Here is a 278,086-nt window from a genome sequence, read left to right as displayed (position 1 = left end):
GATGTTTCTCCAAAATGGAGAATTGGGAAGGAAGTCTCTACCTTGCTCTGTGATCCAGTGTGACTTAATGCCCTGTGGGTATCCCACTTAAAATCATCTCTCTGGAACTTGCCTGGTGGTCCAGTGGCTAAGACTCCATGCTTCGAATGCAGGGGGCCCAGGTTCAATCCCTGGTCAGGGAACTAGACCCCACATGTTACAACTAAGAGATCACATGCTGCAATGAAAATCAAAGATCCTGTGTGTCACAACTAAGACCTGGTACAGCCAAATAAATAAATATTAAAAACATTGTTGGTAAAAATAAATCAATGCAATAAGTCATCTCTCTCCCCAAAAGTTTGTTGTACTCGCCTCAGTTGAGGTTGACCAGCCATCCCCCAAATGCAGTCACATCTTTGCTCACATGGTTTCTTCCCCTGGAATCCCTTATCTTCCCCTTTCTGCTGTTACAATTCTACACTTCTTCCACAGTGGCCACCTGCAGAAAGCTTCCATCAACCGAGCTGTAATGAATCTCTTTCCTTAGTCTTCTTATGGCATTTAAAAAAGCTCTTAAAACATCTATTTTTGGCTGCGCTGGGTCTTTGTTACTTTCTCTAGTTGCGGCAAGCAGGGGCAGCAGTGGGCAGGCTTCTCACTGTGGAGGCTTCTCTTGTTGCAGAGCGCAGGCTCTACGGGCACAGGCTTTAGTAATAGTGGGTCATGGGCTCAGGAGTTGCGGCTCAGGAGTTGAGGCACGCAGGCCCCGTTGCTCTGCGCCACGTGGAATCCTCCCGGGTCAGGGACTGAACCTGCGTCACTGACTGGCAGGTGGATTCTTTACCACTGAGCCACCAGGGAAGCCCCTGTTACAGCCTTTTATCTGTAATGCTACCGTTCACTTCAGTTCAGCTCAGTCGCTCAGTCGTGTCTGACTCTTTGCGACCCCATGGACTGCAGCACGCCAGGCCTCCCTGTCCATCACCAACCCCTGGAGTTTACCCAAACTCATGTCCATTGAGTCGGTGATGCCATCCAACCTTCTCATCCTCTGTCATCCCCTTCTCCTCCTGCCCTCAATCCTCCCAGCATCGGTGTCTTTTCAAATGAGTCAGCTCTTCGCATCAGGTGGCCAAAGTATTGGAGTTTCAGCTTCAACATCAGTCCTTCCAATGAACACCCAGGACTGATCTCCTTTAGGGTGGACTGGTTGGATCTCCTTGCAGTCAGTCCAAGGGACTCTCAAAAGTCTTCTCCAACACCACAGTTCAAAAGCATCAATTCTTCAGCACTCAGCTTTCTTTATAGTCCAACTCTCACATCTATACATGACTACTGGAGAAACCATATCCTTGACTAGATGGACCTTTGTTGGCAAAGTAATGTCCCTACTTTTTAATAGGGTCATAGGTTGGTCATAACTGTTCTTCCAAGGAGCAAGTATCTTTAAATTTCATGGCTGCAGTCACCATCTGCAGTGATTTTGGAGCCCCCAAAAATAAAGTCTGCCACTGTTTCTCCAACTATTTGCCATGAAGTGATGGGACCAGATGCCATGATCTTAGTTTTCTGAATGTTGAGTTTTAAGCCAACTTTTTAACTCTCCTCTTTCACTTTTATCAAGAGGCTCTTTAGTTCTTCTTCATTTTCTGTCATAAGGGTGGTGTCATCTGCATATCTGAGGTTATTGATATTTCTCCCAGCAATCTTGATTGCAGCTTGTGCTTCTTCCAGCCCAGCGTTTCTCATGATGTACTCTGCATGTAAGTTAAATAAGCAGGGTGACAATATACAGCCTTGACATACTCCTTTTCCTATTTGGAACCAGTCTGTTGTTCTATGTCCAGTTGTAACTGTTGCTTCCTGACCTGCATACAGATTTCTCAAGAGGCGGGTCGGGTGGTCTGGTATTCCCACCTCTTTCAGAATTTTCCACAGTTTATTGTGATCCACACAGTCAAAGGCTTTGGCATAGTCAATAAAACAGAAATAAAAGTTTTCCTGGAACTCTCTTGCTTTTTCAATGATCCAACGGATGTTGGCAATTTGATCTCTGGTTCCTCTGCCTTTTCTAAAACCGGCTTGAACATCTGTAACTTCCCAGTTCATGTACTGCTAAAACCTGGTTTGGAGAATTTAAGCATTACTTTACTAGTGTGTGAGATGAGTACAATTGTGCGGTAGTTTGAGCATTCTTTGGCATTGCCTTTCTTTGGGATTGTAATGAAAACTGACCTTTTCCAGTCCTGTGCCCACTGCTGAGTTTTCCAGATTTGCTGACATATTGAGTGCAGCACTTTCACAGCACCATCATTTAGGATTTGAAACAGCTCAACTGGAATTCCATCAGCTCCACTAGCTTTGTTCATAGTGATGCTTCCTAAGGCCCACTTGACTTCACATTCCAGGATGTCTGGCTCTAGGTGAGTGATCACAGCATCGTGGTTATCTGGGTCATGAAGATCTTTTTTGTCCAGTTCTTCTGTGTATTCTTGCCACCTCTTCTTAATAGCTTCTGCTTCTGTTAGGTCCATACCATTTCTGTCCTTTATTGAGCCCATCTTTGCATGAAATGTTCCCTTGGTATCTCTAATTTTCCTGAAGAGATCTCTACCATAGAATGTATCACAACCTGCTCATACAGATGGCCATACTCCCCCACCACTCTTCAACTAGATTATGGACTCTTTGGAGGCAAGCACAGCATCTTGTACATCTTGTATACCTACCCATAGCACCTAACACTGTGGCTAGCATACAGTCAGTGCTCAATGCACTGAAGGAGGAAACAGACAGAGCTAGACTCCATCTCAGGCCAGGCTGCGAACATTAGGCTACACGCATGGTCACCCTCCCAGTGGACTCTGAACTTTGTGCCAGGTGTCTATAGAAATGGCATACCAACGGAAAACCAGACCCCCCCGGATAAAAAAGCCTCAGGACTTGTACTTGGACTCTCCATTGCTTAAAAGAATATGCTAATTATCTCTGTAACAGAACAAAGTGGTAGATTCCATTAATATTTATTGGGATATGACCACAGGCCTATTGATAAATATCCACTGTTTATCTAGTCTTGTGACACATGAATCATGGGTTAACTTTGATCGAATCTCTCTTTTACCTTGTCCAGACCAGTTTCAAGGAATTTGGGGAGATGGGTTTGAGCAAGTACATTTAGGGTATATAAGGTTTTCACAAAAACTGGTTGGGGTCCTTGGCTAAGAGGAGACTCTGCCTCAGGCCCACCGGTGTAATAAACTGCACTCCACTCTCTGCATTGTCCTTCTGAGTGAGTTTGTTTCCCGGAAAGTGTGGCTACAACAACATAACACGTATGACTGTTGATCACAGTCGTGCATGTCCTGACATTTTCTTTGCCCTTTCATTTTATGATGACTTCCCTAAATCCCATTTTGTTTAAGAGCAGGATCCCTGGAGCTAAACTCCCCGGTGTCAGATTCCAACTCAGGCAACTCTTCGCTGTGTGATTCTGGACAACGAGTAAGTTAAGTGCCGTACGTCAGTTTCCTCAGCTCTAAGACGGCCTCATCAATTGTCGTGAGGATTAGATACATTATCACAGGTCTTTGCTCAAATGATCCCTTCCTAGTGAGGACTAGGCCACCCTATCTAAAATCGCACCCTCCCCTGTGTGTCGGCATCTTCCACTTGCCCCTCCAGGCCCACTCTCCGTCCTTCTGCCTTTTCTGCCAGGGAGCCAACCTGCATCATCAGGTTCCTTTGCTCCTGGTCTTCCAGTTGAGTTTGGCTGAGAGGGAAGGCTGGCAGAGGATGCGAGGGCAGGAGGGGGTTGGGGTATTTATTGCCTCGTGTGGGGTTGCCTGGGGCTGGTTTAGGGTTGGCTGGGTAATCACAGAGGAGGCTCTCTCTACAAGACCTTCTTCCCATTCCCTTCTGGTCCAAGGGCAGTAGTGTTCCCCTAGTTACCAGCCCAGGGGTACTGCACGGCCTTGTAGCTTCTCTATAGCCTGTTCACATCTTTGTAAATAGTCCATTTTACATAGCTTCAGGAGCCATTGCTAATGGTCTTGCTGCAGGGCCAAGTCTTTGAACCACCCAGAACCGGACCATTAGGAGAATGTCCATATGGTAACCCTTGTTGTGGAGATTGATTCAACAATGCGACAACAAACTCAATCTAATGTTACCATAGGAATGAACCTGCAGTAAGGCCCTGCATCTTAAAGAGAGCATCTGGAATGAAAAAGCTAATTAAAAGACTATGTGGTGATGGGGACGTCCCTGGTGGTTCAGTGATTAAGAATCCACTTTTTGTCCAGGGGACGCAGGTTCTATCCCCGGTCTGGGAATGAAGATCTCACGTGAAACGGAGCAACACCCGATGGTCCTTGCCTCTCCCACCATGTCACCTGCCTGCCTTTTGTCTGTGGAAAACTTTAGTCAAAGAATATGTTTAATCGGAAAAGTGAGAAATGTGGAAAGAAAGAAAAACAGTCAAAGGAGACTAAATAATAATAATAATAACAGTGTAGTCATTAAGTATAGTCAAGAACCTTTAGTTCTTTCTCAAAGGCTGTAGATAATGTTCTGAGCCATATCCTGCGAGCTGTCTTATCGATACTAAAACACCAGGTGAAGAAGTTAACTCCATGATGACTAGACTGTACTCAGGACAGAAGCTGCCATAATTCTGAGAACTGACCTCAAAGAAATGGGAACAAATGGACCCTGGAACCGAAGATTAACTGTACTTAAAGCAACCAAGGTGAGGCTGGTCAGACCAGTGGTGACCAATTTGAAGGTGACGGTCAGCTGGCTGTGCTGCTTCTGCACGTGGCCCCTCCCCCTCACTCTGTCTGTGAAAGCCCTCACTCCCTGCTTGTTGGAGCAGTTGGGGGTGGTGGGGGGTGGCGGAGGCCTTGGGACAGATATGCGCCCCCCTCCCCCCTCAGTTGCTGGCATCTGAACTAAAGCAAGCTTTCCTTTCCACCAGCCTGGCCTATTTATTGGCTTTTGAGCAGCCGGACTCACACACTTCTTTCGGTAGCACATGTAGGGTCCATGTGCCACCGCAAAAGATCCTGAATGAAGAAACAAAAATTCCATGTGCTGAAACTAAGATAAATTTAAAAAGAGAGAGAGAGAGAGAGAGATTTTGTGGCTATCACATTCACTTTGGTGCACTAGATCCACACTTGGACCTACCATAACAGCGAAACCACTATCGTAGGTCTGGGAGGGCCCATTGAGGACCTGTTTGACTTATGAAGTTACTCGTGCTCAGGGAATATGCATTACTTGCCAGGAACGTTGACCTGTGGCTCCAGGTGGCACAATGGCCTCCGGATCTGACCAACCGGCAAAGCGATTGTCATGGATTCTGACCGCTGTGAACGAGGGCTAGGTGTACGGAGTGGCTGCTCTCGTCCACCATGCCGGGAGCACCGAGACTCTCAGGACTCTGATGAGTACCTGTGTCGGGTGCAGGGCTTCCCTGCTAGGATACAGTCTGCTGATGAAATGGTCTCTATGGCGCCCCTTCCAGCTGTCAACATGGAATTCGCTTGCTCTTCCACACATGCCACCTGCAGGTGGGGGGTACAATGAGGCTTGGCGTGGCTGGTTCGGGGAGCAATGACATGAGCCATCCCCTCAAGATCCTCCCTGGGCACCGAGGAGGTGGACAAGCCCCCCGGTGGGTCAGGCAAGTGTGGCGATTCCTGGGTGCTTACGGAGGTAAACGTTCTGGGAAAGGGCAGATCCACTACCCCATCCCAGGCACACGACAGACTCCACAAATCTAGGAAGAACGTACACAAGCGAGCTCAGGAAACAGACCGGAGTGGAGGGTAAATAACCTCTCTCCTCTTCTTCCAGACCTGAACAAGCAATGCTAAACAGCCTCAATCAGCTGCCCATGCCAGAGCCAGGGCATGAATCTGTCACAGTAATAGACCATTCCTACCTGCTCACACCGTGCTCAATTATGGGAAACCTTATCGGTGTCTCGCTCTCTGACAGTGGCAGGGAGCTTGCCCCCAGCAGGCCACAGCCACTACCTGCTGTGCCTGCATCCGTTACAACCATGTGCTCATCCTTTTCATGGATGATTTTCATAAAATTATTTACTTGGCTGCACCAGATCTTATTTGCAGCATGCGAGATCTTAGATCAGGGACCTAGTTTCCTGACCAGGGATCAAACCCAGACCCCATGCATTGGGAGCTCGGAGACTTAGCCACTGGGCCACCAGGGAAGTCCTCCAGGGATGATGCTGAGGCCTGCTGGAAGAATATTGAGCCGTGGCACCCTTTGTAACCCCCAAACTGCCTTGCATTCTGGATATCAGTCCTTCCTTGCTTTCTCCTTGGACATAATGGCACCTGCACACAACCCTTCATGATCACACAAGACTGGTGGGCAAGGCGACATTTTTCATTCCCGGGTACTAAGTATATGGCTTTCACCATTTTATGCAGGTTTCCTTCCCATAGACAGGCAGAATCATGATCCATGACCACTCTGGAAGGAAATCACCCTGGGGACAGCCAGGGCTGTCAAGGTTATCACGACTCCATAACTCAGGATCTAACCACACAGCTTTGGACGATTTGCTGGCCAGCTAGGGGAGTAACCACACTGGCCAACATCTCCTGCTGCTTCTGGGTTAACACTTTGAGCCAAGTCAAGAAGCCCATGCAGCGACTGTAGCAGCAAGCCCAATGCCCCCAGGCTACTCCTCCATCTGAACCTGGGGCTATCTCTCTAGACTTGGCATGGTCTCCATGGCCAGATGGCTAAGGCCTCCATGATGGGCTTTGTACGATGACTACTCCAGGCCTCCCTCCAGCATTCATCCATCATTGCCTGTCTGGAAGTGACTTATCAGCTCAGTTGAATCTACTCTTATTATTATTTTTTTTTGGTAATATTTATTTACGTATTTGGCCGCACTGGGTCCCAGTTACGGCAACCAGAATCTTCAGTTTCAGCTTAAATTGCAGCATGCACGCTCTCATTTATGGCATGTGGGGTCTAGTTCCCTGACCGGGGATTGAGCCTGGGCCCCCTGCACTGGGAGAGCAGACACTTAGCCACTGGTCCATCAGTGAAGTCCCTATACTTATTGATTTCTACTCCCATTTGGCAAGCTTATGTTTCATGAGCCCCTAGGCCAGAGGATGGGCCTTGGAAAAACAGTTTGGACTGTGCTGGAAGACCCCAGCGCACACTCCAGGTTTCTAGCATCACCTGGGCTCCAGAGGGGCATCCCTTCCCAAAGCAGAAATGATTCCACATAGTCTCTACTTCCGATGGGCAGCTCCTGCCCTCAGCACTGCAAACAATTCCCCTGGGGTCTGAGCTCAGATCAGGTTTTCTTTACTTGCAAGGCTAATCTTACACTTGCCAAAAAAATGCAGAGTAGGGGATGGGGGCGAGGGGTCCATCTCCTGCAGCACAATCTAGGAGGTTTGCAGCTACACCCGGACCCCCATGTCTCTCTGCACATGAAGACGAGAGGTTGGACCAATGACCCAATGCCTCCAAGTTTCCCCAGTAAAGCCGGATTTGCATCTGTGCTGTGTGACTTTGTGAATTCACCTTCACCTTCACTACTCACATCTCCTGGACCTTGGGGTTCAGTACTCAGAGCCTTTACTCCTTCTCACTCTCTTGGTGATGGTTTTAAATACCATTCTACTGGGACTTCCCTGTGGGTCTAGTGGCTAAGACTCCACACCCCCAATGCAGGGAGCCTGGGTTTAATCCCTGGTCAGGGAACTAGATCTCGCATACTGCAACTAAGACTTGTTGCAGCCAAATAAATAAATATCATCTACTGGTACACGTCAGTGATTTTCTAAACTGTATCTTTAATACAGACCTCTATGTTCCAGACTCTGTTGAACTGCCTGCTTCCACACCTTCACTCGGACATCTCAAAATCCACAGAGTCCATCCTGAACTCTCTGCCTCCTCTCAAATGCCATCCCACATGCGGGCTTCCCCATCTCATAGTAAAAGTCAACCCTCCGCTTCCAGTTGCTCAGGCTGAAAAGTTTGGAGCTGGTTCCGACTCCTCTCTCCTTCTCTCACATTCATCAGTGAGTGCTATTGGCTCTACCTTCCAAGCAGTTCAATTCCTGGGTTAGGAAGATCTGCTGGAGAGGGGATAGGCTACCCATTCCAGTATTCTTGGGCTTGGTGGATCAGCTGGTAAAGAATCTGCCTGCAATGCGAGAGACCTGGGTTTGATCCCTGGGTTGAGAAGGTCCGCTGAAGAAGCGAAAGGCTACCCACTCCAGTATTCTGGCCTAGAGAATTCCATGGACTATATAGTCCATGGGGTCGCAAAGAGTCAGACACGACTGAGTGACTTTCACTTTCACTTTCCAAGCATATCCAGAGTATTCTCACCACCTCCCCTGCAGCTCCATGCCATCACCATCTCTCACCTGAATGAGACCCAGGTCTTCCTGCCCCTGCCCTTGCCCTCTAGTCCTATCTCAACATGGAAGCTGGAGTGCTTGCTTCCTTAAAATTGTGTCAGGCTGGAATTCCCTGATGGCACAGTGGATAAGAATCCACCTGCCAATGCAGGGGACACGGGCACAAACCCTGGTCCAGGAAGATCCCAGATGCTGTGGCAACTAAGCTCGTGTGCCACAATTACTGAGCCCACGCTCTAAAGCCTCTAAGCTGCAACTTCCGAGCCTGTGCCCCACAGCAAAGAGAAGTGTCTGATCGATGCAACTACACAACAAAGACCCAGAGCAGCCAAAAATAAATACTTTTGAAAAAAGTGGCAGTTCATGCCCTTCTGCTCCAAACTCTGCAATGACTCCCATCTCACTCTGAGTGAGAATCACGGTCCCTTCTGTGGCCTGTGAGGTTCTCTATAACCTCGCCCTCCACTATCTTTCTGACCTCGCCTCTACTGTCCCTCACCTAACCTGCTCAGCTACTGGCCTCTTTGCTGCTCTGCACACTCTTACTAAGGCTCTGCCATGGCCTCTCTTTCTCTGTTGTCCACACACCTAACTCCCTCACTCTCCTTCAGTGACTTGCCAAATGTTTCTTCCTCAAGGAGGCCATCCTGACTGCCCAGTTTAAAACTATAATCCACCCTCTTTTACTAGGTTCTACTTACATTTTCATAGCATGCATCACTTAAAAATTTATTTATTTATTTATTTGTCTGCACTGGCTCTTAGTTGCAGCGTGTGGGGTCTAGTTCCCTGACCAGGGATTGAGCCTAGGCCCCCTCCCCTGCACTGCGAGTGTGGAGTCTGAGCCACTGGACCACTGGAGAAGTCCTACGTGTATCACTTTCTAATATGCTATTGAACATGCTGCCCCTATTAGAATAAGAGGAAAGAGTAAGAACAGAAAAAATGTGGGGAGAAGCAGAGATGGAGAAAAGGAGAGAGGAAGAGACCCTAGGGACCGTGAGGGGAGCCCTCCTGTCTGATGGTAGCAAGTGGTTATCGTTTTCCGAGCACTTACCACGTGCGGCACAGAACCACGTGCTCTACATGTCTTACATAATCCTCACCTGGACCACGAAGGACTAGGTTCTATTCCATTACCCTGTTTTACAGATCTGCACACTGAGATCCAAGAATAGCCAAGAAATCTGACCAAGGTGACATAAATGATAAGCGGTGGAGCTGGGATCTGAGCCCCCAGCAGTCTAATGCAAGGGTCCACTGGGCAGGCTTCTAGACGGCAGGTTGAGAATTTTTATTTTTCCAGAGAGCAGTGGGCAGCCATGAAAAGTTATTTAAGCAAAGGACTAATATGATCTCTCATCTATAAAGAGGATGAATGCACCGGGTTATTGTGGAGATTATCTTGGTTCATGGGTGGAAAGCCCTTGGACAAATGCCTAGAGAGAGATGCAGGGCACGCTGGAAGAGTTTACAGGTGGTCATCTGCTGCCACCATGTGGTCATTTTGCTGTATGACATGATATGGATTCTGCTGCTAAGTCACTTCAGTCGTGTCCAACTCTGTGCGACCCCACAGACGGCAGCCCATCAGGCTCCCCTGTCCCTGGGATTCTCCAGGCAAGAACACTGGAGTGGGTTGTCATTTCCTTCTCCAATGTGTGAAAGTGAAAAGTGAAAGTGAAGTCGCTCAGTCGTATCTGACTTTTAGCGACCCCATGGACCGCAGCCTACTCCATCCGTGGAGTAGGCTCCTCCATCCATGGGATTTTCCAGGCAAGAGTACTGGATTCTGGTCTGACTAAATTTGGTAGAGGTGGCATGGTCTGGGTGGAGAAACTGCTTTAAGGCTGGAGCAAAGGGCAAAGGAACAGAACTCTGGAGAAATCTGTATGCAGGTCAGGAAGCAACAGTTAAAACTGGACATAGAACAACAGACTGGTTCCACATAGGAAAAGGAGTATGTCAAGGCTGTATATTGTCACCTTGCTTATTTAACTTATATGCAGAGTACATCATGAGAAACGCTGGACTGGATGAAGCATAAGCTGGAATCAAGATTGCTAGAAGAAATACCAATAACCTTAGATATGCAGATGACACCACCCTCATGGTAGAAAGTGAAGAACCAAAGAGCCTCTTGATGAAAGTGAAAGAGGAGAGTGAAAAAGTTGGCTTAAAGCTCGACATTCAGAAAACAAAGGTCATGGCATTCTGTCCCATCACTTCATGGCAAATAGATGGAGAAACAGTGGAAACAGTGGCTGACTTTATTTTTTGGGGCTCCAAGATCACTGCAGATGGTGACTATGGTGGTGAAATATAAAGACGCTTGCTCCTTGGAAGAAAAGTTATGACCAACCTAAACAGCATATTAAAAGCAGAGACGTTACTTTGTCAGCAAAGATCCGTCTAGTCAAGGCAAGGCTATGGTTTTTCCAGTAGTCATGTATGGATGTGAGAGCTGGACTATAAAGAAAGCTGAGTGCCAAAAAATTGATGTTTTTGAACTGTGGTGTTGGAGAAGACTCCTGAGAGTCCCTTGGACTGCAAGGAGATCCAGTCAGTCCATCCTAAAGGAGATCAGTCCTGAATATTCATTGGAAGGACTGATGCTGAAGCTGAAACTCCAATACTTCGGCCACCTCATGCGAAGAACTGAGTCATTGGAAAAGACCCTGATGCTGGGAAAGATTGAAGGGTTGGAGGAGAAGGGGACAACAGATGATGAGATGGTTGGACGGCATCACCGACTCAATGGGCATGAGTTTTGAGTTAATTCCGGGAGTTGGTGATGGACAGGGAGGCCTGGCGTGCTGCAGTCTGTGGGGTCGCAAAGAGTTGGAGACGACCGAAAGACTGAACTGAACTGAAAGGGCAAGGGAAGAGCTTCCAAAGAGGAGCTGGTGTCCTGGGGGTGAGGGTCTTTATCAGCAGAAATGCAGAACTCTGGAGTGGATTAAAGTGAATTGAAGTGAAAGTCACTCAGGCGTGTATGACTCTTTGCAACCCCATGGACTATACAGTCCGTGGAATTCTCCAGGCCAGAATACTGGAGTGAGTAGCCTTTCCCTTCTCCAGGGGATCTTCCCAACCCAGGGATCAAACCCAGGTTTCCCGCATTGCAGGTGGGTTCTTTACCAGCTGAGCCACAAGAGAAGCCTAAGAATACCGGATTAACTGAGTTAGATATTGAGCCCTGATTTGCCAGCGCAAACCAGAATGAGAAGTGATCCTTACCCTGCGCGTGTGCTAAGTTACTTCAGTCATGTCCGACTCTGTGAGACCCTCTGGCCTGTAGCCCCCCAGGTACCTTTGTTCATGGGATTTTCCAGGCAAGACTACTGGGTTGCCATGACCTCCTGTAGGGGATCTTCCCAACCCTGGGATCGAACACCACATCTCTTACATCTCCTGCATCGGGAAGTGGGCTCTTTTACCACTAAGGCCACCTGTGAAGCCCAGATCCTTACCCTAAAAAACCTCATAGTCTGATGGGGAGATAGCATGGGAAATGCATTAATGTCTGGGAAACAGCGAAGACTCCTGGGTTTGAATCCCAGTCCTGCCACTTCCTGCAGACTTCACTTCTCAGAACTTTGTTTTCCTCACTGGGGAATAAAACCTGCCTCGTGGGATTGCTATGAAGACCACGGATGTAACACAGAAAACATTAAACACCTCAGAGCCTCAGTAGAGATGAAGAAAGCAGCCAGGTCCAAGGGGAGAGAAGTCCTGGGTCCCAGGTCCCAGAACTTGTCCCTAAGTTCTCTATGTGACCTTAGCAAGTCAGCTCCCTGCTCATCGTCTATTTCACCAGCCAAACAATGTGGGGCTCAGACAAGATTACTCAGATCTCTTCTCACTCTAATTTATCAAGCCCTTTTTCTGGGTCAGTCCAGATTTTTGGTCTCCCAAGAGGAAGATCCAGAAGGCTTGCCTCTACCCATTCACATACTTGATCTTGAGCATCGGCCAAACAGAATAATTCAAGCCCTGTCCAGTTGTGGAGTAACTGGGAGGCAATTACGACGTTCTAATGAGATAGTGATATGGAAGCTCGTGAAGTCCATGAACTGCAGAGGAACCTTGCTCCTCAAAGTGTGGTCCACAGACCAGCAGCAATGTCATCTGGGAGTTTGTTAGAGATGGAGAGCCTCAGGTCCCATCCTCACCCACCGAGTCAGCACCTGCAGTTTAACTTGATTCCCAGGCTGTTCCTACCTGCCTTTGGAACGAATTGGAGACCAAGTGCTCTGGGGCAATGGTTTTCAACCTTGACCACACCGCAGAATCAATGAGGATTTTTCAAAAACTGTGATGCCTGGGCTGTATCCCTGGGGACTTATGGGGGTTGTGCCCCAGACCCTGGTGGTTTTTATAAGCTCTCCAAGTAATTCCAATGTGCAGCCATATCTAGTGCCAAGAAGGCAAACACATTCTCTCTTTTGTGCCAACTAAAATCAACGGGTAGTGACTTTCTGGAATATTCACTGGGGAAGATCTGTGTCTGCCACAGGGGCTGAGTAGGAAGTGTGGCATAAAAGGCAAGTTATAGAAAGAAAGTCACTTTGACAGAACCCTTCCTAGGGGCCGGGTCCTGGGCTACCTGTTTGCATACACATATTGCAGTTTAATCCTCACAATAACATAGACATCGTCCCCATTTTATAGATGGAAAAACAAAGAGGACCCCAAGGTGAAGGAAAGTTACACTGCTCAAAATAACCTGGAGTTAAAACTCCCTTCTGGGTCCTCCCCACCATTCTATGCAAAGCAAAGAAAAAAATGGGCATGAAGGTTGATTACGCCCAGCTCCCAGCTGGTCCAGCCTCTAGCCGATCTCCAGAATTTCTCGCCCCAGCCCTTTAAGAGATAAGAGAGCCCTTTAAGAGAAAACGAACAGCTGTGGAGAAGAACAGGCCCCCTGAAGACAGTCGCTTTCCACACCCATGCCTATATGTGCTTACTCTTTTCTTGGGGTAGTGCAGCAAGCAGCTCCCTACTCTGACTGCTGTCCCTTCTCGCCGCATTAAAGGTGAACTGTTCCTATAAAGTGCCGGTCTCGTTCTTTTTCTGAACCTCGCCTTCTCTGACTTCCTTACCCTACACAAGGTAGTTACACAACTGGGATTTGAAGGGAGTTATGTGAATATGTATGGGTTTCCCAGGTGACTCAGCGGTAAAGAATCCGCCTGCCAATGCAGGAGATGAGATTCGACCCCTGGGTTGAGAATATCCCCTAGAGAAGGAAATGACAACCCACTCCAGTATTCTTACCTGGAAAATCCCATGGACAGAGGAGCCTGGTCCATGGGGTGGCCAAGAGTCAGACACGACTGAGCACGCGAGGCTGATCCTAGTGGTCTTCAAACTGTGTTCCTTGGAGTCCAGGGTTCCTCAGAGGCCGCAGGAGGAGCTGGTGTGGGTGATGGCAGTTCTGGGGGGGCCCCAGAGTCGAGTCGAGGCTGTTTCCTGGCAGTTCCCATTGCCTTTCCTCCCCACGCGGGGCTGGGCAGACATGCCTCTTGGAGAGAGCATTCCTGGGTCAAGGGCCCAGAGCGTTTCGGGTCACGAGGTGCCACGCAGTCTCCCTGACAGATGTGCCCCCCTCCCCGTTGCTCGGGGACCCAAGAAACTAATCCCCCTGGTGTATGGAGGATTAGGGCTGGGAAATCGGAGCCACATCTGGCAGCCTCTGGGGAGCCGGCGGGGAGCTTGTGCAGCGCCACCTTCGTACCCGGGAACACGGGGGCTCCGGGAGGCACTGCCCCGTCCTCCTGAGCCTACCAGGAGAGGGTGAGTCGGGGGCAAGCCCCCAGGGCTCTGACAAGGCTTATTTCTGAGGCTTGAAGTGGGAGGAGGAGCTGGAGGTAGAGACAGTGGCTGGGAGAGTGACCGACTGTGCTGGTTCCCCCTGGACGGAAGGGGTTTGGGGTTTTTGTGCTGAAATCAGGACAGATGGGGCAGACCTGGGCAGCCAGGGTTTTTTCCTGAGTTTGTTTGTTGTTGAGCCTTTGAGACAAGCTTCATGAATTGGGGACACGGTCCTTACCTTAGAAAACCTCATGGTGCTGGTTGGGGGTGTGGAGACAACATGGGAGATGTATTCATGTCTGGGAACTGCGAGGGCTGGTCTTCGTCTTCCCGCCTCGTCTTCTGGCGTTTCTCCAGCTCCTTCTTCTCTTTTCCAGGCTCCAGGAACTCTCTTCTCTCCACTGACTCAACTTCCCCACTCACAGGGTCTCCTGGACTATAGATCTGACTCCTCAAGAGCTGGAATCTTGCACGCCATGGAGAGAATGAAGACCCAGGTGAGGCATAGCCCCACAAAGTCTTGCTTCAGATATTGACCTAAATCATAAATCACCCCCACATCACCTTCCTTGTCATCACTCACATCTCTAGAGTTTGCACTGCAGGCTGGGAACCATTCCAGGTGTTTTCTGGGTATTATAAGATTCTCAAAACAAACCGGAAATGGATCCTCCTCTTTTTCCTGTCTCAGGGGGCCTGCCTGGAGTGCCCCCAACTCAGTCCCAATCACCTTTTCAATGAAACTTTCCTCCAGCTCCCATCCTGAGGCTGAGATCAGCAGCATCTCAGAACCCCAGAGCCCCATGACAAGATCTGTTTACATCTCTTGCCCAGAGGAATTACTATAACAACGTCAGCTTCCAGTTCATGAGTAGCTAGTTTTGAGGGGCTTTGCCTGCATTTTCTCAGTTCAGTTCAGTTCAGTCGCTCAGTTGTGTCCAACTCTTTGTGACCCCATGGACTGCAGCACAGCAGGCCTCCCTGTCCTTCACAGTCTCCCGGAGCTTGCTCAAACTCATGTCCATTGAGTTGGTGATGCCATCCAACCATCTCATCCTCTATCGTCCCCTTCTCCTCCTGCCTTCAATCTTTCCCAGCATCAGGGTCTTTTCCAACAAGTCAGCTCTTCTCATCAGGTGGCCAAAGTATTGGAGTTTCAGCTTCAGCATCAGTCCTTCCAATGAATATTCAGGACTGATTTCCTTTAGGATGGACTGGTTGGATCTCCTTGCAGTCCAAGGGACTCTCAAGAGTCTTCTCCAGCACCACAGTTGAAAAGCATCAATCTTTGGAGCTCAGCTTTCTTTATGGTCCAACTCTCACATCCATACATGACTACTGGAAAAGCCAGTAGTTTTCTCGTTTACTCTCCCCTAAAGTCTACGAGGTGTAGGAATGATGGCCGTGCCCATTGTGCAGACAGGGAAACTGAGACTCACAGAGGGGAAATCATTTGTCCACAGCTTGTCCACAGCTAATAAGCGCAGAGCCAGAATCAAGTGCCAGGCCCCAGAGCCCTTGTGCCTGACCTCCAACCACCCTGCTGGCTCCATGAGGGACAGATGTGAGCCGAAAGGAGTAGGGCTGTGCCCTGGACACAGCCAGCCCCTGGGGGTTGTATTCCGAATGAATGGCTGAGTAAGGTCTGTCCCAGAGTAGCCAGTGAGGAAAAGAGAGCTGAGGGTCTCTGGGCTGCAGACCATCTGGAGAAGGAGCTGAGTAAACTGTGTTATGGCTGGGATTTGAGAGAGTTTGGCTCTGCGTCCCTACTCCGCGAGCATCTTCCAGCTGGGAAGGGAGAGGGGAGAGATGCCCTGTGGCCATTTCACGTCACAATGGGAGCAGCCGGGGAGCACCTTTAGACACTAGACATGGACCCCACCTTTGGGTTTACTAGAATAAATCCTGAGACTGGAGAGACATGAGATGAGGCTGGGCTCCAGAGGAGGGCTGCAAATCAGGCATGCAGAGAACCCAGTCACAAGTTGGGGTCGGGTGGTACAGAGATGGGGCTAGAAGCCCACCTCCATCACCTACCGCCCATGACCTCTGCAAGTCATCGCAAGTCTGTGTATTTCTTTACCTCCAAAAGAGACCTGTACCCCATTAGCAATCATTCTCCTGTACCTGCAGCCACCGGCAACCACCATCTACTTTCTGTCTGTATGGATCTGCACATTTGATATTAAGGGAATTATATGAGGACATTTAATATAAAGGGACATTTATACTGAAGGGAATTATATATGACTTTTTGTGGCTGTGGGTTTATAGTGTTTTCAAGGTGTGTTGATGTTGTAGTACCTCATTCCTTCTTGTGGCTGAATAATATTACATTAGATACCCCTAACTTTATGTATTCGTCATTGGATAGACCTTTGGGTTGTTCCCATTTTTTGGCTACTATGAGTAGTGTTGCTATGGATATTCAAGTACACATTTTTCAGTGGACATGTGTGATCTCATTCATCAAGGGCAGCAGAAACAGCCCAGTGGTTAAGGATGCCAGACTCTGGAGCCACCTGTATAGGCTCAGGGTCCAGCTCTGCCACATGATACTGTGTGGTTTGGGGTAAAGGGCTCAGCAACCCTGACACTCAGCTTCCTCACTTGTAAACTATAGGTAGCAGTAATAATACCATCTCATGGGCTATTATGGGAATTAAATAATTTTAAGCTTCCCTGGTGGATCAGTTGGTAAAGAATCCACCTGCCAATTCAGGGGACATGAGTTCGGTTCCTGGGTCGGGAAGATCCCCTGGAGAAGGAAATAGCAGCCCACTCTGGTATTCTTGCCTGGGAAATCCCATAGACAGAAGAAGCCTGGCAGGCTACAGTCCATGGGGTTGCAAAAGAGTCTGAGCAATTAAACAAGACGACTGAGCAACTAGACAACAATACAACAGCAACATAAAGTAGTTACAATAATGCCCCACACATAGCAGGTTCTTTCTATGTCTACTGTCTCAAAACAACTTGGCAAGGTTACTACCTTTCCTATCTTACAGATGAAGAAACTGGGAGTGGCCCAGGATTTTCTGGGTCTTAGGGTGATGTATCCTGGATTTGAACATGGGCTTTGCTTTGTAAGGGTGTCATCTGTGATTAAACATTCTAGAGGCCCGACTTTGAGACCCAGCTCTCCAGCAGCTGGCCGTTCGTCACTCTTAGAGGAGTTGTGCTATGCTTACCCACTCACTGAGCAAATCCTCACCAGGCCCCTAGAACAGGTTAGCCACCGAGGTCAGCAGGGAACTCAGCCGGGAGACTGTGCAGAATTGGGCCGGCCAGGATGGCTAGGCATTAGACATCAGCAGGTCAGCTCCCTGAGGACAGGAATTCTGACACTGGTTCACTGCTTAGTCCCCAGGGCCTGAAACAATTGTTGTTTAGTTGCTAAGTTGTGTCCGACTCTATGCAACCCTATAGATTGTAGCCTACCAGGCTCCTCTGTCCACGGGATTTCCCAGGCAAGAATACTGGAGTGGACTGCCATTTTTTTCTCCAGGGGATCTTCCTGACCCAGGAATCAAACTCACGTCTCCTGCATTGGCAAGCAAATTCTTTACCACTGAGTCACCTTGGTAGCCCCCAGGCCAGCTCCCTGCAGACAGGAATCCTGCCACTGGCTCACTGCTGAGCCCCGGGGGCCTGGAACAGTGTCTGACACCTAATAGGTGCCAGGAGAGGGTTGTTAAAAGCATGAATAAATGAAACAGAGCAGGCTAGCCCTCAGTCCTGGGACAAGAGGTCTGAATCTTGAGTTCCTTCCCAGTTCTCTCGTTCTGCAGGCCCCCTAGGAGGGACAGAGGAGGGTTAGGGGAGACCAGGGAAGAGTCCTTTCACAACACAGTTTAGGTTACAGCAGCAATGAAGATAGTTCAAAAGAGACATAAAGCAGGACCTCCCTGATGGTCCAGTGGTGAAGAATCCGCCTGCCAGTGCAGGGGACACAGGTTCGATCCCTGGTCCTGGAAGATTCCACATACCTGGGAGCAACTAAGCCCGTATCACAGCTATTGAACTTGCACTCTAGAGCCCGCAAGTTGCAACAAGAGAAGCTCACATACCGTAACTACAGAAAGCCCGCATGCAGCAATGAAGACCCTGTGCAGTCAAAAAAAAAAAAAAAAAAAGAGACAGAGAGAGACATAAGATGCATTAAGACATAAAGGTGGAGAGTCGGGCCAATTGGATTTGAACCCCAGCTTTGCTACCACCTTGCTCTGCAACCTTGAGCAAGTTGCTTCACTGCTCTGAGCCCCATTTAATCACGTCTAAAATGAAAGTTCTCAAACCCACTTCATGAGCAGATAGTGAAATGTGGTAAAATAACACTTGTTTAGGTGAACAGCACAGGCCAGGCATAAAGCTGACACTTAACACATGATGTTTATCATTTTTTAGACGAGTCCTTTCCTTCCTGTAACTGCAGTTTGCCCACCTGGAATTAAGAAGTTTCAACAAATGCTTGTGAAGGCTCGTCAAGAACTTTGGTTGAGTAGCTCTGCATCTAGCCATGTGACTTTGGGCAAGTCACTTAACTTCTCTGAGCCTTATCTGTGACATCAGGGCACTAACGCACCTACCTCAACTGGGCACCTGATTCGCCTCTTAAAAGGCTTAGCACAGTGTCTGCAACACTAACTGGAAATGTTTCCAGGAGACTAAGTTGGCCTCGAGGGAACACGTAGCTTTTCCTGGGGGCCAGGTCACCGCACACACTGTCTCTTTAGATTCCTTCCCACCTCCCCACCAGGCCTTCCTCACCCTCTGTGTGACTTCAGGCCTTGGTCTCATTTTATAATCCCTGTTTCCTGCCCGTGCCCACCTTCCAAGCCACACTTCCTCAGCACCCACATCTGTCTGAGGGAAAAGGCCCCTGTTTCTCTGAGCCTCACCCTTCCTTGAGCTTTGCAGGCAGGTCCCTTTTCACTGCAACATTTTTGAAAATATTTATATTTATTTATTTGGCTGCACTGGGTCTTAGTTGCAGTACACAGGTTCTTTTCAGGTTCTTTCAGTTGCAGCATGTGGGATTTAGTTCCCCACCTAGGGATCAAACTCAATTGCACCAATAAACGTAGAACAACTGCTCTCCTAGAGAGAGAACTGGATTTGCACCGCAGTGGAGGCTTATGCCAAGTGCCCTTGGAGGGACCTGGGGGAGGAGAGTTGGGGAAGGCTTCATGGAGGAGGTGATATTTCAGGTGGTCTTAGATATCTCGCTAAATACACAGGAGAGAGAGGGCACGCCCAGCAGAGGAAACAGGCTAGGCAGAGGCACAGAGGTCTACGGGGCAGAGCTGTCGAAGGGGCCTTACTGGGGAGGTGCTTGGTTTTACACGTGCGAAACTCACCCCAAGCTGTGGGCTCCCCTGGTGTCTGGGTGAACCTAAGGCATAGGACTCATTTGAAAAGACCCTGATGCTGGGAAAGATTGAGGGCAGGAGGAGAAGCGGATGACAGAGGATGAGATGGTTGGATGGCATCACCAACTCAGTGGACATGAGTTTGGGTAGACTCTGGGAGTTGGTGATGGACAGGGAGGCCTGGCGTGCTGCGGTTCATGCGGTCGCAAAGAGTCAGACATGACTGAGCGGCTGAACTGAACTGAACTGAACTGAAGGCATAGGAACGGCCAGGCCCGGGGGGGTCCCTCTCTCCTCCCCAGTGCTGACCCCGTGTGGGCCTGCCTTGCCCTTCCCCTTCCAGGCTGGCCGGCAGCTCAGTCTGCTGAAAGTGAAGAAGAAGTGGCTCTTACCAGCTTCCTGCAGCTTTTTCTTCGTGCTCTCTGTGCTCATGACCGGCTGCTTCCTGTGGCAGTATTACCTCCCCAAGCTGAAGACTGGTGAGTGCCGGAGCCTCCTTGAGTCGTTCCCCGTCCCCAATGGTCCCCATGGGCTTTGAGTCACCACTCCTGACCTGAGGGAGGACCACAGATTCAGACTCAGGAGCTCTGACCTCCATGCAGACTCGAGCTCTCATGAACTGTGCATCTTTGGACCTCCTTCTGTGCCTCGATGCCCTTCTGTATAACCTGAGGATCCTAACGCCCCTGGGGTTTTCTTAAGCCACTGACTCTGGGGCGGGGGGTAAAACTCAGGGTCCTCCCCCCCTCAAAGTGCAGTGTTTCTCTTGCTCTGCCTTCAGCCCTCAGGGTGAAATCTCCAGTACAAATTTTGTACTTAATTTGTCACAAATGGGAAACAGTTTATGGAAACATCCTGGGTCCATTGACTACAGTGATCTGCGTCCTGTCCTTATTCTCCAGGCTAGAGGCATTCCTCCAGCTTCAGCTAAGACCCTGGGAGGAACATGTGCCAGTGTACATGGACAGCAGCTGCCATTTCTTGACCTCTGCATCCTGGGCTGGTTAAGGCTCAGCAAATGAACCTCTAGGGCAGGTAACATCCTGGCCCTCTGTTGCTATAGCAACCCCTGGGCCCATTGGCCCGCTGGGATCCCGGATGGTCCAGGGTCCCAGGTCTCTGCTGCAGTTGGGGAGAATGTCTCTCTCCGTTCCTCTGAGTCATCCTGTGTTACAAATGCCTGGGCTCCCAGAATCCTGCAGATTTTTTCAGAAATGCCTCCTTTTATTTTCTTGCCAGCTTCTTCCTCTCCCAGCCTACCCTTTCTTTCTAGGGTAAATTCCTTTATCAAGGGTTTCTTAGTCCCTCTAGCGAACAGTCCCCAAGAGGGTAGGTTGGCCTGTTCTCCAGGGCCTTGCTTCTCAAACTATCAAACTACCAATCTGTGGCAGACCAGCCTTACGAAATAAATTAAAAAATGAATTATATTAGGGAAATAAATGAAAAAGAAAGACTACAAAATAGAAGCCCAGGTTTTCAGTAATTAGATTCAACATTCACAAGATTACTCTGAGAAACTGCTATAAAAGTTTCTAAATGTTCTCTCTCCAATTTTGTACTTAATTTGTCACAAATGGGAAACAGTTTATGGAACCATCCTGGGTCCATTGACTACAGTGATCTGCATCCTCATCCTCACATAGGCATCACCTGAGAGGTTGTTATTAATAACAATGAGGATGAAGTCGTTGAGAGATCTTCTGTAGGGTTTGTGATTTTCCTGCTTGGAACCATATCATCTGATGCTGGGTAACAAACCATCTAAACTTACTGGCTTCAAACAGAGTGATTTATCATTTCTCATGATTCTATGCACTGGCTGGCAGTTCTCCTGCTGGTCTAAGCTGGGTTCTCCAATGCAAGCAAGTTCAGTGGACCTCTCCCCCGTGTGGATTTTCCCTCTCAAGGTCGCTATCCCAGGCTTGTCCACGAGAGGGAAGTGTTCCAAAACAGCAAAGGCGGATTAAGGTCTAGCTTTGGGAGGTGCACAATCAATTCAACCTCATTCTTTCCGCCAAAACAAGTCACACAGCTCTTCTGATTCAGGAGGTGGGAGGGTCTCAAGAGCGTGTAGCCACTGTGAACCTCAGGGAGCCTTCTCCCAGTTCTGAGTGGTCTTAGGAGGCAGTGGAAAGTTTATTTACTTAAGTGAGCTTTTTTTTTTTTTTTAAAGCATCTCACCAGACACAAGACCTGCTGGCACATTAAAAAAATAATAATTTTTATTGTTTTTTGGCTGCATTACACAATATGCAGAGTCTTCGTTCCCCAACCAGGGCTTGAACCTGCACCTCCTGCAATGGAAGTGCAGTCTTAACCACTGGACCACCAGGGACGTCCCTGGAAGGTTTAGGAAAAGGTGGTCCTGGGGGGTTCTCACACTCTTAGCACCCCACACCATCCTTAAAGGATGTGGGGAGGTCCGGGGGCCGTAGAGATGGTCTCAAGCCTGAGTCCTGTCCTGCCAAGTTCCATACCTTCCCTCTGAGGTTGCAAGGAAGCATACACCAGGATAAAAGCAGGATGGGACTCAAACTTGGATGCCTAGACGCACTGCACTGGGGATGGAATGAGTCCTTCCTGGTGGTTTAAGCCTGAAGCCTCAGCCCTGAGTCTACTTCTCCATCCAGATATATAATCAGAGCTGGAGAAAGGGGGACAGATAGAGATGTTGCTGTGGCTGCCCCTCGGAGCTGGAACCTAAGTCTGCTGACTATACAGAGGGAGGAGGCTGGTCATATGAGATAGAAGGGCTGCCAATGGGCCCTTGTGGCCTGACTGGTCTCTCGAAGGCCAAGCCGCAGGTGGTGAGTTTGGGACTGAGCTGTTTCCTCCCAGGCAGGCTCTGCCTTTTGATCTTGAATGCCCAGGGCTGGTATCTTGTGGTCAGGGGGTGCCAGGTGGAAGGCTGGCCCTAGGGCATGAGCCTGGTACTTGCTGCCACCTTCCCATCTCCTCTACAATGACCCCTAGACTCCTATCCTGATCTCTGTCCTTCACTCATTTTGTGATGTTCCCTCCAGGTTCCTTGGGACCAGAGGTGACCTCTGCCCCCGTGAGGATGTGTCCCCAGCACCCTGAGCCTGTGCCCCTGGCCCATCCCCTCCCTGTGTTGAAGGAGGCCCTGGAAAAGGTCAGTGATGACCCAGGAGAGAACTGACTCTGTGCACTAGGCCAGGCTGAGGAAGGGGAGGGCACGCCCTCTGCACTGATAGTGGCATTCATTCATTCAACGTATAATTCTTGAGCACTTGCTCTGTCCTACACACCAGCGATATGGCAGAAAGAAGACCCTGTTCCGCTCTGAAGGAGCTACTAGTCTGGAATGAAGAGAACAGTTAACATAATAAGTATTTATCACAAGGGCAAGAGTGAGGACAGGGAAAGTTTAGGGGTCATGGGACTTGGAGTCATGGAAGGCTTCTGGAGGAAGTGGTGTCTAAACTGAGAGCTGAGCAGGTAGGAGATACCCAGAGGTTATGTGTGCTTATGGTAAGGGAGCTTGGGGGTGTGAAGGGTGTGCTCCAGATAGAGGGAACAGCATGTGCAAAGGCCCAGAGGCAGCAGAGTCAGTAGGAGACACATGTAGAAAATTATGAGGAAATTCAGCCTAGTGGGGGCCATAACTGGAGGTGGAGAAAGATGATGTGGGGAGGATCACAGAGCTATTGTAATATGATTAAAGACACTCCATGAAATTAAAAGATGCTTGCTCCTTGGAAAAAAAACTATGACAAACCTAGACAGTGTATTAAAAAGCAGAGACGTCACTTTGCCAACAAACATTCACCTAGTCAAAGCTATGGCCTTTCCAGTAGTCATGTATAGATGTGAGAGTTGGACCATAAAGAAGGCTGAGCGCCGAAGAACTGATGCTTTCTAATTGTGGGGCTGGAGAAGACTCTTGAGAGTCCCTTGGACTGCAAGGAGATCAAACCAGTCAGCCCTAAAGGAAATCAATCTTGAATTCTCATTGGAAGGACTGATGTTGAAGCTGAAGCTACAATATTTTGGCCACCTGATGCGAAGAGCTGACTCACTGGAAAAGACCTTGATGCTGGGAAAGATGGAAGGCAAAAGGAGAAGGGGGTGGCAGAGGATGAGATAGATAGCATCACCGACTCAACAGACACGAATTTGGGCAAACTCTGGGAGATAGTGAAGGACAGGGGAGCCTGGTGTGCCGCAGTCCACGGGGTCGTAAAGAGTTGGACACAACCGCGCAACTGAACAAGGACAAGAACAACCTCACATTACACTTACCATCGCAGGATGGCCTGACACTAGAGGGCGCTGTCAGTCAGGTCCAGTCTGTGCCACTGAGACCCCTGTCACTTGGGTCACACACCTTCAGTCAGTTCAGTCGCTCAGTTGTGTCCCACTCTTTGTGACCCCACGGACTGCAGCACACAAGGCCTCCCTGTCCATCACCAACTCCCAGAGATTACTCAAACTCATGTTCATTGAGTCAGTGATGCCATCCAACCATCTCATCCTCTGTCGTCCCCTTCTCCTCCCACCTTCAATCTTTCCCAGCATCAGGGTCTTTTCCAGTGACTCAGCTCTTTCTATCAGGTGGCCAAAGTATTGGAGCCTCAGCTTCAGCATCAGTCCTTCTGATGAATATTCAGGACTGATTTCTTTTACGATTGACTGACTTGATCTCACCTTCAGAAACATAAAGATCAGAAAGTGGAATCTAGAAAAATGATACAGATGAACTTATCTGCAAAGCAGAAACAGAGACACAGACGTAGAGTACAAACCAAACGTATGGAAACCAAGGAGGATAAAGGGGATGGGATGAACGGGGAGACTGGCGTTGGCATATATATACACTGCTGCTGCGTCACGTCAGTCGTGTCCCACTCTGTGCGACCCCATAGATGGCAGCCCACCAGGCTCCCATCCCTGGGATTCTCCAGGCAAGAACACTGGAGTGGGCTGCCATTTCCTTCTCCAATGCATGAAAGTGAAAAGTGAAAGTGAAGTCGCTCAGTTGTGTCGTCTCTGTGACCGCATGGACTGCAGCCTACCAGACACCTCTGTCCATGGGATTTTCCAGGCAAGAGTACTGGAGTGGGGTGCCATTGCCTTCTCCATATATACGCGGCTGCTGCTGCTAAGTTACTTCAGTCATGTCTGACTCTGTGCGACCCCATAGACGGCAACACACCAGGCTCCCCGATCCCTGGGATTCTCCAGGCAAGAACACTGGAGTGGGTTGCCATTGCCTTCTCCATATATATGCTACTATGTATAAAATAGATAACTAGTGAAACCCTCTGTATAGCACAGGGAACTCTACCCAGTGCTCTGCGGTGACCTAAATGGAAAGGAAATGCAAAAAAGGGGATGTATGTATACGTATGGCTGAGTCACTTTGCTGTACTGCAGAAATTAACCCAATGTTGTAAAGCACCTATACCCTAATAAAAATTTTTTTAAAATGTGTGTATGTGCAGCAGCCTGGGGGTGGCAGCGGTGGGGAAGGGTTTGAAATTCAGTCTGTGGGACAGATGAGGGAAAGGAGGGTGATGTGTTCACGTAACAGCAGGCATGGGCCAGTGCAGAGAGACACAGTCCCTGCCTGCAAATACACAAGAAGCTTTTGTGAGGGAGACAGAGCAGAAGTACTGCCTCCCAGGGGTGATACTAATTAAAAAAAATACATCAACAATAATAACTGTAGCTGCCTTCTCGTGAGAACCTGGTGTATGCCTTGCAGTGTGCTAACTTCCCTTTATGTTATCACCTTGTGAAACCCTAGCTAAAGAGGAGGAAACTGCGGCAAAGTTAGCACAGGTGGGCTTCCCTGGTGGTCCAGTGGTTGAGAATACGCCTGCCAGTGCAGGAGACACGGTCCGGGAAGATCCCACAGGCCAGGCAGCAACAGAGCCCATGAGCCTAGAGCCCATCCTCCTCAACAAGAGAGGCCGCCACAGTGAGAAGCCAGAGCCCCGCAACTGGAGAGGAGCCTTTGCTCGCTGCAACGAGAGAAAGCCCTCCCGGCCACAGAGACCCAGCGCAGCCAAAAATACACAAATTAGAGGAAAAGTTAGTACAGGGGTGGAAACTACAGGTAGACTGAACTCAGTTCAGAGAATGTCAAATCTCTTGGCCAGGAGATGCTGGAATGAGCATTGGGTTCCAATCCCGATTTCCCCCAGTCATGAGCCACTGGGGCAAGTGGCTTCATATCTTAGATGTTCTCACCTGTAAAACTGAGGGGGGGAAATCAGCACAGACTTATTATGAGGATTAAGCAAGACAAGGTATGAACATCATTTTGTATTGTGTCTGGCACATTCTAAATGTCCAATAAGTGTTAGCAGTTAATCATCATTAAACTTCATCACCGAAAATAAAGAAGTATTAATATTTCCAACAAATGTTCAAAGACAGCATTAGGGGCCTCTACAAATACTGAATTCTCCAATGCTAGGGGTCAGACGAGGCTTAGCAGTTGCTAAATTGTGTCTGACTCCTGGTGACTCCATGGACTGCTCTGTCCATGAGATTTCCCAAGAATACTGGAGTGGGTTGCCATTTTCTTCTTCAGGGGACCTTCCCGACCCAGGGCTCGAACCCACATCTGCACTGCAGGCAGATTCTTTACCACTGAGCCACCAGGGAAAGCCCTAGATGAGGCCTGCTGAAGGTTTTCTAGGGCATCAGACAAGGGTTTGATTAGGTCAGTGGTCTTAACCCCTCCTTCCTCTTATATATTTCCAAGGCAATGTTTCTTTGAACGAAAGTCTTACAAGGAAACCTTATATACAAAACAGATTCCAGGGGATCTGCTTTGATTGCAGCCGGGTGGTGGCTGACCCCAGGGGACATAGTTTGACAGTCCAAGGTCTGGAGGCTCACTGGGGCTCCCTTCCAGCCGCTGGCAGGGAGATCAGAGGAGAGCTAGACAGTGGGTGCTGTGTGCAGGGGGTGGCGGTGGAAGGGTCTGGTGGGGAGAAGGACATGTGTGCTCTAAGCCACCCGCTCGTCTCTTCCCAGGTGGACAGGATCCTCCGCCAGGCCCTGTCTGCCCCGGGCCTGGCTGCCATGTCTGCAGTTGTCATCCACAATGACACGGTGCTCTGGACTGGGAACTTCGGGAAGAAGAACGGTTCAGACCCGGCTTCTGGGCCCCCCAATGAGTACACCATGTACCGGTCAGCTGGGGGTCCTGTGGCGGGGGCGAGGGATGGGAGGACCAGGCGGACTTGGGAGGCAGGAGGACTCATGAGAATTATGACTGGGTTGGGGGGGGCCGGATCTGAGCTACCAGGGCCCTTTCTTAAGTCTTGGTAATTTCATAGGCGAGGAGACTGAGGTCCAGAGTGGCCCAGTGAGGGCCTAACATCACACCACAGGCTAACAGGTCAGGAAGGAATCCCTTTGGGAGAGTCCTTAGCCTCAAAACTCCCAAACTGGAAAAGACCCCTGTGTATTCCACCCTACCCCCCTTCCAAGTGACACAAAGGAGCTGTAACCAGTTCCTGGGTCCCCCAGCCAGGTTTCTGACAGTCAGCAGCAGTGGCCCGGATGGAAGCAACTTGGGACACACCCAGAGTCTCCCCTCCTGGGTGCTGCCTGTATGATCCTCGGCCCTCACAGTGCTAAGTGAATACATTTGTGCCCAGGGATAACTGTGAGGATTACAGGAGTTTCAGTCACGCTGCACCTGCCATGTGCCAGCCAGGGGGCAAAATTATATTTGCTATCACCTATTGAGGGCTTCTCTGATAGCTTAGGGATAAAGAATCTGCTTGCCAAGCAGAAGACACGGGTTTGATCCCTGGGTCAGGAAGATCCCACTGAGAAGGAAATGGCAATCCACTCCAGTATTCTTGTCTGGGAAATCCCACGGACACAGGAGCCTGGTGAGCTACAGTCCATGGGGTCGCAAGTCGGACACGACTGAGTGACTAAACAATAACAAATCACCTACTGAGCACTTACTACTTGCCAGGGATGTTGCTAAGCACCTTGCACGCATAATCTTGCTCAATCCTTTCTAAAATCCATGAGACAAGACAATGAAATTAAATCTCAGAAAAGTCTAGTATTTTTTCCAAGGCAACCCAGCTGGTGAGAGGCAGAGGTATGATCCCAACTCGGGTCTGTCTCAGAGTGGGGAGTTCCTAGTGAGGGCCTGGAGAAGGGGAGGTGCTCATGGGTGTCCCTCTGGCCCAGCCTCATTGCCTCTGCTATGTTCTCAAGCATCTCAATGGCAATCCACAGAGGCTTGTGGATTTCCACCTGATACGGTGAATAAGGGTGGACTCAGTGCTTTCCTGGGCTTCTCAGGTGGCTCAGTGGGTAAAGAATCTGGCTGCAATGCAGGAGATGCAGAAGGCACAAGTTTGATCCCTAGGTCAGGAAGATCCCCTGGTGGAGGGCATGGCAACCCACTCCAGTATTCTTGCCTGGAGAATCCCATGGACAGAGGAGCCTGGTGGGCTACAGTCCATGGCGTTGCAAAGAGTCAGACGTGACTGAAGCGGCTGAGCTCACATACACATAGCGCTTTCCTGATGACACCAGAAAGTTGGAGGCTGGCGGTGCAGGGTGGAGGTGGGCTATGGAGCCAACAATGCCCGCTGCACCCTTGTGCCTCTCATTGCCCAGGATCTCCAGCGTCTCCAAGATCTTTCCTGTCCTGATGCTGTACCGCCTGTGGGAAGAGGGCACCGTGGCCTCTCTGGATGACCCTCTGGAGCGGTACGCCAGCGCCTTCACCATTAACAACCCACTGGGTATGACATCAGCCCCCCAACAAAAGAGTCTGGTGGATGGGCTGGAGGAGGTGGGCCCAGCCCCAAGGCCTTCACCCGTCACCCTCCGAAGGATGGCCAGCCAGCTGTCAGGTGAGTGGCTCTGAACTTGACCTAGCTTAGCCCAAACCATTTCAGGTGGGGGCGCCGAAAAGCATGTTCTCACCCAGCCAGGCTGGGCCCACCCTCCACTCTGTTTCCATGTATAATGTACATATCACATGACATGTATACATATACACATACATTATGTGTGTGTGTCTATGTATATGTATGAACGTGCATCACACATCTTTGGAAGGAGAATAGAAATTACACCATTGGGTTGCCTCCAAGGAGAGGAACTTGGTGGCTGGGGAGAAGAGGGGGAGGAACACTTTTCATTGTATACCCTTTGGGGTCTTGGGATTTTGAATCATGTAAATGAAATATTTATTAAAAACTACATAAAAAGAATAATGACAAAAGATGTGCTAACAAGCCAAGATGAAGTCTCCACGGTGGAAGGGCAAGGGCAGGCTGGGATGCTGGAAGACAAAAGCAGTGGACAGGAATTGGGCAGGAATGGGTGGGAGGGGGTCTGTTGTCTGTGGTGACTGCCCCAGGCACCACGTGCACCACCCCGAAATGCCTTCTATTGTTCAAATTTTCAGTCATCAACCCATCTGATGGTAGGAATTCATCACAAGTGCCTACTATTTCAGGATTTGACAAACTGTGTTCAGGTCTGAGGTCTCAATCTATGGACATGGCTGGTTTTCGCTCCCATTAGTGTATGGTGAACCTGAGGCTCAGCCAGAGAATGCAACCTCCTGAAATTGCCTAGGGAGAAAACGATCAGGGGAGGGTGGCCCAGTGGCTAAGGGCACAAGCACTGAAATTCTAACTCTGCCTCCTACTTGTGTGATTTTGGGCAAGTCACATAACCTCTCTGAGCCTTGTTTTTCTCCTCTGTAAAATGACTGGTTCATGCTATTTTGAGGAATTAAGTGTGCTAATGAATGTCAAGCACTCAGCTGACCGCAGGTACTTGCCAATGTAGCTCTGGTTATTACAGTCAGGAGTAGACCTAGGTTTATTGGGGCCTGATACCATTTTGGGGTCCTCTTTAAAAATATTCCCTGATAGCTCAGGACTTCCCTGATAGCTCAGTTGGTAAAGAATCCTCCCGCAATGCAGAAGACTCCGGTTCGACTCCTGGGTCGAGAAGATCCGCTGGAGAAGGGATAGGCTACCCACTCCAGTATCCTTGGGCTTCCCCTGTGGCTCAGTCAGTAAAGGATCTGCCTGCAATGTGGGAGACCTGGGTTTGATCCCTGGGTTAGGAAGATCCCCTGGAGAAGGACAAGGCTACTCACTCCAATATTCTGGCCTGGAGAATTCCATGGACTGTATAGTCCATGGGGTCACAAAGAGTGGGACATGACTGAGTGACTTTCACTTTCACTTTAAAAATACTATAAATTCAAACTTATCTACAGGCCTTGGAAGGCGTCAGGCTTTTGCTCCGTGAACCTCCTATTAAATCCACTCCTGGTTATAACCTGACCCTAGGGCTCCCTCTAGGGGTACATTGTGGACTCTTCTTCACCTATAGCCAAGGAACCCAGCACAGGAACACATGTAAATTCATGGCTGATTCATGTCAATGTATGGCAAAAAACCACTACAATATTGTAAAGTAATTAGCCTCCAACTAATAAAAATAAATGAAAAAAAAAAACTCCCTACATGTCCTCTCAGTCCCAAAGGGACCAGCTGACCACAGGGCTGCCTGGATAATTTATAGGCTCCCAGGGTCTTTTATGATTGACCTTCACCCTAATCTGGAGCTTTCTCCCCTTCTGAGCTTCTCATGCATTCTCAGTCAGGCCCTGCAACAGCTCCCAGGGAGATCAGTGCAGGTGCTTCAGCCCACTTTACAGTGAGCAGATAGAGGCTCAGAGAGGTAAAGCACACGGTTTGTGGTCACACAGCAAGAAGTGCTAGAGTTAGAACTTAAACCCAGGACTTGGGACTTCAGCCCCCAGTTGTTCAGGCCAAGAGCCTTAGTTATCTCTGGAACCTCTCACTCACTCCCATACCCTCCATATCCCCTCCAGTAGCAAATTCTGTTGGCTCCACTATCAAAATGTTTTCAGAACCCAACCCCTACTCACTTGCCCAATCCACCATCATTTAAACATGGACTTCTGAAAGTCTCCTTACAGGATCCCTGTGTCTGCCATTGCCTGCCCCCTACCCCCCAAGTCTGCTTTCACATAGCAGTCAAAGCTACCCTGATATATGTCAGATTATATCTTTTCTCTGCTCAAACCAATTAGCCCCATCCCAATTAGAGAAGAGACCACGTCCTTCTAGTATCCTATAGCACCCTACAGGTCGGGTGCCTGCACCCCCGATCTCTCTCATCTCCAAAGCCTTCCCTTTTCTCACCCCTCTCCAGCCACACTGGCTGTTTCCTGAGGATCCTCAAACATTCCTGCCTCAGGGCCTTTGCATCTGCTGTTCCCTCTGCCTGAGATATTCTTTCCTCACGGAAGTGTGTGGCTCATTCCCTCACCTCTTCCAGGTCTCACCTGCTCAAGGGTTGCTTTCCCTGTGACGCCTTCCTCTGACCACTTTGTATAAAATAACAACCCCTCCTTTCACACATGTAATTATTTCCCTCCACTGCATGAATATTTATTTGCTTCTTGTCTGTCTCCTCTGCTAGAATACAGACTCCACGTGGGCAGGGACTTGGTGTGGCTCACCCCTGAGTCCCAGCACCCAGAACAGCCTTTGGCACAGAACAAATGCTTGAACACTATTGTTGAGTGAATGGATGGGAAGGATCCTAATCCTGCGAGCCTTCCCATACTGTCACATCCAAAATCAGAAAACCTCAAGCAGTCAGAGGAGTCAGTTCCACAAGACATACTTGGGCAGCAACCTCAAACATTTTATGGAATCAAAGGTCTATGGTTGATGATAATCATGCTCAGCATTTTATTTCACTGAATCCTCATACCAGCCCCATGGTGGGAATTATTTCCATCCTGTTACAGATAAGGGACTCTGGCTCAGAGAGGTTAACTGGCTTGCCCAACAAAACACTGGCAGGGGACTTCCCTGGTGGTCCAGTGGTTAAGACTCCATACTTCCATTTCAGGGACATGGGTTGGATCCCTGGTTGGGGAACTAAGGATCCCACATGCTGCATAGTGCAGGAAAAAACAAAACAAAACAAAACCAACAATCCAAAGGACACAAAACACAGGCAGGACTAGAGTCCATGCTAGAGGATTTTTTTTTTTTTAAAGCTGATTTTATCTTTCAACCCATGGAAGGTGGGGGAGGGGTGCACCCAGGGGCTCCCCACCCCACCCTCCGCTGACCCAGCAAATCTGACCACGGCTCCTCCCTAGGGCTGCCCCGAAGGCTCCGCTCCACTTCGCTGTTGTGGAGGGGCAGCACCCAGGAGGCCCTGAGCCTGCTCAAAGATGACGTGTTGGTGGCGGATCCAGGAACGAGGTGAGGGGTGAGCGCCGATGCCAGGAACCTCACAAAGGCACACACCTGTCCTGGGAGACAGCCCGTGTAACCATATCCTAGGTGGTCAGAGCCAGGAAAGACCTCAGGGATGACTGATAACCCTGTTCCACATCTGGGGAGACTGAGGCCCACGGATGGATGTCAGAGCAAGGCAGTGGGGGAGCCGGGCCCAGATCCAGTTCTGTTTGAATCTCAAGTTCTTTTGATGAATCAACTCAACATTTATTGGGCAGCTACTCTGTGCTTGGAATGTGCAAACCTGAGAAACAGCAGCAAACGAGTCCACTCGGTGCCTTCTCATGGAGTTTGCATTCTTGCCAGTCAACAGTGAACATTCTTATTGCTAAACAAATAAACAAGATAAATACAGCTTTTTCCAAGTGCTAGAAAATAAACGGGATGCTGATGAGATAGGGAGTAGAAAGCTGGGATAGCCACTGAACAGAGAAGCTGGGCTCCTGGAGCAGTGGGGCTGTGAGCTGGACAGAGGACAGCGGGCACTCTCCCGCCTCAGATGCCCCCTTCTAGGCCCTGGGCAAGTGCCCTTTTTCCAAATTTGTCCCTCTGTTTCTCCAAATGCTGAACCTCTGGGCCCACTTCTCTTAAGAAAGAAAGGATCTAAGACTTAGCCATCTGTAGGCTAGAGTCCGCCTTCCAGCTCTGACACTAACTTCCTGAGCAACCTTGGAGGAAGCATCTGCTTCTGTGAACTTCACTTTTCTTATCTGAAAAAAAAAAAAAAAAAGAGGCTGGGCTCCTTCAAGAATGTCTAATAGGATTTGTGCATTTTCACCCATTCCCGTGCCTTCCTGAGGCACTATTTTAGAGATTCTGAAACAGCGTCTGCTCTGGGAAAGAAAAGCAACTCCCTATTGATTACTGGTGTCTGCCATGGCTGGGAAGAAGGGGGTGAGATCTTGCCCCCTAGTTGCTATCCTTGAGCTATGTGATCACTATCATTACTTGCGCCACCCAATCCCAGCAGTCTGAGGCTCGTTTTCCTGATAAAGTAAATTATACTGATGTGTAAAGTAGAATCGTTTTAGCACGTTCCCAGGTGCACTGCTAAGACTAGGTCTTTGCCAATCTGCCGTGTGACCCTGAGCAATTCTCTGCCTCTCTCTGGGCCATTCTCTTTCCAGAGGTAGAATAAATACTGAGTTGTATCCAATGATCTCTGAAGTCTCTGCTAGGTCTGACCATCTCCAATGCCGTAAAGCAGGTTCCTTTCCCGTCTACCCGGTAAAATGAAACTGGGAAGGCTTTTCAGACAATCCGAGCAAGTGGGAAGGGGTTATTTGGGGCCTGGCGATGCCCATCCTAGGCTGCAGGCCAGCTTCCACCCTTCCTCTTGCAGGTGTCATTACAGCACGCTGGCTTTCTCGCTTCTGGCCCACGTCCTGGCAGCTCACACCGTCCAGGGTGACTACCAGCGCTGGATCTTGGAGAAGGTGCTGGAGCCGCTGGGGATGGCAGACACGGGCTTTGATCTGACGCCTTCTGTGCGCGCCCGGTTGGCAGTGGGCTTTTATGGCAGCGGGCGGCCGGCACCTCTGTATGATCTGGGCTGGTACCGGCCGTCGGGCCAGATGTACTCCACTGCCGCTGACCTGGCCAAGCTGGCCATGGTGCTCCTGGGCGGCGGGCCCCAGCGGCTCCTGGGGCCGGATGCGTCCAAGACGCTGCTGGCGCCGCTGCTGGCCTGCTCAGGCGCCTACTTCGCCAACGAGACGGGCACGCCGTGGGAGTTCCACGCGCAGCGGGGCTACCGCGTGGTGCGCAAGGACGGCGAGCTGGACGGCTACGCGGCCACCTTCTCCCTGGTGCCGCCGCTGCGCCTGGGTCTCACGCTGCTTCTGGCCGGGCCGCGGCCGCCCGGGCCCGACCTCGTGGCGCAGGCCTACGACGTGCTCCTGCCGGCCATGGAGAGGGCCCTGCGGGGTGCCGAGCTCAGCCCGGCGCCGCCGCCCAGCGCGCGCCCCTTCACCGGCTACTTCACCTTCTCCAACTTGACCTTCTACGACGTGCGCCCCGGGCCGGCGGGCGAGCTGCGCCTGCGCCAGTTCGGGCCCCGCGTGGAGGCGCTGGTGCCCGCCGCCTTTCGCACGCTCACGCTGCGCCACGTGCGCGGCCGCGTCTTCCAGCTGCACGTGGCCCGCGAGTTCCCGTGCGCCCTGCCGCTCGGCGACTCCTGGCTGTCCCTGGAGGCCCAGCACGGGCAGCTGGTCAACTTCTACCCCTTGGACCGCCACGGGCTGTCCCCGGGCTTCGATGTGCCGGGCCTCAACACGTACCGGGTGTTGCGGCTGTCGCACAAGCCGGTGTTCAAGACCCAGTGACCCTGGACTCCGTTTTCCCCTGTTGTTGCCTCCCAGCTGTCCAACCTAGTTTTGCAAAGTAAGGCTGCATGAAGGTTTATTGGAGAACCCAAGGAGGGGTAGGGAAGTGCCCCTCAGCGTTGTGGTTCGTGGACCACCGCCGGTTGCCAGCTGTCAAGTTATCTGTGGGAGAGGAAGAGTTAGGTAAGCATTTAGAAACTGTAATAGCGAGTTGACAGAGTACTTTTGTGTGTGTGTGTTGAATCTGAGACAGAATAGCATTGTATCTTTTAAAAATCAACCTTATAGAGTTATAATTTTATGTAAAAGGAAATGAACACATTATCAGGGTACAGTTTGATTTCGACAGATAGGTACACCTATGCCCACAATCAAGAGAATAGAAAAATTTCATCACTCGCCCAAACATCCGTCCTACTGCTTTGCAGTCAGCTTCCTTCCCTGCTCCCAGCCCTGGGCAACCACCGGTCTTCTCTGTCACTTTACATTAGTTTTAGCCTGGAATTTTGTATAAATGGAATCATAGAGTGTAATCTTTTGTGTCTGCCTGCTTTTGCTTAGCAGGATGTTTTTGAGGTTCATTTGTGTCTTTGTGTATATCAATATTTTGTTTCTTTTTGTTGCTGAATAGTATTGGGTTGTACAGATATGCCACAATTGGTTTATCCTTCACCTTTGATGGGTATTTGGGTTGTTTCTAGATTGGGGCTTTATGAAACAGCATTCCTGTATAAGTCTGTTTTTGTGAATACATGCTTTCATATCTTGGGTAAGTATCTAGGTGTGACTGCCATGCAGTTTTGTAAAGCACTGGTACCATTTTATGTTCCCACCAGCCATATACAATGTCTCCACATCTCTGCTACCACTTAGTGTTGTCAGCCTTTTCAGTTTTAGTCATGCTAGTGGTAGTAGTTGTGAAGTCTTCTCTCACTGTAGTTTTAATTGCATTGTATTTATCATATTGTAAAACTTCTTTAAATGTTGTGGGTAGAAGTCCTTTGTCGGATACAAACATTGCAAAGATTTCCCCCCAGTCTTTGGCTTGCATTTTCCTTTTCTTGATGTCTTTTGAAGAGCAGAAGTTATAAAATTTTAATGAATTTTATGCCTGATGAATCTGAATGAATTTGGAGTGTGGGCTTGCCTTTCCTTTTAACAATTAAGCATTTAATTTTGAGAAAATTGTAGATTCATGTGCAGTTGTAAGAAATAATCAGTATACACTTCACCCAGTTTTCTCCCATGGAAACATCTGGCACGACTAGGGTTCAGTATCATAGGCAAGTTATTGACATTGATGTCATCAAGATACAGAACCTTTCTATCAGCTCAGGAATCCCTCCTGTTGCTGTTTTCTGCTCACACCTGCTTGTTTACCAGTCCATCCTGTCCTTTTATCGCCCGGCGACCGACCCTGGCAACATTTCTGTAATTTTGTCACCTCAAGAATATTATATAACAGAAAATAGAGATGCAGATGTGGAGAATGGAATTGTGGACCCAGCAGGGGAAGCAGAGAGTGGGACCTATTGAGAGAGGGGCAGTGACAGAGATACACAACCATGTATGAAATAGCTGGTGGGAAGCTGCTGCTTATAGCCCAGGGCGCTCTGCTCGGTGCTCTGTGATGACCTGGAAGGGTGGGATGGTGGGGGGTGGAAGGGAGGCTCAAGAGAGAGGGGATGTATGTATACTCACATCCGATTCACACTGTTGTACAGAAGAAACTTAACTTGGTAAAGCAACTATCTTCCAATGAAAAGGTTAAATTTTAACAAGGAGTATTCTATAAATGGAGTGGTGGAAGAAATTTTCACATACTGAGGTATGGGAAAGTCATTCTACTTACAGTACATGGTTTAGCTTGAACTTTGTGCTAACTAGAGCAGATTGCCTTGTGGCCTGTCAAACATACACTGTTGCTTTTCTCTAACCATTAAAGAAATGCGTGCATTGTCCAGACCTTAAGAATGTCTGTTTGGGGACTTCCCGGGTGGTCCAGTGGTTAAGAATCTGCCTTCCAATGCAAGAGATGCGGGTTTGGTCCCTGGTCGAGGAGCTAAGATGTCACATGTTGTGGGGCAACTGAAGGTTGAATGATGGCTTTTTTTTTTTTTTAAAAGAAACTGCCAAACTGTTCTCCAGAGTGGTTGTACCATTTTATATTCTGGCCAGCACTGTGAGTGATCTGATCTCTGCACATTTTGGCTTGCATTTGGTATTGTCTCTCTTTTAACTTTTATTAAAAAAAAAATATTTATTTATTTTTGGCCATACTGGATCTTCTTTGCTGCGTGTGCGTTTTCTCTAGCTGCGGCGAGTGGGGGCTAACTCTCTAGTTGTGCTGCACGGGGCTTCTCATTGCCATGACTTCTCTTGCTTGTTGCTGAGCACCGGCCCCAGGGCGCCTGGGCTTCAGTAGTTGTGACGCACGGGCTGAGTTCCTCCACGGCATGTGGGATCTTCCCAGACCAGACCAGGGATTGAACCTGTGTCCCCTGCATTGAAACTGCTCCAGAGAAGCATGGTTTTCAGCACAACTTTGAACAAAGAACATCAAGCATGACAGGAGTACCTTCCTTCAAAGTATCCCAAAAAAATACAGATTTGCACACAAACAGCAAGTTAGTGTGGCCTTGGCACCTACGGAGGGAGACTTGAAGTACTAGTGACATTGACGTCCCAGGAAGGGAGGCAAATATCTGTCTTCAAAACAGACATTGTTTTAAACTTTCATTTATTTATTTATTATTTTGGCTTTGCTTGCGTGTTTTTGCGTGGACATGTCTTTAAGTCGTTTGGGTAAACACCAAAGAGCGCAGTTGCTGGGTTGTATGTTAGGAGTATGTTTAGTTTTGTAAGAAACTGCCCAGCTGTCTTCCAGGGTGGGTGTGCCACTCTGCTTTCTCACCAGCAGTGAGTGAGAGTTCCTGTGGCTCCCCGTCCTTGTCAGCATCTGATGATGTTAGTGTTCTAGATTCTGGCCTTTCTAACAGATATCAATATATGATGCTGTCACATTGTCATTTTAATTTGCATTTCCCTGATGACGTGTCTGTTAAAGTCTTTGGCCCATTTTTAAAATTGGGTTGTTTTGAGTTTTGAGAGTGTTTGTGTACTTTAAGTAGCAGTCCTTTATCAGATGTGTCTTTTGCAAATCTTTCCCCCAGTCTGTGGCTTGCATTCTCATTTTCTTGACGTTGTGTTTTGCAGAGCAGTTTTAAATTTTCATTAAGTCTAGCTTATTGGTGTTCCTTTCGTGGATTGTGCCATTGGTATTGTATCAAGAAAGTCATCACCGTACCCGAGGTCATTTAGGTTTTCTCCTGTATCATCTTCTAGGAGTTTTCTAGTCTTGCATTTTGCATTTAAGGTTGTGATCCATTTTGAGTTATTTTTTTTGTGAAAATATGTAAGGTCTGTGTCTAGATTCTTTTTTCTTTTTTGGATGTGGATATCCAGTTGTTCCAGCTTCATTTGTTGAAAAGACTGTCTTTTCTTCATTGCATTTCCTTTGCTTCTTTGTCAAAGATCCACTGACTGTATTTATGTGGGTTTGCTTCTGGGCTCTTTATTCTATTCCACTAACCTGTCTGTCTGTCCCTTTGCCAGTACCACACTGTGTCTTGATTACTGTAGCTTTGCATTAAGTCTGGAAGCTGGGTAGTGTCAGTTCTCCCATGTTGTTCCTCTCCTTCAATATTGAGTTGGCTGTTGAGGATTTTTTGCCTCTCCATATAAACTTTAGAATCGGTTTGTTGATAGCCACGAAATAATGTACCAGGATTTTGATTAGATTGTGTTGAATCTGTAGACTAAGTTGGAATCCTGTTATTTATGTGTTTATTGGCCACACTGGGTCTTCACTGTGGCATGTGGGCTCTCTAGTTGCAGTTTGAGGCTGAGTTACTCCGAGGCTTGTGGGACCTCAGTTCTTTGACCAGGGACTGAACCTGTGTCTCCTCCATTGGAAGGCATATTCTTCACCACTGGACCACTAGAGAAGTCCTAAATCCTGTCACTTTTAATTGTTATATTAATGAAAAACATCAGTGTGGCAAATAAAAGATGAGCACAAATTGCTTGCTGTTCTTTTTATTGGAAGCTGAGATCTGTCCCTGCTTCTTGTATCCAGGTGGGCCCTGGGACTGCTTAACCCAGAGGAATGTAAGAGAGGTGATGAGATTCCAGTTTCTGGACCAAGGCTTGAGACACCAGCAGCTTTCTCTTCCTCTCTTGGACACTCTCTCTTGGGGCCTTGAGCTTTTAAAGTCTAATTACTCTGAGACCTGTTGTACTGGGACTACCTATAGACACATAGAGTTTAGAGTCGCAGAGGGGCTCAGACTTCTAGGCAAGCCCAGGCTCCCAGCCATCCCTGCCAGGACTCCAGAAAAGCTGTGAGTGAATCTGTTTTAGATTTCCAGACTGGCAGATTTCCACCTGTTGAATACCCCTGCTTGAGTTCCTTTAATGCTGTGTGACACCAGAAAAGCCCTTACTGAATTCCTGACTCACAAAATGAGTAACTGACTAAATCAATAATACTACAATAAAATAATATTCACCAGTGAATTGTTAATTAAAAATAAAATAATTGTTTTAAGTGACTAAGTTTTGGAGTCCTCTGTTGCACAGCAAGAGGTACCTGGAACAGTGAGTCATGAGGCACCCAAGGGAAACTGAGTCACGGCCATGGTTTCAAAACACGCTGATATAAATGCACCGAACCTTTGCATGCCTGTCTGTTTCTGTGGGCATGAGTGGGGGGCTGGATAATATATTAAAAATTAACTTATGTTTGTGCTCATCATGTTTTTCTCTCCAGTTTTCAAAAGGAATCCAGAGATTTAGTATTTTTCTTCTCTGTCTGGGACTTTTGCTAGGTGAAAGCCAGATGATGCTTAAAGGTGGGGGGCACACACCTGGCACGCAGACTGTGCCAGGTGGGGTTGGGGGGGCTGAGCATCTATGGGAGGAGAGATGCAAGACATCCTAAGGCTGGAGAGGATTCCTCAGCCATCATCTCATTGTGAGTGAGATGAGTTTCTAGTAGTTTCTGAACATCTTTCAGCTGTCATTCTTGTTTCTAAAACATCCAATTCCAATCTTTTTTTTAAAGATTTATTTGTTGATTGGCCGTGATGGGTCTTGGTTGCTGCATGCAGGCTCTCTCCAGTTGCAGCAAGCAGGTGCTAATCTTTGCTGTGCGCTGGCTTCTCACGGTGGTGGCTTTTCTTGTGGAGCACAGGCTCTTGAGCACTCGCTCAGTAGTTGCGGCACATGGGCTTAGTTGCTGTGGAATCTTCTGGAACCAGCGATAGTACCCTGTGTTCCCTCCGTTGCAAGGCAGACACTTAACCACTGGACCACCAGGGAAGCCCCAAATCCAGTCTTTAAAACAGAAGCAGAATTATTCTGGAGGAGGTGGAGCTGGGAGGCGAAGCTCAGTCCCCGAGGTCCTTGCTTTTTTCCTGTCCGTGGTCCACTGGGCACCTCCTTGGAACCCAGGATTGTAAGGCACAGTGTTTTAGGCCTCTTCCCTGGTGAGGAATCAGGGGGCCTGTGCATTTCTGTTTCCTCCGGTTTTCACATGACTGCCCCTTCTCATTCCTTAGCTCTCTACTCAGATTCTCCCCTTTCCCTGCCGCTCTGTCTAACATCTGCCACCTTCTCGGGCTGGTGTCCCGGAGATCTTCTGGTTTCCTTCCCAGGACTTGTGACAGTTTGCCTCTATTCCATTGATTTGCTTCAGTGAGGGCCGCAGAGTTCACGAAGGCAGGGGCCTTGTCTCTCCTGCTTCTGGGTACAACCCGGGGCCCAGCATAGTGCCTGGTGTGAGAACACACTCGAAAATGTCTGCTGATGGAAGAAGGAGGCTCAGAGAGGGTCAGCAACTTGCCGAGGTCACTCGGGGATGAAGGTCAAGTCATCCGACATCATCCATCATCAGTCTCTGGCCATGGTGACCTCTGTGGGCAGCTGAGGGGGGATCAGGACTGGTCAGACACATGAAGGGCTGGTTGCAGAGAACCATGAACCTCTCAGAATAACCCAGAGGGACTGCAGGTAATATGGTGGGGTTTCCCTTCCAGCAAGATCAAGACTCATGAAGGAAAGACCTAAGCCAGGGCCTCTGGTTGTAGGCCTCAGGCCAGGGCGGCTAGGCCACAGCTTTCCTGCCTACAGGAGAGGGAAGAGTGAAGAGGGGAAGAGCCCAGGGTCTCAGGGAAGAAGCCTGAACAAACTCCTTCTTGAAGATTGGATTGATCAGCTGTTCCTGCAAGCCTAATGGAATTAAAAAGAACAGTTGGAAGAAGGCAGTGCTGGAAACCCAAGGGAAGACCCTTCAGGATGGAATCCCAGGCTCAGGGTTGAGCAGGGGGCTCCCTGGCATCCACCTAATCACACCATTTAAGGAAACTGGGAGAGAAGGCAGGCAGCAGTTAGATAATAGTCCTGGCAACCCTTAGGGCAGGGATCGGACAGCCCATGTCCTCCAGGAAGTGAAGTGACTTGCCCAAGGTCAGAGGTTAGCAGTGGGGCTCTGCCACCTCTCTGCAGGGCCCCACAGCTCTTCCTGCCACTTAGAGAGGTATGAACCAAGGGGGAGCTTTAGGGGGGCAGGTCACTCGAGTACTTGCTAGCTGGGCTGAGTATCCCTCACCCTTCCCTGGATCCGAGGGCTCCTTTGGCATTAGAGGCTCCAGGGTTTAGTGTTCCTGGAATGGGAGGAAGGGTCCAGCCTCAGGATTGGTTTTGAAGAGAGGGGAGGAGGAAGAAGAAATTCAGTAAATTGTGCTGAAGTGCCGGAGGGATGCAGAAAAGAGGTGGACAGAGAAGATGCCAAGTCTTCTCAAGCAGGGAGTTTGAAAGTCAGTTTTAGTGTAAAATATACCTGAGTGCTACCCCACCAAGCTGCATTCATCTTGACCTTGAGCAGTTAAGACACCCCTGTCTCTGTGAGCCTCAATTTCCACTGTTGTAAAACAGGAAGAAGGCCCAGGGTAGTAGTACTGGGGCCAGTTCCCACCGGCTGGCAAGAGCCAGCTGTTACATTTTCAGGAATTTTGTGAAGCTGTTGATAGATGCCATCATTAAAAAGTGAAATTCTATAAATTTACATTAGTATAAAATATATTCAATACAAAGAAAACACAAATCACTTTTCTAGCTCTTTTATTGTGTGCTACTGTTATCTGTGTTCTTGAGGTTGTTGATATCTATCGTATCTGAATTTTGGGAACATTTTATAACCATGTGTTGCCGAGCTCTGTTCTCTGCCAGGGCAATCTGCAGCCCAGAAGAGGGCCCTCCCCAGAACCAGGGTGATGCAGGCACACTTGTCTTGGACCAGCAGCCTCCACAACTGTGAAAAACACATTTCTGTTGTTTATAAGCCAAAAAAAAAAAAAAAAAAAAAAAAAATGCTACCCAGCATCTCTTCCAAAGTCTGTTGTCTAGTGACTCACACTGGTAGTTTGAAATAGACCTTGTTGGCCTTTTATGCCATGGAAAATGGCCATTGCTACATGTCAGGGCTTGATTTATTTATCATTTGTTGATTGTCTAGGCCTAAGAAAGTAATGGATAACATGTTAATGCAGATTAAATAGAAAAATGTGACATGGTGAATAATAACACAAAAAAACTGAAGAAATATTCTTGCAGTATTTGAAAACTATTACCTGATTCAGCAAAGAAGTCACCCATGTCGTTGTGGAGCAAGTGAAGTCCTAACATAAGCCTTTGTTGTTTCACTTAAGAACAGGAAATGTTGTTGATTTTCAATGTTATATGCGCTTCAGGTGTGGAAGGTAGTGATTTTGTGTTTTTATAGGTTATGCTCCATTTAATATTGTTATATAATATTGGTTATACTCTCTGTGCTGTATATTATATCCTTGTATCTTACTTATTTTATAAGGTCTGTATAGTCAAAGCTATGGTTTTTCCAGTAGTCATGTATGGATGTGAGAGTTGGATCATAAAGAAGGCAGAGCGCTGAATAATTGATGCTTTTGAGTTGTGGTGTTGGAGAAGATTCTTATGGCCTTTCCTTGTGCATGGATGGTAAAGAATTCAGCTGCTATGCAGGAGACCTGGGTTCGATTCCGAGGTTGGGAAGATCCCCTGGAGAAGAAAATTGCTCCCACTCCAGTATTCTTGCCTGGAGAATTCTATGGACAGAGGAGCCTGGTGGGCTACAGTCCATGGGGTCACAAAGAGCCTGACACGACTGAGCAACTGACACTTTCACTTCACTTTCAGTTTCAGAAGACTCTTGAGAGCCTCTTGGACTACAGGGAGATCAAACCAGTTAGTTCTAAAGGAAATCAACCCTAAATATTCATTAGAAGGACTGATGCTGAAGCTGAAACTTTATGCTTTGGCCACCTAATGCGAAGAGCCGACTCATTGGAAAAGACCCTGATGCTGGGAAAGATGGAAGGCAAAAGGAGAAGGGAGTGGCAGAGAATGAGATGGTCAGACAGCATCACCAACTCAACGGATTTGAATTTGAGCAAACTCTGGGAGACAGTGGGGGACAGAGGAGCCTAGTGGGCTATACTCTATGCGGTCGCAAAGAGTCAGACAGGATTTGGTGACCACCATCACCAACAGTCTTATTTATTTTATACCTGGTAGTTTGTACCTCGTCATCTCCTTCTGCTGTCTTGTCCCTCCCCCCACCCCCCACCCCACTCCTCTGTCCTGTTGTTTCACTCTTGTCTTACCTGTTGACTCAAATGGAAGTGTCAGTCAGCATTTGTGAAGTATGTTTGGCAAGTTGGTTGGTATACGCTAAATAGCACACCCCTGGTAATAAGCATCTCTGATGGTTGTGGGCATTTGGGGATAAAATGTGGGTGGTGGTGCCAAGGGGTAGCAGTCTCCATCAGCTGCCTCCTCCTTGAGCCCTTCCCAGTAAACTTGAAAGCTACAGATAAACAGCATGGTTGGGTAATTACAACCTCCAGAAAAACTTCCTAGTTCCTCATCTCAGCCAGATTGACTGCTCCTGGGTCCTTATTGTAGAGACATTCTCAGGCCGGCAGCCTGGACCTGAGGCACAGTATTATCATTAAGTCAGGAGTAGGGAGTTGGGAACTCAATATTCAGAAAACTAAGATCATGGCATCTGGTCCCATCACTTTATGGCAAATAGATGGGGAAACAATGGAAACAGTGATGGACTGTATTTTGGAGTTTTCCGAAATCACTGCAGATGGTGACTGTAGCCATGAAATTAAAAGATGCTTGCTCCTTGGAAGAATAGTTATGACCAACCTAGACAGCATATTAAAAAGCAGAGACATTACTTTGCCAACAAAGGTCTGGCTAGTCAAAGCTATGGTTTTTCCAGTGGTCATGTATGGATGTGAGAGTTGGACTATAAACAAAGCTGATCACTGAAGAATTGATGCTTTTGAACTGTGGTGTTGGGGAAGACTCTTAAGAGTCCCTTGGACAGCAACCAGTCTATCCTAAAGGAAATCAATCCTGAATATCCATTGGAAGGACTGATCCTGAAGCTAAAACTCCAATACTTTGGCCACCTGATGCAAAGAACCGACTCATTGAAAAAGACCCTGATGCTGGGAAAGATTGAGGGCGGAAGGAGAAGGGGACGGCAGAGGATGAGATGGTTGGATGGCATCACTGACTCGATGGATATGAGTTTGAGTAAGTTCTGGGAATTGGTCATGGACAGGGAAGCCTGGCATGCTGCAGTCCATGGGGTCGCAGAGAGTCAGACACGACTGAGTGACTGAACTGAACTGAGGGGGTTGGGAAGGGGCACCTAGGTAAGGCAGCCAGTAAGGGGGTAACCTTTGGTTCAGCTTCTCTGCCTCCTGCCCTGTCGCTGTGCTTCTGGGTCTGCACCTATTGGCCCAGACCTTTGCCAGGGTGGGGAGCAGAGGGCTCATCTCCGCGCCCCCCCGCCGGCCCCGCACCGCGCCCCCCACCCCCAGCCCAGCCCAGCCCAGCCCAGGATGCCAAACTTGCTCTGGGGCTCAGTCTGACCTGTTACCAACCTCAGCCCCCAGGGGGCAGCGTGGCTCCATGGAGGGAAGGCCTGGCTGCCTCTTCAGTTCCTCCTCCTGCCTTCATCCCACCAGGCCTGGCAGGGCTGCTCCCCGGGGGCAGTAAGGGAGGAACTGCTTACTGAGCCCCTGCTGTGTGCCAGGCTCTCTGCCTGGGCACTCTGGTGCCTGTTAACTATTTAACCCTCATAAAGGTCTTGCAAGGTGGAGTCTGTTAGACTCTCCCTGCCTGAATGTCATGCCATCAAGCAGACCTCCCCTCCCCGCCCACAACCCTCTGATTTCTGCCCCCTTCATGTTTATGAGCCCCGTTTCAGCCTCAGCCCCGTGCTCCCACTAAGCACCAGGGTGTTACCCAGATGCCGGTGAACTTCTCCAGGTGTGATCCCGGGGACGCTGGTCCCACGAGATGCTCCTGGCGTGGTGGGAAACCCTGAAGATGATAACAGCTTCTTAGAGGTTTGCCCCTGGGTCGGGAAGATCCCCTGGAGAAGGAAACAGCAACCCACTCCAGTATTCTTGCCTGGAGAATTCCATGGTCCGGGGAGCCTGGTGGGCTGCGGTCCGTGGGATTGCAAAGAGTCAGATGCACGACTGAGCACACAGCACTCACATTGTGCTTTTGGCACATTTAAAGCTCTACAATATCCCAAAGTAAAGAGATCTGATCCACCTGCCCAGACCCAGAATTTGCCTAGTGTATTTGACCATGGAGCCCCCCCCAAATACCCGGTTTTGAATCTGACAAACATTCATCCAGAGCCTCCTGTGGGTCAGGCTTTGTCCTGGTTGCGGAGGACACAGCTCCGTGTGTGGCAGCGGCGGGCCCCGCTTCCTCCCGGCGGAAGGCTGAGAGCTAACAGTTGTGATGCTGAGTGCTTGACAGGCTTCATTTCATCCTCATGTCTACTCCAGGAGATCGGTCTTACTGTCCCATCTTAAAAGACATGAAAGTGAGGCTCCAAGCAATGATGTGTCCTCTCCAAGGATGTATAGTTGACAAATGGCCGAGTTGGGACTTGAATCTTTAGGACCCCTCAAAGCAGAGCTCAAACTCTTAAACATGAATGAGTGTTCTTAGAACACTTGGGAATTACTGCTCGAGTTCAACATCCAGGCCAAATCCCCACCCCAGCCTCAACCCAGTCCCAGCCCCAACCCTGACTCCATCCTTAGCCTTGGAAAACTCCTAGTCACGCTTCAGAACCCTGCTGAAGACCTCCCAGGGCCTCCTCTTTGTTCCCTGGGGAACACTGGGGGAAAGTACACTGCAAGTCCAAGTGGTAATTTTTGCAATTCACATTTATTTTGGGAAAAAAAAAGAGGATCTGCTAAAAATACTCCTACAAAGGCATTGGGGAAACAGGGTCAGGGTTGCTCACAGACGCAGCTGGTGAGATTTCTTCGGTCATGACGGGGGGTTCGGGGAGCCAGGTCCGACCCACAACCATCAGAACCCCAGCTGCGTCCCTCCCTGACTCCCCAGCATTGTTGGGGAAGCCCATGTTCTTGACCAGAACAAACAGATTGTGTGAGACCACAGCACACCCCAGGGGCCGCTGCCGAGAGCTCTGGCCTTTGTGGCCGAAGGTAAGAGTGAAACTCCAGGAGGGCGGTCCAAGGGCCCGTCCCCACCGCCTGTGGCTCAGACAGCAGTTCCAGGAGGTCAGGGTCGGAGGGGGCGTCCAAGTGCCCACAAACAGGGTGCCCCTCAGGGGCCTGGATTTGATTGGCACAGGTTCTGACAGTGGAGCAGGCTGAGTGGGGACCAGAGGTAGCAGCTTAGCATGGTGACTGCGCGGGCAGGCACTGGGGCAGAGACCGCCGGCAGACCTGGGAAGGCCTCCACGCACGTCTCTTGAGTTCCCCGGTCTGTGGAGGAATGGGCCCCGTCTCACAGAGCTGTGGGAGAATTAAGCAAGACGCTGGGTATAAAAAGTGAAGTGCGGCACCCGGCACGTTGTTGGCACTCAAGAAATAGCAGCGATGATGAGTGTTGCGGGCTGGGCATGGCCAACCAGGAGTCACTCTTTTCTGGGCTCGAAAGAGGCTGGCTGTGAGTGAACGTCCCTGCCCATGCTTCTCCGGGCCAGCCTCGGGGGCTCAGCTTCGTGCCCCCTGCCCGCCCGACTCCCTGTCCACGGAGGGGAAAGCAGCCAGACCGATAACCGAGCTCTGAGCAACCCAGAGACACCTCTTCCAGCTGGTCTCCCGGATTCCATAGGCTCAGCGGTCTCAACTGGGACGTGAGGGGGCCGGGGCTGCGTGGCCATGGAAATTGCATCCTGAGTGTCGGAGGGAACTCCCCTGACTCCGGGCTTTGCAGCAGGACCCGCCCCTCTGGTGCCCGGGGTTAAGACTCGGGCTCTGAACAGGGAGGCAGAGACCTTGGGGAGGGTCCCTCAGTGCATCCCTGGCCAGCAGCTTCCTCTCTCAGGGGCCGGCGAGTCCCAGAGGAGTCCCTCCCTGAACAGAGCCCCTGGGGCCCCTGCCAGCCTCCTGACCTGGGCTCTCCAGGCCCCCAGCCCCTGGGCCATGTGGCCCACGCGGGGCTTTGCTGCAGCCTGGGGAAGTCAGCCCCCTAGCTGCCAGGAGGGCCGGGGGTGGGCAATCCTACCCCTCTACCAGGGAGAGAAACCCAGCATCCCGCTCAGAATGACTCAAGCTCGAAGGATGGCGCTCGTGCTCGTCTTTGTTTTGGGCTGTCTCCCTCCCCATCTCTGTCTGTCTGTCTCTCTTTGTGCTTTCACTGCCGGGACCCTCGGGTAGGGAGCAGGGATGGACAGTGGGACTTGAAGTCGCATGGTGGTGGAATCTTAAAAAACACGGAATCCTTCTGTTGGAATCTTAGAATTTTGAGGTTCTGCAACCTAGAATCTTGGCATCTTTTGCCCAGGAAACGTTAGCATTTTGAACTCTTGCAGGGTCAGCAGGGCCCCCAGAGTGTATGTGGTCCTGGCTCCGACCTCCTGCCTCCCCTCTGTCTCATTCCCTTCCTCCAGCCGGGGCCGTTAGACCAGGAGCAGAGACAAGGACCTTCACTCCCTCGTCTTCCTCTAGGGAAAGCCCTAGTCTGGGGAGCAAGGGCTGGTGGAGGGGAGTTATAGGAAGCCCCAGGTCCAGCTGGAAGCCCCACCCTGCCTGCGCCTGGCCCACCTGGCCAGGTGTTGAGTGACCAGGCCTGGATCATAGCCTCCAGGTCTGCGCGGTCTGCATGGGGTGGCCCTGGGTGGGCTCTTGGGCCCCTCTGAAGTATTAAGTTCTGCTGCTTCTTTGCTATATCAGCTTTCCTGAAGCAGCCTTCATGCTGTGAAGCTAAACTCAGACAGACTCTGGGCCTGGGGTGTTGGGGGGGGGTAGTTTGGGGGGTGCGATCTTTCTAATTTTCCTGAAAGCTTAGCTCAGAATACATTCCTGAGGGCCAGCCCTGCCCCCACCTCAGGGGTCCTAATCCCTGTCTGAGTTTGGGCATCTTATCTGCCGATGTCCTGCTTTTTTCCTAATCCCTGTCTACGCCAGACCCTCTCTCTGTAGACACCAGGGCGCAGTTCACCGTGGGGGAAGTGAAGAGAGGGTTTCCGTGTCTGGAGCAGTCTCCCGGAGGAGCTTGTTAAAAACAGGAGGCTCCTGAGCCCAGCCTTGGCTCTTGTGATTTAGGAGGTCAGGGTGGAGCAGGCAGACAGCCTGCCTGGCTGGACTCCTCTGGGAATCTATCTCTGAGACTCTGGTTCCTCCCTTGTTGCGTGGTGGGTGTGACACCCTTAGGGTCCCACGCACGGGCCTGGCCCAGGGTGAGCATTCAGCAATCAGTCGCTGTGGTGTCAGCCTCCTGAGCCTGGCCTCCGATGGGCTGTCCCCTGAGCCCTCCGGTGTCAGAACAAAGGCCAAGTCATTTCTTTTGGTTTCCCTAAAGGGGGTGCGGCCAGCTTCGAGGGCACAGTTGGTACTGTTTTATGGCAGGAGCCATTTCATGGGACACGGGGTCAAGGCGGGCGGGTGGAGGGCGCGTGGGTGGCGTGGCTCTCCTAACCCGCCCCTGGGTTCCCCAGCATAACACACTATTGATAGGGGCAGGACCCCCACCCCCTCCCAACAGTGTGGGTCATCTCTACAGGGCTGGGGTGAGGGGGGCGGGGTGCAGAGATGGGCTTCCTGAGCAGTTTGCATGCCACTTACCCAGCCCCCAACCCTGTCCACTTCCATCACTCCGCTCCACCCGCCCTGGGGGAATGCCCACCCACCTGCCCGCCTTCCAGAGCCCTTACCACCTCCAGCATACTCGGCTCTGGCCGTGAGTGGCGGCTCTCTCAGTGGCTGGCTTGGAGGTGGTGTGGGCCTCTCAGCTGGATGCAGCCGAATTAAGAATCAGGTAGCGCAGAATCCAACCCTGCTGTCCCAAGCAGCTGGAATGACTCTTTGGATTTTCTGCATCACTGAACGAGGACGGACGGGAAAGGAACCAGTGGGGCCTGGATTCTCTGGGAATAAATGAGGGCTTCTCCGGGGAGGGGGGGAGCTCTTGCCCCCCAGGGGGTGCTGGAGGGGGAGCTGTGAAGCATCCTGCTCCCACCTGATGGCTGAACCGACTCCTCCTTCTAGAACCTGATGCTGGCGCGGCCACTCTTCTGCTCAAGAACCTGCTGTGGCTGGGCTGTCCCTCCTGTCCAAGCGGCCTCAACCTTCCCTAAACCAGCCCCCCACCTTCCAGCACTGCTCTGGCCCATCCAGACACGACGCCTCACTTTTAACCATATTGGCCTGTGCATCTTTGGGTACACTGCGCCTCCCACTTGGAGTGACCTTTCTCCGAACCTCTGGTACTGTCAAGACAGCCTCCTCCACGAAGCCCTCCCTGACCACTGCAGCCCCTTTGACCTTCCCCTTCTCTTAGCAACCAGCGTTCAGACTGCCAGGTGCTTCATACTGTCTTAACTGAGCGTGGTGGGGTGGGTATTGGAAGCAGGTAGACCCAGCCTGCTCTGCCCCTTCCTGAGCAAGTTGTTTCCTCCCTCTGAGCCCGTTCTCCCCCAGTCCATCCTCATTTATGGAAGGAAATAGCCCCTCCTCACAGGACTGGGGTGCGTAAAGTGTTTTGCACCCTTGGCACACCCAATCCAGGCCTCTTGTTTTAGACGAGAGCCTGAGGCTCAGGAGGGGAGCTGGCTTGCCCAGATCCGTGTCTTAATGACAGAGTCAGAGCAGCCACTCAGGCGGCAGCGTGCATCTTCGCCAGCATCATGCCTCATCCTGACCTTTGAATGCATGTGCATTATTTCCTCTGACACGTCTTCCAGCCTTTGGTACCACTGGCGACTTCAGGGGTGCAGGGGGGAGCCAGGAGCGGCTGAAGGCCCGGCACCGGGGTGGGCAGTGGTCTGGGGGGTGAGGATTCTGGAGTTGAGCTGTCAAACTAGTGACTGCACACAAGAGGGTCAAAGAGGGCTCCCTGAGAGGGACCGGCCAGAAAGGATGGGGAAATTCACACGGATGCCGTCTGGGCAGGAGGCACCACTGGCTGGAGTAAACAGCCCCTGCCCCAAGTCCCTAAGTGTCTCCCCGGGTGCCACCCCAGCCCCTCCTCTGGGGCCTTTCGGTCGAGCCCTGAGGCCATCATCTCTTCTGATCGGTCTGCCCACATCTTAAACCAGTTTATCGATATTTGGAATATCATCCCCCAGGAGGAGACCTGCTGATCATCAACAGTAACCCATCTGGGGGTGGGGGGCTTGCAGGGCAGTTAGGAGTGGGGGTGATATCATGGCTGCTCTATTACCCTGCTTGGCCCTGTGCAGATCTGCTGGTCACACCCTCTCACGGCAGCTGGTCCCCATTTCCACGGTGCCCCGGCCCCTGTTTACAAGGCAGCTTTCTTTCCTCAAGTACCAACTGCATGCAGGGCAGCCGGAAACGCCTCTCCCACTGCTGGGCAGGTGGGGGCTGGCACTTGGGAGGCTGAGCCAGGCAAGGATTAGTAACCAGGCAGCGGGTGGCTCCGGGCTGTGTGTCTGGGTGAGTAGGCAGCGTCGGGGAAGGCGCTTGGCAGCGTGGCCCACCCTCCCCACTGAGAAGCAAGCTAGAGGTGGTGGGCAAGCTGCCCCAGCCATGGGGAGACCTAAGCATCTGGCTGCACCCGGGACGGTCACGGTGGCGTCCGTCTGCTACCCTGAAGTGGGGACAGAGGGTCTGGGTAGCACCCTTGCTCTAGAGAGGCAGGCACATGGACCCGAGGAGTCGGGCCCTGAAGGGTGGATGGGCGGATGAGCTGGCTAGCAGACACCAGCCTAGCGGCTTAGGACAGGAAGCCATCTGACAGGAAGCAGTGAGTGCCAGCCCCCTGCGGGGCCCCCAGCAGCGGGGCTGGGGGTGGGTGGGGGGGCGGGCTGGGAAGACGGGGTGTTAATCTAAAGAGCATCAGGGCAGCTCCCTCCAGAAGGTGACCTTGTGTGCTGGGACAGCTGCCACCCGTGCTGGGCATCTTTGGGGCACAGAGGGCAGCTGGCTGGGCCAAGGCTGGCCGGTTCATGGGAAGCCAGCCAAGGCCTTCCCTGTGGCTCACTCTGCTGCTCCCCCTGGGGGTCCGTGCTCCCCTCTAAATCCCTTCCTTCCCCTTGCGTCTTGGGCTCTGAGAACAGGTGAGTGACAGACGACAGGCCGGTCCGTGTGGGATGTTTGCTCAACCCGAGGGGCCTTTGGTTGACCACCTGCGGCCTGAGTCTTTCTCAACTGGTCAGTCTCCTAGACAAAGGCAATGGTCCTGAGATGGCGGCAGCGACCCTGGCTCTCCCCTCCCCAGCCACCTCCTCACACAATCAGAAAGAATTCTGATTGTGAGTAGGAGCCCGTCTGCTCAGAGGCTGTCAGAGTCGACCAGCATAAGATGATAATAGCCGTGGCTTTGACGAGGGGTCCACAGGTCCTTCAGGACCCTCACACTCTCTCATCACAGCTCACTCAATTCCCCGGGCCCCCTTCATCTGGCCCAGATATGCTAAGGGCATAGCGGTCAAACTCCCTGCTCCTGAGGTATCCTGCAGTGGCTCGCCCTGATTCACAGGACAGCAGGCTCCCAAGTTCTGAGCCGCTTCCAACCCTACTTTCATTGCCTGTGCTTTTGACAAGCCAGAACCAGAGAAGGTCACCTGGATCACTGGTGTCCTCCAGGCATCTTCTCAGCCCCAGGACTTCTTGAACCCAGAGGAAGGAACGGTCCCTTAGAAGAGCATCATGGGTCACTTGACGTGTCCCAAGGGTGCCAGGATCTCTTGTTGCTTACAGAGAACAGGGGTCATTTTCTAACTAAAGCCTTTATTTCCATTCAATCCACTAACCGATTGTTCCGCTCAGGTACCTGCATTTGCCCACAGCAGAGAGTCTGGCCAGACCCCTTGACGGATGGGTTTTCTCCTGGCCAAGGCCTTCAGGCCTGGGCAAGGGTCCAGTGGAAGGTAGGGGATGGGGAGAGAATCACGGGCTGTCCCGCCAGGGGAGGAGAGGAGCCCGGCAGCGCATGGTCTGCGGGTGATGCGCTTGAGGGCTGGGGTATCACAGTGAACGATCCGGGTCCTAGTCTCTGGTGCAGCCCGATTGAGGCTTTCCAGAGACAAAGTGGAGGCCATCTGGCCATCTGAGGGCACTCGGGAACCTCGGAAGGGCCAATTTACCTTCAAAGTACCAGACAGACGGGGCCAGAAGGAGCGCCGAGATGCGGGCAGACACTTCTGACCCCGTGGCCGTCTCTCCCTTCTCAACCTCTTGCTCTCAGAGACAGTCCTGGGGTGGGATTGGTCCTCCACCTTGGCCCCCTACCCTCCGCCCAAACCTCAGTCTCTGAACGGCCCAGATGGCCCCGAGGCAGTTGGCTTTGGTGAGGCCTGGCAGCACGTGGGAAACTCTCTGTGGGGCGGGGGAGGGGAGAAGGATGTCAATGAAAACCATATAAAAAATCCAGAAATGTGCATATAAAATCTCGCCCTTGGTGTATTGCCTAAGTCAGTAAGCAGAAAGCACCTTCTTCCTGGAGAAGGATCAAGTCCTCAAAAGGTAGGAAATGTCAAAGTGTCACTTCATTGTCATTAAAAAAAAAAACAAACAAAAAAAACAACCAACAAGTCCCACCCTCCCCACCCACCCAAACCAAATCCACCCCTAACCAAAAATACCCCCGAGTCCGCGAATTGCTGTAAACAAACCCAGATGCAGAAGCAGTCCTTGGTGGCAGTCGCAGCTAGTCCTCCAGATGGGGGCTGGTGGGAGTGGGTGCCCCGCCGGGCCGGGCCGAGGAGCCGCGCCCGTGACCTGGGCGTGGAGCTTCAGGTCGAGGTGGTGGCGGGTGTCGCGCCCAGCCTCAGGAAGGCTGACCTTTCAGGTGTCCCCATGTTCTCCCTGACCCAGGGGAACAGAAGTCCCTTGCAGCCCCGGGAGCTGACAGGAGAAACAAATCTCTTTCATTGGAGTGTCTAAAATATTCTCCAAAGACATAAAAATTCTTCTGATCGCCCGGTGGCAGTGCGATTGGGTTTTCCCAGGCTTGTTCCAGGGGTGGCTGCCTGTCCGCCTGTCCGTCCGCTTGGCACGTGGCTGTTGAGCGAGACCTGGATGAGCAGCCCCGGGCACAGGAGAGAAGGGCGGCCCCTGCCTCTCCCTTTCACATTTGTTTTCCTGAACGCGTTTCTTGGCTCCTGCCAGGTCACCTTCCCAGAGGGAGCTGGAGAGAAACTGCTTTTGATCTCCAATGGGACAAACTGCATGAATCTCCCAAGCCCTTTTTTTTTCTTTTTCCTCCAAGAACGATGATCACTTTCCTTATGAGAATCCTCTTTAAAAAATATTCCTCGGTATTTCCCGCCCCCTCCCAGGATCTATTTTCTTTTGTCCCCATTCCCTTTTTTCCATCATCTGAGTTGCACGTATTCTTGGTGATGTCTCCTGGCTGGAGCACTGCTTGGTTCTTCCTGTTGCCGGTGGCCTCCTGGCAGGTGGCTGCTGACCCTGCGGTGGACCGAGGACCGGGGGCCGGCTGGGGGGCGCGGAGGGGGCGGGGCCTGGAGGAAGCGGTGAGCCGAGGCAGGTGAATGTCAAACCTCCACCGACTGGATCTGGTTCATCTGTGCCCGCATCACCTGGATGCTGTTGAGGATTTTTTTCTGGTGACCAGCCAGGGTGACCCCAACCCGGAGAATGTCCCTTTGGGAAGAGAAGCACACGTGGACACGTGAGAGTGGGGGGACCCCATCCAGGTAGAACCACCTGGGCTATTCCAGGGGTTTCCCACTGGAGAGGGGAAGGGGGAGGGGAGCTGGAGTGAGTGAATGTTAAGATGGGGGGAGCAGGGGATTGGGAGTGAGGGCACCTAGGTGCACATGTCTCCTTTGCTGCAGGAGGGCAGAAGGGACCCTGCATGACCCTGCAATAACTAAGTATCCATTTGTTCACTTTTTATCTCTGTTGATCTTCCTACCACATATCCCAGTTCATAGAAGAGAAAACAGGCTAAAGGGAGTCCTGTGGTTTGTTCAAGGTCACTCAGATGGTCAATACTGAAATCAGATTGATTATATTCTTTGCAGCCAAAGATAGAGAAACTCTATACAGTCAGCAAAAACAAGACCAGGAGATGACTGTGGCTCAGATCATGAATTCTTATTGCCACAGGCTTAAACTGAAGAAAGTAGGAAAAACCACTAGACCATTCGGGTATGACCTAAATCAAATCCCTTGTGATTATAGAGTGGAAGTGACAAAATAGATTCAAGGGATTAGATCTGATAGACAGAGTGCCTGAAGAACTTTGGATGGAGGTTCGTGACATTGTACAGGAGGCAGTGATCAAGACCAGCCCCAAGAAAAAGAAATGTAAAAAGACAAAATGGTTGTGTGAGAAGGCCGTACAAACAGCTATGAAAAGAAGAGAGGCGAAAGGCAAAGGAGAAAAGGAAAGATATTTGAATGCAGAGTTCCAAAGAATAGCAAGGAGAGATAGAAAAGCCTTCCTCAGTGATCAATGCAAAGAAATGGAGGAAAATAATAGAATGGGAAAGACTAGATATCTCTTCAAGAAAATTAGAGATACCAAGGGAAATTTTCATGCAAAGATGGGCACAATAAAGGACAGAAATGGTATGGACCTAACAGAAGCAGAAGATATTAAGAAGAGGGGGCAAGAATACACAGAAGAACCGTACAAAAAAGATCTTCATGGCCCAGACAATCACGATGGTGTGATCAGTCACCTGGAGCCAGACATCCTGGAATGTGAAGTTAGGTGGGCCTTAGGAAGCATTACTATGAACAAAGCTAGTGGAGGTGATGGAATTCCAGTTGAGCTATTTCAAATCCTGAATGATGATGCTGTGAAAGTGATGCACTCAATATGCCAGCAAATTTGGAAAACTCAGCAGTGGCCACAGGACTGGAAAAGGTCAGTTTTCATTCCAATCCCAAAGAAAGTCAATTCCAAAGAATGCTCAAACTACCACACAATTGTACTCATCTCACACACTAGCAAAGTACTGCTCAAAATTCTCCAAGCCAGGCTTCAGCAATATGTGAACTGTGAACTTCCAGATGTTCAAGCTGGTTTTAGAAAAGGCAGAGGAACCAGAGATCAAATTGCCAACATCTGCTCGATCATTGAAAAAGCAAGAGAGTTCCAGAAAAACATCTATTTCTGCTTTATTGACTATGCCAAAGCCTTTGACTGTGTGGATCACAATAAACTGTGGAAAATTCTGAAAGAGGTGGGAATACCAGACCACCTGACCCACCTCTTGAGAAACCTATATGCAGGTCAAGAAGCAACAGTTAGAACTGGACATGGACCAACAGACTGGTTCCAAATAGGAAAAGGAGTATGTCAAGGCTGTATATTGTCACCCTGCTTATTTAGCTTATATGCAGAGTACATCATGAGAAATGCTGGACTGGATGAAGCATAAGCTGGAATCAAGACTGCTGGGAGAAATACCAATAACCTCAGATATGCAGTTGACACCACCCTTATGGCAGAAAGCGAAGAACTAAATAGCCTCTTGATGAAAGTGAAAGAGGAGAGTGAAAAAGTTGGCTTAAAGCTCAACATTCAGAAAACTAAGATCATGGCATCTGGTCCCATCACTTCATGGCAAATAGATGGGGAAACAATGGAAACAGTGACAGACTATTTTTTTGGGCTCCAAAATCACTGCAGATGGTGACTGCAGCCATAAAATTAAAAGACGCTCCTTGGAAGAAAAGTTATGACCAACCTAGACAGCTTATTATAAAGCAGGCACATTACTTTGCCAACAAAGGTCTGTCTAGTCAAAGCTATGGTTTTTCCAGTAGTCATGTATGGATGTGAGAGCTGGGCTATAAAGAAAGCTGAGCGCCGAAGAACTGATGCTTTTGAATTGTGGTGTTGGAGAAGACTTTTTTTTTGGAGAAGACTTTTGAGAGTCCCTTGGACTGCAAGGAGATCCAACCAGTCCATCCTAAAGGAAATCAGTCCTGAATATTCATTGGAAGGACTGATGCTGAAGCTGAAACTCCCAATACTTTGGCCACCTGATGCAAAGAACAGACTCATTGGAAAAGACCCTGATACCAGGAAGGATTGGAGGTGGGAGGAGAAGGGGACAACAGAGGATGAGAAGGTTGAATGGCATCACTGACTCAATGGACATGAGTTTGAGTAAACTCCAGGAGATGGTGATGAACAGGGAGGCCTGGTGTGCTGCAGTTTGTGGGTTTGCCAAGAGTTGGACACGACTGAGTGGCTGAACTGAACTGAAAAGCCAATGGGTGGCAGGAGACCTGGGTGTTGATAGGAATGTGATTTCTGCATTGGCCATCTTGCCATCGTTGGTCCCCCATATCCCTGCTGAGACACTGTCTATTCCTCACTCTCCAGAGCCCCCCTGCTTGGCGGGATGGGTGGGGAGGGGGGCTCACAGCAGTGGGTAGATGTGGCTGGGCACTTACTCCATCATCATCTGCGACACGACGTCGAAGGAGGTGAAGCCGGCGTTGGCGAAGCTCTCCTTGTACTGCCCCATCTTGATGGCCTCCAGCCACTCGTCCACCGTGTTAAAGCTGGTGTAGTCGGGGATCGTGCGGTCCAGCAACGGCAGGTTGATTCTAGGGGGTGGGGTGGACGACAGGTATGGTCAGCGCACGTGCTGACCTAGGGGTGAGGGTGAGCATGGGCGTGAGCACAGGTGCAGGCTGCGTGTGCATCCATGTGTGAGAACACAGTGTGTATGCATGTGACCACTTCTGTGGGGGAGCAGGCGTGAACCCACATAAATGTGCACACGGGTATGCGTGAGTAGGTGAGAGTGAGTATGTGTACAGGCTCAAAGCGGGGGCTGTCTGGACAGTCTAGGGAAGCCTCTTGGGGTCTGCTGAGAGGCTGGACTCCAGCGGCGAGGCGGGGACATGTCTCCATGCTGCTGCTTTGGGGGAGGGGGTTTCAGCTGGACTAACGGTGCTGATTTAATCTATCTATCTATCATTATTTCTGCCTGGTCTTAGTTGTGGCATGCCAACTCTTAGTTGTGGCAGGTGGGATCTAGTTCCCCGACCAGAGATCAAACCCAGACCTTCTGCATTTGGGAGTGCAGAGTCGTAGCCACTGGACCACCAGGGAAGTCCCATCACTGTGCTGGTTGCCTGTCATTTCCTCTCCCAGTGCCCCTCTCTGTCCTGCCCTACCCTGGCTATGCTACAGGAAGCCGATCTTGTGGACCGCATCGCCAAAGTCCAGACACAGCTGCTGGGGCTGGTGGGAGTGATTTCCGTGCAGGCGAGGTATGAAGAGACCATCATGAGGCTAAAAGCTCAGAGTGATTTTTATCCAGAGAATCAGGAGTGGCTGAGGCAGGGTTGTGGTGAGGAGGGATGGGCCGTGGCAAACACGGACATCTCCTGGCAGGTGAAGGGCTCGGGCCCAGAGAGTCTCTGGACACAGCCCGCCCAGGACCCTGAGGACATCTAGCCAGACACCCCTCAGACACCCCGTGTGGTCAAGGGTCCTGAAGAGTAAGGATGTGCAGGGCTGGGACCGGCCTGTGGAAGCTGCCCAGGGAGAGCCAGGGTGCCCTGGGGCCACTGGGCTAAAGGAAGCACCCGGATCCTTGAAGCTAACGCCGGTGCACCCGAGCGAGTCTCTGCCATGAGAATGGCAACCCCAGTGTGGGGGCATGCGTACCTGTGTTTTCTGTGGTATGTGAGTACTTCTGAACGTGCGTGCTCAGGTACCTATGGTTGTGTGTACGCCTGAGAGCTTGGGAATGAGTGAATCTATGTGTGTGAGACTGTGAGCATAAGCATGAGCGTTTGTGCCCAAATGTGCATTCATGTATGTGTGTGGGACTGTGTGTGTGTGAGCATGGCTGTGTTGAGGAGGATGCAAATGCAAGTTAGAGCGTCCAGGTTTAAGTGTGAGGTAGGAAACTGAGTGAGGAATAAATCTATTCACCAAGATTCTGAGAACTGGGACTTCCCTGGTGATCCAGTGGCTAGGACTCCGAGCTCCCAAATGCAGGGGGGCCCCGGGTTCCATCCCTGGTGAGGGAACTAGATCCCCCACATGCCACAATTAAAGATCCTACAAGCCACAATCAAGACCCAGCACAGCCAAATAAATATTTTACAAAAAGATATCGATGATTTCTTTTAAAACGTGCCCTCTCTGACCACGTTTTAAAAGATGCTTTCTCTACCACCCATCTTGGCTTCCTTCTCCTTCTCAAGATAGCCTGTGCTCTGTACTCTGCACTGCAAGGCAGGCAGCCTCCCCAAAAAACCCTAGCACTGTCCTTCCCCATCCCAATTCAGATATCCCAGGAGGGGGCGGGGCCAGGCAGCGCTGGGGAAAGGGGTGGGGCGGGGGGAGTACCCAGAAGAGAGCGGCGCCATGGCTTTGAGGCTGTTGGGGTTGCGGATCATCTTGTCCAGCGTGTTGACGATCTGGCCGAACTTGGGCCGGTGATTGCGGTCCTTCTGCCAGCAGTCCAGCATGAGCTGGTGCAGCGCGCTCGGGCAGTCCATGGGCGGTGGCAGCCGGTAGTCCTGCTCTATGGCGTTGATTACCTGGGGAGGGGCAGGGAGGGGTTGTGGGGGTGAGGTAAGAGCATCTGTTCTCTGGTCTTGCCCCCAGTGCCTTGCAGGACAGGCTTATTTGGTTGCCATAGCAACCATCTCCACTTCCTGGAGGCAGCCCCAGTATGTGCCTCTCCTGGGTTCCCACCATCTCTGACCTCAGTCTGGCCTGGAAGCTGGGCGTCTGGCTCCCCTTCCACTCAGCACCCAAGATACCCTCTGTCTCAGGGTCCACCAGGGCCACCCTCCTGTGAGCAACCCCCCTATGGCTGCTCTGTTAGGGGAAAGGAGCCCAAACACCTTTCCAAGATGTCCTGCCCGCAGGGCCAAATTTGTCTTCCCCAGCTTGACTGTGGGTGTCTTCCCTGCTCAAGTATTCATTCCCTGTTCTGCATTGTTGAAAATCAGAATTCCTAGAGGGGGACTTTCAAATACCCCAGTACTGAACCTCAGCAACCTATCTGATCAAATTTCCACTGCTCCCCAACATGACTCCTCATCATCCCACTTCTGGGCCTTGGCACAGGGTGTTCATTCCACTTGGAGTCCTCACCTCTTCAAGTCTCACTACTGTTTGAGTCTCAGCTGCCGGTGTAGACCTCCTGGCTAACCATGCCCACGTTCCCTTTCCTGAGCACCTGCGGGGTTTGACGCCTGCCTTCTTCACTTCACCACCTGACCATACCTAGCACCTGATAACTCCATCTGGTTCCCTGAATGACTGTCTTGTCCCTCATATGGGTGGTGAACCCCTGAGGGGTAGACATGGTCACTTAGGTTGGCCACAGCTGGCTGCATCCTGAAGATTTGCTTATTTGTGGATGGGTGGGCCTTTTCTGGGCTTCCCTGGTGGCGCTAGTGGTAATGAACCTGCCTGCCAATGCAGGAAACATAAGAGATGCGGGTTTGATCCTTGGCTCGGGAAGATCCCCTGGAGAAGAGAATGGCAACCCCTCTCCAGTATTCTGGCCTGGAGAATCCCACAGACAGAGGAGCTGGCTGGCTACAGTCCACAGGTTGCAAAGACCTGGACATGAATGAAGCAACTTAGCATGCATGCACGGGCCTTTCCTACTCCTGATGCCCCTGGAGACTCCAGGGTCCTGTGCAGATGTTTGAATCAACCAACTCTGTGCTGGGAGCTGCCCAGACCCAGGATCTCAGAGACCTTGCTCCTACCCACTGAAAGTCGATCAAAAACCCAGGAGTTCTGGGTCTTCCCCTCCCGCGCGGGCTGGTCAGAGAGGCTGCGCCCACCTCCTTGCAGACTTACGTCTTGGTTGGTCATGTCCCAGTAGGGCCGTTCCCCGTAGGACATCACCTCCCACATGACGATGCCGTAGCTCCAGACGTCACTGGCCGAGGTGAACTTCCGGTACTGGATGGCCTCTGGGGCCGTCCAGCGGATGGGGATCTTCCCACCCTGGGGAGCAGAACGGGGAGCGTCAATGGGTGGGAGGCTGAGCCGAATGGCCTCTGCTGGTGAAGCTCCCTAGCCTCCGCCCCGTGCTGCACAATCACGAAGTGCCTTATTACTTCCCTAGACTCGCCCTGCTGCACTGGACCTGCGGGCACGTGCCTGTGACCTTCTCTCTGCATGAAGCGCCTTTTCCCACCCTGTCATCTGGTAACCTCCTCCTCATCTTTCAAGTCCCTCTGCACGGCTTTCCCTAAGTCCACAAAGGGTGGTGCATGCTCTTACTCCCATGACTGAGGTCATCAGGAGGCACGTCTCCTGGAGAGTGGTACTCATCCCATTTGCCTGCTTGCCTTCCTCCACTCCCCTGGTGGCTCAGATGGTAAAGAATCCGCCTGCAATGCTGGAGACCTGGGTTTGATTCCTGGGTCAGGAAGGTTCCCCTGAAGAAGGGGATGGCAACCCACTCCAGTATTCTTGCCTGGAGAACCCCACTGGTGGGCTACAGTCCATGGGGTGGCAAAGAAGCAGACACGACTGAGCGACTAACACTTTCATTTCACTTTTTCACTGCTTCCACTTGAACTACCTCTGAGATCTTCGAAGGCAAGTACTGTCTTATTCCTTTCTGTTTAAAACTCTTCAACAGGGCCTTCCTTGGTGGTCCAGTGGTTAAGAATTCGTCTTTCCAATGCAGGGGACATGGGTTTGATCTCTGGCTGGGGAACTAGGATCCCACATGCCATGGGGCAACTAGGCCCGTCCGCGGCAACTACTGAGCCCATGCTCTGGAGCTGCAACTAGAGAAGCCGTAATTGCATGCCTCAATGAAGACCCAGCCAAAAAACAAAACCACCACCCCCCACCCCGCCCCGCCTTCCTGCAACCCTTCAACAACCCTAACAGCTTTCAGGAGAGAGTCCTGAGCTTGGGCAGTCAAGGGTCTCCGAGATGTGGCCCTGCCTACCTCTCCAGCATGGTCGCCCACCACTTTCCCCGACAGCCTGTGTGCCCGTCACACCTGCCCATGAGAATACAGCATCTGACAAACTTTTATTGGCACTTGGCTTTCAGCTCAGCTATCATTCCCTCTTAGCAAGCCTTCCTCTGCCTCCCAAGCCTGGTGTCTGACTCCTCGCCCCATCGCTCGGTGGTGCTCTGTACATCTGTGCCCACCAGCCTGTGAGCTCCAAGAGGGCAGAAAATGGGGTTTACGTCTCTACCTCTCCGGGGCTCAGAACAACGCTTGGCATGAGCAAGTGTCGGTGAGAACGTGTTGTAGGGGGAGACAGGTGTCCGCCCTCTTTCCCGGCCCCGCGGCTCCACTGTCCCCTGCCTCTATCTTACCAGGGCACTGGTGTACGTGGGGTCTGAGGTATCGTCCTCCAGAAAGCGTGAGAGCCCGAAGTCAGACACCTTGCAGACCAGGTTGCTGTTGACGAGGATGTTGCGGGCGGCCAGGTCACGGTGGACGTAGTTCATGTCGGCCAGGTACTTCATGCCGGCCGCGATGCCCCGCAGCATGCCCACCAGCTGGATGACTGTGAACTGCCCATCATTTTGCTTTGGGAGAAGTGGAGGAAACACAGAGTGAATGGAAGCGTGTGCGTCAGATCTCTGGAGCATTCTCACAGTGGGACACCAGCCCGGGACCAGTCGCCCTGGCCTGGGCTCCCTGTGGAAAGGACTCAGATGCTCAGGGGCCTTAGAGAGGCCCAGGGGAGGCTGGTTTCAGCGTGTTGGAGAGAATATGGACTCCGGGGCTGGTTGGGTTCTGGCTTTTCCCCTTGCTGGCTGTGCAACTTTGGACATGTGACTTAACCTCTCAGAGTCTTGAAAGTCAAAGTCGCTCAGTCGTGTCCGACTCTTCGCAACCCCATGGACTATACAGTCCATGGAATTCTCCAGGCCAGAATACCAGGCCTTTCCCTTCTCCGGGGCTCTTTCCAACCCACTGATCGAACCCAGGTCTCCTGCATTGCAGGCAGATTCTTTACCAGCTGAGCTACCTGGGAAGCCTCTGTTTCCTCAACTGTGTGTTAAATGGGAATAAGTAGTGCCCACCTTCTAGGGCACTCAGTGTTCAACAAGAAGGCGCATGGAAGGCTCCTGGCACATACGAGGTGCTTAGTAAATGTTTGTTAAATAGCAAGTAGTTCAATGGCATACTTCTTTAAAAAAATTTTTTTTTATTGCGGTATAACTGATTTACAATGTTGTATTAGTTCTAGGTGTACACCAAAGTGATACATACGCCCACTCTTTTTTTAGATTCTTTCCCCATACAGGTCATTACAAAGTACTGAGCAGAATTCCCTGTGCTATACAGTCGGTCCTCATTAGTTATACGTGTGTGTGTATATGTGTGTGTGTGTGTATATATATATATATATATATATATATATATATATATATGTTGTTGTTCAGTTGCTAAGTCCTGTCTGACTCTTTCTGATCCCATGGACTGCAGCATGCCAGGCCTCCCTGTCCCTCACTGTCTTCCAGAGTTTACCCAAGTTCATGTATATTGAGTCGGTGATGCCATCTAACAATCTCATCCTCTGGTGCCCTCTTCTCCTTTTGCCTTCAATCTTTCCCAGCATCTGACTCACTGGAGAAGACCCTGGTGCTGGAGAAGATTCTGTTTATAGTAGTATGTATGTGTCACTTCCCATCTTCCAGTTTCCCCTCCCCTTCCGATGGCTCCTAGTCAGCGCTCTTTGTCTAGCTGGTTGACTGTGACCTCTCGGGGGGCCTAGAAACTTTCTTCTGTTGCCTTGTGCTCCAAACTCTCTCCCTGTACAGCTTTGGGGAAATCCAAACCTGGTGAAAACTCTGGACTAAGGGTCAGGAGACCTGGTTCCAGTCCTGGCTCTCATCTCGAGCCTCTGGGTAACCTTGGGCACACTCTACTTCTCTTAGAGCCTCAGTTTTTCTCTTGGGCTTAAAGAGAAGGCTGGCTAAGTGCTTGGAGGGAACAGATTTCAGGTTGTATGCCAACTCTGATCAACTGGCTGTGGTTTCCCCGATAAAGAAGGATTCTGAGGTTGCATCTGGGTTTAGGGGGAGAGAGTCTGGGATTTATTAGCAATGCCTGTCGTGGGCTCAATCCCTCTATCCCTGGGTCAGGAAGGTTCCCTGGAGGAGGGCATGGCAACCCACTCCAGTATTCTTGCCTGGAGAATCCCATGGGCAGAGGAGCCTGGACAGCCACAGTCCATAGGGTCACAAAGAGTCAGACACAACAGAAGTGACTTGGCACGCACGCATGCTGTGGGTAAAGGAATAGAAAGCGGCAGCCAGCAAGCCATTCTTGACCATGATCCTTCCAAGACCTTTCAGGCTCTGACAACATAAAGCTATGTTTATTCACCGCCCCTCTTCCTGCCCCACCGCTCTTGGCTTTCCCTACCCGGAGGAAGGAGTCCAGGGAGCCGTTTTCCATGAACTCAGTGATGATCATCACAGGTGTGCTCTTGGTGACCACGCCCTCCAGGTGGATGACATTGGGATGGTCGAACTGGCCCATGATGGAGGCCTCGCTCAGAAAGTCCCGTCGCTGCTTCTCGGTATAGCCCGACTTAAGGGTCTTGATGGCCACAAAGATCTCTCTCTTGCCCGGCAGCTTCAGGTGGCCGCTGCATACCTCACCAAACTCCCCTGGGACAGACGCACCGAAAAAGGCAGGATGTCACTCAGCAGGTGGAAGCGCCCTCCCTCTTCCCTGTCACCTCTGTCCCTGGGGGCTGTAGGAGCTTTTTCCTCCTCCATGGTCAGTTAATCCTAGCAGACACAGAATCCCTTTAGAGAATGCAAGGGCCCCAAAGAGTCTCAGCCACCTTCAGGAGGAAGAGTAAACCCTTTGTGGCCAACCTGTGGTGTTTGGCTGGGCGAGGGGTGAGGATGTAGGGGGACCTGGGGAGATGGAGGGACCTGGGATGAATGGCAGGAAGGACAAAGCATAAGACAGAGTCCAGAGTACCAGGTCCCAGAGCTAGCTCAGTTTCTGATGTGATGTGCAAGCTCCTTCCCTGGGCCTGTTTCCTCATGTGATGATGAGGTAGTTTTACTGGACATCTTTGGGAGCCCGTGCACCTTGCCTATTCTGAGTCTTCAGGCCTTGGAGGGTCCTCTGAGGCATCCTACCCTCCACCCCAGGAGTACACACTGGGGTGTTCCCCCCACCCATGGCTGAGGCCATGGTACTTGGGAGGGTACCAGTCACCTACCTGCTCCGATCACCTGCTCAATTTTGACACAGGAGATGTCAATTTCCTTGGCAAACTCCCGCACTGCCTCATTGGGGTCTTCGTAGGTGAAGGGGTCGATGTAGATCTTCATGCCTGGGGTCACTGGGAGAGAAGGTCAGGCTCAGTCACATGCACAGACTCAAGAGGTGGACAGATGGAAAAGTGTGAACCAGTCCCTCTGGGGAGGGAAGGACTCACCCACAGGGCCCCAGTAAGAGCTGGGCAACCCCCTGCATTGTCACTTGACCTCTCTGGGTCTCAGTGAGCAGCTGGGTACTGAGCTAAGTAGAAGGGTGAGGGGAACAGAAAGGTCAGCAGGGATAGCAAATAGGCTCTCATTTTTGTTCCAACTGTAATTGATTAATAAGGGCTTCCTCCAGCAGCTAAAAGACTGTGGGGATTGATTAACAATGTCTGTTCGAGCGTGGGCATGAAAGGATAGATAGGCTTGTCACTCTTGTGATAGAGAATCATGGGGTGCAAAGTAAAAGAAGAAGAAGACAAGAAAGGAGCAGAGGGAATTGGAACAAAAATACAGAAAGAGCAGGCAACAGACCATGTTCTTGGTCTTTTGCTAAGGAGAGTTCCCTGCTTTTCAAGGCCTAATTCAAGCCTTCTCTCTGCTCAGGAGACTTTTTGGCACTGCTTGAGGCAGTGCCTCATCCCAGGCACTGGAGGGGCTGCCTCACAAGCATCTGAGTACCCACAGCTCCTAGGCCCACTTCCTGGGTCCCTCTGCTAGCCAAGTCTCAAACTTTTCTGGATCTCATATTCCTTGGTGATCAGCAGGAGGCTGGACATGGGGCCTATGAATTTAATTCCTGATCTGATATGGATTTTTATTTTTGATGCAGAAAGGAAGATGGTAACTTGGATACTAAAGACCCAATTCTGACCTCAGCAGTGAGTCAGCAATGTGCTTTGAAGGAAGGGAAAGACGATCCCTCGTTCCTCCTCCCAAAGGACTGGTCTTCCACTTCCCAGACCATCTGGCTCTCACCCAGCCGGGGCCTTCCTCTGGGTCCCCAGCTCCCTGCCCGCATTCTCCCCCTGCTCCAGGAGCTGTGACTTTGGGGGCAGCAGCTCTAGGAATTGGGTGCTGGAGTCCCTGGACCGTAGCAAGGCTTGGCAGGTTGGTGAGTGGGGCCACAACCCTGCTCAGCTGCGTGACCTTGGACTTGTTAGCTGACCACTCTCAGCCTCTAGTTCAGACATTCCAGTCGTCTAAGAGCTGGAACCTTTAACACAGGGGTTGGCAAAATGGCCCACTGCCCCGTTTTGTAATAAAGTGTCATAAATAAAGTTTTATTGGAACACAGCCACACACATTCCTTTGTCTGTGACTGCTTTCACGCTCCAGTGGCTGAGTTGATCAGTTACAACAGAGACCATAAGGCCTGCAAAGCCTAAAATATTTACTGTCTGACCCTTTACAGAAAAGCTTGCCAACCACTGCTCTAACATATTAGTTTTATTTTGTATTATTTATGTGGGTGTCTGCCTAGCCCTTTAGGTCAGGGTTTTCTTAATTTGGGTCTGTGAACCACTTGGCAGCCCCAGGATGGGTTGAGGGGGGCTGCTGAAATGGAATACATTATTATTGTCTTTTTGGATTAGAAAAATAATTTATGCTCTTTATAGTTTAGAATTATATAAATAAATATTGTTGAAAATAAATGTTCTCCAAAAATCTATCTCTGAATATAGAACATTTTTTTCTGGATTTCCCTTATAATTTTATACACATACATATGTATATTTGTGTTTCTCGGGGCATAGGATCCAAAACTTTTAGCAAACTTAGAGGAGCCTCTGACCTCAGAAGAGGTTAAGAACCACTGTCTTGCAACTTTCCTAGGGGTCCAGTGGTTAAGAATCTGCCTTCCAACGCAGTGGACTTGGGTTCGATCCCTGATTAGGGAACTCAGATCCCACATACCGTGGGGTAACTAAGCCCGTGTGCTGCAACTACTGAGCCCATGAGCCACAACGAAGACCCAGCACAACCTAAATAAATAAAAATAAAACCATAGTAATTAAGTGAGATTATTTAAAAAACCCACCATCGTGGGGGCCGGGGAAGGGGGGGATGGGTACACATTTTTTTCCCATCCCTCCCTGGTGCACTGCATAATGAACGCTCTGCACCCAGTTGAAACTCCATGTGTGTAGATTGACAGAATCTAGACGATAGGGACAGAAGAATAACAATACCAGTTTCCACTTTCTGAGCCCTTTGTCTCTGCCCAACACTGTGCCCGGCTCTTTATATGTATAATGTCATCTCCTCCACCCAACAAATCCTAGAGGTTGTTGTTTAGTTGCTCAGTCCTGTCCGACTTTGCGACCCCATGGACTGCAGCACGTCAGGCTTCCCTGTCCTTCACCATCTCCCTGAGTTTGCTCAAACTCGTGTCTATTGAATGGGTGATGCCATCTTGTCCTCTGTCGCCCCCTTCTCCTCCTGCCCTCAATCTTTCCCAGCATCAGGGTCTGGGTCTTGGCAATTCGCATCAGGTGACCAAAGTATTGGAGCTTCAGCTACAGCATCAGTCTTTCCATTGAATATTCAGGACTGATTTCCTTTAGGATTGACTGGTTTGACCTCCTTGCAGTCCAAGGGACTCTCAAGAGTCTTCTCCAATACCAGAATTTGAAAGGATCAATTCTTCTGTGCTCAGCCTTCTTTATGGTCCAACTCTCACATCAATAATAATAGTCATTTACAATAGTTTGTAAATGACTATTGGAAAAACCATAGCTTTGACCAGATGGACCTTTGCTGGCAAAGTGATGTCTCTGCTTTTTAATATGCTGTCTAGGTTTGTCATAGATTTTCTTCCAAAGAGCAAGGATCTTTTAATTTTGTGGCTGAAGTCACCATCTGCAGTGATTCTGGAGCCCAAGATAATAAAATCAGTGATTCCACTTTTCCCCCCATCTATTTGCCATGAAGCGATGGGACTGGATGCCATGATCTTAGTTTTTTGAATGAGATCATTATTCTCATTTCACATGAGAGAAAACTTTAGCTCAGAGAAGCTAAGTAATTTGTCCAAGGCCACACAGCTGGCAAATGGCATAGCCAGCATTTGAACCCAGGCCTGTCAGAATTGAGCTGAGGGCCACTGCTCTGAATCACCATGCTACTGCTTTCTGAAGGAAACCCACCCAGATCTGGCCCATGCTTCCTTCTCCTGGGTTCATCTGTGATTCCTCCTTCTCCAAGTCAGCCCTCCCCAGAGCCGGGGCATCAGGCCCCTCAGAGATGCTCTCTTTTTTGCCCAGACTCAGTGTCTGGGCTGCGGCTCTTGGTGACTGACTTTTCGCTTCCCTGCCAACGGAACTGGGGAAGGTCTTCCTGCTGGGCCAGCTGGGGAGGGAGGACAGGAATGGGTCAGTTCAGGGAGCTAAGGACAAGCATGACGGGAGCTCAAAGCCTGCTTGGATGCCACCAACCAATCAGATGCTGTCCCCAAGCCTTGGACAGGAGTGCTAGTCAGGAAGGCTCCATCACTTCCAGCAGGGGTCCCCAACCCCCCGGGCCATGTGGACTGGTACCCATCAGGAACCAGGTCACACAGTAGGAGGTGAGTGGCAAGCAAGTGAGCAAAGCTTCATCTGTATCTATAGCTGCTCTCTATCACTCTCCCCAGAGCAGGGAGGAGAAGGGGATGACAGAGGATGAGGTGGTTGGATGGCATCACCAACTCAATGGACATGAGTTTGAGTAAGCTCTGGGAGTTGGTGATGAACAAGGAGGCCTGGCGTGCTGCAGTCCATGGGACTGCAAAGAGTCAGACACGACTGAGTGACTGAACTGAACTGATCACTCTCCCATCACCCCCAAGCGGGACTGTCTAGTTACAGGAAAACAAGCTCAGGGCTCCCACTCATTCTGAATTATGGTGAATTGTAGAATTATTTCATTACATATCACAATGTAATAATAACAGGGGGCTTCCCTGGTGACTCAGACGGTCAAGAATCTGCCTGCAATTCAGGAGACCTGAGTTTGATCCCTGGGTTAGGAAGATCCCTTGAAGGAGGGCATGGCAACCCACTCCCATATTCTTGCCTAGAGAATTCCATGGACAGGGTTGCAAAGAGTTGGACATGACCGAGTGATTAACACACACTAATAATCACAATAGAAATAAAAATCATAATAGAAATCACAATAAGTGTGATGCACTTGAATCATCCCTGCACCCCTGCCACTGGTCTGTGGAAAAATTCTCTTCCACGAAACTGTCGCTGGGGACCTCTGGCTGAAAGGAGGTCCTTAAAGGCGTGTGCCTTCATCTGGCCTTCCAGTGCTCCGTAATGGCCTCCACTGACAGCTCCCTGCTACCCCACTTGCCAGCACAAGAAGTCACCCAGAGGTCCCGGACACGCCTCACAGTTCCTGGCCGCTCTGCTTCTGTTCCTGTGGTTCCCTCTACCTGGAGCACCCTTTTCTTCCTTTGTGTCCAGGTCGAATGCCACCTCCTCTGTGCAGTCTGCCTGGATCCCTCCAGAGGGGACCAAGGCCTTCTCAGGCTAGCACTGCCCTGTCCCCACACCCACTCCCACAGATGTCTGTATGACTTTTCTACCTCGTACCAGGGCTCCCGGATTTGCAGGCCCACAGTCTCCCACCACCCCTTTCTGGAACACTCTCCTGCTTGTGAGGGCTTGCTTTAGCCCCTCTCCCCCAGGGGCACAGAGGCCGTGTCTGTCTTGTTCTTGCTAAATCTCAGGGTCTGGCACACAGACAGTGCTCAATAAATGCTCACTCGGAGAATACTAGCCTTACTCACTGACATGCCCTTGTTTTCTCTCTCCACCTGTTTGGGGTCACGAATACCTTCGGGAATTTTATGAAAGCTATGAATTCTGCTTCCTGACCAAGAATTCATACGTGCGTGCATGTGCCCACGGTCAGCGTATTATTTTGGAATGCTCACAGGCCCTGGAAGCTCTAGGAGTTATGAACTCTTAAGTTATGAGCCCTTGCTCTAAAATGTTTTCTCTAGAGTATATTTGAGGGTGGTATACAGTAGGTACTTAATAAATACGTTTTGACTACATGGCTCTGAGTGTTGCCGTTCCTGCTTCAGTGAGCCTCTGGTTTCACCTCACCATTGATAACATGATTGGCTCACAGTTTAGCATGGTTTCACCACGTACCAGACCCTGTTCTAGGCACTTAATAGGTATTGACCCAATTAATCTTCCCTGACAATCTTTCTGGGTAAATACCACTATTAGACTGAACCCACATGGATGAGATGGTTGGATGGCATCACCGACACAATGGACATGAGTTTGAGTAGACTCCAGCAGTTGCTGATGGACAGGGAAGCCTGGCGTGCTGCAGTCCATGGGGTCACAAAGAGTCAGACATGACTGAGCGACTGGAGACTGAACTGACTGACTGAGACTGAGCCCTGTGAAATCATCAATATTTGACTCCTCCTGATCTATAAAAATGGCCATTTCATTTGGTCCAACCTAACAGTCCCCCCCATTTTTTGATGAAGAAACTGGTATAAGAAAGGCTAAGTGGGGCTTCCCTGGTGGTCCAGTGGTTAAGAATCTGCCTGACAATGCAAGGGACACAGGTTCGATTCCTGGTCCACGAAGTCCCACCTGCTGTGCAGCAACTAAGCCCGTGCTCTGCAACTACAGGGCTTGTGCTCTGAGGCAAGAGAAGTCACTGCAATGAGAAGCCTGGGTGCCGTAATGAAGAGTAGCCCCCACTCGCCAAAACTAGAGAAAGCCTGTGCACAGAAATGAAGACCCAGTGCAGCCATAAATGAAGGAATGAATGAAAGAATAAGGCGAAATAACTTGCCCAAGGGGACATGGACATAGCTAGTTAGTGGCAGAAGTGTTGTTTGAATCCAAGTTGTCTGCCTTGAACGTCTACACTTAACAACTGCCAAGCTACCAGTTTATTCTGGGTGCTTCCCCACCTGTGTCTTGGGATAGAACGTGAGCTCCTTGTGGCCAGAGCTTTGCACAAGGCCTGGCTCCCAGGAGGGACATTTTCTGAACTGAAGTTGGATGAGAACTTTGGCAGGCCAAGAGTCTTCAGAAAATATTGGGCTACTGTATGGATGATTTATGACTGTCAGGGTCACCAACAGGGTCATGTGCCATCCTGAACCCAGGTGGGAAATTCAAGATGAGGGAAGGAGGAACCAGGCATCCAGAGACCTGGATTTGAATTCTGGATCTGCCAGCAATAATGGTCACAAATAAGTTGCTTTATGAGTTTGAATTCAGGATCAACCACTGTATTCATCTGGCTGTGTGCCCTTGGGCAAGTTACTTCACCTCTCCCTATCTCACTTTTTTCATCTGCAAAATGGAGGTAATAAACAAATCCCCTATCTCGTAAGGGGGTTGCAGAGATTAAATGAGAATCTTTTGAAAAGGTTTTGTTCAGTATTTGGCAACCAGAAAGCACTGAATAATTATTAATTGTTATCACGAAGAGTTGGCTATTACTAAATATTACTATTGTAAAGCACTTTAACATCCATTAACTCATTTAACCCTCATAAGTCTGCGAAAGGAGCCTTATTCCTGCTACTTCCCCTGTAAGGATGCCAGGGCTCAGAGTGGTTCTTCCTGAGCTTCCGATGACTTCTCCAAGGTCACCGAGCTGGCCAGTAGCAAAGTAGGGTTGAGAAACCTGGTGTGTTCCTCTGGCTCCACATCCGGGCACTTTAGACGTCAGCATTCGTTCAGCATTTGCTGGACAATGGAAAACACGAGCCCGTGAGGGTGACCTTGGGTCAGTCACACACATACCCAGGCCTCAGCTTCCTCCTCTGTCCCAGCCACACAGGATTACTGGTGGATATGTGATCACGGGGCTGGCAGTGTTTTGAGAAAAAAACAAAACAACAAAATCCTGCTCAGATGCAGGGAGTAGGAGCATGAGCTTGATAATGTGTTGATTTATGAGCAACCTGTTCTATTCTGGAGTCTATTTTTAAAATAAATCCCCGCTGCCACCTGTTCCCTTGTTACTGACTTGCTGCTCTAAGTAGTGATGCTCCTGAATGGCTCCAGGTGATGGAGGGCGTAAGCCTGTCTTACTCAGAGCGTGGCCAAGATTGTGTTTGTACACCAGTGTTTGCCCTGCACAACTGTGGGAACTCTCTGTGCCCTGGTTTCCTCATATTCAAAGTGGGAAATTATCAGGATTAAATGAGGAAATACACGTTGAGCATTGAAGTAGCTCTTGGCCCATAGAACACAATATGTTTAGCTATATCTACCATCATGATTTCATTACTTGGGGGGACAGAATGGGGCGATGGAATTTATGAGTTTTATTTTTAACATACAGGTGGATTTTTATTTCTATGTAGTTAAATTTGTCTACTTTTGTCTTATGATCCTCTCATTGCTTTTGTGCTTAGAAAGTGCTTTTCCCTCCACGTATCAATTAAATAGTTACCTAAATTGTCTTCTGGAAATTTTAGTGGTTTAATTATTTTTACACTGATGTCTAAAAATGATTTTTAAGCTCAAGAACTTTTACTTCAAATTAAGTCTTCCCCAGAGGGGCCTCCCAGGCGGCTCAGTGGTAAAGAATCTGCCTACCAGTGCAGGAGACGTAAGAGACACAGGTTTGATCCCCGGGTTGGGAAGATCCCCTAGAGCAGGAAATGGCTACCCATGCCAATATTCTTGCCTGGAAAATTCCATGGACAGAGGAGCCTGGTGGGCTACAGTGCATGGGGATGCAAAGAGTTGGACACGACTGAGCAAGTGTGCATGCGCCTGCACACACACACACGCACACACACTCTCACAGAGGCTTAATATCAAGAACACCTTGACTCCGCTCTTTATCGTATACCCCGTATCTAGTGCTGCAGCGAATCCACTGGCTCTACTTTCAAAGTGTGTCTGAAATCACCCCTTCCCCCTCTTCCCCCGCTGCCACCCTGGTCCAGCACCATCCCATCTTCCCTGGATTATCCCAACAGCCACCTCCCAGCCCCTGCTCCGTCCCCGCCGGGCACCGACCAGTCCATGTTCCACAGGGCAGCCAGAGAAAACCGTACGTGTGAAAACCGTAACTCCGAGCATGCCTGTCTTTTGCTTAGACCCTTCCAGAGGCTTCTCATTTCACTCAGAATAAAAACCAAGGCCTGGACTTCCCTGGTGGTCCAGTGGTTAAGACTCCACCTACCATTGCAGGGGACACGAGTTCGATCCCTGGTCCGGGAAGATTCCACATGCCACAGGGCAACTCAGCTTGTGTGCCACGACTGAGCCCAAGAGCCCATGCTCCGCAACAAGAGAAGTCACTGCAAGGAGAAGCCCACGCACGGCAACTAGAGAGTAGTCTCCACTTGCCACAGCTAGAAAAAGCCCGCAAAGCAGCAAGAAGACCCGATGCAGCCCAAACAAACAAAAACCCTGCAAGGCCCTACACTGGTTGACAAGAATCTGCATGTCGTGGCCACTCACACGTCCCGCTCCTGACCCCTCACTCTGTTCCAGCCACACTGGCCTCCTGCCTGTTCCTGAACCTGCCAGGCATGTTCTAGCCTCAGGGTCTTTGCACAGGCTGGTCCCTCTGTCTGAGATGCTCTTCCCTCAGGTTCTACACATCTCAATCCCCCAGCTCCTCTGCACCTTAGTTCAAAGGAAGCCTCTTAGTGAGGCCAACCCCTTCTACCCTGTTTAAAAACATAGCTCTGGGACTTCCCTGGTAGACCAGTGGTCAAGAATCCGCCTGCCATTGCAGGGGACACAGGTTCGATCCCTAGCCCAGGAAGATTCCACATGCCCCGGGGCAAGTAAGCCCATGTGCCACAACTGCTGAGCCCACGTGCTGCAACTCCTGAAGCCCTTGAGACCTAGAGCCCACACACCATAGCTGGGGAGTCGCCCCTCTCTTGGCAGCTAGAGAAAACCCTGTGCGCGGCAACAAAGACCCAGCGCGGTGTTCCCAAACTAACATTAAAAACACTGCTCTAACCCCTGCTTGGAGAATTCTGAGCATTACTTTGCTGGGGTGTGGGATGAGTACAATTGTGCAGTAGTTTGAACATTCTTTGGTATTGCAAAATGAAGAAGTGAAGAAGAATTAAAGAGGCTCTTGATGAAAGGGAAAGAGGAAAGAGAAAAAGTTGGCTTAAAATTCAACATTCAGAAAACAAAGATCATGGCATCTGGTCCCATCCCTTCATGGCAAATAGATAGGGAAAAAATGGAAACAGTGAGAGACTACTTTTTTGGGCTCCAAAATCACTGCAGATGGTGACTGTAGCCATGAAATTAAAAGACGCTTGCTCCTTGGAAGAAAAGCTATGACCAACCTAGACAGCATATTAAAAAGCAGAGACATTACCTTGCCAACAAAGGTCCATCTAGTCAAGGCTATGGTTTTTCCAGTAGTCATGTATGGATGTGAGAGTTGGACTATAAAGAAAGCTGATCACTGAAGAATTGATGCTTTTGAACTGCAGTGTTGGAGAAGACTCTTGAGAATCACTTGGACTTCAAGGAGATCAAACCAGTCAATCTTAAAAGAAATCAGTCTTGAATATTCATTGGAAGGACTGATGCTGAAGCTGAAGCTCCAATACTTTGGTCACCTGATGTGAAGAACTGACTCATTGGAAAAGACTCTGATGCTGGGAAAGGTTGAAGGCAGGAGGAGAAGGGGACGACAGGATGAGATGGTTGAATGGCATCACCGACTCAATGGACATGAGTTTGAGCAAGCTCTGAGAGTTGGAGATGGACAGGGAAGCCTTGCGTGCTGCAGTCCATGGGGTCGCAAAGAGTCGGACACGACTGAGTGACTGAACTGAAACTGAACCCCTGAAGCTCTGAATCACCCTTTCCTACCTTGCTTTTTCCCACAGCACTTTCATTTTCAGATATACCATACACTTTGCTCATTTATTCCATGTATCTTTAAAAAATTTCCTAGGATTTTTTATATTCTTTTAAAAAATTGTGGTAAAATATGCATAATATAAACTGCACAATTTTAACCATTTCAAAACCTGCAGTTCAGTAGTATTAAGTACAGTCATACTGATGTACAACCAATCTCCAGAATTCTTTTAATGTTGCAGAAAATGTAAACCCTATTTTTTAAAGTTTATCAATATTTTGCATTTATTTAAAAAATACCTGTCACTTATTTTTTTGAAGTATAGTTGATTTACCGTGTTGGGCCAATCTCTGCTATACGGCAAAGTGACCCAGTTTTACACATATATACATTCTTTTTTCGTATTCTTTTCCACTACGGTGTATCACAGGATATTGAGTATAGTTCCCTGACCGATCCATGGGGACCTTGTTGTTTATCCACTCTAAATGCAACCGTTTTACTGTCCCTCCCACGAGAATATACGTTCCACCAGGGCAGGGATATGGGGTTTGCTTACTTGCGCGTCCCCAGCACCCGGAGCAGAGCCTGACGTACGTAACGGGCCACAAAAAATACGTGACAACTGAAGGGATGCGCGGATGACCCCCTCACTGGGGACCATCTGAGAAGCCCTGGGGTACCCCACTGAGGACAGCTTGAGAGCCTACAGGGGACCCACTTGGAATTCCCGTTTGCCGAGTGAGCCAAAGTGAGGACCCCCATCTCCCCTCCCCCAAACAGATGGTTGGTTCTGCCAAGGTCAGACGGAGAGGAATCTATACTCTGTTCTTCTCTCTGCTTGGCGCCCCCGGGGGGAGACATCTGCTCTGGGTGTGTCTGGCACGTGTGCCCCCAGCCCTGGCTGAAGGTGGCATGGGACAGTGAATTAAACGGGGGCACCGTGCGGGGGTGGGGGACGGGGTGGAGAACGGGCAGCCAAGGAGTCACGGGGCGGCACAAGAATGGGCCTCCCGGCTCCCTTCTCTCCCCTCCGTGGTCAGAGCCTGGGGTCCTCATCGTCTCACTCCGATCATGTATTGCGTTGGCCCAAAATTTCATTTTCTATAGCATTTATGAAAAAACCTGAACAAACACTTTGGCATACCCGATACTTATTCTGCCAATCTGTTCAGTGTGCTGGGCAGCCAGCTAACACCAGGGAGGCGGTGGTGACTGTCAAGGCACGATTTCAGGTCCCCAGGTGCCCCCGCTATGATGGTGGAGGGACAGGGAGACGACCACCATCATGCAGCCAGGTAGGGGGCGCTGTGCACCCAGGGTAGAGGGGGGATCAAGGAAAGCTTCTCAGAGGGGCTTGTACATGATGAAGCCTGAGAGCGAGCTAGCCAGGGCAAGAGAGGGGAGAGTGCGCCAGGCCAAAGGAACAGCATGTCCACGTTCAGGGAACAGCTCAACATTCAGTCTGACGGCAGCAAGGGAGGAGGCAGACAGAGAAAGGAGGCTGGAGAGGTTGCTGGGGAGCTGACAAGGGAGGGATCCCAGGGTGCCAGCCCCTCCGGGGTATACGTACTGTGGCCGCTGGTGTAGTGTTGCAGCTTATCTGTGTACTCCGAGTCAGCACGTTCAAACCCCCGTCTTCTGGAACAAGAGCAAAGGGCTGGAGCCACCTGAAGGTGCCCGGGGAGATGGGAGCCACAGCAGGTGATAGGGAGAGGGTGGGCAGGCCCTGGAAACCATCTCCTTGCCAGAGGACTCCCTGCCAGCTCCTTGCCTAGCAGCCTCACCCTCCGTGGTTCCCCCTGCCCTGAGCCCTTCCCACTTCTCCAGCTTCAAGTCTAGGCTCACTGTTTGCCCTGTCTCCTCTCCAGCCAAGACCCTTTCAAAGAGCAGAGGCATCTCTGGCGGTGGCCCCTGGTCCCAGAAACCCAGAGACTTCTGTCCATCTGACCTTAAGACCTAGTCTGTTCTAAAGCGGGAAGCTCTTGGGACTTCCCTGGTGGTCCAGTGGTCAGAACTCTGCCCTTCCACCTGCAGGGGGCACAGGTTCGATCCCTGGTTGGGGATATAAGATCCTGCAGGCCGTGCAGTGTGGCCAAAAATAAATAAAGTAGAAAGCTCTAAGGAAGAAGGGACAGTCTTTGCATTAAGTCCAGCAGAAGTCCAGGAACCAGCCCCACTCCTTGCCTTTGCACCTGCTGTGCCTGTCACTTGGATGCCCTTTTTCCCACCTCGTCCTGTCTATGTCCCCTCTCTTTCCAGCCACCTCAGCCAGCTGAGCTCCTCAGCCTGCTTCTGGCCCTGTTCACGAAGGGGCTTTTGCTAGAGCAGAAAGTGGGGCGATCTGTACCCTCCCCCCAGTCCCCTGGCTTCCTGCATCGTGCAGTCTTTCCCGCCCACTGTTCTGAGCTGTCTCTTTGCACTGAAGTATCAGCGTCTCGGTGAGCCACCTCTGTGGAGCACGGACTTGTCCAGGGCAATACCTGACCAAAGGGATGGGCTGCCAACTGTGGCCGTTTAGGCGGTGGGAGGCCACTTGGGGGTCTCTGGGCCTCCCCGAGCTCCTCCTGGCCCCTATGGTCACAGACCCTGTTCAGGGATGGCAGAATGGATGGACAGCCCTCTTGGAACCCAGGCCTGGCCCAGGCAGGGGGACACCACCCACCTGTTACACACAATGGCGATGACAACCACGGCGATGAGGAAGACCAGGCCGGCCGCCGAGGAGCCAATGATGAGTGGCAGCTTCTCCTGGATGCTGGTCTGGTACTCGGCTGGAGAGGAAGCACAGTGCACTGGTCTCAGCCTGGCTGAGGGGTCATAACCCCCTGCATCCCCACTGCCCCGGGTCTCCTGGGAGCCCTAGACTCTCTGCCACTCTGGACGAGCATCGGGTGGGGAACTGGCTGTTACTCCCTCACAGGTAACCTTGGACAAATCCATGAGCTGCTCTGACACTCAACTTCTCATCCATAAAATGGGCATAATAATGCCTACATCTCAATGTAGATATGCAAATCAACAATAATAATAGGCTGATACATATACAGAGGCAGGGCAAAACACAGACTCTCAAGCCAAACTCCTTGGGTTTCACTCCCAATGGTGCCATTTACTATCTGTGTGATCTCTGCTAAAGGGACTTATCTCTGTGGCTCAGTTTCCTCATCTATAAAGTAGTCAAAGCTATGGTTTTTCCAGAAGTCATGTATGGATGTGAGAGTTGGACTATAAAGAAAGCTGAGTGCCGAAGAATTGATGCTTTTGAATTGTGGTGTTGGAGAAGACTCTTAAGAATCCTTTGGACTACAAGGAGATCCAACCAGTCCATCCTAAATGAAATTAGTCCTGAATAATCATTGGAGGGACTGATGCTGAAACTCCAATTCTTTGGCCACCTGATATGAAGAACCGACTCATTGGAAAAGACCCTGATGCTGCTTGAAGGCGGGAGGAGAAGGGGACCACAGAGGATGAGATGGTTGGATGGCATCACCAACTCAACGGACATAAATTTGAGTAAGCTCTGGGAGTTGGTGATGGACAGGGAAGCCTGGCGTGCTGCAGTCCATGGGGTCGCAGAGAGTCGGACACAACTGAGCTACTGAACTGATACTGACTGAAAGTGGGGAGGATAATAGCTCCAATCATAGGATTTTTGTGTAAAACACTTAGAGTGGGACTTCCCTGGTGGTCCAGTGGTAAAGAATGTGCCTGCCAGTGCAGGGGACATGGGTTTGATCCCTGATGTGGGAAGACCCCACATGCCACGGGGCAGCTAAGCCTGTGCACCACAACTCCTGAGCCTGCAGACTCTAGAGATCGTGCTCCGCAACTGGAGAAGCCACTGCAGTGAGAAGCCCGCACACAGCAATAAAGAGTAGCCACCAGCTCACTGCAACTAGAGAAATGCCGACTGCACCAACAAAGACCCAGCCCAAAATAAATAAATACATTAAAAAAAAAAAAGAATAAAAAGCCCACTTGGAGTAATATGTAGAACATAGTAAGTACTCAGTAAATATTAACTATTATTGTTTTTAAGTGTTTCAAGAGGCTACCATGGGTAGGTATGTACCTTGTGTGATTCTCAGAACAGTTCTATGATGTACTACCTGTAATTATCCCATTTATCAGATTAGAAAACTAAGGCTTAGGAAAACCGTGACTTGCCTAAGTTTACACAGTTAAACAGTGGCCAGTGCCAACATTTGAACCCAGGTCTGTTTAACCCAAGGCCATGGGCTTAAGCGAGATAATGTGTAAAATCACTCAGCATTGGCCCCGGTTCTTGGAAACCCCTCAGTGCAATCTCAATGGCATTAAGATCTTCATTATTTAATGTTTTATTTTTACTACTTCTCATTGCCTCCAGGCCCAGGCAGGAGCTTGTTGAAGTCAGGGACTAGGTCATTTCTGGGTCCTTATCACAAGACATATGTGTTGAATTAATAAAGATCTTGGGACAGTCCCCCAGTCCCCAGGTCAGTGACCCTCAACCAACATACAAGAGGAACTAGAGAGGTGGAAAACCCTGGCCATGAGGAAGGGGGATTTACAGAGGAGCCGAGTACTAGAAACGGTGGTGGAGCTATAGGGGAGGATTTTTGTGATAAGACAAGAATTCAGGGGTCCAGGGGCCCCCTGAAATGTTTAACTCGGCAAAGGCTGAGGCCTCTGTCCAGTGGTTGAAGCAGATGCTAAGAAGGGATGCTGCAGTCTGGTCATAAATATTCTGCTCTGGAGTTTGGTTGGTTGGGGAAAAGGCCCCCAGACTCACAGCAATGAAAATTATGACCTTAACTCTATTTGGTGAGCACTAACCATGTGAGACCGAATGCCAATCCTATGCTAGGGCCTGTACATTTACCCTCTTCCTGACACTAGTTTCATGATGATGATGATAATGAGTTAGCTGTTATCATCCCCATTTATAAATGGGAAAATTGAGGCTCAGAGAGGCAAGATGAGTTACTCAGGACCACACAGCTAGAGCTGAATCAGCACTGTAATTTCCATCTGTCAGGCATTAGAGCCTGTATTCTTTAACTATGCGGCTTCTCAACGATTACTGGAGCAGGAAGGGTGCTTAGAGACCAGGTGGTCCCAGACTCAGACACACAAAGCACATGGGCTGCAACTTCAGGGGAGACATTACTAATCCATCCCAGCACTTCTCCCTGTTGAGTTCCGATGTCACTTCAGAATTCTTCTCAATCCGACTGCATGTCATTGGAGTGATGTATGGCTAAGATACGTTTGCTCTCTCAGATGGAATATAACACTTTGATTTTTATAGATGAGAGGAAACTGGACCAGGGAATGGAAGTGGCTTGCTCAGAGTAGCTTTGCAGGTTGGGGCTGGGCTCCCAAGGATCCTGGGAAAGGACATGATGGTAACAGAGGAGTCCATATCCTGTCTGGGCCACAGAAACAATGGCTGCAAATGTGGCTGGGCAGTTTGCACAGTGCACGGAGGTTCTCACCCAGGATGGAGGGAGAATTGACATCTGGAAAGGGGAAGGAGCCTTTTCTAATCTGCACAAAGGCACTCTACAGAAGCGGTGGTCCTTGTTCTGTTTGTAGAGTCAATGCCCTCCTCCTGCGCCCTGGCCCCCGCTTACCTTCGGTCATGGTCTGGAAATACATCTTGCCACTGTAGCGCCCGTAGCCTGCCACAGTGCGTGCCCGCACCTGGAAGACATAGATGGCGCTGGCTTTGAGGCCCTGCACAGTGACCGTGTTGGTGGGGCTCTTTATGGCTGTGGCGTTGTACTCACTCAGCTCCTGCCGAGGAACAGAGAAAACAGTTAGTGAGGCTGTGCCCAGAGTCCACCACCTCCTCCTGCCGCTTGGGGCAGGTCTGGCTACTGGACAAATTCTGGGGTTCCAAATTCTTCACTCCTTCCCTATAACAGGATGACATACCTGCATCTTCGGCATATGATTTGCAACACTTCTCACAAAAGAAGGAAGAATGTATTTCTTTGCCTCACAGATGGTGAGTTTGTTCCTGTGACTTGGTTTGGCTGCTAGAATATGCTAGAGGACGTAATGCAAGTAGGGGTTTTACAGGCACTTGTTGATTTGTCTCGGTCTCCTGGGCTTCTGCCATCTGTCATGGTGAGGCTTAACTTGGGTAACCGCTTGTTCCAGAAGGGGAAACATGTGAAGAGGACCTTGACCTAACTCCTAGGCTGAAACAGCCCCACCTCAGTTGACCCAAAGACAAAAACCTATGAGCAGGAAAAACAGCCACTTCTTGTAAGACACTGGATTGTTGGAACTGTTTGTTCTGCAGCATCATCTCAATAATAGCTGACTAATACACATAGACTGAGTGGCCACTGTGTGCAGACCCTGAAGATGAAGCTGTGAGTTCTTAGAGACAGTGGGGGGAGGGTCCACCTTATTCACTTCTGCATCCCCCTCTTTGCCCCATGCCTCAATGGATTAAGTGGAAGGACCCCCATTCAGCATCAGCATATTTGAGTGAGGCAAGAATTAAGACCCAGAAAGGTGAAATGATGCTCAGGGTCATATATATCCGTTGGTGGCTGCCTTAGGAGTCAAACCAGGTTCCTACATGGAACCACCTCACACATGCATGCCTTTGGATATCCAGGACCTGATGATATTCCCGCCTTTGAAAGATGCAGAATGCCAATTCTGATCTGACCACTGCCCAGGGTGACTTGAGGAGTCTGGGACTAGACAAGGATCCAGCTGGTGCACTGGGAATGGAGAAGTGCTTGAGCTGAGGCAGATGTTTACCAGGCTAGATGGTGCTTGTTCTGGTACCTGTCAGCTACCCAGAAAACCCTCCCCACATGCCCGCTTTGCACTAGACCCTGAGTTGGGCACTAGGGGCCCCCAGTGGGTAAAGCACAAGCCCTGGCCTCCTTGGGGAGGTCAGTTTAGTAAAGCAAATGGTGTGGAGGTCTTAACACTTGGAGGATCATGAACCTCTTTGAGAAACTAATGAAAAGCTATGAACTTTTATGTAGAAAAATGTGCGCCTGAGTGTACAGATTAGTCATGTGTATGTCTGGGTACACAGAGCCCTTAAAAATGTTCACGCAACAAATTCAGTGTGGGCGATGTTATCATAGATAATAATTGTAGCTACTATCCTATTATGTAATTATACAACTACACTGTAATTACAGTGTTCTTACAGTATAGAGGTTAAAACAATGAACTGGAGCCAGACTTTCTGGGTTCAAATCCTGACTCTATGACTTTTGTGATCTTGGGCAAGGTTCTTAACTTCTCTCTGCCTCCTTTACTTCATCTGTATTACGGGGAGGATAATCATAATAGCTACCTCAAAGGATTGTTTAGAGAAAGAAATGAATTGATACGTATGAAAGGCTTACACGGTAGGGTAAGCACAGTGAGACCAAGGGCGTGTGGCCTGGCCTGGGTCGGGGATACCAGATGAAGCCTGGAAAGAGTCTTGATGAGTGGGGGGAACTGAAGTGGAATCTTAATAAATACAAGTCACCCAGGCAAAGAAAGGGGAGGGTGGTCCTGGAAAGGAACAGTAGGTACAAAGGTAAGGAGGTACGAAAGAGCTTGGGATGTGGGAGCAGCAGCAGATAGGAAGTCTCTTTACCCACGCCAGATTGCCTGCCCCCTCCTCCAGGAAGCCCCCTTGATTTCCCAGCCAGATGTGTCTCCCCTCCTCTGAGCCCTGGAGCACTTGCTGTTGGTACCACAGGAGGGGGTTTCGGCCGTGTTCCAGTGCCCTGCGCCCATGCTTATCTCACTCCTGTGACTGTAAGTTCCGGAGGGAAGGGACTGTGTTTTGTTCCCCTGGACCAGGCACAGGGGCCTGCATGCAGAGTCCTTCCCCAATTCTAGACTTTCCATGACTCGGCTTTTGCTGGTCTCTCCTGCCACATCCCCAGGGTCCTCCAGGCTCCAGACATATGTAGCTGCTTCCCCTTTCCCTGCTGGGGTTGCCAGATTTAGAAAAACAGAACAAAACAGAACAGAATGCTCAGCTAAATCTGGATTTCAGCTAAACAATGACTAATGTTTAGTATAAGTATGTCCTGTGAATTCTTTGAGGTATACCAAAACATTAAAAGAAAATTCAAATGTAACCTGGTGTCCTGTATTTTATTTGCCAATCTGACCTTCCTTGGACACCCCAAGCCTTTGCAAGTGCTGTTGTCCACCTGAACTACACTTTCCTCATTTGTCAGGCAGTTCTCTTACTTATCATTCAAGACTCAACACAGTTACTACCTTGGCTGGGGAAAGTGGAAGTGAAAGTCGCTCAGTCGTGTCCGACTTTTTATGACCCCATGGACTGTGTCCACGGAATTCTCCAGGCCAGAATACTGGAATGGGTAGCCTTCCCCTTCTCCAGGGGATCTTCCCCATCCAGGGATTGAACCCAGGTCTCCCGCATCACGGGCAGATTCTTTACCAGCTGAGCCAAAAGGGAAGCCTAAGAATACTGGAGTGGGTAGCCTATCCCTTCTCCAGGGGATCTTTCCGACCCAGGAATTGAACCAGGGTCTCCTGCATTGCAGGTGGATTCTTTACCAACTGAGCTACCTAGGAAACCTGGGAGCCCTCCCCAATGTCCCAGTCAGAGGCTGCAGGTCCATTGTCTCCTCTCCTACCCATCGTTCTGATATAAACGTGTCTTCTCTAAAGTCTGTGGAGTCTCTGGGGCATAGATCTTGTCTGGCTCATCTCTGGGACCCTCAGGCTGGGCACCCAGTATGTGCTCACTAAGTACTGACATAATGAATGAATGAGTATTAAACTGTTGACTATTCACTTGTGGAATCTAGGGAGCAGTACCAGATTTGGCCAGTAGGTGCCGCTGTCCAACATGGGATGGGCTCAGGTTTGAAAAAGGGGCTTGGATTCTGCATACTAGGTGGGTCCCCCACTTAAGAGAGGCTAGAAGTTTTTGATTGTGTGAGGTAGATGGGAGGAAACTGCTAGAGGCAGAGTTGCCTTGGGAAGCTGAGGCACTGCCTGAGTGGATCCCGTCTCTAAAACCAGACACAGAGCTGAGCAGGGGATTGGTATGTGCGTTAGTTGCTCATTCATGTCTGACTCTTTGCAACTCCATGGACTGTAGCCCATCAGGCTCCTCTGTCCGTGGAATTTCCCAGGCAAGAATACTGGAGTGGGTTGCCATGTCCTCCTCCAGAGGATCTTCCCGACCTAGGGATCCATCCCGGGTCTCCTGCATTGCAGACAGATTCTTTACTGTCTGAGCCATGCAGGGGACTGGAAGTCATTTCAGATGCCAGTTCTCCCACTGCTTTGCATTATAGTCTTGGGAAAAACCCTTCACTTCTCTGAGCCCCTGTTTTCTATTCCAGAAAATGGAGCAATAAATGCCAATTTTTCAGGGTTGTTGTGAAGATAAAGTCTGATCAGGCAGTGCTTGGCACACTGGAGATGCTGCCTAGAGCCATCAGTTTTCTTCCCTCTCCCCACTCTCTTTTTTCTCTCTCTTTGAAGTTCCATTATCTGAATAAAGATTAAGCAATGATGGATTATGGGAAGAAATTTAGTATGAAATTCACTAGCACTTCGTTTGAGGCCTTACACAGTGGACCAATGAGGCATGGGTGCATCTATTAAGCCCTCTCAGTCTCAGCGTTCTCATCTCTAAAGTGGAATAACACCACTATATACCATACAGAGTGGCTGTGGAAGTTTAATAGGAAAAAATGGGCAAAGCTTTTAGCATAGCAAGCCTCTGGTCTTCCCGGTAGTCATGTACGGATGCAAGAATTAGATCATAAAGAATGCAGAATGCCGAAGAATTGATGCTTTCGAACTGTGGTGCTGGTGAAGACTCTTGAGAGTCACTTGGACAGAAAGGAGATCAAAACAGTTAATCTTAAAGGAAATCAACCCTGAATACTCATTGGAAGGACTGATGCTGAAGCTGAAGTTCCAATACTTTGCCCACTTGATGCAAAGAACTGACTCATTGGAAAAGACCCTGATTGCTGGGAAAGATTGAGGGCAGGAGGAAAAGAGGGTGACAGAGGATGAGACGGTTGGATGACATCACCGTTTCAGCGGACATGAACTTGGGACAGAGAAGCCTGGCATGCTGTAGTCCACCGGGTCGGAAAGAGTTGGACACATCTTGACCACTGAACAACAACCACTAACACACAAAAAAGAGTAAACGGAGGCTACCGCCATCATGGTTATCATCAACACGTGATAGGATAAGCCTTCACCAATGTTCATTAAATGAATGAATGCATGCAAAAGTGAGTGAATGAACGACAAGCATCTCCATGTCGCTACTGCTACACATACACTCGGCAACAACCTGAATGCAGCCTGGCCTTTCATAGTTCACCCCCTCCTCCCCCGGCCTTTGCTCCCTCTCTCTGGAATATCCTTCCCTTCCACTTCTGCCAAGTGGAAGTTTCTGTTGAATAAACACATAAATTGATGTGGCCTACGCGGGCCCATCCGCCTCACAAATAACTCTTCTTGAGCTCTTGGGGGAGCCGAGGGGAGTGTGAACCTGTGTGCTTTGGGGCGGCTGCCAAAGGAGGCCACCTCCCCTGGGACGCCGGAGCCAATGGGAGCGGCCCGCCCGGGTCTGGCCAACGCCATTCGTCAGCGGCATCCAGAAGCCTTCCTGCGAAGCGGTTGTCAGCTCCGGGCTCCGGGCAGGCTAGGAAATCCCCGTGGAGCTGGGGAAAGGCCAAGCGAGAACCCGCTCCAAAAGCGCCCTCTCTGAAGAAGGCTGGGGGGCGGGGCTCGGTTCGGACTTCCCTACCTGGGAGGATCTGGAGCACTCGTTAAAGAAATCGATGGCAGGCACCAGAAGGACTCTGAAGTGCCGGTGAGAGCCGGCTTACCTAGAAATAAATCTCCCCACCAGCAGCCTGGCCGCGCCTCGCCAAGTGGGGCTGGTTCGGGAAGGCAGAGGTGGTGCGGGGATGTCACAGCCCTACCTGAGGGCGCGGGGCAGAAACCACTCTTGATTCTCCTCCTACCCCTCCTCTGCTGGTGTCTCCTCTGAGACGTTCATGTACAACTTTTTCTTTCTCTCCTTAAACCCGGCCACTCTCCTGGATCCTAACCTCTCACTTCCGTGTCCTCTGCACACTTGTCTGTTCTTGACTACACCTCCCTACCGCTGGCAAAGAACCCTCCTGCCAATGCAGGAGACGCAAGAGACGCAGGTTCAACCCCTGGGTCGGGAAGATCCCCTGGAGGAGGAGATGGCAACCCGCTCCAGGATTCTTGCCTGGAAAATTCCATGGACAGAGGAGCCTGGCAGGCTACAGTCCACGGGGTTGTAAAGGCTCAGACACGACTGAGCAGCTAAGCACACATACCCCTGGCAAGTACCGAACCTATACCTGCAAATCACACAACCTGCATCTGTCCTGAGGAAGAGGCACCACCATCCTCCAGAAGTCATCCTTCACGCTTCCCTGGTCCTCTGAGTTCCAAAATACTGGTTGAATTGGTCAGCTGCCCGCATATCTGCTGCCAGCCCTCCAACTCCACGCCACGCTCATTTCCCACTTGGTATCCCATGAGAGCCCTGTGCTGGGTCTACCTGTGTCCCTGGGACCCCCCTTGCAGTTTATTCTCCATGTGGCAAGTTATAGGAATCTTTAAAGCAATATGAATCAGATCACATCATTCCAAAATCTCCTGATGGCTTCCTATCAGACTCTATCAAATTGAGTCCAGACCCTAAAGGCCTGGAAGACCCACCACAACCCAACCCACCTCCCTCCCCAAGCTCCTCCCCCACTGATCTCTCCCTCATTCCTGTGGCTCTTCCACACTTTTCTTTGTTCACTGAAGGCAGCTAGCACATTCCTGCCCTGGGGCCTTTGCACAGGCTGTTCTTACTGCCCAGAAAAACCCCACCCTCATCACTTGTCTGTCTAGTGAACTCTTAGCATCTTTCAAGGTTCTGCTCAACTGTCACTTAAATGAAGACTTCCTCTCATCCATGCCAGAATTATGGGTATTTCCTTGGTGCCCCCCGAAAACTTTGCTGGCTTTTCTATGGTTTGTATCACATCTTGTCTAATGACTGTGTCCAAACCTGTCTTTTCCCCTGGACTGTGAAGTCTTCCATCTCCAGTCACATCCACAACTCAGTTAGAACTGGACATGGAACAACAGACTGGTTCCAAATAGGAAAAGGAGTACATCAAGGCTGTATATTGTCACCCTGCTTATTTAACTTATATTCAGAGTACATCATGAGAAATGCTGTGCTGGATGAAGCACAAGCTGGAATCAAGGTTGCTGGGAGAAATATCAGTAACCTCAGATATGCAGATGACACCACTGTTATGGCAGAAAGTGAAGAGGAACTAAAAAGCCTCTTGATGAAAGTGAAAGAGGAGAGTGAAAGAGTTGGCTTAAAGCTCAACATTCAGAAAACTAAGATCATGGCATCCGGTCCCATCACTTCATGGCAAATAGATGGGGAAACAGTGGAAACAGGGGCTGACTTTATTTTTTGGGGCTCCAAAATCACTGCAGATGGTGACTGCAGCCATGAAATTAAAAGACGCTTACTCCTTGGAAGGGAAGTTATGACCAACCTAGACAGCATATTAAAAAGCAGAGACATTACTTTGCCAACAAAGGTCCATATAGTCAAGGCTATGGTTTTTCCAGTGGTCATGTATGGATGTGAGAGTTGGACTATAAAGAAAGCTAAGCACCAAGGAATTGATGCTTTTGAACTGTGGTGTTGGAGAAGACTCTTAAGAGTCCCTTGGCCTGCTAGGAGATCCAACCAGTCCATCCTAAAGGAGATCAGTCCTGGGTGTTCATTGGAAGGACTGATGTTGAAGCTGAAACTCCAATACTTTGGCCACCTGATGCGAAAAGCTGACTCATTTGGAAAGACCCTGATGCTGGGAAAGATTGAAGGTGGGAGAAGGGGGCCACAGAAGATGAGATGGTTGGATGGCATCACTGACTCAATGGACATGAGTTTGGGTAAGTCCGCGTGTTGGTAATGGACAGGGAGGCCTGGCGTGCTGCAGTCCATGGGGTCGCAGAGCAGACACAACTGAGTGACTGAACTGAACTGAACTGTGAAGTCTTCAGGTCTCCAGGCAAGCTTGGTTACTCTGCATAACCCCAGCATCCAGCTCAGGGCCCAGTCCAAAGCTGATGACAGCGAATGCTGAGTGAACCGATGTCTATCTCCCCACTGGCAGAGCCCAGCTGCCTCTTTCTGCACCCAGGCCCTGGGAGGAGGGGCTGACAGCTGTACCTCCGGTCTGCCCCGCTCTCATCACTTGTGCCTAGAATTCTCCATCAGAGTCTGGTCCCATCCACCTCTTAACAGTCACCCTAGAACATCTCTGGGAGAAAGCTGGGAGGCAGGAGGGCCAGGTGAAGAGTAAGAGCAGAGCGTCAAATCCTTGCTCTGCCACTTAGCAGCTGGGTGCTCTTGGACACTCACACAACTTCTTGCCTCAGTTTTCCCTCCTGTCTAATGGGATGAATAGCACTGCTGCGAGGAGGAATGGGGTTACCAGAGGTGATACGCTCAGCACATAGTGAGTGCTCAGGAAAGGTGCGCAGGGGATAATTGCGGCAGCTGCAGGGTCTGCTGGTCCTGCACCCCTGGAAGGGGCCTGGGGATGCCTGGGCAGTGGCAGAAAGTAGGGCAGAGCTGCCTCGGGTTCACACCTCCGTCAGCCTCCCCAGCCCCTCCCGTCTCGGTAGGAAATGGGTCGTAGGCAGGACCTGCACTGGGATTTCTCATTTCCGCTCCCATCTTTGGGGACAAACACTTTCAGTTTCATTTAATCATAAAGCTTCTTAATTAGTTTTTTTTTTTTTTTTTAAATTCTGGGCTGCTAAGCTATCCCTTCCAGAGTGGGTGGGAAGGCTGGCTTCTGCAAAGCCAGAGGCTTCTTGGGCCTGACAGCAGTTGGTCCAGCCACCCTGGAAGCTGGGTGCCCAGCTCCCTCAAGCCTCTCCATGGCACAGTGAGGGAGAAGCTGATTGCCTCCCATCATCTGGACTTAGGCCAACCAACAACACCTGGAGTGCCTACTGTGTGCCAGGCGGGGGTCATGGCAGAGACAAGGCAAGGACTCCACCCTCCACCAAGACTGCAGGAAGGAAGGAACTCACTTGCTCATTTGCCCAACATTTATCAAGTGTCTCCTTGGAGGCAGCCCCTGGGCCCTGGGAGAACATGGTGAACAGGACAATTGTGGTCGCTGGCCTCTTGGAATGCACTGCTGCGAGGAGGGGATGAGCAAGGAAACGATCACAAGCCAGCTGGGTGAGGCTGGACAGGTGTTTGCTGAACCTCCGAGACTCACCAGAGTTCAGCTGAGCCAGGAGTTAACGGAGTGGAAGGGCTGCGCGGGGCCTCAGAAGGCGGGACTCCAGCCAGGCTGGCTGGAACTGCCTCCATCTCTCCCTCTCAGTCAGGGAAAGCCTTTCCATTCTTTTCTGTTTTTCAGTGGGCTTACCCTTAACTAATGCACGTCCTATAGTCATTTACACCTTAGTCTGAATGAGGGCTCAGTGACCCCTTTCTCAGGGGCGGTCTCTGTGGCTCCCTGGGACGGCCTCAGGGAGCAGGTGAAAAAGCCATCAGTCAAGAGTTCCCTGGGCCTCTGATGGTCAGCTGCTCTGTCCCCCGCTGTCTCTGTACTGGGCAGCCTGCACATTCAGATGTGCTGAGCTCACCTGGTCTTATGTCATATAGCCCTTGCTCACGAGAGGCATGCAGGTCAGGAAAGGGAGGAAGGGAAAGCATACTCCTCTCTGCTGAGGGCCAGACCATGCTGGGCACCACATCTGCCTTTTCTCCTTCACCTGCACAGCGACCCCCCCACCCCTACCCGAGAAAGGTGGTCTCATTTGTATTTGACACGAGAGGAAACGGAGGCTCAGAGAGAGAAAGATGCCTGCTCAAGGTCACACACAGCTGGTTAGGGATGGAGCTGAGGTTTGAACCTACAGTTTCTCATTCCTTGTCCACAGCTCTTTCTTTGACACCAGTGGCTTCCAACCCTGGGTCCCCGAGGGAGTCATGGGGTCTGATTTAAAAGCTCAAAGAGAGACCCCTGTCCCCAGACAAAGGGCACTCGGGCAAATGCAAACAGGTGTTTTACCTGGAATCAGAGCCACGTGGGTTGGAGGCTCCGTTCTCTCCCCCTGTATGGAAGCTCTCTTGAGCAGTTTCAAATCTCTGCTTCAGAATGGATACACCACTAATTAGAATTTCAGAAATGCGGCTTTTGGGAAAACCAGTTTTCAGAACACCAGGCCCTTCAGGGTCCAGATGAAAGGGGTCTTGGTAGGGAAAAGCCATGACCACTGCATTTTACTGAGATTGTGGCCTGATGCCTAGGACCAGAAAAGCAAGACTCAGAGAAGTCAAGGCACCCGCCTGAGGTCTCACAGCTGGGCAGGAGCAGAGCTGAGGCCAGGGCTCTTTCTGCTTCACTGGCCTGCCTGGTCTGGCCGGATTTGGTAGAAGCCCAGAGACCAGCCTGGGCGGGGGGTGGTCCCTGCGTGAGGTGGGGGGCGGGGTGAGCGCCCAGGAACACAGGTACCTTCTCATAGTACTGCAGCTCATAATCCAGGATGACGCCATTGGGCTGGTCGGGCTGGGACCATGACAGGGTGATGCTGTCCACGGTGCGGCTCACCTGGTGCATGATGGACACGGCCGAAGGAGCTGAAAGAGAGGTCAGAGGTCAGGGGGCGGGGCAGGCACGAGAAGGTGCAGCTTCTGACCCGACCTCAAAGGTGCCCAGACAACAGACAGCTGTGGGACCAGAGACGGGGAGGCATCTGGCCTAAGTCACACAGCCAATCCGCAGGCGATGACAGAGTGAGGGGCCACGGGCGCTGCTCTCCTGGGCCACCTTCAGGTTATGGACGCCGGCCACTCCAGCCACACCCGCAGAAGCTCGGCCACGTCAGGTCAAGACAGAGCCGCTGGGCCCCTTCTCTGATCTGGCCCCGGGGGGGTTGGACCTAATGTCATTCATTCTCTCTCGAAGCTTACGGTCTATGGAGTCCCTAGACATGGTGATAGAGCTCCAGAACAGGGAAGCAGAGAAGGTGGGAGATTCATTCGTTCCTTCAAGAAATTTACATTGAGTGCCTCCTAGGTGGAGGGATATAGCAATGAATAAAACTGACCGCCGAAAATAAACATATAAAAATAACGTCATTCATGTCAATGTATGGCAAAAACCACCACAGTACTGTAAAGTGATTGGCCTTCAATTAAAATAAATAAATTAATTTAAAAAGTAAAAGAAAAAGAAAAATTAAAATCAATCAATCAATCAATTCATAGCTACTCTGGAAAAGTCTGGTGGCTCCTTAAAAAGTTAAACATAGAATTACCCTGTGATCCAGCTATTCCACTCTTAATCACATACCCCAGAGAACTGAAAGCAGCTATTCAAGCAAATATTTGTATATGGATGTTTACAGCGGTACTATTCACAACAGCCAAAAGGTGTGCTGTGCTGAGTCTATCAACAGATGAATGTCTATCAACAGATGAATGAATAAACAAATTGTGGCATTCACATATAACAGAATATTACTTAGGCATAAAAGAGAATGAAGCACTGTCATACGCTATGATGAAGATAAACCTCAAATCTGTGCTAAGTTAAGGGCGGATGCCAACTGTGTGGAATAGATAAGGTGATGGAGACAGTAAGTAGATTGTGGTTGCCAAGGGTTGGGTGAGGGGGCATGGGGAATGCTGGGTTTGGGGTCTTCTTCTGGGGTGATGAACATGTTTTGGCAGTAGGTAGAGGTGGTAAGCGCCCACATGGTGACCGCACTATGACGTCACTGAACCGTGCATGTTAACATGTTAATCGCATGTTATGGGAACTTCACCCATCCCTCCCTGCAGGGCTGCTAGCGCCCTCATGGAGGGGAGTTAGATGAATGAGACAAGAAGTCACAGGAGGTTGTGTTTGGAGCTAGAAGGACCCTTAGAAATAATTTAGTCCTGTTCCCGCATTTTACAGATGTGGAAACTGAGGTCTGGACAGGGTTGTAAGCTGTCCCGGGGTCATGGTGAAGTCAAGCTCGCAGCGCTTTCCTTGATTCCTTCTTTCACAGAGCACCCCCCCCCCCCCTCCAACTCCCGTGCTAGTTGCCTTCTTCTTAAATGGAACGAACCTGCACAAAGCACCTATGTCGTGTTGGCCGTGGCCCCGGACCCTTCAGGCACGTGTGTCCTGAGTTGACTGGTCACAAGGGGGCTGTATTAGCCCCACCAACAGGTTCAGCTCCTAAAGCTCAGAGCCGCACAAGGCTTCCTGAGATCACACAGCCCATCCGGGGGGATGCTGGGGTCTGAACCCAGGTCTGCTGCTCCCAGAGCAGGGTTCATCCAGGAGTTCTGGCCTGGTTCTTCCCTATGGCGTGGCTAGAGCGGGGATCCCCTTTGTCTCTCTGGGCCTGAGGGTTTCATGGTCCCGGGAGGGGCTGAGGACTCACTGAGGTTGGGGGAGCACCTCCTGTAGTCTCTCCTGGTTCCTGGGTGGGTCCACGACAAACGGATGCCCTGTCTCAACCATCTTGGCAATTCTCACAGGAGGCTGAGGCTGACTCTTCTCCTCCCACCCAAATCCTGCTTTGCAGGGGCTCTGGCCACACCGACAGGAGCGTAGGCCAGGGACGGGTAGGGGGTCCTGGAGGATGAGCACTTGAGATGCATCACCTGTTTCCTGCTCTGTCTCCGCCCCTTCGTCCCCCGGGTGGAGGGAGCAGTCTCTTGGTCAGAAGACTCAGGGCCTGCTCTCTGGCCTGCTGCGAACTGACTGCCCTATGAGCTGCAGGCTATTAATATCCCCAGTTTATAGATGGAGAAACTGAGGCTTGGAGCTACTCAGTGATCTGCTCATGGCTCATGCAGCCAGGCAGTGGAGGGCTGACTCTTGAAACTGGTGGCTCAGGCTCTTCACCAGTGCAGCTCTGGTTACCGTGAGATCAGCCTGGTTCCAACCAGGATGGGGCAACCTTGGGCAGGTGGCCCCCCTCTCTGGACCTGGTTCCTCCTCTGCACCGTGGGCACAGCTGGAAGATCCCAGAGAGCTTGCAGCTCAAATGCTCCCTGCCTGTCCTTCCTGGTTGACCCTGGTCCTGGAGTTGCATCAGCCCAGGAGGGGCCAGCGTGGGCCCGAGCAGGTCCAGGCTTCCCTCCAGCACCTCAAGGAACTGCGAAAAATGGGCCCGAGACATCCTAGTAGGGGTGGCATCACCCACAACAAGGACTTGGAGCCTGGACCAGGTGTCCCTGAAGTCCTCCTTTTTTTCTGCACCCGCCCTACCCCCCACCCCCAAGGGAGCTCATCTGTCCCTCAACTCAGTTTCTTGTCCCGCCAGGGGGCAGCAGGCTTCTTGGGAAGATTAGAGACCTGCCTCCTTGCAAGGAGATCCAACCTGTCCATCCTAAAGGAAATCAGTACTGAATATTCATTAGAAGGACTGATGCTGAAGCTGCAACTCCAATACTTTGGCCACCTGATGCGAAGAACTGACTCATTGGAAAAGACGCTGATACTGGGAAAGATTGAAGGCAGGAGGAGAACGGGATGACAGGATGAGATGGTTGGACGGACTCGATGGACATGAGTTTGAGCAAGCTCCGGGAGTTGGTAATGGACAGGGAGGCCTGGCGTGCTGCAGTCCATGGGGTCCCAAAGAGTCAGACACGACTGAGCGACTGAACTGAACTCCCTACAGTTTCCTCCTTAGTCAAACAAGGAGACTCCGTCTTCCTTGTTTCTGCCTCACTAACCACTGTTTATTGAGCACCTGCTAAGCTGGGCACTGTGTTAAGCCTTTGACATTCACGAGCCCATTTAATCCTCACAGCTACCTGTGAAGCAGAGCTCCTTCAGCCCATTTAGCAGATGGGGAAACTGAGAATCACAGTAAAGTGACTTGCCTGAAGCTACATAGACAGTAAGCAGCAGGACAAAGCAACATACACTCATGCTCCATGAAGTCACTTGAAGGGTTTTCAGGGCTGTGTGCATGAGTATAATCATAACAAGGATAAAGCCGCTAACCTAACTCTTTCTGAGTACTTATTCTGTGCCACGCCCTATTCCAGGCACTCAACACCTATTAACACAGGTATAGAGACTTCCCTTGGAGAAGGCAATGGCACCCCACTCCAGTACTCTTGCCTGGAAAATCCCATGGATGGAGCAGCCTGGTAGGCTGTGGTCCATGGGGTCGCTAAGAGTTGGACACAACTGAGTGACTTCACTTTCACTTTTCACTTTCATGCATTGGAGAAAGAAATGGCAACCCACTCCAGTGTTCTTGCCTGGAGAATCCCAGGGACGGGGGAGCCTGGTGGGCTGCCGTCTATGGGGTCGCACAGAGTTGGACACGACTGAAGCGACTTAGCAGCAGCAGCAGCAGAGACTTCCCTGGTGGTCCAGTGGTCAAGACTCCGTGCTCCCAATGTAGGGGGCATGGATTCAATCCCTGGTTGGGGAACTGAGATCCCACATGATAAACAACACCGGCCCCCCCGCCGCCACCAAAGAACCAGACACAAGTGTAACACAGCATTCTCACAATTGCCCTATGAGCTGGGGGCTATTAACATCCCCAGTTTACAGATGGAGAAACTGAGGCTTGGAGCTATTTGGTGACCTGCTCAAGGCTCATGCAGCCAGGCATTGGAGGGCTAGCCCTTGGAACTAGCCCTCAGGCTCTTCAGCAGCACACCTCTGGTTACCGTGAGATCAGCCTGATTCCAAGTAAATGCACACTGGAAATTAACAAGGAAATTGATAGACCCCCCCACCCCTCGCTGAGCTGGGGGTGGGGGGTTGGGCGGTGGTCAGAGCTCTCAGCATCTGGGTTTCCTCATCTGCAAAGTGAGCTTCATGGTTACACGTGTCGGGGGTGTTTTGAGGACGGAGGAGTGAAAACACTTCGGGCTCATAGTGTGGTGTCCGGCACCTGGTCAGCGCCGTGAGTGATTGGGGGTGTGTCCCTGTGCGCTGGCCACAGAGCAGCTGACCTGAGTTTTGTTCGAGCCTCTCAATAACAGTGTGGGGTGAGGGTTAATAGCTGCAATTTGCAGAAGAGGAAACTGAGGCAGGAGACATGGGTTCGATCCCTGGGTTGGGAAGATTCCCTGGAGAAGGAAATGGCAACCCACTCTAGTATTCTTGCCTGGAGAATCCCATGGACAATGGGGGCTACATTGTCCAGGCTCCTGTCCAGGAGGAGCCTGGCCGGCTACAGTCCATGGGGTTGCAGAGTCACACACGACTAAGCGTGCGTGCGCGCGCACACACACACACACACACACACGTGCGCGCGCTCTGAGAGGCATGATGACTTCAAAGTCACAGCTAGTGAGGAGCTGAGCTGTGCCTGGAGACTTGTGCCCAAGACTGCCCTCTCATTTGCCCAGGCCAGAGTCTTCTGGGGCCTGCAGGCTCGGGGAGTCCGGACGCAGTGGGACAAGTAGTTTCGGGACAGGCATAGGGACGGGGCTGCAGAGGCAGGTGGGGGCCAGACCTCCAGACTTAGGCTTTATCCCCGAGGCCCTGGGCAGCCATAGGACGTCTGCAGTAGGGGTGGTAACACACACAAGAAGGAAGGCCCGCAGCTAACACCTGACACTTCCTTGTTCACTCCACGCCAGGCACTTCGGCAAATGCTTTATATCAGTTAAGTCATTTAACATTCACAGCAACCCGATGAGGCTGGTATTATTATTATCCCCATTTCACAGAGGAGGAAGTGGAGGCACTGAGGTATGAGGTAAACTGGCCCAAAGTTACCAAGCCCCGGAGCTGGGATGTGAACCCAGGCCCACGCACATCCATCTCCTGTCCTCTCTGCTGGCTGTGGCAGAGGCAGGCTGACCACGGAGGTCTGGAGGCCAGGGGGTCTCAGCGGGCCTCTAAGGACAGCGTGGCCCACCGCCCACCCGGCCGTCCTGGCTCTGGGCGCTCAGCTGTTGGTGGAGGCAGGTCGCCCACGGTCAGGGGGGTCTGGGTTTGGTGGGCTTAGCTGGTAGGCTTGGGTTACAGGCAGCGAACCCGGGTTCTGATCCCATAAGCCCCGTCACCCTGGGTGTGGCAAGGAGGAGGCATTCGCCGGGAAGACGATCAAGGCGGGCCAGCGAGGGCTGGCCTTTCTCCTGGAATCCGGGGGGATTAACGGCGGAGAAAAGGGAACAGCTGGACGATCTCCCATCCCTCCTGGCTGCCCGCCGCCCACCCTGAGGTGTCAGGTTGCCCTGTGAGTTGCTCTTTAGGGAATTCTGGTATTTTCAATTATCAGCCGGGCGCACCGGCAGGGAGGTGGGGTCAGGGGCGCCCCGTGACCCCTGCAAGAAGATGGAGCCCCAGGGAGCGAGCACAAAAGAGGCTTGCAGGGGTCGAGAGGGGACGGGGGAGGCCGGCCGGGCAGGGCCTTGCTCAGTGGGAGCAGGTGGTCAGGGGCCCCGCTGCCCCCAGCAAGCCCTGGGGGGAAACTTCCAGTCTCTTCCTCAGCTGAAACCTGGAGAAGGAGCCTTTCCTTCTGTGAGCCTCTTTCTCCCCCAGGGCCTGAAGGAGTAGGAGGAGGGGGTTTCTGGGGTCTTCTGGGACTAGGGTCCTTTGACAGGCAGGAAGTCGGGAGGCCTGTGGGTCTGGCTACTGCAAGAGGGTGTGGGTTTGGGTCTCATTCAGCGCTGAGCTCTAAGGAAAGAGACCCCCACTCGGTATTTGCCCTTTCACCAGAAGATTCCATGAGCTTAGAGGGGCGGGGGAAGAGTCGCTGGCACTGGGGGTGTCAGAGACGCCACCCCAAACCCCAGACTCTCAGACCCCACTGCCTCCCTGACATCTTCCTACGTCCTCCGTGGATTCCACCGGGAATAAAACCCACGGGCTCCCACACTGGCTGCCTCTCTGTCCCTGATCACACTGAGGTCATTCTTGACTTGGGGCCTTGGCCTCATGGTGCTTCTGCCCGGAAACCTCCTCCCCCAGCTCTTCCATGACCAGTGCCTCCTCGTCATTCAAGTCGCAGCTAAACCATCACCTTCTGAGAGAGGCCCTTCCTGACCACCAGCCCGGCCGCAGTCACTGACCAGGCCACATGCTCTTTTCTTTATAGCATGAACAGTCTTCTTTGCAGACGGGGGCCTTGTGGCTCTTGTTCAGTCTATCCCTAGTGCCTGGAACAGTATGTAGCCTAGAGCAGGCACTTGGTCGATTCTTGGTGGAGGAAGAAAGGAAGAGGAGAGGAGGAAGGATGGGAGGCTGGCTTTCATTTTTTAGCCCTTTCAGCAGTGGCTGAGTCCACTGACCCTGGGGTTCGTAGCCTCAGGCAACATCCAGGAGAAGGCTATATGGCTTGTGTGATGCATGCATTGCTCAGTTGTGTCCGACTCTTTGAGACCCTATGGACTGGATCCTACCAGGCTCCTCTGTCCTTAGGATTCTCCAGGCAAGAATACTGGAGTGGGTTGCCATGCCCTCCTCCAGGGGATCTTCCCGACCCAGGGATCGAATCTGCATCTCTTACATCTCCTGCATTGGCAGGTGGGTTCTTTACCACTAGCGCCGCACAGGAAACCCTTTTCACATAATAGCTATTGTGTTTTGGAACCAGTAATCTGAGGAACATATTTTGGAGGGGGAAAAAAGTTGGTCCAGGAGATACTATTATTCTTTCCCTTAAACCTGAGAAGAACTCCTGTCTGGGGCGGCAAGGGGCAGTTCACCTGCTCATTCACTCTTCCCTTGACTCACTGCCGATTTAGCTGTATCCACCTGGTGCCACACAACCAGACAGAGTCCATCTTACAGATGAGGAAAGAGAGACTCAGATCAATGTCTCCTGCCCAGGGTGCCTCAGCTCCCAAGCAGTGGGGCTGGGATCAGGACCCAGGTCTGCCTGACTCGAAAACCCACGTTTTTTTTCTCTCCTGGTTGTTTGGCCCTATCCACAAATGTGATTTGAGCAGGCTGAGGTCTGGCTCTGGGCTTCATGTTGTGGAAACATCCAATGGTCCACCCCCTAGTGGGCTGCTCAAGCACCCCTGATCTCATCTGAGGCCACCCAGTGGGAACCGGTCCCACCCCAGCATCTGGACTAGCAAGGGGGGAAGAGCCTGGACCTCGAATCAGGGGACCTAACTCAGCCTTCTGTGGGGACAGTGGCAAGGATGCTGGCAAGGTTAAATGAAGACCTGCATCTAAAGAGTTTAGCACAGGGCTTGGCCCAGAGTAAAGGATTGGGGTACATCAGCCATGTGTCACTGTCTGGGCCACTCAGACTCTCAAACAGCACTGTGAGTAGCTGAGTGCTTAGCAAAGGATCATGAATGGTGGTGGTGATGGTGGAAGAGGGGAGAAGGAGCAATATCCAGGGTTCAGGTCCCATCTCTCTTATGCTCAGGTGACACTATTACTTCAGGCCAGTTACCCCTTTCTCTGAGCCCCGCTATTTCACCTGTAAAATGGGTTGTGGCAGACAGTATCCACTGCCTACCAAATATCCATTCTTCCTTTCTCAAATTAACAGAATCCTGGTTCTTCACTGAGCACATTCTTCCTTAACAAAAGATTACACTTTCTCAAGCTTTTCGGCAGCTAGAAGTGGCCATGTAACAATGTGCTTGCCAATGAATGATAAGCTAAAGTGTGGGACTTCTAGAGAGTCTCTTTAAAATGAAGGAGCCCTACCCTTGTCACTTTTCTTCTTCCATCTTGCTGCCTGGCATATGGATGTGATAGCTGGAGCTCTTGCAGCCATTTTGGGCTATAAGGACAAGAAACTGTGTGCTGAGGAGTCTGAATCTCTAATGATTCCATCCAGTTGCCCTAACTCCTGTTTTCTGACATCCTTTACACATAAGAAAAATAAATCTCCATTTGGTCTAAGTTACTATGTAGACTGGTTGTATTAATTGCCTCTCTATATCTACAACCTTTGTCCTAGAATTTGTGTAATCCCCCTCTGGCTATGGCTTTGGGCTTGGCTGTGTGACTTGCTCTGGCCAGTGGAATTTAAGTAAATATGATATAAGCAGAGGCTTGAAAAAGCCCTCCCATGTACCTGATGGCTGTGAGAACAGACCCAGGCTGACCTGTTGGAGGCTGAGACACATGGAGCAGCCTTGTTGCCCCAGCAGTCCCTGCCAGGGCCATTCTTGACTAGCTCACAGCGCTCCACCCCAAACATGCAATAGAGCCCTGACAAAATCCAAAGAACTGCTGAGCGACCCAGAGTAGCTGAAGCACAAACATACGATTGCTCCCCGCCGAGACCCATCCAGCCAGGAGACTCACAAGCTAGATAAGTGCTTCTTGCTTTTACGGTTGATTGTTAAACAGCCTTACTGTGGCAGCGGCTATCTGTTCTTTTTCTTGCTCTCATAGGCAGCCAAACCAATCTCAGCTGAGAGTCTAGGCAGGCAAGGCCTCCCCCTGCAGAACGCTTGGGAGGATGAAAGAGGTTGATGCGTGCAGAGGGCTCGGCCCGGGGAGGGAAGTGCCCTCTTCCTCTCTCTTCCTTTTCCCAGGCATGGGCCTCGCTGGGGGTTCTCTTGTCCTGTCTCTTTCTGATCCTCTCCACCCCTAGAGAGAGAAGTAGGTGAGCACTTGCTCATGCCAGTTCTGGAGACCAGCCACTCTGTGCCCACTCCACAGGAGGGCGAAAGGATCAGAGGCGAACACGGCTGGTAGAAAGGGCTTCGGAAAGTTGAAAGTTTTTCCGTGAGAAAGCTGCGTGGAGTGACGTTACGGACAGAGGCTGTGACAGCAGGCCAGGGGGTGGGAGACCAGCTCCGCCAAGCACCTGCTGCATGGTCTTGGGCAGGCACTTAGGAAGCTGCCGGGGCCTCAGTTTTCCTCCCTATAAAAGGAGGTGTTTGCACTGGATGGATGCTAATGTGTTTTTTAATTTGACCTCTGTTACCTCCCGGGTGTGATAGGCAGGATCACAGCTCCCGAAGATGTCCACGACCTAATCCCGGAATTGGTGAATCTGTTATCTTACACGGCAAAAGACACTTTGCAGATGTGATTAAGGTTATGGCCCTTGAGATGGGAGATTATCTTGGATCATCCAGGTGGACCCAGTCTAATCACTTGAGTCTTTAAAAGAGGAGGGAATCTTTCCCAGATGAGAGTCAGGCCAGAGAGTGAGAGTATGGGGAAGACTTGACGCCCGGTTGCTGCTTCTGAGATGCGGCGGGGGTGGGGTGGGGTGGGGTCTCTGTAAGGACCAGAGAGAGTCCCCTGGGAGCTAGGGAACCTCCTAGATGACAGTCAGCAAGGAAACGGAGATGTCTCTGCTACAAACACAGGGAGCTGAATTCTGCTAACACCCGAACGAGTGAGGCCACAAGCAAGCAACACAGCCCTGCGAATGCTTGAGTTTAGCCTAGACTTCTGACCCATGGAACTGTAAGACAAAAACAACATCTCTTTCTCCATTGCTAAGTTTGTGGCTTCTTGTTGCAGCAGCAACAGGAACCTAACACACCTTCTGATTTCATTCGAAGCCCAGCTACCATGTACTGTGCCCAGGGCTTCTACCACATTATTACTAACCTGGCAATGATCTTGGAAAGCTGGGATGATGAAAACATGTCCATCTGGAAGGGGAAGACTCTGAGGCTCAAGGAAGTAAGGGTCCCTAGACAGCCTGATCCCATAGCTTGGAAAGGGGCGTGCTACGTGAGGGTGGAGTTTGTCAAGCCCAGCACTGATGCCTCTTTTCCCCCCATGACTCCCTAGGACATGATGATGGGGGAATCTTCCTAACGGGTCATTCAGTATGGGTGGCCCCAAAGGCTGCACTGCCTCAGCCAAGCGGTGGTGTGGCAGGTCCAGGCACACGGCTTGCCCCACCTCTGCAGAAGGTTTGGCTCCAGTTTCAGCACTGAGCCTTGAGTATGCAGTGATGTCATTATTCAGGTTCTGCCAGTGACTTGAAGGTGGGCAAGTCATTTAACTCCTACCTTTCCTTACCTGTAAGATAAAAGAATAACAGGACCTACTGAGGTTGGGGAGATTTATCATCCAGGACTTTGTTATCTGGCAAATAATAAACACTTGCCAAATTGAGCTATTATTATGATTAGAGTGAATATAGGATGATTTGTGTGTGTTTAGATTTCCTGTGTTTTTATTTTTTGGCCATGGGATCTCAATTCCTCAACCAGGGATCGAACCCACGTCTCCTGCATTGAAAGTGTGGCATCCCAACCACTGGGCCACCAGGAAAGTCCCGATCCCTGCTTTTTGAGTACTGACCATTTCAGGCACCCTCTGAGGCACCTTGAGAGCCTGAGCTCACAGCACCCCACAGGAGAGTGTGGTGATACCCAGGAGGAAGATGTGATTGGATGCCGGCTAAGTGACTTGTCTGGGCCTATGTGCCTGTGAGCAGCTAGGCTTGATTCAAAACCAGGTTTGTTTGCCTGATTCCAAAGCCCAGACCCTTCTCTCCACCCCTGGGACCAGACAGAGACGCGGCTCGTCAGGGCTTGCTTGGGGTGAGAGTGAGTCCGCTGCAGCCCTGGAGGGCCACCCAGAGTACTGAGGCAGGCTAGAGGGCCAGCCCCATGTGGCTGAGATGCTGCATGCACCTAGGTCTGTATGGCTGTCTCCGCCCTGTCATCTGGATCTCGGCTCCCGTGCCACCTCCTGAGAGAGGCCCTCCTCCGATTCTCTGATGCCCTCGCCAAGGCTCCCCTTCACTCTCCCCATCTGTCCCCATGTTGTCTTGTATTTTTGTGTTGAGAACCATGGGCTCTGCACAGCCAGACTGAACCCTGCCTCCTCCCCTGTCCCAGCTGAGTTAGCCCAGGCACGCGCCTCAGCCAATGCTGTTTCCTAAACCTTCAAGTGGGGACATGCAGCCAAGCCTGGTCTCCTGCCTCTGGGCACCCCCACTCCCCACCAAGAGGACTTGTGAACACAGGCAGAAAGGCGTTCTGGAATGGCTGAGTGTGGTTCGAAGTTAGCGTGATGGCTTTATGAAGTCAGAAGACAGCTCTGGCCCCCGTGAATGCCAAGGGAGTGCAAGCCAGCCCCAATCACTTGCCCCAAAGAAATACTTTTTCCTTTTAAGGCCATGAGCTAGCTATTTATATATTTAATTTTAGGGTCTGATTAAAACCGAGCACTGAATGCATTTGTCTGGAAATCCAGTCTCCGGCCTTATTTTCCAGCATCATCGGAATTCTCCACGCCTCTCCTCACTCCATGCTTTTCTAGACCCCTTGGCAGCTGCTCACGAAGCACCCACTGTGGTGTGCCCCCATCTAGGCACCAGGAAAACCACAGTGAGGGGAAGGGACCCATAGTGTACTGCCGAGTACTGACGCTGGGGAGACAGACAGGAGCGAAATGATCACAGACACGAGACTAAAACCTCAGCCACAGGAAGCTGAGGGCCGTGGTGCTGGGGGCATGTGACCGAGTCAGGATGGTCAATGAAGATGAGCTAAGGTCAAGAGGAAGGGGGAAAGGTGCAAAGCATCCCAAGCAGTGGGAACAGCATGTGCAAAGGTCCTGTGGCAGAGGAGCTTAGTGCCTCAGAGGAAGACAAAGGAGAATTCCCCTCCAGTTTGCCTCCTGTATTCTTTTCTCCCAGGATACCTTCTTCCCTGCCTGAGTCCATCTCTGTTAGAAGCTTCTCTATTCTTCAAAGAAAGTAAAAGTGTTAGCAGCTCAGTCGTGTCTGACTCTTTGTGACCCCATGTACTCTAGCCCGCCAGGCTCCTCTGTCCATGGGATTCTCCAGGCAAGAATACTGGAGTGGGTTCCTACTCCAGGTGATCTTCCCAACCCAAGGATTGCACCTGGGCCTCCTATAATGCAGGCAGCTCCTTTACCCATCTGAGCCACCAGGGAAGGCCCCCCCCCCCCCATTCTTCAAAGATAAGCTCAAATGCCTCCTCTTTCAGGAAGCCTTTCATGGCATGCCTTTCTCCCATTCCCTAGGAGGAAATTATTTCTCCCTCACCGCCCAGACCCCTCCTTGTGTCCTCATTCATGCCTTATTGTACATAAGCTACATCCAGGTCTCATCTTCCCAACCACAGCAGAAATCTTCAATGGCAGGAGACATGTCTTCTCCAGTATAGACTTGGAGTCACATGGTTCTGGGTTCAAACCCTAGTTGAGGCCACTTAGTAGTGGGACTTTGCATAAATGGCTCCCTCCACTTCTCTGGGCCTCTGTTTCCTCCTCTGGCAGAAGGGGAGGATGTGGTGAGGGTGTGTGTGGTTGCACAGCCCTCAGCTGGGCTCTGGATGCCTGAGAGACAGTGGGGCTTGTCCCAGGACTTGGAACAAGGAGGATGGGGAAAGAGTGGTTATGGCCCAGAAAGCCCCAGGGCTTACAGGGCTTTGTTGTTCAGTTGCTGTCACGTGCAACTCGGCGACCCCATGGACTGTAGCACGCCAGGCTTCCCTGTCCTTCACTGTCTCCTGGAGTTCGCTCAAAGTCATGTCCATTGGCTCGGTGATGCCATCCAACCATCTCATCCTCTGTCACCCTCCTCTCCTCCTGCCCTCAATCTTTCCCAGCATCAGGGTCTTTCCCAATGAGTCTGCTCTTTGTATCAGGTGGCCGAAGGATTGGAGCTTCAGCTTCAGTATCAGTCCTCCCAAGGAATATTCAGGACTGATCATCCTTTAGGATGGACTGGGTTGGATCTCCTTGCAGTCCAAGGGACTCTCAAGAGTCTTCTCCAACACCACAGATCGAAAGCATCAATTCTTCAGCACTCAGGCTTCTTGATGGTCCAGCTCTCACACCCACAAATGAATACTGGAAAAAACCATAGCTTTGACTATACAGACCTTTCTCAGCAGGGGTTTGGATTCACTTAAATTTTACCCTCCCAAATCTAATGGTAAGGAATACCTGAGCCACTTGTGAAACGTGCTGATTCCCTGGGCTTATTCCTGGGGTTCTGATCCAGCAGGTCTGGGGTGGGGTCAGGGGACCTGCATTCTGGAAAAGCTTTCATAGTTTAAAAAAATTATTTATTTATTGGCGGAGCTGGCTTTGTTGCTATGTGCGGGCTTTCTCCAGTTGTGAGTAGTGGGGGCTATGCTTCACTGCCATGCAGGGGCCCTCCCTGCAGTGGCTCCTCTCGTGGAGCAAGGACCCCAGGGCGCTCAGGGTCTGCAGTTGTGGCCCGCAGGCTTAGCTGCTCCATGGCATGTGGGGTCTTAGTTCCCGGACCAGGGATGGAACCCGTGTCCCCTGAATTGGCAGGCAGATTCTTAACTCTTGGACCACCAGAGAAGTCCCTCTCATGGACTTTTGATGCACAATTTTGTGGGGAAATTGAGGTCCAAAGGGAGGAAGTGATTTTCTTGAGTGCGATGGGTTAGAGGGCGGATCTCAGCTCTACCTCTCTTGTAACAGGACCTCACACCTACACCCTTTCCCAGGAGCCCTGCAGGCTGCGTTCACTGTGGACCACTGTGCCACAGGCGGTGGTATGGGTTTATGTGGCCTGATATCGCTCGGCCACTTACATTCCCGCCATCACCACAAGAGAAACAAGCCCAGGGAGTTGCTAGTCCAAGGAGGATGGGGAGACGCATAGAACTGACCCAATTCAGCCACATTCTGGAGCTCTGCCCAGATTGGTGCAGATTAGATAAACCCTAGCTGATGCACAGACTAATGAGTGAGGAAATGAATGTTATTATGGTAAAATTCTGGGTTTGGGGGTGGTTTTGTTATACAGCGTTATCGCAGCAATATCTGACCAATACAGTAAAGTCACAAAACAAAGGAATGACAAAACTGGGGTTCAAACTCGGGTCCCCCTGCGACTAACCCAGGGCTTGTTACTCACTGCTCCTGCCTTTCAATCCTGAGGGCTCCCCCAGCACCTTCCTCTCTGGGGCCCTCATTTCCACTCTGCCCACCTCTATTCTCTGGGAACTTCCAGCTCCAGACAGGAGGGGTCCACTCCAGCAGCCCTTGCTGCTAGCAAGCTGAGCATTGTTAAGTAGGCAGTTTGACTCTTGGGGATCCCGAATGGTCACAGGGGAGGGCTGCACACCTAGGGAAAGAACTCCAGGGACTCTGGGGACTTTCTAGCTTCTCCCAGTTGAAAAGAGTTCCCTCGTCTCCACCCCGCACTGGGAGCCTGGGCTTCCCTACCTCAAGGGCTTTGTCAAGCTGGAGAGACTCAGAACCAAGGCTTCATAATCTGTTGCATGTCTTTGCCAACAGCTGCTGGCGTTGGAGGGGTTTCTCAAATTGCCCGCCTTGAGTCGGCTCCATCCGGACCCCCATCTGAGGCGGGCTTAAATGCACCCACGAGCCTACAAGGGCTGCAGCATTCGCTCATAAACGTGCCCTCTCGGCCCAGCAACACCACAAGCACTCACAAACATGACCATGCTCTTTCTATGACACAAACACACGGATGGGCTGAGCCACCCTCAGGCATACAAACTCAAGCTTGGACGTAGCAGAAGTATGCACACTCACACATGGACACTCATCAGATCCCCCCAGTCCACGGTTCCTCGGAGGCACCCTAGATGGTGCTGAGCACTGGAGTCTGTTAGACCTAGTCAATTTCTGCCTCACACCCTGCCTAGCTTTGTGACTCAACTTTTCTGACCACCATCTGTGAAATGGGGACACAGATGCCTCCTACTCCTGGAGGCCGGGGGGTGGGTGGCAGTGAGGTCATGTATAAATACACCCCTCAACCAGGTGGAGCTGGCTGCCGCCTCTCCTTCCATGTGCATGTGCATGCCTTTTCTTCCTCTCAAAATCCCATCTGTTTCCATCACCCGCTTCAAAACTCTGTGAGTCTTTCAAACTGTGGGTCAAATTCTGCCCCCTCCTGGAAGGCTTCCTGGACCTCCATCTCTGGATGCCCAGCCCACTCACTGTCTGTCCTGGAGCCTGGTCTCCCTTCGCCCCACTTAGATGGGCCCCAGACCACACTCACAGCAGGGCCTTGCAAAGACTGCTGAGTAAACTACTAAGGCGCACACTCAGAGAGCCAACCACAGTCTTCTGAAGGAACTGCAGGAACCATGAAATGCTGGAAAATCTCGCGTGTCCCTTGGATGGGGATGAGACTGGGAAGGGTCTCCAGGACCTGGCCATCTGGAGGTCCCAGGTGAGCCTGAGGACAACGGCCTTGGTGGAGAGGTGGGGCTGGAAGCTTGAGTGCCGTGGAGTGAAGGGGGATGAGGGGAGGTGAGGGGAGGTGGTGGGATGCATCATTTGGCAACTATTTTTTTGTTTTAAAGGAAACCAGGGCAGAAGATGGGGGTGGGGACATGGGGGTCACAGATGGATTATTAAAGGTAAGCCTGGGGAGAAGAGTTTTGCTGGAGTTAGACTGGAGGGGGCTGAAGGTTCAGAAAAAGCACATGTGGAAACTGCTAGATGGCCACTGAAGTCTGTCTCCTCACCTGCTGTTGTGATGGAGGTTTAAGTTAGGCTGGGAGAGATGATGTTTCCCGACCTCCTTTGCAGCTTGGGGAGGCCACGAGACCACGTTCCTTCCAGTGGACCGTGCCCAAGAGTGGGAGGTGCCGCTTCTGCCTACCTTGCTTAAAACATACCACTGCCCCGGTCTCCTGTCTCTCCCGTTTGTACAGGTTAGAGAGCAGACAAACCTGCGACTCAGCTTCGAACAGGCGGACGAGGAGCGTGGAGGCTCGTGAGACAAGAGAGAAGGAAGCCAGGTCCCTGAACCTCCAGATAGATCAGAGATGCCCCTGCTGACCTGGCCTGCTCACCCCTGGACTGTTACACGAGAGAGAAACATTCTTCTGTGTTCTTGGAGCCACTGAACACAGGGCCCTTTTGTTATAGCAGCTTTCCTTTCATTTTCAAGAATACATGCTCAACAAATGGCAGTGATTATGATAAATGCCACCATAGCCGAGAGGTAACACTGATTCTCCCAGGTGGCTGGATCACATGAACAGCCTTGGAAAAGAGGAAAGCGCTCTGCAGATGTGAGGGAGTCTTTAACGAGGGCTGGCAGGATACCTGTCTGGCCCAGCATGGCACAGCGCCGCCCGGGGAGCCCGCATCCGAAGCCGCTTACCTGCCTGGTTGGTGGTGATGTTCACGGAGGCAAATTGCGGTGAGAAGGGGCTCTGGTCAGTGACGCCGTTCACGGCCTGGATCTCGAAGGTGTACTGGGTGTGGGCCAGCAGGTCGCTGATGTAAATGCGCGGCTCGGTGAGGCCCAGCTGGCGGGGGGCGTACTGCACGTTGTCCCCGCAGCGGGTGCAGGCGCCCCGGCCCGAGCCACAGCTCTTGCAGATGATGTTGTAGACCAGGTCCTCGCGGCCTCCCGAGTCCCGGGGCGGGGTCCACTCGAGCATGAGTGAGGTCTCGTTGACACTGGAGATCACGGCCTGGGGCGCGGAGGGGATCGCTGGGGAGGGGGAGAGGGGTCTGTCAGTGGGGGTGGGGGTGCATTCCCCAAGAGACCGCTCTGTGCCCACTGCCCTGGCTCCAGCCTAGGCCTCCCCAAAGTCTTCCTCTAAACCCTTTCTCCTCTCCACCCAAGAGACATGCTTCTAGAATATAACTCTCCATCCTACTGTACCCACCTGCTCAAACCTTTCTCCCCGGACTCCACCCTCCTCGGTGGTCCTTACTAGGGACAGTCTTTTTGAGTTGGAATTATATCCACCCAATATCTATTTCCTGGAGAAGGAAATGGCAGCCCACTCCAATATTCTTGCCTGGAAAATCCCATGGACAGAGGAGCCTGGCAGGTTACAGTCCGTGGGGTCACAAAAGAGTCAGACAAGACTGAGTGACCAAACAACAAACATCTATTTCCTCCCTTTTCCTTATGACAGGACCCACTTTTATTCACGGTGACAATATGTCCAACTAAAGACTCTTATTTCCTAGCCTCCTGGGATTAAGTGCTGGCCACTGATATACAGAAGTTGACAGTTAGGACTTTTTCTTGAAAGGAGATAGCTATAGTAGGTCCCTTTATCCCTTTCCCACTTTCCACGACTGAGAATGTGTGTGATGGCTGGAGCTTCAGCAGCCATGTTGGACCATGATGTGACCCAAAGGGTGGAAACCACCTGCTGCGGCTGGAAGAGCAGAAGAAAGTGCAGGGTCTTGGGGAACTTCATGATTTACCGCATTACTCAAGGGTTGCCTATCTTTGGGTTTCCAAGAATAAATTCTTAAGGTTTAAGCTACAGGGGTCAGTTCTCTGCTACTGGCAGCTGACTGCCTTTCCTGTCTGATACAGGGTTGTGACATGGCCCTCGCGGTCACCCTGTTCTTGGAGAACCTTGGCCTGTGATTCAGGCAACCGCTGCCAGAAAAGAACACTGGGAAGCCTTTTCTACCACAGACACCACCTGTGTTGGCTCTTCTTCTGCCAAGCTTTCCATTCTCTGTCCCTTTGTGAATCAAGACCTTGACTTCATCCTACGTGTGACTTAGCAGAAGGGGGTAAGGAGCCAGATGCCAGCTCTGCGGGGTCTGTGGTTGGCAGCACGACCACCCCAGGATGGTTCTTTCTAGCCAGCTTTCCGTTTCCCCTCCCACCAGGTACCTGGCTGCACCTCACTTAGGAAAGGTTACTGGAGCCGGACAGCCACCCCACCCTCTGAGAGTTCCTGCAGGTGGACTCGGGACTCGGTCGGGTGTCCCCCTCTGGGGGCCCTGGACGTACTTGTGCAGGGCATGTCCACGGGGTCCAGGTCTGCACGGTAGTAGCCGTTGCGGCAGACGCAGTTGGTGGCCCCTTCTGAAGTGGTCCGGCTGTTGATGGGGCAGTGGGTACAGGCCTCATCCCCTTGGTTGGCCTTGAAGGTTCCAGATGGGCAACCTGGAGAGAAGACAAGGAGAGTCACTGGGGAAACCAAATGAGAACTCAGGCCACAAGCCGCGGAAGGACCATGCAACGTCCCAGAGGGGCCACACCGTGGGGTTCACTGATGGGGAACCTCACCTCTGAAAGCTCTTGAGGGTCTCCAGGCCCCAACACGGCAGTCCCAGCTGTGCCCAGAAGGTTCCCCTGAAGCTGGAGTTTGTCTCTGAAGCTGTCTGTGAGTTCAGCTGGGGCCCCTAGCAACCATCCCTTCCTCCTGCAGGTGGGCTGTACCACAGGTCCTAGGACCAATCCCGACTTAGTCTGAAGACTGTGACGAAGCCTAGGGCAGTGCCCATGGTCCAGGCTTGGTGACTAATGGCTGGCTGGGCTCTGATTCTTGTACCTAGATTCCTGGGTTCTAGGTGATTTCGAGGATAACATTGTAGGAGAAAAGTCCTAGCCCAGCACAGGGCATGTAGAGAGGTGATGTGGGAGAGCAGGAAAGAAGGCTGGCTTGGGAAGCAGACAGACCTGAGTCTGAGTTCTGGTTTGGCCCTTTTTCTAGCTGTGTGGCCCAGACAAATAGTTTATCCATTCTGAGGCTTGTTTTCTTTATTAGTAAAATTATGATGTGTGTGTGTATGTGTGCACGCTTAGTCATACCCAACTCTTTGTGACCCAATGGGCTGTAGCCCGTCAGGCCCATGAGATTTTCCTAGTAAGAATACTGGAGTGGTTTGCCATTTCCTTCTCCAGGGGATCTTTCCAACCCAGGGATCGAAACCGCGACTCCTGAATCTCCTGCAATGCACGTGGGTTCTTTACCGCTGAGCCACTGGAAAAGCAAAATTATGCCAAGGCCCATTTCTGAAGGCCATTGTGAACATTTTGCATAAATATGCGAGGCACATGGCCCGAGGCCTTGAACAGTATAGATGTCCAATGAATAGTAGCTGCTAACAGCAGGTGTTTGATCTAGTTAGTAAAGAGGGCTTGCAGTACCAGGGACAGCCTGAGGAGGGCAGTGTTTGCACTTGGTGGGCATTCAACAAGCTGGGTTTTCCCCTGGGGTTTCGGCATTCTTCCCTGCTCTGGGGGCATGTTTAGGATTTGGATTCAGGGCCTAATGCTCAGCGCTTAGATTCTTCAAGAGGTGTCCACTTCTGTGTCTTCCTATGTGCAGACCCAGCCCCCCACCCTCCTCCTGGCCCTGGACTGGAAATCAGGAGGTATGGGGTCTAGGTCTTGCCCATTTCTTGGCCTCAGTTTCTTCTGCATTCTGGGGTTCATAATCTCAGCTCTCCTATGGTGCCTCAGGTCGGGGGTCAAGCAAGGGGTAAGTGAGAGGTGGACCAGGAAGAGCTGTGAAATGGGCAAGCTCTTCCTGGGGATGAAATGTGGCTGAACTGCCCAGAGGCCAGGGGCTTCACCTGGATTGCATTCCATGCCCATGTTCTGTGTGACCTTTGGCAAGTAACTCCACCTCTCTGAGCATTAGTTTCCTCATATATTATAAATGGCTCACATAGATGTCCCTGAATCATTTTTCCAGTCCAGTCTAAGTCTTAGCAACTTTCTTTCCTCCCAGACCCCTCAGAGACGCTGCTCTCCTTAGTCTTACATGGTTCCCTAAGCTCCATGCCATGGGCTGGGACCCGTCTGCGGCCTGTTAGGAAGCGGGCTGCATGGTAGGAAGTGAGCAGCAGGTGAGGGAGGAAAGCTTTATCTGTAGGTACAGCCGCTCCCCATTGCTTGCATTACCACTTGAGATTGCACATGACTGTGGCCTTAAAAGTATGTTTGAGACAACTTCAAATCTCCACACATTCTGGATTCAAGTCAAGTTGGAATATCCTGAGATGGCCAAAAAAGCACTGAAAAGCCTGCTTCTATTTCTAACATCCTATCTACGTGAAGCAGGATTTTCTGCAATGATAGCAACCAAACAAGATGATGGAGTAGACTGGACATACTTTGGGTGTCACTGTCTCCTGTCACCCCAGATGGAACCATCTACTTGTAGGAAAACAAGCTCAGGGCTCCCACTGATTCTGCATTATGGTGAGTTGTATAATTATTTCAGGGGCTTCCCTGGTGGTTCAGCAGTAAAGAATCTGCCTGCAATACAGGAGATGAGGGTTCATTCCCTGGGTCGGGAAGATCCCCTGGAGGAAGGCATGGCAATCCACTGCAGTACCCTTGCCTGGGAAATCCCGCGGACAGGGGAGCCTGGCTGGTTACAGTACACGGGGTCAAAAAGAGTCGGACACACACACACAATTATTTCATTACATATCAAAATGTAATTATGATAGAAATAGAGTGCACAATAAATGTAATTGAATCACCCCACAACCATCACCCCTTCTCTGGTCTGCGGAAAATTTGTCCTCCACAAAACCGGTCCCTGGTGCCAAAAACATTGGGGATCACCACCTTACGTGACTTGAGTTCAGGGTACTTTACTCCTCTGTCATAATTACTCATCAAGGGGACTCATCAAGCCAACGCCTTGCTCTTGGCTCCCCCAGGACTGAGCCATGTCTGATCCACGGCTCCGTCCCCTGCGCCTAGCACAGAGCCTGGCGCCGAGCAGCTGCCCCACACATACTCCCCGAAGCCGCCTGCTGAAGCGGAAAGGGCCTGGGCTTCGGGGACCATATCGGCCGAAAGGCAGGGAGGAGCGGAGCTTACTGTACAGGCTGCTGAGCGAACCCCGGCTCTGCCTGTGCCTGCCTCTGGCCTGGAGCCAGATGCTTGTTTCCCCATCTGTAAAATGGGGCAATAGCATCTACCTCCTGGAGTTGTTGTGAGGATTACCTGGGTCAATTCAGGCAAAACTGCCTAAACAACTCCTGGCATTAGTAAGCTGTATCTGGTTCAAGCACCAGCCTGCTGGGTGACCTCAGAGAGGTGGTTCAGCCTCTCTGAACTACAGTTTTCTCCTTGGTAAGAGAGTGTCTGCCTCTGAAAGTAGCCATGAAGGATTGCATGTGATGAACAGTGCCTGGCCCAGGGTCAGAGAGGGGTTGCAGTTCCAATCTCAGGGAAGTCTCCGTGATGAAGCAAAGGGCGTTTCCCCCAGGGGTGCTAAAACACAGCACCCTCGCTCCACCTGGGGTCCTACTTTGCCTGCCTTTTGCAGGGGAGCTTCCAGGTGGCAACCCCCCTAATTCTGCAGCCCTGGCCGGTGCCACCCTGACCAGGCCCTGCCAGGATCTTGGAGAAGAACTAGGTTCAGCCCAGTCCTTAAGGAGCTGCCGGACAAGGGAAAGACCGTACCTTGAAGCAACCAGCCAGGCCACAGCGACCCCAATGAGGAGGGTGGCAGGAGGTGCCTCATCCATCACACAGAGGGGGAAAACCAGGGCTCCGGAGCGTAAATACGAAATGCACAGCATTTAGTGAGTACTCATTAAGTGCTGGCCCTTTTCAAAGGACTTAACCCATAGGAACTGATCCAAACCCCACCCAGCCCTACATCAGAGGTAGTATTTTCTGATGAGGGAAAGAAAGCAGAGAGGTGAAGTAGTTTTCCGAGGATGTGGGCTTACAGGGGCAGTGCTGGGATCTGATCTCGGCTGGTCTGACTGCGGAGGTCACATCCCTAACCGCCACACTGTTCTGCCTGTGAGAGACTTGCACTATGCCGATGGTCCACACGTGCTGGGCAGGGACTGGCGGCTTCTGCTCTGGGCGCCCGTCCAGGGCTTGCTGCACTTTGCTGCACTGGCCCTGGACACCCTGCCCTCCCTCCCTCTTAGGCACCAGCCTTCCCCTGCTGGATGGATGAAGGGACAGCCTTGCCATCTCGGCCTCTCGGCAATGTCCCGTCCAGACACACGGGCTGCAGCCCTGGCTCTAGCTGAGTGGTTGAGCTCTCTGAGCCTCAATGTGCTCTGCGGTAGAATGGGGCCACGGGGATCCCGTGAGGGCCACATGCTAGAGGCCAAAGGCTTTGGTCCCAAGACTGGGATCCTCCTGGCTCCCTCCCAGGCGAGAGCTTTAGCACGCCTCTCTCATCTGCTGGCGGTTCCGTGGGCCTGGCCGGTGGGTGGCTGCCCGCTCTTCACTCCACGCTGTGCCAGCCCCTCCATCTGGACCACCTTCCCGGCTGGCCTCCCTGCATCGCCATGTCCCGGTCCCCCTCTCTGACGCCCCAGTCTGCCTCCATCAGCAGGCTTCCTGCCTGGCCACCCCTCAGCCCTCCCGCAGGACATTCTGTACTTTCTGTATATTTGGGCTTCATAAAAACCGCCCGTTGGTCTTGGGAAATGGCATCGCTCTCCACCTGGTCACCAGGAGCCCTGGGGGCCTCCTCCTCTCCCTCACCCCCTGTGGCCAATCAATTACCAGACCTTCCCTCCTCAGCAGGGCCTGTCCCTGGCTCTCCTCAGCCGCCCCCCGGCTCTGTGGGCATCCGGAAAGTCCCTTCTGCCCGCTCCTGAGCCTCTCATGGCCATCTGGCCTCCTGCAGCCCACCCTCCAGAGCCAGCTTTCCAAAGTGCCGACTTTTTTTGCGTCCTTTGAAAATCCACAATGGCATATACAATGGAATATTATTCAGCCATAAAAAGGAACGAAGTTTTGATACACGCTGCAACATGGATGAACCTTGAAAGCATCGTGCTTGGTGAAAGAAGCTGGACACAAAGGCCGCGCAGTGCATGCTTCCATTTATATGAAAATGGGTAGACGGGGCGCATCTAGAGAGACAGAAAGTAGCTGAGGGGTTGCCAGGGGCTGGTGAGAGCGGCGAATGGAGAGTGACTGCTAATGGCTACGGGGCTTCTTTCTGAGGTGATGAACATGTTCTAAAGTCGACTGTGGTGAGGGTTACACAATTCTGTGAAAATACTAAAAAAAAAAAGTCACTAACTTGTACAATTTTAAAGAGGTGAATTTTATGGTAATGTGAATTGTATCAAAATAAAATTTCTATGTAAGAAAAATCCACGATCGCTCCCTAAACTCCTCAGGGTGCCCGGGACTGCCTGCTCTCAGCACCCACCGCCCCAAGCCTGATGCTGCACTGTCCACCGCGTGCGGCGCCTCCCTTCCCCAGCCCGCCCCCACCCCTGTGTCCCTCCTGCCCTCACTACCCGGAATGCCCTCCCTTTGTCATCAGGCACACTCTTACGCCCCGTTAGGACAGCACAGGTATCCCCTTTCCGGGATGTCTTCCCCAAGCCACCTCCCCCAAAAGGGTTGAGGGGCCTATTTGAACGACTTACACATCTGTAAGTACGACTGTAAACTCCCAATATGATGTTGGCTACCTAGCGAGTGATGGATGGAGGGAGTGAGGACCTGCGGGTATCCGCTCAGCTGCTGCGCTTGACATGTGAGTCAACTGGTCCACAGAGGGGCAAATAATACGTGGCTCTTTAGCAGCAGAGGCAGAGTCTGATCCCAAGTGTACAGTGTGGTGAGGGTGTGCTGGGGTCTTAGCCCCCTACCAGCCACGTCTTCTTATACAGAGAAGGGGGTGGAGGCAGCCCCCAGTCCATGCTGCCCGGGGCCCCAGGGCCCACACTGCTCCTAGCATCTCAGCTGGGGAAGGCACCGAACTGCTAACACCTGAGTCTCGTGTATAGAAGTGGGAAGAAAACAGAGACAGCTGAGGTCACAAACTTGGGTGGCTCTACCCCAGATAGGTGTGGGTTCAGACAGGTCTCCTGCCCTCTCTGAGACTCAGTCTCCTCCCTGGAAAGGGAACTGACCCCTGTGTGGTTTAGACGTGGCAAGAGGCCTCTGAGTGTGTCTCTTGCTCCACCTCGGCCTCCCTGCCAATCATCTGCAGTAGTTGGAGTGATCTCATGAGAAGGAATCAGAGCTCAAGCTCACCACGGGGCCCCACGTGCTCAGAATGAATACATGCACCTAGGCCTGGAAGGGCGGCTCTGGGGCCTTCCTGCCCCTTCCTGATACTCTCCCTTCGTCTCTATTTCCTTCACTGACACTCATCACAATTTGCAATCATATTAGGAAATAGCTTATCAACTTGTGTGCCGTCTGTCCTTTTTCTGCATTTGGAATTACCCAGAGAGGAAAATAAGCTGGTTGGTCTGGTTCTCCTTGGTTGCCTAGCAACTGGCAGAGTGGTGGGAACATAGTAGGTGCTCAGCATACATTTCTTGAGGGAACAGATATGCCCCTTACAAGGTGTTGTGAGAATCATATGAGACAGTGGGAAAGAAAAGACTTAGTAAATGCCAGGTTGGGTACCACCGTTATCATGTCAATTTCACCAGAACTGCCTCAAGGCTCAGATCTGTCTCCACGTCTCACTTTTCCCCATGGGTCCTCCCATGGGCCTATCCACCAGGGAGACCGAGTCATCCCTGGTTTTCAGACTGGAAGCTCTGCATCCCAGAAATAGCCACAGTCCCCGGACAAACCCTCCTGGATGCTCAGCCCCATCTGTCTGTCACCTCTCTCTTCTGTTTGAAGGTCTCTGGATGCCCCGGGCGTGTACACACCGGTCCCTGTACCTGAATGCCCATCTCCCCCCATCCTCCGATCCCGCTGGATCGGTGCGGCTGACATGTATGCCTCTGGGAGGCCTGCCTTCCGCTGTCCACAGCAGATGACTCAGACTCCAATGCAGCATATCAGGTACAGGTTACACGGACAGTGGTATGCCGGTAAATGGCTATTTGGCGGGGGGGGGGAAGCCCTGATTCGTTGTGTTTGCCAATTGCTATGGTGAAAATGCTCTCCCACCAGGGCAAATTTCAAGCTACCAATCTGAGATAACTAAACACTGAGTTAGGAAGAAATGTCCACAGTCAGCTCTTGTGAGCCAAGCCAGCAAAACCCAGCCCATCCCACCACTAGACCTCACCTGTACGTCACCACCCACCGGCTGGTGACCCCTGGTTCAGGTAGGGGCCGGGGCTTTAATCTACATCCTGAGCACTAGTACAGGGTAGGGTGCATAGAAGGTGCTCAGTTAATTCAGTCTGCCAGATGAAGGCAGGTCTGTCTCTCTAACTGGACTGCGAGCAACCTGGGGTTAGGGGCTGTGGGTTTGATAGGTTAACACACGTAAAGTGCTTAGGATATACAGCAAGTGCTATATAAACCTTAGCTGTTATTACTCATTCAGCACAGTAGGGACAATAATAATCACCCTTTATTATGGGCTTTCAGGGTGACAAGCCCAGTGCAAGTGATTTACATGGGTTCTCTCACTGAATCCACCCAACCACTCATTGAAGTAGGTTATCATTATCACCCCCATTTTACAGATGAGGAAACTGAGGCGCGGAGGGGGTAAGTGAACATCACAAGGTCACACAGCTACTAAATGGCAGAACTGAGGTTTGACTCCAGGTCTTTGTGGTTACAGGTACTACCGGTTACAGGAATTATCAAGTGGCGGAGTGTCAGGGCTGGAGACCATTTTTCAGGCCAACTGAGGGGACAGGGCTTGCTGGGGTCACTCAGCAAGGTAGAGGGGCAAAGCCTGGGCCCCAAACCCAGGACCTGGAGCCAAAGTGGGCGGGCAGCACCTGCCTTCTGCAGATTCCCGGAGCCCTCAGCCAGGCAACCCGAGGCGGGGATGGCAGTCAGCCGGGAGGAGGAGAGAGGATTACGGGGAAACAGATTTTCTCCCTGCCTGCCCCCTGGGCTCCGGGGATAGGTGATAATTGACCGAGTGAGCCCTGAGTCAGGCCGAGGCGGGGCTCCATCTGGGCCTGGCACGGCGGGGCTGCTAATTGGCACAGAGCGATCCTCGAAGCCTCTCTGGCTGGCCCGCCACTCGGCTCCCCCTTCTCTGCCCAGAGACTATGGGTTAATCCCCAAACAACTGATGGGCAGGGGAGTGGAGTGCTGTCAGGCCGCATGTGCCAGGCCTCAGGGTGGGGAAGCAGTGTCTCTCTCTTTCTGGGGGTGTCCAGCAGACCAGGGGAATCTGTCTGTGTTCTGAGTAGAGGCCGGCTCACCACAGTCTAGCTACCACTCCTAAGAAATGGATGAAATTGAACCAGGGCCTGAACCGTGGAGCTGGCTGCCAGGGCGGAATCCCAGGCCTGCCTCTGGCTAACAGTGCAACTGCGGTTAAGTTCCCTAACTCTCTGTGCCTCAGTTTCCATGTTTGTATAATAGGGGGGAATGGTGACACTGCCTTATATTTGCTGGGAAGATGACATGAGTTAAGGGAAGGAAGGCACTTGCTATAATGCCTGCCTGGTTCATATGAAGGGCTATACAAGCGTTTACTTCTATTATATACATTCATTCTTGGCCCGCCGCTTGCTTTGTGATAAGACCTGGGGATACAGAGACAAAGAAGATATAGTCTCTGCATTCAGGAGTGCGGGTCCATTTGGGGAGGTGGTATGTTATGAATTTATTCAATAGGCACTTATTAAGCCCTTGTTATTTCATGGCTGGTGACTGCAGCTTGCTCCTTGGAAGAAAAGCTATGACTAACCTAGACAGCATGTTAAAAAGCAGAGACATTACTTTGCCAACAAAGGTCCATCTAGTCAAAGCTATGGTTTTTCCAGTGGTCATGTATGGATGTGAGAGTTGGACTATAAAGAAAGCTGAGTGCCGAAAAATTGATGCTTTTGAACTATGGTGTTGGAGAAGACTCTTGAGAGTCCCTTGGACTGCAAGGAGATCCAACCAGTCCATCCTCAAGAAAATCAGTCCTGAATGTTCATTGGAAGGACTGATGCTGAAGCTGAAACTCCAATACTTTGGCCACCTGATACGAAGAGCTGACTCGTTGGAAAAGACCCTGATGCTGGGAAAGATTGAGGGCAGGAAGAGAAGGGGACGACAGAGGATGAGATGGTTGGATGGCATCACCGACTCGATGGACACAAGTTTGAGTAAGCTCTAGGAGTAGGTGATGGACAGGAAGGCCTGACGTGCTGCAGTCCTTGGGGTTGCAAAGAGTTGGACATGACTGAGCAAAAGGCTGGCACGTCTTCCTTTAACCGGGGCTAACTGCTGGCTGCTGTGGGCAGAGGGGCTAGGGAGTGGTCCTGGGCTCCGTAGTGCCTGGTTTGAAGGGCAGCTGGCCTACCTTCCTGCCTTGAGATCTCCAGGAAGTTCTGGATTTGGGTAGTGGAAGGGTTTGGACCTAGAGAAGAGTCCTGGGCACAGAAGAGGGAAGAAGAGGGAGGGAGGGAGGCCAGGCCTCAGCTCTTCTCCAGGTCCACTGCTCTGTGAACCCAGGCCACCTCCGGCCTACTTGGGTGGGGTTGGGACCATCATGGCCTCTTCCAGCCACGGGACTCTGGCTGTGGACACGCTCAGGCACCCAGCCCTGGGCTTACACTCTCCCTGAACTGTGAAAGAACTGATTTGTGTATTTTCAGGGGTTTATGCTGAGCGCATGCTGGGACTGAGCTGGCGGTGCTCTTGTGGCTGAGTGGGCGGGGTTCTGGGGTCTTCTTCATGCAAAGTGGCTTTAGCATTTTGCACGCTTTCCGCTTTGGCTGCTGAAGTTCAGCCAGGGAAGCCAGTGCCCCAGCACTGGGCTGGGCAGGGTGCTGATCCTCTGTGCCAGGGGCAAAGTCACATGAGGAGCGGGCGGCAGGCAAGTTCCCAGACTGGAAGGAGGTGCTTCTGATCTCTGGGTGTCTACAGGCACTGCCTGATGCTGGGCCAGGGGCTTCCAGAGCCTATAACCTCATCCATCCTCATGATGGCCCTGTGCGGCAGGAGGTGTTACCCCCATTTTACAGATTAGGAAACTGAGGCTCACAGAAAGGAAGTGTTTGTCCCAAAGTCACTCAGAGACATAGCGGCAGAGCCTGTACCCTCAGAGTCCACCCTCTCACATGGTGTCCGAGACCCTCAGTGTTCCAACCTGATGAAGGGGGCCCCTTCTGGCCCTTCTAGCTCTTCCTCTCTCAAGGGCGCGGGGGAGGGCCCTGCCCTTCCAGGTTAAACCCAAGAAATGACTCGGGGGTCAACCCCCTGCTGCGGTAGCTCCTGCTGGGACCACCCAGGGGATGTCAGTCATCCTGCAACACCCCCGCCCCCCCACCCCCACATGCCCAGGCTCCCCCTGCTTGCCCCTGCTGGGACCCTGGCTCTCTGGATCTCTGCCAACAGTTGGCAGGACTACAGAAGTCAGAAGGCAGCGGCGGGAGTTGTGTTAACATGCTTCCTCTCTGCCTGAGGGGGGAACCCAGGGTCTCCCCGGGCCAGCCTCCCAGACGGCCATCTGCAGCGTCCTCTCCCGGCTCGAGACCCGTCCGGGGCTCTCTTGTGTCTGTGGTGCGTGGCGCCCGCGTCAGCCTCGCCTTCACGGCCTACACGGCCAGCCTCAGCTGCCACGGCCTCCCAGCGGCGCCCTGGGCTCCACTCACAGGAGGCCGCCCCGGCTCCCCAGCGGGTGCGCTCGGGGTCATCTCTGCCTCATACGTGGGTCCCAGCTCCAGCCTGGCTTCATTCCTCTTCGTCCTTCACATCTCGACTCCAGCTCCTTGTGGGTCCTTCTCCTGGAGTGCCGCCCCCCACCAGGGCTGGGTTTGGGGCCTCTCTTCTGTGCTCCTGAAGCACCAACCCTTTGCCATGGCCCCTGCACGATTACACGGGTGTGACTGTCTGCCTCCCTCCCAAGGCCTCGAGCCTGGTGGTCGCAGGAACCCATAGTGACCAGCACCTCTCAGCCCCACGATCTGGCTGTGAGGTGATACACAGGAGGTCTCAGCAAGTGTTTGTCGATTGACTGACTGACCGAGGCTTAGAAAGGTGGAATCTTGGGCTTAAGGTCACTCCGCTTATGCGTGGACTGGAGGTTTGGTTCTAAGGCCTCTGGACCATGGTGGCCCCAGGACTCATCTGGGGTCTGGGTAGTGGGCTCTCAAAGCACCCTACCTTCGTTCTTCTTGGCATTTGGGTGACATCCATCTCTCTGCCTCCCCCAGACTGTGGGCTCTGCGCACCCCCATGCCTTCCCTGTTCAGAGCTGGCCCTCCGTAACACCTCCCTGAATGACAGGCCCCAAGCGGGGGAAGGGGCGAGCTCACAGCCTCCTGGAGAAGGCAGACCCTGAACCCCGTGGCTGCAGAAGTGGGTGAGAGCATTTCAGTGCCAGCTCTCTGGCCCTGGGATCCTCTGTCAGGGCCCCCGGCCGGCTCTGGCCCGCCTCCCTTCACGCCATCCCTGCGGTGGGGGCCCGAGAGCTCCCGCCCGCCCAGCAGGGAGCCCCATTCCTCCAATTTCCTCCCAATTAATCAAGCTCTGAACTTTTTAATTATCTGCCTGCAGGGTGACTCCCCACTCTGGTGAAGCAATTAAGGACATTTCCAAGTGTTGTGTGGCTGCCGGCAGGCAGCTTTGACCAGACCCTGATGGAGGAGGTGAGCAGAGGGAGGGGCTGGACACGGGACGGGTGGATAGGAAACCCCTGGGGTCATGGGGCTACCGGGAGGCCGTCCTGGGTCCTGACCAGGGCTATTCCAGGGGTCTGCGGCTGCACTATTCTGGCGTGTCACCCCCCACCACTGACACGTTCGTGCAATGGTCCTTTCTCTTCAGCTAGAATCTGGTTTCACGGATTCCCAACAGTTACCATGTGCCAGGTGCTGGGTTAAGGCGCTTGACAATTTTACTGTATCCCCACATTGACCCTGAGAGTAGGAAGTGTAATGATCAGAGGACGCAGAAGCTTAGACAACTCCAGAGATGCAGCCGGGATTTGAAGCCAGTTCCGAGTCCACAGCCGCTTTATCAACTGTCTCTTACAGAACAGCAAGCGTCGCCTGTCAAAGTGCCCCAGAACAAGGCTGGCGGCAGGAGATGCCAGCCAGCTTGAGAGCCGCTGAAGATCTCGGCCTCTCCCTGGGCAGGGCGGCTGGGGGGACGGGGCCCTGCAGGCAGAGTGGACAGGCTCTGCCAAGGCACGGAGGCCTGAAGTCACATGGTGTGTGTGTGTGTGCACGTGTGTAGCTACATAGAGGTCAGGGTCGTGGAGGCATGACGTTCAAATCTGGGAGGGGTGGGAGGCAAGGCGGGAGAGGTGGCTGGGGTCTGGGTCACTGGAAGTCAGGAGGGTCTTCACCATCTTCTGTCCGAGCTCTTGGTTTTATGACCACAGAATACCTGACCCAGGCAGGCACAGTGACGTCCCTGAGCTCACAGAGCAAGTGAGTGGCTGATGGGGCTGGGGCTGCAGCCAGGAGTCCTGAAGCCCAGAACGGAAAGGATGAGACAGGGGCGGAGGAGCTGCAGCTGTCGGCTCACGGAGGCTGCCTCCAGGCTGGCCTCCTGGCCTTCGCCCTTGCCTCCTGCCCCCACCTCCCTACTTTGCGCTGGCTGCACTCGGCCCTCAACACACCAGCCAGAGGGATCCTGCTGAACAGGAATCGGCGGTGTGTTGCTTCTCTGCTCCAAGCCCTGCAACAACTGCTGCCTCACTTGGAATGAAAGCCAATAGCCGTACAAAGTCCCCTCTACAAGCCCCCTCTACCTCTCTGGTTACATTTACCCCCAGGGATTTTATTCTTCTCGGTGCAATTGTGTCCTCTTTTACCTCTCCGAACACACTTCCCACAACCTTCCCTCTCGTCCAGCCTGCTCCAGCCACACTAGTTTCCTGGCTGACCTGGAGTATGTCGGGTTCCTTCTAGCCTCAGGGCCTTTGCACGCGCTGTTTCCCTTGCCTGGCTCAAGTCCTCGTTCAGCTACTCCTTCACTCCGCCCCTCTCTGAGCCTCACATCCCTCATCTATAATTGGGGTTAATGTTGTACTCTCTGCCTTCCTCCCCAGGCTAACATGGGATCCTGATGAGAAAATGGGGAACAAACAGAGCTCCCCCAAAGCCCTCCCTCCATCTCGAGGCCACCACGGCAACAGGGCTGGTAAAGATCTCCACTGGGTCCTTGAGAAAACAGCACCTCTGACGAGCCGTGGGCTCCAGGCTCCCCCAGATCTGAAGCTGGAGCAACACGGTGGAGCTCCCTAACCTGTAATCCTTAGGACTCGCAGATGCTGGAAAAGCGAGTGTTAAATAATAATCACGATGTGCCCCGGGGGGAAGCCGGATGTGTGGGGAGAGCTTGACACATCTGGCAGGGCCCGAGCCCCCCGGCACGTCTGGCGGCTGTATTGACAGGTGGTGTGGCGGGTCACTGAGGAAGGGCCTGTCAGGCCCGGTCCTCGTATCACGGGGTGGGTGATGGCCGGACGGAGCTGGGAACAGCTCCCAAGGGCCCGAGGGCCATCGCCCCACTGTGGGTCGCCGCTTCAGACCCCACTTCAGGCCATCCACTGGACTTTACAGTTGTGCTCTGAGAGGCTGAATTAGGACCCAGAACCTGGGCCACCAGATTCCAAAATCCCTACCTCATCTTGTCTGCACTGGCCGCCCCTACTGGGGCTTGGGGAGCCTGGGAAAGCTCCCTCTCCTCTCCAGCTGGGCGGTGCATTTTCGGGGTCACCTCATGGAGCACTTCCCCTTTTATGGGATCCAGAAACGTGGTCATCAGCTCCACCTGAGACAGCCCCCCTGGGCTCCTCCCTCCTCCCACCTGCCCCGAGAAAGCCATGGTCATTAATAAAGGACACAATTAGCTGTCAGCGGAGAACATGTCTGGAATTTTTTTACCTGCTCTGTGAGTTCGTTTAAGGCAACAAAGCCCCAGACCCCCCCGGGGAAGCAGCTGCCATACACCTTTCAGGGGCCCCCCTTGCCCGGGCCCAGGGCAGGAGGGGGCCTGTGACTTCTGCGGTGTGGGTTCCGCAGGTCTGGGCCTGCGCAGGGCGGTGTTTTCCAGGCCAGTGGAGAAAGTGACAGAGTAAGAGAGATTTCCTGGCAGAAGTTGTTTTTTTCAACCCAACAGGCAATACAATTCAATACAATTTCCCCCTCCTTCCTGTGAGGACTTAAGGGTCTTTTAGAGCTCGAAGGACTTGAGAGAAAGGAATTAGTTCAGCCTCTCATTTTATACTTCATTTTACAGGTGGGGAAACCGAGGCCCTGGGAGGGGAAGTGACCTTGTTTGTGGCAGAAACATCTATGTGCTGCTCTTTCGGGTTCTGTATGCATCCCCGAGCTCTTTGACCACGATCAGAACCTGCAGTCAGCATCTTTGAAGTCCCCCATGGTCGCTGTCCAGGCTCTGCTGAGTCTCGACTATGTGCTGGGGGGCGAGGGTCAGTGGGCTCCGAGGAAAATGTGGTCCCTGCCCTCATGGAGCTGAGGGTCCCGTGAGAGGGACAGAGGGAAAGGGGCAGTGGACAAACACGGATACTCTATTTGTGATGGCCACGAAGGAGACAAGGGAGGCCGAGGCAGGACCACCGGGGTCACTTTGTGGTCAGGAGAGACTTCTCTGAAGTCTGAAATACGGCATTTAAAAGGCAATCCTTGGGGGAGAGGAATGAGTGGGAACAGGATTTGCAAAGATGGGACCAGTTCAGGGCCTCGGTTCCTCTCTGTGTAATGAAGCGGGACGTTACAGGCGCCTGCTACCCAGCTGCCTGGCCCCAGCTGACTCTGACCCTGGCAGGCACTTTCAGCCTGGGCACTCTGTCTAAGAATGCCATGAGGTCAGGATTTGTCACCCCTATTCCGCAGACGAGGAAATGAGGGACTTCCGTGGTGGCCTGGTGGCTGAAGGCTCCATGGTCCCAGTGCAGGGGGGCCCAGGTTCAATCCCTGGTTGGAGAAATAGATGCCACATGCCGCAACTAAGAGTTCGCATGTCACAAGTAAAGATCTCAGATGCTACAATGAAGATTGAAGATACCGCGTGCTGTGAATAAGACCCAGCGCAGCACCCTGCCCCTGCCACTCCCACCCCTGCCCCCCCAAAAAAAGACAAGGAAACGAGGCTCAGAACAGTGAATTGCCTTCCTGGGACACCTGGATACCAAGTTCAGGAGGCTGGGCCTCCAACACCTACCTCTCTCCGCCCTTCTGGGAGATTTCCAGAACTACTGCTCTGCCCCCACTAACCCTGAAGGCTGGTCTGCTCAAGCCCTGGTGGCCTGTGACTTGAATGCTAATGAAAACCCCACTCAAGAGGTCCTGGCATTTGGCGCCTCAAGGAAAAGGGATTAAGAAACACGAATAGGGAGAGCCAGGAGCTTGCCTGCTTCACCCCGAGGCTCCTGGGTTGGGGGGGGGGGTGGCCTGCAATCGCTCTCCTTCCTAGGGGTTCAGGAACCATTCCCCTTCTCCTGTCGGCTTCTGGGGAGCAGCAGTGAGCCTCAGCGAACCCAAGCCATAAATCAAATGTGCAAGATGTGGCTTGGCAGCCATCCCAGTGAAAAAGATCTGGGGGTTTGAGTTGACCACAAGCCAAAAGCTGCTGAAAAAGCCAATGTGGTCTTAGGCTGTAACAGTAGACGGAGATTGACAGCCCAGCATCACCCCCCACCCCCCAACCCTGCTGCTCAGGGAAGGTTAGTTTTGAACTCCACATCTAAGGAGGTCCAGTGAGTGATAGTGGACGGGTATCTCAGGCATCCAGCTGGTTGTCTATCTGCAGGCATTTCTGGATGATGCTGGAGGGGCCTGGAGTAGGGTTCCAGGTCCAAACTCTCCAGGCAGCATTTTTCAGGCATACAGCAGAGCTCCCGGAGCATTTCTTCAACCTGGATCTCTGAGAAGTACGAGTTCTCTCCTTAATCTCGGTCAGCCTTTGTCTCTATGTCCTAGCCTCCTGGACACTGGGGATTTGAGATCACATGTGTGGTCCCACCATGGCCTGCCCTCAATTAAAGACAGACTTCATTTAAAAAAAAAAAAAAAAAACAAACCCAACATTCTAGATAAAGACTTTGTACCCAGCCCCATGTTCGGCACCAGGCACAGACTGGAATAAGCCAATCCCTGGCCTTACAATCGCTATCTAGAATGGGAGAGTGAATACGATCAGTTAGGACATCAGAGCAGTTTTCCAGAGGAAGGGCCATTCGAACTGGGTATTACAGGATGAGTAGGAGTCTGTGAGGGCCAGAAGAGGTGAAGGATGAACAGTGTGTACAAAGGCATGGAGGGGTGACGGGCAGGGGTTACTGGTGCGTGAGCTGTCTGGGAGAAAGCGGAGGACACAAGGCAAGAGAGGTGACCTGGGGCTAAGTCACAGAAGCCTTAGGTGCTCAGCGATGGAGTCTGGGGTTTTATTCTCTAAGAGGAGTGAAGCCAGTGGGGGTCCTGTGCCAGAGCGCAAAAGGTCATCATGTGCCCTCCGTCCGTCCCTCCCAGCCGCTTGCCTGGGCTCTCACCTTCTCGCACTACAGGCCCCCTCCGCTTGCCTCAGCTGACCCCCTCCCCATCTCAACTCTCACCCATCTCCTCTCTGTTTTCCCTAGTTCCCCAGCCTTTCCTCCTTTGTTGAAACCACTTCCACCTCTTCTGTCATTAAAAAAAATGAACTGAGCGATTAACAACAACCATTAACACCATCTATTGTGCCCCTGCTAAGTGCCGGACTGATGGCTTCATGTAAGTTATGGGGGGGCAGGGCTGTGCACCCCAGTGGGTGGAGGCACAGGCGCTGGAGTCAGGGTCCAACTGGCCTTGGACCCTGGTTCTCCCACTGACTTTGGGCAGGTTACTTTTCTTTGGGCCTCCATATCCTCATCTGGAAAATGGGTCTATCAATAGGACTTAGCTTGTAGGGAAAATTCAGAGTCAATACCATAGTGTGTACAGTCATTAGCAGTTCCTACAGGAGTCCTAGAAGGCAGGTACTAGTGACATTCCTATTTAGAGCGGAGACAGTGAAGGCTTTGTGAGGATAAGTAACCCACCCAGAGCCGGTATCAGACCTAGGAGAGGAGCAATGGAGTGCTACATCTGAGGCCAAAGACGAGGTATTAACTATTCTATCACATGGTCTCACTTCTTCTAAGCTGGGGACTCGGCTGGGCCCAGGGACCTAAGTCTCAATGGGCTCCCAGCCTGGTGGGGAAGATGCCCAAGAATATAGGTGGTTTTCAAACAGCGTGACCAGTGTCAGGGGACGCATGGGGTAGGGGGAGGAGGTGCTGGGCCCGGAAGCCCAGAGGAGGGGACCTTAACTTTGCTTCCTGGAGGTGTTAACACTTGAGCTATCTTAGGAGATAAAGAAGGACAAGAGAAAAGAATGAAAGGTGGGGTGTGCTGGGCAGAGAGGGAACAGCCCCTGCCAAGGGGTGGCGATCTGAGACCTGCAGCTGGAACCTTGAGTCTCTGAATGTGGGGGTATGGGATACGAGACTGGGCAGGCAGGCAGGGGTGGCCAGCACTGAGCCTCCCACCTGTGCCCCGTGGCCACTGCCTACAGATCAAGCAGCTCTGCCTACGGCTTGACAGCCTGTGAACCCACAGAGAATCAGGAAGAAGCCTGCTCAGTCCCTGGACTGGAACATTCTTGGATCAAAAAATCCCCCACGGCTGAGCAGAGACCCGGGGATCCTAGCCTCCTCTGCAGGGCCCTTCAAGTCTAACAGATCCCAAACCTTCCCAAAGATAGATGGCTTCCTTAACAGTTACTTTAAAAACACTCCTATCCCCAAAGCTTACAGAAATCCCACACCTTCTCAGCTTTAAAGGGTCGAAAGTTGAAAATTATGAGCCAACAGCAAGATTTGCAGAACAAGTGATCTTTGGCCAACAGCCGGGATACCTCATGACAAGTTGCCCAGATGCGGTCATTTAAGAGCGAACACCTTTAAGTGGCACTTCAACCTTCCTCTAAATGTCTCCTTTATTTGCACAGCGTGTTTATGGAGCCTGGAGCTGCTGTTCCCAGCTCGTGCTGGAACACAAGCTAGTTTTGTAAAAGAGAAGGAAACCGACAGAGAGACAGACATCAAAGCAAAGGATGATGACAACCCTGTAATCTCATAAACTCGCCTCTTATCTCAGTCCTTATAAAAACGGGGAGGCCTGGTTGTCACTAAAAGCAGCTCTGAAAGCTCATAAACTTGACGAGCACTTAGTTCTAGCACCCAGAGGGAAGGACTCGAATCCTTGAGAAGACTGGAGAGGCAGAATGGGGAGGCAGGGGAGAAGAAGGGGAGGGATAGCCTACGCTGTCACCAAGTGAGGGCTGGAGAACGTAGCATCCTCGCTTACTTTGACCTCAAGGCACAACCCCGTTAGAGAGAGTCTCCTTGGTTACAAGAGAGGCCCGAAGCCGCTATTTTAACATTCGTAATCTTCCAATAAATAACAGCTCACACTTAGAGCTTATTCTGGGCCAGGCACTATTTTAAGTGCCTTATGTGGATTAATTTATATAATCTCAAATTATACTGTAATGATCCTCATTTATGGGGGATACGGGCAGAGGAGTAAGTCCCTGGCCAAACATCACGGATTCAGCGAGTGGCAGAGCAGGGCTTCCAAGTGAGAGGGGGGCCATGTGTTTTCCCTCATCCGCTGCTCGCTCATCATTCAAGGGGTCAGACTCCAGGCTGGGGGGGCCTGGTTCATGTCTATCCCCTCCTCTCCTCCCATTCCAACATCCTGATGAACTCCCGGCCCTGATTCACAGCCGAGGAAGGTATAGCCCAGAGTGGTGGAGTGTTCCAGCCAAGAGCACGCAGTGGGCGCAGCTCGGACCCACCCCTGCTGCCTGGCTACCAGACCTGGGCACCTAGCTCCGAGGTTTGGACTCAGCCTCTGGGTCTGGCCTGCCTGTGAACCCCCAAATGGCTGGGATCAGTCAGGATCCTGAGGATCAGAATTCAGTGGCTGGAGGCCACAGGTTTCGTTTACTCTGCTGGGCTTGGAGCCCCTTCCTGAACCAGAGGGCTCTAAAGCCCTGCCTGCCTTTGTCTCCTCGGAGGGGCAAGTAGAGCGCAGTGGTTAGCTCCCGAGCTTAACCCAGAGGTAACACTTCTAGCTGGGTGGTCTCGGAGAAGTCACATAACCTCTCTGTAGCTAGTTTTGTCATCTGCAAAGTGGGTATAATAATGTTACCTCTCTCCCAAGATTGCTGAGATGATGGTTAATACACTTGAAGTACTTAGAACATTGCCACACGTGCCACACAGTGTTTTGAACTGTGGTGCTGGAGGAGACTCTTGAGAGTCCCTTGGACTGCAAGGAGATCCAACCAGTCCATCCTAAAGGAAATTAGTCCTGATTATTCATTGGAAGGACTGATGCTGAAGCTGAATCTCCAATACTTTGGCCACCTGATGCGAAGAGCTGACTCATTGGAAAAGACCCTGATGCTGGGAAAGATTGAAGGCAGGAGGAGAAGGGGGCGACAGAGGATGAGACTGTTGGATGGCATCACTGACTCAGTGGATGAGTTTCAGCAAACTCTGGGAGATAGTGAAGGACAGGGAAGCCTGGTGTGCTGCAGTCCATGGGGTCGCAAAGAGCTGGACACAACTTAGCGACTAAACAACACCATGTGCAGTAAGTGCTCAACAAATATTACTGTGCTCTCCTCTCTCTGTGGGTATGCCCTGAGCCCTGGGTCTGCTGCCAAACCAGACGGCCTCTGCCCACCCCAACACCCCTTTCATTACAGACTGCTCCCTGACTGGGCCAGCCTCCCAGTCGCCTGAGCCTCCTGCCAGCCCTGTCCCTAGAGAGAAAGCAGCATTCTGAGTTCAAATCCCAGCCCCAGATCTTACTAGCTGAGGCCTTCAGGCCCAGGAACATGACTCTCTGAGTCTCTGTTCTCCTGTCTGGAAAACAAGGGTAATAACCCCTGTTTTAATTACACAGAGGTCAGAGTAGGGACTTAGATGCGGGACTCTGCTTCTAGCTCTCTGTATGACCTTAGGAAAGTTGCTTGAACCCCTGGGGCCTCAGTTTTCTCAGCTGTAAAATGGGAGCACTCTGTAGGGCTTATCCTATGAGGACAAAATGAGGTTACAGGCGGATACTGCCGTGTGTCTTCAGGGGCTCATTACGTGGCTGTTAGTATTACTCATTTCTTCTGGTAGGAATCATTCTTTCAACAGACATGAAGCCCTATTATGTGCCAGGCACTGCTCTGGCTGCTGGGGACACAGCAGCAAATAAGACAAGTGAGGTCGCTACTTGTAGAGCTTATAATCAAATGAGGAAGAAGGCCAACAAACAGATATCAAATAAATACAAAGTGATGTCTTACAGCGTGCTGAGTTGGGGAACAACTCTAGCTGGGGTGGTCAGGGAGGGCTTCCCTGAGGAGGTGATATGTGAGCTGAGACCTGAAGGATGTGAAGGAGCTGTTGGTGAGCAGAGAGCAGGGAAGGGGATTGCAGGCAGGGGAAGTGCATGTGCAAAGGCCATTCTTTAGGAGCGACTAGGGAAGCCCCGCGTGTCGCAGGAGGGCAGAGGCCCTCATAGCTGGAGAGGCATTAACGAGGTGGAAAGAGTGGGAGACCAAGCCTCAGGCCCGTGGGCGCAGAATGAAGATGAGAAAGCCCCGGAGGGTGTTCGGCAGGGCGATGAAACGGCCTGTGACTTGAACAGGCGGAGATGACAGTGGATGGACAGGGTGGTGATGGTGAGCATGGAGACAGGCGGGTGGGATTTAATGAGGGGCTGCCAGTGGTTTCTTCTGCCCCCAGGAACGCCCCACGCGGGCATGAGCGGGTGAGAGGGGAGTTGCCATGTTCTGCTTCTGCGAAGGAATAGCAGTGTCTCCTTCCGGGTATTTTACTGTTTCAGCAGCGCCTTCTCCCCAAGGATGCTCAATCAGCGAGCGGACTGCCTGTTGAGAGTCCGTAATTAGGCTTGTGGGACAGGTGCCCGGCAGGGGTGGGGGGGTGGCTGGCAGCGACTCCTCTCTGGGCCGCGTGGAGCCCGTGGCCACGCTGTTCCTTGGCAGAAAGTTGAAAGGGAAGACAGCTGCTCCGGGCAGCTCCTGGCTCTGCTTTTAGGGTCCTCCAGCTGCCCTCCCCCAGCCTTGGGCATGGGGCTTCCAGAGCTACTCCAAGGCCCCGGAGGAACCCTGGCTCAGGGCCTCAGATCTTGCCCAGCTCCTGGCATCTGACCCTCTGCCCCTGGCCGCATCTTGTTCCCTCTGCACTCAGCTCACGGCGGAAGGGGTCAAGGATACATCTTGGCCAGGCAGTCAAAATGTCACACTGTACCTGTGCACCTCAACACTGGATTGCTCCCGGAGACACCAGGCCTTCAGCCCGGGAGGGCGTCAAACGGGGGCAGTTCAGGCATGAGTTCAGGGAGGGGAGGCGGACTTTGGGGCTGACAGGGCACCGGGCTCCCCTTCCTCTCCGATGGTCTCCTGCTGCTCTCATCTTCAAGACTGACTCACCTGCTCCCGAAACTAGACTGTAAATCACAACCTTCCAGGACAGTCCGCTTCAGCCTGAGCGTGGTCACGGGTGCCTCTCACAACAGCCCGTGATGGGCTGTGATTACTGTACCCCTCGTGCTGATGAGAAAAGCCAGGCTCAGGGAGCAATGTGACTGCCCAGGGCCACACGGACGCCTGGGTCAAGGTCTCTACCTCCGACTTTGAGTCGAGCACGGTCTCCTTGGCACCAGGCCCTCTCTGCCACCCAGGTTCCCTCCTGCTCTGCAAGGACAGAAATGACAGCAGAGGGCTCTGGTGAAGACCAGAGGGATAACTGACAAGGCCGTTAATGGGGAGTGACAGGCGCGAATGGACAGCAAAGCACATGACTTAGGTGGGCTCTGAAACTGACCAGGACATCCAGTGAGAAATGACACAGTCGCTCAGATGATTTAGGCACGAACCCCCGTCATTTGTCTACTATCAGGATTAGAGCCTGGCACATTGATCTAAGGTTCATTCATTCGTTTCCTTACTCATTCATTCCCCAGACACTGAGAACTCGCTAGGTGGCAGGCACCTCGCCAGGACAGAGAGATGTCGGATACAGGGCCTTGGCAACTGTGACCCAATAGTACAGCTCTGCCTTTTCCACTGAACTGGGAGCTTCCCAAGTGGTTAAACCTTGGGATTTCTGTGTATTGATTTGGATCCTGTGATTTTACTAAATTCATTGACTAGCTCTAGTAGCTTTCTGACAGCATTTTTAGGATTTTCTATGTATCGTGTCATGTCATTTGCAAACAGGGACGACTTTACTTCTTCTTTTCCAATTTGGGTTCATTTGAGAGTGGTCTTTAGAGACCACATCCTGGCCGTGTGTGATCTCGGGCAACTCACTTCACCTCTCTGTAGCTCAGTTTCTGCAGATGACAAATGGGGATAATAACAACACCTATACCACCAAGGTTGGGCTTCCCAGGTGGCTCAGTGGTAAAGAACCCACCTGCCCATGCAGGAGACGCAAGATGCGCAGGTTCCATCCCTGGGGTCAGGAAGATCCCCTGGAGTAGGAAACGGCAACCCGCTCCCAGTATTGTTGCCTGGAAAAATCCACGGACAGAGGATCCTGGCGGGTCACAGCTCATGGACTTGCAAAGAGTTGGACATGAGTGAGCGACTGAGCACACACAAACCATCAGGGTCACGGTGGGGGTGAATGAATAATACGGGTAAAGTGCTTAGAAAGGTGTGTCTGCACAGTTAATGCCAAGCTCTGCCCTTCCAGGTTCTTATGGATGCACAGGATTTCCCAAGCAAGCTCTTACCCTCCTGACAGGAACTGCTGGGTTTTGATTCTGACAATCATGTCCCAGCTTCCCGCCTCTTTTAAGCATCCTGGCAGAGAGTATGCAAAATGCACTTGTCAGGAACTATCTGTCAAGAGTGCCTTTACACTTGTGCTCAAACAGTCACCATTATGCCTTCAATACATATTTTCTGAATGCCAGACACTGTTCTAGGACTTTCAGCTACATCATCTTACTTAATCCCTACAATATCCCGATGAAGTTGGCACTATTTCCCACTTTGCAAAGGAGAAAACAGGCTTAGGGAGGCTGCACGACTGACCATCCATCCATCCAAGATGTACTGAGTATCCACTATGAGCCAAGCAGGCACTGTGCCAGCACTAGGTTGGAGTTCCAGCTAGTAACAAAAGATACCCAGTCCTTACCCTATCAGAGCTTCTGGTCTAGCCAGGAAAGAGTGACCTGTATTAAGCAGTGAGCAGGGCCAGGAGGGCCCAAGTGAAGGAGTGCAGGGTGTGATGGGTGAGTTCAGTAGGGGCCTGACAGTACGTGGAGTTGGAGGAAAGCAGCCTAGAAATTTCTCCTACCATCTCCTAAACCTCTCCTCCCAGGTTCCATCTTTGCCCCTTCTCAGCATTCATCAGGGTCAGTGGCCCCCTCCCCCACCCCCCTGTGATGCCTCTCATCATCTCATGGGTCGCAGACAGCCTTCATCCCCAGAGAAGCCCAGTGTATCTGAACCCTGTCCTGCAGCTCACGTTTGCCACTTGTTTGGTGGCTGAGTGCTGACTGCAACAGGCCCTCCATTGGGGGGGGTCTTCCTCAGCCCCCAACCCCGTCTGTGAACACCAGCTTCCTCTCTTCTCCGAGTTCCCACAGAGACCTGTTTATATTTCCAAATCCCCCCATGGCATCATTATTTTCCTTCTGACTTTTCCCCCACCAGACTGGGAGCTTATAAGCAGGCCTTATTCATCTTTGAATCTAGTACACAGCTGAGCAGAGGATGGTTACTCAACAAAAGCTGGTTTAAGGAATAAATGAAGAAGCAGAGTGGGTGAGAGAACCTGGCTCTGAGTCCTAGCCTTGCTAATTCTGGCCGAACGGCTTTGGATGAGCCCACGGCTGGGATTTAGGGTTGGTATGCAAATAGTTCTGTGTCACCCTCAAACTTCAATCAGCTGGCTGGTAGCTGCCTGGAGCGTTGAGAAGGGTCCTGACACGGTATCAGGTTTAATGGAAGAGTGCTGCAATTGATTTGCAGTGCCTGCCCTGGATTCAAGAGCAGTGGCGACGGGGGCTCCTTATTTCTGGTATCCTGGAAAGTCGTGGTTCTCTTTAAGGCCTTGTTTTTTCCCAGCTATACAATGAGGGACCAGACTCACTTATGTCTGACACTGTAGGATTCTGACTGAGCCCCACATTCACTTCCAGAATGATTTTTCTTTAGGGACAGGAACCACATGCTGGCCTAGCCCAGGGCCGAGCGCACAGCAGATGCTCAGGAAACGCTGGTTGGATGAATAATCTTCCTTGGTTATCACGAGACTCTGCAGGGAGAACAGGACTTATGCTTCCAGTTCTATATGAGGAAGTCAAGATTCGGGCCCAGAGCCACACAGAGCCCACACTAGTCCCCGTATCTGCAGATCCCTAGGCCACAGGGCTCGTGCCCCGAGTCGGCGCCATGTCCCTTTCTCAGTCAATGAAATGACGGCGCCAATCAGCAGCCATATTGCAGTTGATTCCGCAGAGCATTTTCACTTTCATTCTTGCACTTGAGTTTCTTAAGGACTCTGGGAAGAGGGGGCGACCATCGTCCTCAGTCGGCAGACTGGGGCAGTGACGCTCAGAGTGGGCACGCAATTTGCCAGGTTGCACAGAGCTGGGATGCAAACCCAGGTCTCCTGGTTCCAACCCCGCCGCCCCCGCCCGCTCCCCAGTCCGGCCACCTGCCCCTGACGAACCAGCCCCTACATTCCACTGCATTCTCCCTTTCCTCACAGCCACCTCTGCTTCTTCGGGGAAGATGAAAGAGCAGAGACATGAAGGGGTTGTAACAGGAGCCATGCTCTCTCTCCTAGGAGGCCAAGCCCCACCTTGGGCCACCTTGTCAAGGGGGCGCCTGCAAGGGGAGAGATGGGGTCAGAAGACCTGAGCAGTGGGGCGCCAGCTAGACGCCAGGCCTCCCAGGTCTTCCCCATGACCCGAGCGTGGGCTCACGCCAGCTGGGTAAACAGGCACCGGCCCCGTCTAAGGGCGGGGGGCATTCCTGCCCCTCTCAGACTGCCTGTCTGTTGCTAAGGATTCTGGGAAGGAGGCAGGGAAAAGCTAAGGCCCAGAAGCAGCCACACACTGGTCTGGCATTGTCCTTGGGAAGACAGAGATGACCTGGAAACAGATGAGAAAATGGCTGGATCTGGTCTGGCATCCGCCCTCTCCCCGCTCTCCTGCTCCATACAAGTTTGCTTTCTCCAAGATCCAAGTTTGGATCTTAAACACTTTGCAGCTCCCAGTGTTTGACTTGGTCTCCTGTGACTCAACTTTTCCACCTGTAAAATGGGCCTGCTGCTGCTGCTGCTGAGTCGCTTCAGTCGTGTCCGACTCTGTGCGACCCCATAGACGGCAGCCCACCCGGCTCCCCCGTCCCTGGGATTCTCTAGGCAAGAACACTGGAGTGGGTTGCCATTTCCTTCTCCAGTGCATGAAAGTGAAAAGTGAAATTGCTCAGTCGTGTCCGAATCTTAGCAACCCCGTGGACTGCAGCCCACCAGGCTCCTCCATCCATGGGATTAATGGGCCTAGGGACCAACAATTCAGAACTAGAGAAACTCCTCCCCTTCCCCCATCTGTACCCTCTTTCCAGAGACCCTGTCCCTCCAGGAGGAGCAGCTCCTATAAACTCACGACATTATAAACATTACATCGTCTCCACCCCACCCCTCAGTCAACCAGGGCAGAAAAAGCAGATGCCTGCGTGTGTGGGGGAATCAGTCCCAGACAGGAACTTGGGGATCCCAAAGGCCCCTCTGACAATGGGAAATCACCTCCTGTCTTCAGGCTTCAGCTGCTTCCTTCATAAGACCTGGGAGATGATGATAATTAGCCCTTTCTGGTTGAGACATTTTTATTTTTCCTTTACATATATATTTGTTAGGCTGTGCCAGGCCTTAGCTGCAGCATGCAGGATCTTAGTTCCTCGACCAGGGATCAAACCCAGCCCCCTGCAGTGGGAATGCAGAATCTTAACTGCTGGACTCCAGGGAAGTCCCTGACTGGGACATCTTTTGAATGACTCCACACTTTCCACCTCTGTGCCTTTGCTTACCCAGTGTCCGCATCTCCTCACATTCAAATTCAGCTCAGAGGTCCCCTCCTGAGTTACGCCTCCCCTGGTCTTGCCCCAACCCTCCAGATCTACAAGCCTCTCTTCCCACCTCCTGTGCCCCTATAGACTCGGTCTGCCTCTCTGAGAACACAAAAGGCCTGGGACTGTTGGCTCCTCAAGGCAGGGCTCTTTTTTTTTTTTTCAGGCTGTGCCATGCAGCATGGGGGATCTTAGTTCCCCAACCCCTGCCTCTGCCAGTGGGAGCACGGAGTCTGAGCCAGTGGACCGCCAGGGAAGTCCAGGGCCCTTCTTCTCAGCTGCCACAGCGCCCAGCACAGGGCCCAGAGCAGGGCAGGCGCCCAGCAGGGGTCTGTTCACTTGACAGAAGACAGGAGCATGAGGCGGTCACACCCCTCCCTGGCCCTGGGTACCAGCTATAGAAGGTCAAGGGGGTATGCAGCTCTGAAATCCACTCATTTTCATGGTGCCCAGAGAAGAGGAGAGACAAGATCTGAGCCCCGGGCAGAGAGGGCTCAGGTTTTCAACTCTCCTGGAATCCAAAGCTGCAGGGCGGTGCATAAGGGCCACTAGAAGGTCAAGTTCAATTAACGGGCTGGCTCTAAGACATTAGCCAGTTGATCTCTGACCCAGCAGCAGCTACCACGCGCTCCCGTCTGCGTGCACGATAAAAAATTCCAATGCACAATATTCTAGGAACCAGGCAGCTACCTATCACAAAACCGAGATAGTGGTTCTCCTCCACGGTCTTTTCAAATAATGGGAAAATGAGAACAATCAAGGACCTCGACTCCTTGTCTGGTTCATCTCCGCACCACTAAGTGGCTGGTGCAGAGCAGGACTTAGCTGAGCTGGGGGATGAGACTGACCCCCCCACCCCACCCTGCCACCCCAGCGCATGGGCTGCGCTCTCAGCACGCCTCCCCTAGGATACACATACTCTGTGGAGTGTAGACGATCAGAAGGCTTCGGGGAAATCAAAAGCAGCTACTCAGGAAAGGCCGGGGCCCTGCTGCAGAGGCCGCTCTGCGGGGCTGCTGGGCCCCCGGGCTGGTGATTCATGTCTCGCTGGCCCAGGGTGGGAGCACGGGCCGAGTATGAGCTGAATTCACAAGACCTTGTCTGTTTTATCTCACAGATGTTTCTGGGATGGATGTGTCAAGGAAAAAAAAAAAAAAAGGCTGAAGTTGAAAAATTCCAACTCAGCACATGTCCTCCAGCCCCTTGGAGACGTGACGAGGGATTAAAACGCCTTTTCTCCTCATTTGCCCAACATCTCAGAAGAAAGCTAAATTGCATCCCCGTCAGAGCTGCTCTGGGCACCTGCTGGCTACGAAGACGACCTCCTCATTAGCCCGGCTCTCCTTTAGAAACAAACTCGCAAAAATCACATTATGGGGACGTGTGTGAACGTGCGTGGTGTCACGGACCCCTCGCTGCGTCTCCAGACCTCTTCCCAGATATCATAAAAGCTAACTTCTGAGTGCCTGCCACGTGCCAGGCGGCACAGCAAGCATCACCTCGTTTTAGCCTCACAACCCACTGAGGTCTATGTTCTATGATCCCATTTTCTAGATGATTTGCCTACATGTGCGTGTCTAGTTGTGTGCACAAAATGTGCTCATATCTACACGTCAGCCTTTGTCTCTTTATCCAGATGCAAACAGATCTTTGTGTCTGGGTCTTTGTACATAGGTGCACATATATATATGTGTCCACACCCTCATGCTGTGTCCTTGTTTCACAATAGAGACCAGTAACTGAGCTCATTCTGCGTAAGATGCTTTATTTCAATTACTATTCTTTTATTATTTGTAGTCATCATTAATCCTGGCAAGGCCAATGGTATTATCTACATTGGAGTAGATAAACTATGGTCCAGGGGCCAAACTGGACCTGCCACCTGTTTTGGAGAATAAAGTTTTATTGGATCACACCCATGATCACTTGTGTCTGAACTGTCTGTGCCTGCTTTTATACTGTGAATACAATGGCAGAGTTGAGCTGTATATTAATTCTCCGACTCTTTACAGTCTGCTGACTGCTAATCTGTTTCTTTTCACATGAGGAGACTGAGACTCAGACAGGGTATCTGACGATCCAAGGTCATGCGTCAGGTAAGGATTTAGTTAGCCAAACACCTGGCCACCAGACCCTCTCCCACGGCTTGGTGCCTTTGTGGATGTTCACTGCAACTGTGCCTGGACATTTGGGATTCTCTGTTCCTGTACGCTTACACGCCTGGCAGAAGTTTTGTGTGTCTGTATGACCCTCTCTGTGTGTATAATCAGAAAAAAAAAAGTGCCATTATTATTTGTTGGGAATAGGGTTCTTATTAATTAGGCCATTCAAATCTAGTAACTTGTGTCTGCTTAGTCAATCAATTTCTGAGAAAGCCATCCTAAAACATCTCACTAAGAATGTGGATTTGAGAAGTCAGAGAAAGACAAATATCATATGATATCACTTGTATGTGGAATCTAAACAAATGATACAGACGAACTTATTTACAAAAATGTAAAGACTCACAGACATAGAAAGCAAACTTATGGTTACCAAAGAAGAAAAGAAGGGAGGGAGAAATTAGGAGTTTGGAGTTGACAGATACATACTACACATAGAAAATAAACAACAAGGACCTCATAAATAGTACAGGGAACCATATTCAATATCTTGTAATAACCTATAGTATGGAAAAGAATCTCAAAAAGAATAGATAGACATTAGAACTGAATCACTTTGCTATATACTTTAAACTAACACAACATTGTAAATCAACTATGCTTTGACTTAAAAAAAAGAATGTGGATTTGACAATTTCTTTTTGCAAGTAATTTTTTTTTTAAGTGTTTTGAGATTATGGTGTAAGTGCATGCAAGCTCAGGATTACTACATCTTCTTGGTGGATTTTTCATTTTGTCATTAAATAATGACCTCCTTTGTCCCCAATAATGCTTCTTGCCTTAAAGTCTTTTTTCTCCCTGATATTTATCTTGCCACCCACTTTATTATAGAGAATATCTGCTGATAGATCATTTTCTATCCCTTTACTTAACCCTTGGTGCATCATTATCTCTTAGGCATGTCTCTCACAAACAGAGCTGGACATTTTTCTCCCAGCTAAACTAAGAATCTCTGATTTTCAACAGTTGAGTTTAATCCATTTTCATGCACTGTGATTACTAAATATATTTGACCTTATCTACATTATCTTACATTATGCGTTTTATTTATCATCCATGTAAAAATTTTTTCCTCCTTTCTTGACTTCTGTGGGATTGATTAAATTTTCTGTATGCCTTTTTATTTCCTCTGCTGGCTCAATAGTTATATATTCTAGTCCTTTATGGCTACCCTTACATTTTAACTCTAATTTATTTTTATTTATTTATTTGGATGTGCCGTGTCTTTGCTGTGGCACGCAGGCTCTCTTGGCTGTGGCATGTGGGATCTAGTTCCCTGACCAGGGATTGCACACAGACCCTCTGCATCAGGAGCGTGGAGTCTTAGCCACTGGACCACGAGGGAAGTCCTGACTCCTTAGATTTAAAATGTGCATATTTGTCTCAACCAAGTCAAAAGTTGATTGACATGCCCATCTACTCCCAAATGATCTTAGCATGTGTTTTTTTCCCCAATCTCATCCTCCTATCTTCTATTAGAGTGGGTTGCCATTCCCTTTTCCAGGGGATCTTTCTGACCCAGGGATTGAACCTGGGTCTCTTGCACTGCAGGCAGATTATTTACCATCTGAGCCACCAGGGAAACCCCATTTTTGTTCCACCTATTATTTTAAAAATCACCCAAAGGTTTTCCTTTCTTTCAAGCTATGTCCATAGCATCTCTAATATGTTTGTATATTTCTGCAGGTGTGGGGAGAAGACGGCATCCATGTCAGCTTAGTCTACCATCTTCCAGAAAGTTCGCCCTCTATCCACACACACGTGTCCTCACCAACCCCCATGTGCACAACTGTGTATATGCCCACCTGTGTACTTGTGAGTCTGCGTCCGCCTGCATGTTCCTCTGTGTGGGAATAGCTGCAGTCATTACCAAAATATTTATTATGCTCCTTCTCTTTCTATAGCAAGCACCGTCAGGCCCGCAGAGTCTTAGGTGGGGGCACTTAACGATTGTGACAAGAGCTAGTAAGTGCTCTGACAGAGGAAGTCCAGAGGGCTGTAGGAAAACAGAGGAGTTGTACTTAACCAGGCTATGTGGTCAAGGAAGGCTTCCTGGGGGAAGAGGCTGAATCGTGACAGAGAAACAGACCAAAGTGGCCTGGCGGGGGTGGCTCACTGTGATGATCACGATAAAGTTAGAATCTGTGATTCGAAGTCCCTTAATCTCTCTCATAAGAATCCTCACATTTCTGAAGAACGAACAAAATGGTTGTGAACGTGCTTGGCAAGCTGCGAAGGGGTCAGGATTGTAAAACCACTGTAACAGTCACCATTCCTGAACTCCTACTACGTGTCAGGCTTAGTGTGGCTACTGCCCAGCGGCAGGAAGAGCTGGCATTGGTCTGCCGTTACCAGTAGCAAGGAGGAATTGAAAGATCTGAGAGGTGACATGACTCGTCCAAGGCCACGTGCAGACGGGACAGGCAGGGCGACTCGGGGCTCTGTGTTCGGATGGCCTGGGCTGTGCTCCCAGCCTGGATTCCCTTGTCCCTTCTTCCTGGCTCTGGATCCCTCTCCCCACTCCCTCCTCAAAGAGCCAGGGGCCTCGGAGGCCCTCCGGGACTGCAGGAGAGGAAACTGGAGCCATTGTCTGCTCCACTTGGGGCCTGGGGAAGCCCAATTCTTCCCTCCCCAGCGCCCCTCCCTCGCGGGGCTCCCTCTGCAGGTTTATGTGGGGCAGAGAATCAGGTTAATGGAATCCTGGCTGCCTCTGGCTAGGAGGTAGGCGGAGGGGACGGGTGTAGCCCCCTCTAGAACCCACCATGGTCAGCCCTCTGTCTCCAGTCCAGCTTAATACAACCCTGCCTGAGCCCTTGAAGGGCCCAGGGGAGGCAGCGTTTCACACCTTCCTGAAGGAGGCCAGGTAAGCATGTCCCACCAATAGTTTCCATTGGGAAATGATTTCAGTGTTCATTCCCTTTCAAACATCGCAGGCAGCAGCTCTGGGTATCTATGCCAGCGTGGTGTGGCACAGGGGTAAGGCTCTGGGTTCAGAAAGTCCTGGATTCCTGCCCTGCTCTGTCTGACCACAGGCAAAACACTTCCGGAGACTCAGTTTCTTCCTCTGTCAAAAGGAAATGATAATGGAGTTGTTCGAGCTCCCCAAGCAAAGTTCAGCTGCAATGCAGGAGACCCCGGTTAGATTCCTGGGTTGGGAAGGTCTGCTGGAGAAGGGATAGGCTACCCACTCCAGTATTCTTGGGCTTCCCTTGTGGCTCAGCTGGTAAAGAATCTGCCCACAATGCGGTAGACCTGGGTTTGATCCCTGGGTTGGGAAGATCCCCTGGAGAAGGGAAAGCCTACTCACTCCAGTATTCTGGCCTGGAGAATACAGTCCATGGGGTCCCAAAGAGTTGGACACGACTGAGCGACTCTCGCTTTCACTTTTCATGGAGTTGTTTATAAGGGTTGATGGGTTTAAATGAGATGATTCGTGCAAAGGGTCTAGCAGGTTGCCTGGCACATAGGGACTCAATAACTATTTCTTGTGTGCATGCGTGCTAAGATGCTTCAGTCGTGTCCAACTCTTTGTGACTCCATGGACTGTAGCCCACCAGGCTCCTCTGTCCATGGGGATTCTCCAGGCAAGAATACTGGAGTGGGTTGCCATGCCGTCCTCCAGGGATTCTTCCCAGCTCGGGGACTGAACCCACGTCGCTTGTGTCTCCTGCATTGGCAGGCAGGTTCTTTACCACTAGTGCCACCTGGGAAGCCCATTTCTTGCATAGGCAAATGTTATTAGTCTAAATAAGGTGCGTAGTGTCTACAGCTGTTTTTACGCAAAAATCCTGCCACTTTGCAGGATGGGGTTGGCAGGGGGCAGTCACTTCCATCCCAGTTTTGGTTTGTATCCAGTGCTCACACACCCTGCTGATAATCCGTCCTAGAGCCTGGGGACCTACTGTGTGCAGGACACACTATGAGGAGCTTTAGTGAAATCGTCTTGCTTAATACCCCTCACCCTCAGTGGACCTGCTGCCCTGTCCCTCGACGGTGTGGTGAGGCCGCCAGTGTGGACCTGCAAAGCCATAGTGAGTGCCTGACACGCTTACCCGCATGCCCTGAGTTTACAGTCTGTCCTCTCATCCCAGGTTCAGACTCTGGGCTTCCCTCTTTACAGTCCACACTGAGCTCACCTAGCTCCCCACCTCCAGGTGACCAAATGCCTGGCCGTTCTACCTCTCAGATGTCTGCGGTCGTTTGAGGCTCAGTTTGCCTACCTATAAAATGGGTGGTTGGACTAAATGCTTCTTGTTGATTCTAAGACTGTTCGCATAAAGGGAACAAAAATGAATTGCAAACCTATTGGGGACAGGCATCCACTCCCTGCCAGGAGCCCTGTCTTCAGTCGCATATTACAGATGGGGGAACAGAGTCACTTGTTCCACTAACTCAAGTAATAGGAGGCCAGAAGGAATTGCATGGTCCCCGTGTGGGTCCCACTCAGAGCCTGAGCATCTCCCGAGTCCCTGCCCTTAGAGCCTTGTTGGCCGCCAGCCTCCCTGGACAAAAGGCTGTGTGGCCAGCACCCGTCACACAGCCCTGGAATTCCCGCGAAAGCCCTTTCTCTGTCCTCTTGGAGCCCAGCCCAGGGTTGGCCCACCCGTCCTGGGAAGGAATTTGCAGTTTCTCGTTTCTAAAGGAGGCAAAGCAAATTGCAGGCTCCTCAGCCCCCCTTCCTACCAATCAGACTCAAGCGTTGTCATGAGCTCGCCTGGCCATTTACCAATCCTGACCTCCCTAGCCTGGCTCCCAAAGCCTCAGCCCACGTCTCCCGCCCCACGTCCATCATCTGGCAGCTTTTGCACAGGCCGACGAGAGCTGCCTGAGGTTCCTGAACGCACTGCACACATGGCTGCCTCCGGGCCTTTGCTCTGCTGCTTCCTCTGTCTGCAACGCCCTTCCCGCCACCCCTGCTTTGCAAAAATGTGCTTTATGCCACTTCACTTTTTAAAAATTTATTATTTTTGGCCCCATCACGTGGCATGTGGGATCTTAGTTCTCCGACCAGGGATCGAACCTGTGCTGACTGCATTGGAAGCAATCCAGTCTTAACCACTGGACTGCCAGGGAAGTCCCCAGAGCCACTTTGTTTTTTTTTTTTTCTTTTTCACAAAGTACATTAGTACTGTTTTTGTTAAAAGAAAAAGAATCTGAGGAGGATTTTCGCTTTTATGATGAAGAAAATTGCATCTTGTCTTTACATCATTTCAGCTTATGAAAGATTTCACAGGAACACTGTGCTTTCAGACAGCAGGGGAAACCTGTATATCCCAATTCTGCCTCCCTCTAGGTCCCATCTCCTCCAAGAAGGGCTCCATGATGCCCTGGCCATTTCTCTCTGCTCTGACCCCTATCCACAAATAGCCCCGCGATTCCGTTCCTTAGGGCAGAGGCCTTGTTTCAGGGCCCTGAATGGGGCCTGGTCCTCAGAAGGTGACCTGAAAATGGCAACTGATGGAAGAGCTGAAGGGTGTTTGGTGAAAATCAGCATGGTCATCCGTGCAGACAAGCAGATGAGGTCAGGGTGGTGGGGGAAGGCCTTTGAGAAAACCTGCACCCCTGACCCCTCACACCCTGGCTAAGAATCTGGGTGGGGCCCGCAGGGCTGACCCTAGGAGGCTGCAGGCTTCCTGCCTACACACTGGAAAAGGATTGCAGGCCCCGAAGCCACAAGTTAACAAAAGGAGAAGCGCTGTTCGAGGCTCTCTCCTCTGGGTTTGTGTCGAGGGTGGGGAGGGGCCAAGGACAGGCTGAAACAACTCCTCCCTTTTTTCCTGCCAAGACTCCAGGGCCGGAAACTCCCTGGTAGTCTAGTGGTGAGGATTCCACACATTCACTGCTAAGTCTGTGGGTTCGATCTCTGGTCAGGGAACTAAGATCCGGTAAGCCCTGCAGCATAGCCAAAACAAGAAGAAAAGAGACTTCAAGACCTGGGGGGGCTTGCATGTAGCTTCTGCCCGCCCCCAGAGTTCCTTGTCCCTCAAGGAGGGGCTCACTTCATGGGCTGCCAGGAGGAGTAATGAGTTAGTTGGCATCACATACTTTGCATAGGCTCCGGCAACAATACATATAAAACGCTCTTCCAGATCTCACATTCTTGGATTCTTGAGCGTGACATTACAACACCTGAAGAAGATTGAAATATTCTACAGTTCTTGACTGCGACATTCTGCTACTACAGCATTCTACAATTCCTGCCTTTAAGCCTACAAGTGTATATACTCTGCATGTGTGTGTGTGTTTACTGCAACAGGCCGCAGTTTCATGGTTGTAACATTTAAAACTCCTGCTTGTAAAGCTAAAATTTTAATATTCTAAGGTTATAAAATTCTATAATTCTATGATTATCACCTTTTTATGCCTGCAACATTCTCCAACTCTTGCTTTCTAGTCTTCCATGAGCTTATTCTTCTGAGTGCTACTATGATTACATGATTGCAACAGTCTATCATTCTATGATTACAACCTTTCTAGGCCTGAAACATTCTGAGATTCTTGCTTGACGGTGATGTTAACACTGCACAATACTGTGGCCATAGTAGGCGGAGGCTGTAACATCCTGGGAGGCCATGATCCCGGGCTGTCTGACCTCATGACCTTCCCCGAACGCCAGCCCCTGGCTGCTGGTGGTTCTCGCAGGACACACAGTTCCTTCAGAAAGGCCTTCTGCTTTCTGTAGAGTCTGGACCCTCTGGCCTCGTCCTGCCAGAGCAAGGCTTGGGTCAACTAAATGTTCATCCGTGCAGATGTAGAAGGGGCCCCAGGGGCTCTGGGGTCGGGGTGGTGGGGGCTGGGGCTTCTGAGGCCTCCTGGATGCTTCTGCTGCAGCCCAGCCACAGCCAGGGGGAGGGCTGTGGAACAGCCCAGGCTCTGCTGCTGCTACATCCCACCAGGTTCCACAAAGAGGCATGTGCACCCTCTGATGAGCCCCTAGTCAGAACTAGTCAGGACTTCCCTGCTGGTGCAGTGGATAAGAGCCTGTCCCCCCAATGCAGGGGACACGGGTTCGATCCCTGGTCCGGGAAGATCCCACATGCTGTGGAGCAACTAAGCTGGGGCACCACAGCTGCTGAGCCCATGCTCTAGAGCCGGGAAGCTGCGACCGCTGAAGCCCATGCGCGCCTAGAGCCTGTGCTCCGCAACAAGAGAAGCCGCCGCAATGAGAAGCCCACCTACCGCAACTAGAGAGAGCCTGCGCTAGAGAGACCCAGCGCAGCCAAAAATAAATTTTTTTAAAAAAGAAAAAAAGAAATAGTCAAACCACCATGCAGTCCCTCCAACTCCCCAGAGAGCTGAGACCCGGGTGGTATCCCGGCTCTGGGCCACGGGCACAGATCTCTGGCCCTAATGGAACTGAACTGAAACCCACGCAGCGGGGCAGGGAAAGCAGAACAGGAGAGCTGTGGGCCCCACTCACTCTTGCTTTGCAATGCTTGCGTTTGCCTGGGAGTCAGCAAAAGTGGCCTCTTTTTCCCCTATTCTGAGTGTGTGTGTGTGTGTGTGTGTGTGTGTGTGTGCATGCATGTATGTGGGCATGTGGGTGTCTCTACGCATGTCCCTGGTGTGTGGGTCTTTGTATGTGCGTGGATGCGGAAGCCTCGTGAGACAGGAGTCAGCGGTCTGGTCACCTTTCTGCAGGTCACGCCTGCAGTAGCTTGCGCCCAGGCCCAGCTGTTTCCTGGCGGGATGAGAGAGGAAAAAGGAGAGTCAGCAGTGCTCACACAGGCCCGACCCCTAAACTGAGAATTTTTCCAACTCCGAGCATGTCTCCCTGAACCACCCCGCCCCCAGCTGTGGGGGCGCAGGGGCTCTGGCCTAAGGTTCTAGCACTTCATCACCACCATCACCAGCATTAGCTCATTTTACTGAGCCCTTAGTATGTCCTAGGCACTTTACATGGAGTCCCTCGTTTAAGTCCTCACAGAGCTCCCATCGGGTAAGTGCTATCGTTACCCATTTTCCTGATGAGAGAAGTTAAGACTTTAAGTAACGCAGTCCAAAGTCGTCAGCTGACTGGGGTGGAGGTGCAGTTAAAACTCAGGCTTGACGGACAACAAGGGCACCGCTCTGCCTACTGCACTAGAGGTCAGGCCGGCGTCCACTGGCCCCTCTGCCGAGAACAGCTCAGGGAGCTTGTCTGTCCACCAGCCCGGGGGTGATGCGTAAACCTCTTCTGCAGGCCCTCCACTATGAGCCAGGCACTGAGTGGGTGGAAGAAGGGGACATATCCCAGCACTTTCAGTTCCTGGCTGACTGTGGACCACTCAAGGCAAGAGGATGACCGGGGTGGTGGGGGGCACATGCTTCAGGGGCTCCACGGTCCAGCAGACATATTTGGCTGGGGAAATCAGGGCGGGCTCTCTGGAAGTGGCATGGTCTGAGTGGGATCTGGGCAACTGTGCAGGGTTGCTATGGAGAGGGGGACAGGTGTAGAAAAACGTGAGGCTTTTTCTCCTTTCAGAGGAGTTTTGTGCACTGGTGTGTGGGTGGAAGTGAGGGGGGAAGGCAGGAGCTCTGAATTCCACACTAATTTACTGAGAATTTCAGGAAAAACTGGTTTGGCTCTCCTGGACTAGAAAACAAAGATCAACTGAAGGTCAAAGGCAGGGGGAGGGGGCCTATGGGGCTTCCAGAGAGAGAATTCACCTCAGTTCACAAGCCCTCTCTGGGTTCAGACCAGTGTCGGGCCGTGGGGACACGGAGATGAGCCAGAGATGGATCCTGCATTGGAACGGTCTGCCGTCCTGGGGAAAGGCGGGTCTGACAGCGCTTCTCGGAGTCAGACAAGGCTCGGGCCCTGTGGAGAGGGAGATGTTCTTCTGTGGATCTTTATGGACTTTCTCTCCAAACCTCAGATGCCAGGCTGAGAAGTAAGGATGCTCCTCTTTGTGAGGCCAGGAGAAATTAGTGTTGCTCTAGAGATGGTCAAAAAAAAGATTTTTTTGTTTCTTTCTTTGGAATCAGCAGTAAAATCTAAACACAGAAATTCCTGGAGCCCTGAAAATACTACTGGGATCATACCTCCCTAAATTCTGGGGTTTGTAGGCCCCGTTTGAGAAAACATGGGGTACAGCCTTGGAGCTGGGGTCACAGAGAAACTCCAAACATATTCATTGAGCCCAAGGCCATAGGGAGAGGGAGGTGCACCCTGATCTTTCCTAAAAAGCACACACTTTACATACATTAGTTCATTGCTTCTGGAAGTCTCGCCGAGCCTGTCCAACTCTGCAAGACTGTACTGCTTTGAGTAAGACAGCACCCCCCTCACAGCCCTTCCTGCATCCTGTCTCTTCACTTCCCTTCACTCATGTCTGAAAGTGAAAGTCGCTCAGTCGTGTCCGACTCTTTGCGACCCCATGGATTATACAGTCCATGGAATTCTCCAGGCCAGAATACTGGAGTGGGTAGCCTTTCCCTGCTCCAGGGGATCTTCCCAACCCAGGGGTCAAACCCAGGTCTCCCACATTGCGGGCAGATTCTTTACCAGCTGAGCCACAAGGGAAGCCCAAGAATACTGGAGTGGGTAGCCCATCCCTTCTCCAGCGGATCTTCTCAACCCAGGAATCAAACCGGGGTCTCCTGCCTTGCAGGCGCATTCTTTACCAACTGAGCTATGAGGGAAGCACTCATGTCTGCCAGCGCTCAATCACTGGATCAGGCCACACTCCTGCTCTAAATCCTGCCTTGGCTCCCCAGTGCCCTCAGGGTTAGAGTAAACTCCTGAGCTGGCATCCCTGCCTCAGAGGGGGCCTTTTCACTCCTCGAGCCTCAGCCCTCACCCCTGCCCTACGTTCCTAGCTCCCTGCTCTCCTGGACAAGGGGTCCCCACTTGGCTTCTGGGCTTTCCTCTCCCCAGCTTCTGCCACTGGCCAGCTTCCCCTTGGAGGATCCCCATTTGTCTCACTATCTTGACAGCTGCTTCTCTGGCTCCCAGCACGGGGCAGGCATGTTGATTTGTTTCCCACCTGCAGCAGGACCTTGTAACTAAGTCAGCCGTATCCTCCCTGGTAGCACCTGCTTTGCCTTGCAAAATGCGGAGGCCTCACCTGGCTGCCAGGCTGGCCCGAGCGCCAGGTTCCCACTTAGACCTCCTGTTTCAGATTTGGGTTCTCTGCACCACCTGCTCTTTAACTCCCCACTCCTGATCAGAGCGTGGGGTGGTGTGCTCAGAAAGTGTCTTGGCCACCCCTTTCTCTGTCTCTTCCACCTCCTGGGTGGGAGCGGGGAAGATGCCCAGACTGGCCGAGAGATTTAGAGGCGGTTGCACAGCTGGAACTGGGACCTGGGTATCCTGACTTCCGGTTCTGTGCTCCGTTCCCTCCCTGATACAGGCTCCCCTTCAGCCCTCTCCACTGCTGACTCAGGGGTGGTTGTCACAGGGGTGGTTGTTTACTCTGCCTTGACCCTCAGGGAGGTGGGTATGCAGATTCCCCTGAGCCCTGCATCCTAGGCGGGGACAGGGGGCCACGTCTAGATGAGTGCCCCATTCCACCAGGGGTCAGTGAGAGCAAGTGCTTTCATTAAGGCCACATACCTAGAAAGTTCCAGAACTAGGACACGAATCCTTCTGAACCCAGAACCCGTGTTCAGAAAGTGCGGTCAGTGTATGGGGCCTGTTTTGAGTCCAAGAGGTAGTCACAGACTCTGCTCCTGACCTGTGCACGCTCTGGGAGCAACTGGTGGCCTGAGAACGCTCCCTTGAGATGGGGAGGAAAGCGTCCTGTCCCCAAGTTTTCTGCCCCCCAGGGCCGGGGAAGAGCCAGGCTGTCTGTCACCAGCTCTGCCCAACCTGAGGCTGCCTGGGAGTGCCCCCCAAGAACCTGGCATTGGCTGGCCCACCCTGCCCTGGCCGCAGGCACCCTGGGACAGAATACTCACAGGACTGCCATCCTGGGCTGGAGCTGAAAATTAAATTAAAACCACGACAGGGACAGTTAATTAAAGCAGATTAGCGCGAGACTAATTAGGGACACTGACACTGGAACCATCGCACTCCAAGATGTTAATTAGCTGTTCATTAATGTCAGCTCCCTGTTCAAGAGAGAAATATGAACAACTCTTCTCTGGGGCTTCATTCCGGAGCTGAGTAAACAGGGGCGGCTGACCAGTGGCAGCCCCAGCCCCCACCCAACTCCCCTCCCTCCCTCCCTCCCTCTGGCCCTGGTATCTGCCCACTCCCTTTGTCTCCCTCCTACATCAGTTTCTGAGCATTGGCCCTGCCAGCAAGACCCTGGACTCGTGGCAAGGAAGGGCTCAGTTGGAGCCCCCCCCACCCCCACACCACAGGCTTTGGAGGAAAGGTGGCTTATCTGCTCTGCAAGCCAGCCTTCTGCACAGGAAACCCTCTGTCCCTGCCTCATCACTCTCTGGCCTGGGTTAGATGGAGGCCACTGTCCTTCCCTCTCTTCCTTCCTTCTATTCACCCATCCACACATCCATCCACTCTTCAGTCCCTCTATCGACACACTCTATACCTCCCATGTGCACAAACATACACACACTTTGCATACAGTTTTCATCCATCCATCCATTAGTTCATCCAGTCAACAGTCTAGCCATCCAACTGTCCATCGGTTCATCCATCCGAACATCTCATAATCCCTTAGGTAAAGAGAAAGTGTTAGTTACTCAGTTGTGTCTGACTCTTTGTGACCTCATGGACTGTAGCCTGCCCGGCTCCTCTGTCCATGCAATTCTCCTGGCAAGAATACTGGAGTGGGTAGCCATTCCCTTCTCCAGGGGGGGGTCTTCCTGACCTAGGGATCAAACCTGGGTATCTTGCATTGAAGGCAGATTCTTTACCATCTGAGCCACCAGGGAAGCCCATCATCCCTTATATGCACATATAAAAATCTGGTGTACAATTTCCATCCATCCATCCATCCATTTGTCTATTCATCTACCCATCTACCCTCCCATCCGTCCATCCACCTACACATTCATTCACAAAACCATCTATGATCCATCGAGTCATGTGTTTTTCACTTTCACCTATCTACTGATTCTTTATATAAAAACTCACCTGCTTATCTACTTCTTCCCAAACATCAATCTTTCCCTTTGCTGATCCATTCATTTAGTCATTCATCTGGACATTCATCCATTTGTTCACTCTATTCACCCATCCATCAACCAATCTTCCTATCTACTGATTCATCCATCTATCCAATGAACCTACCAATGAACCTGCTGAATCTTGACATTCACCAGCCACTCACCCATTCACTCACTTGCCATCATTCATTCTTAAAAACACCGATTCTTCCATCTACCTACCAAATTACCCATCTGTCCATTCCCCTCACACCCATCTACAGAACACCTCCTATGTGTCAGACACTGTGCTGAGTACTAGGGTAGAGGAGAAATACAGAAATGAGGAAAAGCTGAGTGGAATCTCTACTTATCCCCATTTTACGGATGAGAAAATCAGGATCAAAAAAGGTGAAGCTACTTGCCTAAGGTCATCCATCGAATTATTCATCCAACATTTCATTCAATTAATATTTATTGTATTGCCTGCTGATTACAAAGATACAGTGACAGACAGTTTTTAACTATAAGAGCATCACAGTCTAGAGCAGGGATCCTCAAAAAAACCTGATGAAAGTTTTTACTGTTATTCCTCCAAATGCACCTATGTACACAAAGAAAACATGTTGTGGACAATCTTAGTGAGTTTACAAACCTCCTTAAAGTCCATCCATCTATCTATATATTTAGGGGGCAGTTTAGAGTGATGCTAATGGAAGTAACCAATGATTGTCCCAATGTGTGATATCCCCTCATTTCTTAATAACAGTCCCTGATTTTTAGTTGGACACATGGCCTCTTGGAATCAAGTCTACATTTTCTTCCTGTCCTGCAGATGGACTGTTCCATGTGATTTAGTTCTGGCCAGTGAGATGTTGCAATGAGAGTTGCACCATAAAGAAGCCTGAATGTTGAAGAATTAATGTTTTCAAACTGTGGTGCTGAAGGAGACTCTAGAGAATCCCCTGGAGATCAAACCAGACAATTGTAAAGGAAATCAACCCTAAATATTCATTGGGCAGACTTGCTAAAGCTGAAGCTCCAACACTTTAGCCATTTGATGCAAAGAGCCAACTCATTGGAAAAAGATCCTGATGATGAGAAAGACTGAGGGCAAGAGGAGAAAGGGGGGTCAGAGGATAAGATGGTTGGATAGCTTCACTGACTCAGTGGACATGAATCTGAGCAAACTCCGGAAGGTAGAAGAGGACAGAGAAGCCTGGTGTGCTACAGTTCATGGGGTTGCAAAGAATGAGACATGGCTTAGTGACCAAATAACAACAGTGAAAGTGAAAGTCACTTAGTTGTGTCCGACTCTTTGTGACCCCATGGACTGTAGTCCATGGAATTCTCCAGGCCAGAATACTGGAGTGGGTAGCTTTTCCCTTCTTCAGGGGATCTTCCCAACCCAGGGATCGAACCTAGGTCTCCCACATTGCAGGTATATTCTTCACCAGCTGAGCCACAAGGGAAGCCCAAGAATACTGGAGTGGGTAGCCTATCCCCTTTCCAGCAGATCTTCCCAACCCAGGAATCAAACCAGGGTCTCCTTCATTGCAGGTGGATTCTTTACCAACTGAGCTATGAAGGAAGCCCCAATAACAACAGTGGATATTGGAAAAAATGGTAGGAACAATTTCTGGGAAGTGTCCTTAAAAGAAATGTGCATATCTGTTTTTATTCTTTCCTTTTCCCAGTTGGCTGGAATGCGGATGTGATGGCTGGAGCTCTTGCAGCCAAATTAGATCATGAGATCAAGACAGAAAGTGCCTAGGACCTTGGTGATCATGGAGCTGCCATAGCAGCCTTGAACTACTCTGGACTTCATTTAGTTGAGAGAGGAATAAAGTCCTATGTTGTTTAAGTCATTTTTATTTGGTTTTCTGTCACTCTTAATCCAAACTGAAACAGTTGGTTAAACAGGCATGCCATGGATTAAAACACCCGGTTTGAATCCTAGTTTTACCACTAACAATCTGAGTGATCTTATATAAGTCACTTGACCTCTGAGGTTCAGTTTCCCTACCTGTGATATGGCTATAATAATATATACTTCCCAGCGTTGTTCTAAGGAGGAAATATAGTTGTAAAGCTATTGGCATTGCCTCTGTTTCATAATTAAGAGCTCAGTAAACAAGCCCTTGTTGTTGCCATTATTGATGCCACTGTTATTATCAGCTAATCCCTAGGAGTCCCATGAAAGCTGTAATTCCTGTAGTGCTATAGCTTTTAGGGGGATCACCATCACTTTACATGTAACACTTTGAAAGGTACATGTAAGAATAGGGAAACCCAAGCTTTGATGCCAGAAAGAGTTAGGTTCAGATCTTAACGTCACCATTTATTGGCTGTGTGCCTTTAGCCAAGTCTTGCCATGTTTTCGAGCCTGCCTCCTTTCTCACCTTTCCTTTGACATGGTGATACAAATCGCATGAGGGTGACTGTAAGATTTCAATCTGGGAACCTTGGGAAGGACCTGGGATGGGGTGACTACCAAGGAAATGGGAGCTGTGGTCGTGGCTTCAGGAAGTTTCTGCTGAATGAAGGATACATGAATGGTGTGGGTATGACCAGACCTGGTCTCAGTTCTTATGAGGAGTAAAGTCATACCATCACTCATCTTTTGGCCTAACAAGCCTTGAGGGGTTAGTTAAGATACAAGAGAAAAAAAAGAAAAAAAAAAAAAACAAAAAAAAACACCAAAGCTCCATTTAAAAGAACCCAATCAATTTGCAACAATCCAAATAAAAGCCATTAGAGGTGGCTTCCCCACCAGAGACACCCAGGGGCCTTTTCCCCACCAGGATCCCAGGAAATTGATTGGCAATTACTGACACTAATGGGGGCCGGAGAGGCCTGGTGATTTCCCCGTCACTCTCTGGGGAACAGTGATGACACCTCAAGATCTGTCAGGCTGAGTCGTCCTGGGGCGGTCGAGACCCCAGATCTGGCCAGAGACAGGGCAGCCAGCTGGGGTTGCACCCCCTGGGGACCCTCACCCCGTTACTTATTTATAGCATCGTTTGACTCATGGTGAGTTAATGGCCCTACTGGGGCTGTGCAGATGGCCGGTCCCATGGCGGGAGGATGGGTAAGGGGCTGGGGTGGCTTCCAGGCCTGCCCTTCGACCTGGATCTGGAGTTGCATAAAGGAGGCCTCAGTCCTCACAGGAAGCCTGGGGGCAGAGAGGGAGAGAAAATGTCATCGAGAGGCCCAAACAGCTTGCAAGAGCTGGTGACTGGAGACGGACTTTCGAGACAGAATCAAGAGGCACAGAGATCGGCCAAGAGGGGTCCTCTGCTGGGTGTCCAAGCTGTGGAACTGTAGAGCTAGCTGGCCCTTGAGACGCCATCTAGTTCAGACTTGCCCTTTTATAGATCTTGGCAGCTGAGGCACAGAGAGGAGAAGGTGTTGGGCTGAAGGCTCACAGTGCGGTCCTGGGGAAGCTGGGGCTACATACTGGCAGGCTGCCCAGTGATCTGGGAAGTGAGGTTACCTTGGACAGGAGGGCCTGGGGTGCGGGTGTGGGAATACTTGCTCTCACTTACTATAGGGCCAACTCTCAGCCTGGAGATGGGGACCCCTGTCTAGTGGGCAGGGAGACATGTAAATAGACAACAACAGGACTTCCCTGGTGGTCCAGTGGTTAAGAATCAGCCTTCCAATGCAGGAGACACAGGTTCAATCCTTGGTCAGGGAACTAAGATCCCACATGCTGCAGGGCAACTAAGCCTGCTCTGCACCTAGGGAAGCCTGCGCCTGCAAGGAAGACTCAGCACAGAAAAAAAAATATATGATGACAGTTCAGAGGGGAAGCTGCTCTGACTGGGGTGTGGGCCCTCAGGGTGACCACCTCCCCATCCTGGCGCGTGGTGGCGACGAAGGATTCATGGAAGGAGGGCTGTCAAAACCGAGACCTGAAGGCCAGATGGGTGTGAAACAAAGGGTGAGGGGGAGGGTGAAGAGAGAAGGGGATTCTAGGCTAAGAGAATAATGTGTGCAGAGGCTTAGAGGTGGATCTAAGTGCATCCATCCAGTATGACTGGAAGAAGGGGGGTCGGGGGTGCCTGCTTTGGAGGATGGGAAGGAGGCGAAGGTTTGTCCTGTGTGCAATCAGGATGCGTCTCAGGCCGTCACAACATGACCAGATTCCCCTTTCAGAGGCGTGGTTCTGGAACTGCCACAGGGGAATGGGTTGACGGGCAGGGCATGGCAGGGGGCAGTGAGGAGACTGCTGCATAAATTCAGGAGAAAGAAGGCCTGGATCAGGGCAGGGAGGTTGTGAGGCCAGAAGGGGAAGTGACCACTCAGATATTTAGAGAGGAAATGGACAGGGTTCAGTGTCTGACAGCCTGGAAGGTGTGAGGGTGCAGGAGGGCTGGAGGAGGACTCGGGGGAGGGCCTGAGGGAGAGGGGCCGTGGGGGACCGGCCAGGCGCACTGGGCCTCAGGGAAGAAACAGATGTGCGCAAGGATCCTGAGTGTAGATGGATCGGCTGGCCTGGAGACAAGTGGAAGAGAGGTGACAGACTGAGGCTCAGAGAGGTTCGGTTTCTTGTCCAACATCACACAGCAAGGAGGCAACACGCTGAATTTAACCCCAAGGCCCACACATTTCCTACCACTCGAACTACCGTTTAGGGAGAAGATCACAGAGCTGGGCCTACTTTGCAGCTCCACACCTCATGTCCTGAGTATCTGTCCCACCTCCTAGCTTAACCCCATCTGGGGCTGGGGCTTCTCTTGCTTCGCCTGTGACGTATGGAGCTGGCCAAACCTCAGGCTGGCCCATCCTTGGCTATGGACGTTCCGTCTCTGGCCAATGGGGAGTGAGGCCGGGACCACTCCAGGCCCCTGAGAATCCAAGTCAGCCAGAGAGGTCTCTCCTGTCCAGAGTGACCGCAGGGCACCTTAGACCTGCCTGCTTTGAGCTCTGGCAGAATAAGGCTGAACATGGGTACCTGCTGGGTTGGGGCCTCCCCTAACCTATCCAGGAGCGCCCGCCTGGCAAAGAACATGCCAAGCATTGAAAATGCGGCTCAAGGCCCCATTGCCTAAGGCACAGAGGGAGCTGGGAAGGGGGTCCCAAGTGGGCATTCTGAAAGGCAAAGAGCCTGTGGTTGTGAGTGCCCACAGAGTGTTCTGTGCGACCGAAAAAGCCACAGAATGTTCTCGCGGAAGCACAGGCTCTCAGTCAGGCAGGGGTGGATTCTGATCCTGGTGGACTGTTTTCTAGCTCTGTGGCCCTGGGCGAGTCACTAAACCTCTCTCCGCCACATTTCATCTATAAAATGGGGATATTATCAGAACCTGCCTTATAGGGTGGCAGGGAGGATCCGGTGAGCTCACACGCTGGAAATACTTAAACAGAGCCTGGCACATGGATGTTGCTTGGCATGATGATATGATGACGATGATGCCACAGGTGGCCACATCAAAACCCACATCATTCTCGTCTGGCCTGGACTGACCCTACAGAGGGAGCAGGCCTGGTTATATTTATTCTTGGCCCGTTGTCACCCGCGGGGGTCGGCCGTGGCTTTGAGCGAAGCTGCCGGTCCGCCGCAGTATCGATCTTCCCGTCTCCCAGGAAAGCATGATGCATTTAGCACATCAGTTGGCTGCTGGTGGGTCATCTCAGCTGGGAGCCAGCCCGTCTGCCCGCAGCTCTGCAAGTGGGTCAGGGAGTTGCAGAAAAGTAAAACTTCTCAGAGGGGCCCCCAGGATGGCCTGGGGTTCCATGGGGAGGAAGTCTCCATCAGGGCTCTCGTCGGAGCCTTGGATCAAGATTAAGGTCCTGGGGGCTTCCCTGGGGGGCTCAGTGGTAAAGAATCTGCTTGCTGACGCAGGAGACACGGGTTCCATCCCTGATCGGGAAAGATTCTTCATGCCTTGGAGCAACTAAGCCCGCGTATCACAGCCTCCGAGTCTGCACTTTAGAGCCCCAGGAGCCGCAACTACTGAGCCCCCCTCCTCCGGCCACAACTGCTGAAGCCCTGGCACCTTACAGCCCGTGCTCCGCAACAAGAGATGCCACCGCAGCAAGAAGCCCTTGCACCACAACTAGAGAGTGGCCCCTGCTCGCCGCAACTAGAGAAAAACCCACGCAGCAACGAAGACCCAGCACGGCCAGAGATAAATAAATAAATGAAATTAAGATTAAGGTCCTGGTTTGGCCCCTAAACTCCCCAGGATGACCTTAGGCAAATCACTCAGCCACCCTCAGGCCCATTACTTTAAGAGTTTCTATACCTTGCTCCCACGCATTGTCTCATTTAACCCCCACAATAAGGAGGGAGTTAGGCAGAGCATGACTTACCATTCCCATTTTATGGAGGGGGAAACTGAGGTTCAGAGGGCTCAGCCGCAAGCCTGCCCCAGGCCACACTGTGGGGCAGAGGCTTTAGCCAAGCCTGGGGTCTGATTCCTCACCCCACGCCTAGTCCACACAGTGAGGAGTCTCTGGGGTAGCAAGAATTGTGGGGAGTCTGTGGGGCATCACTGGGGTAGCAAGAGTTTTAGCCCAGGAGGTGACAGACCCTGACTGTACCCCTCTGGCCACTGACATGAAAAAGGCAATGGGGGCTAGAGAAGGAGCTGAGGGAGTCCAGGAAGGCTGTGATGTGTGTGTGTGTGAACGGACATTCTGGGCAGAGCAAATAGCAAATCTGGGATATACACAGATGGGCGGGGACAGGGTAGTTGGGCCAGTGATAAAGAAGAGAGAGGGAAAATGCCAAGGGCGCCAGTGACGTGTGGAAAAGGCAATGGCAGGACAGGTCTTTGACCAGAGAGAACCCTCCATGGGGGCCTGGGCAGGAATGGGCGTTCTGGTCAACCAGGGCCTTCTGCCTATGGCTGCTCCTCCAGGAGTGGATACGGCACGGCTGGGCCTCAGGGTCAGGGTGGTCTGGTCTGAGCAGGACTGGCAGACCAATTACTGCACCCTGGATACAGACCTCCCCTCATCCCCCAAATCCATACCCAGAAGCAGTCAGGAAAGTGTTAACCAGCCCTGGAGCGGGGTGTTCTCTGACTTAATCCTGCAAATGCCTGAGATGAGATGGGAAGGGGGACAATCTGGCATGCAGAAGATGGCAGAAAAGGAGGCCCAGGGAGGTTAAGCAACGGGCCTCAGGTCACACAGCCTGTGAGTGGTAAAGCTGGGATCCAAACTCTGTCCCCCTGCTGCCAGCACCCACACACCTTCTGCTCCACAGAACAGCAGATGTCCTGACGGTCTTGGCGGCTCCCCAGGCCGAGTCCTTGGGGAGAAAGCTGGGAGCTCCCGTTGCCAGGAGCTCCGTGTCCGGTGCTCCCTGGGGCTCTCAGCATGCTTCTTCCCCAGACCCCAACACTGCCTTGGGGGACAGTCAGCCGGGACCTCAAACTTCTCTGGAAACCACGCACAACAGCCTTTGCAAATGCAACATGTTCTGGGAACCTTTAAAATAGTTTTTGGAGCTTCCAAACAGCTTCCAGGACTGACAAATTGCTTCCAAAATGTTCAAATGCCTTTGGAATCTTCGAGCAGCCCCTGAGACTTGGACCAAAGCAGAGAGCCAAGGAAGGCCCGGGGCCAAGGAAGGGCTCAGGCCGCCTTCCCAGCCAGCGAGCCCGCCTCCAGATTCGGGCTGGCCACGTCCAGCCTCGGCCTGCAGTGGGGGGCCCTGCCACTCCCTGGGTCTGGCAGCCCAGGAGCCCTGGGCTCAGAGGAGGCGGCAGCCTGGCTCCAGTTGCCCCTGCCTTGCTGGTGACCTTGGGCAAATTGCTTCTCTCTGGCCCTCGTGCCATGTACAGAATGGGATTTCCATGTGAGTTTTAGGGGGCTATGGGTGTGCAGCCAGCCAATCCCTGGGATTCAGATCCAGCCCTCCCAGCACTCAGCTTTAGCCTGTGCAGATTCCAACGGGGGTGGGCTGGGCAAAAGCAATGCCTCGGTGGGGAGGGGGCGGGCGGGGGAGACAGGCGCTCCTGCCACAGTGAAGTGGCCTCGACCACTTCACATTCCGTGGGAGGTGGATTTGAAGCCCTGCCCTCAACAAGCATCTCCTCAGGAAAGGCCTCCGTGGGTGCCTACTGCCACCCCCCGACCCGGCATGGCACCCACCCCAGCACCGGGCAGCCTTCACGCGTGGCCACGGAGGCCGGCCGGTCTCAGCCACCCTGAGCCGTCTCCATGGTGACGGGCACAGAGCCGAGCCAGGCCTTTGAAGAATGGTCATAAAGGCGCAAACTTACCCCAGATGAGCCAGCATGCATTTGTGAAGCAAAACATCTCAGGCTAGCCCCGCGCCTCGTAAACCACAGATGCCAGTGGCCCCGGCTGGCCTGGAGAACATGGTTTCTGAGCTGCTACGCGTGGATCTCAGGCTTCCTCCCAGGATCCTGGGGCCCCACCCAGGCCCACCCTCCCTTCCCTGGTAATTGTGGAAGCAGATGCCCCTGAGGCAGAGTCAGCTTCTCGGCTGTGTGATTTCGAGCAAGTGCATTCACCTCTCTGAGCCGTAGTGGCCTCACTTGTAAAGTAGGCGTGAGGAGGCTACCACGACAGGCTGCAAGGAGACTGAGATGGGGAGAAAGGGCATGGCAAGGTGAAAAGTACAGCTGGCTCCACTCCACTTGCTCCCTGTCCCCGCCCTTCAGCATCACCCGTGTGTAGGGGCATAGGGTCACGGCCCCCTGGCAGCATCAGGGACTGCCCCCTCCTGTTCCCACAGGATCCTCCATGGCCTTCTGCGTTATAGCACTTAGCACAGTGAACTGCAAGAGTCTCTTTACCTGTTTCCCAGATGGGGGCTTCCCCCGCGGCTCCGTGGGTAAAGAACCTGCCTGCAATGCAGGAGACACAGGAGATGTGGGTTTGATCCCTGGGTGGGGAAGATCTCTGGGAATGGGAAACGGCAACCCGCTCCAGTATTCTTGCCTGGAGAATCCCAGGATAGAGGAGCCTGGCGAGCTACACAGTTCACGCGGTCCCAAAGAGTTGGACACGACTGAGCGACGAAGCACAGACAAGCTTGAGTAATTGATACTGTGCTTTACTATCTTCGCTGAGTCAGGTTCAAGGTTGGCGCTCAACAGGTCCTCAGTAAATGAATAAGAACAAACAGACGTGGTGACGACCATTTCTGAACCTCCAGTCCAGGACTGCGGTCTGGGGAGAGCCTGGGGACATATTTTCAGGTGGAGGTGGGGATGGTGGGGGTGGAGGTGGTGGGGGTGAGGTACAAGACTGGTAACTGACAGGAAGACCAGCCAGGGTGCCCTGAGTTCTGCATGGAGGGCTCTGGATGAAAACTTCCATTCTCCCATTGAAGCTTCCATTTTGCAGGGGAGGAAATCAAGTTTCAGGGCAGTGAATCACTTGCTGGGGGGACACGGGCAGGGACCAGTGATGCTGGCACACATGCACTTCATCCAGGAGAATCTGGACATGCCCACCCGTCCCCCAAGGCCTGTGATGCCTGCTGCTGACCTTGCCTCCCAGCCGACCCTCTCATCATTCCCCCTCTTCTTCCCTCCACCAGCACGCACCTCAAATGCAGTGTGGAGGTTGTCTGCCTGGGATGCAGGTCCCTCATGCCCTCAGGAGGAGCCAGACTGCACCCTGGACCAGGCATTGAGCTGTCCCCACCGCCCCACCCCCTCCCAGCTTCTGACCTCTGATGTCCGACTTCACCCTATTTTTATTGATCCTGCCCCTGGTGCGAAGAGCTGACTCACTGGAAAAGACCCTGATGCTGGGAAAGGTTGAGGGCAGGAGGAGAAGGGGGCAACAGAGGATGAGATGGTTGGATGGCATCACCAACTTGATGGACAGGAGTTTGAGCAAGCTCTGGGAGTTGTTGATGGACAGGGAAGCCTGGTGTGCTGCAGTCCATGGGGTCGTGAACAGTCGGCTATGATTGAACGACTAAATCACAACCCCCAGTGCCTCCTTTACACCTTCATGTTAGGCTCCAAGTGATCCGAAACGCCCCACCCAGAGTGACCCACTCCAGCCGGCAGTGCCCCTGAAGACAAAAGACCCAGGGTTTGAATTCTGGCCCTGCCAATTATGAGCCGTATGTATGTCGGTAAGTTTGACAAGTTACCGAACCTCTCAGAGCCTGGATTTCCTCTCCTGGAAAAGAGGACCTGCCTGACAGGTTGTTGTGAGGATGAGACAGCCAGTTGATGAGTGTGGGTGTGCTTTGTAAACAGAAAAGCACTGGGTAGATGGTGGACTTTAATTAAAGAACTATAATGGATTATAGAATTGAACCATAACTTAAGTACGTAACATAATATGCCCAATTATAATGAATTACAAACAATCAATCAAAAGGGTACTAGATGTCAGCAGCTGAGTGAGGGCTTTCGGGTGATAGAAGGAAAACATATAATGCAGATTTCAGCGCCTGAGCCCAGTGAGTGTGGTCTGCAGTCATTCACTCATCCCTTTGTCCATCAAGCCTGTCCACCCACCAATCCGTCACTCCGGCCATTCTATCTACACTCACCAAACTCCTGCTGGGTGCAGGGCGCTTGCAAAGTCTCAGATGGGATGAGCAGCACACCACTCCCACCCACAAAGGAGATGAATATCAGCTTCTCTTCATGGAGCCCCAAGGATGCCAGGATTGTTCCTAGGCCTTCTTTAATCCTCATACCCATTTTACAGGTGAGGACACAGAGGCTCAGGGAAGCTGAGACCAAGATCCAGGGGCTTGGAAGACATTCCTGACCTTGGTGCCACATCCCTCTCTTCCACTGACTGGCCCTGATGTCCCCTTCTGGCCTTCCTGGCAATGTCATCTCATGTGTTTTATGATCATGTCACTCTCCACAGCCCCTGTTCCCAACTTCCTTCCTTCTGCAAGACCCCCTCCTTGCCCCCGCAGCTCAGCCGGGTGGGTCTGGCAACCTCTGAGTACCAACCCCGCATCTCCACCCCCACCCCGCCTCCCTGGCTTCCAAGAGCTCATAGTTTCCATCTCCAACCGTTCCTTATTAATTTTCCTACAAAATGTGTTCCATGATTTCACTGACATCACTACTGCCGCTACGAGTGGAAGCCTTGTGGAAAATCCCCAGGTGGGCCTGAAGGTCCCCCAGTGGCACTGTGAGCCCACCTCACCACCCCCCGCCCCCCCACCCCCCCCACCCACCCAACAGGGCTGCAGTTTCTTTACTCTCTGCAAGGCTATCTTCTCTCCTTGGCCAGGCAGGACACCAGGAGTGAGGTGGCGCTAACGGATGGTGCTTAAATTTTGCCATTATTTCACACTGCTCAATATCCAGAGAGGCAGATGCCACGCCTGCGTTTCACAACCATCTTCAGGGGTGCAGAGAGGTGGACTGCCTTGTCCCAGGCCACACAGCTAAGCAGGGCTGGACCTGGGGTGTTAAGCCTGCGCCCGACCTGCAGGCTCACCCCCTTGGCCTCCAGTACACTGTTTCCATCCTCCATTCTCAGCACTCAGGATGGGTTATTTTTAGCCTCTATCTCGCCCAGGCCACCCACGGGGACAGCCTGGCTTGGGGACTGGCATGCTGAGAGTGAAAGTGAGGGGGAAAGATGACCTTCTGCCCTGGACATCCCAAGTGTGAGTGGGCTAATGGGGTCAAAACTGCCTTGCTCTGTGGTCCGGGTCATTAGGGTGCTAGGGGTCAGGCCTGGAGCAAGCGGAGAAGAAGAGATCACACATGTTGGAGCCCATCTTGGCCCTTAGGGATCCCCTAGGCTGGCAGTGTTCAGGCACAGGGTGGCTGGGCCCTTCCTCAGACCAACAGTATCAGACATGGGCTTAGAGGCCCAGGTGATTCGCATATACTCTTGGCGCTAAGAAGTATTCATTATCCAAACCCCCTTCATTGTACAGATGAGAAAACAGAGGCTCAGAGAAGGCAAAGAACTCACCCAGGGTCACACAGCAAGCGGGTTTTCAAGCTCCAGGCCAGGTCCTGTTTCTTCTGACTCCCCAGTTTAGGCCCCCTCCCTTGACCCCAAAGGCCGGGAATAGGGCATTTTAATAAAGGCCACTCGGGGGCTGTCAGTGGGCTGACAGGGGTTGGGGAGGGGAACCTGGGGTTGCCAGAGCCCTTGCACAAATACATACCCTCTTTGATGTGTCAGAATGTCTGAATGTCCCCCATGGAGCTTTCCCAGACTTGAGGTGGGATGGCAGGGACCAAGCAACACATCAGGGGAGCTTAGGTAACAACGACCAAGAAGGGGTCTGAGTCGGGGCGGGATAGGAAGGCAGAGAGGTTTGGAGCTACACTTCCTGCTCTGACAGCTCTGCAGGCCATGGTCCTCACAGGAAGTCCCCAGACTCCCTGCCTCCATCCCCATCCACTGGGCAACTACCACGGGACAGAGCTTCCTCGCTCATGTTCTCAGGGGACTCAGGGATACAGAGGTTAAAGGCCACTGAGACCTCTGATTTACTTCCTTCTTAGACTTTTGGGGAGACTGAGGGCCAGGTAGAAGTGACTTGCCGTAGGTTACAGAGTGAGTTAGTAACTGCCTGACTTGGGGAGGTGGGAGAGGACAGGGAGGGAGGTCTGTAACTCCTGGAAGACAGCAAGGAGGAGGTGGCTCCGTGGACAAGCAACCAGCTTGGCCCCCCCTCTCCTGCCCCTCCCTTTCATGCCACCGTGAGACCACCATGAAGCCCAGGGAACAGGAGAAAGGGTCAGAGGAACGGGGAACCCCTGCCATGTGGTACTGGGTTGGGGGGCGCCCATAGAACGGCATTGGCAACCAGGCTCCCACTCCATCTCCTGGGCCTCTTCTCTTTGGCTAGTAACCAGGTCCCCGCTCAGTCGGTAAAGAATTTGCCTGCAATGCAAGAGACCTGGGTTCGATCCCTGGGTTGGGAAGATCCCCTGGAGGAGGACATGGAGGATTCTTGCCTGGAGAATCCCTATGGACAGAAGAGCTCGGTGGGGTGCAGGCCATGGGGTCGCGAAGAGTCAAACATGTCTGAGCAACTAGGCACAGGTCACCACAAGAAATGCCCGGTCCAGCCTTCAGGGTCCTTCAAGGTCAGCCAGGCCTTCAAGGTCCTTTGTCATCTGTCCCAACTGTCTCCTCTGCCCTCTCTCCTCCTCCTCCTCCTGCCCCACCTCAACGATCTCACCAAACACCAGGCTGAACTCTGAACACTTCCCTGGCACACAGACCACTGGGGTGTCCATGCTGAATTCTCCCCTCTGGAATGCATTTTCCCCCAACTTTATCTGGCAGGCTCCTGTTCAGCCTTCAAAGCCCCAAACAAGGTTTGTTTCCTCCATGAAGCTCTACCTTATCATCATAAGCATCTACCTTATCATCTACCTTATCATCTACCTCAAGTCGGCCAGATCTTCTTGGGATCGCGTTCGCGTTCGGTACAGCACACGCCTTCCACACGGCACTCTCCAAGGCGTGAAAGGGATCTCACATTCTTACTCTTCTCTGCGTCTGGCACAGAATTGGCACATAGCACGCATTGGATCAACTCTTGCTTCTGGCTCAACCTTGGTGCCTAATACAGGGCTATGTATGTTCAAAGACCAGAAAAGAGACCTATTCTATGGCAAGAAGCAGAAGTTAGGAGTCAGACAGATCTGAGTTCAAATCCTACCTCCCCTGTGTGACCTGCAAGATGTCCCCTAACCTTGCTGAGCCTCAGTCTCTTTATCTGTAAAATGGCAATAACCATGTCTATCTTGCAGAGAAAAGGTAAGGATTCAACATGGCAACCCAGGTAAGGAACAAAACGAATGACTATATATGTATATGTTATATATAAACATATTACTAGGTAATATACCAATAAGAATGAATAAAGACCCCAGTTCCCTGGAAACTTGTTCTCAGGCACTGATCCCTTGGAAAAACATCTTAGGAGGGTTTCCATCTGATCTGTAGACATCTCTGCACCCCGGCCTAAGCTCCACTTAATTGTCTTGCTCTGAGGGTGCCGAGTAAATACTCCAGGCCAGCTGGTGCCTGGAAACCGCCAATTGCCGGGGAGCAGCTCGTTAATTTTCCCCGACTCTGCACACAGACCCTGCAGCTTCTGCAACTCATCTTGGGAAATTGAGTGGAGCGGGTCAGGCCAGGGCCAGGGGTCGCAGGAAGTGGGGCTGGGGGTGCCAGGGGACTTGAAAGGGCCTGCAGAGGCACCACTGGGAAGCTGTCCAGGTTGGAGGAAGCTGGCCTGGAGCTGCCGAAAGGCAGATGGATCCCAGGCCTGGCCTGGCGCTGCCAGCTCTGACTAAGCTTTTGGGTCTCCGCTGTGGGGGAGGAAGCCAGGGCCTCGTAGCGAAGCTGGAGGCACACCAGCCCTGGGGGCCAGGAGGTCCCACGCTAGTGGAGGAGAGGCAGTGAGGCGTAGCAACAGAGGGTGTGACTCTGGGGCAAGGCTCCTTGGGTTTGGAGTCTGGCCTCGCAAAGTAGTAATGTGTGCTCTAGGGTGGTGCTGTCCTTTATTGAGCCCATCTTTGCATGAAATGTTCCCTTGGTATCCCGAATTTTCTTGAAGAGATCTCTAGTCTTTCCCATTCTATTGTTTTCCTCTATTTCTTTGTACTGCTCACTGAGGAAGGCTTTTTATTTTTATTTCTCCTTGCTATTCTTTGGAACTCTGCATTCAGATGGGTATATCTTTCCTTTTCTCCTTTTCTTTTCGCTTCTCTTCTTTACACAGCTATTTGTAAGGCCTTCTCAGACAGCCATTTTGCTTTTTTGCATTTCATTTTCTTGGGGATGGTCTTGATCCCTGTCTCCTGTACAATGTCACGAACCTCTGTCCACAGTTCATCAGGCACTCTGTTGATCAGATCTAGTCCCTTAAATCTATTTCTCACTTCCACTGTATAATCGTAAGGGACTTGATTTAGGTCATACCTGAATGGTCTAGTGGTTTTTCCTACTTTCTTCCATTAAAGTCCGAGTTTGGTAATAAGGAATTCATGATCTGAGCCACAGTCAGCTCCTGGTCTTGTTTTAGAAAAGGCAGAGGAACCAGAGTTCAAATTGCCAACATCCATTGGATCATTGAAAAAGCAAGAGAGTTCCAGAAAAACATCTATTTCTGCTTTATTGACTATGCCAAAGCTTTTGACTGTGTGGTCACAATAAACTGTGGAAAACTCTGAAAGAGATGGGAATACCAGACCACCTGACCTGCCTCTTGAGAAATCTGTATGCAGGTCAAGAAGCAACAGTTAGAACTGGACATGAAACCACAGACTGGTTACAAATAGGGAAAGGAGTACGTCCAGGCTGTATATTGTCACCCTGTTTATTTAACTTATATGCAGAGTACATCATGAGAAATGCTGGGCTGGATAAAGCACAACCTGGAGTCAAAATTGCTGGGAGAAATATCAATAACCTCAGATATGCAGATGACACCACCTTTATGGCAGAAAGTGAAGAAGAACTAAAGAGCCTCTTGATAAAAGTGAAAGAAGAGAGTGAAAAATTTGGCTTAAAGCTCAACATTCAGAAAACTAAGATCATGGCATCTGGTCCCATCCCTTCATGGCAAATAGATGGGGAAACAGTGCTGACTTTATTTTGGGGGGCTCCAAAATCACTGCAGATGGTGATTGCAGCCATGAAATTAAAAGACGCTTGCTCCTTGGAAGAAAAGTTATGACCAATCTAGATCGTATATTAAAAAGCAGAGACATTACTTTGCCAACAAAGGTCCATCTAGTCAAAGCTATGGTTTTTCCAGTAGTCATGTATGGATGTGAGAGTTGGACCATAAAGAAAACTGAGCGCCGAAGAATTGATGCTTTTGAACTGTGGTCTTGGAGAAGACTCTTGAGAGTCCCTTCGACTGCAAGGAGATCCAACCAGTCCATCCTAAAGGAAATCAATCCTGAATATCCATTGGAAGGACTGATGCTGAAGCTGAAAGTCCAGTACTTTGGTCACTTGATGTGATGAACTGACTCATTTGAAAAGACTCTAATGCTGGGAAAAGATTGAAGGCAGGAGGAGAAGGGGACAACAGAGGATGAGATGGTTGGATGACATCACCGGCTTGATGGACATGAGTTTGAGTAAACTACGGGAGTTGGTGATGGACATGAGTTTGAGTAAACTACAGGAGTTGGTGATGGATAGGGAGGCCTGGCGTGCTGCAGTCCATGGGGTCGCAGAGTCGGCCACGACTGAGCAACTGAACTGAACTGAGGATGGTGCTAGTGGTAAAGAACCCACCTGCCGCCAGTGCAAGAGATATAAGAGACTTGGGTTCCATCCCTGGGTTGGGAAGATCCCCTGGAGAAGGGAATGGCAACCCACTCCAGTATTCTTGCCAGGAGAGTCCCATGGACAGAGGAGCCTGGTAGGCTACAGTCCACGGGGTCACGAAGAGTTGGACACGACTGAATTGGCTTAGCACCCACACATGCTCTAGGGTCAGTTACTTAACTTCTTTGTGACTCAACTTCCCCCTCTGGAAAATGAGAAGAAGAAAAATACCCCTGTCATGGGTGCTGTAGGACTTAAGTATATATTAAGAGCTTAGAACAGTGCCTCGTATGTGAAAATCACTTAGTAACTGTTGAACTATTATTAGTATTGTACCTTCCTCCCCATTTGGAAACAACCTACTTGGAAATTCTCATCTGCAAATTGTGAGCCTGGACTTGACTCTGCAGTGATTTCACCACATACACCAGCTCCAAGGAGTCTGCCTGCGGCCCTTCTGGACTGAGCGGAAAAGTGTGGTGATGGATTGGTGATGTCTGTCCTGGACCTCGGAAGGGAGAGTGGAGGCCAGCAAGTCTCTCACCTGCCTCCACTGGGCCATTTCATTGACTCAGCAGATATTTATTAAGCTCCTGCCCAGGTCAGGACTGGGCAAGGTCCCAGGCTATGAAAGTGAGCAAAAACAGACATGATTTCCCCCTATAGTCAAGAGTCCAGTGGGGAAGACCTTCATGGGCTGATTGCAGTACTGCATGCAGAGGTCAGGCTCCCTTTCTAACACTTGCTTGCTGTGTGACCTTAGGCTAGTCACTCAGCCCGCCTGGGCCTCTGTCTCTTTATCCACAGTGGGCTTAGTGATCCCTTTTCTGCCTGAACCACTCACCTTTCTTGAAATTGGCTCTCTCTTAATGCCTGGACTTTGCTTACAATGCTTTTGCCCACTGTCCTCTTTTGAAAAATATTTATTCATTTGGCTGGGCTGGGTCTTAGTTGCAGCACATGGGAGCTTCAAGTTTCGCTCCAGCATGCAAGATCTTTAGTTGCAGCACGTGGAATCAAGTTTCCTGACCAAGGATCGAACCCAGGTCCCCTACACTGCTGGAAAAGTCTGCAAAGCCCTCTGCTATCACAGGGCGCTGCCGCTGTGCACGGGTCTGTTCATAGCAGCTCCCCTTCGACTAGGAGCTCCTGGAAGCCATGGCTGTGTCTACGCTCTTTTCAGTACCCAGAGGGGGCCCAAGATTGCCTGGCATTTGGCATAGGCTCAGTCCCTGGGGGCCGAGGCAAGTGGAGAGGTAGACCAGATGACCGTTTGAACTCTAACTAAGAGGCTGGGCTCCCAGTTTGTTGAGATCCAACCAGTATGCTCAGCTCAGAAGGCCTCATCTTGATTACTGGTTCTGCTCCTTTCTAGTTCTGCTCCTTTCTAGTTCTGCCTTGCCAAGTTACTAAGCCATTCTCAGTGTTGGTATCTCCATCTACTATAATAGAATTACGCTGTGCAGTTAGAGTCTAGCCAGGGCCCTAGCATATAGCAGGTGCTCACTAAAAGTCATTTCTCCCTTTTCCTTTCTTCTTAAGGGAGTACTCAGGGTCAGCATCTGTGATCAGACACAGGTCAGACACAGAGTTCTGGGAGAAAACACATGGGTGGCTCAAATTCTAAGAAGCAGAGCAGGAGAAAGGAAGGTGTCAAGTCCCTCCTAGGTGCCCCAGCTGGACTTGGCACCCACAGGCGATTCCTCGAAAAGCGAGACCCATGGCCCACGTGTGCCAGGCCACCCCAGGGTCCTTGGCTTTTCACGCTCCCCGGCCTCGCTGGGAAGCGCTCCCTTCCCTTCCTTGAGTGGAGGCGCCTCTCTCTTGGTGCTGCAGCCTCCGTGCTGATAATAAAGGCACCTCTGTGTGTCTCTAGGGAAGCGGGGCTGGGGGCGGCAGCAAGGGGGGGCCCCACAAAGCTCCCGCAGCTGTGTGTTTGCAAACAGGGGAGCTGAGCTGTGCAGAGGGGCTGAAAGCACTAATTGTCTTTAATTAAAGGAGGTTGGAGGCAGCGCAGGCTTTGACAAAAGAGATTTCCAGCCTGTTACAGCTTCAGCCTGCGCTGGGGCTGGGCCGCCCGGGCGCGCCCCCGGCTTTGTCCCTGTGGGGCCTGGCCCTGCGGAGGGCGCAGCCAACACCTGCCTGCTGGGGGGTGGGCAGGGGCCACGCACATGCAGTAGGACTCTGCTGCGAGAGCTGGGCTCCCGGGGCCTGGGAAGATGTCTTCGTGGTGAAGGTTCTCTCTTGCTCATTCACTCACTCAGCAAGCATTGCTGAGCACTTGCTATGTGCCAGGCCAGTGCTCAGAATTGGAAGGACAGAGACCTAACAGTCCCTGTGTTCAAGAATTCCGCGTTCAAAGAGGCTGCATGGTACAGTGACCGCAAGCACGGACTCTGGTACCAGCTGGCCTGGTCTCGAACCCTGGCTCTGCTGCTTATGAGCTGTAGGAAATTATCTTTCTGGGCCTCAGTGTTCCCATCTGTAAAATGGGGATGATAAAAATGGCACATGTTTTAGAGGTTGTGTGAGGCTCACCGAGTTCGTATCAAAGGTTTGCCCAGTGCATTTGACAGTTGTGACTCATTCCTTCATTTGTCCAACTCCGGACCCAGCTGCAGCCCCAGAGGCACTCAAGACATGGAAGAACCCTGGTCCGACAGGCTGGCTGGGTTCCAGCCCCAGCCTGGCCATTTTACTTGCCCTGCGGCTCCCCAGCCTCGGTTTCCCCACCTCCACAATGAGGTCTGGGCAGGATGGTGTGTGAGGGAGGGGCGCTGCCTTGCTCGCTCCAGTGTCCTGGGAATGGAGGCTCTTCTGAAGAGCGGGCCTTGCTGGGCTCCTGCTCCTGCTGCATACAAATGCGCTCAGCCTCCCGCGCCCAGCAGCAGCAGCGGCTTCTTCGGCTCATGCCATTCTTTTGTCTTCTCTCCCCGGGCTCACCCTGCCAGGTCCTCAGATACATCTGTGGCCCCCCTAGCAGCACATATGCACTGGCGATCTCTCTCCTTCTCACTTACACACACACACACTCACACACCCATACACACACCTGCCTTATGCTCACCCCTGCCCCCACCCCACCCCCACTCGGCAGAACCTCAGTCTCCATCCCCTCCCACGCTCGAAGGCTTGCTGACCCGGGGTCCAGGCTGGGTGGGAGGGGGATTGCAGTGCGCAGCCTCTGATCCCCTGCCGCCCAGCTGGCTGGGCTGGGTGGTCGCGGGGCAGTGAGGGGAGGGGGCAGAGGGTGCAGGCGTCCTGGGGCCAGACTTCTCAGGCAGTGGGAGGGGAGGTCAGTTCCTGAAAGGGAGGGCCCGAGATGGGCCCCCCTGAGGGGCGGGGCAGGTCTGGAATTTTCAGCATGGGGAGCACCCTGGGAGGTTGGGAGATGGTGACCCCACGCCCACTCTGAGGTTGCAGCCCCTTGTCTAAGCTCCTCAAGGGCCCTGATGAGGAAACTGAGGCTCAAAGAGAGGATGGGTGGGATTCAAGGATGCACAGTGGGGTCATGCCAACCCAGGGCACCACCGAAGTCTCTTGGAAATCAACAAGCCAGGGCCCCTGTGGCCAGCACGGGAGAGAGATGATGGGTGGATGATGCGGAGGTACGTGGCTCACCCCAAGTCTGCAGGGTTCTAACCTTGGTATGAAGGTGAAGGGCCAACCAGGCGTGCTTGAGAACCCCTAGACTGACAGACAGACTCCAGGCTGGCCAGATCGTAGGCTGAATCCCCGGCAATGGCTCCCACTGAGGCGTGGCCCAGTGTCACTCAGAGTGACACCCATCTCTTCCCTGTGATTCCTGACCCTGGCCCCGCAAACTGACCTCAGGGACAAAATAGCCACTGATTATGGCTCTACCAGCTCCCCAGAGCCTGAGGGGGGTGACTTCTCCCGGCCACCTGCCTTCCGCCGGGCTGTGAGTCCTCTGAGGGCAGAGCCTGTCTCTTCCAAGGCCACCCATGAGCGCCTGCTGTGTGTTGGGCAGAACATCCGAGCTTCACACAGCTCTTCCGGGCCAAGTCTCCTGCCCCCTTTTCAGAGGTGAGAAAACTGAGGCTCGGAGGCATGGAGAAAATCTGAACTGGGCTGTGTGAGTCTGCAGCCTTCTCCCCCACCTCGCCGGGGAGGGGCTCAGCAGATATTGTGCAGTTGATTTGTGCAGCAAATCAACAGCCAGGCCAGCTGACTTCCTGGGTTAGCAGGAGAGGAGGCTGTGGCAGCCGCCCCGGGGATGTGTACCATGCCCCTTTCTGAGGGGGAAGATAGGGGGCGCTGCTTTTGGACCCCAGCTTGACCTCTGTGTCTGGGTTGAGGAGAAAGTCTTCACTCTCCATTTCACAGTTTACCCCGGGCCCCAGATGAGTCCAAGATGGGGTGCGGGGCGGGGTGGGGGGCGGTGGGGGCATCAAGGGGTCTCCTTCAGATCTGAGGAGATCTGAGGGGAATAGATGAGGAAGGGTGAGGGGAAGAGGGGAGACACAGAGAAAGTGCCCAGCGGACGGACAGACAGACAGACAGGTGGAGGATGAAGCCAAGACAATGGAGGATGAAGCCAAGACGGGAAACCCGATTAAGGTAGAGAAACCAAGAGACGGAAGGAGAAAGGAAACACAGGAGGAGGACGGGCTGCAGCTGCTGCTAAGTCGCTTCAGTCGTGTCCGACTCTGTGCGACCCCATAGACGGCAGCCCACCAGGCTCCCCCGTCCCCGGGATTCTCCAGGCAAGAACACTGGAGTGGGTTGCCATTTCCTTCTCCAATGCATGAAAGTGAAAAGTGAAAGTGAAGCCGCTCAGTCGTATCCTACTTGTAGCGACCCCATGGACTGCAGCCTACCAGGTTCCTCTGTCCACGGGCTTTTCCAGGCAAGAGTACTGGAGTGAGGTGCCATCGCCTTCTCCAAGGAGGACAGGAGGAGAAGACAAAAGGAAGGAGAGAAGGAGGAGGCGAGGAAGGCAGGTGAGGAGGAGCAGTCAGGTTCAGAGGGAGGAGAGGGGCTGGAAGAGGCTGCAAGCCCGTGGGCAGGGCCAGGGCTGAGCCCAGGGAGGCCTCCACCTGGAGCTGGGGAGACAGAGGGGTGGGGGGGGTACGGAGGTCCCTTGGGGGGGGGCGTCGGCTGTGCGAGAGTGTGTGAGTGGGTGAGAACGGGTCTGGGTGACTGAGCGCGTGTCTTTAGGCCCAGACAGATGTGGGAAGCAGACCAGGATGTCTTTTCTGGCTCTCTTGGGTCCACACACACCCTCCCGTTTTGTATTCATGAGAACGGAGCTGAAAGATTAATTCACCATTAATATAGTCTTTGTGGGCAGGATGGGGACAGGTGCCAATTTGTTTTTTTTTTTTTTTAAAAGGTACCAGGTAAGGAAGAATCGCTCAATTGATTGATTGGTTTTCTCCACCCGTCCATACATCCGTCTACCACTCACCCATTGAGTACCTTCTGTGTGCCAGGCATTGTGCTGGGACAGGAGAACCTAAAACATAAATACAACAAACTCGCATCTGCTCAGGCTGTGATAGCCCAGGGTGGGAGAAAAGGCCTGAGCTTAGATGCTGGGCAGTATGTTAACACGCCGTCTGAGTCTGGGCAGCCCCTCTGCCTCCCTGAGACATTTTCTCACTGGTAAAACAGGGTGGCAGCTCCTGCTTCCTGGGCCGATGTGGGGTCCACGGAGGCGGTGTGGGGAAGGGGCCTGGTTCTCGAACACGTGCTCTCCGGCCCTCTGCCGTCCCACCTCTGCGACAATTCTTCCCGAAGATGCTGAGCATCCAAAGCTGCCAACCCTTCCAGGCCCAGGAGGCAGTCATAGCTGGGGCGCTGGGACAGGAGATGGGTCAGCCCTGCCCAGCCCAGGCAGCTGCGGAATGAGGATGGGGATGAGGGTGGGCAGCTGCCCCTCCCCGGGAAGCCCCACACCTGCCCTGCCTCTCATGCCTGGAATATTCAGTTGGGGGGGGGGGGCGCTCCTCAAGCTATTTCGGCTTGTCCTCCAGGTCTCGGCTCAGGTGCCGCTTCCTCCAGGAAGCCCTCTGGGACTCCCAGCTTGAAGTGTGGGCCCATTTCCACCCCGCATTTCTCCTATGGGTCCTCACAGCCCCAGACTTCCCCTTTACACACCTACCACTGTGAGCTCCTGGAGGCAGAAGCCACCTCAGATCCAAATCTCCCTGGGTGCTTGGGCCCAGGACAAGGCCCAGTGCACTGTAGGCTTCAGCCGTTTCTGGAGGGGATAGAGCGTTTGTTGGCCCATATTCTGCCTGCTGCTCCTAGGGCTGGGGGTGAGGCTGCTATTTTCCCTGAGGGCTAGAAATCCACTTCTTCAGACACCAAATCCTTCCTTGGGGAGCAGGCATCGGGGACTCTCCTGACTTAGGAGGTGGGGGACAGGGTCAGGGTGATGCCGGGGTTAGGAGCAGGGGGTGAGGGGAGAGGAATCCTAGCTCTGCCTCAGAATGGCCTTTGGTTCTTGGGACCCTCATCTTCCGTGGCAGTAAACCAGGAGGATAACTTCATGGTGGTGGGCGGGGAAGGGCAGGGTCTTGGCCTTAGGCTGGTGGCCACGCCAAGGAGTAGTTGCGGTGGGTGAGTCTTCAGACACCATCATGAAGTGGCTGCCCCTTTCCACTTCTCGGGGTTGCCTCTCCCGGTCACAAGTAAAGTGTTTTACGAATGAAGCTTCAAAATTAATATCCCATCCCTGCAAGCACTTAAAACCCCCGATGCCCCTCCTAGGTGGAAATTCGGGTGTCTCCCCTACAGCAGGCAAACCTGAGCCTGGTTGCCAGCTCCGCTTCGATCTAGCTCTGGAACCACATAACCCAAATGGGCTGGGCCATCACTTCCCCAAGCATCCTCTCTATCGGTCAAGGGGTGACCCACTCCACGCCAAGGCCACCCTGCCTCCTGCCCCCGTCCTCCCCTCTTCCCCATGCTGAGTTCCCTCCAGAGCAGAGGGGGGAATCCCCCACTCTCCCTGTGACGTGACATTCACCAGCATCACTTCTGGTCCCATCTGCGGAGAGGCCCCACCCCACCCCGGGCCGCTAATCCCCACAAAGCCCCGCGCTGGGCCTGGCATGACAAGCAGGCCCCGCGCAGCCCGCCAGCTCTGCCGGGTGTGCTCGGAGGGCCCGAGGCGGGATTCAGCGCCGCTGTCACTCTCTCCGTCCGTGCCTCTAATTGGATTCCCAACACGCAGAGGTCAGCAGAAACGCTGGGGAGAGGAGAATCAAAGGGAAGGGGCGCCCGGGAGATAAAGAGAGGCATTCTTCCCGGGCCACAAAGACGGCAGCACGAGGGATGGGAGGGGACCCCGGCGAGGGGGTGCCCAGTTGGAGGGGGCCGGGACCCGGAGAGCCGGAGCCGGCGCACGGGAGGCCAAGGCTGAAGGGCCTGCCTTCCTCCAACCTGGGGCTTCCCCTCCTCTGTTCCTGCGGCACCTCGGGCTTGGACACCCTCCAGCCCCCGCTCTGGGGAATGGGGGTCCTTTGAGGCCTGACCTCCTTCTCCCACGGGAAGGGTTCTTGGAAGGCTCGAGAAGGCCCCAGAGTCAGCTGGATCTGGGTCCCAATCCTGGCTTGCCTCCTGTGAGGTTTGGGCAGGCCCCTGCCACTCTCTGGCCTCAGTTTCCTCCTCTGTGGAATGGGGGTAACAGAGGACAGCGGGCAGGCCAGGATGAGGGGATGCTAGCTTAGAGCACAGTGGGGATGCATGGGGGGGTGGCACACAGTTGCCCCTTCCTCCTGGGGGCATCACGGCTCCTCCGCCGGTCTGTCTACCACCGGCCCTCGTGTAGACGCAGCCTCTCTCCCTGAGAAGAAGGTAGAAGCGTTGCATGAACAAAACACGGCTCGAAAAAAAAAAAAAAAACACGGCTCGCAGATGTGAGAGAAACGCCGATCCAGCCTGGGCAGGGGCCTTGCCATCAAGCCTGTACCACCGTTTGGGCCTCCTTGCCAGCTGAGAAGCTGGAGGCTCTGGGAAGTGAGGGGAGTGCCCAAGACCACCGCCTAGAAAACTGCAGAGCCTGGTGAGGGACTGAACCCAGCCTAGCACCATCACCGAAGCCCCCCAGGGCCCCTCCTGCTCTCCCATAAATCGTAAGCAGATTCTGGGTGTGTGTGCTGTGTCCACAACCAGCGGGGCCGGGGCGGGCAGGCCGGGGGACAGAGCCTCGCTGCAAAACGGGCCGATTTGCTCTAAGGATGTTGGAACTGCTGAGCTTGGTTCATGAAAGAGACATGAAGAGGACCTCAAAGGGAATTTCTAAGAGACAGAAAATCAATGCCCCTGACATTCTGGCCCCCAGAAAGTGTGTGTGTGTGTGTGTATCCCTCCCTGACACACACACTTCACTAGTGGGGTCCCTTGCACGCACAGAGACACACATGCACACAAATACCCATTTCTAAGCATGTGTACATGTGGTTTGATACAATATATAAACGAACATATGTACTCGGGCTTGATTTCCTTGTGGTTGGATATGCATAAATATACACACACAGCTACTTGACTCAGGACACACACGCACATGGACAGGGATGCCCTCACACCATGACGGGCGCACACACTCATTTTGTGGCATCTACGTTCCCCTGCGTGCACTGGTCCAAGTGAGCCAGCACATGCGTGACTGTGCTCCTCTTAGTACACACGTGTGCTGGGACAAGTCAGGCAGACACAGGAACATAGAAGCACAGGGCAGTAATGACTAATGGTGGGCTCCAGGGTGAGCGTGTGGGCAAGGGCACGTATAGGCCCCGCCCCTGAAATGTACGCACATGCTCTTATGTCCAGAGATGTTCCAATCGCACACGTGGAGGGATTTTGGGTCAGGGGGCATGCTTCTACACGCACAGGCACACAAACAGACTCCCATCAGGCCCAGCGCACACTCTGTCACGTCTAACAGAGCCAGTGCACACATACATGCAGCCATGTCAGGGATGCCCCGCATTGACCCAGCACACGCGTGTGTGTACACCCCTCCCAGGACTCCAGGGAGCTCCCACAGACAGACAGCTCTGACAGCAGGGTGTCGGGGGAACGCAGCCCAGGGCTGCAGTTGCCAGGTATACGGATGTGGGGCCCCCGAAGCTGCATGGTCCGCCCAGGCAGCGCAAAAAGGCCAGCGACCATGCTCGGGTCTTTGAAATGCTGTGAATCAGATGGTGACACCTTTAAGGGATGATGCTGGAGTCTGGTTCCCTGGAAGAAGCCAAGGTAACATGAGGCTCTGGTCCTAGAATTTGCCAGGGACATAGGGGACAGAGGCAGAAATAGCTCTGCCTGGCCCTCAAGTCCCACCCAGGCCTCTGCTTTTGCTCGCCTGGACAACAGGGGTTAAGGGGCCTTACTTGCTGTGTGGTCTGGAGCAAGTAAGTCGCTCGCTCTCTCTCTGAACCTGTTTCCTCATCTGCAGAAGGGGATGATGACAACCTTCAGCACGGAGGTAAGTTAGTCCAGGCTATGATCAGCACCGACCACATGCCACATGCTGGGTGCTTTACGTGGATTATTGCATTGAACCCTCACAACTCACCTGTAACATTCCATTCCTTACTATACCCATTATTCAGATGGGAAGGTTGAGGTTTTTGGGAAGTGATCACACGCCCGGAGTCACACAGCTCGTACATGTCAGAACCGGTATGAGAATCAAAGCAGCTGGCTCTGACCCTTACCTTCCTGCTTGAGGGCACCAGGGTGTGGCAGGTAACAGGGGGTCACTATTCTCCTGTCACAAATGGTCACAGCTGCCCTGCTGGCCTCTCAAGCGGCACACTGAGGACCAGGAAGAACAGAATTAGAGGCTGTTGGTGCGTAAGAGTCACGCTATAGGTGGCAACTCTGAGCCCCAGAGGTGGGAGGGGCGGGGCAGGTGCTCTGCCAGGGTCCCAGGGTGAGTGGGTGGGGGGGCACAGAGCCCATATTTGGACCCAGGCACCCTGGGTGTGAGCTGCTCCTGTGCTGCTCAATCTGGCTAAAACAACGCCACGCCATAAGCATGTATTAAGCACCTGCTGTGTACTCAGGCTTGCTTATAACTGAGAGGGGATGACCAGCCACCGCCAGCCCCCTGAATGAGGTACATACACTCTGATCTCCAGGTGCTTGGCCAGGGCACTGCCTGGTGCCCAACCCGAGAAACACCCCTTCCCAGACGGAGCAGGGGCGCCCCTCCCCTCCCCATCCTTCACCTGTCTTCTGAGCTCCCATAACTCCTCTGGGTCTCTTCTAAACCCGGCGGGGCTGGGACCGCAGGCCCCATTTAACAATGAGGAAACTGAGGCTCAGAGAAAAGATCCCCTCAAGTAAGACAGGCACCGGGGCTGGGGTCTGACTCTGGAGGCTGGAGACTCCATGGGCTGGGCGCCTCCTCTTGCTCTGTGTCTGTACAGACCAGGGCCCCTGGTGGGCTCCCGCAGGCTCCTGCTAAGAGATGGGTCCCCCAGCAGGTCCTGGCCAAGGACCACCATGTGGGGAGTCTAAACACACAGGCCAGTGCAGGCAAGGGAGCAAGAACTGGAATCATGGTTGTTAATAGTGAAGATGCAAAGAAGACAGAGATGCTTTCTGAGGCCCCCCAGCTCCAAGAATGATTTAAGATTTTTACAGGAAATACTGCGTATCAAGAAAAAGGACCCTCAATTCAAGTCTAGAAACATCTGTCCCAACCCCGGACAGATCTGCTGAGTATCCTGGCCACTCTGGTTGCCCTGGAGCAGGAAGAACCCCCAGCCTCTCCAAGGGCCTTTGTTAGCATCATCGCTCACATCAGGGTTGGGAGGGAACAGGGTGTGAGACTGGGGTGAGTGGGGCTCTGCAACTCACATTAATGGAGTAGCTTCTATGAGCGAGGTTTTCCCTGGGGGGTTAGATGGCAAAGAACTTGTCTGCAACGCGGGAGACCTAGGTTCGATCCCTCGGTTGGGAAGATCCCCTGGAGAAGGGAATGGCTGCACAGTCTAGTATTCTTGCTTGGAGAATCCCCCGGACAGAGGAGCCTGGCAGGCTATATAGTCCCTGGGGTTGCAAAGAGTCACACACAACTGTGCGACTAACGCTACTTTCACTTTCGATGAGCTAAACCTCACTCTAGAAGCTGGAGACAGCAGTGGATGAAACAGAAACATCTGCCCTCCTGGAGCTTGCATTCCAGCTGGGGTGACAAGTAGTTAAGAGATAAAGAAGTGAGCCTACAGCCTGTCAGCATTGGGTCCTCTGGGGTAGAGAGGTGGGAGGTGAGCGGGAACTGGCCACAAAGCACCTGGCAAAACAGGAGGGACACCAGGAGACAGTGGTCTCCCTGTCCTATGCCCCTGGGGAAGCTGAGGCCTAGCAACTGACCAACGGATTGGTGACATGGGTGTCATTCATGTCAGAGTTGGACCATAAAGAAGGCGAAGCGCCAAAGAATTGATGCTTTTGAACTACTATGGTGTTGGAGAAGACTCTTGAGAGTCCCTTGGACAGCAAGGAGATCCAACCAGTCCATCCTGAAGGAGATCAACCCTGAATATTCATTGGAAGGACTGATGTTGAAGCTGAAGCTCTGATACCTTGGCCACCTGATGGGAAGAGCCAACTCACTGGACAAGACCCTGATGCTGGGAAACATTGAAGGTGGGAAGAGAAGGGGACAACAGAGGATGAGATGGTTGGATGGCGTCATCTGTTCAATGGACATGAGTTTGAGCAAGCTCCAGGAGATAGTGAGGGACAGGGAAGCCTGGCGTGCTGCAGTCCATGCGGTCGCAAAGAATCGGACATGACTGAGCAAGTGAACAACAACATGGCCTTGATTATGAGCAGTTTTAGTGGAACGACAGGCCAGGGGTCTGATAAGAATGTGTTCAAAAGAGCTCTCAGAACAAGAGTCATCAGCAAGAGGCTGGGAGGGTCACACAGCCTGGGCGTCAGGCTCAAACCGACCCAGTGACCCAGCTCTAGTCCCAGCTCCAGCCCTTCCTAGCGGTGAGCCTCAGGCAGCGTACCTCACCTCATGAGCCTTAACGTCCTCAGCTCAACAACGGGGATCAGATCGCTCTTACACCCTAGGGCTGTCAAGAATCAAATGAGATAAAGATTGTGAAAATATTTCACTCACAATGAAATGCCCAAATATTCCAGTGGGAAGACAGCAGGTTTTGGATTTCAATGCTGGCTCCACCATTCATTAGCTGCGTGATCCTGAGCTGATTTATTTAACCTCTTTGAGTCTCCGCTTCATCCTCTATAAAATGAAAATAACAACCGTACCCAACTTCTGGGGACTGCAGGGATCCAGAATTCTACACCAAGCCTAAGGCAGAAGGCCAGGCACACAGTGGGCGCTCAACCAATGCACATTCCCTGCCTCCCTGGGCTCTTGTCTCTGGTATTTACAATCAGGGCCCAGTGGGAGGTACAGGGAGCCCAGGACTGGACCCTGAGTGTGATTGCCGGGTCTCTGGATAAGCCATTTCGTCTAATGTCTTGGGGCCTCAGTTTTTATAAGCGTGAAGCCGGTGAGCAGTTGCCTTGGCCCCTTTGTTTAGGGGGTGCCCAGAGGGCAACAGGCAAAGTTCATGTAGTGCGTCTGGATGCCAGTGCAAGTTTGTGACCCTCTCGTGGGTCAGTGTGATCAGTAAATAAACAGTATCATCCAACCTCCACGGATGGGGTTCCACGGAGAAAGACTGGGAAGGCCTGCTGAAGGAGCGAAGAGCCCGAGGGAGCAGAGAGGGTAGGAGTCTGAAGGCCTGCCCACCCCTCAGGATGACCCTGGGGTCCCTTTATCTGTATGGTTGTATGCCAAACCTGCCCACACCTTCCTCTTCACATTAACCACGTGTCCTTGGGGCCGTGAGGAACTCTGCCAGGGTACCTCTCTGGTGGGGTGGAGACTAAGGTCTCCAGTGGTTCCAGGGGTCCCTGGGGTCTTGTTCCTGCAGGGGTGGAGGTAAAGGATGGGGGCCATTTAACAGAACATCCCGGGGATGACAAGAGGCCCCCGTGAGGGCCTGGGCCTAGGAGACCAGAGCACTCAGTTCAAGTCCCGTCTCTGCCACCAAAGGGCACTGTGACCCTGGCAAAGTCCGGTTCTCTCTTGGTTTCAGATTTTCTTGCCTCTAAAATGGCGCTAATAATCTTCGCCTTGCTTCTATCATGTGGGTATCATTCAGATCAAAGTATCTCATAGGGTGAGACCAAATGCTACACAAAAGCAGCCTCTAATCTTTTTCTGGAATGAGGCAGAGTGTAAGTAAATAAATACTGTACATATGTAAGACATTATGATTACAAATGGCATTCCCTCCCCACCCCCCTGACAAGCAATGGAAAAAAACAAAACAAAAACAACAAACCTCATTTTGTACTGTGTGAAGAATTCTCATTTGGCCTGAGTTCTGATTCCAACTTGATATCTGACAAGGTGAGTGAATCTGGGCAAGCCTTCCCACCCCCACCCTCTTCCCAAAGCCCTGGGAGAGATCAGATGTTGGCTTTGAGGGGGGCAGTTTGTAAGTCCTGCCAGTAGGGAATTAACAATGGAACATCCTCCCGCCACCCTCCCCTACCCAAGGAAGGCAGTCTAGGGTGTGGGAAGGGACTCAAGCTTTGCCACCAGACCTCAATCCAAGCCTCTCACCTGCTGTGTGGCCTTGGGCAGCTCCCTTCCCCTCTCTGAGCCTCAGTTCCCCTCTGAGGTCAAAGTTCATCCCTAGGCACTAGGAATGAGGGGAGCCGGGAGAAACAGCAGGATGGGGGCTGAGGACAAAGGGCCCCAGGGAGGAGGTGCCCCAGCAGGGCAACGGGTAGAGGCCAGAACGGGGCCTGTCGGGCCCGAGCCAGCTGCCGCAGAGCAATGAAAATCTCTTAACCACACAGAATTGTTAACGGCTCCGAAATCCTGTTGTACCACAGGCTTAGAAAGGCTTAAACTGTTAAATGCATAAACTTCCTCAATAAACGGGCTCCTCTCGCCAGATCCCGAAGCCCAGCCAGATGAAAAGGCAGCCGCTGGAGGGAGGGGAACTTTCCCCAGCTGTTTATGGTCCTGGAGGCAGCCTGCGACCAAAGCCGTCAACCTGATGCCGCCGGGGTCCCAGGTCAGTCTGGGGCTGAGAGAGGGCAGTGCTGGGGCTCCAGGGTCAGATGACCTGGGTTCAAATCTTACCCCTTCCTGTGTCTCCGTGGACAAGTTTCTTCACCTCTCTGAGCCTCAGTTTCTTCTTCAGTAAAACAGGGGTGAGGATGCTAAACCTGTGACGGGGAGTCGGTGAGACCCTCTGTGGGGAGCTGCCTGGTCCACAGGAGATCCTTGGATGTGTTGGGTCTCAGCTGCAACACTCGGGAGCTTCGCTCTTTGTTGCGGCATATACAGGATGTTTTAGTTGCGGCATGTGGGATCTAGTTCCCTGACCAGAGATGGAACCTCGGGGACCCCTGCATTGGGAGTGCGGCGTCTTAGCCACTGGACCACCAGGGGAGTCCCTCGAAAGCCTTTCTGACACCTCCAAGAAGCAGAGGGTATCAGAAGTAGGAAGCACAAGAGTGCACACCTGCCTTGGCCACCTACGAGGGGGTGGGGTGGCTGGCCCTCGGTCTCTTTCCTAATCTGATGGGGGGATTCCAGAAGGTGATGGGCAGGAAGGCAGCACGACACAAGCACTTGGTTAATGGTGTGTGGGGGCTGGCGGTGGGGGGCCCCTACTCTCTGGCCAGAGGTTAACTGGGGTGGGTGCGCCCCTTTCATGGCTCGGCATGAAGAGAGGAGGCCCATGGGGGCTTCCCCACCCCTGAGCCTCTGCCCTGGGAGCATGCTCCATCCTGCTAACACCTCTTGATACGAAAGCAACTCGCCCTCCACGGCCCAGCCACGAGTTTCCTCTTCCCCTCGGAAGCCCTTCAGCTGCCCCCTCTGTCCTATGAGGTCTTACAATCTCACGCGTGACTCCCCCACCCCATCACCCCCAAGCTGGTTATCTGTCAAACTCTTTTTACTTCTGCCATCTCAGAGGCCCCTGGGTAACCAGGAGGTGGGCAGGGCAGGGTACCTCCAGAGGTCCGCCCACTCTCGGGTAATCAGTTGTCCCAGCAAATTGGAGAAAGCTGGGTTCACAGTCTGCCTCTGCTGCTTGCTGCTAGCTGTGTGGCCTTGGAAGATTTGCCGAGCCTCTCTGGACCTCAGTATCATTTGCAAATGGAGCTCATCATACCAGCCGAAGATTCAATAAGACAACAGAACCCAGCATGTAGCACAGAGCTGGGCACACCGGAGGTACCTTCCACCCTCAGCTCTGGCCTTCTCCAGTCCTCCGGACTCCTTTCAGCCTCTGCCTCATTCAGCCCCTCTGCCCTTCTCCCTTGGCTAAGAATACTTCTCCCATGCCCTCTGTCCCCTAGAAGGCTGAGGGTCAGCAAGAGACTAGGGTTTAAAAAAAAAAAATCAGTATCATTTCTGACTATCTTTTTTCTGGACTAATTTCTGCCCCCAACTCCTCCTATTCTCCAAAGCCCTGGGAAAATGGCTCCTCCTCCAGGAAGCCCCCCAAGCTGTCTCCTGACTTCCTCCAGAGTACCCCAAGGCTATAGTTACAGATGGAGCCATCTCCCCTATACCAGACCAGAAACGCTAGGAGGGTAGGAAGGGCCTTCCTCATGTCTGCAGTCCCTACACCTGATCCAGGGACTGGCACACAGTAGGTACTTGGGGAGTGTGATTTACTGTGTGTTAGCTTCTTGGTCGTCTATACGAAGACTCTCCAAGAAGCAAAAAAATCAGAAACTGGAGTTCAGTGAATGGATGATGGCTGGCTGGGTAGATAGATAAACAGGTAGATCAGTGGATGGAGAGATGGATGAATAGTCATGAATAAAAATAGATGCTTTGAGAGCATAGAGGAAAGGGGATGTGGGGAGTGGGAGGTACTTCTAATTTTTAAAAGCAAAGACTTGAATAGCATGAGTGTATTGGCCAGGATTCCCATCCAATCCCCTTCCCCAAAGGCTGGTGTGTGTGGTCTCAGCCCTGGCCTGAGTCTGGGGTCTGGAGGGGTTATCTATGACCCTTCCCCCTCCCCAAGCTGGGTGTCTCCACCCTGCCCTTGAAGAGATGCTGCAGAACTTTCCATGGGGGGGTGGGGGGTCTGGGCTTTTCCTCCCACCCAGCATTCCAACACTCACACTCCTTTCCCAGCACAGGCCTTGCCAGCTGGACGCCTCCCTCCTCTTCACCCCGAGACTGACCGCACCCCACCCCCACAGACTCACCAGACACAGACGGGCCACTGGTCCAGCCTCTGTGGGAAGGGCTGGAGCTGACAGCAGGGTGGGAAGGAGGCCACCCTGGGGGTGGCCCAGGCTCCAGCTCTGAGGGCCTAGAGAGGATCTCTGGCCCCGGCCCCTCCCTACCTTGGCTGGGGAAGCACAGGATTCTAGAAGTAAAACAGAAAATAAAGCCACAGGCAGACTATCCCATGCTGGTGAGTATGTGGGGAAACAGACACTCCTGAAGGCTGCTGCCAGGAGGGTAACCTCAGCCCAGTGTTTCTGGAGGGCAATCTGGCAACGCGTGCCAAAAGCTCTAAAAAAAAAAAGTACATATCCTTTGACCCCACAATTCCACGCCTGGAGACATATCCTACACAAATATCAGGAGCAGTGCAGAAAGGCAGAAGGACCATGAAATTCATCTCAGCATTTAAGATAGCGAAAAACTAAGCAATCTACATGTGGATCACCAGAGGATTGGTAAAAGAATTATGGTACAGATAGCCTATGGAATTCTAAGAGCCTTCCCACATGATCCAACATGACATGGAAAAATGCCCACAAGATATTAGTAAGTCAAAAATCCTCATGTATTCCCAGAAGGAATCTATTTTTTCTTTTAAAAAAATCAATATGTGTAAATACACATAAATACACCTCGAAGGATCCACATCAGTCTGTTAACAGTGGTTACTCTCTGTGATATTTTAATTTGCTCCTTTTGGCTTATCAGTAATTTCTAAAGATTCTGCAAATAACCTGTACTGCTTTTCTGATAAGGAAAAGTTATTTTTTCCTCAAAATAAAAACTCATTGGGAGAAAATAAAACAACCTCACAGGCAAGTTTGTAAAAGTCCTTATTTTTCTGACACTTTTCTAGGTATTTTCTCATTTACTCTGCACAGCAGTCCATCTGTTTATTCTGTTTTGCAGATGAGAAAACAAACATCAGGAGAGGGTCTATGGCTTGCCCAAGGTCACACAGCTAGCAAGAGGCAGAACTGGGGTTTGAAACCAGGTCTCCAAGACCAAGGTCAAGGGGAGGCCATGGGTGGGGGAGAGAGCAGGGCCAGAGGCAGCCAAGCAGGGCAGGGGGAGGCTGGGAGGGGAAGCCTGGGGCAGCCGGGAGCTGGGAAGTCTGAGCTGGAGCCAGCTGATCAACATGTGCGTGCGACCATCCCCACCCCCACCACCTGGCCGCCCCCTCACCCCTCTAACCCGCTGGCTCACAGCCCCTCTCCCTGTCCAAGCTAAATATTAAAAATCCCATTACACCCCGAGAGCATCGCAGAGATCACACTCACTGTGGAACTCCCTCCAGACCCCTTCGAGACGCACGTCTGCCATTGAGAGAGAGAAGGGCAGGGTCCCCAGTGGTTTCTGGGCTGGAGAGGGGGGGCCGCCCACGCATGGGCAGGGAGGGGCAAGTAGGAGTTTCATTAGGGAAGGAGAGGCCAAGGCCAAGATAACACTTGGAGAAACTGAGGCCGGGACACGTTCCCAATCAACCCCGTCAACATCTGGAAAGAGTCAGGCGAACAGACTCAGGGCTTGGGTGGAGCAGCTGCTGCAGAGGTTGGGGGGGCGGATTCCTGGGCCACCCTCCTGCCCCTCGAACCCCGGCCCTGGCAGATCCGCTGGTGGCAAGCCTCAGTGGGGACTGTGCTACCAAAGGGGCTGGGGATTGGGGTAGGGGGAGAAGGCAGAGGTCTTCTGCAGACAGTCCCCAGAGTCTCCCACCCCGAATCTCTATGGCCAGTGCAGGCTCAGATTGGGTACTCAGCGAACCATGAATAGATGAATCAAGAGGAGAAAGCCGTGCCCCAGCCCTACTCCCAGTAGGGTACTGGACACCCACCAAACATGCCCTATACTGTCACACCACAGGCCTTTGTTCATGAGGCTTCTTGACCATGAGTTCCTCCCGTCCCTTACCCATCCAAATCCTACTCACTCTTGAAGGCCTATTTCAAATGCCACCTCCTCCTTGAAGCCCTCCCAGATGCCCCATCAGAAAAGACAGCCTTCTTCTGTCAAAGTACTTGGCCTGGACAGATCTCATTTCTGGAAGGACCATGCTCTGCCTTGTTCTTTTTTTTTTTTTTTTTTTTTGCCTTGTTCTTTTGTGTCTGAATCCTCTGCTCACCCAGGAGCCACTTGAGGCCAAACCCTGAGTCTCAGGCACTCTCTTCCAACCATCCCAGGTCAGCCCTAGTCAGCTCGAATGACACCTCTTCCAAGAAGCCTTCTCTGAATCACCTAAAGCAGATTCTCCTTTTGATCTCTATTGTTACACCCTATATTTTTCTTTTCACTCCTCACAGTTTGTAACTATTTACTTATTTATTTACTTTATTTCCTTCATCTTCCTCTATCCACCCACCTGGACCAAAAACTCTGGGAGGGCAGCGCATGTGCCCTCTTGTTCACTTTGATGTTTCCTAGGATTGGCACATGCCTGGCTCATAGAAGGTACTCGACAAATACCCCTTAGAAGGCTAACTGGTGCACAGAGGATACCCAGGACATGCTGGTTGAGGGGTTAACTGGGCCCCTCCCCTGCCCTCCCCACTGTGCCCTGCACACAATAGGCTCTAGAGCAAGCTGGTCTGATTTAGCCCATAGTTTCAGAAACCACTGAGTGCATTAGAATAGCCAGTCCATCATTATTCACCATGGCCCACCCCTGGGATCGCTGGCATGCCCCAAGAGGACTCACCTACTCGCCTCCTCTGCCAAGTTTTCCCTAAACTTGTATTTCTTTGAGAAAGCAATATTTTCCCATCAAATTATGCTTCAATATTAAATGGATCTTTCCAAACCACACCCTCCCAGAGATTTTGCTAATGTCCCCTCCCACCCTTTAGGGTGGATGCTCCCTGGGGTGGTGGTGGGCCTGGGCCTGTGGTCATTGCCTGGCCTTGAATCCTGCTTGGTCTGGCCAAGGATGTGTTAACACATCGTGTGTCTGAGCTAAGAGTCCTGTTAGAGAAGCATCAGGGCTGCTTGTTTAAAAAAATGCCGATTCTTGGTGTCACCTCCGAGGCACAGAACCAGCCTTGGGATGAGGTTTGCACCAGACCCAGGAATCTGCATTTTAATAAACTTGCCAGTGGCTCTGGAGGGAGGCACAGAAAAGGTGGAAGATCCCTGAGCTGGAGATGGGAGAGCATTCGGCCGACCACTCGGATGTGAGCTGTAATTACCACTCTGACACGTCCCGGGCTGGCGGGGCCAGCGCCTCTGGGGCTTGGACTGGAGCAGCCCCACATCTGGGTGGCTGAACACAGGCCACGGCGGCAGCTGGTGTCCTTCTGGCTCCCCGAGCTCATTAATCACACCCTGACTGGCCTCCACTCACGCCCAGCAGCCGGGGGGGCTAGGCTGGGCCTGGTCTGGGGGTGGGGGGTAGGGGGGAAGCCAGCCCTGGACACACCCTGCCCTTGTATTACCTCGAGCCCCCAGTACTTGCAAGAAGCAGCCCAGACTCTGATCCTGTGACAGGCAACCTCCGCCATGGTCCCCGTGACCCCACCTCCTGGCGTTCACACCCCCATGTAATTCCCTCCCCGGGAGCAAGGACAGAATCGGGTGACTCAGTTTTAATGAAGAGAACATGGGAGAGGTAATGAGACGTCCCTTCTGAAAACGAGAGGATCAAAAGATTGTGGCTTCTGTCTTGGGTACCCTCTCTTTCATACTCTGGGGAAGCCGCTGCACATGCGAGAGGCCCGTGTGGGAGGGACTGAGGCCTGCCAACAACCATGTGTAGGAACGTGGAAGCAGATCCTTCCCTGGTCAGACCTCCAGATGCAACCTCAGGAGATACCCTGAGCGAGAGGCGCCCATCCATCAAGCCATCCATGCCTGATTCCTGACCCTAAGAAACTGCGAGATAATATGTGCTTTCTGTTTTAAGCTGTTAAATATGAGGGTAACTTGCTATGCAGCAAGAGATAACTAATACACCTCCTCATCTAGGCACCCTTCCAATCATGGTTCTTTTTACCTCCCTTCTTGTGCCCTGAGCCACACCAAACAACTGACCAGTCCCTCTAATAAGCCACACTGATTCATGTCTCCAGGCCTTTGCTTATGCCAATCCAACCTCCAGAAGGCCTGGGCCACCTGGTCAATGCCTCCCTCTCCCAAGACTCAGCTCCGATGCCACCTCCTCTCAGAAGCCCTCCCTTTTTGGGGGCCCATCATGGCCTGGACCATTCCTATTAAAACAAATCTGACACATTCTCACTCTTGTTCATTTACAGTCGGTCTCCTCTGCTAGACCCTGAGCTCCTAGAAGGCAAGGCCACAGCTGGATTCTTCCGTCTTACCTGGTGCCCAGCACAAGGTCTGACACCCAGAGGAGGGGCGGGGAAGGCTGGGTGACTGAATAACCGGTGAACAGTGAGGGACTGATTCTGTTCCCCACGGCCTGTCTCACCCCCGCCATCTCCCAAGGTGGAGCATTTTCACAGTCAAGTATACAAAACCAGATGTGTTGTCTTCCCCAAGAAATCAGCTTTTTCTCCCCTTCTCCCCATTTCTTTCCCAAGATCACCAACGCTCTGTAAACTGGAATTTCTGGTTCCCTCTGAGTCCTCTCATTGCTCCCTTTCTAACTTGTCTTTACATCTCATCGGTTCATTGCCAAAACACCCCCTGACTGTACCCCACCTCTTCCCCAGCACTGGGGATGCCCAGTCCAGGCATCACCATCTCCTAAGATCACTGCAGCAGCTTCCCCAAAGGCCACTGCTCCGGTCTCTCACACACCCTCTTCTCCTCCCAGGGATCTTATACATGCTTCCTCCGAGGGCTGGAGGGAGGTGTCGTGGAGATGGTGGATGTGATAGAATTTCATAAAGGTGAGGATCACTGTAGCTTCCCCAGGCTCAATTTTAACTGGCTTTCAAGGCTCCTGGACTAGCATTTGGAACACTCCAGGATTCAGTTCCAATCGGGAAGGCGAGAGGAACTGACACAAGCAGGCTTCCAGTCTCCTATACCATCACCATCGGCCACCACAGCTCCCCGTGCAGAGGATCTGTGCCATGCTGGGCTTCACATGTAGCATCTCATTAACATTTATTAGGTTTTTACTGTATACCAGAAGCCATTATATGTGTTTCACATGTTTTGATGTCTTGAATCCTCACAACTATCCTATGAGGGAGGGTTTCACACTTGGTTCAAGATATCCAGCTGGTAACAGGCAGGGCTGGGATTTGAACTCAGCTCTGTCGACCTTTATAGGCTTCTCACCACCATGTACCTCTTGCAACTTCTCATATTTGTAAAGCAGCTTTGTGACTCTTGGCTGTCATCAAATACTACCTGTACTATTGTTTACTTTTTTCCTTAAATTAACTTAAGGGGCACAGTGGTTAAAAGGGTGGTTTGGAATCACACGACCTGGTAAGCCCCCAGGTCACCTTCACCTACTCACTGTATGAACTCTCTGAGCTGCGACTTCTTCCTAAAAGATGGCATGGTCCTTCACAGGGTTCTTGTGAGGATTAAAAGAGTTAGACACACAAAGTGCTCGGCACACAGTAAAAGTAGCTTGCAGTGGGGCTGCACTTTCCCATCTCTTTGAATTGGAAGTAATCACATTACCTGCCTTGGCCACTGAAATGTGCATAGGCATGACGTATGAGCCATTCTGGGGGGTGGGGGATGCTTTAGAGCCCATATACAATCTGTCACACTTGCTCCTTCCTTCTGCCTGGTGATCACAACATTCCAGAGTGGCTCCTCCACCTGCTTGGCTCCCAGAGGGAGGAATCCCAAGCTGACTCATGATGGACATGCAGCATTAAGTGCGAAATAAACATTTATTGTTTTGTTACTTCAGCATGGCTTGGCCTATACTGACTGATACAGCAAAAGCTCAATGAATGTGATCTTATCAATATCATTTATGAGGACTCACACATTTTCCTAAGCTGACTCCTGATGGACATGTAGCATTAAGTGCAATATAAACTTTTACTGTTTTGTCACTTCAGCATGGCTTGGCCTATACTGACCGACACAACAAAAGTTCAACGAATATTATCTTATTGATGTTATTTACTACAGCGTACACATTTTCTTAAAAAGGAAACCATGTCACTTTTGTGAATGAAGAAACAAAGTACCACTTGCTATCATTAATATTCACATAATAGTTAAAAGGAGAAATGTTTATCCTCATGCCAACGAAAATCAGTGGGCACACCCCCTGTAGTATCTGCACACACCACCATTCATGAAGCGCTGTTCAACGCCTCCCTCCAAGAAGCTGAACCACGGCTATAGATCTGGAAATTCTGGCTGCAGAGGGCCTCCCAGTCAGCTCCAGGCCCCTGCCCAGACCAGCCTGCCCTCCCAGCAGCCAGGCTCAAGGCTGCAGCCGGTACCAATGCCACGCGCTTGCAGGGGGCACCCATCCCGCCGCGGCCCTTACCTCGGCAGACCGTGCCATTCTCCACCGCCTCGAAGCCCGCCTTGCACATGCAGCGCCCAATGGGCACCAGCCACTCGCCGTCCCCATTGCAGTAGAGCTTGATGGGCACGTCCACCTCCTCCGCGTTGGCGATGCAGCTGCCCCGGGCGGCCACCAGCGACGTGCTCTCCGCCCCCGACAGCGTCTCCTGGAAGATGGCGCCGTTCTGGATGATGCGGGGGCACTTGCGGTAGAAGACACGCACGGCAATGAGGGACATGCAGCCGCCGTAGTCCTGGAAGGCCAGGTAGAAGCCGCTGCGGGACACGGGCCCGAAACTCCGCACCTCGGTGTTGATCTTCATGACCCGGCCCCCCAGGTCCACCTGGGAGAAGCTCTCGTCGGCGGCAATGGTGTCCACCTTCACCCACGGGTTCTCCATCCAGGTGGGGAAGGTCTTGGTGGCCGAGTCGAAGTCAGCCTCGTAATAATAGAGGTTGAAGGTCTCCTTGCAGGAGCCGGGCACGCTGGGGATGCTACTGCAGTCACGCACGGAGAACTTCATCTCCACGTGGATGCGATGGGCGCCCCGGCGCCGGATGAACTTGGTCCGTAGCCAGTTGTTCTGGCTTGACTCAAACACATTGCACACCTGGTACGTGCGGATCGTGTTCATGTTCTCATCGTAGCCGCTCACCTCTTCCCACTGCGGGTGAAACGCCAGTCAGGTGGGGCAGGTAGGGGCTGAGCCCCAGGGAGCACCCTAAGCAGTGGGGGCACAGACTCTTCCTTAGGGAATCCTCCAGCTGAGAAGGCGGTGGGCAGGACACCTACCGTCATGGGCCTCCTCCTCTCACCAGGGGCAGGCACAGACTCTACCTAAGGGATCTTCCAGTTTGATGATGCAGACACGATACCTACCATCAGAGAAACCCCAAATTGAGCGGGAGACTTGGCTCTGGCCCTGAGGAATTCCCCGCTCTCTGCACACGCCCTGCTCTTGGTGGTATTCCCCTAATCCACACAGGAGATGTGACCCTTACCCCCAGGGATAACTAATCTGATAAAGAAGTCACGCCCCCGCCGCCCTCCACCCACCGTGCCTGGGAAGCTCCCCATGGAACGGAAACCAGGGAGAGGCTCACCGGGTCTGGAAGCACACGAAGGATGTGCTCCAGGAGCGCCCAGTCTGATGGAGGAGACAGGGCTGCCGTCTGCCTGGGTCTCCCTGTCTGACCGGGTAGACACAGCCCTTGCCCTTGGGGACCCTCAGTCCAATGGACGATGAGCCCTCACCCCCATGACAGAAACACGAGGCCTTTCCCCACAAGAGTAGCTAATACGGAGACTGGAAGGAGACCTCCCCGCCTTCCTGCCTGGGGTCAGTGCACCTCACCAGGCCCCGGCCTGGGCGCTCACCCACCCAGCTGTGAGCTCCCCACTCCCACTGCTGCAGGGGGCTTTGCAGGGCCGCGGAAAGCTGGGAACGGAACGGCACAGACCGTGGTCCAGGCACAGACCGTGGTCCACGCACAGACGCTCAAGAGCCAGGCTCACTTGCAGCCTGAGCCTTTGCTCACCCTTTCACGCCCCCTCGGGCACCTCTCATTCTCTATCCAGCCTTCCGGAACCTCCTGTAGTGGAGTCTCCCTCCGGCTGCCGTGTCCAGGTTCACCAATTCTCCCTTGGGCTTTGCGGACAACCTGCCTGAAGGAGTGCCAGGCACGCCCAACCCCTCTTGGTCTGGTCTCCCCCAGGGGGGTCCGAGGGCGCGCTGGGATCAGCTCCCCGATCCCTCCTTCTCCTGTGCCCCTCTTTGGTGCTGGGCTGGCTTCACCTGGGGCAGGCCCAAAAAAGGGCCCCCAAAACAGGGTGAACCCACGCTGTAATAGGATCTCATTTCTCTGTCATGATTTTCACATGTGGGAAGCATGGTTATCCCCATTTTACAGATCAGTAAGTAGAGACCAGAGAAGTGCAGTCACACACTGGCACTTGACCCCAGGCCACACAGACCCAGACTCAGACCCATACCCAAGCTTGTCCACCCTACCTCGAAACACGAGGACCCAGCAGTGGGCTTTGTCCCAGCTCTGTTAACTTGACGTGTGACCTTAGGCAAGTCACTGGCCCCCTCTGGGCCTCTATTTCCCCAACTGCCAGAAGCGACTGTCGGGGGGAGGGTGAGCGGTCGGAGAGGTGTCACCCTCGCGTGGGTGCTCTTTGTCTTTCTGCCTCCCTCAGATTCTCCGGGCCCAGCCTGCATGGGGCGGGGCGGTGGCTGTGGATGCTGTGAAGGGCGGGTGTGTGTGAGCAAGGCTGAGCGGCCCAGCCACTGCTTCAATGGTGGCTCTGAAGCTCCCTATGTTGCATTTAATTTTTTTTTTTTTTTTGGTGGCACCATGTGACAAAGTCAGCCCCTTGTTACAATCACTGCTCTTCTTCAGAACTTAATTAGAGCACTTAATTAGAGCACTCTGCCTTTCTCCCCTCTCTCTAATTAACATGCGGAGGCCCTGCAGCCTAAACACCCCAAATAATTGCGTCCGGGGGCCCTGCAGCCCAGCCTGGCCTCATTACTGGCAGGGTGGGGCTGTGGGCCCAGCCGCCTTCGCAGATGGAAAATTGGTGACAAGAAAGAGCCACAGAAAGAGGCCTGACCCTGGGGCCCTGCCTATTGAGAACACAGGCCTGAGGCGGGTAGCGGAGGACGCAGTTCCTTGGGGTAGCAGCTGAGTCCCCATGGAGGAGCTGGGATGGGGGGAGGGGCAGGGGTGGGCTGGGGGAGCCCCGAGCCCCCGCCGGAGACCAGGAGGGCGAGGAGGGAGCGATATCAGAAAGGATGCCGATGAGGATGACAGCGGCGACAGTTCCCATAGCCACTTGTCACTGGGAGCCCACTCTGCGTCAGGCATGCTATGCTGGATACTTTGCAGAAAAACCTCACAACAGTTCTACGAGGAAGACATGATCACCGCCATTTGATAGACGAGGAAACTAAAGCTCAGACAGGTTAAGGAACTGGCCCCCAAATCACACAGCTGGTAAGTAGCGGAATTGGAATGGCTTCCCTGGTGGCTCAGGCGGTTAAAGCAAGGTGGGAGACCCGGGTTCCATCCCCGGGTCGGGAAGATCCCCTGGAGAAGGAAACGGCAACCCACTCCAGTACTCTTGCCTGGAGAATCCCATGGACAGAGGAGCCTGGTGGGCTACAGTCCATGGGGTTGCAGAGAGTCAGACACGACTAAGCGACTTCTCTTCCTTTCTTCAGGGGTCTCACTCCACAGACTATAGGTAACTGCTGGGCTGGTTGTTGTGAGAAGAAAGAGGGATCTCAAACTGCGCCGGATTTTTTTGGTGGGGGTGGCGTGGGGCGGGTATGTGGGATCTTAGGTCCTGGACCAGGGACCGAACCTGTGTCCTGTGCGGTGGGAGCACAGTCTTAACCACTGGACCACCAGGGAAGCCCCTGGGCCTGAGTGTGTTCCTGGGAAGCTCATAGCCTACGTGGGCTCAGACCACCGGACCCAAGTGTGATGGTAGGAGCTCTGGAAGGTGGAATCTAGTGTGGTGGGGACCCAGAGGTCTCGGTCACAGCCTCGGTTACAAACCTGAGCCCTCATTACTTACCAGCTGTAGGGTCCCCAGCAGGTGGCTATAGCTCTCTGAGCTTCAGTTTCCTCATCTGTAAAATGGAGGTGATTCCTTTCCATAGGACTGGAGATGATGTGTGTAAAGGTGCTTTGATACAGTATGGCACCCAGTGCATGCTCAGGAACTGACAATTCACTTTCCCTGCCCGTAAAACAGGGGTTGTGAGTACCCACTTCTCAGCCTCACTCTTAGAATTCTATAGGACAAGAGCTAAAAGCATCCAGCCTGTTGTCACGGTAACTGGTACTCTATCAATGGTAGGGGACCAGTAGGGTGGGGCAATGAGAGCCCAGGTCCTGGGATCTGAAGGAGTGGACGGGGCTTGAATGGGGTAGGGTAAGGCATTCAGGCTCTGCAGCAGAACCAGAGGCATCCTGCAGACTAGGCCGGGTTTGAGGACCACCGACTTACCCCCGACGGAGGATGCACAATCCAGCCCAGCTCCGCCGTCGCCGTGGTTGAGTCCATCAGCGTTTCTGTGGAGAGAGCAGAGTCACTGCTGAGCTGTCTGTGAAGTAAGGTCAATCACCAAGAACCTCCCTCTTGAGGGCCGTCTGTACAGAGCAGCCGCCTATTTCCCTTACTCCAAACAATCACTGGGTCTGACCCTGTAGACTACCCTCCCTTCAGGTCCTGCCTCTCACTCCATGATCCCTCCCACTCCCACACTCCAGCCAATCATCTGAGTCTCTTCTTCTAGACTCCACCCCTTAAATCCAACTCCAGCCCTTAAACACCTGGTCATGCCCCACCCTCTCAGCCAACCACATCCCTCCAACCTAGATATTACCACCCCTGCTTTGCTCCTTTACTGGGGAAGGGTCTTAACCTGGGGTCTCCTGGATGGGCTTCAGAGAGTCCTCAAGAAATTTCAAATTTTCCTTCAAAATGAGGGTCCTATTTACTTTTCCGCATGCATCAAATTCTCACCAACTGGAACGCTGGCCTTACAGAGGCCACCCTTGGGCCCCAGCCAAGCTGCCTCAGTCATCCCCATTTTGCCATCTGCCCCACGCCTCCCATCAGGGATACCTTTCCCCTTTCTCCAGGAAGTGGGAGTTTTCCATCGTGTCCTCATCCCTGGGCCCCCTCCCCCAGGCTCAGCCAACTCTGTCCCAAGGACAGGGCCCTGGGGATGGAGGGGTGGTAGGGGTGAACACCGTGTCCATGGGGCCAGCCCATCACCTGCCCTCTGGGGGTTCAGAAAACTCAGATCAGCTTCTGAACCAGCTGAGCCCTACTTGGTTCCCGTTATTCTAGCTGGAGGGGAGGAACCGTATAGTCAGTGACAAAGGAGACCCACAGGGCCAGAAAGATCTCCATTCACTCCCAGATCGGGCTCAGCACCCCTCCCCTTTCCCCTGTTTCCTGCCACAGGGGATTCAAAATGCTTTTTGAACTGAACTGTGATGCAGTGAGTAGATTTAAATTGCTCAGGCATTCAATCCACAAATACATCCTGATACATTATGTACCCAAGCACTGTACCGGCTACCCTGAGGGTGACTAGCAAAGCCCTTCTAAGGGAGCAGTTCACAGCCTGGTGGCGGAGATGGGGTGTGAATACAAAGAGTTGTCAGAGGGCAGGTGGATAGACCTAGGGGATCACAGCTGGAACTTCCACCCCTCCCCCCGCCAGGTGAGCGAGAGTGAGTGAGAGGCAATGCTTGCTGTGAAGCTCCCATCCTGTGCCCAGCACAGACATCACTAATCAATGCCCACACTCTGCGACCACGCAGGGCTTCTCACCGCAGTGCTCCAGGAAACCACCACCCACCACCTGAGATCCTATCTCTGGTCTAGTCCAACAGTCCCATTTTGGAAATAGGGCAACTGAGGCACAGAGAGGGGAAGAGGCTTCCTAAAGATCACCCAGGAGTTGGTGGCAGAGTGGGAGGTGAGGGTCTCCTGCCTCCCACCCTGTAAACTTCTAGACACTTCATTTGATGGCCTGGGTGGAATGAACTAGGGCAAGGAGAGTGGGGGCAGGGGGAAGCGTCCAGGTCGCTGTCAAGGTCGAAATGGGAGGAACAAGGTCTTGAACCAGGCAGGGGCGGTACGGATGGGAGGGTGGGAAAGAAGCAAGCGTTGAGCCAGAGGTGACCTCAGGCAGACCCATGGGCTGACAAGAGAGGATGCGGCAGTGTCCCCATGACCGCCTGTGGCTCGTGTTTGCGGTCACTGTGTCCCTCTGCACTGGGGGCTGGAGAGGCGGGGGGAGGAGGGTGCCAGGGACGGTGGAGTCCAGTGCCAAGGGCGTCCTTTTGATGGCAAATTGGAGGGAAGTTCTATTGTGCTGCTTTGGAGCTGAAAAAAGGGTTCCTTTTCACACTCCGAATGCTACAGATTTTTCTTCCTGGAGAGAACAAGGGCTGAACTTTTAACCTGTTTTCTCTCATCGGCCTCAGCCAGAGACGCGCCAAGCCGGGCTCTCTGCCTGGGCCCGAGGAACAGCTGCTGGGAGCTGCGCGCAACAAGGGAGAGGGGAGACTGTGCTTGGGACCAGAGAGGGGTCGGGGCGGGGGCGGGGGGAGGCAAACCCGCCAAGCAGGTGGCCCCACCCCTTGGCTGGATTCTTGGGCTGACCCAGGGGCCAAGCGCTAGAGGATTCCACAGCCCAGAGGAGGGACTGTGAATGGACGTCCTCCACGCCCAGGTGGAAACTCGGGCCCAGGGAAGTGCGAAGGACTGGCCAAAAGTCACACGCTAAAAGCTGGTCTTCAAACTCTGGGCTCCCAGGAAGCTCAGGTTTGGGGGTCACACTGTTCTTCTCTGCCTCCCACCACAATTGGAACCAGCAAGCGGAGGATCTCAGAGGACAGGAAGTCAATGGCTGCTTGACTGGAAGGGGCTAAGAGGAGGGGCCAGCCTGCAGGTCCGCTGGGGAGGACGCAGAAGGCGGCCCCTACGCTCCTTTCTCGCCAAGCCGGTCCTGGGCTCTGCCTGGAAGGCTGTCTCTGGGAAGGCTGTTACCCGTTAGAGTCACAGCAGGAGGGAACCCCAGGGTGCTTTCCCCACAACTTCCCCTTGGCCTTTTGCCTTTCTGCATCCACATCTCCCTCCACTCTCTGCAAAAAAGGCAGGTAAGCAGAGCAGATGGACTGGGATTGGGAGGTCAGACTTCAATTCCAATACCTTTTCTGCCACCTTGAACTTTCAACCTTTCTAAGCTTCAGTCTCCTCATCTAGACAAAGGCCATAATTCCTTGTGGAGGTGAACAGGAGAGCTAAGTGAGCCGGGAGGGTTCTGAGCTTGCAGCCCAGCCCAAGCAGATCATCAGTAAGTGGCAGCTATTCTCTTTTCAGATCCAGCATGGTGCGTTTTGGCTGACCCTGTGCTGGCGTACACACATCGTTTCCTTTGGGCTCGTCAGGTGGCCCCTGCAAGTGAAGGCGAGTCCAAGCAGCTCCCCCCACACCCCAGACCACGCCTGCCAACATCTGATGGACATCAGCCTCTTGTTCGAGGGCTGAGGCCTCCAGGGAGCCCCTCCTGGTCCGTCTGATGCCGCTTTCCTGGAATGCCCTGGTTTCCTCTTTGCTCCTCTTAACCATGCACTGAAGTTCAAGCTCAGTTTCCCTGAGAACCTGGGTGGGTTCAGAAAGCCATGCCCTATTTCCATCACTAGCACTTTCCTCCTCCCCATAACACCCCAGACCTTGCCCCTCTGTTCTCAAAAATCTACAGAGGGAGAGAACTCATGTTCACTGAGACCAGAGATCCTGTCTATTAGGAGCCAGAAACCCTCACCAACATTCTCACAGTGATGCCAAGAGATAACCGATACTGTCCCATTTCACATATGGGAAAACTGAGGTCTACAAAGGCTTAGGGACTTGCCCAAGGTCTCATAACTATTCCGTTTACAAGCTGTGTTCCAGCTACACAGACTGTTTGGTACTCTCTCTTGCACACTATTTCTCCTGATCTCTTCCCCTTCCACCCCATCTGTAATTTACTTACCCCAAGACCCAGCAGAAGGCTTTGCACTTAGTAGGTCTTCAGTCAAAGGCTGAATTCCCCTTCCCTCCCCTAAAACTGTAGGGCTTGAACATGCTAACGTTCTGCTCCTTCAGGACAAATCCATGACTTTGGCTGTTTCCACCTACAGCCTGTACTATTATATAATTACAAAATTTCTTCCGACTCTTTTTTTTTTTCCCTTAAGTGCATTTTAAAGAGGAAAAAGTTATCATTATTACAAATGGGAAACCAATATCGCTGGCCATAAAAGGAAGGAAAACAAACATAAGACAATTACCATTAAAAAAGTTTGTCTGCAACCTACCTAATATCATCTCACTCCCCACACTTCGGGGACCACTAGACTCCACCAAGCTGCCTCTCAGTTGCTTGAAATGTGCTCCCCACTCCACCCCCCCCACTCCCCCCCACTGTGACAATGACAATCCCACGTGCAGGGGAAGCCACTTTCACCGTACACAGATAATTAATCACCACATGACACAACAAAACCCTAACAGGAATGTGCGTGAGGTTTGGTATGTGATGGCAGCTGGGTACAGCAGGAGAGGAAGAAAACAAACCATCCAGCGGCGGCTTCCTGGAGGAAGTGACACAGATAAAGGGCGTGAAGGATGAGTTAGGAGAGAGTCATGAGAGGCTAAGTGGGAAAGCGTGCCAGGCTGAGCTGGGGAGTGGGAGCAGGGGCTGCCCAGTAAAGGTCAGTGACTGTCCGAGGCCCCCTTGCTGGACCACACCTATCTGCCCACATCTTTCCCAGCCCCTCCTGGTACCACCCACCCCTGCCCTGCCTAATACTGCCCTTTCACTCGCCTCTGGGCCCTCCCAACCTTCCAGTTAGCCCTGGAAATGCCCAGATCCCAACCCCTGGATGTTTGAAATGACTGTTTAAAAAAAAAAAAAAATCCCAGTGGAAAGATGGGGAAACTGAGAGTACGTGGACAAGATTTTCAGCACCCAGCCACCAGCCTGGAGTGCCTTACTTGATGGGTAAAACAGGGTCTGGACCCTGGGAGTGGCTCTGGCCCTCACCCCGCTGCTCCCACACCCCGCCCCCCGCTTCCTGGAGACCGCACACAAGAAAGCAATCAGGAGGCCCCGATCGCACAGGCTGGGGAGGCCCGAAGACCCCTCCGGCTATGTGTGAATGAGAAGTGCACATTTCAGGAATATTTGCGCTAAAAAGGAGACACGCTGAAGTCGTTAGCGTTGGGCTGACGGGAGAGTGGCTGTGCGGGGCCCTGTTTTCAGGCTGGAGCAGGGTGGGGGGGTGTCACCCTCTGCTCCCCGACCCAGCCCCCGGTCAGCTCCATCTGACCCCTTCTTGGATCAGACTTCTCTAGGGCCACAGACGCCGTCTGCACAAGTGACAGTAGGTGAGAGTTCCAAAGACTCGAGGAGAAGCATTTATTAAGTGCCTACTGTGTGCGAGGCATGGAGTTGGGTGCTCTACGCATGGCCTCAGGCCTCTGGCAACCTGTGGGGTACATGAGCCCCACTTTACAGATGTGGAAACTGACATCAGAGAGGCGAAGCAGCCTGCACAAGCCTTCAGAGGCAGGGCTGGGATTTGAACCATCATCTGTCTCATTCTTCATCTGTGTTATTTTCAGGAGGCTGTAGCTATAGCCTTAAAACACACACACACACTCACACACTATGCTCTTTTTGTTTACGGGCCGGTGTAAGGACAGGAGGGGAAAGAAAGGAGAGGGCAGCAGGGGGCTGGTGCACAGACAGTCCAGGCTAGAACCTGGGCTCTAGCACTCTTCAGGGAGTGACTGTAGGCAAGCCTGTGCTCCTCTCTGGACCTCAGTTTCCCCATCTGTATAATGGGTCATGTGAGAATTAAGTGACATCACATAGGTGAGTCCTGTTGATCTGCAGTCTCCAAGGCAGTCCATGGGGTCGCAAAGGGCTGGACACGACTGAGTGACTGAACTGAACTGAAGGCCCTCACTCTGGGAGAGCTCTGTGTCTGCCTCCGTCACTGCTGTGACTTTAGCACTGAGAAATGATTCTGGTACGCAGTAGATGCATTTGATTTACACACAGGTGAGATTTCTAAAGCCCATGTCTGGTCATGTCTTAACTGAACTGAATGCCCTTCAGAACTCCCACTGCCAGCGAGGTCAAGTCCTAGCTCCTCAACAACCCGTTCAAGGCCCCTGTCAGCCAGGCCAGCTTAATTACCTTCCAGCCGTGACCAGCCATCCTGAGTTCCCTTCTGCGTGCAGAAGGCCCTATGTTTCCTTGGGCCTTGGTGACTTGAATGTTCCCATTTTTTCTGCTTGAAATGTCCTTCCAGCTTTGGAGCCTGGCTAACTTCTCTTCCAAAGCTTAACTCAAGGGAGCTTGAGTTTCTGGCAGCTGTGCCTGAATTCTCCCGGTCTGAGAAAGATCTACTTGCCTCTACCTCTTGCGTGTCAGGCCCTGTGCTGAACACTGGGGATGTAAAGACAGATTAATAAGTCCTTCCCTCAAGGAGCTTCCCGACTAGTGCCCAAGATGCAAACTCTCTACAGAGAGAGGCAGAGTGAAACAGCTGAGATGGGCTGCGAACCAGGAAACCCAGAGGAAGAAAGGATTAGCCTTGACCGGGGAATTAGCAAAGGCGTCTCAGAAGAGGTGGCATTTGGGCTGGGAGGAGAGGGGAAGGGCATGCCATATAAAGGGCATAGCAGGATCAAAGGCTCAGAGGTGTGAAACTTGAGTCTGGGCAACAGTAAAACCTGAGGGTCTCGGTGGTGGGCTCTGGGCTAAAGGTTTAGCATTCATTATCTCATTTCATCATAACTGTTTATAAAGTAAGTACTTTACTGAACCTCTCTTTACAGATGCGAAAGCTGAAGTTAGGAGAGATTGTTCGAGGTTTGCATGGCCAGGCAGTGTTGGAGCTCTGTCTGCCTCTTGCCAAAGCCCGTGTTCTTCGCCAGTGCATTGGGCTGGCATGTGTGTCTGTCCCATGGGGAGGGAGCAAGATGCTTTGTGGATGAAATCTGTCACCTCAGGATGGGGCAGACCTTAGGGCCTCAAGTGTGGGGCTAAGGAGTTTGGATCTTGTCTTGAAGATCCAAAATGGGGCAATGGGGAGCTATAGAGGTTTCCTGAGGAGGGTAGTGATATGGTCTATCTTAAGAACATCGACATGAGAACACGATCTGTTCTGAAGATGGACAGATATCTTGCAGGTTATTCCCTGGGGTCTTTACTCCAGATTGGTCAGCAGCCCTCAGCCCAGGTAACCAAACAGCCTGGCACGTGACCCGAGCTGCAGATGCCACTCCAAACCTGTCCCAGCAGCTCCAGCTGCTCCCTGCTGGGGCTAACTGGGCTAAGGTGACTTGAACACAGGCCTATCTACCTCACCATGGCCTGGTCAGATGCTAGCCACAGCGTGGAGGCCAGACCCGGGCTAGCGATTGCTGGGGGTTGAAGCAGTCTTCCTATGGTCCGTGTTAGGATTCCAAGAGGAGGCAATAGTCAGGATCAGGAGATAAAGTTCAAGGCCACGGATAAGCTGGGTGATTTGGAAAAGTTCACTGTACCTCTCTGAGCCTTAGTCTCTACATCTATAAAATGGGGATCATAATATTCTCATTTTATGTATCTCCCAGGGCTGCTGAGAGGATCCAAGGAGGCACTGGGTGCAAAGGGTCTTTATCACATGCACAGGATGGGCCCTATGAAAGCAACAGCGAAAATCACTGACCCTCGTGGAGGACGCAGTACAGGCTTCACTGACATCGTCTCACTGACGCTTCAGAGCAAGTGATGGCGAAGCCAAAGCTCGGGGAGCTGAAGGACTCCCCAGAGGCCACGTGGCCGCTAAGAGGCAAGGCCAGATGGGACGTGTTTGGTCTGAGCCCAGAAGGCACCAGGTCACGCTGATTCGCAAACGGGAGGGGAAAAAAATCAGAGCATTCAGGTACCATGCTCTTGGTGCCAGGCCTCGAGCCGTCACTCCACACATCCTGCAAGGCTGGCACTGTTCCCCTCATCGCACAGATGAGGAACCTGAGTTCAGAAAGGCTCAGAGACCTGCCCAAAGTCACACAACCCCACAGCAGCAACACTGGATTTGAACTATCAGCCCCGGGTTTCCTGTGGCCTCCCTCTCCTCTGAAAACCAGGCGAGAAGCATCAGCTGAGGGCATCTTGGGGTCACTGGTCCAAAGCAACCAAGTCGAAGGCGGCGATGCCAGCAAGGCAGCCCTGGGCCAGCTGTGGGCAGGCTGTGGATCTTACAGGCTGCAACGTGCCAAGAGGCAGCGTGATGTTTTTCCAGCGCGGCCCCCCACCCCCGCTCCGCCCTCAGGCTCACGGAAAGAGGACTCAGCTAATGTAAAATCCTTCTGCCCGCCGGCTCTCCCAGAACATACCCTTTCTTGTCCTCCTGCCATCAGAGGCCCTCCTCTGCCTCGGTTGCCTGCCTGGAGCCTGTTCTTGTTTTCTCAGGCCCTGGGCGGAGGAGTCCCCGCGACGCCGGGCTCCTCCGTTCCGTCCCCCTGCCTGCCCGCCACTGGCCTGGGCATCCGCCAGCGCCGGCCGCCCGGCTGAAACCCAATCCTCCGGGCCAGCCGGGGTGCTCACTAACAGCGGGCCGCATTGTGCGGCTGGGGCTTCGGGAGAGTTTGGATTCGCTGCTTGGGGACCCACTTAACCTCCGCAAAGGACAGGATGATGGATGGGGGTCTGGGAAGGGGTTGCTGGGGGTGGGGTGGGCGGTAAATGAACACCAGGGCTGCTGGGGAAGGGGAAGAAGGGAGGCAGGGATGGGAACAGCCCCGCACGCATAAGAGCCCTGTCAGTCTTCCTGACAACCCGGAGGGATGCCTGGTACTCTTACTGGATCCATTTTATAACAGAAGAAAAATGAAGATCTGAGAGGTGAGGCGACTCGGCCCAAGTCACACAGCAATCAGCAACTGAACTCAAGTCTATCGCCCTTGACTCTCCCGACAACACCAGGCTGCCTCTCACAGCCAGCATTCGTCCAGTGTTTTTGAATTTTTAAAGCCTTTTTACTTAAATAAACCCACAGGCCCTTCCCACCTATTCAGCAGTTAATGAAAATATTGCGGTGGCGCTGACATGTTTGAGGCGGATAACCGACAAGGCCCTTCTGTATGGCACAGGGGACCCTGCTCAATGTTGTGTGGTAGCCTGGATGGGACGGGAGTTTGGGGGAGCATGGACACATGAATAGGTATGGCTGGTTCCCTTTGCGGTCCACCTGAAACTTTCACATCATCGGCTATAGGCCAATATAAAGTAAAAAGATTAAAAATATATACATAGTGATGGCAACTGGCATTACTGAGCACCTACTATGTGCCAGGTCTGTGCTGAGCACGTTTTGGCTTTATCCGGTGAGACCCTGACAGTGGTTGATTAGTTGGGAACATTAGTCACAACCTTCCCCCCCCTCCCTTTTTGGCTACACCATGAGGCATGCAGGATCTTAGTTCCTTGACCGGGGATCAAACCTGTGTCCCCTGAAGTGGAAGCACGGACTCTTAACCACTGGTCCACCCGGGAAGTTCCCATGATAACCATTTTAAAGAAGAGGAAGCACACTTAGGAAGGCATTGACTTCTGGGACCCGTCTCGGGCTGGATTAAGGGAAGCAGGAGCTCAGGCACCCCAGGTGTTTACAGTCAGCACCCCATCTGAGTGGTTGTTAAACATTTTTTCATCTCCCTTCAGCCCCCTGCACAGGGCTCCCACTCCGCAGTTCGGCACTCAGGGCGTTCCTTCTCCCTGCAACGTTCCTCGTCCTGTTGACCTGCCCAGGACGCTCATACGCATCCTTCAAGCTCCACATCAAGGGATCTGCCTGGTGGGTCAGTGGTTGAGAATCCACTTAGCAATACAAGGGGCGCAGTTTCGATCCCTGCTCGGAGAAGTAAGATCTCACATGTTGCTGAGCAACTAGCTCATGTGCTGCAACTACTGACGCCTGAGCATCACAAAAGACCCCACACGACGCGACGAAGATCCACACGCTGCAGCTAAGACCCAACGCGGCTATGTCACCCCCTCCTGGAAGCCTTTCTCGAGGATCCCGGCACTGGGGCTTCCACAGCCCTGTGCGTACCTCTCATTGTCACCCTTGTAACCCTGCCCTGAGACTTTTACTCATCGGCCCAACTGGGTTGTGAGCACCTTGTGGGCAGGACTAGGCCTGGATCACTGTGATAGCCCTCAGCGTCTGTTAAAGCCATCAAACCCGCACTTTGGCCCGACCTCCAGCCGACGTCAAATGCCCTTCCCCACCTACACTACCTGGGTGCCCGGACTTTCCCTCCAAGAAAGGGCGGTTACTGTTATCAAAATGGATCCATATACTATGTAATTCAGGCTTCCCTGAATTATACAGTATATGGAGTTCCTAGGGGGTACCCTGGAGAAGGAAATGGCAACCTGCTCCAGTACTCTTGCCTGGAAAATTCCATGAACAGAGGAGCCTGGTAGGCTACAGTCCATGGGATCGCAAAGAGTCGGACAGGACTGAGTGACTTCACTTTCACCAGTGGTAAAGAATCGGCCTGCCAATGCAGGAGACATAAGAAACAAGGGTTCGACCCCTGGATTGGGAAGATTCTCTGGAGAAGGAAATGGCAACCCACTCCAGTATTCTTGCCTGGAGAATCTCACGGACAGAGGAGCCTGGCAGGCTACGGTCCATAGCATCACAGAGAGTTGGACATGAGTGAAGCGACTTAGCACACACTATATAATTCAAAGCACTTACTTAGTCCCACTTCTGTGCTATCACTCCTTTGATGCTCACAACACCCTATCAGGTAGAATTACTATTGTCCCCATTTACCCATCCACCCATCATCCATCCATCCACCCTCTCACTTATCCCATCCATCTGTCTACCATTCCACTCACCCTTATGACCCACCACCTATTCATCCACTCACCCACATATCAAGCTTCCCACTTCAGTATCCAATCATCAGGCATACATTGTCCCCATTAAACCAACTTTTTCTTTCAATTCTTCCTCCTTTTCTTCCCATAGATGGGGGGAAATGAGCTTCAGAGAGGTTAAACCACCTGCCCAACATCACACAGCTAACAAGCAGCAGACCCAGGGGCTGAACCAGGGACACTTTTATAACCACTCCGCTCTGTGGCCTCCCACTTTCTCACTTCATTTCAAACTATCTCGTTGCATGCAGGTTTAGTATTGCAAGTCACCTCAAATCCTTTTGGATGTGTGCAGAGTGTAAATTACAAATCAATAAGACACAGGCCAGTGTAAGTCCAAGCTGGGGTCTGTCAGGTTGGAGTCAATTAGGAAGCCTGCTGCAAGACCTGCTGGGACTAGATCTATTTGCCTAATTGGCACCGGTTTCTTCCACTGAAGGACAATTAACTCAAATCCCAGAATCCAGAACACCCCTCTGCTTCTGGGCAAGATGTCAGGCATTTAGTCACATGGAATTCTCCTGCTCACTCATTCACCCATTGACCCCACACACCCACTCATCCATCTCTTTCCAACCACCCAGTCCTCATAATTATCCATAAAATATCCTGCCATCTACCCACCCACTCACTCACCTCCCTACTCACCTATTTGCATGCCGATCTATTCACTTATTCATCCCCCCTAACCCTAACCCTTTGGCTGCATCCTGAGTTCTGCCCTGTTGCCTCTGAATCTGATTCCCCTCTGGCTCTAGACAGCCTATTTCACTGGGGTCCCCTTTGGTCTTCCCTCATCCTATCATGCATGGATATGGCTGAGGCCTCTCCCACCCTCAAAGAGGAGCCAATGAATGAGGACTTGAGCCCAGAGGCAGCCTCATCGCCAACCGTGACCCCCTGTTGCACAGTCTGGAAGGAGGTGGTGGTGGTTTCGTCGCTAAGTCATGTCCGACTGTTGCGACCCCATGGCCCGTAGCCTGCTAGGCTCCTCTGTCCATGGGATTCTCTAGGCAAGAATACTGGAGTGGGCTGCCATTTCCTTCTCTAGGGGATCTTCCTGACTCAAGGATTGAACCCTGGTCCCCTGCATTGCAGGCAGATTCTTTACCGACTGAGCCACCAGGGAAGCCCAGTCTGGAAGGAGAGCCACAGCGTAAAGACAAAATCGCTGAGTAGAGGGGAGATCCCAATTCTGCCTGGGGAGTCGATGGAGATGTCTCAAATGTGGGACATCCGGCCTGAACCCCAAGGTACTGAGTGGGAGGCAAGCCAGCCTGGAAGGAAAGAAAGGGAGAACTGAGAGCAGGATAAGTGGGGTGTTCCAGGCAGGAGGAACAATCTGGGCAAGGGCCAGGACGAGAGGATAAGTACAGCTCCTGCAGGGAGCGGCTCGAGGAAAGAGGAAGTCTTGGGAGAAAGAGAACGATGGACACCACAAAGAGCCTTGAATGTTAGGCCGGTCGGCCCAGGCCAGCCCGAGGGCAGAAGGGAACCGTCGTCGTAGGCGCGCGGCCTGCTTCAGTTATCACTGCATTCTCTGGTGTGACTGATCCGCTTTATAGGCGTGGACATCGCAGCCGAGGGATCAGAGAGGTGCAGAGGGCTGCCCAGGTGGCGCAGTTAAGCTGGTTGGAGCAGAGCAAAGATTCCACTCCCGGAGTGATGGCCCCAAAGCCCCCACTCATTCTGAAAGCAGCTTCTGTCTCAAGAAGAGCTGTTTTTACAGAAAGTCTGCATCCCCCTCAGTGCTAATACCCGCCTCCAGCTCTGCCTCTGTGGCCCTCCTGGTTCTGCCGTGCAGCGACAGAACCCCTGAGGCACCATCTCTGCTCAGCGAGACTCCGCCTGTTCCCTCCATCGCCCTGGGCCCACTTGCCAAGCGCATCTGGCATCTTGGGCAGTTAAGCAGATGCAGCTCTGCTGGGGTGTTTTCTCCTGTGCCCATATACCCCATCACCATCCCCATGACTGGAGCCTCCACGTGCTCATCACCCTCATCACACTGTTCATTCCCCACCATCCCCAGCACCCTGAGGGGTGACCTCTGACAGACAGCCGGGCGGGCCCAAGAGCTTTCCACTAATGGGGCTCGTGACATGACGGCATGGAAGGTTCTTGACAGTGGACAGGCCTGATAAGGGATAGGACTTGAAATAAGGTGGAGAAGACATGGAGGAAGAGGCTCTTTGAGTCAGGAAAGAGGTTATTCAGGAGGTGAGGGAACAGACCCCTACCACCAGCATCTCCGTCACCATGGAGACCATTTACTGAGCACCTATGATATGCTAGGCACTAAACTATGCAAGGGACATCCAGGAGCACATCTGAGCCTCCCCAAATCCTTCAAGGGGCATACAGTGTCTCCATTTTACAGATTAGTAAACGGAGGCTCAGTGAGGAGAAGTCTGGAGAAGGAAACGGCAACCCACTCCAGTATTCTGGCCTGGAGGATCCCATGGACAGAGGAGCCTGGGGCTATAGTCCATGGGGTCCCAAAAAGTTGGACACGGCTGAGCACACACACACACACACGCACACACAAGAGGACAAGTTAGTGGGCCCAACTGGCCCTGCAAGTTGGTGGGGAAGGCAGAGTTTGTTTTCTGGGCTGCGTGACCCCAACTCCTTCCACAATCTGGAGAAGGCTTTCAGGAGTCCAGAGTCTCAGGTGAGGACTGAAGCAGGCGGTGGGGTTGGGAAGGAGTTGGGATTGGGGTAGGGGGGCTTCCATGGCAGCATGGAAGCAGGGCGCAGGCATGGTCTGATCTGGAGGTGGGAGGTTGTCCCCAGGGAGGGGCAGGGGACAAGGCTACAGACTTGAGCTCTTCCCACCACAGGCTGGGGTCCTTTGCAGCCTGAGGATCTTCAGAAGGAGGGCACTGCCAGCTCCAGGAGGTGGGCTGTGACAGTCACGTCAACTGCAGGGGGCTTTTCTGGGTTTCCAGTGTGGGGGAGGGTACCAGGGACAGCAGAGGAGACTTCTCGTCTGTGCAAGAGAACATTCCATGAAGTCACGGAAGGCTTCCAACAGGGCATCAGCCACAGTCCTGGGAGGGCAGATAACCTGTGGTTTTACAGGCCTCCAGGTGCCGACGGGCTAGACAGAGGCTTCTTCCATCTCCTGTCCTGGGGGGACGATCCAGACTGGCCTGACCTGGAAGGCCTTCTGTGGGCTGCCCTGGCCTCTGATGCTGACGGCACCTCCCTCCACCCCAGGCCAGTCTGCTAACTATCAGAGTCCACACCTTCTTCACAAGCCTTTGCTCTTGGTTATACCCCTGTCTGCAACACCTTCTCTGAAAAGACAGGGCCATGGCAGGCAGGCAGAGCCGCAGAAGCGAAACCCAGGGCAGGAAAGAAGAGTTCCGACAACATTCTACACCTCCTTGCGGCTCCTGCCCAAGCCTCTTCCCCTACCCAGGATGCTCACCTTCCTCACCTGGAAAAGTCCTCTTTACCCTCAAAGACTTAGCTCAGGGGTCTCTTTTTCTAAGAAGCCTTCCCTGACCCACACCTCTCCACTTTCCCATCTTGGGTTAGACGTCCCTTTTCTGAGCAACAATTCTCCAGAGTGTATCTGATGCCCTGTCCTAGCCTGGTGTTTGGATGGAGGCAGGGAGTCCCGCCCTGCTGGCTGCTGGGTGGAAGTGATGGCCCCTGGTGTCCACGGTGACCAGGACGTCACAGCTCTCCCCAGGCATAAGCAGGGACCACGTCAGATGATGAGCAGGTGGTCTGTGCTGAGACCACAAGCATGACAGGCTGGCCCTGCCTCAGAACTGAGCCAAGGAGCAGCCTCCTCAAGTGGCTGGGCTGTGCCAGTCAGCTGGGGCACCTAGGAGCCAGAGAAGACCACAGGACCACTGGCCATGGGCAGGCCATCTCCTTGCCCTGACTGATCAGCCCTTAGCTCCCCAGGCCCACACTGGGGCTCCTCCTCCCGAGGAATTCCACTGTAGTGTAGCTGCAGCCACAGCCTGGGTTGGCCCCATGGAGCTGCGGATGCTGGGAGCAGGCTTGAGAATTCCTGCTCTAATTAGGAAATTGGACCTGGAACCTCAAGCATCTTGCCACACTGGGATAGGATGCTTCTCTGACGGGGTTAAGGTGTGTGGTGGGTGGTCCTGTGCCCTCACGATGATAGCTTCCCTTCCCCGCTGGCCCTGTCTCTCTCCTCCCCAGACCCATTCCAGGTCTGCAGCCTCGATGACCTCATCCAGAGAATGGGAGCACGAAGCAAGGCTTACACGCAGGTAGGGATGCAAAGCTCTTGGCACAGGCCTGGCACAGTCAGCTTAGCCCAGGAGAGGTTAGTACCACAACTTGTATCACCCTTCATGACCCAGAGGCCAAAGGGACTGAGGAGAGCCCCCAGAGAAGGGAGGGCTGGGGGGATAGGATGGGCAGCTGTATTTAAGCTGGGAAAATTAATAACCCTACGCCTGACCTCCAGCTGGGCACCTCCGACTGCCCATGCCAGGCCCTATGCTAGTCCATTTTCACGGGTGATGCTATTTGGCCCCCATTTCACAGGTGAGGAAACTGAGGCTCCGAGAAGGGCGGTGACTTGCCTGGAGTCACCAGCGAGTTAATGGCAGCACTGGGATCCTCAGCGTCATCGTCGAGGGCTTCCTGCTGCCTCCCGTGGAAGGCAGGAAGTCCCCCGTGCTGGGCTTGGCAGGGAGCGCTCACTTGGCCTTATTTAAAGTTGCAATTATCTGTCCCATTTCCCGCTGGTTACAACTGAGCTCTCCGGGGATGCAGGAAGACCCTGACGGAGCAAGCTGGGAACAGGGAGTTTTCAGGGGATCCTCCCTGAGCCTGGAACTTAATGAGCACGGAGGACACGTGTCTCCTCCTTCCCAAGCCTCCCTCCCCTCTGCCCCTGCCCGAGGAGCTGTCCAGGCCAGAGTGTGTGGGGGGTGTTGCTGAGAGGGGCTGCCCCTCCGGTGGGCAGGGGCTGCAAAAGGATCACACCATGGGCCGGGGCATAAAAATGGAGCCCAATGTAGAGATGGGAAGACTGAGGCACCCTGGGGATTGGTCCAATATCCCACGGCAAGGCAGCAGTGTTTGGGGTCTTCAGACCTAGAGAAGGGCCGCCATAAGCTCATTGAGAGGGAGAATGATGGAACCGGGGAAGGGACCCAATAGAGAGTAACCGTGCTCACAGGGGTGGATCTGGGGTTTTCAGTGGGCTGGTGCCTCCTGAAGGCCTTGTCGGGGACAGAAGGCAACAGGCGAAAAGTCCCAGAAAAGAAGATCTGGGAGCCGGCTGTTCACCGGCCTCTCCGCAGTGTGGGCAGAACTGGTGTCCAGATTGTCTGGCTCCCAGTACCCCACCTCCCACCCAGACACAGAATTACTCAGGCATAGGGCACCTACTCTGCTTTCCCACGCACAGTCCTCAACGCCCCTGCCCACCTCCTCCGCTCTGATTTTAGCACATTCGCTCACGGAGCACCTACAGCCACAGTCCCTGCCGGGGAAACCAGAGACTGACCAGGCTGACACCGAGCAAGCAGTTCCTGCAGCCACCACCACCGGAGCGGGGTGCAGACGCTGGGCGGCAGGATGAGCTGGGCGGGACAGTGGGAGCCTGAGGGGTGCGGGGCGGGGGGGCTGGTGGTGGAGCCCAGGTGGGGTTGGGACCAAATGCCAGGGAAGCAGCATAGGTGTATCCTGGGGAGCAGAGAGCACAGACTCAGCAGTTACATCTTGATTTGAACCCCATTTCCTGACCCTGGGACCTCAAGGGGGGGACACTCCCCAGGTCCATGAGCTGGGGAATGGGAAGTCACATTAGCACCTGCCTTGCAGTGGTGGTGATGGTTAATGAGGGCATGCCCAGAGCGCCAAGCGCTCTGCCCAGGGCCTGGGCTTGGCAAAAGAGAGTACTCAGTACAATACTGACTGTCCTTATAACTTAAATTCCTACACAAATTGGGCACCAAGCAGTCACTAGATAGGCTTCCCTGATGACTCAGATGGTAAAGAATCTGTCTGTAATGCAGGAGGCCTGGGTTCGATCCCTGGGTCAGGAAGATCCCCTGGAGAAGGGAATGACAACCCACCCCAGTATTCTTGCCTGGAGAATTCCATGGCCAGAGGAGCCTGGCAGGCTACGGTCCACAGGGTTGCAAAGAGTTGGACACGGCTGAGCGACTAACACATTCAGTCACTTAATAAATGGAGGGTATGATGCTATTATTATCAACATTAGCCAGGCCCCTCTGGTCAAGGTTAAGGTAGATGGCAGTTTTTCCGCCCATGGTAGACAGACCAATGGCCCTCGAATATGTCCACATCCTAATCCCTAGAACCTGTGAATGTTACATAGCAAAACACACTCTGCAAATGAGATTAAACTAAGGATTTTTGAGATGGGGAGATCATCCTGGATTATCCAAGTGGGCCCAATGTAATCACGAGGATCCTTTTAAGGAGCAGGAGGGTCAGAGTAAGAGAAGAGATGCGAGGATGGGAGCAGAGGTTGCAGCGATGCCCTCTGAAGACAGAGGGAGGGGCTCCAAGCCACAGAATGAAGTCAGCTAGGGGAAGTTGGAAAAGGCAAGGAAACACCTTCCCTCCTAGAGAGAGAGAGGGCACCGGCCCCAGCACACTAATTTCAGCCAGTGACATCCATTTCAGACTTCTGACCCCCAGGACTGTAAGAAAACAATATATTTGTGCTGTTTTAAGCCATGAAGTTTGTGGTTATTTGTTACAAGAGCAAACAGAAACTGATACACCCTCCTTAACAGAGAAAAAGTGATCACTCCCTGCACCCCAGCAATTACTCCACCCTCAAGCACGCCTTGCGTGTATGTATGTGTGTGTGTGTTAGGGCTTCCCCCATGGCTCAGATGGTAAAGAATCTGCCTGCAATGCAGGAGACCCGGGTTTGATCCCTGGGTTGGGAAGATCCCCTGAAGAAGGGAAAGGCTACCCACTCCAGTATTCGTGCCTGGAGAATCCCCATGGACAGAGGAGCCTGACAGGCTATAGTCCATGGGGTCACAGAATCAGACACGACTGAACGACTAACACACACACCCTCAAGAATGCCACATGCTCACTCCCTGCCACTGAGAAGAAGCCCCTGTGATGAGAGAGGGGAGTGTTGGGGGTTTCGGGGGGTTCAGGGCTGTGGTCGATGAGACCCCTCTCCTCTGGCATTTCCAGTTCTGCTGACCCATGAGCTGGGAGAGGCTTGGGACTCAGGCAGGGAAGGTGCTGGTCCCATGTAACTGGGTACCCATGGGCCCAGCAACAGGCTCTGTTCTGGATGGATGAGAGACCAGCTGGGGGTGGGCTACTCTTGGGGCCACCATCTAGCTAGTGCTTACCATGTGCCAGGCACTGCCCAGGATCCAGTCTTCCCAAAGCAGGGGGACGATTATCAGCCCCATTTTGCAGATGAAAAAACCGAGGCTCAGAGCAAGTTGCCCAAAGCTTGCAGCATGGTGTGGTCTGGCTTCGGCTTACACAGGCCCAGCACAGGCCGCTCCAGCCCCCGCTCACTGCTCTGTCTACCCCCAGGCCACGCAAATCTGACCGCCATGGTGGGCAGCGGGCCTCTGCTGCAGGCCAGGCTGGGGGACCTGGGGTGACCCCCTGCTCCCCGACCCTCTGGGCCTTGGGGGTGAAGATCCAGCCCCCTTGTCTGCCTCACAGAGGTCTGCACAGTAGCCGAGGTTACAGGTGCCCTGGAGAGGGCTGGACCTCTCCGAGGAGGAAGAGCCACTCTGGGAATCACTGAATCAGTGCTCCTGGGCCGAGGCCAGGCTTCCTCGAGGTGAGCAGCTGCAGCCAGTGCACAACAAGCCCTCTGACATCCGCATGGCCTCTCTCAGGCTTCCGACAGCTTGCCATCACACCCCATTTCCCAGGAAACAGTGGCCATTCATGGAGACCCCTCCATACGGAGATAAGAGCTTGCTGGTCTTGCATGCATCCCCTGGAGGACACGCCTAAATCAGCCTCATCTCCAACTAGTAACTGGGGTTCCGGAGCCCAGGCACAGGCCACCCTCTGAGCCTGCTGAGACCCTCACTGAGCAGAGGAGGAGAGGAGCCCTTAGAGGTTCCAGGTTTTTGCTCAAGGTGGTTCCTGGTTTTAGCTTAAGGTGGTTCCTGGTTTTTGCTTAAGGTGGTTCCTGGGTTTTGCTCAAGGCCTGACAAGTCAGTGCAGGGGTAGCAGGGGTCAGGGTGAACCCAGGTCTCCAGGCCCCAGTGTCCACCCTCCTCTTAGCCACATGGGGTCCCTTGATGCGACCTCCTTGGGAGGCAGAGGCCTTGGCCCCCAGCTGATGGCTCTAAATTCATCTTCTGCAGCCTCCAACAAGGCCCCAAGACCTCTGGACACGAGCAGGCTGGGAGCCTGGACATTAGGACCGGGGGTCCCTGACGACCCTTGGAGCTATGGGTGATGCTGTCTGCACCCTGGCCCCTTCCCAGGAGACATTCGCCTCAGATGACTTCCCGGTGGTATCGCTGCCAGGCTGGGAGGTGGGAGGAGGCAGGCTGGGCGTCTCTGCCACAGCAGGCCTCAGAGCTCCGCTCGGAATCCCAATTGAGCTATTTTTAATGCGCTTCAATTTTCATTTTCTTTTATTGGAAAACACAGATGGTGACTTGCTGCCCCTCACACACACTGAGCGAGGCGCCGATAGGGAGAGAGATGTGCAGTGAGCACGTGTACGCCTCTCCCACGGTGGGGGAGCTGGCGTGGCAGCCAAGCTCAGGGGCGGCTCTGAGCCTCAGTTTCCCCAACTGTAAACTGGATCGGCTGTGGTTGCGCCACCCCACCCCCCACCCCACCCCGCAGAGTTTCTGCCAGCCCCACAGTCTATGAGGGTCCAGCCCAGACTAGGGGACGCGGCTCCAACCGGACACTGGCAGAAAAGACGTCCCAGGTAACGGGCACCACGCCCGGGGGGAGAAGCGCAGGAGAGGGAGGGAAGATCATCTTACTTAATGCTTCCTGTGACACTTTAAGGTTTTCAGGCTCCCATTTTACAGATGAGGAAACTGAAGCTCAGCAGATCTCGAGCCTGGCCCGAGAGTGCCGCGGCAGGGAAGGGACAGAGCTGGGTCTGGGTAAGCGCACACAGTCTCTTTCTCACGCCTTTCCGAGCTGCTCCTCGCCTGATGCTGTTACTTATTTTCCTCATCATAAATGCCATTGTGCTTCCACTCGGTCCCTTCAGTCATGTCCCAACTCTGCGACCCCAGGGACGGTAGCCCGCCAGGCACCTCTGTCCATGGGCAAGAAGGCTGGAGTGGTTTGTCCGTTCTTCCTCCAGGGGGTCGTCCCGACCCAAGGACCAAACCCGCATCTCCCGCATGCACCTCCTGCACTGGCAGGCAGATTCTTTACCACTGAGCCACCTGAGAAGCCCCCGTAAGAGCAATACGCGCTCATTAAAGACAGTCTGGAAAGTGTGGGAAAGTAGGAAGCAGAGTACCGAAGAAGCACCATCCCCCACCTCCACCGCCCCTACATGATGACGACGCTGACGTTCAGGCTGGCCTGCTCTTCCAGCTCTTTGTTTTTCCCCTCGTGTAATTTGTGATGCTTTTAATACCGCTTGGTGGTGGCACAGGGTGGCAGCTGGCTGTGCATCACAATGGACTCAAGCGCCTTTTAAAAACACCCGTCCTGGCCTCCCTTCCCCCACAAGACGGGAAGAATCACAGTCTTGGGAGGGGGCTGGCAAGTGGCAGCTGGGAATCTACATTTTCAACAAGCTTTCCAGGTGACATCGAGGCAGCCAGCCTGGATCAGTCCACAGACCTGCGCGTGGCCAGACCCCGGGGACAGCTGGGGCCACCTGGCTTGACCACAGGCTGAGCTGTGTGGGTGAGTGAATTTACCTCTCTGAGTGGCAGTTTTCTCATCTGGAAAAGTGGGACACTCTTTTGCAGGGCTGTGAAGAGAATGAGGGCTTCCCTGATCGCTCAGTTGGTAAAGAATCCGCCTGCAATGCAGGAGACCCCGGTGTGATTCCTGGGGTGGGAAGATCCCCTGGAGAAGGGAAAGGCTACCCACTCCAGTATTCTGACCTGGAGAATTCCATGGACTGAACGAGAAAAAGGCCAAGTAGCATTTTACACTCACCTGAGACACTGCCACCCTCCCAAGGCAGTCATCATAACTGTCCCAAAGCCACCATCATCAGGGTCCTAAGGCCATTTTCCTAGGGTGCAGTTGGTACGGTGGAGAGGGCCCCCAGAAGAGAGGAAGTGGGTTATAAAGGGGGAAGTGACCACCACAGGCCTTTGGGTGTGCTCAGCTGGCCGGGTCTCCATCTGCCTCATGTCCCCCAGTTCTATCTGCCCTCTGAGACACGGGGCACGTGTGAGCCATAGGCATCCGCCAGTCCCTTCAGCCAGGGAGACAGGAGGCAGATTCTTGGGGGGCTTTGGGAAGAGTGAGGAGCTGTCCCCAAGGACAGGAAGGAGCCACCTGGGAAAAGAGACACAAGATGTGGCAGCAGGGTCTTTGGGAAGCAAAACCACAGTGGATAGGCTGATTAAGTCCCTGACTCCCCGGAGGAGGTTTTTACAACATAAGCCAGACCTTGTCACTCAAGAATCATTCATGGCCCCCACTACCCACAGGCAAAGGTCCAAACAAGACTGACGGTCATTTCCACCAGTGCTTACTGAGACCCTACCATGTGACAGGCTTCCAGAATGCATCTCCTGCTCTTCCCTTCCTCACTCCTGCCTGCCCCTCCTATTCCACATGCCAGCCCCTCTTGTTCTTAAAAACCAGACCCCATGGCCAGGCCCAGAAGTGGTCTCCGCCCAAAGCCTGCCCGCTGCCCGCCCCCACCCCTGCCCACCACTGCTGTTGTTGTTCACTTGCTAAGTTGTGTCTGACTCTTTGCAACCCCATGGACTGTAGCCCGCCGGGCTCCTCTGGCCATGGCATTTCTCAGGTGAGAGTACTGGAGTGGGTTGCCATTTCCTTCTCCAGGAGATCTTCCTGACTCAAGAATCAAACTTGCATCTCCTGCAGTAAAGGTGAATTCTTTACTACTGAACTCAGCTGGAAAACCCATCCTACCTGCCCCAATTCTGCTCAGCCTCCAGGGCCTGGCTCAAAGGTCACCTCCAGGGTTCCCTCAGCCCCCCTTTCTGTGTTTCCTTAGCCTTCACCACCCCCTGAGATATGATTATTTCTGAGTGCCCCCCCCACCACCACCAAACTGTGGGGTCTGGGAGGGCAGGGTTGGGTTAGATTATGCCCTGTCTGAATCAACCAAGCATGAAGGTCTTTAAGCCTCAGTCTTCCTAGCTGTAAAATGGGGTAGTCGTGTTATCTGTCTCACTTGCCTCAGACGTTTGGCATCTATAGCAAATTAGAGGATATGGCTGCATTTCGAGAACGATAAAGTGCATGGGCCTTTAGGCTGCTGGAGAGAGAGAGACAGTTGCCTGGGTGGGGCTTTGAGGCCCCCTGCCCACACACAGCTGCGGACCTGCTGTCCGCTGGGCCCAGAACCGCCTTTGCAGGCTGTGGGCTACAGGAACCATCAGGCTCGCGTGGCCATGGGGGGGGCCCAGCACCAGAGGGTGCTGCTGTCACCAAGGAAGGCGAGCTGATCGCCCCTTGTGAGAACACCCCTCACGCGTCCCCTCAAGAGTGTCACCGCACACGGCGCAGGGCTGGGGGCACTGCTCTGAAGCCTCTGCCCAAAGACCCAGAGACACACAGAAAGGCAACCAAGACAGAGCCATGGAGGGTGTGGGCCAAGGCTTCCTGAAGGTGAAAACACAGCACTTCGCAGCCTGCATGTCACTTCCTCCTTCACACAACAGTCCTGCAACCTGGACCTTCCTCCGTTCATCCGGCCTTCACTGAGCGTGTGCTATGCGAGGCCTCACGCTGGAGGAAGGAAATCCAGCCCCGGAGCAGTGCAGCTAATGAGGGGGCCTGTGAGGACAGGAAGAAGAAGGGGCAGACATATACCGCTAAGTGCAATGAAAGGTAACAGGTGTGGGTGGTGGGGAGGGGGCACACAGAGGAACACAGCAAACAGACCCGCGTCGGTGTCATCTCTAGGCGACAGAACTGGGGCTCAGTGAGGCGAGGGTTTTGCTCAAGGCCCGAGGTGATTAGTGGCTGTGCTGAGCGCCTCGGGAGGCCTCGTGGCAGGTGAGGAAGTGAGCCAGGAAAAGAACTGGGGGTAACAGTGTCCCACAGAGAAGAAGGACCAAGTGCAAAGGCCCTGAGGAGCGAGCATTCATTATCTGAGTCCATCTTCTGTTCTGCTCATTACCGGACCAGCGGATGGGTACCACAGTGCCTGCTTTGTGGATGTCCCGAGCCCCACTCAGTAGGCAGTGCCCATGCAAACAAGTGCTGGCTGCCCCTGGAAACCCAGACCTTGGGGGGCGGGCCTGGATCCAACGGCTGCCTGGTGCCCCATGAGGGGCTGCAGTCTCCCTGCCCTTGTCCAGACGCCTGGGAAGTCCCCTCCTAGGAGGAATCACCTCCCCTGCACGTTGCTTCACACAATCCTCCCTGAATCCTCTGCCTTTTCAGGCCAGGGTCTGAGATATCTGGCAGGGTACTTTCAAAATCTCTGGGACCATCCCCCAGTTTTTGGGACCTCTACACCTGAAAAATAATAGCTTACACCTAATGAGCACAGTCTGATTTTGAATAACATAGGATTCCCATTACACAGATGACAAAACTGAGGCTCAGCTCTCCCATCCATAGTCAAATCTTATCAGACTTCAAGGTCTACTGCCTCTGGGAGACCCTTCTTAACGGACACAACTCACCTCCATACTCCCAAGAACCTGTCCGCACGTGGGTCAGCACTGTCTCCCCACTGAGGCTGGGGTAGGGGCAGGAGGTGGGGGCAGGGTTTTCAGCAGAGAATGACCCGAGGTCTGAGCATCCTCAGTCCCTGGCAATGGGCAGGGAACATGCCCATGAGCACGGAGAAACCCCTCCCTTCTCTCCCTGACTTCACCGCCCTCCCCGCCCCCCGCTATTACTCTGAATTTTAAAAACACAGTTTTTAAGTGGAAAAAAAATACATGCTTATTACAAGACAGTGAAACATCATATTTAGAAGAGTAGAAAGTGAAAAGTCGCCGCTCTTTCTCCGGAGGCAATCACAATTAGATATCATTTAGACATTTCACTGTGCATAAAATGTATACGGAGAGACACAAATGCATATTTATGCCCCTGAAAGTCAGAAATGGAATCATACTCAACATACTGTTTATAACCTACTTTTAATGTTTCATAGACATCTTCTGACCCTGTTACAGAAGGTTCTGGCTTTCTCCTGGCGGCTCGGGAATCTAGCTGGGACAACCTCCTCACATCTAATAAGATTCTCACATGTGGTCCCTCTCTACTCACCCCCACCCTGGAGAGTCCGTGAGGGTAAACTGAGGCAGCAGGTGCTGGTGCGGGGCCCAGCCCAGGCCAGGGCAGGCTCTCAGCCATGATGACAGAGCGGCGGGGTGGCAGAGGGGTCAAAGCACATCGGAGGCTGGAAAGCATCCTCCAATCTCCCCCCAACGGGCCCGTCTCCCATGCCGCCACCCCCTCCCGCTTCCCCTACACCTCATAAATCTGCAGGCGGCCGGGACGCCCTCCGGAGGCTCCCAGATAAAGCTGAAAATTGGCAAAGGGAAGGAGGGTTGAGTCTCTGGGGCCCAGTCAGCCTCTCTGGCCCCGGGCCCTGACCTGGCTGGGACTTCTCCGGGGCCCCCGGGGTCAGTCTGACTAAGGGTCCCTTGTGAGCATCTCAGGGACCTTTCCAGTCCTACTGCCGGGCTGGGCTTCCTGCCTCCCTTCTGGACACTTCTGCCGCCCATCCATCCTGAAACCGCAGCCGCACAGAGCCTTTCCGAACACCCCTTTTATCATGTCACTCCCTGCCTGTGGCCTGCTGGTGGCTCCCCAGCGCCCGTGGGAGAGAGTGCGAGCTTCTTCTCCCGGAATTCCTGAGCCAGCCCCTCTGCCTCGTCCAGCCTGTCTCCCACCCCTACCCTGGAGCCCCCCGCTATGCGAGTTCAGCTCCTCTGACTGCAGGTCCCCACGACCATGCTTGGCCTGAGTCCATGCAGTGAACATCCGGGTACCCGACAGATGCGGGCTGCACCCCCACAACAGTGTGACCCTGGGCACCTCACTTATGCTCTCTGCTCATCGGACAAAGAACTACCTTCCTAGAACAATCCTGAAGATTGTGGAGGATGAACTATGCAAACTGTAGGCACAGTGCTTGGCCCCTTAGAAGGACTAAACAAATGTTAGTCTCTTTCCTTTCCACTTGTGCCTAATAATAACAATAATAATATCAGCAAACACATGCAGTGTGATGCCAGGACAGTTAAGAGCATTTACACGCATCATCAGATTTAATCTTCTTAACACTCCTATGAGATAAGTATTGTATTACCCCCATTTTACAGATGAGGAAACTGAGGATGAGTAGGGAAGTAATTTTTCAAGGTCATGTGACCATTTGGGGGCAGAAAGGTAGATCTGAACCCCATGCATCCAGCTTTCCCAGGAAGCTCTCTTGAAGCCAGAGAGAAAGCTCTCCTCTCTGTTCTGTGTAATTTCTCTAAGGACAAGAAATCAGAGATCACCCTGAGGGCGCTGGGCTGGGGGTGGTGGTGAAGAGGAGGAGAGACCGCTGGGACAATGGGCCTTTCTGAGGCTCTGGTTCTTTCTGCAGACCACAGCTTAGCTGATGGTAGCCTCCTGCCCATTCAGTTTTGGGGATTCCCTCTTCTGAATCTACTGGGACTCCCTGGTAGCTCAGATGGTAAAGAGTCTGCCTGCAGTGCTGGAGACCCAGGTTCAATGCCTGGGTTGGAAAGATCCCCTGGAGAAGGGAATGGCAACCCACTGCAGTACTCTTGCCTGGAAAATCCCATGGATGGAGGAGCCTGGCAGGCTCCAGTCCATGGGGTCGCAAAGAGTTGGACGCGACTGAGTGACTTCATTTTTCCTGTATCAGTCTGAAAATATTTCCTGGTGTTTGCTTTGAAGAAAACTGTTACATAAAAAAGTGAGTGAACATGAATTCAGGGGAGGCGGGTCAGGGCAGGGAAAGGAGAACCCAGCTTTCTAGCTCTGATGTGCCTTAGACAAGTCCCTTCTCCTTTGGGAGCTTGTTCGCTCATGGGGCCAAGTCTGAGAGGCATTAGGGGGATCTGAGGCTGCATCCTAGGATGTCCCCTGATCCCTTAAAGAGACAGTCTCACCTGGGGGCTGCTGAGACATCAACACCCCTGTGAAACACGCTGCTCTGTTTAGCCGAGAGTGGCGAGCGGGCCTCAGCTCCGGCCCGTGCAGAGTTGCCTTGGAGGCTCTCGTTCCTCACCTACCAGCCCTCCCGCTTCCACCCTGGTGTGTGCAGAGGCCTCACCCCCTCGCACACAGCAAACGGGGATGGGTGAGAAAATACCTCCCCGGGAGCAACCTTGGCTGGTGAAGGCGGTGGCGAGGCTGAGGTCCGTCTCCACCGCCCCACACCAGGTCCCCGTGAGACCAAGCCCCAGTGGCCCACAGCAGTGACAGCCCCGTCACTTGCTCCTGCACCCCCTTTGCCTGCTCCCCTGTGCCCCGCTGGCCCCCTGAACCCCGTCTCAGGCTCCCCTCCCTTCTGCAGGAGCCGAGCTAAGAGAGCAAGTGTCAGGCTCGAGTTGGACCGTAATCACCCCGTGCTGTTTCTGCCGTATTTATAGTCACAGTTACCTTCTGTTTGGGTCAAAAGACATCGGTGTTTTATTTATGTCAGGGAGACGGACTTCCCGTCTTAATACATTCACTCCGGTAAGGAGAAAAGTGAGTCATTTCAGGAACAGTGAGACCACAAGTGGAGAACGGCAGAAATTGGGACTGACAAGCGGGAACCACAGGACAAAAGGTTTCTGAGCCCCTTAAAGCCCGAACTTTCGGGTTTGGTTTAGGGACATTCCTGTTCTCCTTCTGGCTAGAAAGAGCTTCCTGGCTGTGCCATCTTCCCCCTGGGGTGGGTGCCCCTTGAGAAGCCCACAGATGCTCTGGCAGGCAGAACACTCAGGCCTGGGACTGGGGTGGGGGGGTCCTCTCAGTAGCCTGGAACCCCCCGGGTGGCCCTGTGCCCATGCCAATTCGGGTCTTAGGCCCATGGAAGGATGAAGCCAGGTCTGGGGAGCAGCCGCTGAGGCCTTCCCCTCGGCCCCCAATCCCGGCACCCTCTGGGCCCAAGGTAGAGGTTTCGGGAAGGCCCCCCCCCCCACATCTGGAGCTCATTACCCCATGAAGCAGAAGAGACTGAGGATATAAATGGGTCCAGCAAGGGTTTAGATAAATACAGGGATGATAGATCCGCGCCAGGTTATTGAGGGGAAGTGAAAGGATGTTCGGGGAAGATCCTTAACCTTGTCAAGCTCCCCGACAAAGTGTCCCCAGGGGGCCCGTCGACTCAGCAACCTCATCTTCTATCCCCCCTCCCCCACGCAGCCTGAGTGCAGCCCCTCTCAGGACCCCGAGCTCGCGCCCGAGCTGGTCCCTCTGCCCGGGGGGTCTCCTCCGTCTCTCCTGCACCCCGCACAGGAAAGCCTTCCCTGACTGCCCTGGCTGGACGTGACCCCCAGGCCTCCTCCACCAGGAGGGAGGCTGACCGCCTCACCTGGATGCCCACCGAACCCGTGGGACTCAAACCCATGAGAGCCTGGTGGAGGGCCCAGTGTAAGGTAACAATACAACACGAATAGGTGACTATGTACCGCGTGCCCACCACGGGCCAGGATGTGCACCACACATCTCACACGCATCGGCTCCTTTCATCCCCATCACAACCTGCAGAGGCAGGTCCTAGGGTCACCTCCATTCTATAGACAAAGAACATGACGGATCAGAGACATGAAGCAGCTTGCCCAGGGTCACCCAGCCAGGAGGCAGGGGAGCCAGGATGCAAACCCAGGGCGACCCCAGCTTGGAGCGCACGCTCCGTCTTCCATACCCAGTAGCGGGCGAGAAAAGATTGTTGGCTGGAAGAATGAATTGGAAATAAAACACGAGCCCAGATTGAGCTCCTCCAGGCCCCTCTCCGAGGCTCTCACTAGAAAGGGGATTTTATTTCCCTTCCGTGTCCTGTCTACACAGTAGGAGTGTCGTGCGGTGATTTTCCTGTCTACACAAGGAATAAAGCCAGTCATAAATAACATCTGGAGAGTGCCTCAGACGTTACAAACAACATCTATCACATTTAAGTCTCACGTTAACCCTGCGTGGTAGGCTTCATTTGACAAATGAGGAAACTGAGGCTGAGAGAGGAGAAACCACCCAGTCAAGGCTATCGGAGCCAGTGGTCAGCCAGGGTCCAAAGCCTGGGAGTGAGGCCATGGCTCACGGGGTGGAATTCCAGAGCAGCGCCAGGTTTTGGAAGAAGCCGGGCCCCCCACATGAGATCTCAGCTTTCTCCTCTCTGTGATGGATGATAACCCCAACTCATTCTCTTCTTCGATGGAGTCTTCTTCCTCCCAGGACACAGAGGTGGCCCTGCAGCCTGGTGACTCCAAGGGCAGCTGAGCAGAGGTCTCTGCGCCCGCCTTCCTGTGCAGCAGGCATACCTCCCCTCCGGCATCCTCCAGCCAACATCTCGGGTCTTGTTCATCCTCACTTTACATACGGGGACAGCGAAGCTCAGAGGGGCTGGCGCTCCTGCTGAAGGTGGGGACACGACAGAGCCAGGATTTGAGCCCAGGTCAGCTCATGTCGGGCTTCCCAGGTGTCTCTAGTGGTAAAGAACCCGCCTGCCAATGCAGGAGACATAGGAGACTTGGGTTTGATCCCTGGGTTGGGAAGATCCCCTGGAGGAGGAAATGGCAGTCCACTCCAGTATTCTTGCCTGGAGAATCCCATCGACAGAGGAGCCTGGTGGGATACGGTTCATAGGCTCACAGAGTCAGACACGACTGAAGTGACTTAGCACATCCACGCACAGCTCATGTCTCTGCAGGGTGGAGGTGTGGAACTTTCTGGAAAGGTATGAAGGTAATGAGCAGGCAGAGGACAGCTCCCCACCCAGGCTGCACCCAGACCTGAGAGAGAAGGTAGAGAATGGAACGGCAGTCAGTTCAGCCGTGGCCCAGATGCTGATGTGGGCTTGGGTCTCAGGGCTCTGGCTTCCCTGTGCCGGTAACAGCAGAGATAATGGGAATCCTGTTACAGCCCCGGACACCTCCGGTCAGGTGAGTACCCCTCAGACTCCAGCCGTCTGGCACCCCTCAGCCCTGACGGCAGGAAGGAGGCGTGCCTGGGCTGCAGGTGATAGCACAGCCCCACCTGCCCAGGTGGTTCACAGGCTCACTTGCTGTGTGATGCTGGGCTGGTCCTGTCCTTCTCTGGGCTTCAGCTTCCCATCTGGCATGTAAACGGCCCGGACTTGACCAGAGGGCCTCAAACTTCACTGATCCCTGAACGATTTTTAGGACTTTGGCCACAGGCATGTAATCACTTGAACTACTGATATATTTTATTTTTAAATGGACTCACCTAGTTTTACTGAAATCAATTCATTAGTCAAGGAAAAATCAAGCTGCTACTGTGAAAGTGAAATGAAAGTGTTAGCTGCTCAGTCGTGTCCAACTCTTTGAGACCCCATGAACTGTAGCCCGCCAGGCTCTGCTGTCCATGGAGCTCTCCAGGCAAGAAGACGGGAGTGGGTTGCCTTCTCCAAGGAACCTTCCTGACCCAGGGATTGAACCTTGGTCTCCCGCATTGCAGGCAGAGTCTCTGCTGTCTGAGCCACCAGGGAAGTTGCACTGATTCCTCGACCAGAAAGAGTCTGGTGAAGTGTTTAAGGACACGGGCTAAGGAGCCAGCTGCCTGGGCTCACAGTCTTTGCTCTGACGGTCATTAACTGTGTGACCTTGGGCAAGTTACTTAGCCTCCCTGTGCCTCAGCTCACTCATCGGTAAGACGAAGATAATAACCCTGCCGAGCTCATAAAGTTATTATGAGGATGAAAGGAGTGAATGTTTGCAAAGCACTGACACTCCGTAAGTGCTGTACATGTGTTTGCTAAATAAAAATACATAAACAAAGTACGCACAGTGAAGTGAGATGGCGCCCTGGTATTCTAGCTCTCTGGTCGGGGCTGAGCCTGAGGCTCGCTTTTTCCTATTGAAAAGGGAGATTAGGGGCTGTCAGAGAGGTGTTAGAGACATGTTGGCAGGAACCAGAGACTTTCTCCGTGAGTAATCAGCAGGCGTGGAGGAGAAGGGAAGGGGAACTTTCTTACTGTATGATTCAGTGTTATTTAATGCCATTTCCGTGTTCCCCCCCGGGTCTGCTCTGTCGGACACCCTGGTGAACACGGGACGAAAGCACGTCCAAAGTCTGGCTCTGATGACCTGGAACTCCAGGAAGAAATGGGGCTCGGAGGCCGCGGAAGGGTCTGTCCTCCACACCCCCTCCGCCCGCGTCGGTCCCCCTCTCCCCTACCTGCTGAGAACCGTCCTCCCACCGCCGCAGCCACCACCTGGCCTGGATTTGCTCCGTTGGCTCCAATTTAAACCATCCCATTCTGTTTCTTTGCATTGGGAGGTGGTACACGGTCAAGGTGAAGAGTAAGGATTCTGAACTTTACATTCCATTTCTGACCTGCCTCAGGCAAGTCACATCCCTGCTCTGTTCCATTTCTTCATCTGCCAAATAAGGAGAAAGCTACCTACTGGGGGTGGGGGGCTGGTGAGCTTGTCAACATGATAATGCAGTTTAAGGGTTTAACTAACACCACTCTGGCTCTGGGCCTTCCTGGTGGCTCAGACAGTAAAGAATCTGTCTGCAATGCAGAAGAGCCAGGTTCGATCCCTGGGTGGGGAAGATCCCCTGGAGAAGGAAATGGCAACCCACTCCAGTATTCTTGCCTGGAGAATTCCATGGACAGAGGAGCCTGGCAGGCTACAGTCCATGGGGTCACAGAGAGTCAGACGTGACTGGGCAACTAATACTCACTCCTTACTTACAGCTCTGGGCACATAACAGGCACTTAACAAAGGAGAGCTGTTTTATACATAAGTTCAAAATTCGAGGGAAAAGTTCTTTGTCGAGCTGTGTGTCTTCATTACAGGAATTATACCGCTTCACACATTCTCTCCTCATCCCACCCTTCTGTTTTTCTTAGGGCTCCATGAGGGCAGGGACTCACTGGCTCAGGTCAGCACCCTAAGCCCACTGTGCAGGGAACGAGCCCCATGGAGGTCTGGCTGAAAAAGTGTTCGTTGAATGAATGAATGCCATAATGGCTCAGGTGGACCTAAGCCCCCTGAGACGGGCAGGAAGCAGTGTCCCTTCCCCTCTCCATCCGGGATCCCACCCCTCCAGCTTCCTCTTCCCTTCCTCCAAGAGGAACCAGGAGGGACAACTTTCCTCAGTAGGAGTTGATGCCAGCCTGGATCTGTGACATCAGACGACCAAAAAACACCTTCTGTTGTTACCTGTGGAACTGAACTGAACACCTTGAATCCCTCTGTTAGCTACCAGGTCTCCGCTGGATATTTATGACATACCCAGCCCTGGGCTAGGCAGTGTGAGGGAGGAAGATTCCAAAGGGAACACACATGCCCCAGTCTCTGCCCTTCTTTCCTTTTTTCCAGGGCACCAATAGAGCTGATATGCAGCAAAGTCAGGAGTACAAAGGAATGCATGGAGACAGGGACTCACAGACAAGAGGCTCGATCATGTGTATCTCCCCTGCTGGTTTTCATAGAATCCCATGTGCATGCACACTAAGTCGCTTCAGTCGTGTCTGACGCTTTGTGACCCCATGGACTGTAGCCCACCAGGCTCCTCTGTCCATGGGATTCTCCAGGCAAGAATATTGGAGTGGGTTGCTGTGCCCTTCTCATAAAATACCATATACTGCGTTGTTACTAGAGAGAATTAGAGGGAAGTTTATCAATTTAGAAAGTATGTGACATTTGAATTATATCTATGTAAAAAGCTGTTGTTGTTGTTTAGTTACTAAGTTGTGATCGACTCTTTGTGACCCTATACGCTGTAGGCCGCCAGGCTCCTCTGTCCATGGGATTCTCCAGGCAAGAATACTGGAGTGGGTTGCCGTTTTCTTCTCCAGAGGTTCTTCCTGACCCAGGGATCGAACCCACAGTCTCCTGCATTGGCAGGCAGATTCTTTACTGCTGGGCCACCAGGGAAGCCCTATGTTAAAACAACATCCAGAAACCCCTTAGAGGTTAAGGAAAGAGAACTGTTCCATGACTCTGGGATGAGATAAAGACTGTAATCAGTAAGTCACATTTGCTTTGAGTTTCCCAGCAGCCTAAGTGAGAAAGGAGGCAACTTGAGATGGGAAGATGAAGGAAAATAAGAACAAGAGGCAAAGCTTATTGAATGCTTAAGAACTTTATGTGTGGAAACACACTGAATGTTCATAGTAACCCAGCGAGATACATAAGATTGAAGTGAAGTGAAAGTCGCTCAGTCGTGTCTGAATCTTTGCGACCCTATGGACTATGCAGTCCGTGGGATTTTCTAGGCCAGAATACTGGAGTGGGGAGCCTTTCCCTCCGTCAGGGGATCTTCCCAACCCGGGGATCAAACCCAGGTCTCTCGCATCGCAGGCGGATTCTTTACCAGCTGAGCCACAGGGAAGCCCAAGAATACTGAAGTGGAAAGCCTATCCCTTCTCCAGCAGGTCTTCCTGACCCAGAAATTGAACCGGGGTCTCCTGCATTGCAGGCAGATTCTTTACCAACTGAGCTATCAGTTCAGTTCAGCTCAGTCACTCAGTCGTATCCGACTCTTTGTGAGCCCGTGGACTGCAGTATACCAGGCTTCCCTGTCCATCACCAACTTCTGGAGCTGACTCAAACTCATGTCCATCGAGTCAGCAATGCCCATCCAACCATCTCATCCTCTGTTGTCCCCTTCTCCTCCCGCCTTCAATCTTTCTGCATCAGGGTCTTTTCCAATGACTCAGTGCTTCGCATCAGGTGGCCAAAGTGTTGGAGTTTCAGCTTCAGCATCAGTCCTTCCAATGAATATTCAGGATTGATTTCCTTTAGGATGGACTGGTTGGATCTCCTTGCTGTCCAAGGGACTCTCAAGAGTCTTCTCTAAGACCACAGTTCAAAAGCATCAATTCTGTGACACTCAGCTTTCTTTATAGTCCAACTCTCACATCCATACATGACCACTGGAAAAACCATAGCCTTGACTAGACAGACCTTTGTTCGCAAAGTATCAGGGCTATCAGGGAAGACCTGATAGGATTATCTGCGTCCATTTTACAGATGAGGAAATGGAGGCAAGAAGGATAAGTTGCTTGTCCAAGTGCCCAGAGAGCAGTGAAACCAGGATTTGAACTAGAGAATTGGTCTCCAGAGCCACACCAGCGCTCAGCCATCATGCCATTCTGCCGGGCCCTTTATGTGTGCTTTCTTGCTGGCTTTGCACAACTCTACCAGGTAGAATTCTTTTTAACATTTATTTTTTTTGGCTGGGCCAGGTGTTAGTTATGGGATGCGGGACCTTTAGTGACTGCACGTGGGATCTAGTTCCCTGATCAGGGGTTGAACTCGGGCTCCCTGCCTTGGGAGTGAGGAGTCTTAGCCACTGGGCCACCAGGGAGGTCCCACTACCAGGTGGCATGATTACCCTCATTTGCCGAGCGACATAACTGAGGCACAGGGAGGCGGAGGGACCTGCCCAAAGTCACATGGCAGAGGGGGCCTGCCTAACCTGCCCGTGCCTCCCCTCCGGCAGACAGGCTCGGCTCCACAGACCATGCCACTGACAAGAGGAAACAAAGCATTCATTCCAGGGGACGAGACAGGCCACACCCGAGTTCCCTGAAGGCAGCGGAATCCCGACGGCTCGCCTGCCCACTCTCCCGCGGCTGCCCCTGCTGGCAGAGGTCCCTGATGACTGGGGGTCTGGCAACGCCAGCTCACAGCCACATGCCACTCAGAGGTGTTTGCTTTGCTTCGCCGGATAGGTGAGTCATCTCAGACCCCCACCCCTCCTCTGCTGGGCCTGTGTGAAGGTGTGGACAGATGGGACTGGGAGGACCCCAGGCCCCTCTCAACTTGTCCTGCCAGGAAAACAGAGAGTTCCTGGAACAGCCTGGTTGGTCCAGAGTCAGCAGACCTTGACTGAGCCCGATCTTGGGCGAGTCACTTCATCAGCAGTGGGGCAATGTCAAGGACTAAATAATATAAGGCAATAAAAGCTCTGAGTGCCGTGTCTGGCACATAAAACGTGCTTAATAAATGAGCTCTCAAGAATACAATTAACCTGGCCTGGGCCTATCTGTGGGCCAGAGGTGCTCTGACCATGATGGACAGACGTGAGCCTGCCTTACTGGGGCTCCGGCCCAGGGGCTGAGGTCATAGCAACAGGCCTCATCCGCCACTCCACCTGGGTTCCTGGTACGCAGCAGCTGGCTCAGAAACCCGAGCTGCAATCCCAGCCCTGCCTCTAATGGCGGTGTGAGCTGGGACCAGCCAGTCTTCCTCTCTGAGCCTCAGTTTCCCTTTCTCTAAGAGGTTTGGATTAAAAAAGAGAGAGACTTGGACTCAGAGGCTTGCCCACTCTGCCCATGTGTCATCTTGTCCTTTGTCATCTGCCTTGGCAACAGCCCCTAGGAGGCAGGCAGGGCTGGCCCCTAATACCTTTCCAGAAATGAGGAAAGCGAGGCTGAGCAGGGAAGCCGATTCACACCCGGAGGCTGTAGTAGATCAGAAAGACGCAGCGGGAAGTGTGTGGACACCGCCTCACACAGAGTTGGGTTTGGATCCCAGCTCCTCCACTCCCAGCTCGAAGTGCATGAAGAGAACGCTTAACACCTCCCTGACCTCCTTCTGCATCTTGAAAGCGGCGAGCGAGTCCCTTGCAGGAGGCAGTCAGGATCAGGAGCTTGGTCAAAGGGCCCAGCACAGAATACGGCCCATGGTGGGCGGTCAGTCAGATCGCTCTGTTTTTCTTCTCAAAGGGTCGATTTCACCGTCTCATCTTTCCCCTGCAGAAAACTCTGGAAGGGTGGGTTTCCTGTGGCTCCAAGTATGAGGAGGTACCAGGTGGCCTCAGCCGCCTCTCTCCCTCCCTACCTCTCAGTTCCAGCCACTCCAGGCCCCTTCAGCCCTCAGTAATGCACAGGCCCGCTGGGTCTTTGCCCTGGCTGATCCCCCTGCTTTGGTGCACCCTCCTTTTCCCTTTGAGCCAGGTCAGCTCCCAACTCATCTTTCAGGCCCCCTGTGTGTCACTTGCTCTAAGAAGCCTTCCCTGGCCTCCCTAGCAATCTGCTGAAGTACATGCGGTGGTCCCATGTGTGTGAGGGTCTTTGACGACTATCTGCTCTGCCACCAGGCTCTAAGCTCCTTGAGGGCAGACACCTTGCGTGGTCTTTCCACGGCTCCACTCTGGCCTCTGGCCCAGCCCTTAGCAGGCACCTGGTCGTTCTCAGATTTTTGATCAGAGCAGAGTGGATGATCACAGGATTAGTGGTCTCTCTCTCCTAGCCTGGGTAGACTGCAGAGATGTTTAAATTGATCCTGCTCTGTCACCACTTTCAGGCTGCTTGCTGCGGATGGCGGGCAGGGGTGGGGGACAGAAGGGGAGATATACTTTGGAAGATAAGCTAGAGATTGTCACAGAAATCAGATGAATGCCAGCTAGATGCCCTGGTCACATCCGTGGGTACAGACGCCAGGCTCCTCCTATGCTCATAGCTGCTGACGCAGCTGAGACCCAGCCTGGGACCCTTCTGGACAGTGTCAACACAGGCTCCCAATGTCCGCCGGGCCCTGTTCAGACTGCAGTTACTCATTACACTCTCATAACCCCATAATGTGGGGAAGGTCACCCTCTTCTAGGGATGAAGGAAACTGAGGCTCCGACAGGTGGAGTTGGTCCCTCAAGGTCACACTGTTACAGACTGGAGACGGGTACTGCTTTGGATTCTTCATTTATTTATAGTATTTTTAGTTATCTGGCTGTGCCAGTTCCTGTTGCAGCACTCGGAATCTTTGATTTTTGTTGCAGTATGTGGGGTTACTTTTAGTCGCAGCATGAGAGATTTTTAGTTGTGGCATGTGGGATCTAGTTCCTTGACCAGGGATCGAACTGGGGCCCTCTCCATTGGGAGCTCGGAGTCTTAGCCACTGGACCGCCAGAGAAGTCCCTGGATTTCTTCATTTTTTAACTGAAGTGTAATGTATACACAGTGAAAGTGCACAGAATCATCCATATTCAGCCCAACGAATTTCTCAAATGGATGGACCCAAGTAACTGCCACCCAGCCAGTTCCTCCTATCCTTTCCTCATTAATGACCTCCTTCACTGCATGCAGTGTTCTGACTTCCACCGTCGTTGACGAGTTCTGCCTGGTTTTGAAGTTTTGGAAAGAGAACCATTCCGTATGGATTCTCTGGGGACTGGCCTCTTGCTCAGCGTCATAATTTTGAGACTCACCATCATGCTTTGTGTTATCAGCAATTTGTGTGTGTGTGTTTTTTTTAAGTTTTGACTGCACTGGCTCTTTGCTGTGATGTTTAGCTTCTCTAGTTGTGGTGCACGGGCTCCAGAGTAAGTGGGCTCAGAATTTGGGGTGCCTGGGCTTAATTGCCCCACTGAAGGTGGGATCTTAGTTCCCCGACCAGGGATCAAGCCAGTGTCCCCTGTATTGGAAGGCAGATTCTTAACCACTGGACCACCTGGGAAGTTCCTAGTTTGTGTTTGTTTTTTTTTTTACTGCAGTGTGGTATTCCATTGTGTGGTTTCACCACCATGTATGTGCCTTGTCTTTGCTGATGGGCATTTGGGTCTTTTCCAGTTTGGCGCTACTTTGAGCAGAGCTTCTATAAACATTCTAGTCTGGTACCTGCCTTGGTGAACATGTGTACTCATTTCATTTAAGTACATACTTAACTGGGAGTGGAACTGCTGGGCCATGGGATAGGCATATGTTTAGCTGTACTAGAAACTGCAAAATGGTTTTCCAAACGGGTTATATGACTGATTTTATTCACGTCACTGCTCTAATCTTTTCTTAAGGAAATCATGATGTGGGGTGATTTTAATATTTTGGATGGAGGCAATTTATTGTGTTAATAATGAAATATGATTTCATTATTTTTAATATTACTGGGTGATTTCTATTAGAAACAAATTCACAAATCAATTATAAACTCTTTGTCAGACCTCCTATGGGCAATCTGGGGGTTCAAATAAACGTGGCTCTGTTAACAAGTGACCCGGACACCAGGCTCCCAGTTCAGAAGCAGATATAATTACCATTTGTGGAGGTGTAGGAAGAAGCCTACTATGTGCCAGGTACTGTACTCAGAGCTTTTTTTTTTTCATCTCCTTCAATTCAGAAAACTAAGATCATGGCATCTGGTCCCATAACTTCATGGCAAATAGATGGGGAAAGAGTGGAAACAGTGTCAGACTTTATTTTTTTGGGCTCCAAAATCACTGCAGATGGTGATTGCACCCATGAAATTAAAAGACACTTACTCCTTAGAAGGAAAGTTATGACCAACCTAGACAGCATATTAAAAAGCAGAGATATTACTTGGCCAACAAAGATCTGTCTAGTCAAGGCTATGGTATTTCCAGTGGTCATGTATGGATGTGAGAGTTGGACTGTGAAGAAAGCTGAGTGCCGAAAAATTGATGCTTTTGAACTGTGGTGTTGGAGAAGACTCTTGAGAGTCCCTTGGACTGCAAGGAGATTCAACCAGTCCATCCTAAAGGAAATCAGTTCTGGGTGTTCACTGGAAGGACTGATGCTGAAACTGAAACTCCAATACTTTGGCCACCTCATGTGAAGAGTTGACTCATTGGAAAAGACCCTGATGCTGGGAGGGATTGAGGGCAGGAGGAGAAGGGGATGACAGAGGATGAGATGGCTGGATGGCATCACCGACTCGATGGACATGAGTTTGAGTGAACTCCGGGAGTTGGTGATGGACAGGGAGGCCTGGCGTTCTGCGATTCATGGGGTCGCAGAGAGTCGGACACGACTGAGCGACTGAACTGAACTGAATCCTGCCAAATGTACTGTGAAGCAGTAATGACTATCCCATTTTACAGAGGAGGAAACTGAGGCTCAGAGATGCAAAGACCTTGGCCTGGGCCTCACAGTAAGTAAGTGTATGCAAAGAGTGGCCTCCTGGTATTAGAGGTCAGCAGTCTATCAGGACAGTGGAATGGCCTGGGCATTACTGAGCTGTGGGTCGATGTGACTGTTAATATCCAACACATTCCCAAGAGTACAATGCCTAGCAAAAAGTCTGTGCTCAGTTGAGGTTTGTTGGCACCTGAATGGCCAAGACAATGTGTATGCATAGTCACTTCAATTGTGTCTGACTGTGACCCTATGGATTGTAGCCCACTAGGCTCCTCTGTCCATGGGATTCTCCAGGCAAGAATACTGGAGAGGGTTGCCATGCCCTCCTCTGGGGATCTTCCTGACCCAGGGATTGAACCTGTGTCTCTTACATCTCCTGCACTGACAGGTGAGTTTTTTGTTTGTTTGTTTGTTTGTTTGTTTTACCACCAGAGCCACCGGGGAAGCCTGGGCAAGTGCGTATAGCTAAAGTCAAAGCAGGAAAGGAACAAGCGCCCCAACCCTGTGGGGATTCTCTGATGGTTCAGTGGTTAGGACTACAAGATGAGGGTGTAGGTTTAATCCCTGGTTAGGGAACTAAAATCCTGCAAGCCATGTGGCATAGCCAAAAAAAAAAAAAGACCCCCTGGACAAACCTGGGTGTTGAACTTCTCTGCCCACCCTGGCTGCAGAAACACTGTCTGACTCCAGCCTTTCTCTCAGGCACCCTCCTGGATCAGCCAGGCAGTGTCTATGGCAGCCACCCCTCGACTTGCCCACACCAAGAGCTGAGTTTTGCAAGACCACTATGGTCCTTGAGGTCAAGCGGGCTCACGGAAGGTAGAGTGCATGGACCCCGGGATGTGAGAAATAGATGGAGTTTTCTTGCTGAAAAGAAAACCGGGCTGTCAGAGCAAATACATCTTGCCCTCCCTCAGGCTTTTAGACTTTGTTCTAAATCTCCCCCAAAGAGGACCACGGCCCACCTAGGGCAGGCATCCACTCGACAAGTATTCAGGTGCCCTACTATGTGCCAGGAGTTACTCTAAATGTCAGGCACCCAACACCTAAGGGGTAACTACGGTATCAGTGGGGGCAGGGAAGGGAATCCCCTTATCTCCCAAGGGGAGACGAGCTGGCTTGGGATTTAGATAAGAGAGAGACTTGGGGTGGGGGGGGGTCGGTCACGGGACAGAGGGGAGCAAAGCCAGGTGTCGGGAGGAAGGGAATGCAGACGGCTCCAGGAACGTGGTTTTAAGGGGTTTTACTTAGAAGGAGGATAAAGCGGAGGGGACGTCGAAGTGTCAGGTTAGGAAGACAAGTCCCAGTGGCCCCAGGCGGGAGAGAGGCGCTGTCTCCCGAGGCGCCGCTGCAGGGAGGTCCTCAGGAGACACTGGTGGGGCAGGGAGGCGAGCGGCAGGCGGCGGGGGTGGGGGGAGGTCTCCCAAGCCAGAGCCAGTCCCCACTGGGCCAGGGCACCCTCCTCGCCTATGTGACCAGGCCACTGTGGTTGAGCAGCAAGAACTCAAGGAGGATAGGGCTGCCCTCCTCACCCCCGCAGGGGAGGCCTGGGGCCTGGGAGCAGAGCCAGTGCAGAGCAGCAGGGTGGGCAAGGGGAAGGAGTGGCCGCAGCAGGCACTTGACCAGCACCAAGTTAAGAGCTTTGCAGGAACCAGGCTACTATGGGGTTGTTGGGGGGAGGCCAGTTCTGTCCTGGCTTTCATCTCACCGACGAGGAGAATGAATGAGGCTCCGAGAGCTGCAGGAACAGGCCAAGGCCCCACAGTAGCGAGGCCGGAGGAGCCAGCATAGAGCCACCTGCTCCCGACAGACTTCTAGGACTAAGATGGGTGGGGTCTCTGGAAGAGAATGGAGGGGTGGGGAAGGCACTCCAGGCTGGAGAACGGCAGGAGTGCAGGCAGGCAGGCAGGTCAGGAAGCAGCAGCAGGGTGCATGCAAGGAATGGAAAGACACTGGGTGTGGAAGACTCAGGCAGCGGTGACGGCAGTGGGTCTCGGCACCGTGCCCCTCTGCCGCACTGGCATTCATATACTTATTTTTTTTGAGAGGTCTTTTTTTAAAAAGAATTTTATTTATTTATTATTTTTGGCTGCCCTGGGTCTTCGTTGCTAGACGCAGGCTTTCTCCAGCTGAAGTAAACGGGGATTGGGGGGGAGCCACTCTAGTTTCAACGTGTGGGCTTCTCATTGCGGTGGTGTCTCTTGCTGCGGAGCATGGGCTCAGGAGGCTCCTGGGCTCCAGAGCACAGGCTCAGTCGCTGTGGCGCCCAGCCGTAGTTGCTCTGCGAAGCCTGGGATCCTCCTGGATCAGGGATCGAACCCGTGTCTCCTGCATCGGCAGGTGGATTCCTTATCACTGAGCCACCGGGGAAGCCCGGGTTGGCATTTAGGAATGTGTAGCAGCAACTCTGTTTTAATGATGATGGAGACTTACAGGCAAGCTTACTCTCTGCTGACATCACAGGAGTGCCATCTGAAACCTAGGGCTATGGAGCCAACCATCTGAGAACCAGGGTGGCACAAGGACCTTGGGAGGGGGATGTTGTTGGCATTCCACGGGCAGGAGACTGGAGTACTATATATTCTGCAATGGGCAGGACAGTCCCACAAAAGGAAGAATTATCCTGAGCAAAGTATAGTGAGCAATCTTGTTTTAAAAAAATAAAGGTAGATTAGAGTTGGTTCCCAACCTTTCTGGCACCAGGGACCAGTTTCGTGGAAGACAGTTTTCCACAGACTGGGGCGGGGAGCGGGGAGGGGATGGTTTCGGGATGATTCAAGTGTGTTACATTTATTGTGTAGTTTGTTTGTATTATTCTTACATCAGCTCCACCTCAGATCATCAGGCATTAGATCCCGGAGGCTGGGGACCCTTGGATTAGACTAATCATGACACCCAGCCTGCAGAAGAACCACACGTACTCCAGTGACCCTAGCTGAAGAGAATTCCAATGAGGCCAAACGGTGGGGACATCACCCGGATGGAGAGGACCTGGCTGCAGTAGTACCACTGAAAAAGAACTCAGGGTCGTCGGGGACCTCAAGCGCCAGCAAGCAACCAGAGGCTCAGGCAAATCATCGGGGCCTGAAGCTTCAAAAATGGGGTTTATTTAGATAATCCCTCCCCAGGCCTCCCTGCCTCAGCGCCTGGTTTCTCTAAGGATTTATTTTGTGAAAATGTCTCTCTCAACAAGTAAGTTATCCTACCCTGAGCCGACGAGGGAATTCTTCCCTGCGATCAAAACCACAAAGCCTGGGCAGCCCTTCTGCGGTCCGGCACAACTTTCTGCAGCGTCAGGTAATGAATCACCCGTCAAATCCGAGTCTGATTCCGGGCCAGGCTGGGTGTAAGGGGGAGGGCGGCCCCAGTTCCACTCCCAGCTCCGGGCGCTGGGCTGCAGTGCCAGGTGGGTTCAGTCTAGTTTCTGCTGCCTCTGACTCAAGGGTCATCTGCCTGTGACATCAGAAATGCCCAGACTGGGTTAGGCCCAATCGACCGTGCCAGGCCCTCCACAGAGATGAACTCCTTGAGGCCTTGGGATAACCAGCTGAGCTAGAGGCTGGTCAGCCCACTTCAGAAATGAGGCACAGGGAGTGATGAAGTGGTGGAAAGAGAACCATGGCAGCTAAGACAAGAAACTCCAAAACCCTGAGCATGCCTCAATATGCCCAAGACCCCTGAGTGTGCTGGCTCATTGCCCATGCCCCCATGGCACCATCATCCCCAAAGTGCCAGACCGCAGGACCTCTAAGCCACAGGTTCAACCTTTCTAGGACTGTGGGTGAACCTGAGCCCTAGGGGTTCCTCCATCACAGCTTGAGAACCCTTCTCTTCCTCTTAGCCAACCTCAAGCACCAACTCCAGTCTCATCTCCCCTAGAAACCTCTACAGCAGAGCCCTAGCACACAGTAGGCCCTCAACAGACATTTACTGAAGGCCAGGAATGAATAAATGATCAAAATGACTAATAACAGCATATGCATTCCATAAATGGTTACTGAATGAATAAATGAACGGATGTATGGGTGCAGAGTGGTCCTAGCACCGGAAAGCACAACTCGTAAGTAGATTTGAATCCTGGTTCTGCCGTTTTTATTAGCTGTGTAGCTTCAGGAAAACTCCTTAGCTTCTGGGAGCCTTGGTTTTCTCGTGTGCAATATGGGATAATGGTCGTACCTACCACAAGGAGTTGTTAGGAAGACATGATGGAGAAAGGTACCAAGACACAGCACCTGAAAATCAGGCAGGCCCAGAGATGGAAACTGTTCCTCTCACGACCATGACTGTTATTTACAACTGATGCTTGAGGGCTTGAGACCAAGAACATTTGAGGTTTCCTGGCTTTGGAAAGATGGTCCAGACAGACATGGACAGAGCCAGGCACATTTAGGCATAAGGAGATGATCAAGGAAAGAGAAAGGGAAGCTCAAACCAAACTCCCAAGCAAATCAGTCATCCGCAAAGCAAGGCTGGGCCCCCACGAATCCTGCCAGCCCCGAAGCGGGCATTTCTCATCTCAGATGAGTTGGTGTATTTCACCAATAAATGGTTTCATTAGGGCCCGCCTCAAGGGCACGAACTCAAAGATGTCTTCAAGGCGGGGACGATAAAAGAGCCACCCTGTTCTGGCCCGAGACCCAGCTCCCCGTCTCTCTCTCCAGATTCTACCCAGTTTTAGAAGCATCAGAACAGCCTGTGCATTACGATCACTTCCTCCCACTTCCAAGGTCTTGAGAGGGTGTCACGCTGAGTTGTAAACGCCTCTAGGATAGCGGAAGAAGTTATTTTTATGGGCAGACAGTGTATTCATTCATTCGTTCATTCATTAAACATCGGTTTGAGAGCCTACTGGTAACAGATCCTGAGCTAGGCACTGGCAGCCCAGCAATTGAGCAAGAACAGAAAGTCTATGTTCCAGTCTAGCGGAGGAAGCTAATGCGGACAAGATTAACCATACCTGATGTTCTAAAGTCATCTATAAAAGAACTGGAGCTAATGGGGGATTCCCTGGCGGCCAAGTGTTTGGGACTCAGCGCTTTCACTCCTGGGACCTGGATTCAATCCCTAGTTGCGAAACTGAGACCCTACAGCCCAATTAAAAAAAAAAAAAAAAAAAGAAATGTGGCTAAAGGGGTGAGGGAAATACACTAGGGGGGCAAAATACACTAGGGGGGCAAAATATACTAAGGCGGCGACGTTTGAGTTGGGCCATGAAGGATGACTAAGAGTTCACTAGACCGGGAATTCCGTCCAGGGGTTAAGACGCTACACTTCCACTGCAGGGGGCATGGGTTCGATCTCTGGTCAGGGAACTAAGATCCCACATGTGTAGAGGCTTAAAAAAAAAAGAGTTCACTAGATTAAAAAGTGAAAGAAGAGCATTCACTCCAGGGAGCAACTAGAGCCTGACCAAAAGTCTAGGGGCACAGGAGTTTATGCCACATATGTAGGAAACCTACAGCTTATGGTTGAGAATGACAAGGACAGGCAGGGAGGTCAGCAGGGGGCCAGGGCCCCCAAGCAGCTGGTTAGCAAACCAGGTGGAAGGGTTTGACTTTGATTTTTCAGATGACAAGGAGCCTATGGTCTGAGCAGGGGAGTAATATGATCTGAGCTGCAGTTCTGAAGACTCAGTGGTGATGCTCTGTGAGGTCAGAGGTCACCAAGATGGTCCAGGAGAGGAAGGGGAAGGCCGCGAGGTCAGGAAGCAGTTGAAACGACCAGGGAGAGAGGGAAGCACAGATGAGAAGGACTGTGCAGGCTCTGGCCGAGATGCCTTCTTCCCACATCCACAAGGCAGCCAGGCTAGGAGACGGAAGCTCGGGATGACTGGCCCAGGATCCCTAGGCAGCCTACGGCTGGATTCACAGATACCCAGAGGCCTCTGGGGGAAATCCCAAGTTCTCGGTTGTGTCTTCCCTTCGGAATCTGCCCAGAGAGCCATTGCCAAGGTGGCAGCCAGGATTTCTGAGCCAACCAGCTTCCCCAACCTCCCCTTCCCGCCACCCCCACCCCCCCGGCTCTGCTGGGGGGGTGGGGGTGGGGGGCAGGCTGGGCCCTGTGTCTCCATCAACGAAGTTCCATTGTCCTCAGGGGCCGGGTGACCCCCTGCCGCCGCCCCGCAGTGCGCTGGGAAGAAAAGCTCCTCTCTGACAAGAAAGCCCCTTTCCAGGCTGGGCCTGGGGTCTGGGCAGCGCCTTTATGCACGGTGACCCTGCCGCAGTGTCAGCCACACAAACACTTCGGCCTGCAGAGGCCGCCCCCACCCTCAAAGGGGCTGGCGCTGACGCTGTGAAGGGGCCTCCTCCCGGGGCCTCTGGGAACCAGACCACGGCCTGCAGGCCTCACTGAGGCTCCCAGGCCCCTTCCCACCCCCCGAGGAATCAGGTTCTGCCAGTATGGAGACCAAGGCGGGTCTGTGGGGTGGGGGGCAGCTCCATAGAGCCCTTGCTTGTGCACTGGGAAGGGGCCCCAAGGAAGTCTTTGTCCAGCCTCCAGAATTATTTGGGAGGAAAGCTGAGGGGGAGAGGCTTTTGTGCCCCTGGGCCCAGCCCCTGGGGTCTCATTCCTCCTACCACCCAAGCAAGAGGGGCCCCTTTGTCTCCAAGCTCCCCCCAACCCCGCCACCTCCCATAGGTTTGCAAGTTCCTCACCCAACCCTCCTCCAGGTATAGTCTTGCCAAGGAGGAAACAGAGGCCTAACCCCTGACCAGCCTCCTGCAAACCCATCGGGGCACACCTCCCGAGGCTGGGCAGTGTGTTCCCTGAAAATTACACACCTGGCTTATGGCAATAGTCGTTACGACCAACGATCGCTATCATTAGCAAACACCTCCTCTGTGCCTGGCACCGTGCAAGGTGCGTCTTCGGACAGTCTTATCATCCTCAAGTCACGGATGGTGAATGGAAGCTCCGGGAGGGAGAGCGGCCTAAGGTCACAGAGCGTGAGAACAACGAAACCAGGGTTCAAACCCAAGTGCACCACAGCTCAGGGCCCACTGTCTTTACCACCGACAAGGCTGTTAGCGAAGGGCAAACAGGTCCAGAGGCGCTGCTCCAAGTTCAGCGACCTCATCAACCCCCGGCCCTCGGGGCCGACTCACTGCCAAAGAACTCTAGTGTCCGACAACAATTATGGGGCTGTCCCGGGTGGGAGAGGCACTTTTGGGGAAGATAAACTCCCCATAATTTAAGCCAAATGAGTTCAGTTTAAACGGCAGATTTTTCCAGTCCTACAACCAAGAGAGGGGCTCCCCACAAGGTCCTTCAGTGGAAGCCCTAGGACGTGGAAGGAAAGCAACCCAGCGGGAGTTACTGTGGGGCTAGAAAAGCTCGTTTCAGGGGTTCTCTTTGCTCTCGGGCCCCGAGGGCGATTAGCCAGCACCCCTTTCCCAGAGGCAGAAACTCACTAGGGACTCTGAACTTCCTAGAGTCCCAGGTTTTGGGTAACAGCTTCTGAAGGAGGCTGCAACCCCGTGCCCCCCAAGGATGGAGGTGGAAGAGTACAACCTTCAGGGTTGGGCGGAACTGGTTCAGACCTCTGCTGTGCTGCAGCCTTGGGGAGCGCTACTATCTCTGGGCCTATTTCCCCACCTTGCAGGGAGGCGACGAGGATTCAGCAAAATAATGTACGAGAAGCACCACGTGCCTGCCATACGGTAGCGCGTCGTCACCACCATCATCGGCCTCCCAGAGCAAACCACGGAAGCTTTGAATCTGTGAGCCCCTGGAAATTATATACGAAATTACACGTGTGCATGTGTCTCCAATGTTCTGGCAGGTGGGGAGTTCATCGTTTTTTGTCAGCTTCTCCCGGCTCTTCATGACCCCAAAGAAGTTAAGAACCACAGCCAAAGAACACTGATGTTTCTCAAGCCCTCTCTTGGGGTGTACATGTCTCTGGGTCTCAGTTTCTCCATCTGAAGACTGGGGATCCCGGCCCTGCCTGTCTCAGGAGGACGGTGTGTGGATTAGTTGGGACTGTGGAGGTGAAAGGGTACACAGCTGTCGGGGAGGGAAGGGCAGGGTCAGCTGCCCCCAGACCCCTTCACCGAGGGACCTGGGAGAGACACCAGCCCCTACCCCACCCTAGGCTGGCCTCTGAGTGCAGGGGGGCACCCAGGGCAGGGCTCTATTTCCCAACTCAGGAGCTCCCGATGGGGGTGGCCTCTTGCTTGTAATTCTGGTCTTGGAGGCCAAGAGGCCAAGAATCTGTAGAGTCTGGGGTTCTTGGCTCTGTCCCCATCAAGTCCAGCCAGCCTGATGTAGTAGCCTGGAGCATGAGCTTTAGACTCAGAAGATGCTGGATTCAAATCCCAGTCCTGCCACTTCCTTGCTGTGTGGCCCTGGGAAAGTTACTGAACCTCTCAGAGATCCTCTTATCTGGAAAACAGGGATAACGGTCCTGGTCCTGCTTCACAGTGGCAGATTCAACAAGGCGACATTATTAACACAGAGTGAGGCTGCAAGTAGGCGAATTACTAGGATGGGAACCTCCTTTGTCTGGCCAACCCCTTGTCAACACTTTTTGTGGGTCACATCATCCCTGTCCTCTGGCCTCTTTGGGGCTTGATCTCCCAGTCTCAAGATGACAGGGCTGATGAGAAAGACAGCGGAGGAGGGGAACACACAGTAAAGAAAGACAGTCCTGGTTTGAAGCCGAATAAAAATCCACTTGGGCAAATCCTTTCACCACTCCGAGCCTCAGTTTCCTCCTCTGTATAATGGGTCTCATCCCTCATCTGCATTCAGTTGATATCAACTGGGTTTGAATGTGGACTGTGCCAGGTCCAGGGCCAGATGCTGCTGCTAAAAACATGAAGTTGCCATAGTCCTACCTTCAAGTGGTGGATCATGGGGACAGCCCCTCTCTCACAGGACTGCAGGAGCAGCAACAGAGACAGTGCCGGTGAACACGCCTGGTAAACTGCAAAGAGCTGCCCTGTCAGCTATGGTCACAGGCCCCCAAAGGGCCTCCAACTGCAAGTCAGAACATTTAGAGGTGGGGGGGTCCCTTATCTACCTGTTACACAAAAATAAGAACTCTTTAGAAGAGGCACGAGAGGCAGCTTTAAAATCTAGTTGTGTGTGTGTGTGTGTGTGTGTGTGTGTGTGTGTGTGTGTGTTGGGGGGGGCGTGGAATGAAATGAGGTCATATGGAAATGGACTATTTTTGTTTCAACACAGCATTTTAAAAATACTCTTAATTATATGAAGATGGGGAAAGGTTTTCTCAGAAATTAAAGAGAACTGTTAGAGCTGCCCTCTGGCCACTCCCAGGCCCTCCTCCAAATCCCTCTGCCCTTCATCTCCAGGGATCTGCCCACCACCCTCTCCATACCCCAGCACCTTTCCCAGGCCCCTGCAGCTCTTGGCTTGTACTCTTGGGAGGCAACTGGCCCACACATCTGAGTAGAAGGGAGCCAGAACTTGCTGAGTCCCACCCTCTAAGCCCTTTCCAAATGGCTTCTTGATTTATCCCTAAGCAACCCTGAGAAGCACAGATGGGGACACTCCTCACCCCTGGAGCTCAGAGAGGCTGTGACCCCAGCCTGAGGTCACACAGCCTGGGAATGGTCTGTCCCATCCTTTCCTTTAGAGGGCACTGTCTCCCGGGGGTCACTGCTGCCTGGCTCTGTAGGTCCTGAGACCCAGCGGTGAATCCTAGGGTGGCTGGAACCAAGGATCAGGCAAATTTTCCTTGGGTGGGAAGCGGGTTGAGGGCACAGCCTGGACAAATGCATTCCCAGCTCTGCCTTCCTCTACACCATGATGATCATTTCCTGAGCACTTTCTATGCAACACAACCTCAATAGGTGAGGACCATTATTATACCTATTTTACAGATATGGAACTGGGGCTCCAGGGCGATCACCTCTAGTAAGAGCTGACCCCAGGACTGGAACCCAGCAAGTGTGTTTGCAGAGCCCCTTGGTCGACTGCCTCTGGTCATGCATTATTTAATCATCTTGGGCTAAGTACACGTCTTTTGTTCAACCCAGTCTTCTTACTTTGACTCCGACCTCCTTGAGGATGGCAGAAAGGCATAGTCCTCTCTGTATTGCTCTAAGAAACTCCGCACACATCAGGAGATTAATATATGTAGATCCAACCAGAGGTTATGTCTCATTGCCCCATTCTACAGATGGATGAACCATCACCCGAGGAGGGAAAGGGACTTGTGCAAAGTCACTCAGAGGGTCCTGACTGAGACTGGATCTGGACCCAAGCCAGGCCCTTCCCCCTCCCCTCCAGCACCACCCCCGCCCAGAACAATCCAGCTTCAGTCACCAACACGGCTGCTGGGAGATGGAGCTGTCAATAAATTATTACTTTATGTTAGAAACAAAAAGACAGACGCCTCCATGTCACAAACACTAACAGAGCCTCCTGGGGTGGTTGGAGGGGGTGAAGGGTCAGGGTGAGAAGGGGGGCATGGAGCTTCCTCACCCCTGCCCCTCCCCTCAAACCAGCAAAGCCAAGGCCATCTATCGACCAGTTCCCGCTCCCACCATCTCAGCCCCAGCACTGCCGCCTGCCTGGGCGCCGCAGGGGCTCAGCCCTGTCCCCTGCTCGGCCTGTGCCCCACAGTCTCTTTCCTTTATTGTAGCCAGAGCCATGCTTTCCAAACACAAGTCACATCCTCAAATCCCTCCATGGCTTCCATGCTGCTTGAGGCAGAAGCCAAGTCCTGACCATGGTCCCACCCACCCCCAGCCCCAACTTCATTTTTCTCCTGAACATCCTCAGCATCTAACCTGCTCACTAGATATCGTGCCCACTGGAAGGAAAGCTCCGCAGAGCAGGACAGTTTGCATGGCCCACCGGAACTCGTCCACAATCACAGGGCTGGTTAAGAGGCTTGGATGTCAAGGTACCAGGCTGCCGGCCCCCAGGACCATGCAAGGACCCCTGGGTACCACTTGTCTGAGTGCCAGACAGAAGTGGGCGAAGGGTCAGCAACTTGATGTCCACCAGATGAGTGTATATCCATTCCCCCTTACTCACTGAGTGGCCCCACCAAGCCACTTCCCCTCTCTGAGAATCAGAGCCTCATTCATCCATCTAGAAGAACAATCCCACTGGGACTTCCTCCCAAGCGGCCGTGCAGATCCAGTGCAAGAGCTCCCAAAGGCAAGACCCGTGATGCTTGATTCGCTCTGGAATCAAGCGAACAGAATAAGCCCACCCCCACCCTGGGGCCTGTCTGGCCCCGTGCCAAGCCCCCGCAGACTTCAGTACCAGTCTATTCAATTAAAGGGAGATGACGGATGTCACAGCACTCTGCCAACTGTCACCCCAAAGAACAAATAAAAGCATACCCTCCTTTCACTGATCCTGAGAACTGTTCATTCGTTCCGTCCTTCCCTCATTCTTCCAATCAGTACACAGCTACTGAGCACCTGCTATGGACCAGGCTTTACAGTAGGGCCGGGAATTTAGTGATGAAGCAACTGAATCACGGCTCCTGCTCTTGGGGAGCGTATAATCAGGTAGGAGAGAAAGAGAGAGATGATCAAAGAAACAACATTAATTTTACAATTATGACTTTGACAAAAGCCATCAAGGATCAGCCGGTGGAGCTGTTGAGAACTCAGGGAAAAGTTCCCTGAAAGAGTGGAGGATGAGTGAGTTATCCAGGTGACAAGCAAAGGAATCAGTCCAATCAGCCAGTGCAAAGGCCCTGTGCTGGGAGGAAGTCTAGTGAGAGTAAGGAACTGAAAGGCTGGACTGGGTAGAACTGCTAGACCCATGCGGGTGATGGAGATGCGTCAGAAAAGGGAGAGTAGCCAGCCTAAGCAGGGCCCCTGGTCTATGGGGAGGGGGGGTCTAGCCTTAAAGCAATAGGAAGTCATGGACAGGTTTTAGAGAAATCGCGTAATTAGATTCAAAATCCAGTTGCAGGTAATGCTCACCTAAATGAGGTCCATGTGTCTCCCTGTCCCAGTGTGGCCAGGGGTAGTGGGGTGTCGGGCTCAAGTCTCCCAGTTTGGAGGTGCCAAGGCAAAAGGTTCTCTCCTCCCAGCATCTCATGCCCAGGTAAGAATGCTGACCATCCTCAGGACTGAACATTCCAACGGTGTCTAGGTGCCCGCTGGCTGAGGTCTACCCACTGGTCAAGGTCTGCCCAACAGTACAGTTGTCAGAGAGAATGAAAATCTGCCCAGAAATTCAGGAAAACTCGGCACGGCTCCCCCTGTGATCCTAACTGGGAGGCATTACCCCGAGTGAGCAGATTATCAGGATGTGTAATTTCTGGAATAAACACAGCTGTGTTTGTTTCTCCGAGCAGTGCTCCAGACAGAGTGGCAGCCCGGCCCGCCGCATGCAGCTGGAGCCTCGCACCTTGGGACGGACAGCCGCCAGGGAATGGGGGACACGCCCCTCCCTGCAGGCCTCCGGGTGCTGCCATCCAGGCGGATCTGTCTGGCCGCCACTTCGGGGCCCCTTGGGAAGCTAGGGCAGAGACCACAGAAGTGGTACAGTCCCAGGAGGGGGAGGTAGCAAGGAGAAACCTCCAGGTCTTCTCCCTTTGGGATCAGGGGATTGGTCACGATCACTAGGACAATCTAGGGTTGTTCACTGTGGGCGCATCCTCCTTAGTGCGGGCGGTCCATGTGCAAGGACCCTGACCTCCCAGACAGGAGAATAGAGGTCCAGGGAAGGGGGCTGGGGAGAACAGGGCAAGGGGCACTGTGAGGTGAACCTCCGCTTTGCGCCAGCTGTTGAGATAGGTCCCCGAACACCACGGTGTTCACTCAGTTCTGCAGCAGCTGTGGAGTCCTGCCGCCTGCAGAGCTTTAATCTCACTTCTGTCTCCCAGGAACCCGGTGGCCATGGGCGAGTCACATAAGCCTCTTGCATGTGCACTAAGTCGCTTCAGTCGTGTCCGACTCTTTGCGATGGACTGTAGTCCGATGCTGTAAAAGAACAATACTGCATAGGAACCTGGAATGTTAGGTCCATGAATCAAGGTAAATTGGAAGTGGTAAAACAGGAGATGGCAAGAGTGAACGTTGACATTTTAGGAATCAGTGGACTATAATGGACTGGAATGGGCAAATTTAATTCAGATGACCATCATATCTACTACTGTGGGCAAGAATCCCTTAGAAGAAATGGAGTAGCCCCCATAGTCAACAAAAGAGTCTGAAATGCAGTACTTGGGTGCCATCCCAAAAATGACAGAATGATCTCTGTTCATTTCCAAGGCAAACCATTCAACATCACACTAATCCAAGTCTATGCCCCAACCCCTAATACTGAAGTTGAACAGTTCCATGATGACCTACAAGACTTTCTAGAACTAACACCAAAAAAGATGTCGTTTTCATCATAAGGGACTGGAATGCAAAAGTAGGAGTCAAGAGATACCTGGAGTAACAGGCAAGTTTGGCCTTGGAGGACAAAATGAAGTAGGGCAAAGGCTAATGGAATTTTTCCAAGAGAACACACTGGTCATTGCAAACACCCTGGTCCAACAATACAAGAGACTACTCTACACATGGACATCACCAGATGGTCAATACCAAAATCAGACTCATTATATTCTGTGCAGTCAAAGATGGAAAAACTCTATAAAGTCACCAAAAACAAGACCAGGAGCTGACTGTGGCTCAGATCATGGTGTCCTTATTGCAAAATTCAGACTTAAGTTGAAGAAAGTAGGGAAAACCACTAGACCATTAATGTATGACCTAAATCAAATTCCTTATGATTATACAATAGAAGTGACAAACAGATTCAAGGGATTAGACCTGATAGAGCACCTGAAGAACTATGGATGGAGGTTCGTGACATTGTACAGGAGACAGGGATCAAGACCATCTCTAGGAAAAAGAAATGCAAAAAGACAAAATGGTTGTCTGAGGAGGGCTTACAAGTAGCTGAGAAAAGAAGAGAAGCAAAAGGCAAAGGAGAAAAGGAAAGATATACCCACTTGAATGCAGAGTTCCAAAGAATAGCAAGGAGGGATAAGAAAGTCCTCCTCAGTGATCAGTGCAAAGAAATAGAGGAAAACAATAGAATGAGAAAGACTAGAGATTTCTTCAAGAAAATTATAGATAACAAGGGAATATTTCAAGCAAAGATGGGTATAATAAAGGACAGAAAAGGTATGGAAGATATTAAGAAGAGGTGGCAAGAATACACAGAAGAACTATACAAAAAAGATCTTAATCAGCCAGATAACCATGATGGTGTAATCACTCATCTAGAGCCAGATGTCCTTAAGTGTGAAGTCAAGTGGGCCTTAGGAAGCATCACTACAAACAAAGCTAGTGGAGGTGATGGAATTCCAGCCGAGCTATTTCAAATCCTAAAAGGTGATGCTGTGAAAGCGCTGCACTCAGTATGCCAGCAAATTTGGAAAACTCAGCAGTGGCCACAGGACTGGAAAAGGTCAGTTTTCATTCCAGTCCCAAAGAAGGGCAATGCCAAAGAATGCTCAAACTACTGCACCATTGCACTCATCTCACATGCTAGCAAAGTAATGCTCAAAATTCTTCATGCCAGGCTTCAACGGTATGGGAACCAAGAACTTCTAGATGTTCCTGCTAGATTTAGAAAAGGCAGAGGAACCAGAAATCAAATTGCCAACATCTGCTGGATCATCGAAAAGGCAAGAGAGTTTCAGAAAAACATCTCAGTTCAGTTCAGTTCAGTCACTCAGTCACGTCCAACTCTTTGTAACCCCATGGACTGCAGCATGCCAGGCCTCCCTGTCCATCACCCACTCCCGGAGCTTACTCAAACTCATGTCCATTGAGTCAGTGATGACATCCAACCATCTCATCCTCTGTCATTCCCTTCTCCTCCTGCCTTCAATCCTTCCCAGCATCAGGATATTTTCCAATGAGTCAGGTCCTCGCATCAGGTGGCCAAAGCATTGGAGTTTCAACTTCAGCATCAGTCCTTCCAATGAATATTCAGGACTGATTTCCTTTAGGACGGACTGGTTGGATCTCCTTGCAGTCCAAGGGACTCTCAAGAGTCTTCTCCAACACCACAGCTCAAAATCATCAATTCTTAGGTGCTCAGCTTTCTTTATAATCCTACTTCTGCTTTACTGACTACGCCAAAGCCTTTGACTGTGGATCGCAACAAACTATGGAAAATTCTTCAAGAAATGGGAATACCAGATCATCTTACCTGTCTCATGAGAAATCTGTATGCAGCTCAAGAAGCAACAGTTAGAACCAGACATGGAACAATGGACTGATTCCAAATTGGGAAAGGAGTATGTCAAGGCTGTATATTGTCACCCTGCTTATTTAACTTATATGTAGAGTACATCATGAGAAACATTGGGCTGAATGAAGCACAAGCTGGAATCAAGATTGCCAGGAGAAATATCAACAACCTCAGATATGTAGATGACACCACCCTTATGGCAGAAAGTGAAGAAGAACTAAAGGGCCTCTTGATGAAAGTGAAAGAGGTGAGTGAAAAAGTTGGCTTAAAACTCAACATTCAAAAAACTAAGATCATGGCATCCAGTTCCATCCCTTCATGGCAAATAGATGGGGAAGATGGGGAAACAATGGAAACAGTAACAGACTTCACATTTTGGGGCTCCAAAATCACTGCAAATGGTGACTGCAGCCATGAAAATAAAAGACACTTGCTCCTTGGAAGGAAAGCTATGACCAACCTAGACAGTGTATTAAAAAGCAGAGATATTACTTTGCCAACAAAGGTCCATCTAGTCAAAGCTATGGTTTTTCCAGTAGTCATGTATGGATGTGAGAGTTAGACCATATTGAAAGCTGAGTGCCGAAGAATTGATGCTTTTGAACTGTGGTGTTGGAGAAGACTCTTGAAAGTCCCTTGGACTGCAAGGAGATTCAACCAGTCCATCTTAAAGGAAATCAGTCCTGAATATTCATTGGAACGACTGATGCTGAAGCTGAAGCTCCAATACTTTGGCCACCTGATGTGAAAAAAATGATTCATTGGAAAAGACCCTGATGCTGGGAAAGATTGAAGAAAGGAGCAGAATGGGATGACAGAGGATGAGATGGTTGGATGGTATTGCCAACTCAATGGACATGAGTTTGAGTAAGCTCCGGGAGTTGGTGATGGACAGGGAGGCCTGGTGTGCTGCAGTCCATGGGGTCACAAAGAGTCGGACGCAACTGAGTGACTGAACTGACTGACTACAGTCTGCCAGACTCCTCTGTCCATGGGATTCTCCAGGCAAGAATCCTGGCGTGCGTTGCCGTGTTCTCCTCCGGGGGGGTCTTCCTGACCCAGGGGTGGAACCCCCGTCTCTTATGTCTCCTACAGTGGCAGGTGTAAGCGCCACTTGGGAAGCCCCCATATAAGCTTCAGTTCCCCCATCCGTAGAGTGAGGATAATCATACCCACTCCATGGGGTTGTTGTTAGGATTAAGCAGGATTTGACATGTAAAGGACCGTGTGCCTGGTGCACTGTAGGAAGCTCATACATGATGGCTAGTCCTCCATTCATTCACTCCCAACCACCACTGTTTCCCAGGATGCGCGGGGGTTACTTGCAAACAAGAGTCAAAGTAGCATAGAGAGCCCAGTCAGGTGCTCTGTGATGATCTGGAGGGATGGGATGGGGGAGGGGACGGAGGCTAGAGAGGGAGGGGATGTATGCATAATTACGGCTGGCTTGCATTTTTAGGGCAGAAACCAACACAACAACACTAACAAATTTTTTTAATTATTTGCAGAATATTAAAAAAATTCCTGCCTTCATGAAGCTTACATTCTTACAGGGAGGAAAATGTTTTGTTTTTCTCATTATTATTCCTGCCAGTTTACAGAAGGGCAAGCTGAAGGTTGGAATGGTTAAGTCATTTTTTAGATGCCCATTATTTATTTTTATCCCACGTTATTCTCAGAAGGGCTAGAGGCAGATGTTAAATAATTTATCCAAGTCTCTACAGCTAGAAAAGGGAGTTGGCTTTAAAGGTCTTCTCTCCCTTGGAAAGACTTTTAGCAACTACAGACCCAGTTCCAGGCCTGCAATGGGCCTACTGTGACCTCAGGCAAGGGTAGTCCTCTTCTGGGCCTCAGTTTCCCCCTGTCTGGCTCTAGTATTTTGCATCCGGGGATGGCTCCTGGTGTGCTGCCTGGATTGAGCAGGCTCTGTGGGATTGCTGAGCCCTCTCAAGGTGCCCACAACCCTTCCCTGGCACTGAGGGGTGAAGTGGGTGGGCTGGGACTGGCTCTCTGGAGAAGCTGGAGGGCTTCTGGAAGGGGAGCAGGGGCCAGGGAGACACGTTCCCTCTGCCATGAAGTGAAGTGAAAGTCGCTCAGTCTTGCCCTACTCTTTGCTACTCCATGGACTATACAGTCCATGGAATTCTCCAGGCCAGAATACTGGAGTGGGTAGCCTCTCCCTTCTCCAGGGGATCTTCCCAACCCAGGGATCGAACCCAGGTCTCCTGCATTGCAGGCAGATTCTTTACCAGCTGAGCCGCAAGGGAAGCCCAAGAATACTGGAGTGGGTAGCCTATCCCTTCTCCAGCAGATCTTCCAGACCCAGGAATCAACCCGGGGTCTCCTGCATCGCAGGCAGATTCTTTACGAACTGAGCTATCAGGGAAGCCCCTCACTTTGCCATGGGCCCCACCTTTCTGGCCCCCTTCCCAGTGCATTCCTTACGTCTTGGCCCCTCGCACAACCAGAGGAGCTGGCTGGGCAAGATTCGCTTGCAGCCAGGGTATGGCTTAACCCTCCTGGTCAGACCCACACAGCCCCTCCCTGCCCGCCCCTCCCACACTCTGGATCTTCCCGCGACATCAGCCTCCGTGGCCATCTCCCTGAACCCATCCCTGCTTTTGATTTCCTTCCATGGCTTCCTATTGCCTCCAGTGTCAAGTTCAAATACCACAGCTTGTCACTCAAGGCCCTGCTTCCCTGGCTCAAACCTTCTCCCAGAGCTTCATCTCCCTTTTCTTTCTTTTATACATTTTCACTCACTGTGGTTTTTACAGGGCTTCCCAGGTGGCGCTAGTGGCAAAAAACCCACCTGTCAATCAATGCAGGAGAGAGAAGAGACACTGGTCTGATCCCTGGGTCGGGAAGATCTCCTGGAGGAGGGCATGGCAACCCACTCCAGTATTCTTGCCTGGAGAATCTCCAAGGACAGAGGAAGCCTGGCGGGCGACAGTCCACAGGGTTGCAAGGAGTCGGACACGACCGAAATGACTTAGCATGCACTTAGCACGTGGTTTCTACAAACCTGCCCGGCTCCAGCCTCTTGGCCTTTGCTCAAGCTGTCCCCTCTGCTAAGAATGTTCTCCATTCCATTTACTGTGTCAAAAATCCTACCGGGCTAAATACGCCTTCCACCAACCCAGGCTGGAAGACATTTCCCCTTTGCAGTAAACAATATTCCATCTTACTCTCTATTTATCACATCACTGAACATCTCTGAACCTGCATTTGTATCAGCAAAATCAGTGTTAATAACTATGATGCAGAGTTGTTGAGGGGAATAAATGAGAATGTGTCAGAAAAGCAGCCGGTATCGTGCCTAGTACTTAACAGGGACTCAGTGGTGAGCAGTTGCTATGATGATGATGATGTTGAGGATGAAAGAGAAAGAGGAGAAAGAGAAGAGAAGGCAAAGGGAAAGAAGAGACGGAAACGAAGGAATAGGAAGGAGAGGTCACCGATCCCTCTGTTGGGATGTAACTCTTTGACATGAGAATGTCAGTTCTTCTTTTTTTTTTTGTTTAACATTTTTATTTATTGTATTGAGTCTTAGGTGCATCGTGCGAGATCTTTCATTGAGGCATATGCGGGATCTTAGCTCCCCAACCAAGGACTAAACCCGTGTCCTCTGCACCGCAAAGTGGGCCCCCAACCACTGGACCACCAGGGAAGTGCCCAAGAATGTCAGTTCTGATTAATTCCTCCCTGTGTCCCAGCATACTGGAGGCTTTCATAAATGACTGTTGAATGAATGAAAGGATGGATGGGTGGGGAGAAGGAAAGAAGCTAGGATTGTGGGAGAGAAGAAAGGACGTATGGACAGATAAATGGAAACAGATAAGCCTGGAGGAGACTGAGCGTGCTATCCCAGAAGTCTAGCAACACAGCCTCCCACTGGCAGCTGAGGTTTCTGGGAACAGATGCCAAATCTGCTCCCCTGGCTCCAAGATCCTGTGCTCCTGGCCAGCATCAGGCTGCTTTCAAGGTTGAGCGAGTGGAGGCTCAGGGCAGCTGATGCCCCCGGGAGCGCCAACTCTTTCCCCACCTGTCACCAGCCTCTGAGAGCACCAGCCCCTGACAGCAGGAACATAGCTCCAAAAGCGTGAGCCAAGTCAATGGGAAAATAGGATTTATTTTACAGAAATTCACTTTGGGGGCCAACTTTTTTGGAACTCCCCAGTGCAGAGACGTTGGCAAATCCACAGTCAATGGCTCAGAAGGTTTCTCCAAACCTTGGGAGTGTGCAGTTTGCCAGCTCTTTTTTTAAGTCCCGAAAGTGGAGAATAAGGAAATATCACAATCTAGATGCCAAAGAGAATCTGAGGGGGTGAAATGCACTCTGGGTTTTCAGGTTTGTTCATTCTTCCATTCATCTATCCAACCATCTAGAATGTGCAACAATTTTGCCATTATCCATCCGTCCATCCATCCCATCCCCTCCACCCATCCAACCATCTCTCCACCCATCCAATCCACTCAGTTGCCATCAAACCATCCTTTGCTCTCTCTCTCTCGATCCATCTATCAATGTGCCCATTACTGACCCAACCATCCAATCCATGCAATTATCCATGCACTCATCCTCTATCCAACCAGCCATCAATCACTAGCCAAATGCTCAGCTATTTACCTCTCCAATTGTACTCTATTCAACCAGTATGACTGAGGATCTCCTGGGATGGTTGGGGGTAAACCAGACGTGCTGACATAGTCCCCAGGACAGTCTAACCGAGGCAATATAAAAGAGGGACATGACAACGTGTCAGTGAGAACACAGTAGTCACCAAGGACAGTTCAACTCTACACATAGATGGCAGAGGGGTCAGAGAGGTCAAAGCAGGCTTCAAACAGGAGACAGGAGCTTGGTCTTAATAAGCAGCCAGAGAAAGAAGGTGAAAAGGGTACCCAGGCAAGGGGGCAACAAATATGCTGGATTCTAGAAACCCCAAGGCCTGAGTCCTCATAACGACCTAATTCACTGTGGACCCTGGGCCAGTCCCCAATTTTTCCAAGTCCACACGCCTCTATAATAACTCCCTCTTGATTCCTGGAGAGAATGGCCCGGGTTCATCTGCTGCTGGGAGCAAAGTTGCCATGTGCCGCCCTGGTGACCAAAGTAAGGGTAGACCTGATGGGGAGGAAAGTGGGTCCCTAAAGTTCTGTGGAACACGCTTTGCTGTCAAGTAGACACAGGTGTAAATCTCAACCTCACATTTTTCTCAAAGTTACTTAACCTTTAAATCTTATTTATTTATTGAGTCTTATTTATTTAGCGAGCTAGCTGGGCCGGGTCTTTGTTACAGCATGTGGGATCTCTGATATTCGTTGTGGCATCTTTGTTGCTCCAGGCAGGATCTTTAGTTGCAGCATGCAAGCCCTTAGCTGTGGCATGTGGGATCTAGTTCCCTGACGAGGGATTGCATCTGGGCCCCTTGCATTGGGAGCGAAGAGCCTCAGCCACTGGACCACAAAGGAAGTCCCTCTTCCTTCTTTTGAGAATGAAGACACCGCTAATAGTTTCCTCCTAGGCCACAGGGAGAACTGAATGAGGTAATACAGGGGGATTCTCTGGTTGGCTGTAGGTACTACCAGCTATTCTTCCCAACTGCTACCAATTTTCAAGTCCTACTGTGTGCCAGGCAAAGTGATCTAAAATGGTAGTTAAGAAAGTCTGCCTTAGACCTATATGTATCAGTTCTCAGTCAACATTAGTTCTTTGCCCATATCAGCAATTTATGTTCAAATGGCTCAGAAAAACAATATACACATATACATACTCTCATACAAAAAGGGATACAAATACAGCAAAATGTTCACAATTATTGAATCTAGGTAAAGGATGGGCTTCCCTGGTGGCTCAGTGGTAACTAATTCACCTGCCAATGCAGGAGACGTGGGTTCAATCCCTGGGTCAGGACAATCCCCTGGAGTAGGAAATGGCAACCCATTCCAGTATTCTTGTCTGGAAAATTCCAAGACCAGGGGAGCCTGGCGGGCTATAGCCCATGGGGCTGCAAAGAGTCAGACACGACTGAACACTGTTTCCATTACTGCTATTATTATCAATCATTGAACCGCTGAGAAACTGAGGCTGAGAGGTTGGGTAAATACCACCTGATTTTCAAAAACACCTGCTCTTTTCTTTTAATTTCTGAAACAACACGATGCAGTAGGTGATATTACCCTCATCTTCCAGATAAGAAGCCAAGGCTGAGCAGGAAATGACCTACCCAAGGTGACACGGCTAGTGAGTGAGAAGCCAGGATGTGGACAGCCTGACTATCTCAAGTCCAGGATCTTGCCCCAGCATCTCCCGCCTCGCCTGTGTCCCTGGACCCAGGCCAAAAGGGGCTGGGCCTCGTCGGAACCCTGTCAACTCCAGCAGAGGCCATTCAGAAGGGAGCCCCGCGCTTTGCCGGTGTGGGGCTGAGCTTGGGGGCCGCCCGGGAACTCCCAGCATCAGGGCCTCCTTGGTATCTAGGGAGCGTGTCCGACTGGTCTCCTGAGAGCGGCAGGAGCTGCCACTTGAAGCCGTGGGGAGTGACAGCTGACACTGATGGGGACAGGCTCTCGAGGACATCCCGCCCTGGGGCCCTGACTCGAACAGACTCCCTGGGCCACACGGCCTTTCGTGGGTTCCAGAAAGGCCCCACAGGCTCTGGCCGGGGCTGTTCCCAGGCTCTGCCTCCCCGCGAGAGGCGGAGAAGCCCCCATTCAGGCGGGACGCATCCCACTGTGCGCTAAGCCGCTTTCTCCCCACTTACACGTTCAGATGCTTTTTGTCCTTCCGGCTTCCCATGGACTCAGGCCAAGTGACAAGTTGGTGCTGTGGACATATGTCGTCGCCATAATGGGAGTGTTGACCCCACGCTCTCTGCCTGCTGGGCCCAGGCAGCTTGCACCCCGCCCTGGTGCTTGGCATGCCTGGTTCTCAGCCGCACAGGCCTCCTTCCAGCTCCCAGAGACACCACGCGCGCCGGGGCCGCCCCTTCGGATCTCTGCAGATGCTGTCCTGTTGTTTGCCCAGAAGGCCTGCCTCCCTTGCCACTTCTCCGTCTGGCTGTTCCTCAACAAGCATCGTGGCAGTCACCTTCTATGAAACTTTCTTAACTCCAGTTTACCACGGAAGAAACTGAGGCACAAAGAGGTAAGTAAGTTAAAAGGGGCCAAGGCCTGGGATTTGCCTGGCGGTCCAGTGGTTAAGGATCTGCCTGCCACTGGAGGGGGATGTGGGTTCAAGCCCTGTTCCGGGAACTCAGATTCCACCTGCCGTGGGGCAACAAAGCCCATGCGCTCTAGAGCCTGCGCCCCACGACTAAGAAAGTCCGCACGCCTAGAGTCCGTGCTCCACAGCAAGAGAAGCCCCCGCAAAGGGAAGCCTGTGCGCTGCAACTAGAGAGAGCCCGCAGGCTGCAACCAAGGCCCAGCACGGCCAAAAACGAACAATTAAATTTTTCTAAAAGGGCCAAGGTCAGGCTGTTTGTAAGTTTCAGAGCCAGAGGTTCTACTCCAAGAACACACACCTCCCACTACACCAACTCTGCCTGCGAAGAAGAAACTGGAAGGAAGACATGCTCTCTGCCTTTAAATAGCGTAGATGCCTGCCAGGAGGAGCTTCTGCTCCTGGGTTGTTCTGGAAGGCAGGAAACAGAAGCCATGGAGGGAAGTTCCAGGAAGAGTCTCCAATTTAAGATTAAGAGGCACTTCTGACAACGTCACTGCTTACCAGCTGTGTGTGTGTGTGCGTGCACGCTCAGTTGTGTCCAGCTCTTTGCGACCCTGTGGCGCTGTAGCCCGCCAGGCTCCTCTGTCCATGGCATTCTCCAGGCAAGAATGCTGGAGTGAGTTGCCATTTCCTCCTCCAGGGGATCTTCCTGAATCAGGGACCGAAACTGCGTCTCTTGCGTCTCCTGCACTGGCAGGCAGATTCTTTACCACTGCGCCACCTGGGAAGCCTGTGGCTACCAGCGGTGTAGCCTTGGGTAAGTCACAACAGCTCTCTGAACCTCAACTTCTCCATCAGTAAAATGGAGGTAACAATGCCTTTGCTATTTCTCTGCCCAAATCACCTTAACCAGAGCTTGAAACTGCCAGCCCGTAAGCCAAATTCAGCCAACAACTATGACTTAGATTGGCCAGGATTGTATTTTAGAGGTGAGCAAACTTTTAAAAATCAATTTTTCCATAAATGTCAGCACTTTGCAAACCAGAAGATCTGGCAAAATTGAGCCCAAATCCCCACACAGCAAGATGGTCAAGAGTGGGTAGCACCTGCCTTCTTTATGTTATTATTATTACGTTTTTGGCTGGACCACGTGGCATGCAGGATATTAGTTCCTTGACCAGGGATTGAACCGGTGTCCCCTATAGTGGCCGTGTGAAATCCTAACCACTGGACCACCAGGGAAGTCCCACTTGCCTTCTTTGGACAAGACATGCACTCTCCTGGGGGCACTGCTGTCTGTCAAATACCCATTCACAACCCGGCCAACTCATGGGTCTAGGGTCTCTGGCTAGGACTCTTAGGATTTGGTTGGTTGTTAATTTATTTTAATATAACTCTGTTTAATATGTTCAAGAAGGAAAAGATGGAATCTGTTCAGTAGAGACAAGGGTTATATAAAAGAAGACATAAATTGAAATTCTAGAAACAATACACTGGATGCTATAACAGCAGATTAGACCCTGCGGAAGAAAGCATAAGTACAAAGGTGACCATCGAACAAAACCATGAACCTTCCTAAATACCAAGCATATTTAAATAAACTAGAGTAAAGAATGCACATCTTGTAGAAAAAGAAGCACGGCAAATAAAGTACACGTCATCATACTGGGTTGGCCAAAAAGTTCCTCTGGCCAACCCCCAAAAATATCACAACAGAGTTGAGACTCAACACATCCATTACATCAATAAACGTGAGCAGGATTAACTCACTTATTAAAAGAATAAGACTTAGGCTTTGAGTAACAAAACTAGAGCCCAAATAATAATTCAGCTTCCCTTGTGCAAACAAGAGACGTACCCAAACACATTTTTAGTTTTTTCTAAAAATAAAAGAGAGACAGTCAGAAGGACTGTCTATATTATCTGTGTAGGCTTGATTCCTATTCAGTCAGCAACCCCATTTCCTGCTTAACCTCTTGACAATAAAATTTGCCTATGTGTTGCTCATGGTCTTCAACACTTCACCACGTGCACATATCTCCGCAAGCTCTGTGAAGTGACCTGCCCCAGGCCACAAGGGTACCTTAGCCCCATCCTCTAAATTCATTCCTACCAGCCCAGTGCCTCTTCCTCATGCCTGATCCTGAATAGCTATGACTTGGGCTACCACGGCTCCTCTTGTGGCTTCTGCCTGCAATGTGGGAGACCTGGGTTCGATCCCTGGGTTGAGAAGACTCCCCCGGAGAAGGGAAAGGCGACCCACTCCAGTATTCAGTATCCCTAGGCCTAGAGAATTCCATGGACTGTATTGTCCATGGAGTCGCAAAGAGTTGAACAGGACTGAGCGACTTTCACTTTCACTTTATGGCACAAACATCTATTCAGCGCACATCATGAGCCAGGCCTTGTGCTGGGCAGGGGACGTGGTGAAGTGGAAGGTCCCTTGTCCTCTCAGGGGAGGCAGACAGCACAGGAAGTCAGTGCAGCGGTGGGATAGGATGGAGACAGGCAGGGCATGAGGCTTCTGGCTCCCTGTTACCCACACCCTGTGCGGGACTAGAAACTCCCTGGGGTGGACTGTCCCTTAATGTGGTCACCGCCTATAGCTGCTGTCACTAGATGCAAAGCCTCCTCCCATTAAGGGGCCTAAGGACTTCCCTGGTGGTCCAGTGGGGAAGGATCTGCCTCCAAATGCAGGAGATGCAGGTTCGATCACTGCTCGGGGAACTAAGATCCCACACACCACTGGGCAACTAAGTCTGCACTCTGCAAGTAGAGAGACTGCACATCCCAACTAGAGAACCGGCAAGCCATAACTAGAGAGCCTGCATGCCACTAGAGGACGCGTGCATCACAACCAGAGAGTGCATGCGCCGTAACTAGAGAGCCTGAACACCACAACTAGAGACTAGCACACACACTGCAACAGACACCAGTGTAGCCAAAAAGAAAGAAAAAAAGAGGGAGGGAGGGGGTTGCTGAAGCCAAGTTTGGGCCACAGGTCGGCCCAGAACACGAGGAGATGTGTGCACATGGTGAAGGGGGCGAATGGGGGCCACTGGGCATCACCTCCAAAGACGCATTGGAGACCATGGGCAACACCCAAGCAAATGTTGCATGTTAAACCGTTCGCAGCAAATGCTGCTTCCTTTGAAAGACTGGAGAGAAAATCAAGCCCAGCGTATATCCCCCTTGTCTCTGAACTGGATGAGGAGGCCTGGGATGAATCTGAGATGGCTCTGTGACTTGCTCCGACTGCAGGGGTGATGCTTTGTGACATCACAGCCCAGGCCTCAAGGAGTCTTACGGTTTCCTCTTTACCCTCTTGGGAGCTAGCCACCGTGGAAAGCTCGGTCTAGACTGGTGACGGGTGAGCGATCTTGAAGAGTGGGAGGGCGGGGGGTGGCCTTCCCGCTCTCCCTACCAGGGTCTCAGAGATGTAGGGGAGGCCACGGCAGACCTTCCAACACAACCCAGCTGAGTGCAAGCTCCAGAGTGATCCAAGCTGACACCACATGGAGCAGAATAAATGCCCAGCTGCACCCAGCCACTCCACTGAATCAGGAGGAATAATACATCACTGTTGTATTGAGACAGTACATTTTGGGGTGGCTTATTAGGCAGTAATGGATAACTGATACACATCCCGGGGGCAGAGCCCTGGCCTTTGTCTAGCTCTCCCCTCCTTGCCTGGAGCCTGGCACTGGGCGTGCAATCCCAGAGCTGGAAGGAGCCTCGGAAGCCACTGAGTCCTACCCCCTCATTTGAGAGAACAAGTGGCCGAAGCCTAGGGAAGAGAAGCAATTTACTCCAGATCACAAGAGACAAGAGGCTAAACACCACCAACACCAACAGGAGAGACGGGGCGGATCCAGGAGGCAGACTTGAACCCTGCAGGACCTAGGCAAGTAACACAAATATGTGACGCAAGCTGATGGAGAGCTCCCCACTCCCCCAGCCCGCGTTCACGTGCTCCGTCTGAAGAGGCAGTCACTATTTGGCTCCAGCCAACTGTGGCCATGTGGGAATGTGGGCCCAGGGAAGCCAGATTGTCTGACTTCTCACAAAGCCAGAAACAGGATTTCTCTATAAACTCTCCTGATTCTTAAATGTTGGCTAGGAATTCAAATTGAATCGACGATCTCTGAGCCATCGAGACCCACCTTGGATTTCAGGCAGGGTCTGGCCACTGGCCTCCAGCAAGTCGCCTTATTCCCCCAGGTCTCAGTTTCCTCATCTCTAAAATGGGCCCCATGGTTCCTGCCCACTTACTGGGTTGCTGTGAAAACCCAGTGAGCTAACAGGTTTAGAAATACAAGCCACAAATGGCCCTGTGACTGTTCCACAGCCTCTGTTCTCTGTGGAGGCACCCCTCACAATGTAATGAGTTAACACCCGATTTGTCTAAGTTAGAACAACATTATTCTGACCATTATGACAGCGATTGCTTTTTTATGGCAGGTTTGTGAGTTCCAGAACCCTCCCACTTGCATTATCTCAGGATGTTGATGGAGTCAGAGGCTGGATGGCTGCCTTGGAGACCCTCGTCAGAGCCAAGCCTTTTCTCTGAGCTGGGAGGTACATTCCAGAGGCTGCTAGAAGGCGGTGGTGCAGAGCAGGAGCTTCAAAGTCCTCCAGACCTGGGTTCGAATCCCTGCCTCCTGCTCCCTAGTTATGTGTCCTTGGGCTTGTCGCTTTCTGAGTTTTAGTTTCCACATCTGTAAAATAGGCACAATAACAAAACCACCAGGGCAGTTGTTGAGGTAGCTGCGTGAGATGACATATATGGGGTTGGCCAAAAAGTTCATTTGGGTTTTTCCATATCCTCTCAATGGAAAACCCAAACAAACTTTTTGGCCAACCCAATACAATGTCCTTAAGCAGAGCATCTGGCTGTTTTTATTATCACGTATGAAATTTGGTGTGAATTCTCTGGTAGCTCAGATGGTAAAGAATCTGCCTGCAATATGGGAGACCCAGGTTTAGTCCCTGGGATGGGAAGATCCCCTGGAGAAGGGAATGGCAACCGACTCCAGTATTCTCGGCCTGGAGAATTCCATGGACAGAGGCGCCTGGTGGGCTACAGTTCATTGGGTTGCAAAGAGTTGGACACGACTGAGCAACTAACATTTTCACTTTTTCATGGAAGTTGGTGGCTGGGAGGCCAAGGGTCAAGAATGAAGTCGCAGTGATAGAAGATCCTGTCCCTTTCCTGGGGTTAAGGGAGGCTGACTTGGAGTGGGGATGGGCTCTTGAGGAAAACCTGCATTGGAAGCAGAGAGGCAGGCTGGAGGGAACTGTCAACTACTCAGCAAGAGTGAGATAGAACTTAACTCTGTATCTTTGACTTTTTCCTGGGGTGAAGTGAAGAGGGATGGGGGGAGAGCTGCAGACAGAGTCCTTGAGTAAAACGGCACTGACACCCCCTACTCTGAATGCAGTTTCCCACTGGTTTTGAGAAATAACAGCCACAGTTAATATTTACTGTGCACTCATCACATGTTAGATACAGATTTAGTTACAAACTCAAATTCATCTTTTATGGACTAACCCATTCATTTGTCATAGCCACCTCAAGAACAATTATTATCCCCATTTTAGAAGTGAGGGAACCAGGGCTCAGAGAGGTTAAATAACCGACCAGAGGACACACAGTAAGGGACAGCCTGACTCCAGACATCCTTGTAACCTCTAGGCTCTGCTGTTTATGGAACAAGACAGAGAGTGGTCAGGGCTTGGCTAAAGGGCTCTGGGATTTCAAAGACAGGAGCAAGGGAACAAGGGTGCTGACATCTCACAGTCCTGACAACTGATAAACACAGCCAGGGCTGCAGACCAGGCTGCTCTGCTGGCCGCTGTAGACAGGACCTCATTTAACCCTCACCACGAGCCTCCGACAGGTAGTATCCCCAGTTAATGGATCAGCAAACTGAGGTTCAGACAGCACACTGCTTGCTCAAGGCCACAGAGCAGACAAGGTCTCTTCCCTGACGGTACCCCCCTATCCCAAGGGGGCTGCAGCAGGGCTCCAGATGGCTCCAGGAAGCTCACGGGGCACGGCCCAGGCTAAGGTGGTCTAGGCAAGCCCCCCATGCCCCAGGTGATACAGAGGCACCTGGGAGACAGGTGTCTCCTCTCCACCTTCTGGAAGGCACCTGCTTTAAAAGGCCCTAAAACCCTAAAATGCTTTCAAGGAAGCCTTATCAGACAGTTGATCCCAATCAGCAAGCTTCCAGGTGCTGTCAGATCAATGGCCCACCCCATCCCTGAGAGGTGTGCAAACATTCTGCCCTGCCCTGCCCTCCCCCCGCCAAGCCTCCTTCCGTTGACCAGCAGGCCAGTGGCCTGGGCTGGTGAGCACCAACTCAGATTGACTTCACTTCGTTTCAGCCTTTCCCAGTTTCCTGCTGAGGTTTCTCTTCCTCTTTTCCAGGAGTCCCTGCCTGCCCAATGGAAAGACCTGGGAAGTGAGTTAAAAATTACAGATCCCCGGCCTCCAGCTGGATCTATCAAATCTCCAGCAAAGTCAGGCAAGCAGGCCAGGCCACAGGATGGGATGGGGCTTTGTTCAGAGGTGCAGGCCGGGTCCACCACTGCCAGGAGGCCTTCCTGGTCTCACCCTTCCACCTTCAGAGGGAGCAGAGTACCCCCTCCCTTGTCCAGCCCAGGTCTCCTATCACCAGGCAGTTCCATCATCAGCCCCTTCCCTTATGGCTCTCTCTGCCTGCAGGGGTCCGCCCTCCACCCCAGGCTCACAGGTAAGCTCTGAGCAGGCCAAGCTGACCGGCTGCGACCCTGGGCCTCGCGGAGTCCCCAGCACAGCTGCCCAGATAACCTGCCCCCCACCCTGGCTTTGGGGTTGATGCAAAACCTTGATGAAGTGGAGGTGGCCAAAGGCATTAGGAAGGACAACCCCCGCCCCCTGGGAGGGTCTGGGGCCATGGCAGGGCAGAGGGAGCTGGCAGTGGGGTCTCAGGGCCAACCAAGGATTCAACCCCCCCCACTGGGAGCCTGGGTACGGGCTTGTGTTTTCACAACTGTTTTGAGAATCTTCTGAAAGCTAAGACCCCGCTTCCTAGGAAAATCTACGGTCACATCTGACATTCTATTATAATTTCAGGGTGATCCCGGAGTCCCATAACTAAGGCCTGTGGACCCCAGTTGAGAGCCCCTCTTCCAATTCCCTGCCATGGTAAGAAGCAAGTATTTTCCCCTGACAGAGTCCTGAAGAAAGAGGCAGAGATGGGGCTCTGGGCCTGCCCCACAACTGGGGGGTCGCCATCCCAAGGCTGGGGCAGTTGGGAGTCTGTGTGCTGGGTTGGGGGAGACACTGAAGCTTGGTTTGTGGGCTGAACAGTCTGAATGCCAGAAACAGAGGAGGTGAATCAGGACACAGCCATCAGCGATCACAGGCACTCACTCCAAGGACGAGGACTTTGGAGGGGCTGAGAACAGCCTCTACATAGACAAGTACCTGACACTTCTTTTTTTTTGGACTCTACTTTATATTGGGGATAGCCAATTAATGGTGTTAGGATAGTTTCAAGTGGACAGCAAAGGGACTCAGCCATACATACACGTGTATCCATTCTCCCCCAAACTCCCCTCCCATCCAGGCTGTGACGTAACATTGAGCAGAGCTCCCCGTGCTATATGGTAGGCGTTCGGCGGTTATCCATTTTAAACAAAGCCGCGTGTACATGTCCATCCCAAACTCCCTAACTGTCCCTCCCCCCTCTTCCTCCCCCGTCGTGTGCCTGACACTTTGTGCGGGTGTCCCCAGGAACCCCTGAGGAAATGGGAGTCCAGCTCCTCGCCCAGGGCACACCCAGGGTGCAGGGCTGGGGGATTTGAACCCAGGTCTGATTGCCCAGAAAGGCCACACCTTTTCTCTGCCCCACAGCATCCGGGAAATTGGCTGCCCTTGTTTCCCACTAGAGTCGGAATCCTTTCTCCCCACCCAGCGCCTGACATGAAGGGGGTGCCTGGCGACTCTTTTAAAATACACGGATGGATGGAGGAATAAATGAATAAGTCAACTTGCTTTTGAATTCTACAGCATTCGGGCTTTAAATCTAAGCCCTGACTTCCTGGCTAAGACGAATACATGAAAGCAGCCTCCTTTAAAAATGAGAAGCAGGAGAAATAAACATAAAAGGAAAACCAATTCTAAATTAATCCCACTGAAGGTCGCTGGATCTTAGATAGGTAATGCCCGAGAGGTGGGCCCAGCAGAGGGCTGGGCTGAGGGTGGGAGAGACGAGACATGTATGGCGGGGCAGGGGCGGGCAGTCTCCCTCGACCCCTGTAAGGAGCGGACTTGCCTGGCACAGAGCTGCCGCTGGTCCATTTGAATCCTCCGCTCTGGCTGAACTGATCTCTTTATTATCCCCAAACATCTTCCTGCATTCTGTATCTCTGCTCACATCTGCCTTCTGCTTCTCCCTCTGGGAAGATTTCCTTCATCTCCCGGGCCAGAGGGACTCCCTCTTTCGTCTCTGTGTCATTCTCCCGACACTGACTGTATAGCACAATATAATATACACATTCATTTGTTCACCCCGCACTCATTCATTCATTCAGCATTCCTTAGCTGATTATATCTTTCAGTTACCGGGCACCGGGTGACTGGGTTCGGTTCAGGGCACTGGGCTGCCACAGCAAACAGGGAAGATAAAAACCTCGGGACTTCCCTGGCAGACCAGTGGTTAGGGCTTCATGCTTCCACTGTGGGGGCCATGGGTCTGATCCCCGGTGGGGGTGACGAAGATCCCGCAGGCCGTCGTCTAGTGTAGCCAAAAAATAATAATAATAATAAAATTTTTTAATTTTAAAAAACAAATTTAGAAAAACCCTCTCGTCTCTTGGAGTTTACAGTCGAGTGGGAAAGATGGACACTAAACAAGGAAAGCAACAAGTCTCTGATACCATTTCAGGTGGCAGTGGGTATTCCGAAGTGCGATGAAACGGGAGGGACAGAAAGTGTCTGAACTGAGTCTGTGTTAGATGAGGTAATCAGGGAAGGCCTCTGGGAGGCAGCATTTGAACAGAGCTCTTTTTACCACTGGGCTTCCCTGGTGTCTCAGATGGTAAAGCATCCGCCGGCAATGCGGGAGACCCAGGTTTGATCCCTGGGTTGGGACAATCCCCTGGAGAAGGAAATGGCAACCCACTCCAGTATTCTTGCCTGGAAAATTCCATGGACGGAGGAGCCTGGTGGGCTACAGACCATGGGGTTGCAAAGAGTCGGACATGACTGAGTGACTTCACTTTCTTTTTATTACCACCGTGGACACAAAACTGAGCTCCCTCAGGGAGTTCACAGCCTAGCAAAGAACAGACAAGCTGGCCTTTTCTTTACTGTGCAGGACAGGTTCTAGCCCATCTGAACATTCCCACACACTGGAAGTCAGTGATCTTTCCAAAAACAAATCTGGCCAGGTCCCCCATGGCTCAAGAACCTTCAGTGGCTCCCCAATGCCCTAAGCGTCGAGTCCAGACTCCTCAGCTTTCCATCAGAGCCCTGCCGTCCATCCTCAGCCCCATCCCTCTTTGCTGCCGTTAACACCCATCTCCCTCAGATACACCCAAGTATCACACACCAATCATCATGTCTCTAGGTCTTTACACACGCTGTTCCTTCTTCCAGGCCAAAACTTTGCCTCCTCTAAGTCCCAAAGTCAACCTCCTTTGCTTTTTGGGAACACAGTTCATTAACATGACAGGTGGCTGAGAAAGTTTCGAGGCAGGGAGAACGGGAAGTAAGAAAATGAGGCAAAGAATAAAGCTATAAATGACAAGGCAACTGGCTTCCATCCTAAATGGCTGCTGCTCCCCAGGTGGTGCATGACTTCCTCCTGGCAGGACCCGGGGCACACTTATCACATTGCACCTTGCCAACGGCTTCCCTGTCAGTTTGTCCCCCCGTCTCCCTGCCCGCCCCAGGGCCCAGCACCACACCAGCGAGAAGACACACCCCATAAATATTTGGAAACTGAAAGAACGAATGTACGGGGGCCTTCTCTGGCAGTCTTAGTGGTTGAGGCTTTGCCTTCCAATGCAAGTGGTGCCAGTTCGAGCCCTGGTAGAAGAGCTAAGATCCCACGCGCCTTACGGCCAGAAAACCAAAACGTACAGTGGAAGCAATACTGTAACCAATTCAATAAAGGCTTTACAAGTGGTCTATATTAAAAAAAATCTTAAGGAAAAAAAAGAACAAATGTACAGAGGAGATGGGTTTTCTCTGGTCCGGGCCTCCCTGGCGGCTCAGCTGGTAAAGAATCCGCCTGCAATGCAGGAGACCTGGGTTCGATCCCTGGATTGGGAAGATCCCCTGGAGAAGGGAAAGGCTACCCACTCCAGTATTCTGGCCTGGAATTCCATGGACTGTATAGTCCATGGGGTCACACAGAGTCGGGACTGAGCGACTTTCACTAGCAGCTGGTCCACCATTGGCCTCTTCTGTTGGACACAACCCTGGGGGCACTACCATCCTCTCAAAGCATCCAGATGCTCCAGACTTAGGTTTCCTTTCGGGGGGGCCTCATGGTCTGGGGAGATACGAAGCTGGCCATCCTAATCTAGCCCCCAAGCTGTGTGCTAAGTCACTTCAGTCGTGTTTGACTCTTTGCGACCCTAAGAACCATAGCCCACCAGGCTCCTCTGTCCGTGGGATTCTCCAGGCAAGAATACTGGAGTATTTCCTTCTCCAGGGGATCCTCCCCCACCCAGGGATCAAATTCGCATCTCTTATGTCTCCTGAATTGGCAGGTGGGTTCTTTACCACTAGTGATACCTGGGAAGCCCAACCTAGCCGCCCCCTCACCCCAAAAAACTGCACACATCCTCTCTCCTGTCTCAAAGGCTGGGAATTTCCTAGACCTTAACGCTCAGGACAGCATGGTTACTACTGGGTAGGAGGAGGAGGACGGGCCAGGCGTGGCGGCTGCACTTCTCTGGGTACCGGGAGCCCCGAGGGCTGCCCCCTCATCACCCCGGGCTTCAGGTCTCCTTCCACAGACTGTCCTGCTCCCGGGAGGCTCCCGTCTCTTCTGGGTTGTGTCACAAGCAGCAGTGCCCATCTTCCACCCCCCAGAGGCCACGCAGATCTTCAAGGTGACTTCTTCCCATCCATTATCTGGTCTGAATCTCACAGACATGCCTGTGAGACAGGCAGGACCAGCGTTGATTACCCTCACTTGGCAGATGAGAACACTGAGGCTCAGGGAAGGCAAGGAGGGTGCACGTGAATCCTAGGAGGCTAGAGCGAACATTCTAGACTCAGGGAAACTGAGCTCCCTATAGGGCAGGGAGCTGGTCCAGGGGTCCCTGAGTAAGTGAGAAGCCAGGCCTCTGACCTCCACCTCACACCATCTCCCCCTCTGTTAGGCCAGCTCCTTCTTAAGGCCTAACAGACTAGACTCCAGAGTATCCAAGGAGCAAAGGAAGAGACTGAAGCAAGGTTCGGGATGCCCACTGCAGCCCGCCTCCCAGTCTGCCCCCAAGTGGCAGCCCATGCCGCCACGCCCTTCTGGGACGTCAGCAGCCGATCAGCCCTGTGTCCCGGGCCCAGGGTCCGCTCTGGTCAGAGCTCCCCAGATTCTGACCGCCCCCCACCGGGCCAGGCCTGGACAGATGTGGCCCTTCCATCTACCCCCCCCCCACCCCGGTAATTAAAAACACACCGAGGGCCTTCCAACGAGAGAGGGGCCAATTTTCTTCCCCTCCAGCACCGCTGACTACAACCCAAAGAGCAATATTTATGCCAAGCTCCCCATAATACTGTAAACATCCCAACGTATAGCGGGCCAACGCATGAGTCATTTCCCCAAAGCCAGAGCTAATAAGTGGTACCTCAGCCCTATTCCAGGGAGCTCCCGCCAGCAGCCAGGTCTCAGGGCTGCCCTGCACACCCAGGGCTCGTGGCACCCTGGTGCCCCAGGAGCCCCACGCCGGGAAACCTCAGGCAGCCGTCAAACCCTCCAGGAGCCTGGGGACATCTGCTTCCGTACCAGAAACTATGGCTGCCATCCAGGGACACCCCTTCCATGCCCTGAACTGCGGTCACTAAAGCATTCATTACTGAGAGAGAAACTAAAGTTATCGCATGGGATCCCCCATCCATCCTTTCCCAGAGTCTGCAGGCTCCATGCCTGGTTCAATCGGGTTATTTTTGGGTTTGGCTTTATGGGGTTTTTTGAGCTGCAAGAGGGAAAGGCACTTTGCATCACCCCCAAATGGCCCAAGATGAAGGTACCCCTCAGGCCTCAGGTGGCAGAATCCTGGAGAGGTTAGCCTGTTTAGGGACAAGAAAACCCAGCAAAATGAACAGAGCCCAAGCTTCCCAGACTCCAGACCCCCATTCTATTTTTATCACCCAAGGACCAAGGCGGGAAGCACTGGCTTTTCTGAGCCTTGGTTTCCCTTTCTAGTAAAAGGAAGTTAAGACTCATACCCATCTGGATTCCCTGGAAGGCTTAGTTTGGGGAATCCAACAAAATTGCGGGTGGGAAAGCACTTCGTAAAGCTTCAAGTACCTTGTCAACTGTGCCACACGTTGTAAACCACAGTACTTTGCATATAGTGCAAAGTACTTCATAAACTGTAAAGCGGTTTGAAAACTGTAAAGTGCAGTACACACGAGAACCATTATTCATGTTCATTTCTTGCCCCACAAGCTCGGCCATTTCTGGGGGACACACCCAGAGCCCACTAACTTTCCCTCCAGAGCAAGCTGGCTCGGGAAACTGGGCAGCCGCCCTGTTTCCTTGGGGGTCGGGTGGGACCGACACACGAGGCCATGGGGGAGAGGGCCCAGCGACCCTGGCCAAGGCCAACACATGGCAAGAGCATCTGGTCCGGCCCCGGCGGCAGCTGGAGAGTTCCCGGGGCTCCAGCAGCCACGCTGAGCTCTGCCGCCAGCGGGGCGGTGGCCGGCAGGGGTGCCCGGAGACCCCGCGCGGCCGAGAGATGTCCACGGACCCATCCCCCCGCAGTCCTCCAGGGGAGGGGACCCCATTGTACGCCGCGGGCGATGGGCAGGCACCGGCGCGGGGTGCTGGCGCGCTCACTTCCACTCTGCCAGTCCCCCCTCTTCGGGGCTCCGACCCCATCCCGGGGGCGCGGACTGGGAACCCCCACCCCGGACCAGTCGCGGTGCCTGCCTCCCTCCGCTCCCTGCCAAACTTTCCAGCCCCGACTGCGCTCCGGGCCCCCACCCCCACCCCCCGGCCGGCGCCCCTCCACCCGATGCCGAGCAAGGCCAGGCCGGCGCGCAGGCGGGTGCCCGGGCCGGGGGCGGCGAGCGCGCGTGGGCAGCCCCCCGGCCCTGGGCGGCGCTCGCCGGGCTGGCTACAAAGCCTCGGCAAGATGGTCCCTTCGCCTCCTCCTGGCACAGTCAATCAGCGCCCGCCGCTCCCGGGCGCCCGCGGGGCCCGCGCCTCCCGGCGCGGCCGGACACACCTCCCCGCGGCCACCTGCGCCGGGCGCGAGCCCCGGGGCAAACTTTGCGGGGCCGCGGGGCGGAGGTGGGCGCCGGCGGCCGCCCGTGCCCGGCCGCTCCCCGCCCCCATCGCCCGGCCGCCCGCCCGCCCGCTCACCTTCCACGGCGGCGAGCAGCGGCAACAGCAGCAGCGCGGCCCCCAGCCTCCGCAGGGCCATGGCTGCGCTTCCCGGGGCCTCGGGCCGCGGCGCCGCGGGGCCCGGGCGGCCCGGGCGGGAGCGCGCGCCCCGGGCTCGGGGGGCCGGGGGGAGCGGCGAGGCGCGGCGCACACACAGCCGCCGCCACCGCGCAGCCAGCAGAATGAGCCATCCAGCCCGGGCAGAACGGGGACCCGGGCTCCGCCAGCGCTGGGCGCGGCCCACCTGAGCCGCGAGCGCGGGGGGAGCCCAGCCGGGCCGCGGGCCCCCGCGCGCGCCCCGGCAGCCCCGCCGGCCCGCACGCACCCCCGGAGCCCCCAGCCCCTGGCGTCCGCAGGGGCCACCCGGGGGCCGCGCGCCCGCTGGAGCGCAGAGACGCCCCGCGCCCCGGCCACCGAGACCCCGGGCTCCCCCCGCGCAGCAGTGGTCTCTCCCGGCGCTGTGGCTCCTCCAGATAAAGCAGCGATTTCAGCCCAAATGTTTCTGAATTTTTATTGAATGCTGCAAAGCCGGAGAGCGTCTGGCGCGGCTGACAGGGGCAGGGAGAGGGGACCCGGGGAGGGGTGGGGGGAGAGGGCGAGGAAAGGGGCTGCCCAAAGCGGGGCGGGCCCTACCTGTCAGGGCCGGGAGGGCCACCCCGTCGCCTCAGCCCTGCCACCCGGGTCCCTGCAGCTCCGAAAGGGACCGAACTGCAATGAATGAAGGAAAAAAAAAAAAAAAAAAAAGAGGTGGGGGGGGGGGGTGTGGAGATGGGAACAAAACAGGCGGCTTTCCCAGGCGCTGGGGCTGGGCTGGGGCCTCCGCCTGGGAGAGCGGGCCTTGGCGCTGACGCTGGGCCCTGGGGTGGGTGGGGTGTGGGGGTCACTCTGGCACGGGTGGGCCGGGCGCTGGCAGGCAGACCCCAGGCCTACTCCTCCTGCCTGGTTCTGAGCAAGCCCGCGAGCCCCTCCCTGGAGACCCTTCTGTCTGTATACACTGAATTTCTCCCTCTCTGTTCATCTCGTTCCCAGGGCAGTTCAGGGGTGGTGCAGATGGCGGGTATCTGGGCAGACCACCCCAACCTTCCGTGGGATGGACCCGCGCGTGCCGCCCGTGGTTTTGTGCTGTGGCTTGTCCCTTCGGGGAGGACACAACCCCTGGTTCCATCCCTGCTCTGACAGCCTTCATCACCATCATCATTAAGGGCTTTGCTGAGGCCGGATGGTCGGTGAGCTGCAGGGGGGGGCGGCAGGAATCACCCAGTCAGGGCCTCTGGCCTTTGGGAGCCACATTGCTGACAAACAAGACTTCACCAGGAGCTTCCTGCCCCGTGGAGTGGGTGTAAGGGCCCTGCGGAGGGTTCCAGGGTTTCAATTCAACCGAAGTCACCCAGACCTCTCCAAACCCTTTGTCCCACGCACTATCAAAATGTCCCCGCGATCCCCTCCCTTCAGATGCACCCTACAGTTCATACCAAGAAAAGGACACCAGAGACTCGGACACCCCATTGAAGGTTTGGAAAAGTGGGGTCATCTTCAGAGGCTTCCAGGGTCCAACTGAAATGGGCCTCATCCTGAAAGTTCCCCAGGAGGAAGGAGGCCAGAAGGGCTGGCAGAGACTGCCTGGGGAGGAGACGAAGGGAGCAGGGAGAGGAAATGAGGTGGGGGGTTGCTCACCGGAGGTTTCAGACTCCTGGGCCAGGGTCAAAATCCACTGGGGTGTGGCTGGCTTTTATTTTTAGTTCCTGCTTCTCAGCCTTTGCAGGGGACCCAAGGTTTGAGAGAGCCTGAGCTTGGCCCATCCTGGGGCAAGACTCCCTCTCCTGGGCAAGAGGCTCCAAGCTGCTCTCCTCGCCAGGGTCAGCATCCAGGTGCCTGCGGGCTAAGTGGCTTCAGTCTTTCAGACTCTTTGCGACCCTATGGAGCGTAGCCCTCCAGGCTCCTCTATCCATGGGATTCTCTAGGCAAGAATACTAGAAGAGTTTGCCATGCCCTCCTCCAGGGGATCTTCCTGACCCAAGGATGAAGCCTGTCTCTCTTAAGTCTCCTGCATTGGCAGGTGAGTTCTTTACCACTAGCGCCACCTGGGAAGCACTATCTCTTCCGCAAATCAAGAAATATTTTGTGAGCACCTACTATGTGCTGGTTAGATAGCATCACCAACTCAATGGACATGAATTTGAGCATACTCCGGGAGCTAGTGAAGGACAGGGAATCCTGGTGTGCTGCAGTCCGTGGGGTCGCAAAGAGTCGGACACAGACTTAGTGACTGAACAACAATAAAAACTACGTGCTAAGGGGGATTCAACACTTCTGCCCTGTTTCTAGCCCCTGGGACCATTGCCCCATCTTCCCACCCCAGTGGTACCTCCTCCTCTGATGCCAAATAGATATTTATTTTGGTATTTATTTGATATAAATGGTATTTATTAAGAACCTGGTACCAGAGTTGGACACGACTGAGCACGTGATTAGCATACCAGGCACGGGGCTAAGATTTGCTTGCACAGAGTTTAACCTTCATCTTTCAACGCCAGGAAGTAGGTGCTCACCTTTTCGGGTGATGAAATTGGAGACCAGACAATTTGATCAAGGTCACGCAGCAAGTCAGAGTTCAAATTCAACCCCAGGCCCTTCTAACCCCAACACTGATCCCCCCTTGTGCCTTTCACGAACACGAAAGATTTCAGGGAGTCATCTGTCAACTTCCCACCTCCCCTTTTCGCAGAAGAGAAAACTGAGTTTAAAAGATGGAAGTGACTGCCTCAACTCTGTAAGTTAAATAGATAGCAGTCCAGGGCCTTTAACTGACGAAAAAAGAAAATAGTGATAATAATAAAATAAAGCCCCCTTCTCTCTCATCTTCTTCTCGCTGCACATTATCTGAGTCCCTGTTTGGGAGCCCATAGCATAGGGTGGCTGGGTTTTGCAGTCTGGCCAGGCCCCTCCTCACTGGTCTCTGCGGCAACTGCCTTCAGCTGCGCCTTTGTCCCAGCTATGCACTCCACCTGGTTGCCCTCTCCACCCTAATGGCTTGGATTTGCCCCCGCCCCGTGCCTCCCACCAAGCGCTTTAATTGACGTTGGCCTCAGCGCCCTCAGACTGTCTGCACGTGTTATCTGTTTCCTGAAAGATGGGCAGCCCCTCGTAGCCAGCCGGGTGCTGGTGTCTCAGCTTGTTTGTTTCTGATATGCATTTCGTCTTTACCACCCCTTCAGACTGGGCGCTGCCTGCGGGCAGTGCCCGGACTCTGCACAACACACGCTCAGGGCAGGAAGCCCCAGAGAACCTCTGACCCAGGCCCCTCCTCAGCAGGGGAAGAGGCGGCTTTAAGCCTCATTTGTCTAATGACAACAGCTACTCGCATTTGCAATCACGCTTTAACAGTTTACAAAGCAGCATTCACACCCATCAACTCGACTGATGCTAATTCAACCAGCCCATCCTGCCAGCCAGCCTGGCAGCAGTGGGAGCTCCATTTTTCAGAAGGGGAAACCGGGGCTCAGAGAGGGTGAAAAAAGTACTTGTCCAAGGACATACGGCAAATTTGGGGTGCACCTAGAAGTAGGCTTCAGTGGCGTGATCTGTCCACGTCACTTTCAATCAAATTTGATTAATAAACATTCACTGGGTCCTTCCTACATGCCAGTTACTGGGGAGGCAGGGTACCCAACTGTGGATCTGCCCAATAAGGAAGGCACTGCCCTTCTAGAACCTACATTCTGCTGTGTAAGACCTGTGTATGGACAAGATACTTACGATAAATGCTAGGAAGACAGTACAAAAGGTGATGGGACAGAGAGGAGGGGGATCAGACAAGGCCTGTCTGAAAGCTGGATGATGGGAGTCCTGCCTGCAAAAGTGTGGAGAAAGGGTTCCAGGTGGAAGGGTCTGCAAATGCAAAGGCCCTGGGGTGGTAATATACAAGGTCCCTTCTAGGAACAGCAGCTGAAAAATGGCAAGCAATGGGAGTGTGGAGGCAATGACATGGTGGGGGAGGAATATAAATGCATTTTAAGCAATGGGGAGCCATCAAGGATTATACGTAGAGAATGCAGAGGTAGAGGAAGAAGTATGAGCCTGGCTCAGTAGGGTCTGGGGGCAGCCTGGGTGCCAATCCATGCCACCATCCTCCTGGTCTAGAGGGTTCCCTGGCGCCTGTACCCTAGACTGAGACTCCAGGGTATGTCCCAGCCCTCCCCTAACTCTCTGTGTGAGCTTGGGCAGGGCACTCAACCTCTCTGGACCCCACTAGGCACATATGAAAATGAGGGCCCTGGCTAAGGGGGTTTCTCTGAGGCCACTTTCCCCCCTGATTCCCTTGATGTTGTGGGTTTAATGGGGCCAGTAGGACCTGTGTCCTCATTTCAGCCATGAGATGCTGGGGATGCCACTGCGTTCTGGGTCTGCTCAGCTTTCCCTGAGTCCTTCCAGCTGGAAAAGGCTTCAGGAAGGGCTTCTGGAAGGAAAGTGTGTTGTGCTGAGTAACAGCTGGGAGAGACCATAGAGGTCATCTCTCAGTGTACCGAGGTCTCCAACTCCCATCCCATACCCTATCCCTGCTCAAGTGCAGGACTGATGAGCGCACGTGGCCACTTATGATTCAGACCTCAGCTGCAGCCATTGCCAGGCCCGGGGGAGTCTCGTAGTCAACTTGCCTCAAGTTCTAGTTTGCTGTGTGACCTCAGGTGGGGTCCTTCCCCTCTCTGGGCCTGAAACGGCCGTTTACAGATCTATCCTTATGAAGCTCAGGGACCAGCACTGTCCAGTAGAATATAACACAAGACCATTACACAAATTTTAAATTTTCTAGTAGCTGCATTAAAAAAAAAACAAACAGGTGAAGTTAATTTTAATATATTTATTTAACCCAACATATCCAAAATATTATCGTTTCAACATGTAATTAATGAACTATTTTACTTTTTTTTGCACTAAGTCTTTGAAGTTCGGTGTGTATTTTATATTTCTGCATCTCTCAGTTTGCCCCAGCCACGTTTAGAATGCTCAATAACCGCATGTGGCAAGTGGCTACTGGCTGCCATATTGAATAGCATAGATTTAGACATCGACATCAATAATTACCCAACGAAGTGAAAAGTGTCCTTTTATAAAGACAGTTCAGTCCTTCCAGGGGCACAGAGAAGGAAGTCACTACCTCTTCCTAGATATGGAAGGAAAGCTTCCTGATGGAAGAGACAGTTAAAAGACAAAAAAAAAAAAAAAAATCTTATTGGTGGCTAATATCTTTCCTACTTCCCTAAGAAAAAATTTTTCTACCTTGTGATAAAAGTAGCACACACTTATTGGTAAACAATAGATATAGAAGAGATAAGAGGGGAGACAAAAACCAACCCATAATTTTCAGCCCGAGCAGCCCGAGAGACATTGTTAACGTTCCTATCCATCTCCTTTCAGGCATTTTCCTAGGCACAAGTATTTTGCATGTAACTATAATCTTACTATATGCAGAGTTCTATGTCCTTTTTTTTTTTTTTTTTTTCCCCCACCTGGCACTGTGGAGCAAGCATCTCTCTGGGTTGTTCAAAACCCTCTTGCAACAGTACTGCTATTGGCTGTGTCCTCTTCCAGGGGAAACAAAGTGTTAATTGCTCCGTGGTGTCCGGCTCTTTGCCACCCCATGAATGGGAGCCCACCAGGCAACTCTGTCCGTGGAATTTTCCAGGCAAGAATACTGGAGTGGGTTGCCATTTCTTTCTCCCGGGGACCTTCCCCACCCAGGGATCAAACCCGGGTTTCCTGCACTGCAGGCAGAGTCTTTACCGTCTGAGCCACTAGAGAAGTGGGCATTCCAGGGGAGGGCTGGCCGTAAAACCCTTGTGCCTTCCCGGGTGCCTGCAACCTCAGCTCCGCTTTGAACGCCCCTAGGAGCACAGTGGGTGTGGGGATTGGGGCGGGGAACAACCAGGAAGGCCAGGTGCCCTGAAAGCCACGCTGCGCCTCCTTCCTCGCCGCCAGCCCCTGGGCTTTTGTGACTCGGGGAAGGAAGCCTGGGCTGGGCCGTGGCTGCGTGTCGCCAGTCTCCCCACTGCCACCTGGCGGTCCTGGAAGGGGATGCACCCTTCAGGAGCACAGCGCCCTAGGTAGCCAATGGCAGGAGGTGCTGGGCTCCTGGGTTTCCAGTTTTGACCACTGGGTCTCTGCCTCACTCTGTGACCAGCCTTCCACAGTGGAGCACATCTGAGTTTTTATTCTGGACAGGGATTTCCTGCCTTCTGCTTTCATTCAGAAGGGATGCCGCTTTGAGAGAAAGACTGTCCAGGTTCAAATCCACCTCAACCTCTTAGGAGCCCTGTGGCCTTGGGACGCCACTCCACTTTTCTGTGCCTCCGTTTCCTCATTTGTAATAGTGTGTATCTCATCGAGTTGGGAGGTCTGAAATGAGATAGTACGTGAAATGCTTGGCTCTGAGGCTGGGCCACAGTAAATGCCGGATGTTTTTAACTATTTCATATCAGATGGAAACTAAAGGCAAAGTATAGAGGGTGGATCGTCTTTAGTTTCATTCCCTTTCTCTAGATATCTGCTTCTAACCTTCCAGGCAAACCCAGGAAGGTTTTCCTGAAACTCAAAATCTCCAGTTGAACCGATTTCCTGCTCAAAAGTCTTCAGGGGTTCCCGGCTGCTCCCTGCAGTAAATATTAATACAAATGCCCTAGCCTGGCATTTAAGACCCTCGAGAACAGGGCCCAACTCCCCTTCCCAGTCTTGTCTCCTGTTGTTTACCTCTAGGCCCCTCTGCGCCAGCCAGACTGTTTCCCTCAAGACTCGAGGTGCTCAGTGGTGTCTACCTCTTTGCAACCTCATGGTCTGTAGCCCGCCAGACTCCTCTGTCCATGGAATTTTCCAGGCAAGAATACTGGAGCGGGTTACCATTTCCTACTCCAAGGGATATTCCCAACCCAGGGATTGAACCCACATCTTTTGCATCTCCTGCAGGTGGATTCTTTACCACTGAGCCACCTGGGAAGCCCCAGACTCTAGGAGCACCCTCCAATTTCCCACCTCTGCGTTCTTCTCATACTCAGCTTCACTCTGGACCACATTCTCCCCACCTTCCAAAGACCTCATCACATACCACCTCCTCCAGCAATCCTGCTATAGACCTAGCCCTCTCTCTAAAGCTCCCCAGCGTGCTAACGGCATATGTGTCAGTTGCCTTCATCTTGGATTCTTGTAAATAGCCTCGTGGGATGGAGAGAGTCTGGGCTTTGGGGCTAAGGGAGGTGTGTGTTCATATCCTGAGTGCTCTGGAGCAGGGAGCCTACTTAACCACTTGGAGCCTCAGTTGTTTTTTTGTTTTTTTTCCATGTAAATGGTCCTAATCCTTACAGATTTTGTTGTAAGTGTAGAAGGACAGGACACACACAACATACTTGCCACCTGACAGGAAGCCCCTTTGGGGCAGACTGCATCCTGTCCCCGTTGGAGTCCCAGAGGGCCTGGCACATGGGTACTCTAAAAGTGCTTTGCTTTAGTGAATTGAAACTTCTCTCCCATCAGCAGGGAGAAATGTCGTGGTATTTCAAACACACGGTAAAAGGCTATTCAGTATCTGTGAGCCATGGGAATTACCACCCAGAACCGCAGTCACTTCCTCCTGGGAGGTGGGAGGGCCTGGATAATCCGTCTCCTAGCTGAGGGTCCTAGAAGGTTTGGGGGCGGCCTCTGGCTTGCACTGGGCAGCCTGTCTCCACAGCGTGTTCTCACCCATGATTGCTTTGATCCTTCTAAGAGTCTAGTGAGCCTAGCGGCCCTCTCCATATTATTGTGGAGGAAACAGCACCCAAGGGGGGAAGAGACTTTGCTAACTTTGTCACTTAACAGTCTCACCAATGCTGGGCTGGGTGCCAGGTGTCCTGACCCCCAGATAAAGGCCCTTTTGAGACTACAGATATGATGCAACATTGGATTAAATGTTAGGAGAACCCAGTTCAAATCCCAATGCCGCCATTTATGTTCTGCCCGGCTTAGAGAGGCTGTGTCACTTCCTGGCTCTCAGCTTCCTCGTGGCAGGGGGCCCTGTTGGGAGCCGAAAGGAGCCGGGAGATAGGAGTTGCTTCTGTAAACTGTGGAGTGTTATATCCAGGTAAAAGGTTGTTACAGTTGACTCTGGAGCCTGATATACGATGCTTTGATCTCTGCACCACACCGGGAGTACACAGGGTTTTTTATGGCTGCTCACCTGCCTGGCCGTTTCCCAATTTGCCTCTCTCCCGGAGTTTGAAAGAGCTGTTTTGATAGGTGCCTGGCAACAGGGGTGCAGCAGGGTGGGGTTGATGGGCTGGTAAGCTGGGTGTGGAGGCACTAAAGGCCACAGGAGAGCTGCCCCCTTCCAAAGAAGCTCAGAGTGGGGTGGACACTGGGGTTGGGGAAACCCACAGAAAGATAAGGCATTATTTAAGGACCCTTGTCCATGAGAAGAAAAAGTCATAGAACCAAGTACGGCTGAGCACTCTGGGATAAGAGTGAAGCCCCGCTACAACTGGTTCATATTTACATAGGACCAGGCCCAAGGAGGTGTTTCAGAGGTATTGACCAAATGGATGGATGGGTGGATGAAGAGGAGGGAAGATGAAGACAAGCAGGCTTCCAGGTGGTGGTGACATATGCGCTGTGACAACTCTCTGGATTACAAGACACGGACTCAGGAGTTTTTGGAAGGATGCACCTGGCAATCAAAAAACAGGAAGCTCTACACTATGGTCAGGCCTTAATGGAACCCAGCAAAAGCCGCAGGAGGCCTGAACGTGATCTGTGATTATTCAGAATCTAAGGCATCTCTAACCACTGAAATAATGATAGTAATAGCATTAGCTGCCAGGGGCTGTGCTGAGCATTTCATGAATGTTGTCTCATTCGCCCCGGAGAGATTCTCTGAGGATGCTCGTAATGAGGCTTCCGTGCCCTTTCTTCTCTCTGCAGGTTGCCCTGCTCTGCGTGCGCACCCTGAAGGCCGTACTGTGCCTCTCGGGGGGAGACTGGGATTGGTCCAGCCAGCATCTCAGCCTGGCATATGTACTGCACTCATACCACCCCGTGGGCCCCTGGTCAGGCCAGAATCCTCTGCCCTTGGGTCTCATGGGAGAGGAAGCAGCTCTGTCCAGGGCCTCAGGGGGGTTGGGGCAGTGTCAGGACGAGAACTCAGGTCTCCTGGCACTTTTCTGTCTCTGTGCCTGGATGGGAACAGATATCTGGGGTCCAGGAGAGGTTCTGAGGAGAGGGAAGGAGAAGGGGCTGGCGGTAGTGGGCTCAAACTTTGCAGCCTTCTCTTGGACAGACTGTTCCTGAGAAGAGGATTTCAACAGGATATGCCTCAGTACAAGTGTTCACTGTTGGTGATGACCAAGACCCTTTTAAATTCAGAAGAGGCTGACCTCAGCTTCTGCACCCCTCTCCTTTTATAAATAAAGAAACCGAGTCTCAGAGAAGGAAAGTGACTAACTCAAGGTCAGCCAGCCAGTTAGCGGGTGACAGCGGTGAGGTATTCCCCGGGCTACGGAGCCGACTTGGCAGTTGGCCTCAGACTTCCAACCACGGAGCTGGGACACGGGGCTCAAGGGGAGTCCAAGGAGACCGAGCAGGTGGTTTCCATCTTTCTTGGACCATCTCGAAGGCTGTGCGGAGCTCAGCGCTGTAACTGCCTGAGATGGCATTGGAAAGCAGCCAGCTTGTCAATTCTATCCATTAACTAATAGTCTATTATTTTCCTCTGGGATTAATTTTTAAATGCAAATGGCATGTTTTATCACACAATTGAACACTTAACATCCACCGATGGCTGATCTCTGATCAGGGGCCAGGCCTTCCTTCCCCCAGTGGCTCAGGGGGCTAAGGTGGGCCCAGGGGAACGCAGGAATGAGGGGACACAAGAGAGCGGGTTCACACCTCTTGTCGCTGAGTTCCAGTTCCGCACCATATCCATGATCTAGTTGGGAGGGGTGAGCAGGATGGATGGCGTTGGGGAATGTGGCTGAAAATCAGGAGCCAGTTTTCCTCAGCCAGGACATTTTCCTCCACTTAATTAATATCACAAAGGGAAGCTGGGTCCGCACTGGCTTGTGGGGATTATGCAAATGAAGTCATGGAAAGGGAGATTTCTGAGCTCCCTGGTTATTCTGGCTTCCACAAAAGTCCTGTCAAGAAAACACCCTCCAAGGCCATGACTGGGACTAGGTCCATGGAGGAGGCATTTGGAGGGACCCTGATTTATCAGACCCTATAGACAGCATATTAAAATGCATAGACATTACTATGCCAACAAAGGTCCGTCTAGTCAAAGCTATGGTTTTTCCAGTAGTCATGTATGGAAGTGAGAGTTGGACTATAAAGAAAGATGAGCACCGAAGAATTGATGTTTTTGAACTGTGGTGTTGGAGAAGACTCTTGAGAGTCCCTTGGACTGCAAGGAGATCCAACCAGTCCATCCTGAAGGAGATCAGTCCTGGGTGTTCATTGGAAGGACTGATGTTGAAGCTGAAGCTCCAATACTCTGGCCACCTGATGTGAAGAACTGACTCATTGGAAAAGACCCTGATGCTGGGAAAGATTGAAAGCAGGAGGAGAAGGGGACGACAGAGGTTGAGATGGTTGGATGGCATCACCGACTCAATGGACATGAGTTTGGGTGAACTCCGGGAGTTGGTGATGGACAGGGAGGCCTGGCATTCTGCAGTCCATGGGGTCGCAAGGAGTCCGACACGACTGAGCAACTGAACTGAACTGAACTGACTTATCGGTGCCCAGCTGGGGGCCAGAACTTCTAGACAGAGTCGGAGGGTAGGTTCTCCTACCTGAGAGGATCTTGGACTGGTCTCCGTATGGGAACTGAGCCATAGAAAGAAAATGAAAGAGAAAGTCGTTCAATCATGTCTGACTCTTTGTGACCCCATGGACTATACAGTCCATGGGATTCTCCAGGCCAGAATACTGGAGTGGGTAGCCTTTCTCTTCTCTAGGGGATCTTCCCAACCCAGGGATAGAACCCAGGTCTCCCGCATTATGGGCGGATTCTTTACCAGTTGAGCCACAAGGGAAGCCCGAGCCATGGAACCCAGAGCTTAGGTTTTTCCTCTTTTTTTTTTTTTGGTTGTACCACATGGCATGCAGAACATCCCCGATCAGGGATCGAATCCCCACGCCTGCAATGGAAGCACAAATTCTTAACCACTGGACCACCAGGGAAGTCCAAGCTTAGTTCTTCTTCTCCAAGGAGACAGAGGCATGGGAGAAAGGCTGAGGCTTTTGGAGTCAGAACTGAGCTCAAATCCCTGCTCTGCTGCTTGCTGGCTGTGTGGCGCTGGGTGAGTTGTCTCACCCCTAAGCCTCCGTCTCCTCATCTGTGAAACGGGATCACAGGGAGCACCCTCTTGTAGCTGACGTAAGGACTGAATGAGATAAAGTCCACTAACAGCCTGGAAGGCTCAATACTGCCAATGGTGCCTCCTCTTCCACCTGCTTCATGTGGGATGACTGTCACAATAGTTCATGTAATACAATAGCATCAGTAATAAAATAATATAATATTGTAACATCAAACTGTATGTATACACACACACACACTTGTGCATATATAACAGTGAAAAATAATGCAACAGTGAACACCTGAAAAGAAACTGCAAGAGCTGGGGACTGTTCTGAGCTCTTTATACCCATCAGATCATTTAAGGTTCACCACAACCCTATGAGGTAAGGAGTAATACACCCATTTTATGGATGAGGAAACTGAGGTAAGTTAAGAACCTTACTGAAGGTCACACAGCTGTGAGTGGTCAAGCCAGGATGACAAGCTGGCTCCTGAGTGTGGGCTGTGCCATCTCTTCACCATCCTCCGTGGAGGCAGAAGGATGGTAGGTACCTTGGGGTCAGGAGACCTGGGGGCCAGCCCTGACTTTCCCTGAGAGTGTAGGGGCTGGGCGTTCTGATCTGGGCTCCGCAGGAGAGTGTGTGTCAGAAGGGACGCTGCCTCTGAGCATAGCCTGGCTGGTCAGGGGCCTTGTTACCAGCTGTATAGCTGCCACTGAAGGGTCCTGGCATTCATCAAGTTTGATCTGCCCATTTTACAGTTGGGAAACTGAGGCCAGAGAGGGAAAGGCACCCACCCAAGGTTGCCGAAATCAGCAGGTCTCCTCTCTCCCAGCCCACTTTCTTACCACCTCACCCCCACTCACCAAAGGGAGAATTGATTTCTGAACCACCAGCTGCCTCATGGGCTGAAATGTTTGCTGAGCCTGAGTCACGAGCTCTGAGCTCGGCCCTGGGGGCGGGGGCTGACTCGAAAGCGGAACAGCCTTCCTACTTGTCTGACCACAGAGTGAGGCCCAGTCAGAGGGAAGCCCTGGGTCAGATGTGGGGGAAAGGGTTGGGGGTGAGGGCAGAGAATAAACAGACCCTGGTCTCTGCCCTGCAGGAACTCACAGACTGGTGGAGAAGTCAGGCCTGTGACAGTGACTGACACCACCACTGCAAGCGGCCCGCATCAGCTCACCCTGCAGCTTTCATCAGGCCAAAGGCTTGGGCTCCGTCTCTTTATGAATCCGCACAATGGTCACTGCACTGGCTGCTATAATAAGAATAATAACATAGAAGATAATGAAGTAATAACATAGTAACTCTACATATAGAAAATGGTAGTGTCACCTACATAATAATGTTACATATAGAGAATCACAGACGTTTTATAGATGAGGACATTGAGGCTCAGAAAGGCTGATTAACTTGCCCAAGGTCACCCAGCACTACAGCAGGTGAAGGAGGAAGTGTTCATCCCAGCTCTGCCGGCCCCCGAGTCTGTGCTCTCCTACCACTCTGTTCAGTACACTAGCCGCGAGCCACGTGTGGCCATCAAACGCTTGAAATCTGGCCAGTGAGAGTTGAGATGTGCCATAAATGTGAAGCACACACTGGATTTCAAAGGCCTAGTAAGAAAAAAAAAAAGAATATAAGTTACTAATATTTTTAATTGGTGATATGCAAAATAATAGTTAGGATATATTGGGTTAAATAAAATATTTTGTTAGAATTAATGTATCTATTTTTGCTTCCTTTAATGTAGCTGCCAGAGAATTTAAAATTACACACATGACTTGTGTTATCTATTGGACCTGCTGCTCTAAATCAGTTCTGCCCAATAGAACTTTCTGCAGCGACGCAAGTGTTCCATCCTGCTTGGTCCAATTGGGTAGCCACTAAGTCTGACGTGGCGATGGAGAACTTGAAATATGGCTATTGTGACTGAGAAAGTGAATTTTTAATTTGACTTAATTTACATTTGAATTTAAGTACCTGGACCATGTATTAAAAAGCAGAGACATTACTTTGCCAACAAAGGTCCGTCTAGTCAAAGCTATGGTTTTTCCAGTAGTCATGTATGGGTGTGAGAGTTGGACCATAGAGAAGGCTGAGTGCTGAGGAATTGATGCTTTTGAACTGTGGTGTTGGAGAAGACTCTTGAGAGTCCCTTGGACAGCAAAGAGATCAAGCCAATCAATCCTAAAGGAAATCAGTCCTGAATATTCACTGGAAGGACTGATGCTGAAGCTGAAGCTCCAATAGTTTGACCACCTGATGCAAAGAGCTGACTCATTGGA

General features: G+C 52.3%; 2 protein-coding genes across 4 annotated transcripts; one reads left to right on the top strand and one right to left on the bottom strand.

Annotated features, from left to right (window-relative positions):
* Positions 1-19,978: 19,978 nt before the first annotated feature.
* LACTBL1 (lactamase beta like 1) lies at positions 19,979-34,256 on the top strand. The gene is made up of 6 exons (XM_061147831.1): positions 19,979-20,085; positions 22,630-22,739; positions 26,618-26,775; positions 28,235-28,473; positions 31,791-31,896; positions 33,275-34,256. Exons 1-6 carry the CDS (start codon positions 20,037-20,039, stop codon positions 34,254-34,256), a joined length of 1,644 nt encoding a protein of 547 aa, XP_061003814.1. The 5' UTR covers positions 19,979-20,036.
* Positions 34,257-52,999: 18,743 nt separating this feature from the next.
* Positions 53,000-266,164, bottom strand: EPHB2 (EPH receptor B2). Of its 3 annotated transcripts, none has more exons than XM_061148144.1 (16): positions 266,154-266,164; positions 190,840-190,904; positions 186,796-187,480; positions 107,634-107,789; positions 106,023-106,358; positions 89,501-89,625; positions 79,541-79,703; positions 76,582-76,690; positions 75,490-75,557; positions 64,034-64,156; positions 63,217-63,464; positions 61,152-61,367; positions 59,661-59,810; positions 58,185-58,378; positions 56,267-56,422; positions 53,000-53,491 (listed from the first exon to the last, which is right to left on the bottom strand). In XM_061148144.1, the coding sequence occupies exons 2-16, from the start codon at positions 190,894-190,896 to the stop codon at positions 53,383-53,385; spliced, it is 2,895 nt and encodes a 964-aa protein (XP_061004127.1). In that variant the 5' UTR covers positions 190,897-190,904; positions 266,154-266,164; the 3' UTR covers positions 53,000-53,382. The 3 variants fall into 3 exon arrangements, with proteins under 3 accessions (XP_061004127.1, XP_061004125.1, XP_061004126.1); XM_061148142.1 differs by lacking the exon at positions 266,154-266,164 and adding an exon at positions 264,459-264,550; XM_061148143.1 differs by lacking the exon at positions 266,154-266,164 and adding an exon at positions 264,459-264,550 and having other exon boundaries at positions 75,490-75,554.
* Between the last annotated feature and the right edge of the window lie 11,922 nt (positions 266,165-278,086).

The sequence above is a fragment of the Dama dama genome, chromosome 8 (assembly GCF_033118175.1).
Source record: "Dama dama isolate Ldn47 chromosome 8, ASM3311817v1, whole genome shotgun sequence".
NCBI lineage: Eukaryota > Metazoa > Chordata > Mammalia > Artiodactyla > Cervidae > Dama > Dama dama.
This window is presented reverse-complemented; position numbering and strand designations above follow the sequence as displayed.

Bases quoted from the DNA above. Each gene is read 5' to 3' on its own strand.
- LACTBL1 (XM_061147831.1), top strand. From the start codon at position 20,037: ATGACCGGCTGCTTCCTGTGGCAGTATTACCTCCCCAAGCTGAAGACT. The intron at 20,086-22,629 runs GTGAGTGCCGGA...TGTTCCCTCCAG, and splicing joins CCTCCCCAAGCTGAAGACTG to GTTCCTTGGGACCAGAGGTG. The intron at 28,474-31,790 runs GTGAGTGGCTCT...GCTCCTCCCTAG, and splicing joins GATGGCCAGCCAGCTGTCAG to GGCTGCCCCGAAGGCTCCGC.
- EPHB2 (XM_061148142.1), bottom strand. From the start codon at position 264,519: ATGGCCCTGCGGAGGCTGGGGGCCGCGCTGCTGCTGTTGCCGCTGCTC. The intron at 75,558-76,581 runs GTGGGTGGTGTC...CTCTTGTTCCAG, and splicing joins ATCGCCATTGTGTGTAACAG to AAGACGGGGGTTTGAACGTG. The intron at 58,379-59,660 runs GTAAGTCTGCAA...GCCCCTCCCCAG, and splicing joins GGGACATGACCAACCAAGAC to GTAATCAACGCCATAGAGCA.